Below are 231,765 nucleotides of genomic sequence, written 5' to 3' on the forward strand. Positions count from 1 at the left end.
TTTACCTTAAAGTATGAATTCTTGTGAGATTTAAAAGAAACAAAGTCCTTTTTTCACACGTTATGTATTTATATGTTACCGCTTTGAGAAATATGAACGTAAATTAGAGTGAAAATGAAAATTGAAACATATTCATAGCTAAAATATAGGTATCCCTCGACAACCTGATTCATGATGAGCTGGCAGCATTTTAGATTCCATTTAATTTGTTGAAAATTCGTGAGAACGCCGTCTCTTGTATCATGCGTATACATGCACGATTTTTCTATCTTCCTAATGTATACTGCACCTTAGTTTGCTAGTGATGTCTATTCTATTAACTCCAAGGCTTATTGCTAATATAGTTCCTACAATTTTCATGATATGCATTGGCCGCGGAAATAGTTTTCGTGTGTGTGTGTGTGTGTGGGGGGGGGGGGGGTTGCAGTGCCCATAGTTCTGCGGCCCGTACACCGTAAAAACATCGGTGTTAGATTTAACACCACGGGTGTTAAATCTAACACCGATCGAACTTCAATAAAGGACCACACCCACAGGTGTTAAAAATGCACTGTGATGGTGTTGAAAAGTGTTCACCTGACACTTCGTGCTGTTAATTTGACACTGTACTGGTGTTAATTCAAAAATGACACCACATGGTGTTGATTTGATATTTGTTGGTGTTAATATCAATGGTTTAACACCCGTCCAGCTTCAATAAGGGACCACACCAGCTGGTGTTACTTTGGTGTAAATTCATTTTCACATTTTTTCAAAAATCTAGTACTTTAATGTAAAATTCTTGATCGTCTTGTTTAAATTAGAAATCAACAAGAAGTGCAGTTACTAAGAAACTCTTCAAAAAACAGTTTAAAATTTGGAAATGACACCCGTAGGTGCTAATTTAACACCATAAATGAGCACCGAAAATTCAACACCAGCTCGGTGTTCACTATTTAACACCGGACTTTTTGCAGTGTATATGTACAGCTCATTGATTCGAACGCTATTCGTGTAATAGCATGATGTGACCATGGTCCTAAACTACACACATGGACTTTTCACGGAGGTTTACGTTTGATATCGTCATTACAGCCGCCACCGGATTATATATATATATATACATATCATGTGCGTCTAATGAGTAAATTCAGGTGTTTGGACAATGACGATTGTGTAATCATGCATCGTCACTGACAAAAGAACCATTTCCTTCATTTTGGTCTTATATGGCTGAGGTGTCTTTTTAGACGACTGCCTTTGACTAAACGCCAATGACAGGGAGCAACAAACCTTAAACATACCAAACTTTATTGTCATAAAGTTGACTAAAGAACAATGCTGTACTTACTTTGAACACGATCCTGCTTGGCTATAGGTACAGCCGCCTGGATTGGACTTTAAATCGCACGACTGGGCTTGGATAGTTCTGTCGTCTGTGCCTTTTACTGAAACAAAGTCGACATAATAAACAGAGACTACATAGTAATCAACTTCTATTAAATCATTTGGAAACATGAAGTAACTTTTTATCATCTAACAATTTTCATACCGCTTGCTGTCAAGACTACCTCCTAGTAGTGGGCCAACATGCAGTGAAAACTCACCATCTCGAACTAAGTTTGAATTTTGGTACTTTTCCGCTTAACTCTTGACATACCATAAACACGCAGAGCGGGTGTATAGCTGCCTTTCTACTCAGAGAACGAACCCAAACCCACAAAGTCGTCTACTTGTAACACAATGAGTTAGGAATAAAATATAACAAACAACTTGTATGTTGTATATGGGAGTATGAAGCCTCCCACACTCCTAGCTATATGTGTCATGGAGTATAGTCTCATCTCTTCTCATTTCCAGTTTCTGCTCACGGGCCAGACCGTGCCAGAGGAATGTTATCCTCCCAAATAACTCTTTTAAAGGCATAATTTACCATTTGCAGATGAAAAAAAAAAAACCCACACCAACAACAACCCAGCATTAGTGCTTTAAAATAGTTCTAAAATGTGAGTTAGGGATAGAAACAACCACAGATATTTTGAATCGGTAAAATCGATGTAAATTATTGTTAAATATAGAAAATGTGAACCACAGTTATAATAAAAATGTTTCCAGACTAAACCGTCTACAGTTACAGTTTTTTTTTTTGTGAAAAATACAGATATCTCCTTATATTTTAGGATTTATCACGAAATTTTTTTTATTATAGGATGTTTTGTTCAGTTCAGTTCAGTTTTATTCACCATCAATTTAGGAGTATACAATAAAAAAGATACACAAAGATACATAACTATATACAAAGTAAACAAAAACAAAGCAGAAAGCAATTAAACTTGATGGTGGGAACCCCAGGAGAAGCAGTGCTTATAAATAGGGGCCCCAGTAATGCTTAAATATTGATATACATGTAAAACAAACAAGCAAAAGAATTAATATACATTTCAAGGTTGTACTACATTTGGTTAGGTAGGAATGGGAAAGGGAAAAAACCCAGCATGCATATATAAATACATATATATGCACAGATACCATGGAACAGCGAAAATCCAGGAGAGATGAAAGAAGAGTAGAAAACAAGGTGAGTATGATTGGAAAGGTGGGAGTATATAAGCGATAGACTGACTATAGACGTAGTGCTCGCAAGCAATGATTTTCATTCATGTGAGTACAAGTGTGACTAGGATGACAATATATTTTTTTTTTCAATTTTCCCTCGGAAGGAGCAAATTAAAGGACAATCTCTTAAATCGTGATAAAGTAGAACTATGCTTTATACCTTCTGGAAGAGCATTCCATAGTTTTGGGAATTTTACTTGGAATGAGTTCAGGGCTAATGTTGTGCGTACCTTTGGTTGTCGCAGTGAGTTTCTCTGACGGGTATCATACAAATGAACAGAACAATTTAATACGAATAAATCATTAAACACATTTGGTAATAATCCAGCGTGAAGCTTATACATAAAGACTAAAGAATTAAATGATATCGAATCAGTAAGGTAATACACGAAGCTGAGAAAACAGGTTGCTCGTGTGGGCATAAATACAAGAATTAGTTATAACTCTGACTGTCTTTTTTTGGAGTATTTCTATTTTTCGAAGTTGACTTTTGTATGTATGACCCCAGGTAATATTACAATAATTCAAATGTGGCATTATGAAACTATTATACAGTATTTCAAGTACAGTTTGGGGTAAAGTGTGCTTCAATTTTCTAAGAACACCAAGGTTTTTTTGATATCTTGAGTGAAATGGCACTGATGTGAGGCCTCCAGGAAAGATATTCCTTTAATACAACTCCAAGAAATTTTATATTATCCACCATTGACACAGCGTGACCTCCTATACATACATTTGGGTGGTTACATGGTATTTTTCTGTTTCTTGTTCTAAACAAAACATATTTGGTCTTATCAAGATTCAAAAATAATTTGTTACAATTAAACCATTCATATAAATTAACCAGTTCTGCGTTAACTATTTTCATAAATTCATTCAGATTTTTGTGGGATACGAGAATTGTTGTATCATCGGCAAATAATAAAAACTTGACTATATTAGAAGAAGATACAATGTCATTGTCACGAGTGGAGTGACAGACGCTCTCCTCCACTGAGGTCAATTTGCATGGAATTTGTAAATAAGCACTTAAGCATGTAAATTGATGCAAACTGTTTAACATGTCAATAGAAGACATTCCAGACCGCTCTCGGTAGAGCCACGGTAGTGCTATGTGTGGCAAGGAGGGGAAGTATGACATCAGGCCGTGAAGGGGACATCACGCTGTGGTGCTGTCTCCGTGACACGTTGTAAATGGCCACTCGGTAACGGTGACAGGGGCCGCCACCCCAGTCAGTATTAATTAGAGATACCCACAGATAGTGGTAAGTGCATTATTTGTGTAATTCTCACATTTTCAATTGGAATAATTCGTTTGTGTAAATGATATCTGAAGTGAGAGTGAATTGTGATAAACGCTCCAGTTAATATGTGATATAAAATATAATGGTTGTATTTATGGTTGCATGAGCCTGAATATATTTGTATAATGAGGTAATTTGAACGTCAGTCAGGATGTGAATGTAATATGAATGTGCTTCAGTGCTCTGGCTTGAAGTAATATGATTATTTCAATATTTGAAGGGTTTCCGGGTTTCCCGAAGGGTCAAGGACCCACTGGTACTGCAAGAGGTAGGCACATAAAAGGCGTCGACGGTCGACCAGCTCCGAGGCAGCAAGGGAGCATAGATTGTCGACTGAACTTCATTCCTGGATGCGGAGGTGACATCGCGAAGACATCCGTCGGGAGAGCAACCACGCGAACGGCAATCGCGACGAGTTGCTACGACAGACCACGCGACAGTCCATACCCGCACCAGCGTAACGGGGCCACGTCATCGACCGACATCGTCATCGACCTGCATTGTCATCGTCATACGTCGTCGTCATAAGCCATCGTCACACAACGTACATCCGTGACAGCCATTTGCATAATCGAGGTGAAATAAATCCAATTTAAGTTAAACATAATAAAGTCCTAAGAGCCAGAAAGCCACTGCATGACCAGGAAGAATTTCATGTTCGTTTTTTCCTTTTTATAATTTGCTGTAAAACCAAAAGTCACAGTTATAGAAAATAAAAATATTTGAGTTAACTGAATGCACATTGTTTCCTCCGTTTCATCTTGTATGAGTTGCAGCCTGCCAACAGTTCTCAGAGGTTATGAAAGTTTCTTGGTTCCGTTTATTTCCATTATAAAGGATGGAAATCGGGCAAATTCTGTGACAGTCATTAATATAAACAGGAAACAAAAGGGGTCCCAGAACTGAATCTGCAGATGATACAAATGTATTTATATCTGATAGAAACGCCACCCAAATAACATCTATCATAACAACTGAAATACCCAAACTTGAACAATGGTTTTTATCAAATAAGCTGTTGGTTAATATGAAGAAAACAAATTGTATAGTATTTAAACAGAAAAATAAGAGAATAGCAGATGATATAGCTGATGTTGTTATAAATAATCAAAAGGTAGTGCGAGTGTCTTGTACATCATTTCTTGGTGTTATGTTAGATGAACATCGTAATTGGGCGCCCCATATAGATGATGTTTTGCATAAAATATCCTGTGCAACAGGTGTGATTTATAGGATAAGACATCTGTTATCGTTGAGGATTTTATTGTATATTAATAACGCCACTATATTGCCACATTTAACATATTGTACAATGATCTGGGGCCAATGTGCAAAATCTCTGTTAAATCGTGTGTTCACACTTCAGAAAAGGTCATTGCGTGCAATAACAAATTCTCACCCTTCAACACCTTCCCAACCTCTATTCAAAAAGCTCCAGCTTCTTACTGTATTTGATATATGTAAATTACAAACAGCCTCATTCATGTATATGTATACTCATAAGTTGTTACCCTCTGTCTTTGATGATAATTATGTTCAACTATACAAGAGATATTCATTTATATAACACTAGACAAACTGGTAACTTACATTTACCGCTTCTGAGATATGTTACATCGCAAAGATCTGTTAAATATCAAGGAGTACATGTTTGGAATTCTGTGCCTGAAGAAATGAAGTTATGTCCTTCCCTTGCCTCTTTTAAACGTAGATATAAAATATATTTGTTGAATAATTATAATTGAAGTTTCTGCAGAAATTTAATCTGACAACGTTTATATGATGTCTGCAAAGTATATATTTTTTTTCTACATATTTTCACTCGTAGTTTGCCTGTTTTCATTTTTCTTGTTTTTTAATTGTCTTTTTCCCCTCCATTTAAGTGTATCTTATAATGTACAAAAAAAAAAAAATCTGAAGTGGGAGTCCAGCCGTAGAAAGGCCGATGGCCTCTGCTGGCTCCTCCATTTTCTCTCTTAGAATTTCCTCTTTGTTTTTCTAAATCTTTGTTTTTCTCTTCATTGTGCTTGTTTTTCTTGTACATAATATACTGTTACCGAATGTAATGTTATTATCTTCACCTTGTTCTTTGTCATATGTATTTTAATGAGAATTTGGAAATAAATGAAATGAAATGAAAAATGAAATGAAATGAAATGATCCCTGTTGGACACCACAACAAAGATTACCAAAACTGGATTTAACACCGTCCACCGCAACGTACTGTTTTCTATTCGTCAAGTAGGTCTTTTGTGGTACAACAGACCTACACATATGCATTAAATGCCATATTTTGAATTGTTTTAAATCACTGTTCCAAAGGTAAACAGGACCTTTAAAGTCACCCATTACTATTTTAAGCTGGTATCTAATCCAATGACTAAAGCAGGGGCAGAAATTTGTCAAGGCTGTAAGACACACACCATTTCATACACGATTTGCCGTTAATTGTCCCTTGTTTATAGATACACCAAAAACGGATTATTCTAAGAACTCTTTTCATTACCAAGCTTCAAATATGTGGAATAATTTGCCAAATTTTAATCGAAATGCGCAGTCATTGTTTGTTTTCAAAAAATCATGCAGGGTACTCAGCATGATAGACAGGTTTTGAAAGCATGTATAGAGGTATATATATATATATATATATATATATGGAAAATGTATCAAAATCAACTTAAACTTATGTGTTTATGATATTTTGTGTTATATATCATTAAGTGCCTATGCTTTTTTTTTTTTAATGAAGAACTGATAGTGAAGTCTAAAATCTGAAGGTATTGAATAATAACAATTGTAAGGGGGGGGGGGGGTAGGTGAAGTGCAAATACTTTTATGATTGCCCTATCAAGCTGTAATAGTAATAATGTTTGAGTTTGTTTGTATTTTTTTTTTGTGTGTGTATTAGTGGTTGATTTGTAGTGTAAGATATTAATTATTGTTTGTACTGTAAGCTATTATTGTTTGTACTTTGTTTTGATGTTTATGACATTTTGATCTGTACATAATGTGAGCAGGGCCCCTTGGTAGAACAGTTAACCAACTGAAAGAGCTACCCTGCTAAAAGAATATTGAAATAAATAAAAGAATAAAATAAATAAATAAATAAATAAATAAATAAATAAATAAATAGATAAATAAATAAATAAATATGTGTTACTACCTTTGAATTCAAGTTATGTCTCATAGAAATACCGATGCGCAAATCAAAATCAAATCAACTCAAATATTGGCACCCGGTTTGCACTTTTCTTCACAAATGGATCAAGACAGGTAGTGATGGAAATTACTGCAAACAGTGTGGAATTAAATCTGTTTTGAGAAGGTATGTTTTACTGCTTCTTCTAGAAGTTTGAGACCACAACTGTGTCTACATAATGTACATACCACGTGGCAGATTCACGTCATATGAACTATATGTTTGAGGGATCTTTTCTGGTCACAGTTTGTTATTCCGAAGGTTCGTTAATCTGAGAAAAAAAAAAGGTTGTTCCCTAGGCTTGATAATCCGAAAACGAAATATGTTAGCAATTGCGAAGGTTCGTTAGTACGCACCTTTTCATTTTTTGACTTACGAACCTTCGGAATAACAAACTTTATTTCCTTTTCGGAATAAGACCCCGTTTACAGTGCGGGGCCGGGCTCGGCCGCGGCTGAGCCCGGCCTCAATTGCTCGGCCGAGCCTCGCAATTTTGTCCGTTTACACTGCTGGGCTCGGCCGCGCTTTCGATTCAAACCTTTCATTATTTGGTCGTAGTGGCGCTCTGCTTGTAAACTAACGCAATTTTGTCTGGTTTTCAGACCCTTTGCCAACTGAATTCCGTGGCGACGAAGTCGCCGTTCGGGCAAAGGCCTTTGCCGAAGGAAAAAATCCTTTGCAGGACAAAACCACCTTAAACTATACTAGTTTTCGACGTTGAGGGGGTTAATGTCCTGAACAGCGAAAGATACAGGCAGAGGGTTTGGAAGCCAGACTAAAACTGGCCGCGCAATTGGTCGCGCATTTGGCCCAGTTTGCGTTTACACCGAGAAAAGGCCGGGCTCGGCCGCGGCCGAGACCACCTCCAGAGCGAGGCCAAATGCGAGGCCAATTTTGGCCTCGCATTCGGCCTTTTGCGCGTTTACACTGAAGCGGGGCTGGACAGGCCGAGCCGCGGCCGAGCCTCGCACTGTAAACGGGGTCTAACTCACCTTCGAAATAATGATACAAATGTTCGGATTTAGGAACCCTATTTCATTTTCGGATTAACGAACATCTTGGCATAGGGAATTCGTGTAATTCGGAATAACGAACCTTCGGAATAACGAACATCACCCTCTTTTCTCACATAATGCACGCTTGTCAGAATCGTCCACACGCAGCTCATTGCAAAATTCAACGAGAACATATAACCTGCTGAATTCAGTGAGAAACTCAACGAGAGCATAATAATTGGAGCTATCAGAATTTCAAACTCCTTTCATCCAAACTATGAACTTGCTCTTTGGATTAAAGAGAGGGAGTTACAGGAACTATAGAAACTAAAAGCTGTAATGCTCTTCCTAACAGGCCTTATGGGATCATTCTACTTCTTCCACTATTGAGGAACAACCCCCACCTCTTCACCATCTTTATCAACTACCTCCTTCCCTTTACCATACAAAATCTAATATTACTTCAGTCTTTTCAATGACTACCAAGGGCCTCACCATGCCCTCACCAGCAACTATAGCAACATGTGAAGCCTAAGGCCCAGCATTGTCAAAGGCTCTCTCCTGGTTACCCCTCACAGCACGTCTGAGAGGGGCACGCACGTACACAGACATAATCGAACACACACACACACACAACTCATTCACCTATTTATCTATGTTCTTTTTTAATCTGTGGTTAGTTAGACTGAAGAAAGAAATGCACGAAGTTTTATATTTGTAAGTAGTGTCATTCCACTTCCTGAAAAAATATTCGAAAAAATGTCCACTGAAAATTTTAGATAATTCAACAGAATGTTATAATATAGCTCACATTTGTAGATATACGTCGTGTATCTTAATTTCCAGAAAAAAAAAGATGTCCTTTTGTATTGACTACCATCCTTTCATAATCATCCTCCTGTAGAAGGCGTTCTTGCCAAGGGACACACAGGAATTCTCATTTCGTTCATCGAACGAAATGAGAAATGAACGCTCTCGCCCTGACGAACTGGCTGCAGGATCGCCTCCGGACTACAATCAATACACATGATTGAATACATTCCCTCTCCCCTGACTGCCTATCGATTTTTCATCTATTGTCAAGCTTGGTCACTAAGGTCGTGGACAAAAGATGAATCAACCCCGTTCAAAGTTAATGAGATATGATCAAATTAATCGCCTCGCAGCTTAAGAATAGACGTCGCCTAAGAGACGACTTTTGGTCTCGTCTTCTGTAATTAAAACAGTGAATATTTAGCCAACTAGTACCGTGATACATTGATGGTTTAAGCAACATTGTTTCTATTGCTATTCTAAAATATAGATAAAGTAAAATCACGCAAACAAGATGGTGGAAGGTTCGATTATAAGCAGACACAATCTAGGAATTTCAAATTTGTTCTTGTTTTGATTCATAAATGATGCCGAAGGACGTGTACCATTGTTAAATTTTTACAGGACAAGAAATTTTGATAACAATGAAAACTTTCCTACATTGTCTCACAAAAAACCCAAATAAAGTCTTGATGCAGATTGATCATAACATAGAGTACAATGATAATTTATTGCGTGCCTTACAAATGAGGATAGCTCTCCTATAGGTTTTCCTCTTGTATTTTTTAAAATAAGCAAATTTCATTCATGGTGCATAATTTGCGATAGACATTTGTTTATGAAATTATAAAAATTGCAACATATACATGAAACCGTTCTTTGAGCAGAATGGTGTCTCAATGAAGCTCCTTGCCCCTTTTTTGTTTATATAATAATAATAAAGAACCAATATATATCAAACTATATATTTTTGCCCATGGGTGTAAATATGTATCAAATAAATCAATGTTCGTATGTGTGTCTTGTATACTTCGAATTACTGTGAGTGTTTGAAAAGTAATTGAATATTACTTCAATTTTACGACCAAGACCGTTCTGACAGAGAGATGATTATTTTGTTAGTATCGTACAGCAGTTTTTATTTACAGTTTCAAATGATGACAAAATACCAATTTACTCGGCTCATCTATGCCCAACTTTGCTAGTATTGTTCCCCCTATAACTCCTACTTAGACGTTACTCATGCTATTAATAGGAGTAAAGCTTATTTGCTTTATACAACACGTAACAATGACTGACTCGATGTATAGTTATGATCATGTCATATCATTAAATCCAATCCAAATCCAAACCTCTTTCACACAGCTTCATGGAATAAGCTGTAAGAGGCTGCCTTCTTCCAATGACTGACTCGATGTATAGTTATGATCATGTCATATCATTAAATCCAATCCAAATCCAAACCTCTTTCACACAGCTTCATGGAATAAGCTGTAACAGGCTGCCTTCTTCCACTTTAACCAATAACTGAATGCTTTTAACATCCTATTTCAACTGGCTTAATTCATCTATATTACAGGACGAACGCAAGAATTTGCGGCAGGGAATATAGAGTCATTTCATCAGTTTGCTTGAGAATAACGTAGAATTATTCATACACTCTCACTCAAGTGTAATTGGGTTCTATCGCGACTTTATCATTACAATATATTTGAGCCGAACTATTCTGCCCTTTTTGTCAATCGGCCGCTAGCTCTGACAATAATTGCATAAATCCTCTTGCCATGTTTAGAAATTCACGCTATGATAATACACTTGGTGTATGTAATGTCTATTTCATTTCCATCTGAGAAGATGGCCGAATAGCCCATATTCAGTTGCACTAGCTGGTTTTCCTTGGGGTCCATGTTGAATGTGAGGCAGGACCACTTCACCTGGTTGTACACTCTGCTCTTTGCGATGAATGAACTGATGAATGAGCGGGATATTTTACGTGCATGAGTTGTAACTCTCTTTCTCACACGGGACCTTCATTTTATGTCTTATATGAGGGACAAAGTGTTTTTGCCTCCCAGCCAGACTGTGCAAAATAACAGCACCCTTTACTTTCCTTTGCAGAATACTGTGAAATTATTTACAACACTCTGCGTCCTGCATAGTAGCTGCGAGAAATCATACCAAACATTAAGGTCTCTTTACGTCTCCCATAATAAAGTATGCAACCCAAACAATCTTCAGATTCTATAGTCCTACTGTAGTCCTTTTACATTGACATATGTACATTGCATATACGACGCATGTGTATGTGTGTGTGTGTGTGTGCGCGCGAGTGAGTACAAGAGATTATCTGTATATGTTTCATGTGTTCTGCAAGAAGAAATAGAACCTTGGAAACTAAAGCACATCTTAACAGGTCAGAGGTATCGCCTCCACCCCCGTCTCCCCCCCCCCCAAAAAAAAAAAAAAAAAAAAAAACCAACGAAAAAACAAAACAAAACAAAACAGGATAACAGAGGAAGGAAAATGCGGAGAAGCAGCAGCAGGAGGCTCTACTTACCGACATACATCAGCATGAGGAGAAGAAAAACCACCCATCTTGTGTTACATCCACTACCTTGCGCCATGTTTCTGCTGAGCAATTGGTAATCATTCTACGTAGAACTAGACGATTCCATGCAGATTGCGCGCTTGAGTCTTTGTTGACCGTCTACATACTACAATCCTCACTCAGCTTTGCTGCCTGCAGTAGGAGTCGTCGCTTCGAATTTCAGTCACAAAAATTAAAGTCCTCTTTAAACTATATTCCAGAGGACGATAACAAAGTACATTAAACCAGAAGCACAGAGCGACAAATGCAAGCAGCGAGACAACTCTCATTATATTTAGGAGTGCTGTCGAAAGCGTAAATTTATCATATCCAGCCTCGACATGAATAATAATACGAGCCTATTGTGGAGATGCGAGGCAGCAAATATCAATCAACGAGTTGAGAGCAGTGGATCGATAGAAAATAAATTAGTACTGTGCTACTCCGTGGTTGCGAGGCCAGCGAACAGAGGAGTCTGTGTCTGCAGAATTAACCAGATATGTGCTTTGAAAAAAAATAACTGTCATTTCAGCATTTCAATAGCATTCTATTTCTGCATGCGAGCAAATTGACTAAATTGACTTTTGATATATAAACATATATATATATATATATATATATATATATATATATATATATATATATAGATATAAGTATATGATGCTTAGTTTTTATGTACATGTATGTGTCTTTGTGTCTCACCATGACTGTACAGCAGTTTATTATCCCGTTTTAAATGGTTTTCGTGTCAAACGAAGACTGTTTTATGTTGTTCTCCTTCGGGAGTAGAATGCACGTGTGTCATATCAACAATGGTGTGGTAGAATAAAAAGAAAAAAATCTTATTTGAGGCACACATTAGGGACAGTAACTTTTACTTCAAATAACTGTTAGTTAAGTCTCGTAAAAACTAGTTAAGTCTCATAAAAACAATAAGCTGTTTATTCCTCGTGACACAAGTTATGTATGATTTGGATGTTCTCAATTAAAGTTCCTTAAGCCCTAAACCAATTACTGCACACGTAGATATTAGACCTATAAAGAGGAACGCTAAGTAGTGGAATAATATCGAAAGATAAGTAACTCCCTCTATGTTATTTGAAACTTTTAAATGCTACGTAGAAATATTAAGACAAGATATCATATTGGCATATGATTTTATCTGACTCATTTTACATTTAGCGAGAAAAGGGTTTGTATTTGATGATTACTCTGTTGCTCAGGTATGTTTTGTAGGGCCTATACTTTTCTTATACTTTTGACTTACATTTTTCTAGTACATTGCCTTAAAAGTTAAGTTTTGTTGTAGGTTATGTATTTGCAAGATTTTGTTTCATGTTGTCTAGTGTGTTTTAGATTTATTTCACTTTTAAAGTCGCAGAGTTTGTCTCTAGATTTTAGAGGATTCTAATTAAATAATTCTGTTTTTACTTTCTGTTAGTGAATTGCCATATTTTCTGTTTGTTTGGATATGTCGTATATTTTCTAAATTTAGTCTCTATTCATTTTATATGCATTGTAATAGTATTATATCTGTATCGTTGTGCACACCTTCTTTTAATATTCTATCACTATACATTTTTATATTCAATATGTATCTTATTGTTATTTAGTTAGGTATGTGGACCTCAATGGAAGTTAGTTTTGCTGACTAGGGTGTTGCACACATAACGTGAAATAGATTCATTTCAATTCAATCAATTTATAAGATACATAAGCTTTGATCTGTAAGTGTGCCACTAACTCCCCCTTGGCATTAAATGTCATTACAATAACCACAACTTTGTCTTTCTCTCTTGCAAGAAGAAGAAGGAGAAGAAGAAGAAGAAGTAGAAGAAGAAGAAGAAGAAGAAGAAGAAGAAGTAGAAGAAGAAGAAGAAGAAGAAAAGAAGAAGAAATGATCAAATGTCTGCTTATCAGAAGTGTTTCTTCTCATTTTTCACCAAGACCCACACGCAATACGCACATTTTCCCCTTTATGCATACAGCTATTTTTCAACTTGAAGCTATATCGGACTAAGATAGTGTATTGCCCATCAAGACTATTATTCTATCATGACTCACATACACACATGGAAACAGACCAACACACACAGACGTATATTCACGATATTCAATGTATCCTCTGATCTTTAATTCTAAGTACATTAATCGTGTTCGTTTCAACATTATTGTCAATGTCCAGACTTTCAGTCGTTATAGGTCAAAGGTCAAATTCAAACCTACACAAATTAAACGGGTGAAATAAAGACTTTGATAGTCGTGAACCATTACAATAAATTCAGGATTTAATCCTTCGTCAATAATCTATCTCATTAACATCAACAGAATATATTTACAATCACGATTATAATAGTCCAACACTCTGATCTAACATTGGATGAATTCATGTTAGGACTTATTATTTTATTAAAAAACCGAGGAAAACGGAAATAAAGTAAAAAGGGTTCTTCTTGATACTCCCTTACGTTGACTTGTCGAATCGTTTAGGTATGTCATTTAAATCTATCGAACTGGTTAAGCAGATATTTTGACAAGCGGGCTTGTTTCTCTCCTGAAAAGGGACAATGAGTCTATAGACACTGACACAAGAGTTTTCAGCATCAAATTTATGAACTGTATGTGAAACGTTTGCCATGATTTTTTTTTTTCTGTTTAAGATAATTTTCCCATCTCAATAGCAACTCATAAATCTTTAATTACAGCTTTGATATCTTTTCCTGTACTAAGGGATAAAGGTCTTCATATTTTGATAGATTCCAGTGGCATTATTTATCAAATCAATTCCACACCCAACAACTGCATCTGTGTTCTGACTAGGACATGGATTCAGTGTTTGTAAAATCATAGAGAGATTAAGATGAATCTCATAAAAGCTGTCTCATGAAATGACATTATTTAGAAGTTCTCTTGGGTAGTAATGATTTCTGTCTTTATCATCTTAAAGTTACTGTTTACCATTCAGCGCAGTGATTTAAAAATGCTTGGGTTATCATATTCGATGCATATGTGTAGGTCAGTTGTATCACAAAATATCCTGCCATATAAAAATGTTGCAACAAAGCCTAAGATATAAAGAGATATCACTATTTTTCTCACTAAACCATATAACTGTCGACGGTTTAGTCTAGAAACAAATTTATTATAACTATTGTTCACATTTTGTATGTTTAACAGTACTTTACATTGACTATATTGATTTTTTTTCCACTTGTTGTTTCTATCCCTAACTCACATTTTAGAACAATTTTGAAGTACTGAAGCTGGGGTTTTATTTCATCTGTAAATGGTTAATAATGCCTTTAATGTATTCAAATAAGATTGATTAGACCTTTATGACAGATTTTGTAAATTCATACAAATTCGAAAATTAAATAAAAATCATGTAATTGGCACTTGAACCTGAATTCATCTTCACGTTAAATCTCTTATTACATAAAATACCTTGGATTATTCATACTCTAGGAAAATTGTCTGTTTATTTACAGATATTGAAAGGCGCAAAACTAGACACATAATAATTTTACGTAAACATTAATCCTGAACTAAATCTGTCAACCTCGTTTTCTATGACTCTCTTAAAAATAAATCATTTTATAAAGATGATAGCATTGATAAATGTTTTCATTCAATCTCATTGAAACGTTTCCACTCGTAGATAATTTGGCATAACAAGTTGATATATATATATATATATATATATGCGATATTCTTTAATCTGCAAGGAAATATAAAACATAAACAACAAAACAAAACAACATTGTATGACCTCACATAACAACAAAAAATGTCAAATGATATACCACTTGCAGATTATATCCGTCATGTATACATAATATCATCAAACTAATAGAGCTATGTAGAGCACTGGTCTAACAAAAGATTTTTTTTTTTTTCTTTTATAAACAAAGACTCATGTCTTCTTTCTTAACCTGACAAACAGAGTGGCATCTCAGACCAAAACATGTCATTTTAATCTAATGACACACCTGACAAAATAACTATGCCACGTAGATAATTTAGAATTCTTAAACCTGAGGCTACATAATGTACAGACAAATACAGTGGCAAAATCGCATCAAACTACTAGTATTGTCATTCTCCGAACAAGGCTCATGGATAACCCCATTCGCCAACCAATGACCAGCTTGTGGCTGTAGAATTCATTTGGTCGTAGTACACTTCTCGAAGATAGAGACCATTCCCGGCACCTGCAGGTATTAAAACCGAATAGATGAAAATCATTGTCAGCTTTATCATATCCTTTTCATTGTCGTTGAGGGAGTTATCTCATTGATAGTGGCATCAAAGTCAAACAAGGGCCGTGACATGTGTTCATGTTCATAATAGACCTACACTGACTACATTTGTCAGTAAAGTCACTCCGGATATTAAAACATTGTGAACAAATGTTAAACACATTAACTTTCATTTACAAATCGATATAGCTGTTATTAGTCTTTTGTTTTAGCCTAAGGGAGAAAAAAAAAACACAGGAAGCTGTCTCTATATCATTTTTAAAACAAAAGTTCTAAGCACTAATCATTTATTCGTTAATGAAGTATTGTCCTTCATGATGATTTGGTTTGCCTGAATCAACGTTTTGTTATTGCAATAATAGACGTGAACACTTTGCAAGCGACTCCTTGAAATTAATTGAATTAGATATATTTCAACAATCTTCTTAAGAGTCCGCAGGGAGCACGGTAAAGGTTCAATCAAATGTATCAACTACTCATCGAGGAAAGCCCATCAGATGATCAGACATTTTATTCATAGTTACACAAAACATGTAGAGTGGACCACATTTCACAAGCATTCTATTCTAGCAGTTCACTCCTTTTAGACTATCAATGAACACTGATATAAATTAGCAAATGACCACTTCATCGATTTTTTTCGTATGTAAATATGTCCGCGCGTCATTCATCATAGCTCACCTGCATATTCGAGAAACCTTCCCGTGCTATTCCCTAGTGGTTCGATCATCGCCATCATACTGTACTCCCAGTACTCGGCATCGGGCACGTCAGCGAGATCGTCCCAAGGAAGCTGTACGGTGGAACGGATACGTCCAGGCTCGTCGAAGAGCTCGAAGAAATAGTCGTCATTGACGCTGAAGAACGATTCGCCGAAGTCCGTACTGATCATGATGGCCTCTTTGTTCTGTGAGATGCCGTAGAGCTCACCGGTCTCATTATGAGCACCGATCACGGTAGCCACGTTGTTGTCGATAGCTGTCAGGAAGGAGATCAAATATATGACGTATATGAGAGATAACGAAGTTAGTTATTCTGATATGTTTCATGTGAACATTTTGTACATCCAACGAACAGTAGTAGCTATAGGCTAAATAAGTGGAGCCCATTACTTGTATGTGGGCGTGTTTGGGACTAAAACAATGAGTTATGTTTTAATGAAATCGACCTAAAATAAAACAAAACAAAACAAAACAAAACAAAACAAAACAAAGCAAACAAACTCAGTCACGTCAATGGCCCAATACATTTTCTTCTGTTATTTGAATTATGGAGATTTCCTTCACTTCTACCCACTAATACGAACAGGTGGATATTTTAGAATGATGTAGGACTTCAAATAGAACATCCAACAACGACACAACATTGTGCAGAACATTTTTGACTCATGAGAGAGTAGTTAATTGCGATCTGTTTGTTAACAATATTCTTGAGTTTGCTCAGTCGGCAGCGCGTCTTCCTCACGATCCTAAGGGCCCGGGTTCGAACCCGAGTCTGGACTGAGCAATGTTGTGTGTAAGCATACCGTCCCCTCTAGCAAGAGGCAAAACACTCTGTCCCTCGGATAGGACATAAAATGGAGGTCCCGTGTATGAGAGAGTCACAACTCATGCACGTAAAAGATCCCCCTTCATTCATTCATTGCAAAGAGCAGGGTGTTTAACCCGGTGAAGTGGTCCCACCTCACATCCAATTGGACCCCATGGAAGACCAGCTTAGTGTAGCTGAATATGGGCTATCCAGCCATCTTGACAGATGGAAAATGAACAATAGCAATAACTAAATAAATAAATATTTCTGCTTATATCTGGACAAGATTACTGATGCGGAAATTCTGAAGAATCTCGGTAACTCATGTCATGATAAAGCAATTGTGACCCACCTTCCCATGTTGTTCCATTGTCTTTTGAATACGAACATCGCGTCGGGCCACTGAAATTGAACAAAAAACAGCTTTGTTGTTACAACTATATATCTTATGGCCGATGATGATTTCTGAAAGGGTATAGTCATAAGCATTCATAAATTACATCTGAACAAATGAACAGTTCAAGTTTTGGTTTATAATTATAATATCATTATGATGATGATGATGGTGATGATACTACTACTACTACTAATAATGATAATGATAATGATAAATAATGATAATAATAATAACAATAATAATGATAATTATAATAATAATAATGATAATGATAATGATAATAACAATAATAATAATAATGATAATAATAATAATGATACCGGTATACATATGTCGATAATGGTCAACCAACAGTACGTTAATCTTAGTAATCCCTCACCAGACTTGAGCGATCAGACATCAAAATTCACTGCCAGAAAGTAAAGCGTCTCTTACACCTAACTGAAGGATGCTTTGAGATCACATGCAATGCAAAATGTTCACAAGTGTTTAAATAAAGTAGGGCCTACATGTGACAGATACTCACTCTATGTACTCCAAAATACAAACGATGACAGTATTTGAAAGCGGCTCAACCAGGAAACCTCGCTCGAAGTATCCAAGATCTGAGGGTCAAAGAAAGGTCAAATTGGTTTCAGATTTTCTTCAAAGTGCCTATTTCATTACTTTGGAACAGTATATTGTAACCATTAGACAAAATAAAGAGTAGACACATTAAACCGCAGTTACATAGTCTGTGTACCAATCTTTCCACGAGTGCACGTCACGAGACCGACACCCACGAGTCATACAGCCTACGAGTTATACAGCCCACGAGTCATACAGCACATGAGTTCGACACTAAGCAAACAAGGTCCCTGAGACCGACACATTAAACCCCGTGCTGTATATGTCGAACTCGTGGGGTGTTTTTACCTAGTGTCGGTCTTTTGGGCTTTATTTGCCTAGTGTCGAACTCGTGGGCTGTATGATTCATGGGTGTCGGATTGTGGGATGATCCCTTTCTACCGCCATGAGTGTCTAACGAAGTAGGTGGAGCAGCCTTTCATTTAATAATCACAGAGGTCGTTACGTCAAGCAGCAATGATACTTGAAGCGCATTGGACTTGTGTCAAACCTATACAGTCTGACTGTCATGACTGTTGGACTGTGTGTCAGACCAATGCTTTGTTCACTTAGGATTTATACCGGGACAACGTTCTGAGTATTTAACCGTCACTTGTTAGCATGCCAGTTGCACACGTTGGCATCCAAGCAGCGAGGCAATCAAATGCCAGGATGATATCAGATCACACAGCATTGTTTGTCTGACTGCCCAAGGTCCTAAATATTAATTTCCTGTGGTCGTAGAGAAATTTGCAAAGTATCATCTTCAACTTGAAAATACAGAAAACACACAAAAAGAATCACTATTAACGTTTATATCTTACCTCTTTTAGTTGGAGGTTGGCATACATCTGTTGAGGAAAGAAAGAAAAAAAATGATTATTGTTCTCTCACAAGAAACATCATTATGCAATGTATGAAATGTAATGATAGGCATTCAAGGTGCAGATTTGTTTATAGCTAATTACCTGAACAGGAATTTGATATTGATCAATAAGCAAACTCCCGTGTATAAGAAAAGTGCATGATTGTCATTTCTGATCTCTCACGACACCAATACTGTCTGTAATGACTGGAGTGAATGGGCAAACGTAACTACATATCAAGTCAATGACATGAAAGAATGATAGAGATGCTCTGTAGGAAATCCGATCATTTCATTATATCATTCAACCTTTCACGCGTATGCACTGGTCCTGACAGTATTATTGCTGTTTAGTGGATGCAGATGAAGTGTAATTCAGTTGTGTCAACGTTAATAGAACACGAGGTTTGACGTTCCCTTTGAAATTTTCATTTGGTACCTCTCATGACTGCATATGATTTCTTTGGTATAACGAAAGTGAGGGCAGTTCTTTTACTGAGAACATTAGTTTCTGACTGATACACCCAGTTCAGTTTTTCGGGCACACCGCTGAACCTTCACATACAGTTTGGTATTTTACTACGAACAAAGGGTCTTGCGTAGTTAGAACTATTATTCTCATGGTGAAAAGGTTACATGAAATTGATTCATAACAAAGACGTCATTACCGTTGCTTATTGTTTCTTCTCGCAGACACCCGATGAGTTCAAAGCGCAGAATCGGGTAGTTGGTCCCGCCTTTATGTGTCTGTGGTCGTACCCGGATGTATCGACCATTGAAAGGGTTGGCGAAGGTGTGAATCACCCACGGGTCCTCCGTAACATTGACTTCGGGCACGAACGTGGTGTAATCGTTTTCGAAGGTCTACAAAAAGGAAAATGAAAGTCCAAATAACTGGAGTCACCAGGGCCCTGTTTTATGAAGAATTGGTTGATTTCAACTGTAAGTATATGGCAACCTGTGTGGTAAAGAAATTTGAAATCGATTTTTATCTTATGATAAAACGTTGCCTACAGGTTTCAAAGCTTCGAAGCATCAGGAAGACTTAGGTAAATATCGAACATGGAGTAAATGTTACTAAAGGAATGGATAATATTCACCTAACTCTTGAAAATACGGAGAAATTCTCTAAATATAGAATAGTTTGCAGCCAGAAAATATTTTACGTTCACCGCGAAACTCATCCAGATATGTAATGCAAGTATTGTTTTGTCTTACCACTTCAGAGCCATCCTCTGTGTAGTCATACCAGACAATATCCTCCTCACTATAACTGATCTTGAATGTTTCCACATAGTGACTTCCGTTTGGTCCTTGCTGTATCTTGATTCCACTGAATCTCATTATTGAAGGAAACTCGATCTGACAGAAGATAATCATAATAACCACATGTGAGCAAAGAATGGCAGCCACCTGTATAACTATTACATTAAATAATGCTTATTATAAAATGGGTTTTAGAATCTCTGCAATATGATTGGTCAATAGTCATGCACCGATTTTTACTGGTCCACACTGAGCCGTGCGTCCGGTAAAATCCGAACGCATGGCTCAAGTCTTGTACAGTGTTGTAGGTGTACCGGCCGCATGATGGGGAAATTGATTGTCTTTCATGAATTTACAGGCCCGTTTCATAACACTTTAATGATGCACAGGCCTATTTCGTGGATCAGTGAGAATTGGATACTCTCGTTGTTATGTATTACATATATTACATCCTGTAACGTCATTCGAAATATTTTTGTAAAATGTGCCACATCATTTATACGCGACTATCATACAATGGATTTGTCAATGTGTGCGTATTTGACATAAAGTGGGCTCTAAATACCTCTATACGGAATTTTTCTTAGAGTATATGAGTTACCCAAGATAACGTTAAAGGTGCAATAACAAAATGAGGTGAAAGATAGTATGAAAAGAGACTTTAATGTGTAAAATAATTAAAATAGAATTAGGATTACTATTCAGACGACATTGGTATTTTTCCGGGGTGTTCATTTCAAACGTTGATGTTTGTCTGTCTTCAATTTTGCTGATTGTGATGACAGTACAGTGAAATGAAGACAGAGAAATATCAGAATTATACAGTAGAGAGGGGTAGAGAGCAAGTTAGAGAAGTAAAACCAACCTGCAGGTAGTCGTTGCCCTGGTAGGGATTTGTTAACCTGACTCCCGGGGCCCACCCCGTTGGCGAATTCAGACGTGACTGATGAGCCGCATGTGATTCATTTAAAGTCGAGCTCGCCGAAAACTGGCAATCATTAATAAGGTAGTCCATGCGATCCGAGCAGTCTGCATGGTTCATGAGAAAGGAGTGTAAGAACTCATATCTCTTCACCAGGTTTCACTGCAAGAAATTCACTCATTATTCTATTTTCTAACAAACAGTGAAATATAAAGCGACATGATTCAACGCAGCACTCCCCTAATCTGCCTTTTGGGCCTAGAGAATCACTTCATTGCAACACAGATCAAACGAGCTCGTTTAATTTGAAAGCTGTTATCAAACACCAACCATTTTAACGAAGGTATAATTCACGAACTGTGATTAAATGTAATTGAAATATTATCTGCTATTGCATGCAATTTGATTAATAAGTAAATATATCAACATATTTCTAATCAACGGTACCTTCAATGGTGTAGGTAAGATCCAGTAGCAACATTTCCGAGTTATACCTGTCCCCCAGTATTACGTAACCATCGTTGTCAAGTCCACCTGTTTTGTAGTAGACGATCTCCATCGGGACTGTGGTGTTGATGACATCCAGCTCGATCGACATATGTCGACCATCATCGATCGTGAAGTTAAACCACAGAGTGAAGATGTCGGTGAAGAACATCTCAGAAAACTGGAAGGAACATTTCAGCACAGAATCAACGATTTAAGTGACTAACATCCTTCAATACAGACGTGACTGATACACAAATACCACCTTGGAGAAAAGTTTGATACTAACAAGAGCAAAACGATCAGAGGTATGAAGAGTGTGATGACAAGCAAACCACTAATGTTCCCTCTACATAAACTCCTGCTACTTCAACAATCATCCCCAATATTAATGAATACTAATTACGATTATTAACATGAAAGATCGACCCCATAACAGCCACATGGATAAACCTTGTCTATGGAAGAGGAAAATAACTATTCGTTTAATAAAAGTAAGAAAATCAAAAACTTGTTAAATATAAAGACAACGTAGGTCAATTGCATACAAAATCATGATAAAGTAAAACCATCGACTGATGGCAGCGCTGGTAGATTCTTGGATTATCACAACGAATGGCTCTTTATCTATCAAGTATCTAGTACGTAAATTGTCAGGGTTAGTCAAAGGGATGAAGAATGATCGAATGCTTACGTGAAATTTGATTCCCTCGTCACTAGTTTCTGTACATAGTGACGGTCCCTCGATCTCGACCACGGGATCGACGCCGATGTAATATGGAATCATGAGATTGACCACGACTCCGTGGGCATGAGCGGTAGACTCCTCGTCGTGTTTGAGAGACAGGCGAGCATGTACCACGTCGCTATGGTGACAAAGACACAAGAAAACAAAAACATTTATGGTATCCATTTAATATTCCACTGCGATCCAGACTCTCAGAAAATGGGAACATATCAATACTCAAATCTTATCAAATTCTTGTAATTACGGGTAGAACAAACCGACAAATGCAACATGCTAAGCATTGCAAAATTTAAGACCAAATCAGAAGAGTGTGTGGGTGTTTTATTTTTGTGGGGGTGTTAGATTCAGTCAACTTAATATGTAAAGTGAACATATAATCACTATCCACTGACGGTATACTCTGGGTTTACAGAAAAGAAAGCGAAGAAAATTAGACTTCAATTCTAGATTGGAATAACGTTATGCCCATTGCAGAGCATGAAAGATCATGACTTTGGTCTGTCATACCCCTGGTGCACGCTGCGAATGTCATAGTCCTCGATAGTCATGTTGAGATCGATAATGGGATAATCGCCAGGCATCATGATCGCCTCCACAGTCTCGATAAATTCCACCTCCCGGTCCAAGCTGTAGAGAAACTTGATGCTGAAATCGAGCAAGGTTTGGTTGACGAGTTGGTAGTGGTCAGCGAGTTGGATCTCGAAGGAGACGATGATTTCGTCATCTTCATCTCCAGGTCCATTGTACTGATACTTGTGTGATGTACCTTGATATCACGTGAAAGAACAGTTGAATCTTACTTTTACGATTGACTCTGTAAAACAAGTATTTCCGTATTTACTAAAAAGAACAATGAAATAAGTCGCTATCATGACAATGATTTCACAGAACATAATTGGACTTCCAATCAAAACATATTTGATTCTTTCAATGTTTGGTATAAACCATGAATAAGACAGACTCATATTGCACATTGAAGATAAAATAAGACCTGTAAGCTCAAGTTGCACTGTGGACATGACTTGACAAAATAAGAAACAATATTTTTTTTTAAAGTTCTGTACAATATACAACACAGTTTTGAAGGAGTTACACAGAAACATAACAATTAACAATTTGTCTAGTTGATTAATACTTATACAAGTGCAAGAGATGACCTCCAAACTGATAAGAAAATATTTTATGTTTATAAATGGGGATGGGGCTTATGTGGTTTTCAGTAATTTCATATCACTTCGGATCACTTAATTTCATAGCATATTCTCCTTCAGAGAGGGACTTTGTGTAATAACGGGTATGTTACCGTTCAAAGGATTTGCTATTACTCTAAGACATTTGTGTGTGTGTGTGTGTGTGTGTGTGTGCAAGTCATCCTACCATGGTTAGTTATGACGCCGAAGTCGATTAACGCGGTATCATTCTGCGACGATCCCTTTGTCGACACGGTGGTCGGAATGAACTCCTCATCCCACAGCTGGAAACAGCCAAAGTTTCTGCCAACGTGCTCGAGAGTGATGTCGGTGATGGTGAGAAAAGCTTCGTCTCCAGCGGTGGGCAGGGAAAGATTGATGGCCATAGGGGTGGTCATCGTTGGTGTTGATATGTTCAGGTAGTATCTCTCCTTCTGACCAATGGTCATACTTAGGTTTCCTCTTGGCCGAGTCACGTGGAATATCGGTTCAAAGTCCGTCTGTGAAATGGAACATAATCATGAGAGTGATTAGAGAGACCGTCCTGTTATCCACTGGACTTAATTAAATGGTCAAATTCGTATGAACTTCCTTACACAAAATGCCTATTATCAAATCAAAATCAAATCAACAGAAAGCTGGGATAATAAATTTTCTTGATACTTTCAATGATGGGCTTTTCTTTCTAGATGTACAGCCCATGGGGGGGGGGGGGTGGTTGTGGCATAAATAGGTTGAAGTAACCGATACACACCTCCTCCTGGATAGTATCTTCTGTAGCGTTGAAACCTGACTGCATGATGAACTCGTTGTAGCCGTTGATGGTTACCGAGGCGCCCAACCAAAATGTGTCACCTTCAGCAATGGTTTCATTGCCTTCAAGACGAGTCAGCAATTGTACACGAACCTACAGGGTCACCGAAGATAAGAGCCATGAAACATGGAATTAGTCTTTTTTGACATGTAAAATGACGCCAAATTATCAATTTCAAAAACTGGATGTAATGAATTGCCTTGATATGTCACACATGGTACCTCTATCGCCTTGCCTATCTATTCTGGCAAATGTCTGCGCTATTTGCCGATGGTACTTTTCAAAATGATTTCCTTTTCGTTCAAACTAAACAACGGGAATTACGCCAAAATTGTGTCAAACTGTAAACTAGTAATAAACCTTCATACCGGTCATAGTGCCGGTATGTCAAATTGTGTGTATGAATCATCGGCAAACATATACTCATCCTAACTAGATAATGTAGCATAGTAATAAATGCTTTTCAACGTACCATAATTCATTTTAGGTGAAGAAAGTTGGTGCAAGTGTAAAGATTTGCTTTTTAGGATGAAGCTCAGGCTGTTGAAGGTAATAAAACTTCTTTTCAGTGACATCTGCCACATTTCTGTGACAAATTTGCTCTCAGCCAATCAGACACAGGGATTTCAGTAGTTTGCAACAGGTATCGCAACTTGTCACTGATAACATGTTTTATGAAACGGGACCCAGGAGCTTGCAAATGTGTCGTATTAATGACTGCACATAGCATCACTCTACAATTAAAAAAAAGGCTCACAGAATGATGAGATCAATATCGCCTTCAGGCCTATTTTGGGGCTACCGTCCGTCTTTCTTTGATTTCTACCTTGTTCTTGTCGTATTTGACTGGTAGGCCCTCACTCTCGAGTCGCATGTTAGTAATCACTCCCGCGTCGATGTAGGCGGTGTCAAGATGCTCGTCGAAGGTTGACGAATTGTAAAAGGTCTCAAGGAACGTTCCATTAACGCATGGTACGTTCCAGCCAGACGAAATCAACCGTGCCTCGCATATCGTTGTCTTGTAAGGACGCTCAACGTCGGACTGGAAATTGATCTCGTAGTGGGCGATTGACTCCGGTGGGATGTACATGTCAAGGTTGAACTCAACTACGCCTCCGATTGTCACCCGAGTTTCCGCGGGATTGTTCTTGATGAAAGTGAACTCTGGTAGGGTGTCCTGTTAAGTTGAACAAAACAAAATAGGGTATATCAAAGTTAACAAAATTATTATTGCATCAGATGTCAGCGGAATAATGTACTACAACAAAATCGTGTTTTTTTTTCTCATGCATGTAATAACTTACCAAGAAAATCATAGCATTTTTGTAGTGCAATAACAATTTTAGTAAGATTGCCAGAAATTACCAGAGGTGTGGCAGAGACTGAGTGACGGTCAGTGGGAAATGCCTGACCCTCTTACCAGGTGAGTTGAGACTTCTTCCACGTCAACGGTGATAGTGTCCGAGGCAGTGAAGCTGTCTGTGTCACCAACCTGAACTGAGACTCCAAAGGACTGTGGGTCGGGCAGTGTGAGGTTGTCGGGTGGCAGGGCTGCGTCTTCGAGCTTGACCACAATTTGGCCGACAACACGATTATCAGCCTGTCTTGTGTTTGGTTCGACACCTGAAGTATGATCGATAGCATGATCGGCAGCATGATAACATACCTTTGGAGCCGTTGGAATGAAAGCATCAAAAGTAAATGCGTCTAAATTATGTGAATGTTCACTGACATTTACCCCCGAAAAGCAAATGAAACCAACACTGGGACCGACGAGAATCACTTCATTCTTATAATCTTATGAAAACCGAAGCTACCACGGACATTTATTGCAAAATTCCGTACTGTAAATCGAAAAGGTCCAAAATGATGTTACTCTTTAACTCTACACACAATTGTATACACATACAGCCGGCATACGGGCAGCCATTCTTTAAAAGAAATATATAATTTCAGTCAAACCAGTAGGGTAACGCTTAGGTAACGGAGTTCTACCTGTATTCCTGATGGGTCCGATGTCGAGGAAGGCACGATCACGGTGTCCGTCCTCCTCGTAAGAAAGATACATTGCTTCTCTGGTATCATCAAAACACGGTACGTTCTCTCCTCCTAATCGCATGTGTGCTCGACACACCGATAGTGTGTTGTTGGGAGATTCGACATCGACCGCGTAGGTAGCCACAGAGTTAATGGGTGTGTACATGACGAGGGTGTAGACAGCCGTTCCACCTGCTTTCAAGTAGGTCGACTGTCCGGACTCGAGGAAAAACTTGAATTGTGGATCTTCGTTTGACTGTAGGTGCAAAGTGAAAGTGACAGTTGCAATAGGTTTGATACTTCTAAGTGTGATCCATTCCCACAATAAATACAGACATATGTCATTCTATCATTTGTTAAAAAGATCTCATAACTGCATGATTAACGAGCATGATCAATCCCATTGAAGGAAGTATGAATTTTTAAACTCAAAGTATTGTTTTCAATACCGCTTGAAATATCTATTACTTGTACTTGATTACATCATAACTGTGTTGTCCTTTAACTTGTACAGACTATCATTAAATAAATTAAGACTTTCAAAAATTAATTCAGCAACTTAAGTCAATTGCTGCTTTCACACGTCAGTTGCGCTGTGTAACATCAGCAATACACATACAATGTTGTGTGTAAACATACCGTCCCCTCTAGCAAGAGACAAAACACTCTGTCCCTCGGATAGGACATAAAATGGAGGTCCCGTGTATGAGAGAGTCACAGCTCATGCACGTAAAAGATCCCGCTTCATTCATTCATCGCAAAGAGCAGGGTGTCTAACCCGGTGAAGTGGTCCCACCCCACCCCACAACCAACTGGACCCCATGGAAGACCGGCTTAGTGTAGCTGAATATGGGCTATCCAGCCATCCTCACAGATGGAAAATGAACAACAAATACCACAGATAGAACAAGCATTACATAGGCCATTTTGTCCTTAGAGTATTGATGTTGTCCCCTTGAACTTGGTACACATTGTTTAATTAAGAACTCAGTGCTTTAAACTGTTGATAAAAATTACACGGATTGTGGAGTGCTGGGTAAACTTACATTAGTCAGGGCTGGATCCTCGTCTAACTCTGTGACGTAATCAATGGTATCAGACCAAGATCCCGAGTGCCCCCACGTGGCTGAGACCGTTGTCGACAAGGTTTGGCCATCGGCGTGGTATTCGTGGTCTTCCCAGTGCATGTAGACGAGGAGAGTGACCGTGGCTGACAGACTGCTATCGGCATCCATGATCTCCGTTAGGAAGGCGTTGGTGATCACGCCTAGCTCCACGGTGGCCCTGAGAGGTAGTCAAGCGAGAACATTGTGGAAATACAGACTACAGCATGAGGCCATTTAATTCACACCGTGGTTATTGCGAAACCAAAAAAAAAAAATGTGCTGGATATACTGAGTTATTTGTTTGAAAAGAGGGGCGAAGTATTGTAACGAATACAAAATGTTTCTTTTTTTAAGATGATTTACGTTTGTGTCTATCTTTGGGGTCCTGTTTTTATCAAAGTGGCCAGGACACGTTATTCAGCATTAAACGTGCAGACTGTGTATTGATACAATAATTGAGCATGTCAAAAGTATCACATGTACTTGTAATGGTAAACTGACGTCTTCCTCTAAATCCGCTGCTTTGAAAGCAGATTGCTCGAAGGAAAACATTTATGGTCATAGCTCAGCAGTGAATCATCCCCTCGTTATTTGACCGGCTGTTTGCTGTAGTGTTACGACAGGTACGTTGTCTACGAGTGAATTTTTGACATTGTATGTTAACTTCCCTTGATTAACTCACTTGTCTGTAGCATCCGACGTGTTGGACGTGCTCTCGTAGGTGAACACGGTTCGGTTAGCATCAAAGCAGGGGAAGAGATCCCCTACGCTCAAGACTTCCACTCGACACACACTCATGAACGGTTTGCGCATGTCACCATCGTCCTTGGGTGGTTTGATGATCACGGTCAGGTCGGTGTGCGTCGTCTCGGCCGGGATGTCGATGTCGATGGTGAATGAGACCGCAGACTTGGAGTACAGCTTGTCATCGTTAGCGCGGTTGGTCAATGTGAAGCTAGGCTCCTATAATAAATGTCAATAAGAACGACATTCATTGTTTTCTATGTCACCTTGAGTACACATGTTAACAGTAAGCTTTCAGTTTTAAGTTTAATCTGTTTTCATATTTCTAAAAAAATAAACGGTGCTTTGTGATATAAGATACAAACATATGCACAAAAGGACTTTAGAAATAACATTGAGAATGATTGAAAAAGGTCGTATGATATCAGTTTTTGCTATAATTTATTTCAAATATCGAGCGAAAATTGTTATCAATTAATATCTTGTTATTGTTTTTAGCTAGGATAAACTACTGTGATCCCGACGTAGTGCTCAATGCCGTTTTTCCAGTCCATAAAGCTTTGGTGATTGGTAGATCATCTTTTAGACGTATTTTTTGGTCCTTCTTATCAATTTGTGCTGGAGGAAATCTACAAAATATCAATTTTGTGGATTTTTAAAATTGTAGAGTCGGCGATTTTGTATGGTGAATAACGACATCATTTTCAATGACTTTCACAGACCTTGGCCGCTGATCCGTAATCTGTGAGTCTCTGATCTACGACGATGAGGGGGTAGTTCGTCATCCACATCAAATCTTTCCCTTCCATCTCGTAGCGTACTCCAGCAGTTACCATTAACTCGGTGCCGTTAGAAACATCTGCAGGAAAATTTCATAATTAGATCAATTTTTAAGAGCTTAGAGAATTTCCTGTGTTTAACAAATATAATGTAGGATAAAATACGTGGTTAGTGACTAACAGGAATGATTACATTTTCCATACATTGTCCTGGCATCGAATTTAATAATAGATAATGCTATATCTTTATTCAAAATGAAGTGGATAATTTTTTCATTTACGATTTGAGTGAACAAAAGCAGATTATTTGGCGAACAATACTGTGTAGTTGAAAGAAGGGAAAACAAGCCGTACCAGGAGCGTCAAACAGAAGTTGCGCACTGACGTGTAGCTTTAGCTCGCTGTCCCCCGAGTCCGACCGCCTGCCCACGTTGGAAATACGACCAAAGTCAAAGCGTACGAAGTCCCGATTTACACCGTCCTGTAAAATGAGAAAATATTACTGGTTGTTACAAAACGCAAAGTAAACTAACGCAAAGTAAACTTATTAGACGAGTTGGTTTGTACTATCAAGCAGTTGATACGAGGGAGAACTGTAACAAAAGAGATTTGTCATATTTCGGGCAACGTACTCGTATCTTATTGTAAATTGTTGGAGGCCAACTGTGTTCAATTTCAGGTGAACATAATATCAGGATATCAACATGACTACAGACGTTTCATGAATGGAAGTGAGTTGCTGATATCTTTTTGCACTAATTTGATGATGTAAACAGAAAAGAACCTTTGAGCAACATTGTTTCCTCACTTCACCTGCTCTATGTCTTTCTGGGCGGCGATGAATTAAAGTGTATAGAGATATAAGACACATACACTTTCTATTGGACCGTAAGTCGAAATATTCCAGTTTTGTTTTGATGAAGCAGTATCACTGGCCATGACCTCTACTAATAGCTACAACTGGTTTCAACACTTACAATTTCTAGGTAGGATGGAACGACCTTCCTCGCACAGGGGATGTTGTATCCAGCAGACACCACCTGCGCGCTGCACACCCTCAGCTGAGCCTCGTCACTGGCCGTCATCGGCAACGATAAATCGACGATAACTCGCGATGTCGTACTTTCTTGGAGGTCGATGGTGATCACGAAGCCCACGCAGCCGCCGATGACCACTTGGTTACCGTCGATTGGATAGAAGTCGATCACGGGCTCGGAGGTCTAGAACAGGTACGGCAGAAGGAAAACATTAAAGATACTGATCAAAATATAAATGACGTCCTAATTAGATAATACAAAATGTTGTTATGAAGAGCATGCCACTCGTTAATCGATTATCTTAGCTTATTGACCTCAAAACCTCGTTTTACTCGGATAGCCTATCATTGATCGGCCTTGGTAGAAATGAAACAGTAATAAAATATTCTGGGACTATAATTACGATAATTGAGTAGGAAAATGATGAAGTACAAGGAATGTCTTGTGACGAAAGATTAAAAAGCCTTCGTAAATACAACAGAAGGCATATGGTAACTAAATTGAATTAGATACGCTACCATCGCACCATAAGACGATAAAACCTCATTCAGAAAAGTGGAATGTACCATATCGGGTGAACTGAGGGGCTGAGGGTTGATGCCATATTGGAATGAATAGATCTTGTCGTCCCCAACTGAGACTGCGACCCCCAGCCAGTGAGTGGAATAGTCCAGCAGCTCTGTGCTGTCTGTCAGATGTACCACGGCCTCTGTACTGATTGTGTTGCTGTCCGTGTCAGTCACACCGTAACGGAGTCCTGTGAATCAACATTGGACAAGCAAGTTATTCGTTTCGGTTATCTGCATTACTTCTTTACAAATACTTGACGATTATGTGAATACAAAAAAAATAATGAGTTTAGTCAAGTATGATACGTATGTACACTTTCTAGGCATTCTCTCTTTGGTTACTACTTAAATGATGAACAAGTTTGTAGCAACGCAATATTGGAGTTTCAAAGAAATTTTACTTTACTTTACTAATTCAAACTTTGGTTTAAATGCGATTAACCAGAACAAATGATATATAGTGCAATACTGACATTCTCTATTTGTATACAAAAAAAAAAAAAAAAAAAAACCACCAAACAAACAAACAAAAGAACAAACAAAAAATGAAATATTAAATTTGTGATGACGACAGTGCCAAATACTTACCGTTATTGACCCATGTACCAAGGTCAAAGGTCGCGAGAACCGTCCAAATCGTGCCGTTGATCTCTGTGGTTTCATACGTGTAGGCTTCGTCAGACATGCAGTCATAATTTTGCCCTGCGTAGTGTAGAGAAAGTGTGACATAACAAACAAATAAACATTTGATCAGCAGTGTCTATGAAATAAGTCACGATGTGAAAGTCAGATTCTACCTCATCACATCATAATCATGCGCACATTTTCGTGGAGTTAAAACATGCTTTCTCATTATATTCCGTTATAAAGCAATACGCTATTGCATTATTTTAAGATAAGCGTTTGCGTTTTACTATGTTAGTCTCGTCGGTATTATGTTTATGTATTATGTTGATAGCATATTGAGATGGTATTCATGATAGGATTAAAATATCAATAGCTAGGTAGTCAACAATCGATTTCGTGGTAAGGGATGGCAATAAACACAACAACAACAACGACGACAACGACGACAACAACAACAACCCATTTTCAATTCCATAGAAATAATTGCAGTTTATGTTACTCGTGGAATATTACAAACCTTTCCCTGCAAACTCATAGTCGCAGATCGTCATCGTTGGGTCCGTGGTGTAGTTGTCGGCAATGAGATCGATGACGATGTCCTCCGTAGCGTAGTTGGCCAGGGTAATGTTGATGGTGAAGATAGACGAAGATTCAACGCTCATGTTTTGTCCTAGCGGCCCGAATATATTCACAGCAGGTGTCTCTACAGCCTATGCGTAATGAAAAATAATTACGATACACAGAAGATTAAAATCTGTGTAAATGAAGAGTGACATATATAGATGGCAGCAATTGTTGGTTGACATGAACGAGATATTACAGAAAGTCAATAATTTAGCAGCCGGTGTGTCAGACGGAGATTTTTTTTTTCCTGCAGTACGTGCAATCTCCTTTCTTTTATTTCCATTTAGTTTAGCTCATTCATAACACAAATAGAAAAAAATAATCATTTTGGTATGCTCTAAACATGTTTTTCAGCAATTCCGTAGAGTGATATGACCTTAGCAAAATTTTTGACAATAAATAAATTGGAAGCTCCTTCAATATTATGAGCGACTGGTATGCCCGATAGCCCACGTCATTTTGCTGATTATGATGATATGACGTTGTACATCATGCAGGGGCGGATCCAGGAATTCCGTAAAGGGGAAACGCATTTGCAAAATTAAAGAGGGGGCACACACCCCTCCTTTTTTTTTCTTTGTATTTATTTTACTTTAAATAAAGATGAGGAGGGGGGCGCGCGCCCTGTGCGCACCCCTCTGGATCCGCCACTGACGGTGATGTCGTTGTTCAATTCATGAAATGGAAACAATGTTTGTAATTATAGCCTGAAGTGCTGCTTCTTTAAAGGAAAGAACTGACTAAAAAAAAAACAACAACAACAACACCATATTATAAACCACTCACCCAAGTGTGGGTGTCATTCACGGGGGTGAACTCCATGTCGGCGGTCCACACGTCCTCGCTGGAGCCGTACGTGACGGAGGCCGAGACGTGGTAGACGTCGCCGTACTGAGTGGCATCATTAGCCGTCAGGATCGCCTTCACCTGCAAGGTGATCTGGTTCGGCACGTCATCGGCCGAGTCGTCGGCGTTGTTAGTGATATCACCGAGGTCCATTAAGACTTGATCGTACTGTGAGAACACAAGGTAAGCAAGAAATTATCCTTTCATCCCAGAGAAATAATGACACGTGACCCAACCATCAAAGGCCTTGACTGACAAAGAGCAAAATGTTTTTATAGTTTCTTTGAATTGATGGAAATGACAATATTAGAAATTTCAATCTTTTTTGACTAGACTGGATAGGGCCATCAAGCAAACAGAAGTATTTTTTGTCGAGTCCTATGAAGGGCAAACAATCAAAGATGCAAATACCTGTGTAAGTTTGAATATATATGGCACAAACGAAGCCCACAATAGGTTCGATCAGCACTGATCATGACAGTTACAATTAAAACGTAAAAAGAATAGTTTTAATGCTTTAAAAATTCTTCTGGTAAAACTTGATTTACATAGTTACTTGCGAAACTATATATATATATATACATATGTATATATATATATATATATATATATATATAATGGTATTTCAGTTTTATTTATTCATTTATTTTATTTTATTTTGGTTTGGTTTTAGGATGCCTACTTCTCGAAAAAAAAAAACCACCCACGTATTCCACGATTACTTACTCGTCCGTCATTTGACGAAGCGCTGTACGATGTCACAACGCTGTTGGAGTCGAAGCTGGGGAAGTTTCCACCGACGGTCGCTATGACCGGATCATACAGGATGAAGACCGCACCATTGCCATCGTTCTGGGAGAAAAACTCAACGAAGACATCAGACGTCGTTCCCGATGGCAACCAGAGGGTGACTTGGAGCTCGACGTACTCACCGATATTAACTTCTGTCATGTTCGCCGATGTGGCAACTTTTTCGAAAAAGAAGGTCTCCTCGGTAGGAGTGCCAGAGTTCTAAATGAGGCAAATACCAAAATAATGGATGCAAAGTAAGCACACGAATTTAGACTACATATCTGTTTTTGCTAATGACTGCTTATGTAATATTGCTGATTGTTTTCATGATTTTAGATGGAAAATCATCATTAGTGATATTGCCATCATGATTCTTGATGCGATTGTAACAACAATATTGAAAGCAAGAGACTATTAAGCAGAGGGGAGAAGATATGAGGTATGAGTTTTCTTCAATTTGTTTCCCTCTGTACAAATGACAATTTGTAAGATCGCAACTTACTGCTGATCTACATTTGTACAAACATGTCCGGAAAAAAAAGGAACCAGCGGGAATCGAACCTGTCGTCTACTGGTGGAAGCGACACTGCCACCAGGCTGTCCCTGGTTGCCAGCAGTGACACGATGAACTTGGAACAAATACCGAAGCTCCGAAATTCCGACATTGTTATGCTAAAGTAGTCCAAGACGGACAAGGTATTTAATGAAAGCAGGAGATTGTAAAGCAGAGGGGTGAAGATATGACCGTAATAATAGATGCAGTATATGACAGGTTCAATTCCCGCTGGTTCCTTTTTTTTAGACATATTTGTTAAATGGATAGATCAGCAGTTGAGATCTTACAAAATTCATTTGTAGAAAGGGCAGACAAACTGAAGAAAACTCATACCTCACGACAGCCTGCACAACAATAAATTTATCATAATGTTATCATCACGTGTTATAATCAACATTGTTGTCTCAACGAACTATAACTAGATAACTAGTTGCATTCTTGAAGACACCATTGTAGTAGCATAACCTAGTACATTCCCAGGATTCCTGTACTTTCCTTTGGACAGCCATTCATATATATATATATATATATATACATATATATATATATATATATATACATATATTTATAGATATATATATATATACATATATGTATATATATATATATATATATATTATATATCTTTGCGACTTTACCGCCAACAGTATAACACACATACATCTATGAAAACCTCTAACATGTTTAAACAAATGATTTGAGAATGCCATACCGGCGGTTTCTTTCTTCTTCTTCTTTTTTTTTTTTTTTGTTAACATTATTACTTCAAGAATACTATTGCCCACTTGCAGGAATGATTACCAGTCTACGATTATTATGGTATGTCTCTGTGATTGTTTGACTGTCTGTACACGTTTGTGTGTTCACGCGTTGGTAATTATTTCCTGCCATTTAGATTAACCTTCAACCTTGAAACTTACAGATCGTTTCCTTCTGGAATGCAACACCATGGCGTCGTAAGCTGCGTACTCTGTGTCATTTCCTGCAAGCCTTCTGGTCTCATCAACTTTCTCTCCCTTGTAGCGACCAAAATCCCCTGCTGGTGGTTCGTCGTCAAACTCGACCATTACTACAACGGTATCGATGACACTTCCATGTTCGTCTGTCGAGGAATGGGGAATAGACTCTAGTCGTCTCCTAGATCTGTGCACGGGATTCCGTGCTGAAATCACCAACTTTTGCTTTGTTCCTGAAGAGGGAAAGTCACTTTTGTTTCGCGAAAATCTTTCGGACAATTGAATACCTCCTGTTTTCGGGTCAATGAGAAATCTTGAGTTTTCATTTCCGCTTTCGATAGCGTACAGAATACGGGCACATGGACAGTCATTTTCTGCTGCATCATCACATTTTTCCGCGTCTTTGTCCGTAGCAGTGACGTCGATAATGACTTCGTCAAAATTATATTTGTCTATTGTTACACTCAAAGACGTTTCTCCAAAAGAAGGCAGGAATTCATTTTCTGGAGAAAGATAAAACAGGTTAGATAAAAATGTTGAAAGTAAATAGTCACGTTGATATATCCAAGATATAAAAATGAAATAGAACTGTGTTGTTCACTACATCCCTTGCCTGTTTGAGCGTCAGGATTGACATGCCAATATGGTGAAATTATATCTGTATCGCTGAACTTCTTGGTCGTCATACCGGAACAATGATTTCTAAGACAACACAGTTATAATATAATATACAATTATTAAAATGTATGTATCCGAAGTGGATGTATGCGTTAAAGGTCGATCCTGTTTACCTTTGGGAACAATGATCTAAAGTTTTCGAGATATGACATTTAATGCATATGTGTAGGCATGTTGTACCACAAAACATCCTATCATATATCATTTTTGCGATAAAGCCTAAAATATAAGGAGATATCTGTATTTTCTCTGTACACTGTTTAGTCTGGAAACATTTTTCATTATAACTAGTGTTCACATTCTGTATATTTAACAATACTTAACATCAATTTTGCTGAGTCAAATTTTTTACAGTGGTTGTTTCTATTCCTAACTCACATTACAGAACTATTTTTAAGCATTAATGCTGGGTTTTTGTTTCATCTGTAAGTGGTAAATTATGCCTATTAATTTCAATTTCATGTCTTGAGAGGGAATATAATTTATGAATGAAAATAATTTCATATAATGCCCCACGGCAAACTGTAACATCACCGAATACTGTAATTACTACCATGCCTGTTGGCGACGATATGATGCAGTACCTCCATAGTGATCGGGTTTATCAAAGGGGAAAAAAAAGTAGGTTTATGATATGAATTGTGATGTTCATAAAAAGAGCGATCATGATTATGATTGTTTCTCCTACATGTAATTAGTCATGACTCATCGTAGTTGTTATACCTGTATCCCTTTCCAAAACATCCTTTAAATAACATTTCATTCAGTTCGGTGAGTTGAATACCAAACCACAGTCATTAGTCATGGTTCCACAATGTATACCTTGAAATAGCCGACTATCAAGCAATTATGCACTAAGAACTAAGATGTGGCTCACTTAAACCATTTTGCACGCCCTTGTAAAGACTGGTGACGTAAGGTGTGAGTTGTTGTATCAGATGTAAGGAGAAGCACTCATTAATAATTTAGCTCTTGAGCTGTAAATAATAGGAGTCTGCATTAGTAGGTTCGCGTTCTAGGCAGTCTACGTGATAAACAGGGGTCTGCTTGGGGCTCGATCGATACGACCTTCTATCGTACACGAGCGATCGACAGAAAGAGATGAAAAGAGGTATGTACGGCAGGAGGCTAGGTATCGATCGGTTAGAGACAGAGAGAAGCGGTGGGAAGGGGCTCTGAGCAGCCAGCAAATGGCTGAAGGAAGGAAACAACTAGTTCAGTTCATTTCATTTTATTCAAGACTTGGATTGCCCAATTAAGCATCAATTCCACTACTCATTTTCGTCACCACTCAACAAAAATTACGCATTGACCCATAGCCTGCAGTCAGACGTTTACGTTAAATGTCAAAATAGTATCCCATGACATGATATTTTGTAGGTTTAGATAAAGTAGCATTTAATTCAATTCAATTCAGTTCGAATAGTTCATTTCCATGATATAAAGTAACACAGGGTAATTCACATAACGCTTATTCGTCTCTGAGTATAAGTAAAGAATGTCAAATCATACAAACTTTAATAATACACAATACAGCCATAGCAATTTTATCTTTATATTTCAAGAAATGAACAAGTAAACAACTACAATTATATATTTTACTGTAAATGGAAAAGAGGAATCTACATGAAAGCAAAGCTTGTAAATTTTGTGAATTAATCTATAAAAAGATATAACTCAAGATCTGTCAAGGACTCCATGTATGAAAATCTTGCCATTATGACGTCAGACGAAACGGACAGAGAGAAAAGACGATAATAAGGACAAGAAGGAAAATAAAGGCAGAACAGGCAGGAAAAACAAACTGAAAAAGGTATCAGAGAGAAAGACAAGGAAGCAAAAACCAGTGGTCTACAATTAGATTTATTTTCGCAAGGTCGTCAATTTACCATGGGTAAAAACTTGAGGTTCATTAAAGATTTGCCAACTGATATAACCCCGACTACTGGCATTTTTTAATTAAAAAAAAGTTTGCTTATTTTATAAGCAGCAGTATTAGACTGTATGGAGCAGTAAGCAAGAATGAATACCAATACAAGGGACGGCTTATGGAGGCGCTTGATCAACATACGTGATAATAACCATGCAGGAAAGGTCGAGTACGTTCTTACGTTAACCTTGCCTGTGCAATACAACTGTAGAAGGGGATTTCCGACAGAGTACGGTCTAGAGTTGATTTGATGTACGACCTGACTTAATAACAACAGCCGTGTACTTATAGTCGTTTCCACAATGAGCGAACGAAAAATATGGAATTCAAAATTAGCTTGATTCGGCACAGTACTGCAACAAAGGTAAGGAATTCTTTTCTTTTCTTAGTGAAAAGGGTGGGGGGAGAACCGAATTATTCAGAACAATCGTTTCATTATGTTCCACAAGCACCTTAAAGATGTTGAAGAAAAGTTTGCATATTCATCTGCATTTACAAGACACTAGTGGGCCTACACACTGTCATGTTACTAGAATTATTATCATTAATATTATTAATATCTTCAATGTTATAATAGCACATATTATCATTATCATTATTAGCATCGATTCACTAACGGGTAAAGGAAAAGATAACTTATTCTCCCGAGTGATTCCGCCTGAGTAAGAAACATTTTTGATATCTTTAGCTGAAGTTATAGAAACCATTGAGCTCTGGTGTCATTTAAATGATATAAAATTTGTGTACATTGATGTAGGGTATTTGAATAGAAATGAGACTATTTCATCAAGCAGGTACCAGGAGATATAACGATTAAGATTAGTTCCGATTGCAGTGCATTCTCGGGCTGCTTTCTTAAAAAAATCATCTCCTGTCCGCTCTCTTGACAAACGATTATCGTGTTTATAAATAAACTTGATATAGATTCTGAAGAGGCCGGTTTAATATCAACAGTAGATCACTCGATGTTGTAGATACTCTGTCACTGTGCCATGGCATGGTAATTGTGCACATGATATAAGCGATCATCACCGTTATTAATTCAATGTCGAAAACTGCCCGTGTCATTTGCAAACGAATGTAGGGTGGTATTCCTATCAAGAATGCGTTTAAAGTTAAAGCCAAAACATACATATTGACATACAGATGAAACCGTAACTAAAGTTCATACGTTACATTGGAACTCACCTAAATTCTCGCAACTCTTTCCCGACCAGCACGGATAGCATTCGCATAATCCAGTTGAGTTGTTACATTGACCATTATGACATTTCACCTGTTCATATCTACAAAACGGAAATCAGGCCAGAATAGATACATGTATCTTGATTATAATAAGATCACCTAGAAGTTTAGGCAGTAACATGTATAACGACAAAAGCTTCTGCAATAATTACATTATACACTCTTAGGCATACTTCTGGATATACACTATGGCAACTTACAGAATTACACGAAAACGTGTAACAGTAAAAATGCTTAGTTTTAGATATCATTGATTTGGAGTATTTGGTTGAATCAACGAAAGTTGTTCAGCCGCATTTCTAAAGTCTAAAATGAACAGATGACTACAAAAACATAAAAGTAGAATATGGTAAATGATTAAATAGTTCCGAACCATCTGAAGTCAAAATATATCAGCTATTGGACATTGCAATAAGTAGCATTATGTAAATTAGATAGGCTTGCGTCTTATGCAAATTAGCAACGTCAAAGATACTTAAGCGTTTTATCATAATGCATGGTTCAGATATAATCACTAATGACAAACTCCGGGCGTGTCATTGACATTGTGAAATTTCAGCATCGACGTCCAATATGCAATCCTCTACCCCTCTCTATATGACGTCATGAGTTTCTTTATTTGTACAGATATCGATTCATTTTACGAACAATACCAATTTCAATTTCAAAAGCAGAATCTACAGAAATGAATTTGGCAGGCTTACAATTTGCGACATACAAGTTCATGCATAATAAGGAAAGGTCGTTCGAATAACAAAAAGTTTTTTTTTGAATTATTATAAATGATGTGCAAGGCCATATACTACATAAATCAAAGCACAATTACATAATAATGTGCAAATTATCACTGAAAGGATTTTTAAATGACCTGAAAAAAAAAGAGAATGACTGAAAGCTACCGTACCTTGTACATTCCCCGTTTGGACAGTGGACGTCTGGTATTCTCTCACAGATTGTTGGAAAATTGTACACACTCTCTCCTGAAACAGACATTTAGAATAAACTGTAATATTAGGGTATTCATTGGCCTTGTGTCAGGAACATAACGTCAATAGTGAAAATGATAACTTCACCTATTTCTTATGATCAATAATCCAAAATGTGGCAAAATATCGGATTTGTATATCAAATTCAAGCCTGATTCATTTACAACGAGTCTTAATCTTCCGAGGAAACCAATTAATCTACTGATATTCTGGCACATATCATCCACATCAATTTTCCATTTCAACTCAGCGTCAATATAAATTCCAAGATACATATATTCTGTCGTTTCAGAAGAGGGCGTTAAATTGATGTTGATAGGCGAGAAAAGAGACATGCGGGTAGGCCCTTTACCAGCTTAACCAAGCAATAAGAACAAACAATATGAGTTTACAAACCATGCATAGTTTACACAACGAGAAAAAAAAAAGTGTTGCACATTCTATACCACATACAAATAAATAAATAATAGAATAAAATAAAATAGAATGAAATAAATAATAGATTAGCAATAAAATAATTATTCTAAAGAACATATCTTACACGTCGGTGATCTCACGCGATCGAAGTTACACACAGTGATATAATACAATGCTCAAAAGTAAGAGCGCTTAGGGTGACACAACATTTGCTCCTGCGACAATTGCTTCGGTCTTTATTTTCTCCAAGGACTTAGGGTTAAGGTTGTGATAGAATTTTAGGTTTATTTTGATGTTAGGATTAAGATTATGGTGAGGGTTATGTTTGTTGGAAGGTTTTATGTTTGGTTTAGAGTGCAAATACTTCATGGGAGCAATCGTCGCAGGAGCAAATGTCATGGAACCTTTGATATCATCCAGGTCTGAGCTTTTGTGGAACGGTTTTCATTTTTTTTTTCCATTCACGTTGCTTTGTTTAGAAAAGGTTGATGTGCATAAAAAAAAAACACAAAACATCAACAACAACGACAAACTCGTTCCTGGTAAAGTCGAGGAAGTCATGAAGTCACTTTAGATTTACCTCAAAACAGCTGAAGAATAATTGTCTTTTAGGGCGGTTCTGCTGACTATTCACCATGTAGTACTAATACAGTAACTGAGGTGTATTAGGCAACAGTAAGTTCCTTTTCAAGAAGTACAATATTTAGTATTAAAAAATGATGAAAATCATAATTTTCTATCCTTCTCATGATTACCAGTACTTCAACATTTTAGTCAAATAGTTATTCGTTGAGTAATAGGTATTCTTCGTTTGTTTTCATACCCCAGATATTTGATCAAATGCAATATTCAATTATAGATTAAAAAAATAAGACTGGGAATAAACCTCAGCTTTTTTTTTTTCCTGGAAAAACAAACGACATTACTCAATATGCGCTTGGATATGCATCCAATGATATATACAGCACTTGTAATTCAGTGAGGTAGACGAAATTTATACGACACATTCGTCTATTTCTTTGTCTTGTAAACTTTGAATAGAGCTTTGCAATGACCAGTTTGCATAAGTATGTATTCTTTGATATTCTTTACACCGATATTGTCATTTCCCCAAATCAAGGTGACATTTCCTATGTAGACCTACTGCTCACACGTGTAAAAAAGATGAAGCAAAATCGATGATGAACATCTACTTACAGAAGTTCTGAAATTGATTTAAGGCTAAGGTGTGTGTTTTTTATTCTTAAAATAATGAATTAAATTTGATCTAACGAGTTCATAGAATTAAATTATTCGTTGGCACAGTAGACGAAGCACAATTACTGAAGATCATCAAAGGGGAAATAAAAAATCTATATGACGTAATCTAAATCGTGTCCGTGCTCTGTTGAATCAAACAAAGACAAACACAAAAAATGATAAAAGTTACCTTTTTATCCTATTCATAAGACAAAGGTTGCATTAACTTTTCTTTCTGCTTGATCAGCAAAACAAAACTCTTTCAGTTTCCTTAAAGCACAAAACAAGCCTTACCATTGGTTGAAACTGCAGCAAAACAAAGCAAGATGGCGAACGTGGGCATCCAAACCCGAAAGGGCATCCAGAATAAATCCATAGCCATCGAAGTGTCCATGTTTAAGCACGTCATAGGCCTTACATCGTAGCCAAAGTTTTCGTTAATATTTCGTGCAAAGGGTGTCGTCGGGAACAACCCAATATCACTTATACTACCTGGAAAAATGTATCATGATGCGACTGCTCTACATGGTAAACGAACACTGACGTGCGACGTTTTGACAAGTGTGTTACGTGAACTTTGGTTAATCCGGTGTCGCAGCATCTCAAGGCATGATTTGCAAGACCACATCAGTGTAGCCCGCCCGCCGTGGGAGTTCGATGCTAGATCTAGAATCGGCTACCGATCAATAATTTAGCGAACAAAAGGAAAGGAGTAGCTAATGCGTAATGCCACACAATAGAGCTTGAGAAGAGTCAACAAAATTTGTATATACATCAAATTTGGAAAACAATGGTTCTCTCCCAAATATAAACTTCTTTGATATTAGCATATCTCATTAAAATATCGTCTCAAAATTTCATCAGAGTCCACCCGGCAGACGTTGTAAACCAGTTTTCCATCTACTGTTTTCTGCGCAGTCTCGCTACGCACTGTGAAACCGATCGATCAAGGGTGTGTAGAGAGAGATCGATATCTTTCGTTTTTAGTGTGCCTTTATCCTGGTCCACTTTCTTCTCATCCCACGTCAGGGCGTCACCGGGAAGGGGGGGGGGGTGCGTTAGGTGCGAACGCACCCCCTTCAGACCCTTAAAAAAAAATCCTTATTACCACTTCAGTCTGCGAACGACCTCAACGCCGGACGCTAAATAATATATATATTTTTTTTTCTTTTTTTCGTTGTACCAGGGACACGTACACGTTTGAGTGTACGTGCACTACAAGGATGTAGGGTCTATCAACAGCACTATACTTCTGACCAATCCAAATTGAGAATGCAAGCCCAAATGCGAGCCTCAGCCTCAGCTCACCGACGGCGGCGCCCGCGGCGACCAGACCCCAGTGCCGTATTCTGCCAGGCCCACGCGTGCAGGACTCTACACTAGTCCTGTCTTCACGTACGTTGCTTGTCTATAAAATGCATCCCGGTATGGTAATCAGGGCGTCGATCCGATCCCCCCGCCCCCATAAAATTTTTGGAGGGGTAAGTATATCCCTCCCCCCCAATAATTCCCGAGATGAGAAGATTTTTTTTTAATTTCTTGCTTTTTCGACAGAAAAAAAAGTTGCCCCCATAAAAACATTGGAGTGGCAAGCTATCATCATTTGTCCCCCCCCCCCCCCTCATAATCAATGATTCCCGAGATGAGAAGATTTTCTTGCTTTCTTGACAAAAAAAAAAAAAAAAGTTGCCCCATAAAAGTATTGGAGGGGCGAGTATATTATTTGGCCCCCTCATAATCATAATTCCCGAGATGAGAAGATTTTCTTGTTTTGTTTTGTTGTTTTTTTTTGATAGAAAAACTGTCCAAATATTTCACCCAAAGTGCGCACCAGGTTGCTGAATTTCAATTCTACAAATGCTTAATCTCTCTCTCTTATGGGAGGGGGATACACTCAAAGTCTTGGGGATTGAGAGCTTCCCAAATTCCAAATGTCCTTATGAGCTATTTTATTTTGAATTCTAAAAATGCAAAAGCTTCCTCGTATGCAGGAGCATCAATCCTGGAGAATCTTAGAAGGGAGCAGATATGTCATTTTGTCCCCTACAATTCTCTCAATCAGGGAAATTTTCTTCTTTTTCTGATAGAAAACTGTCCAAATATTTCACTCATTGTGCAACGGATTGTTGAATTTCAATTCTGAAAATGCAAAATCTCAGTCGCATGGGAGGGGGATGCCCTTCCCACACCCTCCCCCGTTAGGTCTCCATCCATACACTAACCCTACCTCTAACCCCAAACTTGGGGGATTGACAAATTTCAGAATATTTCATCAAAAATAAGTTTGATATCTGTCATTTGAGTTCAAATTTATTCAAAAGTTCCCTCATCCTCTTTAATTTATGTTTCCCCCGCTCGGTTCCTACCCACAGATTAAGACTCGACACATTTGGGGACTGACAGTTTTTCGGAATATTCCACAGAAGTGTGCATCAGATCGTTCTATTTCAATTCTAAAAATGCAAAAGCTCCACCGTCTGGGTTTTGCTGGGAGGGGGCTACCCTCCCACACCCTCCTCCCGTCCATTGTTACCCGTCAACTTCCGTGTATCACATGCCTACACAGCAACGGCGTAAATCCGTACTGAGGAGTGGGGGGGGGGGGGATAGTCACCATCACCACGATTACAAGCCCATAACCGGACCGGCGCAGCCTTGGGGGGGGGGGGGGGGGGGGAGGGAAGCTTGGTGAACCCCCCCCCCCCCACACACACACACTTTACAGGGATCGGATGTCCCACTCTTTTGCATGGAATAAAATATAGTGGGAGGAAAGTGGCAGCAAAAATATGAAGACGTTTTGTTCTTGTTGCTTTTTTTTTTTTGCTTGTCAGATGACTTTCGGCGGAAAATGAGACCTTAAAAGTATGAAAACATTTTTCTTTTTGTTTTTGAAATATCTGTGAGAGGGAGCGGAACGACCGAACGGGGGAGGGTGTGTATCCCTCTCCCACACGAGGAAGATTTTGCATTTTCAGACCTGAAATTCAGCGATCTGGTGCACACTTTTGGTGAAATTTTGTTTTCTTTTCTTTAAAAAACAATAAGAAAATGAAATATTCACAATATATTATTGAATGACTAAATCGTGGTATTTCAGCTCTTGCTCCGCCTGTGCGACATCACTGTGAAGGCCTACTAAATAATGGGGCCTATCACCGGCGTAGACAGGATTTGATCTTAGGAGGAGCGGTTATGTGCCACGGAGGGAGCGAAGCAAGCGAGGGGGGCGGGGAGGGTATGGTAGGGAGGTTTCCCCCTCCCACGATGAAATCTTTTTACATTAATAATTTAGACATTTTACAGTCCCAAAGCTGCCGTTTGTAGCTATATTTTTCGCTTTGGAAACTAAGGAGGGCCGCACCGGGCGCAACTGCTGTCAATCACTGGCAGCAACATCAGGAGAATGGCATAGCAATTAAATGCGAGCGAGCGGAGCGAGCGGGCTTGAAATTTTTGACATTTTACAGTCTAAAAACTGCCGTTTGTAGCTATATTTTTCGCTGTGGAAATTAAGGGGGGCCGCACCGGGCGCAACTGCTGTCAATCACTGGCAGCAACATCAGGAGAATGACATAGTGGTTAAATGCGAGCGAGCGGAGCGAGCGAGCTTGAAAATTTTTGACATTTCACAGTCCAAAGACTGCCGTTTGTGGCTGTATTTTTTCGCTTTGGAAATTAAGGGGGGGGGGCACATCGGGCGCAACTCCTGGCAATTACTGGCAGCAACATCAGGAAAATGGCATAACGATTGAATGCGAGCGAGCGAAGCGAGTGAGCTTGAAAATTTTGATATTTACAGTCTGAAAAACTGTCCTTTGTGGCTGTATTTTTTTGCTTTGGAAATTAAGGGGGGCGCACCGGGCGTAAACTGCTGGCAATTACTGGCAGCAACATCATGAGAATGGCATAATGATTAGATGCGAGGGAGCGAAGCGAGTAAGCTTGAAAATTTTGACATTATTTACAGTCTAAAAAACTGTCGTTTGTGGCTGTATTTTTTCGCTTTGGAAATTAAGGGGGCGCACCGGGCGAAAACTACTGGCAGTTACTGGCAGCAGCATCAGGAGGATGGCATAATGGTTAAATGCGAGCGAGCGAAGCGATCGAGCTTCAAAATTTTGTCATTTTGCAGTCCCAAAACAGCCGCTTGTAGTTATATTTTCGCTTTGGAAATTAAGGGGGGGGGGGGGGGCGCACCGGGCGAAAACTGCTGGCAATAACTGGCAGCAACACAAGGAGAATGGAATAATGATTAGTAATGCGAGCGAGCGAAGCGAGAGAGCTTCAAAATTTTGACACATTTTACAGTCCCAAAACTGCCGTTTGTAGCTATATTTTTTGCTTTGGCAATTAAGGGGGCGCACCGGGCGCAACTGCTGTCAGTCACTGGCAGCAACATCAGGAGAATGGCATAGCGGTTAAATGCGAGCGAGCGGAGCGAGCGAGCTTTAAAATTTTGACATTTTACACTCCAAAAACTGCCGTTTGTAGCTTTATTTTTCGCTTTTGTTTGTCCCACTTTTATGGGGGGAACCACCCCCCTCCCCCCATCGACGCCTCTTCATAAAAAACTGCTGTCAGTCACTGGCAGCACATCAAGAGAATGGCATAGCGGTTAAATGCGAGCGAGCGGAGCGAGCGAGCTTTAAGATTTTGACATTTTACACTCAAAAAGCTGCCGTTTGTAGCTATATTTTTCGCTTTTGTTTGTCCCACTTTTATGGGGGAACCACCCCCCCCCCCATCGACGCCTCTTCATAATATAAGATCTGCTCCACACTCTTTGATAAATTAGGGAAATATACGTCAATATCAAAAGTGTACAAAGTTTATCGAAAGGGATCCTGTATAGCAGAGCATTTGCATGTTTATGATTGCAATACAACGATCTGGTGCATAATTCTGGCGATATTTGGACAATATTTTCCATTAAGAAAGTTCGAGATTTGTCCTCATCTCGGGAATTGCTTGGGGGTTAATGATTTGTCTACCTAAACACATCCGTATAGGGGCGGGGCAAATGCCCCTTTGCCCCCCCCCCCCCCAATAGATTCGACGCCCCTGATCTTCCCTGGGTATGCCCATCCTGACTGAGTCATCAGTCACTGTCGTTTCTCAATAATGATTCAGGAAATGGAGGGGGTTCAATTATGGCGATATATTTTTTGTTATTGTTTGTTTGTTTGTTTTCGTACATATTTTGCAGATGTCCCCAGTTACTCGCGTCATAGGATGTTTACATGTAGGCCTATACTATTTGACGTTGTCAACGTCTGAGCCATACCTCGCAGTGTATGTCGATGTTACTTTCTTCGCGAGCGAGCGAAGCGAGCGAGCGCCTGAGAAAATTGTGTATACATTTTCCTACAAGATAGCATATATTGTTCAGCTCTGTTACCTGTCTGAAGGCCGGCGTACAAACGTCATGCAATATGCCAAAATTGATACATATCACATTTCTGCTTCCTCCATTTTTTCCCTAAAAATTCAGGGGGGATGATTGTACAGGTCATCCCCCCTCCTCCATTTCAGGGGGGGGGGGGGATATATCCCCCCATCCCCCCCCCCCGGGATTTGCGCCCATGCTACACAGTGATGTTGCATACGTGGAACAAGAGCTGAGATGCCGCGAGATTGTCAAGCAGTTATCTTTTTCCCTTTTTTTTTGATAAAAAAAACAAAACAAAATTCACCAGAAGTGTGCACCAGAACGTTGAATTTCAAGTCTGAAAATGCAAAATCAACCCCTCCCACACCCTCCCCCCGCTCGGTTGCTCCGCTCCCTCGCACTATATTCCAACTCAAAGTTTTTGTCTCTCCCCCCCCCCCCATAATCATGAAAACGGATCGACGACGACGCCGCTGAAATGGATTATGCGGAGAAGTCATGTGCTAAAAATGTTTTAAAATGAAAGCTTCATTATTTATTACTTAGTATTGTAACAATGATGTTATTATTAGAAGAAATAACTTTTAAAGAGGGATCCCTAGCATTCTTATCTGGCTTTTATTCTGATTTCAGTTAGATGCGGCTAGTTGGCAGAGTGAAAATTTTCTTCAGAGAATTGTGAACCGGGTCATCAATGATACCATTTTTAACAGAATTATTCAAACTATACCAGATAAATACTCCTTCATCTAATTGAGAAGATTTAATTTGTTTTGAGTCTTGCAGAGCTAACTGAGATTAACAGAACGTCTACACAAAGTTGTGCTACTGTCAATCTTTATCTTTTTATTTATGTCTCTCTGTTCTCGTCATTTTCATTTTATCTTGTCATATCCTACTTTCCCTCCCCTTGCTATGTTATTCCTTGTCTTCTTTCAACTCATTTTCCACCTTTCCCTCCCCTTCTATCCTCTTTGCATTTTTTTTTTCTATTTTATTGCTTATTCTATCATTTTCTCTTCTAATTCTGGTATGTTACGTGTTATCCAAACCCGGATAGGATCGGCGGTTCCGGAACGTTTCTGCAGGTTGCTCATTGTGCGGTATATTCGTTCCGGCGGAACCTATTGGCTGAATTCGGTCAGTATGTTGGATCCCCTGGATCCCGGAACGAATATACTATGACACCGGCCCTGCCACCCACTATAACAACAGTGTAGCATTTGTATAGAGGTGTCATTCTATTCTGTACACAAAAATCACGCGACCTAAACCATGTAAAACCGAGAAACACAATGACTCCTTCACATGCATTTTTTTTTTCACGTTCATGTACATTTTATTGATGTAACAGTAGATACATGTACAAAACGAACAAAAAGATATGTTGGTGGGCGTCGGCTGGAGAGGCATCAAAGTACAAATCCATGAGACTTTGTCCTCTACCGTCGAGCATTTGTGATTTTTACAACATCGCTTCATTTGTTTGATACGACTCGAAACACCTATCTGGAATTTGCTCTTTTTTTCAGGAATGACAATTTCACACTATTTTGACTGGTTTGACAATGCGCAGAAGCAAACGACAGTGACCACACATAAATACATCTACTCCAATTTTACCGATTCCCCTTTGCAAAATTTAGGAGCTTATTGGGCAATAATAAACTGCCAGAAGTGATACAATAATGAAACTGGCTTCATTCTTAATGATAATGATAACAATAATAATAATAATAATAATAATAATAATAATAGTGGCCTCTTATGATGAGCTGAAGTCCATCAAGAATGATGCGCATGGCGCTCTTACATAACTAGCATGAACAGCACATAATACAACCATTTATAAAATGGGTTCAAGAATGTAGCCAATTGGAAGCGCTGAAATGAGTCACGTGTGCGTGTATCAATTTCTCACTAACATGCACGGCCTGACGTCACAATGTTTACACTAGCAGTGCGTACTCAATCAGTTGTTACAAGTGCGTCGCGCGCAACTATACGCGCTGTCAATCCTGTAAACAACTTCTAGTTCGGGCTGCCGGCCGGCGCCTTTCTTGTGTGCATAACATGTGTGGCGTACGTATACTCTTATACGTACAGTACTTATATGTGCGGGATTTCCGAGTGCGACGTGCGTAAATGTTTGGGACGAACATCTTCGGACATCTTGACTCTTGAGAGAGTGCTACATGTAGCTGACTGGTATTGACCCACAAAGGTACGTGCAAAATGCTGTTACTTTTCGACCCATTTTATAAAACAAATAATGCACAGGATTATTTCGTGGCGTTAGTGGAGATGTAGCGCACTCGAGGGTATTTACAATTGTGAAACATGCACGAGGCGAAGCCGAGTGCATGTTGCACTACATTGTAAATACCCGAGAGTGCGCTACATCTCCACTAACGCACTCTCACCTGTGTAATATTTGTATATTATAAAATGGGTTCAAGAATGTAGCGCTGAAATGAGTCACGTGTGCGTGCATTAATTTCTTATTATAAAATGGGTTCAAGAACGTAGCCAATAGGAAGCGCTGAAATGAGTCACGTGGGCTTTGATTACTTTAGTACCATTGCACTGCAGTACCAGTGCGCACTCAATCAGTTGTTACAAGTGCGTCGCGCGCTACTATACGCGCTGTCAATACCTGTAAACAACTTCTAGTTCGGGCTGCGTATGCCGACCGGCCTTTCTTGTGTGCATAACATATTATGTGGCGTACGTATACACTACTCTTATACGTACAGTACTTACATGTGCGGGATTTTCGAGTGCGACGTGCTTGACTCGACTCTCTAGAGCGAGTGCTACATGTAGCTGACTGGACTATTGACCCACAAAGGTACGTGAAAATGCTGTTAGTTTTCGACCCATTTTATAAAACAAATGATGCACAGGATTATTTCGTGGCGTTAGTGGAGACGCAGCTCACTCTCGGGTATTTACAATGTAGTGCAACATGCACTCGGCTTCGCCTCGTGCATGTTTCACAATTGTAAATACCCTCGAGTGCGCTATGCCTACACTAACGCACTCTATCCTGTGCATCATTTGTAGATTAACATGCACGCCGTAAAGTCACTGACGTCACAATGTTTACACTAGCAGTGCACGCTCAATCAGTTGTTACAAGTGCGTCGCGCGCTACCAAAGACGCTTAACTAATAAGACACGAAAGTGCGTGCTAATCCCGTACAAAACAAATGGACAGCGCGCGGTCTTCAAGCGTATTACGCACGTCACCTGAGATGGCATCTGATTCTGGTATCTGGTGGGTGAAGACGTATGGTTGGGTGTTCGTAATACCGGATACCTAACGTTTTGCTATCAATAGAAACGTGAAAAATCTCACAATTTGCCTGAAATTTTACTCACGTGTGGAGAAAATACTCCGGATTCACAAGCGCGCACTGAAAATGCGATCTGAGGTACGCGCTCTTAGATGGCGGCTTCGAACGCGTGGGGTGTCATTTTTTCCGCATTCAGTTGCCCTGCTCATTTCAACCGACCACCCTGACAATACGTATAAAGGGCACTTAAATGCGTTTTTTTTTTTTTCGACAGGCCGCTGTTTTTTTCTAACCGTCATTTTTTCCCCAATAATATTTGAATATATTTTGAATCCTTCGATATCACTTTTGAAGGACTGTTTGGTGAATTTGACTTGATTTTCATTAGGAAACTTTTCATCGTAATTGAAATAAATTAGATGAGTCGGTTTGTTTTTTCACATTCATTTCTCGTTTCTGCATCAACTCGTACGGTCGTAGCGGGCGACAAAATGTTTATGTCATGTGTATGTGTACGTGTGTGCACGATCGTACAAGCGGCGGTGACAATTTTGCGGTCAAAATCGTCAAATTTATTACGGAAGGATACTCTACATCTAACAACGAGTCAGCAAAGGTAGGCCTAGTTATATGTAGTTACACGATAAACCTTATTCGATTTTGCTAAATTTCGGTAATTTAGAGGGAATACTTAGTTGTTTTCGCCACATTTTACTCGGAAGCGTAGCCCAGTGAAGAATCGAACACCGTTGCGCGTATAGTCCCATGCGTACATTTTCTTTCTGTACGCGCAATGCCATTATAATGCGCCGGTCGGTGGGTTGGACACCTACCATATGTGTTTGTTGCTGTTGAGTTTGGCTCCCTATAACCGTCTATTCACGTTTCTACCGGAAAATGTTCGTATTGGCTGAACGCTTGCACATAGGTGGACCTGTCTGTGATAATATCTTTTTACATCATATCACCATTTTGAATTTTTCGTCGATTTTTCGTCGTTTCTGGATATATTTTCATCATATAAAACTACTTCGAGCTTCATCATCACTATCCTAGCAAGGGATCATCTGCGCATCCTATTGTTATCTCAACAGCGCCTGTCTCTTGGAAACTCGCGCTTGCATCATCACTTCCTCTTCCAACTTCAAACTTTAAAGTGCATCTTTTATTGTCCTCCCTGCGCTTGTCTCCCGGCATCTGTCATAACACCATTCTCGTTCTCCTGGGCCGGTATTCCATAAACTAGATAAGCATGCTTAAGTCAGAAAATCTAAGCAATTTTGCTTATTTTCTGGCTAAGATAAAATTCTTAGCTTAAGTTCGTATTCCATAAAAATTGGCTAAGAATTTGTCTTAGCATTTTGCTAAGAATTTTGCTAAGAATTTTGTCTTAGCTAAGACAGATTTCGGCTTGCTGGCTAAGCATATTTTCTTAAAAATGTGCCGTCGGTATTCCAAAACGACATTTGTCTAAGAAATTTACCCTAAATCTAAGACAGCTATTGAGCTGTCTTAACTTGGGTTCCAGTAAGAAAAAATTATGGGTGTAGCATAACAATGTAGAAAAGATGGCGGCTTTAGCTCATGATTTTTCATCTTTTTGCTAAATAAAGAAGTTCATCAGTAATGAGTAATGTAAATGAAATGAGTTCAGGGTTTGACGAAGCGTCTCGTGTGCGTCTCGTGGGAACTTGCACAGTAACAATACGGTAGAAACTCGGTGGGCCATGGGCCACGGGGGAATCGGGGGGGGGGGGGGGTACTGTATGTGTTGCGCGTATACTACGCGTGCCCTCGACCTCCTTCTCAGCGCGCATTAGCGGCGGAGTGGAGCGCGCAGCTAGAGGAACGCACATAGCCGCCCGGATATAAAGTCTACGTTTATGCCACAACCCACTACATTACGTAGACGTATGCCCTAGCTTGCTTATACACGTGCGGCTAGGCTATCACAGTTTGTGTATCGAGTCAGGCGAGTGCTGTCACAAAGCGTCCTCTCCGGCTCTACCGGATCGGTAAGTACGGACTAATTATCTGGGCCTAGTAACTACGTTAGGGTGTAAACATAAGTACTCGCTTTGATTTTGATTCTCGTGATTTCATGATGTTTCTTTTTTCACTCGGTGTCGTACTTGAAATGTGGTGTGATGTGATTGCGGTGTGAGTCTCACTTGTAAGGCCGTAACTTTGGCCGAAAAGATCAAAAACAACACGTAACTGTTAGGTCTAGGTTGCCTACTACTAAATAAGTAGGCCGTTTACTGACATTCTAGACACTGTGAGACCTAGAGTAATATGAAGACGTTGCTCCTATATAAAAAAAGCCTCTGAAAAAGTGCATTTAGTAATAGGCCTAGGTATCTTTTTCCATGGGTGCCTAGGGTAGTTGCGATTGTTGCTTAAACACGTAAAATACATAGACTTTCACCGCGGGGCAGCTGTTCGCGAACAGTGATGACATGAATATCTTGCTTATGTCAAATGACGTCATCAGAATTTAAGATTTTTGCTTAGCCAAATCGCCCGACTTAAGAAAAATGCCTTACAGTTTATGGAATACCGTTAGGGCGATTTTCTTTGCTAAGCAAAAATCTAAGACAAATTGCTTAAACTTAAGCAATTTGTCTTAGAAGTTTATGGAATACCGGCCCTGGGCGCAGCCATGAGCTCAAATTGCGGTGTCTCAGCCGACTCCCCCCCCCCCCCCCCCCCCCGCTCTCCCCCACCCCACGGGCAACATGTTTATCGCGCACTTGTAACAAAGGTTCGCGCACTAAGCAAGCATTCGCGCACTCAGTGAGAGACGCCCATTGGCTAAAGCAACCATGCATCAGTTTTTCATTCTGCGCGCGTGCTACTGTAGGGAGAGGGGTGGGGAGTGGGAAGGGGGGGGGGGGGGTCGGCTGAGACACCGCGTAATGGCGCTGCCCATGCAAAAAATACACATAGCGCGTCACAGAATCGGTCAATAGGGAGCTTAAGATTTTAGATGCGCGGACGTTAAAAAAAAAAAATAAATAAAATTCATGATCTGAGTGTGCGCAATAACTTGATCCGCGCTACTGCGCACGCTCAGATCGTGTTTCTTTCTCTTTGAACGTCCGCGCGTCTAAAATCTAAAGCTCCCTAATACCTTAACGACGAAAGAGATTAGGGAGAGAGAGAAAAAAAAAATCGCTTTGTAATCCGGGGCCGGTATTCCATAAACTTCTAAGACAAATTGCTTAAGTTTAAGCAATTTGTCTTAGATTTTTGCTTAGCAAAGAAAATCGCCCTAACGGTATTCCATAAACTGTAAGGCATTTTTCTTAAGTCGGGCGATTTGGCTAAGCAAAAATCTTAAATTCTGATGACGTCATTTGACATAAGGGCCATTCTCAGATTAAGTGTTCAATTCCATGTGAGTAAAACCGAAAAATCAACCACAAAGTAATGCATTCAAAGATGTGTTTTCGGAAACTTCAAAACCGGTCAAATACGAAACAAAAAGTGGAACATTCTAAAAGATGGCCATTCATTGAGTAAAAATGAATTGAAATAGGGCATCATATATGATTTTTGATCACCAAGCAGATACGTTACCGCAAATTTACATGTTATAATGGACTCCTAACTCTGAATTAAATTTATTGTTTTGATCCAATTTCTGTTCAGGAAAAGACATCTGTCCCCCCTAAAGATATTGGGGTTTTTCAAGAGGTAAAGATGTTGTCATCCCATGCTAATTGGTAGAAATTATTTCTGTGTGGTAGGTTGAAATATGCTTTTTGCTGAAATGAAATATAACCTTAAAATTCACTTTGTATTTTTAGCAAATTTCGTTAACAAATAAAGTTTCGAATCCCACAAATCATGCAAAGGGAACGATCCGATCTGGAATTTCACAGGAAACAAATATGAATTGCTTTCCTGGGGAAATAACTATTGGAAAAACATCGAATCACCTTTGGTAACGTATCTGGTAAAATATAAGTAATAATTTTAGTTGTGTATGAATTGATAAATATCACCTGTTTGATTATTTACCTCATGAATTGATGTAAAAATGAATGATGTAAGCCCAAATTAGCCATTATAAACATTGTACGTAATATTTAAACTATGAAATGTAGTGGAAAAGAGCCCTAAATGTGAAAGCTGAGTTCTTCATTCACAGAATATTCTCATCTTACGTCTGAATGTATTTATCCATCTGACTATAAATATTCATTAAGTCTTGATGGATAATGCAAACAAGGTTTAAAAAATATATTTTTGCAGGCACTTAGAAGGAAGTAGGTACAGTCTCTATGAACTCGATATGCTAAACAGTTGTTTGACCTATGGTAACGTATTTGGCTCATCCCTTTTAATGAAAATGAATAAATAATTGTTCAACTTATCAATGAATCTTGAGTAGTTCTTCATATGTTGAAAAATACTAGAATAAATATGCAGCAGAACACTGAAACTTTTCTCGGAAGCGTTTCATAAACTCCTTTTTACTCTCTCAAAGTTTGGTAACGTATCTGGCGTACCGTAAATGAATCTGTCGGTGAAGTTATAGAGCAATTTCTACTGAATATTCTTCATTTGAACATAACTTTAATTTTTTATGGAAGCGTCATTCTATGCAGAATTGTTTTATGAACACTTTGTTTTACATAACATTATTTGTCACCGTGGGTGCCCTGAATTATACGTAACGTATCTGCTTAATCTGAAAAGCAAAAAACTGATATGCTGAATCTTAGCTTCGTCTTGTAAAATAAACGTTCAAAGTTGTTGCATAGAATATGAAAGTGGCTGGGTTTTATAGAGTAGAACTTTGGAGTTTATGAGCACACAACGATTTGTTTGTAAAAACATTTACAATTTCTTTTCAGCATTTTGATTATGTGGTAACGTATCTGTCGGAAAAGTTGGCATTAAGTTGTGAGACACTGACGCAGAAAGAAAAATCATGTGGAAGTGTTGATCTTTTTCACCTCTCGGTCCTTTTGGTGTAAGAATATAATCCTGAGGTCCAACAAAACGAAGCATGTAATGTGTAGGGATGAATTTTGACCAGATTTGATCCCCAGAAAGCACAAGACCAATGAGCAAAATTCGGTCACGTATCTGGGGTAACGTATCTGTGGTAACGTATATGGTCGATCATATTATTATGAGAGCGATATCTACCAAATATTTCTCACTTGTACTAAACTTTAATGTTGAATCGATGCGTCATTCCGAGGAGTAATGTATAATATACAATTTGTCTGACATTGCAATATCTGTCGCAGTGGGTGGCGTGAAAAGTATGTCACGTATCTGTCCAAATAAAAGTGTAGAAAACCGATATTTCAAACATTGCACCGTATTCTCAAAAAAGAGCTGTTGCACAAAAAATCTAAGTACTTGCAATGTATGAAGTATATCCTCAGGGTTTCATATACACAGGGTCATTGCATAGTCTTGTTATTTTCGCAATGCTGTAACACTAAAGAAACTGGTAACGTATCTGGCGGTGAACTTGGCGACAGGTTTCAAAAGGCTATAAAAAAAGAAGTTAATAAAAATTTTGGAACTTTTTGAGCATTGTGATTAGCACATATGATATTCTCATCGTCCATGAAAATGATATTTGGAAAGTGTGTTTGTGGACGGAGAGGAGCAATAAAACATAATTCTGAAATAGCCGGCGACACTGCGTTTTGGGGGTCTTAACGAGGTTTAACAGCAAAATTTTATACAAAAAGGCACACAACCGCATTTGATCGTGTTTATTTTTAACAAATAAAGTCCTCGTGATATATCATAAACATTTAAATAGTATCTAATAGGTTTCAGGGAACCGCAAACTGTCATGGAATGTTGGCGACACCAAAATTCCGTATTTGAACGCTTTTACTGAGAATGGGCCATAAGCAAGATATTCATGTCATCACTGTTCGCGAACAGCTGCCCCGCGGTGAAAGTCTATGTATTTTACGTGTTTAAGCAACAATCGCAACTACCCTAGGCACCCATGGAAAAAGATACCTAGGCCTATTACTAAATGCACTTTTTCAGAGGCTTTTTTTATATAGGAGCAACGTCTTCATATTACTCTAGGTCTCACAGTGTCTAGAATGTCAGTAAACGGCCTACTTATTTAGTAGTAGGCAACCTAGACCTAACAGTTACGTGTTGTTTTTGATCTTTTCGGCCAAAGTTACGGCCTTACAAGTGAGACTCACACCGCAATCACATCACACCACATTTCAAGTACGACACCGAGTGAAAAAAGAAACATCATGAAATCACGAGAATCAAAATCAAAGCGAGTACTTATGTTTACACCCTAACGTAGTTACTAGGCCCAGATAATTAGTCCGTACTTACCGATCCGGTAGAGCCGGAGAGGACGCTTTGTGACAGCACTCGCCTGACTCGATACACAAACTGTGATAGCCTAGCCGCACGTGTATAAGCAAGCTAGGGCATACGTCTACGTAATGTAGTGGGTTGTGGCATAAACGTAGACTTTATATCCGGGCGGCTATGTGCGTTCCTCTAGCTGCGCGCTCCACTCCGCCGCTAATGCGCGCTGAGAAGGAGGTCGAGGGCACGCGTAGTATACGCGCAACACATACAGTACCCCCCCCCCCGATTCCCCCGTGGCCCATGGCCCACCGAGTTTCTACCGTATTGTTACTGTGCAAGTTCCCACGAGACGCACACGAGACGCTTCGTCAAACCCTGAACTCATTTCATTTACATTACTCATTACTGATGAACTTCTTTATTTAGCAAAAAGATGAAAAATCATGAGCTAAAGCCGCCATCTTTTCTACATTGTTATGCTACACCCATAATTTTTTCTTACTGGAACCCAAGTTAAGACAGCTCAATAGCTGTCTTAGATTTAGGGTAAATTTCTTAGACAAATGTCGTTTTGGAATACCGACGGCACATTTTTAAGAAAATATGCTTAGCCAGCAAGCCGAAATCTGTCTTAGCTAAGACAAAATTCTTAGCAAAATTCTTAGCAAAATGCTAAGACAAATTCTTAGCCAATTTTTATGGAATACGAACTTAAGCTAAGAATTTTATCTTAGCCAGAAAATAAGCAAAATTGCTTAGATTTTCTGACTTAAGCATGCTTATCTAGTTTATGGAATACCGGCCCGGGTCTCAAATTGGCAACTTTGTTCGATTGGCTGGTTAGAGAGATTTGGAGAAGTTCATTGGCTGTGGAGGGAGACTGGAAGAGTACATTTTACTGAAGAAGTGTTTCCCCATTACCTTTTTGTATACATTATGCGGTAGAGACCGGGATCGAATCGGCGGTGGGGGATCGTATCGGCGGTGAGGCAAAAATCCCGCCGATTGGATCCGGGGGATCCGATATACTGGCCACATTCCGCCGATTCGTTCCATCGGAACTTATCGACTGGCCCGAACGGATCGCCTGTGACACCGGCGTAGCTTACCCGGAAAGGGGTGACAGCTCCGTTAGTTTGCAGGCACAAGCCCTTTTTTTTTTTGGTAGAAAAAAAGTCTGCATCAAGACTACTACACGCGCCACTGGCACTGTACGTCCCGTAGAGCTTCCTGCAAAGTGTCAGTGGTGCGTGTAGTAGTCTTGGCGTGCGCAGACTTTTTTAAGTTTGTTCCAACAAGTATTATCATTCAGAGAATTTAATACTCTTTATTTAAATTTGACATTTAAATCAAGATAAGTGAACAATTGTATCAAATATTACATATATTTTAAGGAGATTCTGACATATCCATCATGCGTTGCCATGGTAACAGATTTTTTTTACCACCATGGGACACTCTTTGACCTGTTAATGCATTTTTTGAATTCTACACACAAAACTGGTCTAGATTACCCACTTTATGACATCCAACTTCATTTTCATGCATTTGGAACCAATTATGATGACTGAAATGTTTTAAATGAGATTATTCAAAAATAGAGGGTGTAAATCACACGCCCACCTGCAAATTCTTGACATGCTTGAATGTCAACTTTGGATGGCCGTTACTTTCTTATTGTTTGAGCAATATCTATGAAATTTTCACATTGTATTGCATACATATTTAGTATAATTTTGAAGAATATTCAAACAAATTGTATTTGTTTTGGTATGATTTAGAGATAGACAAGTTTTATGGTAAAATTGCATTTTTGCTAAAAAAATGTGAAAAAATCGTATTCTGGCCTCAAAATTAATATGAAGATTGGTATAACCTCCTACATAATTGGTATCATCATATAGATAATTTCCTTTTCTTTAATTTGAGACCAAAGCCATGATAACTGAACAATTTTATCAAAGGTTACATACATTTTTATGAGATACTGACATTTTCACTATGTGTTGCCATGGAAACGGATTTTTGACCACTATGGGACACGCTTTGACCTGTTAACATTGCATTTTTAAATCTACGCACAAAATTGGTCTAGATGAAGTACATGTAGATTAAAAAATATATGTATAGGGTGCATGGGAACCCCTTTCTCCTACTAGACTATAAGGGTAGCAATTATTCCTGCTTTCTAAAAGCGGTTAGTCAAGTGCTCATTCATAATGCTAGAAAAGTGAATGTTTGTGGAATTTTCTTTATATTTTATTTATATCGTTGTCCACTCATACGTCATAACCTCTAGTAGTCTCCTCATCCAGCGGTTCCAACACCAAAACTTTAAAAATTCATAACTTTTGCATCGATTGCTCAATTTTCCTCAAACTTTCACTGATGCTAGTGTTCTACTAATATTGCTGCTTTCACTCAATCCACATTGCTCTTTGGGTTTTGGTTCCCTTTAATTTCACATTGTACCTAGTGACTTTTTGATACTGTTACTTCAACCATAACACTACATTGTGCATGCTGATTTGACATTGCTGGTGTTAATTTCACTGGTATAACACCCGCTCAGTGTGAACAGGAGACCACACCAGTTGGTGTTACTGTGGTGTAAATGTGTTCACGATTTAAAACAAAAATCAAGTACTTTATCGGGAAGGTCTTGTTCGTCTTATTAAAGTTCAAAATCAACAAGAAGAACACGGAGGAGCTAAGAACATATTTAAAAAGAGTTTATTTTGAAGTGACATCCGGAGTTGTCACTTTAACACCACAAATGAGCACCGGAAATTTAACATCAGCGCGGTGTTTCACATTTAACGCCCAACCTTTTGCAGTGTACTTTGCAAGGCTGACAGAAATATCAGAGCAACGATGGTAAAGAGTGGTCCTCTAAAAGCAGGACTTGTAAAACTTGGGTCACCATGATCAAATAATGAAACGTAAATAAACTGAAATAATATCATTCAAAATCTATTCATTTACAGCTAAATATATCGCTGTTAAATGTAATGTAGGTAACAAGGACATCATCATTATAAACAGTAACTATTTCAACGTACAAGAAAATACAAATACAAACTACGCTTACATTGTTATAACCATGCAGACTACATTAATAAAAGTCTGTGTACCACTAGTGAAAAAACACAATAATACGTGTTATACATACATACAGAACATGCAAGCCCTTAACAAAATCACGCGTATATATACACACACAAGACGTGACATCGTACAAGGAAGAGAGCACAATGGCAGTACAAAACAGCAACATAAGAAATAGAGGAGAAAAGAAATGAGAAGGGCAGAAAGGACTGTATAATAGAACACGTCACTCCATCGTCAGGACAGTGGAAAAAACAAATATTATAAGTTTTCAATTTCATACTTTTGTCATTCAAATTCATTAATGTGCATTCAAATTCACAAAGCGCACGCACGCGAAAATATTCGGGCATTCAAATTCAGAATCCGAGTGATCAATTTCATCTATGGGCGTTCTGTTTCGTTTTCGTCAAATCAAATTCACGATTGGGTATTCAATTTCTAAATGCAAGCACCGAATGCTCGGAATAGAAACTTGAATGACGAAAGTATGAAATTGAGCGGGAAAACCTATATTACATAAGGCATTATCTATTGTTGTATACCGGACGCAAATGATTCCTTAGTTTATACTGAGTTGATTTAAGTTTAGAAGATTCTTTTAAGCTGTTGTCAAGGTTAATCCACAGTTTCGTTCAAGTATAAAAATGTATTTTGGGTATGCACTGTTCTCAATATCAGGGAAGATGGAGTTCATTGGATCGTCTCATGGGATACTACACTTGTGCACATGGCCGTTTCGATGATCTCTGCTCTATGCGATGATCAAGATGATTAACATGTCTAATAATGCCGTCTTTGGACAGGAATGCTCCTGAATACTTAAAACCGAGATCGTTTATGTACAGGGGGACTTGCATGCCGCTACAATGCTTTACCCGCAGAAACCAAATATTGTTCAGGTTTAGCTGTTTTCAGTTAAACAATAAACAATAATATTCCTGTGACTATTCAACAGTATAAAATAACATGTATGACTCAAGTACCTTTTTTCAATATCTATAACTCGTGGGCCGTATGATTCGTGGGTGTCGTGGGATGACCCCATCCTGTCGTATTCCAGTTGTTACTGTTTGATAATCTTTTGTATGTATTATTTGTTTTGATTTCACACGGAAAATCTATACCAACAAACAAACTCTGAAGCATAAGCATAACCCTAACCCTAGCCCTAACCCTAGCACACACACACACACACACACACACACACACACAAATTGCTTCCGATTTGAAAGTTATTTCCTAAACCTACAAGGCCATTCCACGGATACCAAGATACCGTACAATGTATATGTATACAAAGTATACAATTGTGGTTTTTTTTTGTACAAAAGACAATAGAGCGTGAGAAGTACTAAGTTGTTTTTAAGCCAAAATGAAAAGTTTAAAAAATCTGTATTTGTATAATTGAGGCTTTCCTACATACTGAAAATTATTTTTTTCTATGAGTTTCGAGTTAGATGATGATAAAGAGATTGACTGGTAATTACTGGCGTTTAGTCTATAACCTTTCTTGAACAGAGGAAGAACCTTAGTATAATCTGCGTTGTATCAAGGACATTGTGTTAAAAATAATGAATTAAAGGAACTGTGCAGTGTAAATGCATGTTGAATTGTATTGATTCATGACACAATGATCATCACTTATGTGACAATAACAATATCTAAATATGTGCCACACATCTTATAACAATATTTCCACTATTTTTCTTCGGATTAGTGTAATAAGCCCACAAAATAGATCCTTTCAAACAAAGATTGCGTCAGTGACATCATCTGTCAATCATTGCTAAAGTACTAATGCACAAAAGTCATTGGAATCATGCATCCTGGACCGAACAAACAGAAAATAAAACTAAAGACAGGCATGGCAAAGGAAGGGAGAGAAACAATACAAGACAATGTCTACATTCAGTTAGAATGTAGAAAATAATATTATTATTAAAAAACTAATGGATCAGGTTAAATGATGCCTTTAAGAATATAGTTATTAAAATCATCATGGCCAGAACATTTCCCATTGGCCACAATATAAACAATATGTACGATTTCAGATCTATGTATAGCAGAAAGTCAAAAGTTTTGGTTGGACGGACCTATTAAAAATCATATTTGATATTTGAAGGAGATTGAAAGAAAGGATGGTGCCAATGGAGGAGTATACGAGTTAAAGCTATTAAAGACATCGTCTAAATCTTCATACAATACACTATCAAATTCAATCTTAGTGATATGAAATTTGTTATTTGAGAGATTCACAGCGTGTTTAATTATTTTAAGCTTTTAAGGAAATTTTGCTTCTTTTCCAATGACTCTTGAACTTGAACTCAAACTTGACCTTTATTCTGTTTCATTTAGAAACTTTTGAACATTGTAAACTTGATTTGTTTTTTATAAGAAGCGTATCTACCTCTCAGGAATTTAAAGTGAATCAAAATAACCAGCTTTAGCTATAACAAGTTTACTTAAAGGGCAAGTCCAGCCTATGATTGTACAGCTTATTAATTTGATCAACGCTCATGATGGCAGAAAATTCCTGCCATGATCTTCATAAATTCATGTCCTTGTAATCATTGAGAGTCTTAGTACAGTATAGGGCTCAGCGAGGTCATTAATTGTCATCAGTATTTCTTGTATCTTGAAATCTTTGTCTCTTCTTTCTGTCAAAACACTTTAAAATATGAACAGTATCCCATATTCATAATAGATTTTGTCAATTTTGACGGCTTGTTATCTTCTACAATTCCTTCTGGTCTGATGTGTGTCGTCATCTGTACCGTTAGAAGGGCACTATGTGACCTTAAAGGGGCATTCCAGACGATTTTTCATAATTTCACATCACGCAGTACATAAATCGACAGCTCCATGTATAGATTTGTGGAATTTATTGTGGTCCTTAAGCAGAGAAACTAATGCTCTAAAAAATCTTAAACAGATTACACTGAACAGTGTTGATAACATAGGAGCCTCACATATTTCAGAAATGTGGCAGTGTAATTCCATCAATACCGTTTGCTTAACAAGTTCACCTGCATTCATATTGCATGCATGCCTTCTTTTGTTCTGCTTCCTTGAGCCCCGACTCGTGCATTCTTATAGTGAGATTGTCATGTATCATCCTTCTTCATTGCAATTTCTTATAAATTTTGAAAACATTAGGCGTTTTCACATAAATTTTTCGAAGATACATGTGATGGTATTTGAACTAAATCCACACAATGTCATTGACTCTATACCATGTATTAATGTCTCAGTGTATCATTGCGAACGCAGATTGAATCGGCTGTGTATAATACCATCGTTGGTCCATGGTTAAACGAACTCCTTAATTAAGCCCCTTACAGGAATTAGCGCCTTGGCTAAAAAACCCATGTCCATTTTGCGTCATGGTGTTACAGTGGTAATTAATTATGCATAACTCATTTACCAATGCAATTTTTCTTTCTTTCTTTTCAATCTTTTCAAAGTTGCTTATGATGATATGCGTAGATACACAATTTAAAAAAAAAACTGTTCTCAAGTGTTACATTTTGTTTGTTATTTTTATTATTCCGTCATATTTAAACAGGGTAGTCCCCTCAGTTTCACAACTGCTTTCCAGAGGAGCCCTGTGTACATAAACATGATAAAAACATTGGATTACAATAGACTTCATGAAAAAAAAAATCATATACTGTACAAGTATAACACATATACACAAAACAATACAGGCTTTAAAAGATACTAGACCATAAAGACTGACTTAATATGTATTCTGAATTCGGCATAGACAAAATGTATTATAAAAAAAAAAAAATGTGTCATAGAAATTACTGTAATGACACACCAAAATAAAAGACTGAGTTTAAAATATCATAAAAGGGGTTAATGGAACTAAAGAAGAAAAATCATTAAAAACCCCAATACAAACAGTTAAAACATTCAATAAAAAGCCATTATACCAAGTAAATATTTGTTTAAAACGTGTAACTCAATTGACGACATAATTTTCTAAATCTTTCTAAAGAGGGGCAAGTTTGTAAAAATACTGGTAAGGTGTTGAATATTGCACTTCCCTGGTAAGAAAAAGATGTTCGCATGTATTCTGTCCGTGGTGTAGGCACAAAGAGGGGGCTGTTGACTGCGTATCTGGTGTGGTAGTTTTACATTTGATGAGTGAAATTATACTCAAAAGTGTCACGGTGTCATTGTGGAATTGCCCAAATACAAAATGAGCTTGGCTTCTGACTGAGAGCGCTTCTTCACTGTGCTCACCATAGCACAGAAGTCCATGTGCGCTACGTTTCTTTCTTGTATGTTGCCCTCTACGGCAAGTAGTCTTGCAGTTATGGAGCAAGCCAAAAAAAAAAAAAAAAATCAAATGGGGGGGGGGGGGGGGGTGGGAGGGAATCAGTGCGAACTCTTCAAGACTGGGAGAGAGGGGAGAGAACTTTGGTGTCTTGCTTACTTCTCAACTTCTTGAGTGGACGTGCCTTTAAAATATCAAGCATTTCCACAATGAATACGAGACATTCATGACAGTAATGAATGTTCTTTCATTTCATACTTACACACACACACACACACACACACACACACACACACACACACACACACACACACACATTATATACATATAAAATACATATATAAATAAAGCTCGGGAGCAATATAAGTCAAAGTGAACTACTGGAACGTCTGCCAGCAGCCCTTCTTTCTCCGTCACGAAAATACTTAATATACCCATCACGTACGAGGCCGAGCCCATTTCACCTTATACTACTTTGTTTAGATTTTTCCCTCTTATTGTTTCCACATCTGTGGACGTCTGTGTCAGAGTCCTATGCTCCTTTTTTGTCTGTTTATGTCGGCAATCGATCATTAGATCATTTGATGATTGGGGTTCCTTCTTCGATGTTAAATTTTGTTCACATTGGCAGACTTTCCCCAATCATTATACATCATTCCGCTTACAAAAGTAATCCATGATTAATAAAAAGGCAACAACAAAGAAAATAGATAATTCTGGTCTATTATAACAATTTCTATTTCTGCTGCTTACAAAGCAACTGTGTTTTATTTCACTACAGAATAACAATCATGTTCTTTTATTTGAATAGAAATGAAAAGTCAAAAGTGAGGTTTGTTTGACACGTGTCTGTGTATCAGAAAAGATATGACAAGGTGAGACCATTCAATCATTTTCTTTTTCTAAAAAAGTTATACGTGTTATAATGATGAACATAATTCTTTTCTTCATATGGATAGGTGGGTTCCCCGGTTACACAGTCCAGTATTCATAGACAGGACCTCCCTATACAAGTGTGGTAACAGATTTAGAATTACAAAATTTACCCTAGGATTTGACCTTTAAAAAAGTTTACATTAGTTTTACGGTATTTTTTTCTTGCAGTTTTTCCGATATTAACCGGGTGTATAATCACTTTACATTAACTCATTCACTTACTTCATCATGACAATCATTCAGCGACTTAGTAAATAGGCGTTTTCACATCAGCCCGATGTTTCGAAATAGCACGCTATTTTCTGACTTGGGAAATTAACCCGATCACGAAATAGCGCGCTATTTGATAATGTGAATACAAATTGGCGCGCTAATTGATCGAGAAACTTTCTTGAGTTCAACTCGGGAAATTTCCGAAATAGCAGGATAATTAATGCGAACAAGCACACTTTCTGATAATGTTCGGGCTGATGTGAATAGGAAGTGAATTAGCGCGCTAATTTGCGATCGCGAAAAATATTTCGAGCTTGGATTTTTATCGGGCTGATGTGAAAACGCCTAAAGTGACTCCCTATTCAGCGACCTTATGCAACATTCCCTCGAAAGGACTGTAATGAATACGACGACTAGCCGTCAGACCAGAAATCACACACTCGAGAAAGGTTTAATGTACATTGTATAGTCCTCCATGCGTCCTTCACGGACCGTCGTAATACATATTTTGAAAGGCCTACTCTTCTTCCACAAAACCTGGCAGATATTACAGGCCATTTTCACCCACAGCTATATAGTTATACGTCATATCAATATATATATATATATATATATATATATATATATATATATATATATATATCACAGAATATGATAAATGACAAAGATTAATAGAGTATATTTGAGATCTTCTGATTTTACTAATATTTAGCACACAAGCTCTAACTGCGAAATCCTCTTTTGAAACATTCCCTAGTTTGGTGATCATCTTCTGGCCACTCTTTGGTGTGTCATTATTGGTTTGTTTGAGATGAAGAGCCAGTACAGTCGGCAACTTGTACCGTGACATACTAGTACATGGCGTGCGAATAAAGAGCAATGGATAAAACACAAATGCATCTACTGTATTCTAAATAAATGGAGATGAATCATTATGTTAGAAATAGGTGCATAAAACTAATCTAATGCAAGATTTAACTAATATAGGGCCAGACGAACCTATCCCGAGGGTGAAAACAAGAAATCAACTAAAAATGATCATAGTTATATTGCCCCCCCCCCCCAAAAAAAAGTGTAGGATAACAATCATATTGGAGTGGACAAGATTGCCGCTGAGGGCGCCATGAAGAAATGAGAAAAGCGAAGGGAATGGAGAAAGCTTGTTGACAGGTTTTCTGTGACACCCAAACCGGAGGGATTGAAAGATAAAGAAAAAAAAAAATAATTCAAAAGGAATATGCTTTGTTTGCGTTAACCCATTGAATTTTAGTTTGAAATAACTTCCATGGTTTCTCCAGATCTCCTAGAAAAAAAAAAGTTTTAACAAGTTTATGAGTAGAGTGAAATACCATACAAAGTTTCTGGTGATAAACAAAGGATAACCCTATTGAGAGACATCTTGCCCAGAAGTAAAGTCAGACACTATACATGTATCTTGTTACTTAGAATTGGTCGGTGAAGAATAGGAATTAAAATCAATGTCCAGGTGAAAATTTCCTTGACGGTATACTTTAGTACAACTCAGCCAGTTGACAACAGCTAGATATCATTTGTAGCGCGAAATACAAAACTTGACATGATTCATATTATCATGAGGTAACATTTGAAATGATTCATGTCTAAATTTAAGCTCTGTTTGTTGAATGCCCACTGATATGCCAATTTCTGTGTGTATTAAAGTCAACGATGTTTTGCTCGAAGTTTCATGTTCTTTCTTTGTATGTTGTCTGTATTGCACCGTTACTAAGTCATATCGTGAGTATTTTTTCTATATACACTTTCTCTCAATTTTATACATTTTCACTCTTATGGGATCACATTCCCTGCATTCCTCGTATAATTTTCCTTTGTCCCTATTCTATGCATTAATTGCAACGTTATTATCAAATCAATCAAAAATGAATCACGTAATGAAAACAAATCGAAATAAAGAAAGGAAGATCTCACAAAACGGTAATATCACGGCACGTTATCGGAGCCCTTCTTTTGCCCCTACCCGATACATGCCCGACGAGATTCTTCTAGCACTTGACTCTTCATTACATCGCTCAAAAAAGTACAAGTGCCACAGTTTTATGTTTTTGTTTTTGTTTGTTTGTTTGTTTGTTTGTTTGTTTTTTTTTTTTTTTGGGGGGGGGGGGCAAGGGGTAGGGGTGCTTTATTGAGAGTCTTTATTTTTGCTTTTGTTTCTATGTTAACTTTTATTAGAGTGGGTAGGACTGTTTAGACCTCTTTTCGTTATCTATGGATAGCACAATGTCTCTTGGTACAGAGATAAAAATGTTTACAATTCGTTATTTCCCCTACAGCATTTGCTGTGACGACGCATTTTTTTTTTAATTATTGTAACTAGCATCATTCCCGTAAACTTGGCACATTAAAATTCCAACTGGTCCTATTGTGTATTTTTCAAAATGGGATAAAGCTGTAATTAATCGGACTCGAAGGGATCTGTGACGTCATCACATGGACTAATGACAAATCTTTGCCTATTCTGTGTGGCTCGTTCGTTCACGGCACAGCCGTTCCTCGCCCAACACAAACGCATCATGTCTTTCACGTCCAATAGATCACGTTGAGCGAGTTCCATCTGTTGCCTTGTAGCGCGCAGATCATGCTGGAGTTCTTCTACTGCACGCTCCACGCTGTTAATACGTCGACATCGTGAATGACCATGGAACTTTTCGTTTGTTCCCGTCGTCGAGGTAATCGCAACCCCCTTACCACTTGACAAGTCACTACTGCTCATAACCTCGCATGACTGGCTTTTACCAATGTCCCTAAGAAGTGTTCTCTTTTGTTTTCCGGTGTAACATGGATGTGGCTTGACTGCAGGTTCAGCGCAATTTTTTGATGGGAAAGTGTCGTACTCGTCACTGACTCCATTGTTCGACTGCCGACATACAGAAGAAACAGGTGTCGCAGCTGGCGCTGTCTTCTGATGAGTACTACACATTGTATTCAAGATCCGGCTCTGAGCTCTCATTGCATTAGTTGTGTGAGGGTTGCAATCAATAGCGTTGATACCCCGCCAGTCGTTTTTTGCAGTTTGGCTATTACCTGGCCGATTGTGTGATAGCCCCTCTGAATGCGCAGGAGTGTTTACGGGCTTGCAAAGTAGTTCCGTCTGCATGATAGCAAACGCCGAGGGCCCGGATAGGTGGTGGCTAGTTTTCTCTGAAATAAAAAAGAAAAACAAACAAACATTAAGACTAAATTTAATGGGACGTCAGCACAAAAACTGAAGGCTTAAATGTAAGGAAGTTTGCGAACAAAGCAAACGCGTGTATGCATCAAGGAAGGTTAATTGATTTTCTCTTGATGTTAGACCTCAATTCACACTTCCTCTTTCTCGCCACAAAAGAAAGCCGTGCACCAGGAGGGAAATTCCCTACCTAAAAATCAGTTCTGCACAGTTCTGCAAGATCTATGTGTCAAAACATTATCTTAACTTTGCTAGCTGTCCAAGACATCTTATTCTATACACAGTAAACAACTCACAGTTAATTGTATCATATAGCATCAACATTAGAAAGAATGACAACGCCCTAACGTGTCGATGATAAGATACCTTGTGCGCTATTTTTGCTGCGAATGATGACGGGAACTATTACATTTATGACACATGTTTTCTTCCTTGAGTGATAGTCTTATGACCATCTTGTTACAATCACATACGTAATCACGTCGCGACGACGCGTCGTGGCGCCATTTCACGTTTTAAAGGGATCGTATAGTTTTAATAATTATGAAAGAGCATGTAATTCCATGGGGAATCCAAATTTTATTTGATGAAAATTGGTTTTGAAATGGGTGAGCAATCCTAATAAAAGCTGGGATCCATCTTTTATCACGATCGTTTTGTTTTATTTGTTTTTTGGATGTTTCAGCCATTCTAAAACAGATTTTCATCAAACTTTGCATTCCTCTTAGAACGGTGTGCTCTGTATTATTGTATAAGTGGTTTCTTGGTATCTTGCAAAAAATTAAAAGCCCAATACTCATCTTCACCAAGACTATACCATCCCTTTAAGTACTTTCAAATTTCAATTTCCGTTTTCACTTGATTTAAAAACCACTGAAGTATCAAGGCTCGAGTTTGATCATCGTCAACCCTCGAAACAACAACAAAGACAACAAAAACTTAAGAATAGAAAACAAGTACCGTCACCTTTTAGCAAATAATATTTCAACGAAATGTTGGATACCGTTTTCAAACTCTTCGCAGGTCGCAGATAACGTGTTTATTTTATTTTTATTTTGTTTCATTGTTACAGTACTCAACGTGCAACTAAAGTAATGAGATAAGTATCATAACGTTACATACATATTCATTTATTCTTATTCATTTATTTGTTTTGTTTCAGGAGGGTTTAGCTCTGTTTAGCTAGTATACATACACTGTTATTCTCAGAGACCCTACACATACATCACAAAATAGAAATAAAGACACATTGATAGTTCTCGGAAACAATCAACACATTATGTACTTATGCGCATCCTTTTTTGTTATGGCAGAGCCTTTGAAAACAGGCAAGTTGAACAGATCTTAGATTCCAACATTTGCTAGTTGTTCCAACTTCCATATCCAAGAAATGAATGTAATCTAAACATGCCCTCTATGATCATTAGTTTGGAGTGGGCCGAAACAGTGTATCAAAGCCTGTGTATTAATATACTACTTTAAATTAGCAAGTACAATCTTACCTGTAATGGGTATACAATATACACTTTCCTGATCTAGATATCATTTTTTTCCCCAAGGAAAGGTATATTGTAACACTGTATCTTGTTGATTCATCAATTAACTCGTTGATTCAAAGAGATCGTTTATCAAACGAATAAGACTCACTTGATTTAGACAGCTTCTCGTATCCCAGGTGTTTACAAATGATTTTATGTCCAGCAACCTCGGCTTCATCCATGGCCGTGCGTCCTTTCGAATTGGTGATGGATGAATCAATACCAGCAGCGAGAAGTACAAGGACCACGCGGTGATGTCCCCGAAAGGCGGCAAGGTGTAGGGCCGTGTCACCATACTGGGTTTGTACTTGGAGTGGGGCTTTATTTTCGATCAGGAATCTGATAAAAAAAATAATAATAATCAATAGCGAATTTGTCTCTTCTCCCTTAATCTCCTTTCAGCCCTTTACCATCAATATGACAACTTTAATTACAACTATAATATATTTCAGTGTAATCATCAGAATGATATTAAATTCCAATGTCTATCGTGATGCTGTCTACAAAAGCAGCCTTTTTTTTTTTTTTGGCAACACATACAAGTACTTTGATTTCTTGAAAGCAGTGCCATATTGAGAGAACATTTTTTTTTTTTTTCACATTGAACCTCAATAAAACAGCTATAACCACATTCAAAGTTAATTTCGTGGTGTATAATGTGTGTGGTTGTGTGTGTTGAATAGATAGAGAAATTTGTAGAGATAGCGAGGAGGGGGTGGGGCGATGAATGACAGGCAGAAAGATTCCACTGAGCGTGAAGAGATTATGACATCATACACGTTGGAAAGAGAAAGTGAAGGATGTCGTCCGGTTTATATTCAACAGACTCTTTGATTATGCAGACGGCGCAAGATCTATCATAGACTGTGGGGGCAATCAGGCCATAGTCTATGCAACGTGATTGATATGAATTTCAGGTTATTAAAGTCATGATTTTGGCGGCACGCACGGCCGTTTAAATTGTATGTCTGTTTTTATGGTCAAAGCGGATGCAGTCCACCAAGTTTAGTCCTGACATTAAAAGCTGCGGTGGTGCCAGTAATGCCTAGAATGTCGGACACTGGTTAGATGACATGACATGTTCTTTGTCTGTTTGCTTCGAGCTCGTTTGTCTTTCCTCCAGCTCCTTTCCCGTCATCACTCATGCATACACTGGATCCGCATCCGGGGTATTCACGGTATTGGCCATGACGGGGCAAAATTTAGCAAACTATTCACAATCTTATGAGCTTGTATGCACCTTTGTGGTGCAAAGAATGAAATCATTTACCTTTCTCAGTAAATACACAGGATAGTAGAGACACTGGAGCTTGAAAGGTAGCCTACGTGCGAAGGAGGGGAAAATCATGGACCTACATAGTAGATCCATACCCCCCTTGACAAAGCTTGATTAAACTTATAAATTTGATCATGTCCATGCACGTAACTCTACAGGATGTATATAGAATGTACACGCATACGCCTATTCAGTTGTAATCACGAGAAAGGTACGATCACAAGTGGTCATACAATTAGCCGGTTTTTACTTCATTTAAACGATTTGTAAATTTGTCATTCATAATGACGAAAATTCTTATACATGTACCATATTTTATTCTGTCCTCATCACTGTAAAAAAAAAATCTGACGGCAACAGAGTCGCAAGAAATTTGGTTTGAAAATACAGGCTGTATGTATTGTAGCATACATTACAGAACTGTAATTCAAATTACAGGTTGCTATGCAACCTTGAATAGCAGAAATATATTGTAAAACGTTTAACATTATGTTATTATTTCTATAGAGAAGCATATTTATGTTATATCATGTTTAGGTTTTATCAACTATTGCAATGTATGTATATCTGTACGAAATATATAAAGTTTTCCTGAAATAGAACTGGAGAGTTGTCATCAACATTCACTTGAGAAAGTAGAAAATGCCCGTAGACCTTTTATCAGAATCGTGAGATTTCGGAGCTGAGAATATTACCTTAGCAATTATAGACCTAACCTATGACGATTTGAAATGCAACATCCATGGAACCATTTCCCACCTCGCATTGGCAGCTGATTGGGAAGTATTACCGTTATCTGAAGTTAAACCTGAGGTATACAATTCTTTTGTCTACCTTTGTATTGGCTTGTGTGCGATATGACCTAAATCTCAGTTCCACGTCAAAGTGTAGATTGATTTATTGCATCTTCTCTCTTTTATTATCTTGTTAACTCTGTATTTATTATTAGCTTTATTTTGAGTTTATAGATTTGTTTTCGTCTTTGAAAAGATAAACAAACAAACAAACAAAACAACACTTTTACTTTGAATTTTATTCAGTGAAGATTGGAATTGTCGAAAATATTTGTGAACTCACCTAACGATGGTTTCATGGCCTCTTTCGGCTGCAGCATGTAAAGCCGTAGCGCCCCATGTTGTAGTGGCTTCCACACGAGCTCCTCTGCCATGCAACCAGCGCACCACGCCAGAGTACCCCCGTACACAGGCGACAAAAAGCGGCGTCTCATTGTTCTCTGGAGATTGATAGTTTACAAGCTTGCCACAACTCGGGGAGAAAGTTAGCAGCCGTTGAATCTCCTCAATATCATTTGCTTTGATGGCAAGTAATAGGGAATTCATTTTATTTCTTGCAGTTTGTTGCTGTCTGTGGCCAAACCACCCAGTACCACTCGTGCAATTACTCGTTTCGTGTGTCTACATGTATGTCCCGGGTATTCGTCGTCTGCTACACACCATTTTTCATCGTACATGCGCGCTCATACAGATGAAGCATTAAAAAGCATAGAGGAACGGAAATTGTGACGGTGACTTCCCAGCGTCAAGAAAAGGAGTCGGTTGTATGGAATGCATCGAGGCTACTCCAAAAGAATCTGCAACATACAGGAGTTTGCAAAAATACGTTTATTATGCCAGTCCTGCATAGGACAGAATGCTACAATCATAGTATGCCTAGAACGAGATTTAGGCCTCTGCAGGTGACTGGCGTGGGTTGAAGGGGTATTGTGACTCACAGGGTGTTGGTTAAGACGCGTTTTGTTGATAACAACCAGTCAGTGGTGAGAACGATCCGCGACTCATTCATAGTACAGAAGATTGCCGGTTCTTGCCGAAGTATGCAACTGCGGGGAGGGCATTTGTTCCGGATTTCGAAGAATCGGTCGTTGGCCTGTAAACACTTTCGAAACTGCTGCATTGCTGGAGAGCCACAGAAATGCAGTGTACATAATCAGAATTATAGCTTTGAACATTTTTTTTTTGCACGTTTGATTTTGTTAGCATTTGAGTAACTTACCAATTATTACCAATAAACTGACAGAGATTATAAATTTCTCATTACTATATTCCAATTTTCAATTATATTTCGAGGAATGGATGGTCCAAATCTACAATGCATGTCACATTCAGCTGTGTGCTCAGCTACACTCGCGTTTACTTGTCGCAGACAAGTAAACACACATAAAGACATGCACTTGGAAGGCACAATGACTTGTAACAATACTTAATCCGTAATAAACAGTTCATAATAAAATCAGCAATAAATAGTTTCTACTCAATCCCAATAATCCCCAAAAGACTTTATTTGCAAAAAGGATGCATATATACGTCACTGAAATCCAGAGAGCTGTACTGAGGGACCCATTAAATTAACTTCTATATTGGTATCTCGTTTATATTAACCAATTAACCAATTTATATTGAAAACAGAAACGGAAAGATTACTTTGCATAATGTGTGGGTTGTTAAAAAACACACAAAACAAACTAGAATATAAAGATAATTCATCTATTTACTTGTTTACATCTCAAACTTATTCTCTTCTCTCTTTATGAATTAGAAGACTTGTGGAAAAGGGATACCCTTCTTTCATTATTTTTTAAGTAATCATGAAAATAAAAACTTACCTAATCTCATTGAAACCAGCTGTACTTTCTCACAGTTTTGCCAAGTAGAATTTGTCATTAGAATATAATTCGTCTACTCATATGATGTGCAGAAATCGTTGAATAATCCGAGCTTGAAACACTATATAGTTGATGTGCCGTGGCTTATAACCCGTCTTTACTGTATCAAAGAGCGACTGTATCCGTTTTACTCACGCGGACACTCATAAACCACATATTCCTCCGCACAACCTGAAAACAAATGCTAGTTTGGATGCATATCCGTGCACAAATACACACTTTATACGCCAATCCTCGACCACTTCCGGGTCACAAAAGGTTTCATCATATCTTAGGTTTCCTGGGAATATACCTTTATCTCTACGAACTAGCTCAGGGCCCCAAAGAGTGGTTTGTTTACAGATATTTTATATTCAAAGGGGTATGTGCATTTCACGGTGACAGCTCAGGATTACCCATGGAAAGGTCTAATTTCCCGGAGGCTAGACTTCTCATGAATTTTCCGGGTATTTTCAGAGAGAACCGTAATCTCATACAAACATGTCATCCACGGCCTTTTGTTCGCACTGGACTGCTGGAGGAATGAAACACCCCCAAATTGAAAGGTTATGAGACTCGTGTCTTTGGATTTTAATTCCTTTTAGACTTAAGGTTAATTAACTCATTTCCTTGCCCCATGATATGAAACCTATCTTGGCTCAAACGCATTGCATTGTATAGTATTCTAAGTTTACTTGACGTAATCGAGTAAAAGAGGAATGTGGAGAGTAGTTTCTTACATTAAGTGGACGAATCTTTGTCGGATAGTTTCTCACGATATGTGGGAAAAAAAAAACAAAAACAAAAAACGTCAAATAGAACTGTTACCTGCATTAGCTCAATTCTTCATCTAGTATACGGTACAATATTGTGTTAAAAATCACCCAGGCCAGAATTGATTGGTGAGTATAGCCCTTAGACAACTCTATAACATAATGTTATGGCGAAAGGTGAAGTACCATGCGAAATTTTGCAAAGTGTTAGATAAAGATGACAAAACGGTCATGTAACAATGGATGTATGATACGCCTTGATTTGAGATGGAAGATTAACCTCTTAGATTCAATCAACCCACGAGCACGCGTGGATCCATGACGCACACTTCAGTGCGTCCATAGCATTGTCCCCTGTCGAGGCCATCCGCGTCGAGCAGAAAAAGGGGAAGTCCCGTATCGTTTCATCAACAATAGCCTGTAGGAATATCCGTAGCGCGGGGAAAACGGGGGGAATTCAGTGCTTCGAATTAGTACTGTAGGCTGTCAAAGAGTGTAAAGGAAAGATGTCTGCATCTTGCATTTATCAAATATCTCCCAGAGTAAGTGTATACGTTGGACAGAAAGTATCATACGAATACATGTACAATCATATCGGATTGACATGCTATGCAGCTTTACAGCAGCTATGCAGGTTTATATACAAATTCGATGAAATGTTGCAACCACCGAACTAAAACATAGTGGAATGCGTGTCCCTATTCCCAACATACACGAGACCGTGCAGCCAAATTACCGTGTTGCGTCGCCATCTTGTTCGGGCAATTTTTCCTTATATGGAGTGCACGCTTTGGCGCGGTCAGACTGGGCCACTGGTACGCGCGCAAGCAAGAGTACGCCGTCCAGTGGCTAGTGATTATGACGTAACAATGCACGTTTGTACATGACAATGGTCAATTGCGCTTCGCCGCACTCCATATAAGGAAAAATTGCCCGAACAAAATGGCGGTGGTAGCAAGTTTTGGTGGCTGCGTATTTCCTGGGTGAACACGCATTCCACTATGTTTTAGTTCGGTGGTTGCAACGAGTTAATATCATTCTATGAATACGTGTATATATATATATATATATATATATATATATATATACATATTCGATGAAATGTTGCAACGAGTTAATATCATGCTATGAATACGTGTATATAATTATATATATGTATATATATATATATATATATATATATATATTTGTGTGTGTGTGTGTGTGTGTGTGTGTCTGTCTGTCTGTGTCTGTGTTTGTGAGCTCCGTGCTGCTACTATATGAGTCCTATCATCAAGTATGATGAAACGAAAATCTCAGGTGATGATTTATCGAAAGTGTTTGAAATGTCTATCATCGAGTGACTTATTTATATCGAATTTGTGCTCAAACGCATACACTCTCGCCCACGTATCACTTTATTTGTGGTAAGTTGTGAAGATACATTATTATGAGCCTGTAGTCTGTTCAAGCCCTCGAACCCGGATCTCGAGTGAGTCATGTTCCCTCTAACTCCCTCTCTCCCTCTCCCTCTCTCTCTCTACCAATCTCCCTCTCTCTCTCTCTCTCGCTTTCTTGTAACTAGATTAAGTTAAAGGGCAAGTCAACCTTCATAGTCTATGGACTGAGTGAATTCAGCAATACATGTATTAGTAGAACACACCAGTGAGAGTTTGAAGAAAATCGCACAATCCGTCAAAAGTTATGAATTTTTGAAGTTTCTGCTCAGTCACTGCTGGATGAGAAGACTATACTACAGCTTGTGATGTTACATGTGTAGAACTATATAAAGAAAATATACAGAATATTCAACACATTTTCACTTTTTCGCATAATAAAAGAGTGCTTCACTTTCCTCTTTCACAAGGCAGGGGGAATAATATTACCCTTCACATGCGTCAGTGACAAGTCGAGGAAATGTGCACTTTTTTGAAAAAGTAAAAACACTAAATTCTCTTTATATTTTCCTCAAATCGTTCTTTAGAGCATGTTACATTATACACTGTCGTAGCCTTCTCATCCAGCAGTGACTGTGCAGACACATGCACTTAAAGGGGATGGGTAGTAACTGATCAGTGGGAATGCTGGGGGGGTGATTGTTCCAATTCTTGTGGGATTCATTTAAGAGTACATTATATCTACTGTTGTGTGAAAATTATTTGCTTCAGAACGGTCTCATATTCAAGTAATATGCAGTTTAATGCCGCGTCACTGTACAGGCATGCTAACCTGGAAACATTAAACTGCACATTACTTGAATATGAGACCATTCTGAAGCAAATAATTTTCACACAACAATATACATATAATGTACTCTTAAATGAATTCCACAAGGATTGGAACAATCATCCCCCAGCATTCCCACTGATTCCCACTGATCAGTTACTAGCCATGATCCCTTTAAAAAGTCATAATTTGTGAACGGATTGTCCGATATTCCCGAAACTTCAACTGATGTTTCTACAAATATTACTGCATACATTATGGATCACATGTATATGAAGGTGGATTTGTCCTTAAAAGCAAGTAAACAAACAAACAAACATACAAATAAAAAACATTTATTTTCATCAGGTATGCGAAATATGTTACTAGTTTTTGTTTCTCATCCGTAATAGAATGTGTTGCAGTATATTGACTTAAATCCAGTTGAATATTTGAACTTAATTGTTCATAGCGATATGTCTAGCCTATCGCAGTATGTATGGCAGGTAGTTAGGTATTTATTTCCGTTAAAAACATATAAAAATTACAGTTTAAAACGGCTGGAATGCCCATATTCAGCGGTGCCGCCATGATCCCACTGGTCTTCCATGGGGTCCAGTTACATAATAATTAAACAAGCCTTTACAATATGTATGAAGGTTGAAATGTACAGAAAACAATAAAGGATAATCAAAACAAATCATAATGATCAGTTACAACATTTTTTGTCGCATATTTTCTAGTTTTGACTGACATTCTATCACTTTATTTCAATCATGTCAGGACTTTGGTCTCAGTTGTGATGCTGTTTATCTGCATTGAATCTATGGTGCTTGGTTTTCTATCAAACTTTTTTTTTTTTTCCAGCAGACCGACTGCAGCATTTGATTATCTGATCTGATTTGATTTGATTTGATTGAATGAGATAATCATGAGGGACGGGAGGGGGTATATGAGTCATGCTTCTGCTTTTTAATTTTGTTCTCCTCCTCTTTTTAACTTTTCCTTGCTTTTCTCTACCTATCTCTGATTATTGTTGATTCTCACTGTACCAGTTCTGTAAATTATTTTCATTATGTTTTTTTTTCCCTTCATGTTTTGTGCATAGTGTGTATTATTCTTGTATTGTAAATTCGGGACCCTGAGGAAGAACAGTAATATTTTGCAGATATGACTGAACGGCCAATCCCCGTTTCTTCATACTGTACGTATATGCATGTGTTATGCCACTTATGTGTATTTTTTTTAATCTGAAGACACGGAAATAAAAACAACAACAACATCAACAGCAATATGCAAAACGGATCAATTCATCTGAACGGATAAATTCATCTGTCATGCAGATGTACACAGCTGATGTAATGACCTTCTCGCTCAAACTCAAATAACCCCTTCATATAATTACACAACAGTGATTAATTGGGTGTGCATTTTGAAGAAAGGGAAGTATGAATACAACAGATACTATCAGGCAGAGCCGAGAAGGTATCAGAGTCATTGGGCTCAAATTCAAGCCACCTAATCTCATGTGGGGAGGGGGGGGGGAAGAACTGGGCTGTGGATCGTTGACGGTAGGGGGTGTTCAAGGGTCAGTGATCTCCCCCTTCACATCAGAAAATATTCCAAGCCCCTTGGGATATGACCGTATAGTAAACTGGTGACAGTGTATTACATACACTGTGACACCTCAACAGCATTTTCTATTGATAGATCGGTAATTTAATTCAACCACCTCCATGTTTAAAATGCTTTGCTGATCATGGAATTCGAGATTGGTTCATGTTTCTGGTTCCATGAAAAATTGAAAAATTACAACAAATCTAAACCTATTCTTTTTTGTCATTTCCTAAGGTATATAAATGCAATGTTATTTTCGCGATATGAACTTCCCTGAATTGGACCGACGGTCTTTTTCGCTGCATGAAACTTCTCCGATTTGCAACTGGCATTCAATGCATTGTTAAGAATCGCACGCATTTGCTTTCCCGAATTTTTACTCTAGGCGAAATGTGCGATAGTTTCATATACCTGTATTTTCTGCAAATGAAATTCAACATTTAAACCATAAGAATAAAAAAATAAAAAATTCTAGAGGGATCCTGCTTTGATATCAATGAGTAGATCCCGAGGGACCATCTCCCAAATTTGGTGCCTTTATCCTTGGTGTAAGTACTATAACGGTAATCTCAAATTTGACGTTACGCGACTGACTTTAGCGACAATTCTACTAATTAGTTACAAATTAGATAATACACACCACTTAAACAAATATCGAGCAAGGAATTCTTATACGTCATCTCCAGATGTATAGGAGCATCTTTCGATGAATAGAATGTTTGCTCATAAATATCTTTGTAAAATATGTTTATATGACTGTGTCTTCATTGATAATGAAGTTTGGTATGGAGACAACCTGCAGCAATTCGACAATGTCTCAAAAGTACTATTATACCCAAATCATGAAGTTTACCAAAAGTGTGTAGTTAAAACATTACAATTTTAACACCTTTCTTGAGTCTTGTTTTATGTTAATTAAAGGACAGTGTGGAAATGTTTATTTGGACAAAGGGACATGAAAATCTCACATAGAAATGTAACATCCCCTTCACTATAACGTATAGTGTATCAGTCATTACTAATTCCGTGTATCCAAATAACTGACCGATAATCTAACTTTGTCCTCATCTTCTGTTCAGATGATCTATCAACTTTGGGTCTGCATATTCTCTTTCGATGTTTGTGTAATTCATGGATTATTTGAACTCGTAGTTGGATAGAAATTCAATGTTTCTGTTGCTAATTGTAAAGCGCTAAGAAGCATTTTATCATAAGCGCTAAGAAGCATTTTTTTTTTATCATAAGCGCTACATATTTTTTCCAAATTATTTTGATTATCATTATATTATTATTATTATTACAGTGTATCAAACATCATCTAAAGAGGGCGTAAGCACATTTTTAAGTTTTGCCGTATTAAACGGCAAACCTCCGCTGAATAAGGGAGTTCATCATGGTTAGCGCATGTCTCATTTGACCCCCGCCTACACTACACCACAGACTTTCAAATAACATGGAAAGGACCTGTGACAGAGCATTTTATTGTTTAAGCATGCCACCTTTGTAATCAATGTCAATGAAATGCGTGTGCAGCTTTCACCTGTGCGTTCTAACAAGGTGAAACACACAACTTAACATTCCAAATCCTCATTTGCCTGACAATTCTTTTCGTTTGAAAGTCAATGGCAAATACACAAACATTCTCATTTAACCTTTATTTTGCACATGCGCAAATCGCAACCAAGAAGTCCCTTATACATAATACATGTACATGTACATAATACATGTACGGAAAAATCGAGAATACGCGGAAGCAATCAGCTGTGACAGTCCCCCACTCGCCCCCCCCCCCCCCCCCCCCCCCCCATCGCTTTACTGTGTGGTCGAAGCACCTAGTCCACTGCCTGGACTGTCTTTGTCCTGCTTTCCACCAAAGAGTATAGAAGCGCACGCAGTGCGCTATAAAGAGGGAACACTCTCCCGATTTTGCGTAGTACGCTAATGGGCTTGCTCGGTCGCCATTTTAGGATGCAAACCGCCGGGTGATCGATAGATCGAGGGCGTATTTCTGCCTCCGTTTCATTTCATGGGGCATACAGGATAAAAAATGAATTCAGGACCTTATTATGGCATACAGAAGTAGAATTCCTGCCTAATTATGAAATAGAATTGAAGAATAATGTTTTTAACTTTCCAATCTCTAATCCATCAATGTTCGCCGGCTAATTTATGACCTGCTCATATGCAAGCCTACTTGTGTCCTATTATAAGCCAAGTAGTGCATATAGTACAGAATGACGTGGGGAGCTCATAATCATATCGAGGGCACTTTCTCCCCCCCCCCTCTCTCTCTCCCTCTGACCCCCTTCTCTCTCTTTTTTTTATCTATTCTCCTCCTCCTCCTCCTCCTCCTCCTCCTTCTTCTTCTTCTTCTTCTTCTTCTTCTCCTCTTCCTCCTCCTCCTCTTCCTCCTCCTCTTCCTTCTTCTCTTTCTTCCACCTTCAGTTACAGTTTGGACCGTGGACAGAATTTCAGTTCCGTCATTCATGTTTTCAAATCGCCCGTGTTTTTTTTTTTTCACATCGAGACTAATTATCCCCATGATGAAATATATTTCGTGGACAAAATAAAACAGATCCGTAATGAAATTTTTATGAATGGTTCAAAACTGGTAAGAGCAGACTTTTTTTCACTTTTGTATTTTTGCCAAGTTGACGTATGAATCAGCCATCAGCATGCGAAAGTGTTGTCTTTTATATTCCTTGTGCCGATGCAACTGACTTGCTCTGACCTATATTAACCAAGTTCAGCATCTTATCATCCTTTTTGGATTTGTGTTGCGGAATATGTCAGTTATGTCTTTTAGGATGTGCTCTTGGTGAAATGATATGGAAATTTTGAAATGAAATTAGTATAGTACCATTTTTTGTCGGTTGTCTATAAATGAAAGCATTTTGAAAAATAAGAGTCCAGAAATAAACTGAAGTCTGTGATTGTTCGGTGATTTTCTCATCTACAGATCAAAATTTGTTTGAACCTCTTGATCATACACACAATGAGTCGAGACGGTCAGAAGGTGTGGGATGGGGATACCCCCTCCAACACAAGAAAGCTTTTGCATTATTTTGTTATTGAAATTCAAATCTGGGTACACGCTTTTCATGGAAAGTAAAGTATTATAGATGTGAATGTGTGTACACGTAGTGGTAGAGTAGTTAAACGTCCTTTACGCCTTGTTTTGTAAACATGTTTATTTATATCTGTTATTTTCACATGTATATGTACATTATCACTTATATTTTCGTATTCATATATTGTAAATATGTTTGTACTCTCATACCACGAGAGGAGGTCGATATAGAGTCAATAAAATCTTACAAATCTTACAAATCTTTCGAAACACACACTCAAATATTTTCAATCAAAACTGAGAAAAATTATTCTATTGATAAGATATGAAGAGGTAAATAATTGTACATCTGTCACCTCTTATCATGCGTCTTCACCATGTGAATCTATGGGGTGGATGTATAGCGCTCACTGGTAATTTTAAAACCTGCAGTTTGAATGGAGTGTATAATTATGGTGATATTATACGATCTCAAAGGTATAATAATTCTCACAATAGGATAACGAGAAATGCAACCAGTAAAAAGAAGAGTATAATCTGTAATTGTTTCACCGGGATTTTTACTGATCAAAATCATCTTAAAATCCATCATCTGATTCTTGGAAAAAAAAAGATTTGAAAACCCTTCCAGACCAGTCCTCCCGCCAGTAAATGAGACGCCCGCATGGTTCCTACCTGACTCGCTCTCTCAGTCGTTTCTTGGAGTCAAGATTTTCAGCTGTAACGCCGATGAAGGGGGAAACGGGGGAGAAGGGGGGGGGGGGGGGAATACCCGCCTACTGGCGGGGAATTAACCTGTGACAGTTGTAGAGACTGTTTTTTTTTTTTTTTTTTTTTTTTGGTTGTGGTTTACATAATTTTCAAACATTAACTCTTCTGTTGCATTTGGAGATTTTGGTGTTGTTGTTGTTGTTTTTTTTAGGTGGTTTTTTTACTTTTATTTTCTTTCCTTGTTCAAGCGGACCCTGCTCGCCAGAGGGGGAGGGGTCACCCCTTAAACCCTCATCCCTATAATAATCAATACAGGTCATATCTTTACTATCATTGCAGGCTTTGTACAGAAAGGCTGCCAAAACATTTCTTTTTCTTTTTTTTTTTTTTTTGGGGGGGGGGGGGGAGCGCCGGGAGACAGGCATCACCCAAACGATCAACACCTCTTTACTATGTGTGCAGATTGACCATGAAACATATAAATATGAAAATAACTCTTTGTTAAGACTAAAATATGATAAGGAAAATTCAGTTTGTTATATTAGGATATTGCGTTCCATAAATAGAGTCTCGGAGAGAGTACCAATGGTATATACCATAATATCCCATCTATATTATCAAAAGAAGAGAACGACCTAAAAATATGAATAATGGAATCGATATTCATACCATTCGAATGATATTACATAGGGTCTACAGCCAACAGGGCCCGGTAAGAGAGAGAGAGAGAGAGAGTGAGAGAAAGGGAGAGAGATAGAGAAGAGAGAGGAAGGGAGAGGGAGAGGGAGAGGGGGAGAGGGAGACTTAAGAAGCGCCTTGTGAGTACGTTTTAGTAAGGCCTGCACATACTTTTATTAGTTAGCTCGAAGTTTGAGGGACAACAATTTGGAACAAAAAAGGCATTTCATCAATTTTATATCATACTTAAGTAGAAATTGTGCTTCTGTATAATATAACAAGGTCCTACATACATCTGAAACCTTGTATGCCCCGTAAAAAGAAGAAAATGAAAGGGAGGCAGAATTTTCTCCATACGGCCACGTGATATACGCTCCGGAAGATCCAGCGGCTTGCATCCTAAAATGGCCGCCGTTGGGTTCCATTGCGTACTACGCCCGTTTACGTGTAAAATCGGGAGAGTGTTCCCTCTTAGCGCACTGCGTGCGCTCTATACTCTTTGCTTTCCACTAAGTACAGTCAACATGGTCTCCGAGAGCATACCAATAAGACTCCCACTTGCGATGCGTGGACTGTCGCGCTATACCGTCCTATGATGTCGCAAATCGGGGGAAATGGAGAAAAAGAAGAAGGATAAAAAAGTCCCCACTAACTTCTGCCCAGCATCGGGACGATTTGATCATGCGAAAAAGCAAAGTTTGCAGTTGCACACGGCACGCTCAACTATCGGCCGTGTCGTGCTTGCGAAAGCTCGCTCCGGTCGAACATCCCTTGTATCTATCGCTTTTGGGAATGCAATGCAGCATTCATCCACTCATTCGGCGACTGGGTTGACTATCCTACAGCCTAGGAAAGACCACTGAGCTGTGTACTAGCCGCAACGTTCCGCTGGTGAGAAATTGCTGTGAGCCAAGAACAGTGACAAGTAGAGGTCATATTTGTACTTTTAATCAATGTTTCTTATCGGGGAGGAGACCACAATCTGCCCTGTTGCGACACCGATGTAAACTGGCGTGGGGAGATTACACACAGTGCGACCTGAACCTGCGAGCTGTATGGGGTGCCAAGTGTCGCGTGGCCTATTTCGTTACTAAATCAGTCATTTCGTCGACGAAATGACCATTTCGTAACGAAATGAATACTTCGACGACGAAATTATTATTTAGTAAGAAAATTACAACATTTCGTTACGAAATGACTGATTTCGTAACGAAATAGGCCATGCGACAATTGGCACCCCATACAGCTCGCACCAGCTCCGCCACCAGCTTGCAGACTCAAGTCTCACAGTCCATGGGCATTCGGCTTTACGGCATATTCATCCATTGTAATTGTATTGATGCAGGGGCGGATCCAGGAATTCCCTAAGAGGGGGCGCCTTTACAAACTTGGAGGGGGGGGGGGGGGCGGGGAACCCCCATCTTTTCATTTATTTTGTTTAACAAAAAATGAAGGGGGAGGCTGCCCGGTGCGCCCCCGCCCGGATCTGCCACTTTTGATGGGAGTGCTCGTTACAAATCTAAAAGGGAAATATCTTCACGTCATCGAGTATTTGTACAAAATAAAGCAACAATAGAATTAGCAAGTAGCTCAATCCGGGGAAAAATGAAGTAAAATTGTCAAAATTTCAAAAAAGAATCAGCATTCACCTTTTCTCAGCTGCCAGCATGCCGTATTAATAATTACTTGCGTTGCATTATATTCCAAAAAGAGAAAGCACTTTGTTTTCTGGGCAGGCATTTAACCTAGAAAATTTATTTTAGACATTTCTTACTGCATGTCGCCTTAGGGGTAGTACTAGTAATTGTATAGAGCTTCGATTCATGCTAGCAGTAGTGTATATCGCAACATCCTAATAGCAGTTATTGTCTTTGCGTTGCAGTTCAGTGATAGCAATGATTGATAGCGGCAGCAATTATAATTTCTTTCATAAGTAGGGGCAAAGGTCGCTGCCATGGCAACAACCGAAAAGAAGTAAACTGTCTGTGAAAACACACACTGTAGGCCCCGGCTATTCTGTAAAGTTCAAAGACGACCGAAGCTACTGCTGCTATTGACTTCCGCTATCTCAATATGGTGTTTTGCTATTCTTTGATTTCATCGCATTTCCATCAAGTCGTTTTGCCTTTCCATCAGGTCTAGCAGTGAACACATACAAAAAGATAGAGGAGTTATTCATTATTCCTGCTTCTATTCGTGGGGTCATGCACCCGTAGCTTCAGATATCTATTCATGCAAAGCGAGCATACTTATTGACCCCAACGATAATTGTCTCGTTTACCTGTGTGCGCAGACAGGTCTTGATAATAATATGTACGTGCAAGCGCGCCGGAACACTTCTGTTTGTTTGTTTGTTTGTTTGTTTGTTTGTTTGTTTGTCTTTTTTTTTTTTTTTGGGGGGGGGGGGGGCAAAATCTCGAAGGGGGCACATGAAATAATGTGACTGTGTAAGATCCTCGGCGAGGGGGTGGGGGGGGGAGGTTGTGGGAGGGATACCCCCCTCCCACGGTTTGGACTTTTTGTAAAAGCAGAGTACAAAAGTCGCGCTTATAGAGCAGTTAAAACCAATTTTCTAGGGAATCAAACATAGTGAAAGAAAAAAATCAGGGCGAAGGACTACGATTATAACAGCCAGCGGTACATTATTTCATGTGACGGTGTGAGATCCTCGGCGAGGGTGAGGGGGGGGGGGGGAACCCCCCTCCCACGGTAAGAACCTTTTGTAAAAACAGAGTATAAAAGTAGCGTTTATAGAGCATTTGAAATCAAATTTCTAGGGAATTAAGAAAAAATTACTGCGAAGGGCCATAAGGGATCATAACTTATGAAACTATTCATTTTATTATAATATTATGTACGGGCAGATCGAGAGAGCCATTTCACTTTGCCATTCGTCTGTAATGTATTCATTAAAAGCTTAAACGTGATCGCATTATTCGAGCAATGAAAATTATTCTTATATTGCTAAGAAGCATCTTGAAGAAAGGGAAAAAATGAAAGGTTTACTAAAGGCATATGTTTCAGGGGGCACACTGGAGGACGAGAGGCTACCATCTATACACTAAATTTACTCATTAAGTAAATATGAGAGTATAGATATAATGATGTATAGGCCTATACACTAATACCATCATTATTAGTGTGTTATAATTTTCGCCCCGTTTGGGGTGAAAACTTCGTATCTTCAGATATGAAATTGAGAACTTTTAGACAAGAAAAATGCCTTTATTGTTCATTTTGGTCTCTAAATAATTCAATAATAATTGTTTGTTATAGTAGAGCAGATAAGCCGAAAAATTGTGCAAAATTTGACTAAAGCATGAAACTTTCACCATTGTTAGTACATGCTATAAGATTAATTTTAAGATCGGGAGGTAAGTCTGAATTGACCTCTGATGACCTCTAGAGGTCAATGACCTCAAAATCTAAGAAAATTGATATTTTGCGTCATTGGTTAATGATAAACACAGTAATGATGTACTAAAACTTAATATTTGTCACAGTGAAATTGTCTTTATGTTCCACAGAGCCCTGACAGGTTTCTACCTTTGACCTCTGATGACCTCCAGAGGTCAATGACCTCAAAATCTAAGAAAATTGATATTTTGCGTCATTGGTTAATGATAAACACAGTAATAATGTACTAAAACTTAATTTTTGTCACAGTGAGATTGTCTTTATATTCCACAGAGCCCTGACAGGTTTCTATCTTTGACCTCTGATGACCTTCAGAGGTCAATGACCTCAAAATGTCAGAAAATTGATATTTTAATGCGTCACTCATAACTGAAACACGATAATTATGTACTAAAAACTAATTTTTGTAAGAGGAATTGCCTCAATGTTCCACTGAGCCTTTCGAGTCAGATTTCTACCTTTGACCTCTGATGACCTCAGATGACCTATGATGAGGCCAATGACCTCAAAATGTTAGAACATTGATATTTGGTGCAATTGGTTGATGACAAACATGATTTAGATGTTATATTCATTTGTATTACAATTGAATTGTTTTCCTATTCCACAGAGCTAGAGAAATTACTCACGTGTCTCTACCTTTGACCTCTGAGGAAGGTGACAGGTCAATGACCTCAAAATATCAGAATATTGATATTCTATGTATAGTCAATGGTCAACTTTGTAATACCCGATGTACAATCATTTATGCTATAATAGAAGAATCTTGTCATTCCATGGAACATTGGTCATTAACCTGTGCATTATATCCAACTTTGACCTCTCAGGACAATGAGAGGTCACTGAGGTCACATGTGTAGGCTTACCTGTATTGATGTTTGGCTTCATTGGTGTAATCGTAAATGCTTAATCATGTACAAATCACGCATTGATGTTTGATCAAAGTATGTATGCATATTCCACAGAGCATTGGTTTATAGTAACAGGTCTCTGAAATGTGAGAGATCAATTACTTCAGAAATAAAGCTTAAGTTTCTTGAGTGATGGCAGTGACCTCAAATACAACTGTTATGTTTGGGTTAGTTATGTAGACTAGCAGATATAGGCAAATATGGCCATTATCTCGACACTCGAGGAAAACAAGGCCCACGAGACTGATATACAGAGTGTTTAATCTATTCAGTATAAGTCTCATAGATCTTTCCCCCATTTGTCGGACTCATTATGGGACTGGTTTACCTAAGTGTCAAGCTCATGGGCAATATTTGCATAGTTTCCAGCTGGTGGGCCTGTATTGGCCAGTGTAAAGCTGGTGGGTTGTTACAGTATGACTGCGATGAATGACTCATGGTCCTGGAGTATACAGTCCACAGCTGCGACATCATGGACCATCTTGAAAACTTCGACATACTGTGAAGCCCAACATGCATTCCACAAGAAGCAATCCTGTGCATTGCAACTAGCTATTGCCATCCGAGACCTACCCAGGGAATAGATAAGCATTCATGGCAAAGCATGGAGAATGCGGATTGTGCAAAATATTTTGGAGTTCCAATAGGAGGCTCAGCTGGAATCAAATCGCCACAGCAGCTTAACAAGGTTATACTTCAACCAAAGACTCTCTCCAGACGAAGATACGAGTATCATAAAGTTCAGGTGTTTTGCTACTCCATGCCGCTCAGGACTGTCCTGGAATATGCATACATCATCTGGGATCCATTCACCCAGGTGAAACATCATGAAGTTTGGAATGATCCAGAGAAGATATGCACTCTTTAGCTGCAATGACCATCATATGCAAAACAAGCAGTGTTACAGCTACACTTGAAAAACAAAACAAAGCAAAACAAAACAAAACTACAATGGCAATCCCTGTAAGAAAGTACAGCTCAGGCAAATTCAGCAATGATGTTCTGCATCAAGAACCCCACAATATCCACCCCGCAGGAAGTTGTGGCTCTATTGCTGCATTCTTCAAAAAGGGCAAATGACCAAAAATGTCAGGCATCATTTGCAAGAACACAAAGTAGGCCTACTCCCAAAAAAGGTGGCGGCTACTCTCGGCCACTGTCTCTTGTATTTCTTTGAAACACTTCAGGAGAGAGATACTCAATATTCAGCTCTGTTATTAAAGATACATATGTCTCTCTTTTTGTTTTTGCATTTGTTTGTTGTTTTTTGCTTCATATAGCTCTTTGGATACCTTCTTTAACCAATTAAGAAAAGGCTCCATGGCAGAATATTACAAGATTACATAGTATATATAATGAAGAAGAAGAAGAAGAAGAAGAAGAAGGAGAATAGGAAACGAGATCTGCTGTCAATGATGCAGAGCCAATACCAATCAGTTCCATGGCAGATCTTAGTCGGCACTGCAAAGGTTTGGATGTCTCTCTCTCTGTTGACAAAGGATATTCTACAGCTCCAAGTAAGTCCATGGGGTGGTTTACATTGTATGGGCATAGAGGGGTGGGTTGGGTATATGAGGATATGATGCTTTGTTATAACAATTAGGTCTGAGATATCTGTTTTTTATGTTTGTTTTGACCATTCCGCATGGATCTCCGACGAAAAGGAATGATAATGTGTTAGACCCAGCCGCCACCGTGTTTTTTCAATAGATTTTGATATTACAGTGTAGTTGAGAAAAAAGTAACCGCTCATTGTCCTAGATGGAAGTCAAAATTGAACTGTGTGTGGAATACTCTGCATACAATTTTGGACACACACACACACACACACAAAATGCATTTTTTAAATATAATTATTATTTCATAAGCAGCTGGCCATTACAAACCAATGAGACCAGACATCAATGTTCTTACATTTTGATGCATATCTTTCAATATCCTCCAGAGGTCAGAGGATCATCGCTAATGTTCATGTGAAATGAGTACACGCCTTTTGAATTGCTCACTTTTATTGCTATAGAAATACACAATATGTGCATCATGTCAATCATTAAATATTGTATCAGTTTCATTTTCAGTCTTGGATTATTTTTTCTATGTACAAATAAAATCGTGGCAAAGTAAACAACTTTCACATCAAAATATAAACGAGAACACTAAAAAAGAAATAGATGTAATAATGTGCAAGGCAAATACCAGGCCTACATCATCTTAAGGTATACAGGTGAAGGAAATCACCTTATTGATAAACAATTTACTTGACTGGGATAGCGACCACTGAACAATATTGTTTCTTAAAACTCTCTCTTCTTTTCAACAAGTGGAATAAAACACATGCACATACCGGGGCATCAGTTTGGAGGAGGGGTGGGGTGGTGGCAGGGATAGTTGACCCCCACCCCATTAAATTCTGAGATGTGGACTATGTTTTGTTGTTGTTAGTTTTGGTTGTTGTTTTTTGTTTTTTGCTTTTTAGACAGAAAACTGGCCAAGTTTTTCACTTTAAGTGTGCATCGGATTGTTAGAATTTAATTCTGAAATGCAAAATCTCCCTTCTGTGAGAGGGGATATCTCCTTTCGATAGACTCCTTCCCCCTACTTGGTTCCTTCCACAGATATAACATACTTTGGGGAATGATAATTTCCCTTATTCTATGAAAAATGTTTTTAAGAGATATTTTTATTTGAATTCCAAAGATGAAAAGGCTTTCCTATATATGCACGATTGTTCATTTTGGAGGGCAAGAGGCATTGCCCCGCCTCCCGAAAAAATATGGGAGGGGGAATGGTGGGGACATAAAACTTTGCCTCCAAGTATTTCCTGAGATTGAGATTTTTTTTCTTCACTTTTTTTGACAGAAAATGATTGTCACTGAACATTTCAGCTATAGTATGCACCAGATTAAAAGGCAGAATCTCCTTTGCATACACCCTCCCCCACACTATCTTTCGTTATGTCCCCTTCAATATACGCTCAGTGCTTTTGTCCCATTTTTGTTCTATATCATCACAAAGTATGTACTAGATCTTTGATTTCAGTTCCGACATATTCAAGAAAATCCCTCTTGTTGGAGGGGGTAGTGTATCTTTCAATTAACAATCCCTCCTCGGTTTCTACCCTTAGATTTGGTACACTCCTTTTACTGATAATTTCCCAAATATTCCGTCATAAATGTGTATACTAGATTTTTTTCTAACATTTCTATTCTTACTGCAAAGGCTCCCTCGCATGGGAAGGATTGGGGGACAGCCCCTTTCATACCCTCCTCTCGCTGTATCAACCTCTCCTCCATGCATTGATTATGGCTACACATTTGGGTATGGACTTTTTTTTTTTCAAAATGGTAGTTCAACCAAGAGTGGCACGAGATCATTGAATTGCACACAAAAGAATGCAAAAGCTCCATAATGTGGGAGGGGGATACCTCCACCCACATCCTTCTGTCGATTGGTCTTCCTCCATAGATGGCTGACTTACTACACCTTTTTGATACAAATTTCGAGGTATTCCTTCAAAAGTGCCTGTGTGCCAGGTCGTTGAATCTCATTTCTCAAAATACAAGAGCTCTGTCGAATGGGAGTGGAATACCCTACCCTCGCCAACGCTGCGCTTGCTGGGTTCCCATCCATATAGACTTGGTACACCTTGGTGATCCATACTTTTCAAAATATTCCCCAAAACGTATGCATCAGATTCTTAAAAAAAAAAAAAAAAAAAAAAAAAAAAAAAAAAAAAAAAAAAAAAAAAAAAACTTCGTCTTTGGGAGGAGGGTAGGTGAAATGCGCCCACACCCCATCAACTTCTGTATAAGTGATGACGCACACATTAAACAAGAGCTACACTGAATCACTGATTTCAGGTCTAAACCTGCAAAAATCCAATCCCCCACCCACATCCTCCCCCTCCCCCTCCGCTTCATTCCTTTGCACCATGAACTTATGCTTTTACATATTTTCCAAGTCCCCCCCCCCCCACGTGAAAACAGATCGACATCCCTTGCTCTGTGCACATACCCGACTTAGATAATTACCTGAAAAGTTCTGCGGAATGAGTAGCCACTTTTTTGGTAACAGAAATGCATGGTTTGTAAGCCCTACATTACAAACAATTATTAACTATTAACTATCGCAATATCAATATTAACATCCTCACATTTCATTCGAGGTATTTGACCTTGTGTGATTTTCATAGGTGAACGGTAATGGCCCGTTAATAAACAGGGCCTACGAGTGCTCTCTAAAACATCATCATGTTTACCATTGATGATGCCAAACTATTCTGATACTTTGAGGTCATTGACCTCTCGAGATCATCAGAGGTCAAAGGCAGAAACTCGTCTGTGTGCCTTGGAATATGAAGACGATGTCATTGTATACAGATATGCTTGTTTTGTACATCTTTACCATGTTTGACCTTTCACCAATGATGTCATACTTCAATATTCTGATATTCTGAGGTCATTGACCTCTCAAGGTCATCAGAGGTCAAAGGTTAAAACCTGTCAATGCTCTGTGGAATCAGAAAATGGTTTCCCTGAATCATAACCACATATATCATTCACAAATGTCTAAAAACATCGATATTTTGATATTTAAAGTTCATTGACCTCTGGAGGTCATCAGAGGTCAAAGGTAAAAACCTGTCAGTGCTCTGTTGAATCTGGAAATGATTTCTCTGTGGTATAAATGCATGTTTAGTGCAACATAACCACATATATCATTTGCAAATGTCTAAAAACATCGATTTTCTGATATCTAAAGTACATTGACCTCTGGAGGTCATCAGAGGTCAAATCAGACTTACCTCCCGATCTTAAAATAAATCTTATGGTATGTACTAACACTGGTGAAAGTTTCATGCTTTAGTCAAATTTTGCACAATTCATGTGATTTTGAGGGCTTATCTGCTCTACTATTACAGGGACACTTTTTTTTGGGGGGGGGGGGGGCAAGTGTCCTCCTGCCCCCCCCCCCCCCCGTATACGTGTGGTTCAAACGTAGGTGGTGATAGGAGAGGAAACAATAATCTCTCCTCCAAGTACCCATGCTCTGTGCTGCCGAGAATCTATGTGCGCTATCGCAAGTGTTAATAAATTGCTTGACACTCAGACATCACTTCTGTTTAAATTTGCATCATTCCTGAAATACAACACTCTTAGCCAGTAGGAATTCGCTGTCCCCTTCGATGTTTTCGACAGTAATTATTGATTGCCGAATATTGGACACGCGAAAATAACTGTAATGCTACCAAACATCACGCAAAACACGCATTAGCCAATTATATACTGAATTCGAAAGATGTAACATTGAAGTACTAAACCTGGTAAACAATATTATGTACAAATGTGCACAAGATGGTTATATCAGGATTATTCTCTTATTCTTTATTTTCTTCATTCCTCCGCCACAAAGTGTCGCCGCAGGCATTATGTTTTCGGGTTGTCCATCCGTCCTTCATCATTTTTGTGAACAGCGTAACTAAAACATGTATAATGAGTGGGCGAAGTTGTGCAGATCAACTTCTAGGTGCACATGCTCAAGGTCAAAGGTCAAAAGGTCAAAGTCAAATGCTCAAAATTTCACTTTTCCCCCATGCATATGCAGTGCCTGAAGGTATTTTCTTAAAACTTTGTATATACATGTATAGGCCTACATGTACTACCAAAATTTCTCGCAAATGGTTCAAGGTATCTTTATGGAAGTTAGTATATATGCGTGTACTGACTGGCGATGATTATCTAGGGAATGTAAAAAAAAGATTATAAAAAGAAAAAAAAAATACTTCTCATCGCCTAATTGTCGGTCAATGTCTGTAGCCACTACCTCCGTAAGCTCATGTAGATGAGAACTTAGTACATTCATTTTTGTTTCCCTAAAATGACCTAGCTTATGATCATCCATCCATAGTGCCACTGCCATAATACCCAGCTAGGTGTCATCATGTCGCGAGCAGAACTGAATTACGCTGCCAGAGTGGACCTCGCTCTTGCTTTCCGTGCCTGTGATTTCTATGATCTTGGCTATGGGATTTATAATCACATCACTCAGAGGGCGCCCGCACGGGACGGCGATGGTGATGTCATGCTCGTTTGTCCTTACGGTCTACATTTCTCAGAGGTGACAGTGATACTTTATGTTTGTAATGGTGTAAACAAATATTTCGTGATATTATACTTTTAATAGACAATTTCTGGCTCCTATTACGAGTACCTTGTTAAGGATAACAAGAGAAAAAAAAATCTTAAAAGATTAAAGGAGAACAGACTAAAGTTTCTGGTTACTGACAGGAAACACGAAGTGCTGGTGACAGAGAAAGTGTAACATGGCAAATTATCTTGTCCCTGTCTGACCAAAGCACTCGGGATGAAAAGAATATGGAAACGAAGAATGACATCTTATTAGAGCCAAGAGATATCCTTGATGTATAAAGTTATATCCTATCAGTCTGTGCACCACTAGCCCTTATGACGATAATGAATAGTTTATTGTTCACTTATTCTATCTGCGTTACTTGTCCTTTTCTTCAAGCCAGCTTCAGCAAACCACTGAATTGACTCCCCTTCTACCATCGATATCCCTAACCAGATGAGAGGGATAGTAGCCTAATATCTCAACAAAAGTTTTTCTTCCCTCTCTCTTTGTTATAGAATCTCCTATAGTCAAAACATCATACTTGGTGTCAGTTATTGAAATATTCTTGATTTATAGGTGACAGCTAGCCGGCTGATCGGCGTCGATTTTGATACAGGCAAAGTAGTGGAAGGCGACGGCGAAATCGCTGCCACGGCGTCGGCCATTCACCGAGCCATCCACAAGGCACGTTATCCTGTGGATGGTATCACGAGTGTAATGCACACACATCAACCATACACCACTGCCTTAGGTGAGGCTTTCCGACTTTGAATCTAAATCATAATTCCGTTCATATACCTGAACCGGTCATCGCTAAATAGCGCTTTTTGATCATAGCGTAAAAACCTCATGTGTATTATATCTCGTATATATTATGGTGGTATCAGTACCAACTTTGGGTAAAAACAACAACAACAACAACAACAACAACAACAACAACAACAACAACAACAACAACAACATCAACAACAAAAAAACAAAACAAAACAAAACAACAACAACAACAACAAACAATCTGTGTACCATATTAGTTTCCTGTCAGTGCGAGCTCCGGGATATCCTGCACGTGTTAAACCTTTTTCTCTTGTTGGCTCTTTGGCGAATTGCGTTCTTCCTCTCTTGTCCTAAACATAGTACATTGCGTCGTGCGCATGGCAGATTGTCGTTAGCGCACTTCCCTGCGCCTGGCAGATTGTCGTTACAGCGTGGGAGTGCGCATGGCAGATTGTCGTTAGGGTATGGGAGTGCGCGTAGGGTTAACAACATTCTGCCATGCGCACGGAAGTGCTCTAACAACAATCTGCCATGCGCACGGAAGCGCGCTAACGACAATCTGCCATGCGCACGACGATATTTGATTGGAATTCACCTATTCCCTTTTTGTCCTGAGTAATAGGCCTTGGTGAGCTTTCAATATTCTCATTCCTAACTTTTGTTTTCTTGATGGGCTTAAACCAAGTAGCACGGCAAGTTTCCTAACAAGACATCCCATTTTATAGTTAGATTAAGCGATGCACTTTTCTCGTCTTCTCGAGTAGCCTTTACAAAACAACAATAAAAAGGCGCCTTGGCGACTTTAGTCCATCTGTATGCTTGCCCTCTAGTCCCAAAGCAGGGCGCCTTGAAGATATGCAACAAATGCGTGCCCCCCCCCCCCTCTCGTCCCACAAAGCAGGACGCCTTGAATAGGTACAGTGCGCTAGCATGCAATTACACGCATATAATAGTATTTGCAAGCCCTGCACAGCCCCACGTTTTAATGTATTGGTTATACGTACACATCGAAAATATATCGTGCCAAATGGATGCCAACATACGGAGGCTTATAAGTGCCAACCAGATGACGAGACAAGAAGACGAGAAGACAAGTAAAATACTGAGAAGCCGAGTTATTGGAACTCGGCAAGTCGACTTGTTTGGGTCAAGAAGACACGAAGCCGAGTTATGGAAACTCGGCACGTTGATTTGTTTTGGACGACAAGACAAGATGATGAGTTGTCGAAACTCAGCAAGTCGATTTGTTGCGGACAATAAGACAATATGACGGGTTGTTGGATCTCAGAAAGTCGACTTCTTTTCGACATGAAGACAAGATGACGAGTTTTTAGAACTCGGCTAGTCTACTTGTTTGGGACAAGAAGACAAGATGATGAATTGCCGAAACTTGGGAAGTCGACTTATTTTGGACAAGAAGACAAGATGACGAGTTGTTGAAACTCGGCTAGTCTACTTGTTTGAGACAAGAAGACAAGATGACGAGTTGCCGAAACTTGGGAAGTCGACTTATTTTGGACAAGAAGACAAGATGATGAGTTGTTTGAACTCGGCAAGTAGACTTATTTGAGACAAAATGACAAGATGACGAATTGTCGGAACTTGGCAAGTTTGTTAAGGACAAGAAGACAAGAAAATGAGTTGTAGGAACGCAGCAAGTTATCCAAAACAGACTTGTTTTGGATAAGAAGTAAAAAAAGAGTCCGTAAACATTTTTTTTTTCATTTATTTTATTTATTTCAACATATTTTGATAGGATAACAAGATCAGCAGGTGAGTGCTGTTTTACATCAAGGTCCTGAACAATCCAACTACAATGATGTATATTAATATAAAATCATGTTACATATAGATATGAGCATAAAAACCACTACAAACAAGCAATCAGAGTTGAAAGGAGCAAAACGTCTACTTAACATCAGTAGTAACCAGATCAATGTACGATATGACAAAACAATATGATAGAACAGGATATTATATTAAAACAGCGAATAAAATGATGCAAGATTATATACACAATCAAACCATAAGGTGTACAAAAGGAGTTTTAAAAAAAGTACAATGAAAGTTAATATTCGTTAACTTTCGTTGTACTTTCGCGGTGAATTAAAAAATTGCTCCGTTCTTAATTGTGTGTGATTCTAAGCTTTTCTTGTAACCATTGCCTTCTTTTGTGCAAGGGAGGAATGATGAAATTATTATGGGGGGGGGGGGGGGCAAAGTGATGTGTTTGTCGGTTATTGATGTTTTGGCCTTTTCCGCGCAAAGCCCGTGTCGAAATTGTCCTGTTTTAGTTGTGTTTTAATACTAGATTAGTTTTAATCTTTATTTGTAATTCTAAGCATTGCTTTGAAAATATTGCTATAATTCTCATTTTGGAGGGAATTACTGGGGGCCGGGGACAATATTTTCCCCCAATATTTTCATTGCCAACTGCCCCAATCCCTCCCCCAACCCTTCACGAGGAAAACTCAGGCGATTTATCATGAACACATATATTTTACTATCTCTGAAACCTGCGGGGGATGATTGTACATACCACCCACCCCCCCCCCCCTGCTATCTACACCCCTGCTTGGTGGGGAGGGTGCTCTGGGAGATGAAAACTAAATGTTTGCGAAAGATGATATTGCTGTAGAAGTAAAGGAACGACCATAATATACATAAGTGACAGGTTTATGAACTGAGCTGCCTTCTCCCTTCCACCTCCGTATAAATCGATCTATAAGCTTGACTCTGTTATCTTTTTTTTTTTCTAGTTCTTGGAGCTTGCAGAAAAAGTTAGTGCTGGTGGTCATAGATAAATATGCCCTCTCCCAAGTCCGCCCTTGGTAAATCAATGCTATGTGTTAATATCACATTTTGTTGAGAAATGCTTATGATATTACTTTTGTCAATTGTTGTTTTTAGGTTGAATAACTCACAAACGCTTATTTAATGATTCTATTTTAAATTTCCAGAGTGAATGGCCAAATAGTGCAGGTCTTTGATTTTGATTTTAATCCCAATTAGTTGCATAATTTATTTTCATTTTTCCCCCAAAATATCAAAATCTCAAATGAAGAGGCTTGAAGAGAAAGTCGTATAGGTACGCATTATTTACTGTCGTAATTTATTCGTAGTTTAATATAATGTAGCGAACAACGGGGCCTTGGCACTTATGCAGACCCGACCGTCCGTTTGATCGAAATATACGATCACTCTATGAAGAGGATAAAACCTTAAGTTTCCCACCACTTGTACGTCACCAGTCTACACCTTGCACTTCACACCATCTGATTCAACGGCACATTCTCACTCTCATATCTAATTCACCCAACACACTGACAAGTGAATTTTCCCTCTCACTCCCGACGTCGTTTCTAGAGTGCGTCGTTCTTTGACATCATTTACAGAGTACGTCGTTTCCCGACGTCCGCCTTTGTACTTCGTCGTTCGGCACCTTAGTCCAGAATTACGTCGTCCTCCGACGTTCGCCCTGGAAGTACGTCGTTTGTACTTTTCATTTCCAAAGTACTGTACTTCGTTCTCCGACGTCAGTTCTGGAAGTACGTCGGACGTACTTGTTTCTTCCAAAGTACTGAACTTCGTTCTCCGACGTCTGTTCTGGAAGTACGTCGGACGTACTTGTTCCTTCCAAAGTACTGAACTTCGTTCTCCGACGTCTGTTCTGGATACTCAGTTATCCCACGGTGCAGCAAAGCCCGCTCGAGAATGCTCGCAAAGGCTGCTGGACGAGTTGTCTTCTACTGCAGAACCACCGGTTGTCATCCTAGTCTCACCAGCATTCATTCCAACCAATACTTATCTTATACATGTATTGCACACGAATGCATCACAACTTCAGAGGCGAAGTACCGGAACACCAACTTGTTTATTTACAGGTATAGTGTGTACATACTCACGTTCAGAACTCGTATCGAGCACTAGACAGAAAGATGATGCTATCCCGAGGATCAGCTTCTCTTCTCAACTGCTTAGCACTGAGAGTATGAGCACAGTAGCGTGCGCGTATACTTCAAGCACAAGGGGGTATCTCTAAAAATTATAGCGAGGTAGCTAATAGTACCTGTGTGGAATTATTATAGGCATGGTTATCAAATCCCCCTAAAATTTCCTTTATTCTTTCTTTATTTTTACACAGAATTAAGCTATCCTTTTAAACTCTTCATAGTTTGATTGAAATCATTTAAATCAAACATCAACACCATATTCAGTCCCATAACTGATCAGGTTTGCTAATTAATCAACATTAATTGTCTAAAATGTGTCATATGGCCAACCTGTGTACACACGTATACACACACAATGCTACATGTATGTGTCAAACCTCTGTAACACAACTTCGAACTAACTGTAGGAATTATCGCTGCACTTATCATCCATACTTTTTATCACTATCTGAATCTCCACAAAAACCACTAATTGACAAATAATCATCAATACAGAAGACTGACTTAAAGGAACAATTCAAACACTCTTTTAGAATGCGTAGCTTGTTACATAAATAAATCAGCACAAAGTAACCACGACTACATTGTGTTACTGAATTTCTATGAACAAATTTTGCTCTAACAATGGTTCCGCACAAATTCCAAATGAAATGCACTACACACTACACAAAATAAATATCATTTTGTTACACAACTCCCCCCTCTAATAAGCTTGGTCCCCAAGCATAACAAATCAAGCTTAGTTAATCCTATACATAATACAAGTTCAACAAACACTCTTCTCGAGACTTCAAATCGATTAAACCAAACTACAAAAAAAAAAAAAAACTTTAAACATATTTGAAACAAATCAAAGTAACTTAAACTAAAGTGAACTGGCAAGAGAAAACAAAACAAAGAAAATGTATGGAACGAATGTCTTTCACAGAGTCCGTTTTAGTGTCCATTCAACCTATCACTTATAGTCCATGTTCACTACACTCTAATTCACTCCATCGCCACTCGTTTCATCTCCTCTGAGATAACCTCGATGTATTCTCCAATGTTGCTGATGTACCGTTCCGTGCGTCGGATGAAAACGACGTTGTTGGGAATTACGAATTCCCTCATGCTGTCTTCAAGCGCGGTGGACGCAGACGTCGATATCGACGTCCCCTCACCCGGTAGACTGCTTCTCTGACTCTGTGCCTGCCATCAAGCACAGTCTGGGTTCCTGCGTCGCAGACTTCCGGTGAGGGACTCTTTCTTCCTGACGAGGTGGACTCGGCTGGTGAAGCCTCCCGGTAGGGACTCCCTGCTGGCGATGCAGCCCTCTCTGCGGATGCCTCAGGGGACGGAGACCTTCCACCTGTAGAGGCCGTTTTCGCTGGCGAAGCCGCTCGAGAGGCCGTCTTCCCTCTCGATGACACCGACAACGGGGATGCTTCTCGTGGCGGTCTCGGTTCCTCACGAACTGGGCTCGAAGGTGGCACTTCTACGGGAACGCTGTCCGGGGGGGGGGGGGGGGGGGGTTGCTGCCGCTGGAGGTGAGGGACTACGTCGGAGAGGAAGGCGTGTCCGCCTCGGGGGTGACCGACTCAGTCGCGAATGATGCTTCCCACCCCTCGACCTTCGTCGGGTGGACCCCTTCCTCTCAGGGGCCACTGTCTCGTGAGGTTGCTCCACCAGTCCTGTCCTGAAGGCTGTTTCTGACTGCTTTACTGCCCCAGGAAGAATGACTTCGGGCCCAGTAGACACTCTCGTCTTCTCCGCGGCTACCATCCGGTAACAAAACGCTCGCCCATGCGGGTCTCTGCATGGGATATTCCCACATGGGGTTCGTAATTCTAGTTTACGGCAGTCTAGTACGGCATTCGTCTTGATGAAGAAGTCGAGACCTAGAATTCCATCATTCTGTAGGTCTGCCACCGTTGCCTCGGTTACGAATTGGGTGTTTCCTACCTCAATCTCCACTGCTGCTTTTCCCACAATTTTCAGTGGGGAGCCATCAACCAGTTGAACAATCTTTGTGGAAGTTCGAAGAGAAGGCTTCTTCGCCTCCATGATCTTACTGAACGCTCTCTCTGAGATGAGGGTGTTAGATGATCCCGTGTCGAGAAGAAAAGTGATGGACTGACCATTTGCTTTCCCTTCTACAAATAGTCCATGTCGTCTCACATCTTGTGACGTCCTCGCACTTTCTCCTTTTGTTTTGTCTTCGGTCTGTTTCACCTCATTCTTCTTCTTATTCGTCTTGTCGACCTCATCTCTCTGTTCAGCTAGCATGCGAGTGGTTTCTCCATGAGATTGTTCCGTCGCGGCCCGCGAAGAATCTGATGCCTCCTTGAGTTGCGGGCAATCTCTCTTCAGATGTCCACTTTCATTGCAGTTGTAACATCGACGAGTTTCACTTGTAGTTGAAGACAGCGGCTTTGGCTGTGGACAAGTTTTCGCAATGTGGCCTTCTCTTCCACACGTGTAGCACTTGATGTTTGGCCTACTTTGCTTATTCATACGTTCTTGGGGTTGGTTGGTAATTTGCTGGATGCGCCGTTCTGTTTTGGCGATCAAATTTTCGAGCAGTTTCTCAACTTTGTCGTGAGTCGGTGCTGCAGCATTTCCTTGCGTCTCCTCCAGTGCTGCGCGACTATAACCAGACGCTCTCTGGTCCCTTCGCCCGCCTTCCATCTTGAGGAACGCCTCCACATTCAGTGCTGCCTCCACCGCCGCGTCGAGAGTACGAGGCTGCGCTCGAAATAGACCCTCTCTGATTCTTGGATCCAGAATGGCATCCATAAAATGCCCCCTCGCAAGTCTATCATGGCCGTCCTGATCAAAGTCAGGGTACGCAAGTGCTGTTAAGTCGCGGATGTGCTGCCCTAGCTCTTGCAGAGTTTCCTTTGGACCCCGCCGTCGATGCCGCAACTCGGCCAAGAACACATCTGCCTTACCGCCTGGACCGTACCGCTTATTCATTCGGTCAACCAATTCATGGTAAGTTAAGCGGCGTCCCGTCTGTTGTGACAACAACTTCACGGCTGGACCTCGTAGACTTGCTGCCAGATATTCCGTGGCTTCCTCCTCCGACCACTTGTTAATTCTGCAACATGCTTCAAAGTGGCAGAGATAGTCTGATACTGGAGTTCTTCCATCAAACCTATCGGGAGTCATCTTAGGTTTCAACAAACTTCTTGTGTCAAACGTCGAGCCAGGGTATGCCAATGTTTCTCTGTTGAATGCCGGCTGTGAAAACGGAGCTTGTCGTCCAGGTAAGCCTCCCGCTTCTTCTGGCAATCGCTGTCCTCTGGGCTGGTCATAACCAACTTGACTGTCAAACTGCCCCATAGGTGAAGAGTGCAATGGTGACATCTCCGGTGCCCATACTTGTGAACTTTTTGATTCTTCTTTTGGCTGCATCGACGTTCGCAGATCTGCCATCATCTGGTCGATTTCAGCCAAACTATTCTCCAACCGCTGCATTACATCCCGCGGCGTTGGACGTCGAACTTCAGAATCAATTTTGACTTTCTCCGAGTCAAGACTTTCTCACTAAATCCTCTTCCAGAGTATCCCACTCCTGACACCAATTTGTAGCGAACAACGGGGCCTTGGCACTTATGCAGACCGAGCCGACCGTCCGTTTGATCGAAATATACGATCACTCTATGAAGAGGATAAAACCTTAAGTTTCCCACCACTTGTACGTCACCAGTCTACACCTTGCACTTCACACCATCTGATTCAACGGCACATTCTCACTCTCATATCTAATTCACCCAACACACTGACAAGTGAATTTTCACTCTCACTCCCGACGTCGTTTCTAGAGTGCGTCGTTCTTTGACATCATTTACAGAGTACGTCGTTTCCCGACGTCCGCCTTTGTACTTCGTCGTTCGGCACCTTAGTCCAGAAGTACGTCGTCCTCCGACGTTCGCCCTGGAAGTACGTCGTTTGTACTTTTCATTTCCAAAGTACTGTACTTCGTTCTCCGACGTCAGTTCTGGAAGTACGTGGGACGTACTTGTTCCTTCCAAAGTACTGAACTTCGTTCTCCGACGTCTGTTCTGGATACTCAGTTATCCCACGGTGCAGCAAAGCCCGCTCGAGAATGCTCGCAAAGGCTGCTGGACGAGTTGTCTTCTACTGCAGAACCACCGGTTGCCATCCTAGTCTCACCAGCATTCATTCCAACCAGTACTTATCTTATATTGAACATGAATGCATCACAACTTCAGAGGCAAAGTACCGGAACACCAACTCGTTTGTTTACAGGTATAGTGTGTACATACTCACGTTCAGAACTCGTATCGAGCACTAGACAGAAAGAAGATGCTATCCCGAGGATCAGCTTCTCTTCTCAACTGCTTAGCACTGAGAGTATGAGCAGAGGAGCGTGCGCGTATGTAACAAGCACAAGGGGGAATCTCTGATGAAAGTGTGAGGTAGCTAATAGTACCTGTGTGGAATTATTATAGGCATGGTTATCAAATCCCCCTTAAATTTCCTTTATTCTTTCTTTATTTTTACACAGAATTAAGCTATCCTTTTAAACTCTTCATAGTTTGATTGAAATCATTTAAATCAAACATCAACACCATATTCAGTCCCATAACGGATCAGGTTTACTAATTAATCAACATTAATTGCCTAAAATGTGTCATATGGCCAACATGTGTACACACGTATACACACACAATGCTACATGTATGTGTCAAACCTCTGTAACACAACTTTGAACTAACTGTAGGAATTATCGCTGCACTTATCATCCATACTTTTTATCACTATCTGAATCTCCACAAAAACCACTAATTGACAAATAATCATCAATACAGAAGGAACAATTCAAACACTCTTTTAGAATGCGTAGCTTGTTACATACATTAATCAGCACAAAGTAACCATGACTACATTGTGTTACTGAATTTCTATGAACAAATTTTGCTCTAACAACGGTTTCGCACAAATTCCAAATGAAATGCACTACACACTACACAAAATAAATATCATTTTGTTACAATAATTTCAGATACATGTAGTTTCAGATGCTTTAAAGAGCGAGTTGCTGCCTTCCGTCTGTCAAATACGTATTCCAGCACTATTCTTTTCCATGATACCAATTTGTGGAATATGGCTATGTTCCATTTGAAAAGCAAAGCCGGGAAACTATCTTTGCCAGTCGATGTGCAGTGTGAGCTGTTTGATGTCCTTGTTGCTCCAATTTTACTGTATGGAAGTGAGGTTTGGGGTCATGAAAATTTAGAATGTATTGAAATGTTTTATAAGAAATTTCTTAAGAGTCTTTTAGGTTTGAAGCGTGGAACAGCTAACTGTATGGCGTTTGGTGAGCTCGGGAGGGTAAGCCTGACTTACAACATTGAAAAGCGCATGGTGAACTTTTAGCTTAGATTAAATGGAAATGTAAATGGGAGATCAAAACTGTCTTGTATTATTTATAACCTTTTACGTCAATTGCACGATAAAGAAATTTTTAGGTCTAAGTGGATAGTAAAGGTGAAAGATATTCTCGACAAATGCGGTATGTCTAATATTTGGTCTGATCGAGCCATTATCCTCAATTTAAAATGGGTTGAATCAGCCGTCAGTCTTCGTTTAAATGATATTGGTCAGCAGAACTGGTGTGCGGAAGTTAATAGAAACCGCCTTTGCACTAACTATAGGATATTTAAAGAAAGCTACATTTTTGAGAAATATTTGATTAAACTTGATTATTTGGAACGGTTAGCATCATGTAGATTTAGATGTGGAAATCACAGATTACCTGTTAGTGAAGGACGTTATCTCCCTAATCAACAAGTTAAATCCTGCACCTTGTGTAAAATGAATGATCCAGGTGACGAGTTTCATTTTTTGTTTAAATGTCCATTCTTTGAAACGGATCGCAAAGTTTTAATTAAGACCTATTATACTCGCCGACCGAATGTCTTGAAAATGAAGCAGCTTTTTAATTCTAAGAACATAAGAGTTTTAAAGAAATTGTCACGTTTCTGTCAGATCATAATGGCCAGATTTTGATGTCTCGTCATTACTTTTCTTTTACATTGTACATGTATATATTGTAAGATACTACTGCCACTGTTTGCCATTAAGTACCGATTGTCTTACTTATTCGATCGTTTTTTTTTTTGTTAACTGTCGTTGTTTGCTTTATGAAGTTCATTATATGTATATAGTATATATATGCTTTCTGTATTACATCTTTATTTATGGCTTTGTTTAGCCATAAAACATTTACTTGTTTGTTATTCTTCCATGCCCCCTGGCGGGGCCGTTCAAGAATAAAATTCATTGTCATTCATTGTCATTGTCATTGTCATTGGCAAATAGCTTAAAAATCAGGAAAAATATCAATTTTCCCAGAGATTGCTGTTGTGTGGAAGAGAAACTCAGAATGCAAATCCACGACGCGATGAGGTTGCAAATGTCGCAAAGAAATCTGTATAATTGACTTGCCGAGTTTCAACACGGCTTCTTGTCCCATTGTCCAAACAACTTGTCATCGTGATTTCTTGTCCTAAACATGTCGACTTGGAGAGTTCCAACAGCTCATCATCTTGTCTTCTTATCCCCCAAAAGTCAATTTCTGAGTTTCAACAACTCGTTATCTTGTCTTTATATACCAAACAAGTCGACTTGCCGATTTTCAACTCGGCCTCTTGTCCCAAACAACTTGTCATCTTGAAATCTTGTCCCAAACAAGTCTACTTGCTGAATTCTAACAGCTCGTCACTTGTCTTCTTGACCCAAACCAATAACTCGGCTTCTTGTCCTCTTGACTTCTTGTCCCAACAACTTGTAATCTTGACTTCTTGTCCTTAACAAGTCGACTTGCCGTGTTCCAACAACTCATCATCTAAACTTCTTGTCCCAAACAAGTCAACTTTGCGAGTTTCAACAAAAGGTAATCTTGTCTTCTTGTCATAAACTAGTCGACTTTCTGAGTTCTTACAGCTCTTCATCTTGTCTTCTTGTTCTAAACAACTCGACTTGCCGAGTTTCAACAACTGGTCATCTTGACTTCTTGCCCCAAACAAGCCGACTTTCCGAGTTTCAACAACTCGTCATCTTGTCTTTTTGCCCCAAACAAGTCGACTTGCCGAGTTCCAACAACTCGGCTACTTGTCTTCTTGACCCAAACAAGTCGACTTGCCGAGTTCCAACAACCCGTCATCTTGTATTTTTGTCCAAAGCAACTCGACTTGCCGAGTTTCAACAGCTCATCTTGTCTTCTCGTCCCAAACAAATCGACTCAACAACTTGGCTTCTTGTCTTCTTGACCCAAACAAGTCGACTTTCCGAGTTTCATTAACTCGGCTTCTTGATATTTAACTTGTCTTCTCGTCTTTTTATCGCGTCATCTGGTTGGCACTTATAAGCTTCCGTACCAACAAGTTTGGTGCAGATGAACTTTCCCCAGACACCATCTACAAACTAATGCGCCTGTGGTTTGCGGGAAAAAAAAAAAGATGACATGCTCTTATGATCTGATTTTGTCACAATAACATCGCCGTATTATGAGGAAATATCATATTGAAGTACACGTACGTTATTGTCTGGAATGCAGTTTTTGTTCATCAAAATCAATCAATCTTGGGATATCGACTTGCATTTGTATGATGCTCATATAAAATTTGAAATATAGTTATGTTACCTTGTCTTTGGATGTAATCTCTTTCATTTTCAATTTCATGGATTCCTGCCTTCCATTTTAACGCTAAGTGGTATGCATCTGTAACCTGTAGTTGCATTAGCTGATACGGTGTTAGACATGACGATGGATAGTACAGCAATGAACGAAATCAATGTAGGCCTTCATTAAAACCATAGGCCTACAGATAAGTCAAATTCCTGCCTTTTGTCTGGTATCATAAAACAGATCCCTAATCAGCGTTAATTATACATTCGAACAAATAGGTCCAACTCCCTACGTGCTCCATTCTATCCGATATAGCTCAGACAGATCTGCCCTATGATTTGTTTTTCTCTTTAATTCAATCACAACATAATGAACAGCCTGCCTTGACGACCCCGAACCAATAAAGTTTGCTCTACATCAGACAGCGATGGTATTCTATAACAGAGTAGCTTATGACTGGGACTACACGGGAATAGCCTTGGAGGAAGAAGAAGGCGAACGGCTGGCCAAGGTTGTATCTTATTTTTCTCAAAATCTATCAAAAATTTGATATATACATGTTTTGCCCCCATGTTTGACATCAAACAACGTTACTTCCTTTAGAGTTTGCATTCCTAGAGGTTGCTCCGGTCTAAATGATACACAGTCAATGATCTACGATATGCGTAAATACAATAAAAAAAAATAAATAAAAAAAAATCCCCAAGAACACCCATGACTTTTGGAGGTTTTAATCAAGACATGCTTTCCTTCGAAGAGAGGGAGCATTGACCACTTACCGAACCAATCAAAGTATCCCCCTCCCTCAACCCCCTCCAAAAACTAAGAAAACGTGTATATTTTCCCTTTTGGGTTTGTAAGATTTGTAAGATTTGTAAGATTTTATTGACTCTATCGACCCCCTCTCGGGGTATGAGAGTACAAACATATTTACAATATGAATACAAAAATATAAGTGATAATGTACATGTACGTGTGAAAATAACAGATATAAATAAATATGTTTACAAAACAAGGCGTAAAGGACGTTTAACTACTCTACCACTACGTGTACAAACATTCACATCTACTTTACTTTCTACAAAAATACTGTCTTTCTTCTTTGGTATTGAAGAGAACTGAAACATAATAATTCTGACAAATTTGGCTAGTTTTTTCAAATGGCAAGCATTAGCTGAATTGAATAAATTGGCCATATGTAATGCACTTGGTCTACTGGCCGTCAAGCTACTTGGTAAATACAATAATCTCTCTTTGTTGAAAAAGGGACAAACAAAAATATAATGAAATTCATCCCCTATATCGTCGGATGAACAAATAGTAGTTAGTACAATGCAATTCATCTGTCAGGCTTGCATCAAACCTGCCCTTATTAACGGGAAATCCATCAGATCTACATCTGAATTTACTTAATGTAATATAATCTTTCTTACACAAGACTTGTAAATACTTCTCTAACATCAAATTATCCTTAAACATTCTATAATTTGTACAGATTCTATTTGACCATGTTGCTGCTCTCCACTCTTGAATAAACATATCAAAAAGTCTAACTTTTGAGGTGTGTGAAATCCATGCAGCACTAAATCCACCCTCTTGTGCTAACCACACATTCCCTAGCCCTGCATAATAAAAAATATTTGCGATAGATAATAACCATTGTGATTTTGACGGGGAGTGTATGTCTCCTTGTAAATGCAGAAGAAATTTGAAAATTGTACATGAGTGCTTGGTTTCTTTTCCCTTGACTAATCTCAACCAGAATCCAATCATTCGACATTTAATATGGTTCAAAATTACTCCACGTCCAGTTTCACCATAAACCATACAATCAGGAGTACATTTGTTCACAAGCAAAATTTTTCTTAAGAATTTCCTATGGAAAATTTCAATTTGGTCTATGCACTCATAACCCCAGACTTCACAACCATAGAGTAAAACAGGTAAAACAAGATGATCAAATAGGTGGCACTGTGTGTCCACAGAGAGCTGTAACTTTTTAGCCTTGACCAACATGCTATAAAGTGCTTTTCTAGCTTGTGTGACTTGTTTAGAAATTGCCTTTTTAAAACTACCATTATAATTGAATTTAACTCCAAGGTACACAAAGTCATCTACAACCTCAAGTGGATCACCAGCATAAACGAATTCAGGAATTCTTCTAACCTTCCCACGGGAGAAAATAACAATTTTAGTCTTGCTTGCATTTACAGTCAAGCGCCATGTCTGACAATAACTATCTACAGCATCAAGAGCTTTTTGCAACTCCTCCGGAGTTTCTGCTAAAATTATTGTGTCATCTGCATAAAGTAATCAAGAAAGATTTAAAGCTTTTTTGACATTATCAGAATCCAGGTGGTAAGAAATCTCACTTTCCAAATATTTAAGTCCACCATATGAATTTCTAATGTATTCTTGAAAATCATTCAGATAAATGGCAAATAAAAGCGGGGAAAGGTTTTCACCCTGTCGTATACCAATGTTACAAGTAAAAAACTCTGACATCTCCCCCCTAACCGCCACACATGATTTAGCACTTTCTTGCGTACATGTATCTTGAAATGACCAGAGCTGTTCCTTCCTTTGATCTTTCCCACCTGCTTTCTGACCGCTTCACTTGAAGAACTTTTTACTGTGTTCGTCATGCCTATATGCTTGTATACATTGTAATGTGTGTATATGGTGCAAAGAACATGTAGACATTTCAAATACAGTGGACTCCCCTTATAACGAAGCCCTCGGGACCGGCAATTTTTTTGTCGTTGTATCGAAATTTCGTTATAACCGAACAAGTAAACAAAATAAATATAGAGCGAATAATGCTATGGTCTGAATTTTCATTCCATTGTAACCGAAATTTCGTTATAACCGTGTTCGTTATAACGGAAGAGCAAAAAAATAATGTATGTTCTCGGAGATTTATTATGTCTTTTTGCTATTTTAAAGGGATAGTAAAGTTGTTATTGAGATGGGGAATTCAGATTTTTTTTTTTTTTTTTTTGCGAGATGATTAGAAACCACTTATATTTAAGAGCAAGTAATGCTAAGAGGTTTCACAGTTTACTTGATGAAAATAGGTTTTGAAATGGCTGAGATATCCAGAAACAGAGCGGTCCTAACAAAAGGAGGGACCCACTATTTATGAAGACCACTTTGTTTTACTTAGTTTTTTGACATCTCGGCCATTATTTCAAACCGATTTCCGTCAAATAAACTTGATATATCTTATAAAATAATGTATGCTCTTTAAAATCAATTTATAACTCGCTTAAAATCTGAATTCCCAAAACACATCTCAACAAAAACTAAAGACTGTATAGCATCCCTTTAAATAATGCAATATTCTAATGCGTTGAATCTATTATTCTAATAACAATTTAGATACTGGGTGACAAAGCAGTCTTACTCATGGGCAACCATGGGGTGTTGGTCGTTGGGAAGCGAGCTTGCGATGCCTTTTCTGAACTATACGAGCTGGAATGTGCAGCTAAGAATCAGGTGTGGAAAACATGCGTTAACTTGTTCTTCAGTATCGTGGTGTTAATGGAAGTTATGTTCGAGCAGGGGACTATGAAACGGGCTCCGTACGTGTGTGTGTCCGTGCGTCCGTCCGTCTGTGTGTGCGTCCGTGTGTGATCAAAATGTTCAATTTGCTACTTCTCTGTCATTTATGAGCCAATTTTGATTCTGTTTGCTTTATATGATAGCACTACATGGGAGCTTTGAAACTTCTACACAGAATTTCAGTTGTGACCTTTGACCTTGACCTTTGACCTATATTGTACATTTTGCTACAAAATGCTTCTCCTTCGCCATTTCTAACCCGATTTCGATTCCGTTTGCTTTATGTGATGGCACTAGGTGAGGGCTTCCAAACTTCTCCACAGAATTTTGACCTTTGACTTCTTTGACCTTTGACCTTGATTTTTTACCTATATTGTACATTGGCTACAAAATGCTACTCCTTCGCAATTTCTAACCCGATTTTGATTCCGTTTGCTTTATGTGATGGCACTAGGTGAGGGCTTCAAAACTTCTACACAGAATTTTGTCCTTTGACTTCTTTGACCTTTGACCTTGATTTTTTACCTATATTGTACATTGGCTACAAAATGCTAGTCCTTCGCCATTTCTAACCCGATTTCGATTCCGTTTGCTTTATGTGATGGCACTAGGTGAGGGCTTCAAAACTTCTGCACAGAATTTTGACCTTTGACTTCTTTGACCTTTGACCTTGATTTCTGACCTATATTGTGCATTTTGCTACAAAATGCTACTTCCGGCGGGGGCAAATATTACGCACCGCGTAATTTCTACTTTTCCTTGTTTGACTTGATCTGAGCTGATATTGTACAATGTACATTGTATATATGTATGTGTGTGTGTGTGTGTGTGTGTAGGTTATGATAAGGAGTGCTGAGATATAGCAGAAAGTGCTCTGTGAATGTAGAGAATCGATACCTCCCAGCTCTGCTGCCTTGAAGGAATCCAAACCCAAAGAGAAAATGTGGATTGAGTGAAGGCAGCAACATATACGTGTACTTGAATTTATGACCTCATGTGTGGACAATACAAAGAAATACAATGTAGAAAAAAAAATCAACATGCTTTCTCTTTTATAACGTAATAAAGAGGGCTTCACTAACCGCTTTCAGAAAGCGGGGAGAATAATTACAACCCTGAGCATAAATTATGTCAGTATCAAGTTGATGGGATGTGTAATTTTCATGAAAATGGACCTTTGCGGAATTCGAATTGCGAAATATTAATCAAAAAGGTTCACCGGAGTCGCAATCTCAGAACTTACCCGATCGGGATCAGGCTAACTCTGAATCGGATACAACTCGGCCTTGCTTTGACCGCGGGGCCCATTGTTGTTCCTCTGGATTGTTGTATATAATGTACTATGGGAGCGCTTCGTGTTCTGGCTGGTCGCAGTTATGGGCCGAGTTGATATCATGTACAAGGCGCACATCAAAGCACCGCTTTGGCGCGCATATGAATAGAACATGACGATCAAGAAAAAAAAAACAGAAAAAAAAAATTTGTCAACGAACTTAAAAGAACTGTAAATTGTCTGAAATAGGGTCAAATTGTCCCCGAGTCCGAGTTAGCCTGGATCCTCCATGGAATAAACAGACTTCTATTATTCTACAAGCTTGATCTCAAAATACATGTAGTCCATAACAATTCATCATCCCGGCAAATCGCGTCAGCCAGGTATCTTGGTATGGACTCTTTCGATATACTGCAAGGCAAATATGAAATGGTGTCAGACGGGTTCTCAAACCCTTACCAGAACTATATGTTTTCACTTTAAACGGCATCATGAAGCACGACATACATGCTTACTCCTTATCATAGCATGTAACGAGAAGTATTTTTACAAACGTAAGAGCTTTCTCTTGTATTGAAACTTGAGATAATGGTTCTGCGCGCTATATACAATGTCATGTATCACCCAGACCTATGTTTATCTTCTGTGTACGTTCTGCTACTTCCCCCCAACAGATCTTGGTCCAGTCCACTGGTTTGAAAATGCGAATGGCACCAGAGAAGGTTGTCAAGGAGGTTGCCACACCTGACCCTAGATGCGGTGACTACCAGAAAATGTTTTACGACTCTCTCAAGAGGATGCTGAAGGATTCCAAACCATGCTTTATGGACTGATTTCTCCTTTCTCTCTTTATTCTCATAATAGCCGAGGAAAGTGCATGAGTACTACAAAAACAGAACTTGTTATATATCAGGGGTGGATCCAGGAATTCCGTTAAGGGGAGGCGCCTTTACAAAAGTTAAATGGGAGTGCACGTCCCCCCCCCATATTTTTCTTTTTATTTCTTTTGTTTTAACAAAAAACAAACAAACAAACAAACAAACACTCTAAAAACACAAATGTTGAATTAGCATTTAAAAGGGCCGAGGAGTGACAACATTTTCAAAGTGTTGGTTTTCCTGCTAGATTCAACATTCAAAATGTTATCTTAAAAGTTGGATGGAACACTTCAAAAAATGCTGTCACTCCTCGGCCCTTTTAAATGTTGATTCAACATTTGCGTTTTTAGAGTGAAACAAAAACAAAACAAAACGGGGCGCGCGCCCGGTGCACCCCCTCTGGATCTGTCACTGTAGGCCCGTTATGGTGACGATGCTTTAGATGGTACTGTAACTTAATTGGGCAAGGAAGAGAGGGACTTATTTTGTACTTTATAAATCATCGAGCCTTACTTTATAATTTATAAATCATCGAGCCTATACGTAGATGCGATTTTGTACTAGTCTATTCAAGAAATTGTGACACAAAAGATTATTTGCACACATCTCTCATTGGTGGTCTACTCGTGTCACTAAGGTTAGAAACTTGCAGATTTTGGTGTCCCTTCCCTCCCCCCCCCCCCAAAAAAAAAAAGGGAAAAAAATATATCATTTAGAAAAAACATTAGACTAGCAGAATAAACCATGATAATGATGCAAAATAAATCAGTCGATAATTAGTAAATTGTATCATATACCAGGTACTGCAAGAAGAAACACAATCAAATAAATCATAACACCATGGTAATTATGTGATAATGTAGGCAGGTGCGAAGAGAGCCTCAAATACAATAATATAATGTGAATAAGTTCTAAGCTCAGTAAACGATTTATACAATTGTATATTCAATATTGAATTGAGGCATGAATATGATTTCCGCGACACCACTATACACACGAAATGATTATATCAAACACAGGGGTATGCCTTTTATATGTTGATAGATAGAATTTGGCCATGAAATTAGACCTTGAAAAAAAAATAGAAGAGTTGGCCAAAAGTTGGTCGCAGAATAGACTCGAGTTTCGACATGAAGGTTAGCGGCAATCCTGGTCGCGGCAGCGAGATGAAATGCCTGCAGTTATCAAGCACTGAGCCGCGAGTTATTCTCCCCTCATCCATGTCATCTGGATGACAAAACCATTAAAAAATCTACCCATAAAGTTTTGGTTGTCCGATCGGGCCACCAAAAGATATCATTTTTTTAGAAGTAGGGGCCTGACGTCTCATACATGTATTTGGTGGTCTTGGGCCACCGGGCCACAGCTGATGTCGAGACTTGTACATTTAATTACTGTATGTACATGTATAATGATCGATCCTGACCAACACGTCGTAGATACACTGCCTCCGTTTCAGACCGCACCTGTACCGTTGTCTGATTATACAGACATGGGACCATTATTAGTGAGTCTTCATGTGATCACTGTACAATATCAAAATTTTGTGCCTTACGATTGACTATGATCATTTCGCTGTCAACTGAAAACAAATTTATGCAATATGACTTTGTATTTGTTTGATATATGAATATGTCCGATTGTAGCCCTACATATTGTATATTGTGTAAAGAATAACAGAATAAGGCTATGACTCTGCACGAAGCACTTTTACATTATTGTCGACATAGAGTCTGTGAGTTTTACATTACCGTACACTGATGTGATGGGACTCGTCCCACAACCCAACCACTTACAATATGCTCCAAATAATTTTACTTAGCCATTAATCCCTACCACAAATACACCTTATCCGAAAGTAGACATAATTCAGTGGTTTAGTTTATAATTTTGTTAAATTCTAATTTCTGCTTTATTGTCAACATCCCAATACCCGGGTATATACTGACCTACAAAGTATGAAAGAAGCAACCTACATATTTTTATCAGATATAATTTAGATGTAAAATCATTGTAAAACGCAGGATTACTGTACGGCTGCAGAAAGATGCATATGTACATATATTATATGCTCGAAGTTTACTAAAATTGGTTCTTAAGATGTCGAGATGTTGGCAAGTCTCGCTACTCACTCAATCTCTGCATTTTAATTTTGTTTTGATTTCTACTTTATAATTGAGATTCAATGAAATACTCTTATGTTAACTATATACAAGCTAGGCACCTTGATAGGTGGTAATACTCTTGACAATTCAAGACGATTTGTGTTAAATCTGGCTCAAACAGAATCACTGACTTAGTTTTATCGAGGCTCTAGGAACTCTTCAATTCTGCTGTTTTGATATTATATGAAACAAGCTCCCTTATTTTGATTAGGAAGCGTTGTTGTATAATTGTAATTTGGTCTGGTTTGATTTCTTAAAGCATGAAAAAAAGTTGTTGCAAAATCATATTTATTCCAATCAAAAGCTTGTGGACACAAGTTGTTCTTTTCAAATATCCGTATTGCCAAACAGAATTATTTATGTGATGCGCTTATGCCACAGCGTGATTTCTTTAGATAATCTCAATGGGCTTAATGTCCAAAGGTACCACTTCATTTTTATTTTCGATGAGATCTAACAGTAATCCTCATATCCCGCAATGATACAGCTCATTCTAGTATGTATAATCTCAGCCCTGAATTTTTTGACCGCAGAATGCAATAACTTTCTGAGTTTGAAGCACATGAAGGTTTTGTTGTTCTTTTGTTGTTGTTTTCTCACAGATGCGAATATTGTACTCATTTTATACACCTTGCACCTATAGTTTCATACTAAACTGTCCAAACCCTGATTTTGATTTTGTCTGTCACGGTGCAAAGTTAATTCGCATCTTTGCTCTGTCCATAATGATTTAAGGATGATTTTGTAATCCTTTTGCTTAAATAGACCAACTCTATTTGTTAGAGCCTATCATAGATATTATGTCATTTATAGACATTTCGAATATTTTTGTGTGTTATGTTTGAAAAACTGAGTGAAACTGGTATTACAATCATTATGAAGCAATTGCCTTATTGCTGTTGTTGCTTTTGCTAGCTGTGAGCTAGTATACTATTTTAATACAATGTTCTATAGGATGAGGATGGGGGGGGGGGGGGGGGGTAGCCTGACATAGTTTCTGTGGTGGATACAGATGGAAATAACTTTGGCTCTACGCGGGAACCATGTTCATGCCTTTTTCTGTTATTTTTCCTTTCATTGTATAATACATTGTTTGCTCAGGGTATCAACCCTGCTTGCCTGATTTCTTTATGTAAAAAGATTTCGGTTTAACCCAATTTATATAGGCAACTGGGAGAAACTGTTTTGATTACGTAAGAGCAATGACTCACTGCACTTGTACGTGCAATGGCAACAGCGTACCATTATCATTCTCCTGTAGTCGTGATTTTCATAAGAATGTGAATAGTTGACCACATTTAAAACGTTATCCAACCAGACTGCATTTTCCCCATTATACATTTAACGAATAATAATGCATGCCGAAGTCTGTTTAGACAAGGGTTTGACTTGCTCCAGCATCCCAGTATAAAGTCCTTCATGATAGAAATTTTGGTGAGGATCTCAAGTCACCGTGGTCACATGCAATGTTCCTTTTAGTTTTTGTAGTGGTTTCACCATGATTTCGTGCCATTGTGTTGACGGTCTCGGGCTGCCCGAAGCTCACTAAAATTGGTTTTTATCACGTTGTCAAGTCTCGCCATGGTGTCACTCAACGTCACTCTGAATTTTATTTTGTTCTGCTTTGTTTTGATAGATAAACCTTTGCGGTAGTTCGATGCCCTCAACCTCAGTATAAAGATCCGCAATATTTGTTTTGTATAGGATTTTTTCCCTTCAATATTGCATCAAACTTTGTCAGTTTTCACAAGAATAATATAGCATCCCTTTTATAATCTAATACTGTGTAATAATGTATATTTCATTCATATCGTTAACAAAAAAAGTATGATTAATCATACGCTTCCTATTGGTTGCAGCATGATTAATGTGAGCATTTTCTTTAGATTGCTCTTTTTAGTGCTGCTATATTTTCATCGTTCACTTCCGTCATTCTGATTATCTTATATTTCCTCACATACTTTTTGTCAAGACATAACGTAGGGAGCTTCTACTGTTTTTTCTACTGTTTTTTTTTTTCTCTCTGCTCATATGCCCTGTACTGATTCTGCTGAATTCCGTTTGCAGACCTTGTTATTTAGTGTGTACGCTTTCTACTTGTGTTGTTTATGTCTTCTGTGTTCTTTGATTGTGTCGCTTGAATTCTATGTTAATATGTTTTTGCCTACACGCTGTACTATCCCCAAACTGGGAATTGTTTGTGCTTCATTTACGTCTACATATATCATTCTTTTGCAACCTTGCCAATTGACATGCCTTCATATACTTTATGTTCTGCGTTATTGCTAATCGACTCAACGCAGCATTTGACTCCCTTGATGACGATGAACTCTTTGATTTGTTAAGACGCTCGCCTACAGAATCAAGAAGTCAGATCAATTCACGTTCTTCCGCACTTTTTGAAAACCTCGTTGCCAATAATGTTAATTTTTCTTCTAATGATTTGTTTAATGGATTTGACTTTGAACATGATTCCACTTTAATCTCCTCCAAATATGTTACGGTTGATCAATTTAAAGATTTTGTGAAAGATTTTTCAGAAAGTATATTTTCTATAGTACATTTGAATATTAGGAGTATGAATAAGCATTTTGATGAATTACAGGTATTGTTAGATAATCAAAACAAACAACAAATATCTGTTATAGGTTTAACAGAAACATGGTTATCATCTGATATTAATTTACCGTATGCATTGAATGGTTATGATTTGATTGTAAATAATAGAGTGAATAGGACCGGCGGCGGGGTTGCGATTTATTTATCTAATGAATTTGATTTTGATACTTGTGATGATTTAAATATAATGAATGATATAATAGAGTCTTTATTTGTTGAAATTTCCATCCCTCAAAGTAAAAATATTATAGTTGGTGTTGTTTATAGAACCCCAAATTCCAGTTCTAAAGATTTCTTAGATAGTATTACAAATTTATTAAAAAGCCCTCGTTTTGTTAATAAATGCATTTATATAATGGGTGACTTTAATATTGATTTGATTAAGAGTGATGATAATACGTCACAAGAATTTCTTGAATTATTTTTGTCATCCTCTTTTTTGCCATTAATTTCCAAACCTACATGTGTTACAAATCATTCTGCCACCCTCCTTGATAATATTTTTACTAATTCTTTACAAGTTTTGAGTTCTTCTATAATTTTGTCCGATATGACCGATCACTTTCCAGTTGTAACATGCTGTGATCTTAAACATTCGGTTAATAAGTCTTATTTTCCTTCATTTAGACGTAGAGCCACACCAGAAAATTTAGCTAGTCTTGATGCTTGTTTAGATAGGGTTGATTGGTCAAGTGTTTGTGATACTGATGATGTTAATGTATCATTTGATAATTTTATGGAGATAATCAATAAGCATTTAGATGATTATATTCCTAAATTAAAAGATAAGTCAGTAAATTATAAAACAACACCTAAACTTCCATGGATTTCGAAATCTCTCCTCCGTTCAATTAACAGGAAAAATAGGTTGTATTATAGATTCAAAATGAAAAAAACTGAGGAGTCAAAAAATAAATATCATCATATAAGAATATTTTTATTAAGGTCATACGATCTGAAAAGCGGAAATATTATACCCAGGGCTGCACACTAACCCATTTTTTCTGCCGGTCCGACATGTCTCTGTCGGACCGGTAGATGCCCCATTTTACCATTTTTTACCGGTCTGAACAGAAAACTTACCGGTCAACAACGGCAACCTAAAAAAAAACATTAAATTACTTGCAAACTTATTTTCTTGCTTTTATGGACGTATACCCCCCCCCCCCCATGTACATTTTACTGATTAATATCTTTTTAAACTTGAATTATTTATTGCACAAGAAAAAAAAATGAGAAAAAAAATAGAATGTTTGTTCGTGAATTACAGTGTAAAATGATAATGAAAAAAAAAATCAGATTGTATCATGCGTTTGTGACTTTTCTAAACATCGGCGCACGAACTTGCTGCATAACCGTGATTTAATGAATTATTTTAGCTGTGATATTTTCTGATGCACGAGCTACAAGGGGTTCTTTATTTTTCTTTCGACACTCTCTTCGCATTTGTGCATGCGTTCTGAAAGGTACACGACATGCAGGGCCGAATTCGCAATCCTCTTTGCGCCCATTTCTACCTCAAATATCAGCGGGATTGTGACGATTTCATGAATTACTTCGGCTGTAACATTTTATGATGCACGCGCCAAAAGGGGTGAAAATGTGTCCTTTATTTTTTGCCGATATAAACTCTTCGAATTTCGTAAGTGCGTTCTTAAAAGATGTACCACACGGCCGAATTCATGATACTTTTTGCGCCTATTTTAACCTCAAATATCAGCGGGATTGTGACGATTTCATGAATTACTTCGGCTGTAATCTTTTATGATTCATGCGCCAAAAGGGGTTGAAAATGTGTCCTTTATTTTTTCCCGATAAACTCTTCGAATTTCGTAAGTGCGTTCTTAAAAGATGTTCCACACCGCCGAATTCATGATACTTTTTGCGCCTATATTTCTACCTCAAATATCAGCGGGATTGTGACGATTTTATGAATTACTTCGGCTGTAATCTTTTATGATTCACGCGCCAAAAGGGGTTGGAAAATGTGTCCTTTTATTTTTTCCCGATAAACTCTTCGAATTTCGTAAGTGCGTTCTTAAAAGATGTTCCACACCGCCGAATTCATGATACTTTTTGCACCTATTTCTACCTCAAACAAATTATCAGCGGAATTGTGGCAATTTCATGAATTACTTCGGGTGTAACTTTTTGTGATCTCATGCACGCACCAGCTAAAATGGTTGAAAATGCGTTCTTTATTTTTCTCCCCACAATCTCTTCGCATTCCGTACATAAAGGTATACGACACGGCCGAATTCACGATCCTTTTTGCGCCTATTTCTACCTCAAATATCAGCGGGATTGCGATGATTTCATGAATAACTTCGGCTGTATTCTTTCATGATGAACGCGCCAAAAGGGGTTGAAAATGTGTCCTTTATTTTTTCCCGATAAACTCTTCGAATTTCGTAAGTGCGTTCTTAAAAGATGTATGTGTACCACACAGCCGAATTCATGATACTTTTTGCGCCTATTTCTACCTCAAATATCAGCGGGATTGTGACGATTTCATGAATTATTTCGGCTGTAATCTTTTATGATTCACGCGCCAAAAGGGGTTGAAAATGTGTCCTTTTATCTTCTCCCGATAAACTCTTCGAATTTCGTAAGTGCGTTCTTAAAAGATGTTCCACACCGCCGAATTCATGATACTTTTTGCGCCTATTTCTACCTCAAATATATCAGCGGAATTGTGACGATTTCATGAATTACTTCGGGTGTAATCTTTTGTTATCCACGCACCAGCTAGAATGGTTGAAAATGCGTTCTTTATTTTTCTCCCCATAATCTCTTCGCGTTTCGTACATAAAGGTATACGACACGGCCGAATTCACGATCCTTTTTGCGTCTATTTCTACCTCAGATATCAGCGGGATTGCGATGATTTCATGAATTACTTCGGCTGTAATCTTTTATGATGAACGCGCCAATATGGGTTGAAAATGTGTCCTTTATTTTTTTCTCTTCGCATTTCGTAACTGCGTTCTTAAAAGATATACGCCAAGACCAAAAATCATAATTCTTTTTGCGCCTATTGTCTCCTCAAACTTCAACGGGATTGCGATGATTTTATGAATTATTATTCGGCTATAATCTTTATGATGCACGCGCCAAAACGGGTTGAAAATGTGTCCTGTATGTTTTTCCCAATAATCTCTTCACATATCGTATACATGCGTTCTTAAAAGGTAGGCCTATACGACACGGCCGAATTCACGGTCCTTTTAGCGCCTATTTCTACATCAAATATCAGCGGGATTGCGATATTTCGTTAATTATTTCGGCTGTAATCTTTTGTGATACACGCGACAGAAGGGTTGAAAATAAGTTCTTTATTTTTCTCCCGATAATCTCTTCACATTTGTGAATGCGTTTTCAAAATTATACACTGCACGCAGGGCCGAATTCGAAATTCTTTTGCGCCTATTATTGTTTACTCAAATTTCAACGGGATTGCGATAATTTCATGAATTACTCTTTGGCTGTAATCTATATGATGCAAGCGCCAAAAGGGGTTGAAAATGTGTACATTATTTTTATCCCGCTAATCTACTACCATTTAGTACATGCGTTGTTAAAAGGTATACGACACGGCCGAATTCAGGATCCTTTTTGCGTCTATTTCTACCTCAAATATCAGCGGGATTGTGGCGAATTCATGAATTACTTCGGATGTAATCTTTTGTAATGCACGCACCAGAAGGGTAAAAATGTGTCCTTTATTTTTCTCCCGATAATCTCGTTGCATTTGTGCATGCGTTTTTGATAACCGACACGGCATGCAGGACTGGATTCAAGATCTTTTTTGCGCCTATTTATTTCCTCAAATTTCAACGGGTTTGCGTTGATTTCATGAATTGTTATTCGGCTGTAATCTTTTATGATGCACGCACCAAATTAATATGTCCTTATTTTGTTTTCTCCTCTATAATCTCTTCGCATTTCGTACTTGTATGAGCTTTTGAAAGGTGTACGACGCGGCCGAATTCATGATCCTTTTTGGGACGATTTCTACCTGAAATATGTAAGCGGGACTGCGATGATTAATTCATGATTTTTTTTTTCTCCCTTGTATTATCTCTTTACATTTTTTAAGGGCCGATTTCGTGATCCTTTTCGCGCCTATCTTCATTATGAGACCATTCTGAACGAATAAAAATATTCATTTACTGTATCGCTGAATATAGAATATGTTTTTACTTTTTCTAGAAATCGGCACAAGTAAAAAAGTTCTAACATGTCAACTGCCACGCAGCTGCGAAGCCGGGATCGGATCGATCTTGCGTTAAAAAAAAAAAAAATCATGAGTAAAATGACCCAGAAATGCGTGCGCTTCTATCAATGCTTCTTGTCTGGCATGACCGCCGATCGCAAGCAAACGAACAAACAAAACGGGATCGGGGAAACAATCCATGCATTTCAACAGTTACATTGTACCGTACATCCTTTGCATGTATTGCATAGCATGGCAGTGCGTGAGCAGCGCCAATGCGCAAGCGAGCGCGAATAACTGGTCGACTGCTAGTAAGTGCTCAAAACTAATATACAATTGTATGTTTACTTTACAAATTGCACCGGTAGACATATTCGAAAACTTGCGTAAAACGTGTTGAACAATGCGATATCTTGCATTCTGTTTCTTCCTGATCGGGGCTGATCTTTTTCTTTCTACTGACCCCGCCAATGCTTTTTTTTTTTACTGGTCATGTCGGACCGGTAACTTGTGGATTTCCTGAAAAGTTACCGGTCCGACAGTGACTTTTGCCGGTCTTGACCGTCGGACCGGCGCCAGTGTGCAGCCCTGTTATACCATTCAGATAGAAAAATATAAACATGACGTGAAGAATACATGGAAGATATTAAAGCAGGCCATGAATATATCAAAAAAGAAATATAATATTACAAAAATAAGATTTGATAATAAAATTGTTGAAGATCCTGGTGATATAGCAAATATTTTTAATTCTTATTTTTCAATGATTGGAGAGAATCTGGCAAAAGAAGTACCGCAGTCCGATACGCATTTTGCAAAATTTTTAGGTCAATCCAATCCCAGTTCTATTTTCTTAGCTCCAACTACGAAATATGAAATAATAGACATTGTTACTGCAATGAATGATAAACGAAGTGCCGGTTATGATGATATAAGTAATTTTATCATAAAGGGAATCATATTTTCTATTGCTGATCCACTTTCTCATATTTTTAATAAATCCATAATACATGGTGTTTTTCCTGATTGTATGAAAATTGCTAAGGTGTGTCCTTTATTCAAAAAAGGAGACAGTTTTGATATAAGTAATTATAGACCTATTTCTCTACTTTCATCCCTATCTAAGGTTTTGGAAAAATTGATATTTACAAGAACCATTAAATTTCTTAATTATTATAATGTTTTTACGAATTCTCAATTTGGGTTTCGTCAAAAACATAGCACCATTCATGCTCTTTTGAAGTTTATTGATAACGCCGCACATACTATAGATGACCATTCCCATCTTGTTGGTATCTTCCTGGACTTCTCCAAGGCCTTCGATACAATTAATCACGAAATTTTACTTCATAAATTGTCTCATTATGGTATACGAGGGAAGGCCTTAGAGTGGTTCAGGAGTTACCTGCAAAACCGAAAACAATATGTATCTTTGAACGAGCACAGCTCTAGTCTTGATTAAATGTGCCGTCCCTCAGGGTAGTATATTAGGACCTTTACTTTTCATCATTTACATAAATGATTTTTGTAGATCATCTGATATACTTTCTTTTATACTTTTTGCCGATGATACAAATATTTTTTTCTCCCACCAAAATCCAATTACTCTTGTCGATACTGTCAATTCTGAATTAAAAAAAGTGACTCAATGGATAAGAGCCAATAAGTTATCACTGAATCTTCAGAAAACTAACTATATGTTATTCAGTAAGTCTATAGAAGTTTTACGCACAGATATCATCTTTGATGACGTTCACTTAGAGCGTGTATCTCATACAAAGTTTCTCGGTATTACAGTGGACGATAAACTTTCGTGGAAGCCTCATATTATTAATATTAGTAAAATAATTTCGCGTAATATTGGTATTATTAATAGACTTAAATCTCATATCCCGTTGTCTTCTTTGCTGACGTTGTATTTTTCATTAATATTACCTTATTTAAATTATGGAATCTTAGCATGGGGTAGTGCCCATCAAACTTTATTAGATAGATTATTGTTATTACAAAAAAAAGCACTTCGTATCATTTGTGGCGTTTCTCCATGTTCCCATGCAGATCCATTACTTGTTAGATATAAGATATTAAAAATCAAAGATTTGTTTTTCTTTCAGCTGGGACAGTTTATGTTTAATTATAACACAAATGCACTTCCCAGCATTTTTGATTCAATGTTTCCACGGAATCAATCTTTTCATAATTATCCCACCAGGCGATCAAATGAGTTTCATTTACCCCTTCTGAGAACGTTATTGGCTCAAAATACATTTATATACACTGGCCCTAGATTTTGGAATTCTTTAAGTTGTGATATAAAAAATTCTTTATCTTTGAATTCGTTTAAGCGTAAGTTTTTTTTTTTTTTTTTTTTTTGTTGAATTCATATTAAGATATATACGATTTATTACTTAGCTGGTCTTTACAGCCTAAGGGTTCATCGTCAATCATTGATTTCATCATTGTGTATTTTTACATTATCTTATTTGTATAAACATTGCTCGGCTGATCGAGCTGAAACACCTCAATTCCCTCTTCTGATCCCGATGTTCAGCGTGTTGGTTTTTCCTTTCATTTCCTTTTTCTTTCTCTCCTTTCTTTCCATTATTCTTTTGTGTTTTATTACTGTCATGGTATACCCTACTGTAAAGTCATGTAATGTCTTGTGTTTCTACTGTCTTGTTCTCTCCTGTCTTTGTTAAAAAAAAAAAGTTTAATGTATTCAGAAGAATCCTTTGAGTGGTTCACAATTTACAAGCATGCTTTTCAGTGAACCTCTCAGTTCTTTCTCTTTTTTTTTCCTCCAAACATAACTTTGTATTTTGCCGGTATGCATGTATAATTTCGTATTTGTTAACCATTATCTACCATGTAAAGTCGAATACATGCCTATGTTATATCTTCTGATACATTTCGTGTTATGTTTGACGAAAAAGAAAGAAGGAATGAAATAAATGAAATGAAATGAAATGAAATTTTGATTTCATTTTTGAATGATACACAGCACATTTCTTTTGGAAATCGGAAAGAAAGCCCTAAAATGTGACTGAACTGTAGATGATCTGCAAGGAAGAATGGCCCACACTTCCAGTGAGTCTATGTACAAGAAGCTGATACATTTTTTGTATGTACAACTGCCCATCGTATTGAAAGAAAATAAAGGCAGTAGCACAAAGTTTCAGGATTGATGAGCGTACACACGAATAATTCAAAGGACAAGTCCACCTTCATATACATGTGGAATGAGTGAATGCAGCAATATTAGTAGAACACATCAGTGAAAGTTTGGGGAAAATCGGACAATCCGTTCAAAAGTTATGAATTTTTAAAGTATCTGCGTAGTCACTGCTGGATGAGAAGACTACTACAGTGCATGATGTCATATGCGTACAACCATATAAAGAAAATAAAAAGAGAATTTCACAAAAATTTACTTTTTTAATAAAGCGCACATTTCTTCGACTTGTTACTGACATATGTTAAGGGTAATATTATTTCCTCTGCCTTCTGAAAGAGAGAAGTCAAGTGTTCTTTTGTTATGCGAGAAAAGTGAAAATATGTTGATTTTCTTTATTCTTTCTTTATATCGTTGTACTCATGTGACATCGCAAGCTATAGTAGTCTTCTCATCCAGCCTTGAGTGAGCAGAAACTTCAAAAATTCTAAACTTTTGAATGGATTGTCCGATTTTCCTCAAACTCTCAATGATGTGTTATACTAATATTGCTGCATTCACTCAACCCACATGTCTATGAAGGTGAACTTGTCCTTTAAAACGCGTTATGCCCTTTTTTTTTTAAATGTACGTGGTGGCAAACAAGCTTGGGCTATCGTTGGGTGTTGTAAAAAACGGTTTGCCTTCTCAATGTTGATACATGTTCAGTGGCGGATCCAGAGGGGGGCGCAAGAGGCGCACGCCCCCCCCCCTTTATTTATCGTTTAAAAAAAAGAAAAAAAGAAAAGAAATGAAACCCGGAAGTGGCACCAGAAATATTAGTTACGCCCCCCCCCCCTTTACAAAATTCCTGGATCCGCCCCTGCATGTTGTCACTTTATCTATGTTTGTGTCGCTTGTGTTAGTCGCATTTCACACAAGAAAATTTTTGATTATCTTGACGTACGTCTACATTTTAACACACCCATGTCACTTTCTTTAAAGGGAACCCAAACCCAAAGAGCGATGTGGATTGAGTGAAAGCAGCAACATTAGCACAAAACATCAGTTAAAGAATGAGGAAAATCGGTCAATCAATGAAAACAGTTATGAATTTCTAGAGTTTTGGTGTTGGAACCGCTGGATGAGGAGACTACTAGAGGTTATGACGTCATGTGTGGACAACAATAAAAAAATATAAAGGGAATTCCACAAAAATTCATTTTTCATGAAAGTTACACATTCCAACAACTTGGTACAGACATATATGTTAGGGTAGCAATTATTCCCTCTACTTTCTGAAAGCGGTTAGTCAAGTGCTTTTTCATTACACCAAAACTTTAGAAATTTATAAAGTTTGCATCGATTGTCCGATTTTCCTTAAACTTTCACTGTTGTGTTCTACTAATGTTACTGCTTTCACTCAATCCACATTGCTCTTTAGGTTTGGGTTCCCTTTAACTCTAAAAAGACTGGAGGCCTTTACGTTCCACGTCGAAATATGCTGCGATATTTGTAACACCTAACGATTTCGCGCTGTTGTTTCATGCTTTTTTTTTTCTTTTTTTTTTGAAACAGTTTTGGGCAAGTTTTGATGTCAGATTGCATGACCGCATGTACGATTTCAGAGTTACGTCACGTTATCACATGGCATGCCTAGAAAAATTCGATATTTTACATTCGTTTGTGTGTAAAGTCAATGGCAACTTGAATGTATTACAGAAAGGCCTGCTGTTTATAAACTTTACTTTCATTGAATTCTTTTACAGCATTTACTGTCGTTTGTGAATACTCTTCTAGATCATAAAACAATAAGATACATAAGATTAAACAAAAGAAATACATAAGAAATCAAAAACAAAGAAATGCATATGGACATAATGCGGACAGTAGAATGCATGCATATATTCTTAATTATGCTATGTTCAGATTAGTAGAGCTTGCTTGTCCTTTTTTTTTTTTTGGGGGGGGGGGTCGATCAAGTTTGCTTTGGATCATTCCATATCGAGATCTGCAATAAAAAGTGCCAAAACATAACATTTGTCTACATGTGTACTTATTTAGTAATGTGCATGGTACTTTGCATATGTACGTGTATAACATAATTCAAACATTAAATGACACAATTTAACAAAGAACACCTTCTTCTTACATATAACATTTATTTGAAACATTTAATTGTATTTCAAAACATCTACATTGCACTCGGGAGTCAGGCAAGTGCGCAACGTACGTTTCTGAGCTCCCGGTTACTATTATAGAGATTATTTTCTGATTTTTACTGATTTTTACCCCAGAAAACATGTTTCCTTGACCTGAAATACCACCGTGAGCTATTTGTATCAACATTGTCTGGATTGTGTGTTCTGATCTCAGGTAGTTTGTCTAATGTTTCTGTGGAATACTGATCAGTTCATACTCGGGACTCACGTACTGGCTGTACCGCTATTGCTTCAACGTGCCGTACATTGCCGTAAGTAGTACCTACCACTGAACTGCTACGAATGCTTCACGTCTGTTCAACAGCTATTGTTTTGACTCGATGTGCTTCGTCACGTTGTTTTCTATAGAGAATAAGTCGTGAGGCAATAATTCGTAGTATAGATATACATGTACAGCATCAGTTTGAGGATGCATCTAAGTCAACATTCTAAACCTTCAAAGATCAGGCACCTATCTTATGAGAATCTGCACTCAATGCCATTTTGATAGATCTTATGAATGAGAATGAGATACGCGTTTTATAACAGATTTGACCCCGAGCTTTCTCCACATGATCAAACATTTACATCATCGTTGATTGTTATTGATATACATGTATTACTTTCCGCCGTGATATAGCTCATCAGGTCCCTGCTGACTGATTTTCCATGCACTTCATATTACAGTGTACACTGTATTACCACTTCGGCCGCTATTATTGTTGCAATGACGCAAGATAGAGTCCAAGCCCGGATTGACGAGGCATTGCAGTCTTTTGCTGAAAGCGATTCCTTCTTTCAACTAATCCGTAAAGCTGTCCGTGAATCAGTGAAGGCCGAGATGTCCGTCGTCACGGAGCGTCATACCGAGTGAGGAAACTTGTCATCTCCAAGCGACGAGCGCTGAAGGGATCCAACATGGGAATGTAAAGTTCTTTCATCCTGGACATCGGATGGAAGAGTAATCGCTCTGCTTCCTGCTACTGGAGGAGACAATCAAACGGGTCATTAACTCAGAAAGTGACTTAGACTTAATAAATGATCATAACTTTTCCCTGTATATGCTGACACCTATTCAACTCATGCATAATGAGAATCCAACTTTGGTAAAACCTGCTATTTTGGTATATACTACAGCAATATTAGTGTACATGGTTATAATGATGCATTCTCCTTATATACATTGTACTGCAGTCGTTTTCATAATAAGTCCTATCTTCTGCCGGTAATTTTTACTTCACACAGGTACATGTACAGTGTAATTTGATTTTTTTTTTCTTTTCATTCATTATTGCATTGATTCATTATAAAAGTTGTTTGACATTTTCATGACTCTAAAATACCCTTGTGTATTATGTGCCAAATCAGTAAAAAAAACCAAAACAACAACAACAACAACAATAAAACAATCAGAGAGGACTACACTTTACTTCATGTTTTGCTTGGGTGCACACTACTTGTGCGGGAATAATAAAGAACAATAGGATGATATCCATTACTCATTTATCAATTGGAGATGCACAAAATGCATTTTCCAGTACTGTCCCTTCGTCCTCAATTTACTTAACCCAAGAAGAAATTTACTAATAAAGTATTTACTGAACGAAATGTGGATACTAGTGAAAGCAATTTGCCATATCTATGAGGTATGACCAATTTGACGATTTCAAATGCATTCATCTGAATGTTCGTAGTTTATATCGAAATACTGATGAAATCAAACTGTTATTGTATGACAATTACATTCATATTTTAGCCTTAAATGAGACTTTATCATACAGTGTATTGGATGAAACCAGTAGTGACGAGTTAAAGATTGAAGATTATGACTTGATTCGTAAGGATCGAAACTGCAGGAAACGATCTAAGATACAGTGTATTTCCAATGTATAAATCTGGTAATAAGGGTGTACGTCACGAGACCGACACCTATGAGTCATACAGCCCACGGGTCATACAGCTCACGAGTCATACAACCCATTATTTCGACACTAAGCTAACAAGGCCCACGAGACCGACACCCGTGTTGTATCTGTCGAACTCATGGGCTGTTTTTACCTAGTGTCGAACACATGGGCTTTATTTGCTTAGTGTCGAACTCATGGGCTGTATGACTCGTGAGCTGTAGGACTCATGAACCCGTTTTCAATGTCTAACTCGTGGGCTGTATGACCCGTGGGTGTCGGTCTAGTGGGATGACCCCGGTAATAAAACATCTGCCAACAATTCAATAGGCCCATTTCTATACTACCATCTGCATACAAGGTTATAGAAAAGCTTGTTCAAGTTCAGCTGTCAAATTATTTAAAATGTAACAACATTCTGTCTAAAGCTCAATCAGGGTTCAGAAAAACAAAAAATCATTCAACAATTTCTGCTTTACTCTAATTTTACCCCGAAAATAAATGATCTAATTTTCTAAGAATGTGTATCTGTTTATAGTTAGTCTATTGTATCTCTAGTTTTAGTATTAAAAAAAAAAAGGATTATCAAATACGGTACACCAAGTTTTTCCATAGTGGCCCTCTCGCTGCAAGCTGACAAAATCTCCTGAGCCATAATTTGTTATCACTCTTAAATGAAAATCAATATACACATAACACGTACAGGAATCTGAAATAAGCAAAATGTTTATTTCAGTCTAAACAGGGATGTGCACTAAATAACTTTGACATCAGATGCTGTCAAGTATACAATTTTTGTTGAAACATGTTCATTCTTTGTGATATTCAGTTTAAATATCTCATTGCAACAATCTCAATTTCATGCTAATCAAATAGCAACATTTGACACACAAACACATACACCTGTATACATATTGCTAATAATGGTAACATTAACAGTTGCATAGCAAAGTCAGAAATAAATGTACATAATATGTATATTGACAGGCTATATCTGACTAAAAATAGAATTTTAAGCAGGCTAAACCCTCGTACAGACAGACAGACACGTACACACACAATACTAGTATGCTCCCTGAATGATACAAATTTTAGCACACTATGTTTCAATATACAGCTGACTGTAAACCACATTTAACATAAAGAAGGCCATGTGTTCTTAAAGGCTTTGTATAGCAGAAATAATTCATTTTTCTATTTTTTTTTCTGACACAAAAAAGACAGGACCTGACATGTAATCAATGAGAGTGAATGAAAGCTATAGAACATAAAATAATTGACTCAACATGGAAATGAGCAAACATGGGGGATAAAATGTACTAGTAACTGGTAAACAGTGACTCTGAACATCTTATAGGGAGGAATGAGACTACTACATTTCACATCTCTAATCCACACAACCTCTGACAACTTGAAAGGAAGGGACAAATTTACTTGCCCGTCATCTGGTACTATAGTTGTTATGATGTGAATAACCGCTGACACTTAAGCAAGATAGCTGTACTTAAATCTGCATGCAAATACATGTATTGAACAGACATCATATGCATTGTGTGGTAATATTTGAAACACAGAACGTGCCATAATCAGAACTCCCATTGAAAAGTAATGATACGACATTTTATTTCATTTCATTTCATTTACATTTCATTTTATAAGCTTACATTATTCTCTGCAGAGTGTTGCACTCTTGAGTTCAGTGGTCGAATAAAGACAGCTACTCCTTAATACACAGCATGAAATATGAAAAAAAAATATATATATTTATATATATTCTGATATATTCTGATACAGCATGAACAAAACAAATAAATTATTGTGGAGGTCCAACCCTGGCAAGCTTTTGGCTGACTAAGGCACGTTATTTTTTTTTTTTCTGCATCAAGATATTCACACTTCTTTGTAACAAAACCTGCCACAATAAAAAAAAAAAAAAAAAAAAAAAGACGAGAAATGTCGCACTGGTATGCCTCCGCCATATAATGCAAGGTTCTCTCAATAGGTCTACAGTACGTTCTTGACAATGTGTGACGACAGTTTCACATAATTGGCCAAAAACACAACAACAAAGTGACATGTTTGTCACAAATGTGTCGAGTGTTGGCTTTCCTTGAACTGGGACCCCGTTTACAGTGCGGGGCTGGGCCGAGCTGCGGCCGAGCTGCGGCCGAGCCCAGCCTCACTTGCGAGGCCGAGCCCCGCAATTTTGTCCGTTTACACTGACGGGCTCGGTCGCGCTTTGAATTCACACCTTTCAATATTTTGTCGTAGTGGCCCTCTGCTTGTAAACAAACGCAATTTGGTATAGTCTGGTTTTCAGACCCTTTTGCCAACTGAAATCTGTGGCGACAAAGTCGCTGTTCGGGCAAAGGACTTTGCCGAGGGAAAAATCCTTAAAACCACCTTAAACTATACTAGTTTTCGACGTTGAGGGGGTTAATATCCTGAATAGCGAAATAGTACGGCAGAGGGTTTGGAAGCCAGACTAAAATTGGCCGCGCATTTGGCCTTTTGCGCGTTTACACCGAAATGAAGGTGGGCTCAGCCGCTGCCGAGCCTCGCACTGTAAACGGGGTCTAGGTTTGATTGGATGATTGGCTATATTGTTTACGAGAGCAGGTATTTGGGGATTTGAGGATATTTTCAGACTTTTGACAGTTTTATAAGTGTACGCATTGAGTAATCTCCAAGGTATGGAGAAAAACTAATTTCAGCATTAAATAGTACGATTCTAAAATTTTAACCTGGTCATTGACCTTTGACCCATGACCCTTAAAATCCGGCAGCACATGCCTAAATATGTACTAAGTTTCATGATGTGTACCTTGAGTCACCTCCGAGATATGAAGGAAGACACGAAATTTAGCATTTCACTTGACCTTTGGCCTTTTGATTTTTGGGCAAAAACTTTCCCACAGAATCTCTATTGGGTAAAACTTGTACATGTTTACACTAGGTTTGAAGAAAATACCTTCAGACATTGCATACACTGTAGATACAAGGGAAATGGGGAAATTTTGAGGATTTGACATTGATTTTTGACCCCATGACTCCAAAATTTTCAAAATGAATCACTGTCAGGCAGTACATGCATATGTACTAAGTTCCATGAAGATGCCTTGAACCATTTGTGAGATACGGTGAAAAAGTGAAAGTCTAGCATTTTCACTTGACCCATGACCTTTGACCTCATGGCCCGAAACTTTCTCTATTAGTCTTTTTCGGGTAATACATGCATACACTAAGTTTCAAGAGAATACCTTCAACCTTTAACTCTGAGCATGTGCACCCAAAATTTGATAGGCACAATTTCGTCACCTGCTCATACGTGTACATGCCAAGTTTCATTAGGATACCTTAAATGATTTTTAGTTACACTGTCCACAAAATTGATTAGGTACGTATGGACAAGCTGAAAATATAATGCCTCCGCAGGCACTTTGTGGCGGAGGCATAAAAAAAAAGAAGAAGGAAAGGATGGGAAAGAAAATTGTTCTGGACTGCCAAAGATATTGACCAATACAAAGAGTCATGAACCTCAATCAGCCATCAGAGTCCTAAGGCTTGGCTGTTGTAACTTCAGACTTCTTTTCCTTTCTCCTCTGACATTTTCCTACATTTTCTTGGGTTCAAGCAGAACGAGGTCTAGTGTGGCATTATCTCCGTGATCTGAATCACAGACGAGTTTTGGGCTCAAGTAGAGTGAAGTCTTGTACAGTGCACTCCCATTAAAACGAACACTGTTACTACAACAAAATTCCAGTTACAACAAAGTAGAATATCAGGCCGCAATATCTCCCACGTTATGATTTTATTGTTTATTTGTTAGGTTATAACAAAAGAAAAATGCCAGACCCGAGGACTTCATTATAGCACGAGTCCATTGTACGGTATATACTTAATGATGTTAAACTCAGATGAGTCTTGGGCTCAAGCAGAATAAAGTTTTGTGTGGTATTTTCTTAATGACCTCAATTACAGATGATTTTTTAGTTCAAGCAAAGTGAAATCTGGTATGATATTATATATCTCAGTGACCTCAATCACAGACAAGTCTTGAGCTCAAACAGAGTAAAATCTAGTGTGGTATTACCTCAATGAAATTAATTACAATGTACAGATGAGTCTTGGGTCAAACAGAGTAAAGTCTAGTGTGGTATTATCTCAATGACCTCAATTACAGAGGAGTCTTCTGAAACTACAGTTCGCTGAGAGCAAATGTTTGTGACATCAGAGTCTGAATCATCACTTATGATCACTGGAGATAATGTAGTATCCTTTGCACCATCTTCTGGGTTTCTTTCATCTTCAGCCTTTGAGTCAGAGTTGTTAGTTCTTTCTTGTACTGGAGATTTCTGATATAAAAACAACAACAGTAATTCATGCATGAAACACCATGTTTGCTCTTGTATTACTTTTCAAAATCAAGGTCTGGCACAGAATAAGATGTTGCAGTGCACACGCAGAGTGCTGCAAGAGATATATCATCAAACAGTATTACATCTAACTCCAAAATTGTACCCTTCCTCAGGATAGGTACCCTTCATATTGTGTCCAAGTTTTGTATGATCACTTCACAGTGCATGTAAAAATTTTGTTAGTTATGTTGCTATTATCCATTATGTGTATTTCTTCATGCAGATTGATTGATTTTACTAAATTAACAGTGAATTGATGAATTCAATACTGACATGAAAATTACTCATATTCCTAAAAAACAACCAAACAAACAAACATGTCTTCTACCAGGAAATACAAATTGTGATCCAACCTTCTTTGAAAACAATGGAAGAGTTAATGTCTGTCACACTTCCTGAATGTGAGGCAAGGATAATTTCTGTTCACAAAGATCAAATGGTGACCACAAAATCATGCTGTAACTTGGCAGGGAAGAGAGGGAAGTATCAAATATTTCATAAACCATCAAGCTACTACATGTATTTGGAAGGAGAATCCATTTTTTTCCCCCTTGCATGTTCCTATAAATTGTTACTGATGTATGTTAAGGGTATAATTTCCCCTACCTTCTGATAGAGGCAACTTAAGTGCTCTTTTATAATGTGAGAAAAGTGAAAATATGTTAAATTGTCTTTATTTTTCTCTATATTTTTCTACGCATGTGACATCATAAGCTGTAGTAGTCTTCCCAGCCAGCGATGGTGGCACTGAAACTTCAAAAAGTCATAACTTTTGAAAGGATTGCCCGATTTTCCACGAACTTTCATTGATGTGTACAACAAATATTACTGCATTCACTCAATCCACATGTATACATGTACATACAGTATCAGTATACTGGGTATGTATATATATATATATATATATATATATCAAGATGAACTTGTCTTTTAATTCCAAAACTCTGTGATGTTTTCTGTTTCTTAAATGCTGCGTACAATTACTACCATGACGTTGACTCTGCCTCAAACTGATTTTCCATATTTTTATTTTTTATTAAATGTGAATATTTCCATAAATCACTGACACCAAACTACATAAATCGATCAAGACAGAGGTCAAACAATGAGAAAACATTGACTGAAACCAGAAAATGAATGTCAAAGCTGGGAGCATGTGGCTGAAGACATTCCTTACCTGAGTGCGTGGCAGGTACTGCAGCCAAATCACTGGTGATTCCTTACCTGAGTGTGTGGCAGGTAATGTAGCCAGTTACTGGTGATTCCTTACCTGAGTGTGAGGCAGGTACTGCAGCCAGTTACTGGTGGAATTAGTACTCTGTTGACTCCCTCCTTGTGAGTCATCAGAAAACAATGGTATGCTGCCCTCATTGACTGATGACTGAGAAGGGTTGATTACTTCTCCATCTTCTTCAGCTTCATCATCATCATCATCTTCATCATCTTTTCTTTCTCCTGGTATTCCTTTTTGATGACAGTCTTTGTCAATCAGTTCCTTGTCTACTCTGACTTGCAGCTTAGAATCACAGCTCACATTCGAGTTCTGATGAAAATCCTGACTATCTATCGTCAAGTCATCACACAGTTCCTGCTCTCTGGTTCTCTTAATTGAATCATCATGCTGATTAAGTCTCGATTCAAAGATGTCTTCAGATTCCTCATCAAGGTCAGAGTCTGAGAGGATACCATCACTGTCTGCAAAGGTGCATCCATACAAACCTTCATCTCTTCTCTCAGTCTGCCATCCACTTTCTACTCCATCACTTTTAGACCCATCTGATCTACCATTCAACTCTGCATAGTTTCTGGGCTCTTTGTCTTCATGTTTGATAGCAGTGGAATGAAGAGGTGGTTTCTTTGTGCATTGCTTCAGCTCTGGACTGCTGTCAAAGAGATCTGTCCAGTCTTCCTCCTCATTGCCTAAAACACACACAAAATCAATTCATGAACATTCTAAACACAAAGTGGTGGCAAATCTTTCTTGCACACAATGCAAACACATTTAAAGGACAAGTTCACCTTCATATACATATGGATTGAGAGAATGCAATAATATTTAAGTAGGACACATCAGTGACAGTTTGGGGAAAATCGGGCAATCCATTCAAAAGTTATGAATTTCTAAACTATCTGCACAGACACTGCTGGATGAGAAGACTACTACAGTGCATGATGTCGCATGCGTACAACAATATAAAAAAGATAAAAAGAGAATTTCACAAAACTTTACTTTTTTAATAAAGTGCACATTTCTTTGACTTGTTACTGACGTATGTTAAGGGCAATATTATTTCCCCTGCCTTCTGAAAGAGAGAAGTCGAGTATTCTTTTGTTATGCGAGAAAAGTGAAAATATGTTGAATTTTCTTTATTCTTTCTTTGTATCGTCGTACACATGTGACATCACAAGGTACAGTAGTCTTCTCATCCAGCCGTGACTGAGCAGAAACTTCAAGGATTCATAACTTTTGAACGGATTGTCCAATTTTCCTCAAACTCTCACTGATGTGTTCTACTATTGTTGCTGCATTCACTCGACCCACATGTCTATGAAGGTGAACTTGTCCTTTAAGTTGGGCTGATTAAACTTTTGCAAAGCTTAGGGTCAAAGAATTTCTTCCTGCCAAAGGATATTGTGTACTAATTTCCACTTACAATGTAGATGATAGAGTGAATGATGTTTTTCCTGCTTCATGTAATCACACAGATTACAATGCTCATCTTTTATCACCTGAAAAATTAGTATTCATAGTAACTGCCCTATTTGCATATTTGCTTAAATACAAACCAGAGCCATTCCTTTGTATATTATTAATGCATGCATATCCCAATCTACTACAAATAATTGAATAACATGCAGTTGGATAATAAATTCCTGTTTTATTGCAACTGACTGACATATTGCCCTACATCGACGTAAATGATTTACGTCCATGTTGGGGAATATGTCAATCAGTTGTAAATAAAAACATCTCGACGGAAGAATTTCATGAATTTGAAATTCCTATTTCTTTTCATACAAGAGGGATTAAAATCTTTTGTTATTAGAAATTCTGACTTGATAAATGAATAAGGATTGTCAGTTAAAATGAGAGGGAATGAAATACATCTACATGAAGCTACTTTGTACACTAAGTTATGATCAACTGGAACTGTCACTGAATGCAATTAATACCTAGACCTAAAATTGAGGGAATAAACTCAATCCACAGTATTTTGTCTGCTTTTTATAAAAGAAATGTTGTTACCATGACGATACACTATTCAGCATTGATGACACAAGTGTTTGCTCATAGCTGGTTACATGTGCCAAATCTCAAGTCAAGTGATCAAAGACTGATGGAGCTAATTCAATTCGAAATATTTTTGCATAATTCAAAAATTCAAAAACACTGTTACCATGGATATGCATTGTTCGACATTTAATGGAAAACATTGGCAGAAGATGAAGCTTGCACATCTGCATGGTACTGCAGTCGCATTTGCTAACTTTCAAGCCAGATGAATAATATCTGAGGGAGTTGGCTCAATCCATAACATTTTTTGTTAACTGTTTGTTCAAAAAAATAATGTTACCATGGCAATGCATTGTTCGACATGTGTTTTGCCTAAATAAAGACCATAGCAGTCATGTGTGCCAAACCTAAAGTCAAATGCTAAAAAAATGGAGGGAGTTAGAGCAATCCACAATATCTTTGACAGATTTATATAAAAAGATAAGGCAAAATATTGCTCAAAGATGAAACTCACATATCTACTGGTGTATCAGGCACATGTGTCAAATTTCAAGTTAAATGCTCAAAAAGCCAAGGGAGAAAGCTATTAAAATCCATAATATTTCACATAATTTGTGTGTAATTGTTCATATAAAAAATGCTGTAACCATTGAAAAACATTCTGCAAAATTCATAGAAAATGAAGATATTAACATGATATACTGGAAACTGCAAAATTTTATGTCAAGTGCCCAAAAGATTATATGGAGTTAGGCAAATCCACATATCATTGTAAGAAACAGATATACTGACACCCACAAAAAAAAAGTCCCGCAGGATAACATATCATAGCAATCATGATATCATATGAGTTTGGACTCAAAACCTCAAAAAGGGAGAGAGCAGCTCACTTCATTAGATTTTCTATGATTCACTCCACCAGATTTTGTATGATATGATCCAAACAGCTGTTGTCATGGCAACTGATTTCTCAACCTCAAAGTGATTCATATTTATACCCCATACACACTATGCGTGGGTGGGTGTATATGGATGACACATGTTAACAATAGATTCTGTGAAACCAAAAATGTCTGCATTCATGAAATTTTTGGCAAATTTGCAAGGAGTAAAAATTAAGATACATGTGAAGGTTTTTGTCTACACAATGCATTGAATGGCAATGGCATTTCGTGAAAGTTTCTTGGAGAAACAGGCTGTCTGCTCCGATTTACGTTGGTTTCATGCAAGTGTTTCTGCTTTTACAATTTTCATGTTAAGAGTATCATGAATCAATACACGTCAATGTGCACTTGCATTGCATAATTCCTTTAACCTGGCCAGTGGGAAACAGTAAACTCTCATAAAATTGCTCCATCATGATTTATGTTGTGCATGTATATTGTACTACAATGCTTTTTGTTTTCCTATTTTGAAGGTTACCATTGTATTGTTCCTGTTGGTGGTGGTACACGGTATTTGTCATGACAACATTAGGCAAGTTTTTACAAGATACAAGTTTTCTACGACAACTGCTGTGCTTACAGTGCTGTGTATAAAGGTTGAAACATTTTCTAACATGCCAGATTCAATAATGTGAGCAGTGAGCTTTGAAATATTGTTCTACATAGATATTAGAACATTGTACACATCCTTTTATGCAGAAAAACAAGAGGACTTAGTTTGCTGTACATACAGTGTGGTTGTAAACAGAGTTAGAAGCAGGCAACTTGGAGGTCAACTACTAGCATTACACCCCAATATGCATTTTCTGGGTGAAGAAAACATCTGTGTTAATGACTTTACCCGTGCTTTACTTTAATACAAAAAGCATCCAAAGCATGAAGTCCAAACATATTCATACATTGTACCTTTACACAAGGCCCCTTGAATTCAGTGAGAGGTGACAAACATATATTGTAATATCATTTATACCAGCTACATACTTCTGTGCACATACTGTATGAAGCAGAGTAGATGACTAATACAAACATTGAGTTATTATGTGAATGACTCCCCTATCCTTGTCTTTGCCTAATCATACAGTTTTTCACAGCAGGGATGCTCTGAAGGGCTGCTTTCACTGAGCTGGTGAATCATTTGTGAAAGATGTGCATGGCACGACTAACATGCTGAGAAGTTTTTTCTGCCCAATGTTGTTGTTGTGGTTTTTTTTTTTTGACAAAGGCGCTGAAACTATTCTTGTGCAGTTTGTGTGCAGTTTTCGTGAATGTAAGTGTGAATGTTGTGTGCACCATTGCTGAACTATGACAAGTCATATACAGGAAGAACATGTGACTTAATGCAAATTTTCCAATATTCGCAAGCAAAGCCTGTCCCATGAGAGTTGATAGTTGTCTTATGTTGAAGTCAAATGTGTTAGCTCTTTTGTTTTTCATTTCTTTCCCTTATATTTTTCTCTATTGTCTGTTGGTTTGTGACCAAGTGTATGTGTCTGTGTGTGTGGTTGCGACTTCTTTTCTGAGTACCTACATGCATCCACACATGCACCTGCTATTCTGTAAAAGTTTAACACACATTATGATATTAATTTTCAAACATAAATACTGCACACTCTAGAGTCATTTAAGTGCATTGTTTCTTTTTTACGACATCATTCGTGTATACTATATTGTATTGAAAAAATCCTTTATCAGACGAGTGTAAGAGAAATGAAAAAAAAATTGTATCACTTTGGATTATGTCAACTTTTTCTTTTCTTATTTTGTGATGATGGAAATAAATAAACTATTGAATTGAAATTGAATGGAAGTGTATTCTGGTCAATTCCATTACGACTTATGGGACATTTGATACTTTTTTCCATATAACTGAAGTGCATATCTGGAATAGCAGCTGCACAAATATGGTTTTACTTTATTAAACTGTAAGAAGAATGCTGATACTTACTATATACAAAAATGTATACTTTCAGCTTGGTTGCATAGGGTGCTATATTTTCAGAAATGTCATTGTGACTTATGGGACATCTATGGACCACACAAATCGAGCTCTTTTGTTTAAGTTGCCATAACTATCTCAGTTTTATGACAAAGTTTTTAGATTTGGGATTGAAGATAAACCATTGAATGGGCTCACTAAAAGTACTTGATTTGGACTTGATTCATTTCATTTGTTTCAGAAATTGTGTGCAATCTTGTGTGACTTATGGGACTAGTGAATGTGACTGATGGGACACTATCTCATTTCACGGAATTTACGTTTCACCTAAATGACTTTTTAAGTCATTACACTAAATTTGAGCATGAAGAAATATTCCCCAAGATGACACCTTTAATAATACATGCCATTGTGTCAGAAACATTCAACAATAGGCAGAAACATCTTTTCATGCACTTCATGTATATAAGGGAACATCAACCAACTTTAAAGCTTATCTAGTCAACAGGCTTTAAGAATTGTAATCAAATGAGCAAAAAAAAAAAAAATCTATAAACAATTACAATCGTAAATATTTAGCACACAGATGAACAATGAACAATTAGAATAAGTATATACACTTTCCATTGTGACTGATGGGACATAATGATGGGACATATTTGTGACAGATGGGACAGATAAATGTTGCTTTTCTCTATCCGTCTCCCTTTGTAGCTTTGCCCTACAAATGTACAAAACATACAATTAACTAGAAATGTCGCTTTGGCGACTGGTATGCCTCCGCCATAATGCATGATTTTCCCAATAGGTCTAGATAGTACATGTGGACAATGTGTGATTACATTTTCACAAAATTGGCAAAATATTGAAATGACAAGTTTGTCACAAATGTGTTGAATGTTCACCTTCCTTGACCTAGGTTTAATTGGATGAATAGGAGAGCATGTATCTAGGGATTTAAGGACCCATTCATACATTTAGGCATTGAGTAATTTTCAAGGTACAGGTGTGGAGAAAAAGTGCAATTTCTGAATTGAATAGTAAATTGTTACCATTTTCATCTGGCCCTTGACCCTAAAATTCATAAGGTAATCACTTTCAGGTAGAACATGCATAATATGTACTAAGTTTCAAGATAACTTGAGCCACTTCCGAGATATGGAGGAAAAAGTTAGTTCAGTACTTTTACTTGATCTTTGACCTTTTGGCCTTTGAGGCAAAAAAAGAAGAAGAAAAAAAAAACTTTCCAGAGAATTTCTATTAGGTTACACATGTATGCATACACCAAGTGTAAAAAAAAAAAAAAAAACCCTGCTGGCATTGCATGATAGGAGGGAAATAGTAAAATTTTGAAGTGTTGCACTTGACCTTTGACCCCATGAACCCTACATTCTCTAGATAATCACTTCCAGTCAGTATATGTATATACTATGTTCCATGAAGATACCTTGAACAATTTTCTAAGGTATGGAGAAAAAAAAAAGTTTTAATATTTTTACTTGACCTTTTGACCTTTGACCTTTGACCTCATGACCCAAACTTTCACCAGAGAATCTTAATTGGGTAATACATGTACACACTAAGTTTCAAGAAAATATCTTTAGGCATTCAATAGATATGGTGGAAATAGTGAAATTCTATGTATTTGACCCTGACCTTTTACCTTTGACCTCATGACCCAAACTTTCACCAGAGAATCTTAATTGGGTAATACATGTGTACACTAAGTTTCAAGAAAATATCTTCAGGCATTCAATAGATATGGTGGAAATAGTGAAATTTTATGTATTTGACCTTGACCTTTTCACCTTTGACCTTGAGCATGTACACCCAAAAGTTGATAGGCACAACTTCACCCCCTAATACACATACATGCCAAGTTTCATTAGGATACCTCAACAGGTTTTGATAGTTACCTTGTCCACAAAATTCATTACGGACGGACGGAAGGACGGAAGGACGGACGGACGGAAGGACGGACGGACGGACAACCCGAAAACATAATGCCTCCGGCACCACTTCGTGGCGGAGGCATAAAAACAATACAGCTAATGGAAAATTACTGCCTGGAGGTCACATGGACAGTGGAATTGTAATCTTATTAACCCACAAATAACCAAACTGTTTATAAGCAATTAACGCTACATATATGAGCGTATATCACTGCATGGTTTTAGTCCTGAGCTTACTGAGGATAATCTATTTTTCAGTAGATCGTGAGGTGATCTTCTTTCGTTGTTGTGTAATATGCATATTTACAGGTATTTCATGTTTGTGTCAGTGTGTGAATGCATGTGTGCAAGCGGATCGGGGCATTGTGTGTGTCATTGTGTGCTCAAGTGTTGTTGTTTTTTTTCCGTACATCGGTTTGCATTTGTTTGTGTGTGTGTGTGTGTGTGTGTGTGTGTCTCCAAAGTCTTTATTCCACCCCCTTTTTTTTTGTACAATTTCCGTAACCACTCTTTACTATCCAATATTTAATTCCTTTATTTTGATAATTCGTTATTTAAATTTTACATTTTATATATTGTGTAATTCTTTTCAATGTGTAATTAGTTACGTATTTCATATATCATATATTTATGTGCAATACCATACACCGTTTTAGACATTATAATTGTTAACTGATGATTTTATACTTTGTAAACTGTCATATTTCAGTCTTTGGACTGCTTTGATCAGTGGATTTTATAATAAACTGGAATTGATTATTGAATTGAATTGAATTGAATTGAATTGAATTGAATTGAATTGAATTGAATTGAATTGAATTGAATTGAATTGAATTGAATTGATGCTCAACTACATTTGTGATTGATGGGACATTTGCAATAGGTCTAGTTTCCATGGGACTATATACCAAGTTCACATCATACATGTAAAACAGTGAATGCATACTCAAAGGTCCCCCAAGATAGACAAGAAAACCAAGAGAGTGATCTGGACCTAAAAAAATGAGTAAAAGTTAGGGTGGAACAAACCAACTCAACTGTATTCAGCTTTGCGCTGGCGTTCATATTCAGTTTTCTCCTTTTTCTGGGCTGCAGAAATTGCCAGTTTTTTTTTTTTTTTTTTTTTTTTTTGTTCCCACTGCCTATCATGATATTCTGACTGTTTTTTCTTACAGTCAGCATACTATCGTCCAGCTTTTAAGCCTTCTCGTCTCTCTCTTTGCTGTTGTGCACAGCTTTTGGGTGGCATGGTTTATGAACTGTATGTGTGACTTATGGGACTTGTGACTTATGGGACTTAATTGTATGTCCCCCCAGTAGAGCTATTTCAAGTCCAATGCAGATGCAGCTTGATTTGTTGATGCAAGCATGTACTGTGGTAGATAAAAAAGTCCAATGCTTGTCTGCAGGAGTCTATGGCAGCATATGAGGGAAACTTAATGCTCAAAACTGACTTTTGGGACATCGAACATACACACATTGAAATGTATTCTGTGCCTCAACAATTCACTGTGATACAGCATCTAAAGCAATACAGCTGATGGAAAATTACTGCTTGGAGGTCACATGGACAGTGGAATTTGTCATCAGCACCCTTTGTATGCAAGGAGCCAGGAATGAGTGAAAGTTGTATACTTTCTATGAACTCTCAGTACAAAGTGCAACAGAGTGCACATTGTGTATTTTATGAATGAATAAGGCATGGCTCGACACTAACTTTTTTGTTTGGTGGCCCGATGGGGCCATCAAAATCCTAAATTTCAAATTTTTGGTGGCCCGAGAGAAAAATTTGGTGTCCCGAAAAAAGGAAACAATAAAAACTAGAAATGTCGCTACAGCGACTGGTTATACCCCCGCCAAAGAACATTTCATAAGCTTTGGTCAAAACAACATTTCATAAGCTTTGGTCAAAAAACTGAGGAAGTAGTTAAATCCGCAAGATCTTTCCTTGATCTTCTGCCATTAATATGCCGTTACCATGGCAACGTACTTTCGGGTACTGTCGAAAAATGCGTCTTGCACATCTACAACCAAAGGCACACATCTGTACCAAGTTTCATGGAAATTGGGCAAAAACTGAGGAAGTAGTTTGCAACACAAAATTTTCCATCATTTTGGCTCATAATATGTGAGCTGTTACCATGGCAACATACTTTTTGTCACTGTCAAGAAATGTGTCATGCTGACCTATATCCTAAGACAAACATTCAATATGAATTCCATGAGAATTGGAAGAACACTGATGAAGCAGTTTTGCCATGAAGCATTTTGCCCTATATTTTACCAATAACATGCCGTTACCATGGCAACGCACTTTTTGCCACTGCGGAAATATGTGTCTTGCACATTAACATATTCAGATGAACATCTGTACCTAATTTCATAAAAATTGATCAAAAACTGTGGGAGGAGTTCGCGACGCAAGATTTGTACCCATTTTTGCCCATAATATGCCGTTACCATGGCAACATACTTTTGGGTACTGTCAAAAAATATGTCTTGCACATCTACAACCCAAGGCACACATCTGTGCCAAGTTTTATGGGAATCGGTTGAAAACTGAGGAAGTAGTTCGCGACGCAAGATTTGCAACGGACCGACTGCCCGACCGACCGCCCGACCGACCGCCCGACCGACCGCCCGACCGCCCGACCGTCCGCTGATTCCTATATACCCCCTTCAAACTTCGTTTGGCGGGGGTATAAACATTAAAAGTCCTTTGCTTTTAATGAGTCAAATATTTAAGTTTTATGATAGTAAGAATTAGAAGTTGGACATATCTACTCATAAATAACTTCAACAAACTTGCAACACTCACTCTCGGGCACTCATTCAGTCCTTTTCATCCATCCTTTAAAGAAATTTAACTGCTAATTTCCGGCGCAAAAAGTTACGAATTTATTGACATACTTTTCAAAATTTTTTCAAAATTTTTCCAAATTTGCCCTTTTTTGAAATTTGGTGGCCCGACTTTCATTTTTGGTGGCCCTGGGCCACCGGGCCACCGGGCCACCGTTAGTGTCAAGCCCTGAATAAGGGTATATAGTAAATATTAGTGTGTTTTTGTGAATCTTAAACTGTATGCTTTTAAACAGTATAAACAAAATTGCTTAGAAAAGTAGTATAGCATACTTTATTTCCATTGCAAATTAAAGCATGTGATAAATAATAATCCTAGGATACTACCTGCCCACAGGCAGGTACGTACAAGGAAAAAAAAAATACAGTGGACCCAGTCCATCACACCGCAATAATGGTTATTGACAGTTACACAAATATATACAAGTATACAAGTACATTTACACACAAACATGATACATGAACAGCTGTTTCAAGACGAAAAAAAAAATGAACTTATATCAGCATATACTTAACCTAAGAAACACACAAAAATAACTCATTCGCGAAATTCATTACCAATAAATTACATTAAATCCGCCCAATAAAATGAAATAATTATTTCACATCCATTGTTGCAGAAAAAACGACAAAATATACATAATGATAAATACATGTGCAAAGATATAAATCCTATAAATATACATATTCAACAATACAAAGGGGGAAATCAAAATGGACAAAACCGGCCCGTAAATAATGACTGTATATAAACATATGATATACATAATCATATTGGTCCCACCTCACTGGTATAATTCATAATGATGGCGATGATGATGGTGATGATAATGATGATGATGATTATGATGATGATGACAATATTGATAGATATGATGGTGATGATGATTATGATGGTGAGGATGATGTTGATGATAGTTATGATAGTGGCGATAAGGAAGAGAATGATAAGTCTAAGATGCCATAACAGTTCATCAATTCTTAGCCTTGGCAATCTCATTTCAACCCTTTTAAACTTTTGCCTCTGTTTTGTTATTTCTATTTGGCATATTTAACAGGGGAATATCATTATAAATAAATATGTTCAGTTTTACAGAACAAAGTGCGCCTTCCTTCTACTTGTCACTAAAATATATGTAAAAACAATTCTTTGAGCCTTATGGAGGAGCTGGGTCATGCACTGTAAAAGTGCCTGAAAAAACCCTTTAAATTCTTAATACAAAGTACCAAAAATCAGAAAAAAAAGATCCAGTTCTGAAAACTTCCCCAAATACAATACATAAAACAAAACAACACTTAACTAATTAATTTTCTCTGACAAATTTAAACTATTTCCTATTTAAAAAATAGGAAAAATGCAACTTTTGGTTGAAATTGACCTTCTGCAACCTTAATCAAAATTTTAATTCTCTCTGGTTTACAAACATTTTTTTTTTTAATCATTATATTATTTGATGTGTAGATGTATGTTACAGTTTTATATTGTACAAAATCTAAGAAATGAAACAAAATGAAAGGAAATGAAATGATACTAAGTCACTATGAAGTCGGATGCCTCGGCCATGCACTTCATAGAGATCAGAAATCACAATCATGGTGCAGATTTGCCCCTGATGCACCAAACATTTGTGAGAATGTCTTGCAATGTACATGAATGCAAACTATCTGAAGAACATCAAAAGATGATCAGCAGAACTTTCAGAAAGATTTTTCCAACATGGTGTATGTCTTGCAAAGTTCATACACAAATGAGACTTTTAAGACATTTTTGAGAACAAATCAAGGGCAAATCATGGGCCAAAAAACATTTTCAAGAAATTTCCATTAAAAAAAGATTCCATTGAACTAAAAACCACACCCACAAGAAAGTTGTCAATGCTTCTGAACTCCCATAAACTTTGGCAATCTTTTGCACACTAAAATATGAATGTTGACTTTGCTAGTTTTGTTTTTTTCCCACATTCACATCCTCAGCAATTTGTTCGCATACTGTGTGAAACAGCCCTTAATCTTTCATTTCTCCAAGAATTTTCTAGATCTGTTAAAACCAAAATAGAGTCACTAGTAATCTCCCTCAGGCATCATTTTTAAAATTTTACTCATATGTCAATAGCCAATAAATTATGTCTCTTTCACATAATACTGTATACGCCGTTATTTTCGTGAGGGTTTTATTTTCGTGAATTTCGCGAGCTTCGGGCTGATCGCAAAATTAAAGACACACGTAAATATTACCCCGTCATACCTTATGTGCAAATTGATGACAAAACGCATCCAACGCTGGCCGGACCAGAACGCGGCTGTTACATTGGCCAGTATGTACACATACTATATCACTACAGTGCACTCCCGTTATAACGAAATGCTCGGGACCGGCAGTTTTCTTTTGTTATAACGAAATTTCGTTATAACCGAACAAATACAATATACAACAAAAATAAGGAAACCTCGCTTATATCATATGGTTGAATACTCATCTTACACTGTGCAGATATGTGAAACGGAATGGTATACTGTACCCTTTAAATTTCGTTTGGATATTACATTAAAGAGAGCATAAAATTGACGGAAACTGTGCCTGACACACGGAGCGAACACACGGAGCGAACACACCGTGATGTGAAGCGTTCGCCCATGCTTGTTCCGCTACGAATTGTCGAAGGCGATCCACATTTCGTTATAACGGAGCACATTTCTTTTGTTTTTCTTTGTCCGTGGGGCTCGGAAAAGACTTCGCTATAACGAAAATTTCGCTATAACCGTGTTCGTTATAAGCGAATTTTGTACCATAGACATTAATGGCGATAATTTTGGGACCCGAAGTTTTACCTCGTTATAACGAAATTTTGTTATAACCGTGTTCGTTGTAACGGGAGCGATGGTGCGACCGATTGTGGAAGTGGAGTACGATGCTAAACGTGCATTAAAATGTGCAATCTCCGTGCTACGTTACCCTACATGACTGAACACCGGCTCGACGTGGTTAGTAACACGAGTGAGGTCTAGGGATGCATGTAGCCCGACCAGACACCGTGTGCGCAGGGCCATGCAGATGCAACGCGCAACTAGGTGTAGCTATAGCGCGACACTTATGTACAGCGACAGGGCCGTGTATATAGGATACACGTAAAACTTTCGCTAGCGCTAGCACAGCTCTGAAACTTTGTTGTCTATTTGTTGCAACATTGGGTAGGTACTGAGTACTTGTCAATGCCGTAATTGTTTCATTTTATAAATCTTCTACTGTGTCTTTTCTATTTTCATGTTTGGGAGTCACAATGCAAATGGAAAAACGTTACGAGTACGTTGGCAAGTGTTTGAACGTGTTTCTCGGGCTTGGCAGTAGACCCTACTATCAATCGCGAATTTAACAACACGCGAAAATGCCACTGACACCATGATTCGCGAAAATGCCACTGATACCATGATTCGCGAAAATATCTGTACGCGAAAATATTGGCGTATACAGTAGTCTACTTAGAGCACATAAACAGGTATGGATTAACCTGTTGAGGACGAGTCCCGAGTATACTCGGGTAGGTGTCTATGGGAAATGCATGTTATATCAAAATCAGTCCGTCCTCAACTGGTTAAAGTGGACAAAACAAAACAAACAAAAACCTGTCAGTAATGTATGTTGATGTCTGAAACCATCCCATAGGCTCTTACAAAGATTACCATGTAATCTGTCACCACACACCAATCTTACTCAACATTACTTCAATTTCCTGTCAACATGCTTATCTTGCTTCTGGCAAACCCTTTGTCTGAGAATGGATAGGACCATTACCACAGCCTTGAGACCCTCTACTATACAAAATGAATCTGATGGCATGGAAACCATTAGCACTGCATTGTATGTTTGAAGGGATTTCTGCCATTCACTGGAAAAAAAAAAAGAGCACCGATATTTGAGCATAAAAACAATGTATCAAGCATCATCGACACATTCCAGGACACTTGTATCCCAGTGAAGAGACCAAGGAAGATTCTACATTTATACTGTCTGTCACAGCAAAGTAATTACCAAAGACTTTCAAAGTAGGAATTCCGTAAAGAGGGGGCGTGTTTACAAAATTAAAGGGGGGGGGCGCACCCACCCCTCCCCCATTTTTTTCTTTTTATTTCTTTTGTTCAATGAAAAATAAAGGGGGGCGTGCACCGGTTGCATTTGATTGTGAAACAATCAATGCAACGCCGGTTGCATTCAATTGTGAAACATGCACTCGGCTTCGCCTCGTGCATGTTTCACAATTGTAAATACCCGAGAGTGAGCTGCATCTCCACTAACGCCACGAAATAATCCTGTGCATCATTTATTTTATAAAATGGGTCGAAAACTAACAGCATTTTTCACGTACCTTTGTGGGTCAATACCAGTCAGCTACATGTAGCACTCGCTCAAGAGTCAGGATGTCCGAAGATGTTCGTCCCAAACATTTACGCACGTTGCACTCGGAAATCCCGCACATATAAGTACTGTACATATAAGAGTATACATGTACGTACGCCACACATGTTATGCACACAAGAAAGGCCGGCCGGCAGCCTGAACTAGAAGTTGTTTACAGGATTGACAGCGCGTATAGTAACGCGCGACGCACTTGTAACAACTGATTGAGTGCGTGCTGCTAGTGTAAACATTGTGACGTCAGGTCGTGCATGCCAGTGAGAAATTAATGCACGCACACGTGACTCATTTCAGCGCTTCCATCTGGCTACATTCTTGAACCCATTTTATAAAGACAGATAGCTGCTATAGACAGGTAATCCAACATGTTGTGTGTCGTGCATACATGTACATGTACTTTCAATGCATACACCTGTAATTACTTAAAATGTGTATAAACTTGTATAATGTGTATATACATCTGTAATACATGAACAATGCCATTATTGATTGGTGGCAGCTGGCCATGTTCAACAGGTGGCCATTATGCACAGGGTCTTTGACTAAAAAGGGCTTTTCAAATCTTTGAATTGTTTATTGTCAAGATATTTTTGAATGCCTTATAATGAAATAACTAATTATATTATGTCATTACATACTGGTGGTTCATTGGGTCACACTTGCACTTTTTCTAATGAACTCTAGGCACTGTGGAAATTTCATCAGGTTTTTGTTGACTCATTCCTTGTTTTGCATAACTAAAGTAAGAGACCGACAGGTTTTTTTTTCCTAGTGGATATGTGTTATCAGGAACTGTGTACAATCCTGCTATACTCAGAAACCAAGTTTGTGCAGTGTCATGGTGGCATACACTGATATGACAATAACTTTCCAGTTGAAGGACCTTGATAGGAAACAGCTTATGTCTATCGCACGCACATATCAAGAGTCCACAAAAGAAGTGAAAGCTAATGAACTGGTGCACCTCTTCTCTTTTCAATTAAAAAATTACATGTTTAAAGACAAGTTGAAAAAGAAAGCAGTTTCTTGTCCTCATTAAATTTTGGCACACCATTATTCATTTCTTGTATTTTTCCAAATGTTGATGAAAATATGTGACCCTGCAACACAAAACAAACAAAAAGTCGCCTGACACGAAATTTCAGTTAGGAGCACATTCTGAAAGAGCAGACTTCAAGCTTTAAAATGATGTATAACTCAAATCAAATGGATTCTAAAGATTGGAAAGAAAGCACACACTCAGGAAAAGTGTGAACTGAGAGAAGAGGCTCTGAAGTACAGTGTCTATTCAAGGGCTTAATCCTTACCAAGCCGTGCTGGCTGTGTGATGAATGGGAGAAAAAACAGGAAACAGGTTACTCAGGACGTAAGTCACCTGAGTAACAGCAATGAAGGGATTACAGATCAAATGGAAATTAAGCTTGCCTTATTAACACACTCTGTCCTTAATTAATGCCAACTATCAAAGCAGTAGCATCATCCTTTCAAAAGTTACAGGAGTTGAAAGTGGAGAGTGTGTCGAGGTTTTTAAGAAATGAAAAGAGGACTCTAAAGACACACTTAATCACACTTTTCTGCCAAAAAAAATGTTCGAGATAAACTGCTAGAAAATACACTTTTTTGCCCATTTTATGATCCCAAATTTTAGCACAATGTAAAAGAAGACTTGCTCTTCCAGAAAATATGAAAAAGTCAAGATCAGCTCGGTTGACCCATTCCACCTATTTTCAGTCCCCACACATAATTAGTGTGTGCGACTTTTTGTTCGTTTTGTGATGCACGGTCACATATAAAAACATTTTGTTTCTTGCCCAAGTCACACTGACTTCTTTTGATATTTACTACTCTTGGGCTGCCATTAAAAAAATTGAATGTCATGCATGCACGCATTGCATTAAAATTTCCTCAAGTACAGTGTAAGTGTGAATTGACTATGTTATCACTATGCAGGAATGATGTATACACCAGCTGCTGTAATCTTGGCCTGGACGTGGCGTAAATCATCAGCACGCAGAAGTCATAAATTGACAAGTTGTCTTTGCAACTGATTGACAAATTGCCCTACATCGACGTAAATAAGCACTGAATTGATCAGTGTTTTAGTAGTAGCCATGATAAAAAATCATGGGCGTACATACTCGAGCAGGATTCAAACCTACGACCTCCTGATCACCGGACAGGCGTCATCTCCACTAGACCACCGAGCTTTCGCCCGACAGCAAGTGTTTGGTTCTAACCCTTATAGCGTGCAGCGGGTACTGCTTTGTTATTCAAATTCATGAAATTCTTCCGTCGAGATGTTTTCATTGCAACTGATTGACAAATTTCCCAAGTCGATGTAGGCCAATTTGTCAATCAGTTGCAATGAAAACATCTCGACGGAAGAATTTCATGAATTTGAATGACAAGTTGTCTTCTCACACTTGTGCATGAGCCTGGCTTGCTTTCAAAGTTTATGGTACAACACTCATCCTTAAAAGTGCAAAATGCTTTAGCGGGAACCCCGCATAGGAGCATCAAAACTTGATGTAACAAATTTTTCATGTGTTATTTCAACTATTTTGAAATACTCCCATTGTTTGTCACTAATTTCCACAATGAATAGATAAATCCCTAGAAATAATTGCAGGGAATTCATTTCCTGACAAGATGGATTATTTTCTATCCAGTTCCCGATAGATTATGCAGTCTAAACGCTTGCTGTTAGGCAGTGAGATGTGAGCACATCTCATCAAGCATCGCCATCTTACTCATGCACTTAATACCGTACCATCCCTCAGTATAGTGCGATACGGAGAATCATCTTCCAGCTGTCAGTACAATACTGGTACATACATGTATAGCAGCTCAGTATGTCTTTCGAAATAGGAAAAAGTGTCAAAATTAATTGCCAATATTCACCTTCTACCAAACTTTGAAGACTCAGATGTTTGTATTTCAGGTTGTGAAATACAAGTGTTTAGGGTGAGTTTATACATGTTTGAAAATCATTACACAAGGCAATGTGAAACTACACTTTCCTATATTGCCTTGTGTTAAATTGCAATTGTCCCTGTAAGCAGCACCTTCAGATCAGTAAAAATAGTAAGATACCAAACAGTAAAGGACTTCCTGCATCATCTCTCTCAGAAAATCCAGATCAGAAACTACTTTCTGTTTTTACTTGGCCTTGTGAGAATTACTGAGGTACACTAAACACAAGAGCATGCTAAATTGAGCCTTCAAAGACCCACAATTACATACATATATCTACATCAACACTTTTTAAAGGGGAAGGCTAGTAACTGATCAGTGGGAATCAGTGGAAATGCTGGGAGATGATTGTTCCAATTCTTATGGGATTCATTCAAGAGTTCATTGTATATCTATTGTTGTGTGAAAATGATTTGCTTCAGAATGGTCTCATATTCAAGTAATGTGCAGTTTAATGCTTCCAGGTTAGCGTCCCTGGTCAGTGACGGAGCATTAATCTGCACATTACTTGAATATGAGACCGTTCTGAAGCAAATCATTTTCACACAACAATAGATATACAATGAACTCTTGAATGAATCCCATAAGGATTGGAACAATCATCTCTCAGCATTTCCACTGATTCCCACTGATCAGTTACTAGCCTTCCCCTTTAACAACTTGTCTACTTTTGCTGATTTTTTTAACCTGTTGCTGCTTTTGTTTCACTGTTCAAGAAATACACCTCTTGTTCTGGCTGTGCACTCTCTATAAACTAAACATTCTATAGTGACCAGTGGGAAAACTCCTGTTTAAAAAATGATGGAGTGAAGAATGTAAAATAGCAAACATTCAATGCTTGTTTCTTCAAACACATACATGTAATTAGACAAATATTACAAAGTCACAGAAGAACATTTGTAAGGGTTACTTTCTTTGTGTCCTTTACACACAAACCTGCTAAAGATATACGGTGATACACGTACACACTGAACTTTGTAAAGGTCTCCTGTAATTGTTCTTCCACACTAATGGCCAGTAATGAAGGTAGGGATGTACGTAATACTACTTGTTTCCTTTGTACCTGCGCACATATTGACCTTGTACACGCTGGCATTATTTCCTCATTACAGGGAATAACAGGACAAAAATAACCAACCATAGAGAGATTATAAACCTGACTGGGCTCTTTTTCATGATGCTCAAATGACTTGGTTGTTTCAGTTCAACAGACTATCATCCTAGGTGAATGGCAAGCACTCCTGCTATTCACAGATAATGATATTAGATATAAAACCAACACCCAAGACCACATTTCACAGAAGGTGCTGGACAAAACCAGTACAGACTATCTGACAACATGTACAAGGTGTTTGTACTATTATACACATAGTGAATGAACACAAGTGCGATGCTACAAAATTTCACACAAGGTGAAAGATAGAAGCACTAGATTCAACAAGGTGAAGCCGAGCTACATAGTGCAACTCATCTTTCACCGAGTGCAAGAACTTGTTCCATTGCATGGTTGACAGAGACAGTGTGCGATGGAACTTTTAACAACACATTCCGTGATGGGCAATCAACCAATCAGATAACTACATTCTTTTCAGGTGTTGTACAAAACAACATTTATATACAAGGAACAACGTGCATGAGATAACAGTGTCTAAACCGTGACCATGCAATTTTTAAAATCTTTTTCAAATGATAATGCCAAGGATTGCTGAGAAACATTAATTTTACATTTCAAACAATACCATATGTAACATATTACACTATTGTATTGTACTTTCACACAGGTGTGTCAATTCTCTTTTGTTACTTTATTTTGTATGAAATGTAAGACTGTGTTTCTCTGCTTTTCTTTCCACAGCCACAGAAACACTGACATATAGCCCTGGCTGATGTTAGTGTTCACATAGCAATGAAATGAATAATTTTCTTAAAATGAAAAAGTTTAGTCACAAAAGCACTGAAGAACAATATAAACAAAGAGAGGAACCCATTTCCATTTTGTAATCAAAGACCCTCCCATACCAACCACTTATTACAAAAACAAACATGTTTTTTAAAAATCATTTTACAGTAGAAACACTGTATATCGACATGAATTTACAATGACTGTTATTTTTTTTTCAAAATGCATTGATGGAAATTCCTATCAGCAAAATGGTGCAAAATATGATGCAGAAAATCCCCTTGGATTAACAGATAATGAAAGAAAGCAAATTGAATATTCATGAGCTCACACCACACTACTCAGGAAACCAAGTTTCCTCCCTTTATGTTTGGCAGGAACTGGTAGAAGGCCACAATCTTGCCTCTCTCTGAAGTTACTGCCGTCATTGACGGCTATCAGGATTTCACACCAGCAATAGATAAACAACCTCGTCTGATTATCTTTTGCCTTTTTTTTTTTTTTTTTTGGGGGGGGGAGCTAATTGTTGCAATCATATTGGCAAGAAATAGCGTGCATATAAGAGTTTTTGCCTTGTGAATGATTCAGTTGGTGGTCGAGATGCTGTGGTCACAACACATACTGAACTGCTAGTTGAATGAAACTCGCAGCATTGAGCCAAAAACTGTCATTCCATGGTATGCTGGTTTTGTTTTCTTACGTCAATGAAAAGTTTTTCATCTGCTTACAGCTTGGTGCATCCATTTGGACCTTTTCATCATTATCTCTCTATTTTTGGTCAGCTAAACTAAGAGCTCTCTTGAGGAATTCCATCAGTCAAGATGGCTGTACTGAACACTGCCTTCACATTTCTTCTACAAGTTTGTCTGTTCTTTGCTGGTGTACAGCGAACGAGAGGGAGCAAACTGGACGCCCAGGCCCCAGCCCAGGCCCCACCCATTCCTCTAGCCAGCTGTGACATCATCTATAATGACATACCACAATCTGTGCCAACTCAATGTAAAACCCTCATCATACAGAATGCCAATCTGGATGTTCTAACAGCCACCACTTTTGATCATCTCAACGTTACTCACATCACGACTTTGAATATCAGTGGTAATGAAATTGAGGACATCACGAGATCAGCCCTTCGTCACTTCACATCTCTGTCTGTGCTGGATGCTTCTTCTAATGACATCACTTGTATCTACAGTCAAAGTTTTGAAAACATGACTACCCTCTCTGAGCTATACTTACAAGGAAACAAAATCGACAGCATTGATGATCATGCCTTTGATCAACTGACAGAGCTGAGAACTCTGCGACTAGATGACAACCGCCTAACAAGCATCCAGACTGCTTTTCACTCTACTCCTGAATTGGTGTCTCTAAACCTGACCCTGAACAGAATTAGTCATATTGCATCAAATGCCTTCAGAGAAACGGCAAGGATGGAGGAATTGCTGCTTGGTTACAATCATCTCACTCAGATTCCATCAGCCATCACAAGTGGTAGCATGCGCAAACTGAAAACTCTGAATCTCATGAGTAATGACATTAACACTGCACTGACAACAGAAAGTCTCAATCTGGAATACCTCCATGAGTTGTACCTAAGCAACAACCATATCACTACAATTTCTAAGGATGCTTTTGACCAACTTGACATGCTAGAGGTGTTGCATCTTGACTTAAATCAACTGACAACATTTGAGGTGTGGGAGCACTCCAATCTGCAAAACTTGCAGGTACTGCTCTTGGACCAAAACAGGTGGCACTGTAACTGCAGTGACATGGCTGCTTGGGAGTCACTTCAACGGACGATTGACATAAGCGACCTGATGCTTGTGAATCCCAATAAAACCACCTGTTTTACCCCGCTGGCATCAAGAGGTACAATGACTTTTGACTTCATTGCAATGTGTCAGCAGTCAGACAAAAAGCTACCACCTTACATATTCATAATCATAGGGTTGGTGGGTATTTTAATTTTTCTGGTATGTTTGTCATGTTGTTGCTACTGCCGGAGACGAATGAGATCACATAATGTAACTCCCACTGCAATGGAGGCTCAAGACCTATCACAGCAAGGTAACTGCATCCCACCGTTAAAGCATGAATACATGACCTCAAATGGACGACCACCTTGCGGTGGGACAAGATCAGTGGATGGAAATCACAATCAAGGAGACACAAGTACCATTCGCAGTGCACACATCTATGACTACGCAAAGGTACAGGGTGAAATCTGCAGGGATCCGTCATACACGTATGTCAACAGTCAGCTTTTGAGACTAAAGATGGAGCGCTCTAATCTTGTTTCAACGTCTCCTAACCTGCCAAAGCCAAACAGGGAGAGCAATAATTATTAGTACTGGGCTCTGTGAAATAAACATGTGAAGATTACTATAATTACTACTGAAATGCAAAGTGGATGAAGCATTTGTTGTCTTGCAACCTTCAGAGGCAGGTCACTTAAACCTAGCGTAATACATCTCTCATGAAGAAAAAAGTAGAAGTGATTTTTAGGAGGAAGCTCATTGACATCCTAGCCAGCCATCGGCAGGCAGAGTATGTATATAAGAACTGAACGATGATGTACTATCCCCTGCTACTTCTGCTTCATTAAGAGGATGTAGATAGGCTGTATCTATATATTTATGTACACTGTATATACTACTCTTGAAATGGCTTTGAAGCATTTACATCTATTTTGATTTTTCCATAATCAAAACAAAACAATCACAAAGACTTGATTAGACTATTTTCATAGAAATATCATTTAATGCTCTTGGTAAGCAAATTATCATAATGGCTTATTCACTTTTGTTGATGGCATAAAGTGGTAACTCATCAATTACAAGCATAATTTCAGGAACATATATGTACTGTATACACAATATATATACATGTAGGGAGTCTAATTCTTCATGAATTGGGAGTTCCTGTAAATTTCGCAAGAAGCTAAAATTGCGATTGTGATATGCAGTACTGAACGGAGATATGTATGTGCGCCTGTCAATTTCATGTCCGGAACAGAGTTAATATTTTCATATGTTGGCATATACAGTATCCTCTCTCCCTATCTTCCTCTATCTTTCTGTCTATCTCTATCTACCTATCTATCTATCTATCTATCTATCTATCTATCTATCTATCTATCTATCTCTCTGCCCCTACATCTGTCCTCCTAGTCTACCTGTCTGTATCACACCACATGTAGATAAAGTGTCAATGTATTGCAGAGTCCTCATTGTGTATCAAAGTGATTTCCATTTTTTGTCATGAAGTGTAATTAACACCATGTGTGTAACAGGAAAGATCAGACTATCAGGCTGCTTAATTTTACTTTTCCTTTTGACAAAAATGTGTGCAAGATTTGAACTCCTGGTCATGATATTAAGCTCTCCATTACCATCTGCTGATACCTCTACAAACTTCATAACAACGAATAGCCAACACACTCTGTACTTACGGATTTCATGTAGTTCTGTTAAACCAAGGTACTAGATTTCATGAGAAATTATGCCTAATTTATACTGGAGAAATTTCGAGGCAAAACATGTAAATCTTTTCATGTTATGACATGGGATTGTGGTAGACTAGACATTACTGAACAGAAATGAAAATTAAGGTAAGCTATGTCATCACAGAGTTCCTACAGCAGATGTGGGTGGGTTAGAAAACATTGGTACTTTCCATATCATTTCATATCATAATTCCAATGTAAATACAATCAGTTTAAAGGAGGCAAGTATCCCTGTATTGGTCAATATGAGATACAAGAAATCAATTTTCTTTTGTATATGTTGTAAATAGTGATTCATGCTTGACACTCTACAATGTCAAAGCTCAGAATGTTGCAATATGATATATGTATGATTCACAATGTGTGTATATGGCTATTATAAGAGGGAGAGAGAGAAAAAAAGAATTTGGTTTCACTGTACATAATTAGGAGATATATTATTGTAAATATATTAAAGAACTGAGCATAATTGCAAAAACCATAAAGAATAAAGTATGTAATCGTTGTTCTTTCTCAATGTAATATTACTTCAGGACATTATAACCCTATTCCACAGAGATTTCTTCTCATCGGTCATTTGTTGGAAGCAAAGTCTGTTGCTTCTCGCCACTCGTTGTGGTGTACCGGATCAAAATCTGATGAATCTGACTTGTGATGATTGACTACTATCAGGTTAGTGCCAAACATGTCAAGCGAGATCCGATGAGGCAAGATTATGAGGATCACACATGACATGTCTGATACTTATCTGAGAGTTGCCCAACACAGGATGGATTAAGCAGACTGTGATCCGATATAATTCGGTGGGTGGCACTTTTGATGAGTGACCGATGAGAAAAATTTCTGGTATTAGCACAGCAGAAAACATCATTGTTCAACAGACATAAACAAATTGTCAGAAGAAAAAGCAAGGAATGAATGGCACCATTGATAGTTCAGGAAAAAGACTGGTAAATGAGAGAGAATTAAAGGAGAGAGAGAGACTGAGAAAAGAATAAAATGAGAGAGAGAGAAGGAGAGAGAGAGAGAGAGCAAATGAGAGAGAGAGAGAGAGAGAGAGCAATGATGACAAAGAAGAAGGAAGAAGATATTCATAAGGTAAGAGGGAAAGAGAAACAGACAGACATGACATTTTGCAGACACGAAACACTTAAGAGTTAAGGATCCTTAAAAAGGAAAGCAAGTAATACAAACACACAGGAAAAGTAAACGTGGAAAGATAACAAAACAAGTGAAACATAACAAAACTAGAAAAGCACTTTGAGAGTGCAGACCTCCACCAAGCATGCAGCTCATTTCAACCACTGATCTTGTTTTTCCAGAGATATCGGTGAATTCCATCCATAGGCCTACGTAGTTATAACATTGTTTGCTGAAAGTCTCCCTATTTCCCAATGTAGAAGCCTTTGTTACGTCATAAACCATCAGCTGCAGGGCGCGCCTCGCCCTAGCAGAAACTAGAGCACGCACTTTAGTGCGAGCATGCAAACCTCAAATACGCACAGCCTGAACTCCCAAGTTCATTGACCCTACCTGCCAAAATATAAAAAAATCCTTCATAAATTCCCCCAAAATTTTCGGATCACTACCAAAAGTTAATCGTTTGTTACTTGTGTCATTCTCAACCTTTCCTGCAAGTTTCATCCCAATCCGTTATCTACTTTTTTAGTTATTTTGCACATGGACAAACAAACAAATGAACGAACGAATGAACGAACAAACCTATAGTAACGAAAATATAACATCCTCCCCTGGCGGAGGTAAAAATCAAGAGCTAGAGGTATGAGGTATACACATACTGCATGGTTTTCATGTGAACTGAGCCTCTTTCATAAATTCCAGCTAACATAGATAAACTAAGAACCATATGAGAATATTATCTATATTGAGTAATGAATAGTGATGCAGAGCACAATTGAAAGGACTTGATTATAAGCTAGTCACTCAAGAAGTGTGAGCCATTTTCTGAGAAGGGCAGAGTATTATAAAGAATTATTGTATTTTAAATTCTACTTTAGTGTCTAATCCAAATACATGTAACCGAGTACCCTTCATTCTCATCTCACACCATCTGTCACTGTGGGCAAAACACAAAATCTAGGCATCTTTGGGTAAAGCCCTTTTTGTTTGTAAAACAAGTGCTGAGAGCTTTAAAATAAATTGGAATAAAATGCAGTCTCTTGTAGTGCCACATAGAGAGCATATGTGACCCTGCACCACAAAACCAAAAAAAAAAAAAAAGTCGCCAGACATGGATTTTCAGTTAAGGGCAGATTCTGAAAACGCAGACTCTCTGCTTTAAAATGATGTATATCTCAATTCAAATGGACTCCCTAACCTACCTAAATACTGGAAAGAAAGCACACACTCTGGAAAAGTGTGAATTGAGAAAAGTGCTTTATCTTTACCAAGCCGTGCTAGCTGTGCCATGAAAGGGACAAAACACAGGATGTAAACCACTGGAGCAACAATAATGAAGGGATTATCAGATTAAAGATAATATAAGGTTTTGGTACCTCAAAAGTTTCCCTGAGTTTCCTTGTCTTAGTTTGTGTTTCAGGTTAAAGTACCTTTCATATAACTAACACTGTGAGACTTACTCGTCCCAAAGTGCTCTCATGTCTGAGTAATCATGCAATAATGGTTTCGTACCAGAGCAGAGCGGGCTCTGAAAAATTCGAACAAGCCGTTTAGTTTGATTTGACGCGGTACCAAGAGAATCAATATACACGTATTGTACGAAACCATTATTGCATGATTACTATTCTGACATGAGAGCACTTTGGGGCGAGTAAGTCTCACAGTGTTAGTTGTATGAAAGGTACTTTAACCTGAAACACAAACTAAGACAAGGAAACTCAGGGAAACTTTTGAGGTTGGTACCAAAACTTTATATTACTGTAAAACATGATATATTCGCGGCATGAAATTTTCGCGAAGTGCCACTGGCGTTCAATGCATATAGTGTAAACAAGAACTTTCGCGTGCATTTTAATTTCGCGAATCTTGGCGCTCGCGAAATTAAAGTGCACGTGAAAATTCCTCGTTTTACAGTATCTTTAAGCTGAAATTTGGCATGTTCTATTAGCACATTCTGCCCATGATTAACGCTAACTTTCAAAGCATTAGCGCTATTCTTTCAGGAGTTATGATAGTGAAGAGTGTGCAAAGGATTTCAAGACATGAAAAGCGGCCTCTAAGTCATACCTGATCATTCTACTCTTCCCAAAAAAGGGTTGTAGAAAAACTGTTAAAAACACTTTCCCACTAATGTTACAATACCAAACTGAAGAATAATGTAGAAGGAAAGCTTTATCAGAAAATATGAAAAACTCAAGATTGACTTGGCTGAACCATTTCACCTTTTTTGAGTCGTCACTTAAAATCAAGGGGCGCGACTTTTGTTTTGTTTTGTGGGGCATGGCCACATATAATACCTATTCAGGGGTTCCACTAGCAGTAATGATTCTATTCCTAGTTTTCACTTGATACAACTCACTTGTACCACTCCTATTTACAGAAAAAAACTAGAAATGTCGCTATGGCGACTGATGCCTCCGCCATAATGCATGATTCTCCAAATAGGCGTATAGTACAATGTCTTCACAATGTGTGATCCATGACAGTTTCACATAACTGGCAAAATATTGAAATGACAGGTTTGTCAGAAATGTCTTGAACTGGGTTTGCTTTAATTTTCTAAGAGTGCAGATTTGGGGAATTGAGAATTTTTACTTGAATTCAGACAGACCTTTTTATAAGTTTATGCATTGGGTAATTTCCAAGGTGCAAAGAAAGAGTGTAATAATGGTACAAAATGGATTTTTTTTTTTTTTTTTTTTTTTTTTGGGGGGGGGGGAGGGCATTGAAACCTGGCATTTGACCCTTGACCGTTGACCTTTGACCTTCTGGCTAGAAATTTCCAAGAGAATCTCCATTAAGTAATGCATGTATTAAGTTTTGAAACTAATAATGCAAGCATTGCATATACTAGTATATGAGGGAAATAGTAAAATTTTGAGGAGATGACCTTGACCTTTGACCCCTGACTATTGACCCATGACCCCTAAATTCCCTAGATAATCCCTGGCAGTCAGTACATGCGTATGTACTAAGTTCCACAAAGATACATTGAACCATTTGCGAGAAAAGAGATATTGCAACATTTTCACCTAACTTTTGACCTTTTGACCTTTGACCTTATGACATGAAACTCTCTCTGGAGAATCTTTACGCAGTAGTACATGTCCACACCAAGTTTCAAGAAAATACCTTTGGGCATTGCATAGATATGGGGGAAATTGCAACATTTGTAGCATTTGACCTTGACCTTTTGACCTTTGACCTCTTGCCAATATCACTAAAATCTGCTCAACTAATTGTCCCATCATACATTATCCTTGGACCAAGTTTGGTGAAAGCTGCGTCATCCAGTTTTGAGTTATCATGTAAACAGATAAATTTTAGGATTTGACCTTGATCTTTGACCTTTGAACTCTGTCCGATTTCACTGGAAAACTAATCAAGTAATTTTCCCATCATACATCAACTTCAAACAAAGTTTGGTGAAATTTGCTTTATCCAGTCTTGAGTTATCGCGTAAACGGATACAATTTCATGATTTGACCTTGACCTTTGACCTTTGACCTTTAGCCGATTTTACCCAAAATCTAATCAAATAATTGCCCCATCATACTTCATACTTGGACCAAGTTTGGTAAAATTCCAGTAAATACTACTCAAGTTATCACGTAAACGAAAGCGGACGGACGGACGTACGGACGGACAACCCGAACACATAATGCCTCCGGCACCACTTCGTGGCGGAGGCATAAAAATGCTTGAAAATAGCCACGTTGGCACTAAGGAGCCCAACCACAATGCCTCAAGCGAACAACATGAATAATTTGAACAACTGCTACTTTTTACTATTAAGAATGATTCTTACCGAGATTCAATCTTATTGGTGATGATGTGATCATGCATTGTGCAGATTGAAGCACAAACATGCAATTTAACTGGTAGTCCCAGGTGGAGGTGATGTTCATTATTCCTGATGGTTTGTTCAGCCGAAAATGAAATAAGGTTTGTTATTGTGATTGTCTCTTAATCAGAAAATGAGATGTCCCTCTATGTGCACTGGACTTATACTGTCACTGCCTGGTATTTTGTATATATTTTATCTCTTATGGCGACCAGGGATGACATGTCATAGCGCTTTGCATCCAGTGGAAAAGGCGCTCTATAAATGCCTACTATTATTATTATCATTCTGAAGGTTTGTTATTCCAATGTACACAAAATCTGTATAAATTGTACCTAGAGGTTTGTTAATCTGAAAATGAAAAAGGGTTCATTAATCTGAACATTTGTGGCAGTGCTCCGAAAGTTGGTTATTAAATCTGAAGGCTCATAATTCAGAAAATGAAATAACGTTCATTTTTTAGATGTTTGGCTAACGTCTGAAAATGAAATAAAGGTTTGTTCACCCAAAATTGTAAAGATGGTGAGTAATAACAATCCTCTGGAATTACAAACCTTACCTCATTTTTGGATTAATGAACCTCTGGAATAACACAATTCTTTACATATCTTTAGATTAGCATACCTTTTTAATTACATACCTTATTTCACTCTCAGATTAATGAACCTTTTCAATAATGAACATTCAGATGTGACCCCAGATGGAAACCCAAGGAGCTATCATAATGCATCCCATGGAATAGGTTTCGTCTTTAGCCTGCATGTGTAGCTATGCGATATACACTAATAGCATTTCCATTGAACAAGAGAAGATGTTGAACTATTATATCCATGGTCTGCCAAGCAGCTAATTTCCACCACTGATCTTGTTCTTCCATAGACATCAGTGATTTCCACCCATACATAATGAGTATGCATGCTGAAAATCGCTTGAATTCTCAATACAGAAGCTTTTTGTTACATCATAAACAAACCTAAAAAATGCGCCCCTCGAACTCCTAAGTTTATTGACTTTAACTACCAAAATATCAAAAATCCTTCATGAAACCAATAAAAATTTTCGGATCATTACGAAAATGCAATCATCGGATCATTACGAAAATGTAATCATCGGTTCCTTGTTTCATTCTCAATCTATCCTGCAAGCTTAATTCAAATCTGTGCACAACTTTTTGAGTTATTTTACATATGGACAAACAAACAAACGGCAATGAAAACATAACATCCTCCCTTGGCGGAGGTAATAAAGAAAAAAAAAATGTTAAAAACAAGACTGGACATCCTCCCCAGCTTGCTGTAATAAAAGTACTGCATGCTTATAATGAAAGTTAACATGCACACACACACACACACACACACACACACACACACACACACACACACACACATACATACATATACAAATAAAACTTACTATGTTGCCTTTTTCTGTTGATTCTCTGGATGTTTTTCAAACTGCCCAGAGATTTGAAGTTGGCTTGCTTGTCAAGTTTATTCACTCCATTATCAGTCACATTGTCTCTCAAGAGATCCTGCAATCTGGAAACATAACAGAGAAACTATTCTTTGTGGCAGTTTGACTATCAATGAAATTAACTGCAAAATACCAACTTACAAAGAGACAATAATCTACACAAAAATAAACATTAATTCAAATTAGTTTGACTACCATGATGACCTGAAAATTGAAATGTTTGATTTGGACAACACCTCTACTACACATGTATAATCTTTCAGAGAAATCACATGAACTCTTACCTCAATCCTGACCAACTCATGAAAAGAGGAGAAGCATACCATGCCAACCCTAGTACCATTTCAAAGGTTACAGGCGACATACTTCTCATTACATTTCAACCAAGAAAACAAAAAACATCATACAATGTACTTGTAGAGCAGCATAAACAAGAGGTATCTGATAAAGGAATGATGCAGACAATGTTGATATGAAAATTCAATATTGAATCATGTTTAACTCTTTATGTGCCATGTTCGCACGCCCGACTCAGTAGACAGTGTGTGTCAACTTCGTATATTCTGCTCAAACACACAAAGCCGCCCTAAACTAAACTGATTGATAAATTGCCAAAAGCCACATTATGATGAAAGTGTTTCTCACAATTCCATTCCTGTCACATGTAGCATGCATTTTACAATGTAATTGACAATCAAGCAGTGTTCCCTCCTGGATTTGCGAGTAAATTTTGTGAGTAAATTATAAGTTTCTGGCACTGTTTTATTATCAAAAGTCATGACTCTAGTTAAGCATTTTGGGAGATGTTTTACTTATTTCTTTTATCATATCTTTCTTCATAGATACAATGTATGTTCTATCTGCCATTCAAGATAGTGAATCACAAGTGTTGATATTATCATCATTGTGTTCATCAAAATGTATTGTTTATTATTAAGAGTAATGATGAGACATAAAATGGGTTATGTTCAGGTCTTCAGCCTGCATAACACATGATATGTAAGAGACAAGAGACTACAACACCAACTAAGTTTGTGTGTGTGTGTTTTTTAATTCAATGTACTGATAATGCCTTACCTTTCAACAACCTCTTCTTCACTTGAACAGTATGGGACAACATTAGGATAAACATACTTTGGTCTGATGTAGCCTAAGAAATCCCTAACCTGGAAGGAAATATAAACAGAACACTCTGTATGAGTCAAAGAAGCATGAGCAAAATAATATCTTCCTCACAGCAAAACAAACAAACAAACAAACAAACAAACAATAAAACACCCCGAAGAGTCATGTCTTTTCCCAAATGCATTCACTTACAATAACTGTGCCTGAGTTAAATTTACAGAGTTGGATATTGGAAGAGCAGAAGGAAAAGCACAGTCTCCCTTTCACTTCAAATACAGCTGTATGAGAGAATATCACTGCATGAGTTGCGGTGGCTATGTTTCTATAAATCTCAATTTTGGTGCCCCTGCACGCTCATATAGAACTTTGGAAATTAAAAATGACCTAAGATTAAGTCATTGCATATCAGTAACAACTGGAATGTACAGGAGCAGATCCAGGGGGAGCGTACCGGGCGCAAGCCCCCCCCCCCCCCCCCATTTTCCTTTAAACAAAAGAAAATTAAAAAAAATGGGGAAGGGGTGCATGCACCCTCCTTTGATTTTGAAAAAGGTGCCCCCTCTATACGGAATTCCTGGATTTGCCCCTGATGTACTCTCACATGCTTTTCTCTGCCGCCTGCATAGCGTCAGCCTTATCCATAAAGGGCCTTAAAGAACTTCCCCTGTTATGTAAAAAGGGCACTAATAGTGTACAAAGTCTATTGTGTTAAAGACCTTTTGATGTAAGACCAACAATATCATGCTTTCTCTGACACAAATTCTGCAATCAATGAAGTCCACATGGCTGTGGTGATGTCTGGTTGTGTTATGACTGGCTACGGCTACTCTGACTTAATGCAGCAATGATCAGTGATTAGAACATGACACACACACATACTGATTAAAAGTATGCACACATCTGCATTAAAGGCATAATTTACCATTTGCAGATGAAAGTATTAGTGCTATAAAATAGTTCTAAAATGTGAGTTAGGGATAGAAACAACCACTGTCAAAATTTGAATCCGTATAATCGATGTTAAGTGTTGTTAAATACACAAAATGTGAACAAGAGTTATAATAAAAAATTTTCCAGACTAAACCGTATACAGTTACGGTTTATTGAGAAAAACCCTGATATCTCCTTATATTTTAGGTTTTATTGCAAATATTTCATATGGTAGGATGTTTTATGATACAACAGACCTGCACATATGCATCAAATATGATATCTTGAAAATTTTTGAAATCACTGCTCCCAAAGGTAAACTGGACCTTTAACATTTGTGTTTTAGTATGTGATAGCACAGTGTTTTTCATGTATTGTCTAATCAATTGATTAAACTCAAAGGGAAGTGTATACAATCCATGGACAAAATCCACATACGTATGTTATTCACAGCAATGTCCAACAGACGTGCTTTAGCATAAATCTGTTATTTCTCACATATATTGTGCATATAATCACGGATGATCGAGTAAAAAAAAAAAAAAATAATAAATGACTCCTCTATTTCAATGAAATCTCCTAGGCTTTTTCATCTACCCAATGATACCATAATTACAGGACAAAGGATGAGATACTTCAAGGTGGATTAATGATCATTCTTGAAAACTAAACAAACTGGCACTAATTTTGTTGGGCTTGAGGGTTGCTCCCATACACACCATTATAGGTCACAAACGAATGAGAATGAAAACATGATCTCATTTCCCACTTTGCAAAGCTTTGGATTCATGACCCATTAATTCTGAGATTGAGGTTTTCAAAACACAGAAAGAAAAGAGAGATCTCAAAGAAATAAAAGTTCACTGCACTTTCTGGAACAGCATCTCATTTCATGGTTTGTTTGTTGGTTTGTTTTTTGTTTCCATGCAGAAAGGATACGTGAAGTCATGTACATACATGAATACCTTAATGTATTTGACAGCAAACATATGGGCATGTAAAGGAAGTGTGGATGTAATATTCCACTGTCATCCTTTTTAATCAGATTTTGAGTGTTTTGGTGAGTGCTTGTAACATGGAATCAAGCGTGTTAGTGCAGCATTGCAACTGTCATCAGATCTACACACTGTTCATAGTAAATATGAATTGACCAGCACAGTACACAATGTTCATGCTCCTGCCATTTTTTATAATAAATGACATCATTTCGATGTGAACTATTTATCGTATTACATTGTAGTTGTATTAAATTGTAGCTGCCTTGGACTGTTCTTTTCCAATATCCACAACAACTATAAAGTATATACATTTTCATGTATTAACAAAATCAGGAGGCCACCCACATTATAATACTATCTACAGAACTGTATAATCCAATGTAATCACATTTATCTTTACAATTATGAGAAATATAACATTCAATTCAAGTGTGCACATGCTCACATAGACTGAATAAAAAATCCATTGGAAACAAAACAAAGTTCTACAATGTACTTTCAGTCTGAGTGTAAGTTTAGCAGATATTACTCATGAAAATATCTATTGGGACAATCCCAACATTGGAGTTCCACTTAAGTTGACTATTTACCTGAATGAGTGTTATATATCCAATATATTACAAAACCACAAATTATATCCTTGAACAAAAAAAAGGACAAAAAAAGGGGAAAAAAGACAAAACATAATAAAGAAATTCATTTTAAAAAAGAGATTGTGGCACATGGAAATAATATCACTAACAGGAAATACGTCACCATGTCATTCCTGTAATCAATGGTAAGCACAGAAAATAGAAGTGATTCCCCTTTTCTTTGTGCAAACAATGAGTCAGTGCAATTAATATTTTAAGAGGCACAATAGAAATAACAATGACACACACACACACACACACACAAAAAAAAAAAAACAGTATGAGGGCTACCTACAAAGTACAAAACCAAATCCTAAATATGAAGGAAAACATATGAGTACTTATAAAAAGAAACTCTCTGGAACCTGTTACTTTTCTATAGTTGAACTTTTTTTCTGAAAGATATTTTTGTCAGGGATGCAACTAAAATAAGTCTTTACTCCCACTCCTCAAGATATTATAGCCTATCATTACTAACAAACATTTTTTATTTTCAATGCATTTCTTCTAATAAGTAGAGAAGCACTCTGAGAGTTCAGACCTCTGCCAAGCAGCTAATTTCCACCACTGATCTTGTTCTTCCATAGAGATCAGTGATTTCCACCCATACATAATGAGTATGCATGCTGAAAATTGCTTGAATTCTCAATACAGAAGCTTTTTGTTACATCATAAACCCTCAGCTGCGCGGGCGCACCTCGCCCTCGCAAAAACTAGAGCACGAACCTTAGTGCACATATGAAAAACCTAATAAATGTGCCCCTCGAACTCCAAGTTTATTGACCTTAACTGCCAAAATATCAAAAATCCTTCATGAAACCCATACAAATTTTCGGATCATTACCAAAATTTCATCATCGGTTCCTTGTGTCATTCTCAATTTATCCTGCAAGCTTAATTCAAATCCACGCACAATTTTTCTAGTTATTTTGCAGATGTATGCCTTGGACTGTTCTTGGCCAATCTCCACAACAACTAAGTATACACATTTTCATGTATTAACAAAATCAGGAGGCCCCCCACATTATAATACTATCTACAGAACTGTACATTCCAATGTAATCACATTTATCTATACAATTATGAGAAATATAACATTCAATTCAAGTGTGCATGTGTATGCCTTGTCATGACTAGACATACAGCAAAACTCATGAGCATCATATTCGTACAGGGCCTGCCTACACAGAGAAGGCAAAATTGTAAAACCACCAGTAATTGTAAAACCAGACATTTTCATATGAATGAACCTTCTTGAATTTCATAAGGATTCAAGATTCAAAATTGCACATAAAAGTGTTGATCTACATGATGCATGGAATGCCAGTACTATGCCATACACGATACGAGTATTGGTAAGTTCCCCTGGGTCCGGCTAGCTCGGCCCATGGGACAACTCAGACCACTCTTCAAAGGTGGGCCAAATGGTCCCAGCTGGTTCGTATCAATAGTGTAGTCCATTGTTGGAGTGCCTTGCAATTTCATTTTGAGAGTGCACAGTTACTAGACTACAGGACTACAGCTACGGGTGTCTTGCACAGACGCTGGGCCGGTATACTGCATGCATGCCGCACCCACCGGCCTCTCACATGCTGACTCTCTCTCGAGCCATGCATCTGCATGAGTAGATGCTGTCACGGCTGGCTGCCTGGTGGCCTGGCGGCGCAGTGCGACAGCATCAACCTAGCTGCGTACGTGAAGATTTGCATGTGTTTGCATGTTTTGAGAGCACTAGTATCGTAGTACACTGAGTGTACAAAAAATTATCGAACTGCATTGTACGCAATCGAATACAGTCGATAACACCAGGCGACTACTCTTAGATCAAGGCGCATATAATTTTTGGCTTTTTAGAGATTGCTCCGTTTCTCTTTATATATTGCTATATCTCTGTATGTGACAAACTTTGCACTCTTATATTTGATAGGGATATTACCAGTACAATAACCTACAATGTCAGAAAAAATAAATTTAACACTAGACAACCTAACTACTGTGTAATTCTGGTTTCAAGTCTCATATTCATTAAGTTGCCCCTTGACCCAACCAAGAACCTACCCTCATCCCGCCCACAGCTCCCCATTCAAAAAACATTCCATAGGACCAGTGTTATACTTATAGTGACATACATGTAGGCAGTTCATGTAATTGTGAGTAAATTTTGTCAAACCCAAAATTTAAAGCTTTCACTCCTGCCAGGGGAAAAAAAATCATGCCTACTTAAAACAGGGTATTACAGAGGGACAGCTTTGACTGCAAGTTTTTCTTCACAGGAACAGTTGTCATCACATTTATTTATGTATGTTTGTATGCATGTATGTAGGGATGTACTATGCAGCCTTGAAATGGTAAAATTATGTATGTCGAAAATTCATGAAATTTAACTTAGTCTCATATTTCAGCTTATTTTAGCATACATAATATAACTCTTGACCAAACCTTGAAATCGGAACCCATTCCGTAACTGAGATATGACCCCCCCCCCCCTCCCTCCCTTTGGAAATTGTTCAAATTTTGCTGGTAAAACAAAGTAAGCAGTGATATGCTTGTCCCTTCTCAACACACAAAGGGCATGGACTTGGCAAAACAATATATCTACATGCGATACATTGTTTCGCAAAATCCATGTTTACCCAGTGATAGACTGCGCGCTGTGCAACTGCAGAAGCGCGCACATATTGACACTGTATTACTGATAATGTTGGTCTTTCTAGGGTAACATATGAAGTTTTGTGCGAAAACAGAAAAATAGCTGTAGGTTTGCAGAACTTCAAACTTGATTTACTGGAAATGAGGTTGGACATAGATACATTGTTTTGCCATGTCAAGGCCGTATGTACATATAATTATTATTTATTTATTTAGATTTTTTAGTATGTATGTATGTATGTATGTATTCATTCATTCATTTATTCATTCATTTATTGATCTATTATTTATTCATTTATTCACTTAATCATCTAAAGCTTCTTTTTTTGTAGACTTGTCAGAAGCTATTAAATGCTCTTCCCCAGTCATGCAAATTGACTCATATTTATACACTGCCTTAGCCCAGGTGAGCAGGTACTGTACGAGCTGAAATTTTCGCGTACAGTTATTTTCGCGAAATGCTACAATGTACTTGAAGGACATTTTCGCGCATTGTTAATTTCGCAGTTGTGAGGGTCTAACTGAACTGAGTTATTCATACATTGTTGTTTTCATGTGTTGTTATTTTTGCAGTTGAAAGGCGATTCACAACATTCGCGAAAATAAAACCACCACAAAAATTTCACCTCATACAGTAAAGCTGCAAATCAACTGGCATGAAACAGGTGAGCTAAAGACAGGGAACTTACAGTGAGACACAATGAGCCTAACTGGTGTGAGTGGTTAATGAGCAGCAAACAAATGAAGATGAACAACAAATGCAAATTGCATATTGAAATGTATTGCAATGAACAGCAGCAAGCTACAGCAAGGTAATAGGTAACAACAGGTAACTATTTGCAGTCTCTGGACAAGTGGCATACATGCAGCTTCCTACGATCTAAATACCCAGTAGTGTGCCTACTACCTTCAATTTTCACTGCGCATTGCTGGGTGCGACTGCAATACTGATACACCCTGCAAAGTGTAGCAATATGCAGCAATATATACACAGTGTAACAGAGGCATTATGTGAGCAGCCCATTTTTTATTTATTTTTTTAATGAGAAGCAATGAAGATACCTGAACCATGGAGATGCTTTCTCCTTTGAAAAAAGAAAGGAGAAATTTGCAAAGTGTGTCTTTTATTGTCATCATCTCCACTGATAAAGGAACTGGTAAATACCTCTAAAACTAGTGAGGGCTGACAAACCTTGTATTACTTACCTCACTGTAAGACGAATGAAAAGAAAAGCACAGTCTGTATCTGTTTCCCACTTTTCTGCAGAGATGACAAGTTCATTGAAAGGCCATTACCAACCCACAGCCATTACATTTTTTTCGTGTTTTTTTTGTTTGTTTTTTCAATGTACATGTAATTGAATAGACACTATCAAATTAAGTCAATTTTTGTCATGATATTCAAATCCTCCTTGGTTTTAAACAGCATAAGTCTTTGATATCAATGGCTGTTCATGATGTAGGGTTTTTTTTTTTTTTTTTTTTGGTTTTGTTTTTAACGTAGGTATGAAATTGAGATCTTTATTGGTTGTGTTTATCAATTTTTTAGATCTTTACCAAGGGTTTGGAAAAAAAAAATAAGTGAAAGTAATCTTTAGTGCTTTATACATAAGATTTTGATAAAAAAATAAAGGAAATTTATGCCACTGTCCAAGTAAGCTATAGGTGACACAGGTTCAAATCCCAGGCTAATTCCTCCTTTTTCACTTGGGGTTCATGATATCAATCGAACATACAATCTAACTGATGAAGAGTAACAGTAAAAAATAAAATCGCTGTGAGATTTTGTTGTATTAGTGATCTTAACACCACAATGAATAAATACAAACACATGAAAGAAATCCCATAATCTAACTACACTCATCCTCTCTCTGATTATGGAACCAAGAAGTGTAATGCTAATGCCCTGCAGTTATAGTCATGGTGGTAGCATATGCAGTACATGCACGTGCAGTCCAGCACCTGTACAACTGCACTACACATAATCAGTCCAAAGATGATAATAAGTAATAATGGGTTGAGTTTGTGGATCTCTTTCTGAATTACTGTCCAAAATCATAATATTTTTTGGGAAATACAAAATTCATCATCATCATCATCATTATTGCAATTGCAGTTAACAAATCATTTTGTGTTGTTTTTGGGTTGATAATCTGATTTGCTCCCCCATCAACACATTCCCCCATAGGGGCAAAATTAGAACACCACGGACTGCTACTTTCATGAGCAACTTTCATTCTTCACTCCACGGAGATCTAACTATAACATGACTTGCCTCTACTACATATTAGATCTGGAAAAGCTAAACTCAGTTCGGCCCTTTATCTCCAGAATATGTACAAACTATTTAATGACCCTTTTATCACATGATATACACAAACACAATGCTTGTGATTAATTTACACCAGAACCATGAAGAAAATCTGAAATTAGTGACATTTCATCCAAAACCACGATTATTGAAGGATGTTGTCTGCCTGTGGCCTAAACATAGCAAAACAAAACAAAAAGAAGCATAATGATGAACACATTGAGGTGATTCCCTCTGAGTAACTTAAAAAAATGAATTAAAGATGACAGAGAGTACCTTACCTGACCACATCATCAGGTCTGGCATTGCTTGTAAACCACATGGTGCTTGGTTGGACTAGCATCACATCTGATGCAGACTCTAGAGAACAGGACTGTACAAAGAAAGGAAGCGATATCAACCAGTGTTCATCAGCAAAATACTCAAAGAAAGGAAGCGATATCAATCAGTGTTCATCAGAAATATACTCAATTGTCTACAATTCATTAATCTTGTCCTTAAATCACTGATAGCCTAAACAATTTATCATATCATAGTCTGAAATGGGTCTAGGAATCTCTAGCAATCTGATTGGCTGTTTGCACAGTACAAGTGTTTTTACTTCCAGAGTATCCATGATCATTTGCATATTTGCTTGTCTCTGTGTGCATCCAGTTAAACTGAGCCATGCACCTATATGGTTCTTCCACCAAAATTCTTGAAGTAAATCAATGCATGGCTATATTGCTGTATATTTTCATATGATAACTTTTGTACTGAATGCATTACTCACTGTTACTCAACACATGATAAACGATGCATTTGCCCATTCAATGTTTTTACAACAGCATAATATAAGATGCAAAGGTACATTTTTCCAATAGATGTAACTGGATGTTGTGATTTATTTTGGAAATGATATAAAACCCCCTACTGATCAAACTCTGGTCATGACCAAGGGCACAAAATGCTCTAATGATTTATAAAGAGACTTTGTCCACTGAGTTTGCTTCTCCATCTCACCCTTTTTCTTTGATAAAAGACAGAACTGTCAATTTATGCCACAAGCCCTTATTCTTCTTCAGTATTCAGTGTGACAATACATTCCTGCACAACACCCTTATCCTTTCTCAATTTTACTATCTGTAATTGTGCCTCCAAATCTATTGTGCTACTGTACCATTTTTTTAAAATACTTCTCGATATATCTTTTTTTTTTCTACTTCTGTGAAAAGAAGTTGCTCTGTTGGACAGTTTTCATTCTTAACAAGTTCATGCACTCAGTCATAGCATTAAAGGAAAAAAGTTGGCTATACTCAAGTGTGACAATACCATATGAAAGCTATTGTGATATTAAAAAGAAAATTAGAACAAATATGAAACTTGTCACTTTCAGACCAGTTAGGTGATACACTGAGGGTCATCAGACATTGGTCGCCCGTGATCGACACATCTTAAAACGGGACAGTTAGAAATGGAAGCAGTACTATGTATGATTTCATTTATTTAAACGCAATCACACCCTTACATATGGCATACCTCATGCCAGATACAAAGCACAAGTAAGAATAAATTTTGCCTTGCCCATCCTTTATGTGTGTCTACTTCCCACTTTATTGCACTGATGATAGCCTGTGCTGTTTCAGTGCTGTTGCAACTTTTGTTTTTCTGAAGCCTTCAAGGACAACTACTACATCTTGAGAGTAACTAACACTCAAGACAGAGAAAAAGAGTTTGAGTAGGGAATGTGTACACTGTATCGGCATGCATGAATCTGAGTTGAACTGCCATCTGTGGTAAGGTGTCTAGCCAGCTCAGGGACACGCTCATACTGCTTCATTACACCTTCTGAAACATGGACCTGCAGATAAACAAAGTAAACAAACAAAAAACACCCATGTTCAAAATGTTTAGAAACCAGCAGAACATACATGTATAACTTTATCGGCAAATGTTGAATTGTATCAAAGTGCCAGTCAGTTAATAAAGAGGCTTGTTCCTTTATAGCTTATATAGAAAGCAAACTTCTTCATAAGTAATAGCTAAAATGAGCTTTCTACTTTCCTGTTTAAAATCCCTTGTTGACATTTTTATAATTTGTACATGGTCTCTTCACCTACTGTTACATTTTCCTTTCAAATCAAAGGTATAGAGTACACAGTATCACACTAGGCAACTACTCCCTGATGTGTTTCCTTAAGTTGGTTGGAGAGACCCAAGGGTCATAGTGATTTTGATTGCTTTTTTCCAACCCGGCTCCTTAGGGAAGCTCACCAGGGAAATCCTGACATTTTGTTTTCTTGCATTTTGCTTGTTTTGTTTATCTGTCATCACTTTTATGGTTTTGCAAATGGCGAATAAACAACAACAACGACAATGACGCTGACAACGCTGACGACAACAACAATAACAACAACAATAATAATAATAATTATAATCATAATAATATCAAATAATATAAATATTACTAATAACTCACAAAGTTATAAAAATAAGAATTTAATTTATTTCTAAGCTTTTCATTTTGTTGATACATGGTTATCTACCACAGAACCTGTCACAGGTGGTTGTAGGAAAGACTTCCACTTGATTGCAGATGATATCAATCGTAATCAAAGTCTTGACCATTCATTGCAAAAAAAAAACAACAACAACAAATTGCAGTCCCTTTCTAGAAAAAGACGGAGTTAATTATAAAAATACCTTCTGATGGAAAGTCTTGCTCATCTCCACAAACAAGAATTCATAGCCATACTTTGCCTTGCAAGCAAGCTTCACCATGTGACCAGGGCTACGTGTGATTTGCCTTTTGTATGGGAAAAACAAGTAAATGGCTTCAAGGAAAGTAACCCTCACAGTTGTGTCACTCCTTGTAACATACACATTCATTACTATGAAGTCACAAAATGGTATTAAAATACAGTGTTCAACAGAAGTTTAAGAGATGTTATTATCTTTTCTGGTCAATGTAAAGCCATTCATTTCGAAAACAACAAATTCACAGTGATCATCTATTATTTGACCTTCATATCCCTGTTGGGCAATAAGACCTTGTACCTCAAAGATGTAATATATTCAGGTGAAAAAAACAACAACAAACAAACAAACATGGCAGTCAAAGCACTATGGGATAGCCTATCTTTGACATTCCAGGGTGGCTTCATTTTGGAGGTCAGACAGCTAGAAATTGGACAGGACATCACTTGACTAGTTTTCTGGTAATTGATTTACAAAAAAAAAGAATGTGATTTTCACCTAAATTTGAGATGCAAGATCTTGATATCCCAGCAACAACATGCCAGTACATATGTTCACCCTAAAATTTTCATTTTGGCATATCAAGTTGTAATGTTTTGCTTGTTTGTCCTTGTTCGAGGCATTTTTTGGGTAAAGTTGTCTATCATCAGTGTTTCCTAAGATCATTTTGCCTTGAGGTAAAATTCACATTAGAAACAAAAATAAAGCAACATTCCTGAAATGTACAATTTTATCTTGGAAATACCCTTCTGCAGCTACTTTTCTTGTGCATTTTCAGATTGATTTCTAGTTAAATAAAACACATTTTCATTTTGTGTGGGTTATGTGTAAAGTGGTAGTTGTTTCATTTTTCCTGTACAATACCTGTATGTCTACCAAGAAGTGAACCAGAAGTGATGATGGGTCATTTGGCTTTTTCTGCTTGTATGACTGTCAGACTACACACTGTTATTCAGTTGTATTTTTCACAATCTTTTTCTGTGACTAAAGAAGAAAATAGAAATTAGGGCATGTACAATAAAATCAGAAACATTCTATTCTAATTCTGCCACTTTGTCCGGCAGCTTTTTTTTCCTTACTTCTTCCTTCCCAATGAACAAATAAGAGTTCTTTCACACAGTTCAATGCTTTATCATTGTGTACACTGATAGATGTAAATGCATGAATGACTGAAATGAAAGCAGTTGGCATATTCTTAAGTATCAAAAACATTTTGTTGATATTTACACATTTTGTTAAAGGGAAGGTAAACCCAAAGAGCAATATGGATTGAGTGAAAGCAGCAACATTAGTAGAACACATCAGTGAAAGTTTGAGAAAAATCGGACAATCGATGCAAAAGTTATGAATTTTTAAAGTTTTGGTGTTGGAACCGCTGGATGAGGAGACTACTAGAGGATATGACGTATGAGTGGACAACAATACAAAGAAAATATAAAGGATATTCAACAAAAATTCACTTTTCTGGAATTACGAAAGAGCAGTGGACCAACCGCTTTCAGAAAGCAGGGGAAATAATTGCTACCCTTAACATATGTCAATATCAAGTTGATGGAATTTGTAATTTTCATGAAAAATGGATTTTTGTAGTATTTTCTTTATATTTTCTTGATATTGTAGTCCACTCATACGTCATAACCTCTAGTAGTCTCCTCATCCAGCGGTTCCAACACCAAAACTTTAAAAATTCATAACTTTTGCATCGATTGTCCGATTTTCTTCAAACTTTCACTGATGTGCTCTACTAATGTTGCTGCTTTCACTCAATCCACATTGTTCTTGGGGTTTATCTTCCCTTTAAAGCAGTAAGGTACAGAATGTCATCAAAGACCTTCACAAGGACTTTATATGCATGTTTGTGTTTACCACTTTAAACAAAGTTCACACGCATTTAACAAAGGCATAAATTAGTTCAATACTGTTTACAAACAAACCCAACTAAAATCTTTCTCATATTGGTTAAATGGTTTGCTAAATACCATGACAGCAACACCATGGCAAGTGCCAAAAAGCTCATTCAGAGTAATGGTTACAGCACAAATTTACATTTTGCAAACCTTGGCCGAATTGTTCTCTACGATTATTGGTTATCAGTGGAAAAAAACAGATCTCGGCCGTCGACCGCACGATCGAGACAAAAATTGGCACACACAATGCGTATGATGTAATCTAAAGTACCACGAGGTAAAATTAAAAAAATATATCATTTATGCTAAATTATGTTAATTTTTGCATACAGAGCTACCAAGTATCACGCATTCTGAGTGAGACTCAAGCATTTAGGGGTCGTCCCACGATCTCATGCATGGCACCCATTTTTCTCATGCATCAGGCAAAGTCTGCAATTTGGGCCACTAATAATGAGCACAGCTTAAATTGAAGGTATATTTTCCTTTTGTCTTTCAAAATAAGTAAAAAAGAGTCACTTAAGTATGCACGTGATCGCACCATTAAGAGCTAAACATTGAAAAAGCTCCCTACCGTGGGAGGCCACGGGGAGGGGACCCCTCCCACACCCTCGCTTGGGTGCACATTCGCTCGTTGAGATGCCGAGTCATGAAAATCTCACTCATAATTTTTTTTTGAACTTGGCATTTTTCTCAAGTTATCGCGTAAACGAATGCGGACGGACAATCTGAAAAAAATAACGCCTCCGGCACCACTTTGTGGCGGAGGCATAAAAACAGAATTCTTTCTCAAAGCATGACTACCTTCATGTCTCAGAATAACGTGGCACACAGGGGGCTTCCACCACGGCAAATAAAGAGTTAATAGCAAATAATGGGTTAAGTGATGTCCTGTCCAAATTCCCAACTGTCTTACTCAAAAAATGAAGCCACCACAGCATGCCAAAGGAAAGGCTATCCCATTCGCTATAGTGCTTTGGCCACCATGTTTTTTGGCTCTCCTGAACATTTGACATTTTGTAGATACGAGGTCTTGTTGCCCCAGCGATGATATGCAACAAACAAATAAACATGCACCTGTATTCTCTACTCCTGTGAAACACCATTATCTGAAATTATTGCCATTTTACATTTCAACCAAGTCTCTGCAAAACACTATTGTACTTCTTAATCAAAGTGAGGGAAAATCTCACTTTGAAATACTGTATACGCTATAATTTTTGCATACATAAATTTTCGCGAATTGCCACTGTCACACATTTTTGCGAGTGGTTAAATTCGCGATTGGGGGACCAGAGAAAATATGAAGTGGCAAAGAAAGTGTGAATTTTCAACTTACTAGCAAATAAGAATGAAACTAGTTATACACTGCATGAAAAAAAACTTACCAAACTCTGCGAACTAGTAAGTTAGAATTCAACATTTTTGAAGTGGTTAAGTCCATCGCGCTAGATTTCTGACGAGTGGTCCACTTGCGATAATAGATTGGCTCTCTAAAGTTACAGTATTCGTAAGTAGACGTGGACGTGCGTAAACAAGCTAAGCCAGTATGGTCTGTTCGGTAAGCCGTGACATGGTATACTAGTACTGAAATGTTCGTATCATATAAGGCAAGGGATTCATTTTGGAAGGTAATATTTTCGCGTGTTGTTAATTTCGCGAATAGCTCCCGACTCGATAAATTCGCGAAAATAAAACCCCCGCGAAATATATAGCGTATACAGTACCATTCAAACTATTTACAGCAAATATACTTTGTAATACGCATTTTCACATCAGCCCGATAAAAATCCAAAATCAAAGCTCAAGACACTTTTCGCGATCGCAAATTAGCGCTTATTTCATTTCCTATTCACATCAGCCCGAACATTATCAAGAAGTGCGCTAGTTCACATTAATTGTCCTGCTATTTCGGAAATTTCCCGAGTTTGACTCGAGAAATTTTCTCGATCAGTTAGCACACTAATTTGTATTCACATCATCAAGTAACGTGCTATTTCGTGATCGGGTTAATTTCCCAAGTCAGAAAATAGCACGCTATTTTGAAACATAGGGCTGATGTGAAAACGCCTATTGATGATAGAAGTTATGTGATACCATGTGGACTACTGACTAAATGGTCATGGTATGCTATTCATTTACTCCTCTGCAAGCCACATTTACTTCCTGCTCATAGGAATGTGAAATTTTTGCACATTTGACTCATTGGCATAAAAAGGGTAAACAGGAACAGTCAATTGGAGGCATTAGCATGATTCAAATATGCATACATTACAAATCAAATGCACAAACTGGGCACAAGTAAAAGTAGACATGGGCATACAGACTCAAAGTGGTAGTTGTACAGAATTGCACAGAAAGTCTCACCTTTCAACAAGTCCCAATAGAGCATCTTTAGAGGCTTCCTGTATGTTGCATACAAAAGATAACATTGTTATGACTAATCAATTCTTTATGATTATTTATTAAGTATGGAAACCTTCCATTATGAACCCTTCACTACTGCACCTCTAATATGGGTAAATTATTGAAGAGATCCATGACACATTTTAAAAAGAAAAGATAAGAAAAAGCTCCCATAAAGGGCACACATGTAGTGTAAATTGGCAATAAATGTATGCACTGGCGGTAAGGGCTTGCTCTACTTCACTAAAGTATTAAAAATATGTAAAGTTACATACAGACAAAAGAAGATGTTATTTTTGGCATACTACGCAGTGCTGGTTGAAATCCTGACAGCCCAAATCAATATCTTTCTTGCATAATGCTCTGGTACCACATGTGACCTTTTGTCACAAAATGCTCAAAGAGAAGCCACACACATATTCTTAGCTAAGGGCAGATTATTCTGAAAAAGCAAGCTCAAAGCTTTAAAATGACACAAAACTCGATACAAATGAACTTTCCTAACATATCTGAATAATGGAAAGAAAGTAGACTCTCTGGAAAGGTGTTCACTGAGAAATTAAGCTTTGAAGTTTGCTTCATCTCACCCAGTAGTACTGTATACAACAATGAATGGGACAAGGAACAGGACACTGACATCCATGGCAATTACTACGAAGCTTATCAAATTAAGTCAAAATTTTGCACATTTTAATATATCGGTGTATTCTATGCATGCCTAATACCAACTTTCAAAGAAATACCGACATCCTTTCTAAAGTGAATAGAGTTGAAGTTGAATGGTGTGTAAAGGGGAATGAAAAGGAAATTTGCCTAATAAATTGCACAGACAGAAAAAAAGTGTTCAAGAAAAACTGAAAAAAAGAAAATTCCCCATTCCTTTTATGACTCCAAACTCTTCGATCATATAAAAATTGCTCTTTCACAAAACACACACACAATAATAAAAATTGACTAGGCTGACCCAATGTCACCTATTTTGGGTATTTACCTAAAATTGCATGGAGAATTCTGTTGTTTAAGTGATGCATGGCCACATACTGTATGCTGCTTTCTTATGATCACTGTAGAAAGTTCCATGCATAGTAGTCTGACTACCAGTATACAAATATTGACTGCTCATGAGGATGATGGTGGAAATTATCATTCCCAAGGTGCTTTTCATACCGACCCTTCTATCACCCCGAGGCGTTAGCCTCGGGGTGATAGAAGGGTCGGTATGAAAAGCACCTTGGGAATGATAATTTCCACCACCATCCGAATAAAGAGCAGTTAATATTTGTTTTATATACCTACTCGTTTAAGACTAGGTCTAACTAGTAACTAGCAATGTCAAGATCTAGGGCTAGACCTAGTGAAAAGTAGATTCTAACGTTAGGCACAACGCTCGCTTGCATGTTTTGTAGACTATCCAGTACTCACACGGCCTGCTATTCTGCGAGCTCCTGCATACAATCTTGGCAGAAGATTACAGTATGTTATTATCCACATTCCCGTCGCTCGTGTTTTAACATGTTTTCCAACTTGTTGAAATTTGTCTCTGCTTCGGGATCCTAAGAAATCCTAAACACAAAGTGTACGATTTTTGATTCAGCTCACTTCAAATCACGGAGGAGCACTCGGCGGATCGCTATGCCGTGTTGAAACATGCCTGCTGCGCTGTGCGCTAAACTAGCTGGTTGTGCATGTGTTACGATGCGCGTATAGCAGTGAACGCAACGTCTTTGGAGTGGTAGGTTTGCGGACACCACGCGCGAAGTCTACGTGTACTTGTTATGTGTGCGAAAGTCGCGGAGGGTTTACGAATTCTATCACGAGGGTTTTGACTTACTATCACGAGGGTTTTGCCTTTCTATCACGAGGGTTTTGCCTTTCTATCATTTACCTGAAAACCCTAAGGCAAGATAGACGGGACTACACCTTTTCACGTGATATACTTTTGACCAATCAGTGATAAGAATCTCACTTAAGAGGTATATAATAAGTACTAATACCAATCATCTCCTGGATAGAATTCATGCAAAGCCAAGAAATGCCAGGGTAGAATCTAACAGTTTATCTATCATTTCTTTTCTCAGCCTAACAAATTGAAATGAGTAACAAAGTGAGAATAATCTGTATACAAAATGCACATACTGCAATCCGTGCATAACTTACCCTACTGGGTATGTGTAAAGCCTCTGGAACACAGAATGTAGTGTCAAGATATACACTCTTTACATCCTTGACTCTGAAAACAAGAAGATGATGACACAGATGGAATTAATATATTTTCACACAAGGAATCATTACAAGTTAGGTCCTACCCATCAAACATGGGAAAACACAGTCTTTTTTTCACAAGCAAGTATGTACAAACATGCTTACGTGTAGATCTGGTAACTACAGCTGTCCATGTAAATCATTTTTTAAGCACCTTTATCGATTTAAAAAATCTCTCGTATAATATATTTAGTAAATACCATAGAGTATACATGTACATGCATTAAATCTCCCTCTTTCCTTGGGCTCAATTGGTAATATTGACATCCTTGGCATGAGCCAAAGTGTGCTACAAGGGTATTTTACAGGCACACTTCAAAAAGTGAGACTGCAGAAAGGGTTTTGTTGCTCATTGTGCAATTCCTTATAAACTTTCCACAGACTGTGCTCCTTCTGGTGATATTCATTTGATATCACAAAATAGCTTTGAGTTGACCTTAACTGTGCTAAACAGACCAGAATTTTTTGGCTACGCTAAATTTCCTTTTATTTGAATCATTACAAGAAACTGGTTAGAGATTATTCTCATAACACAGACTCACCTGGATCCAGAGTGCAGGGGTTCAAGTCTCGCTACCTCTCCCTTGGCGAGTCTGAAGTCACCTGTGTACAATACACTGCCCTGTTCTCCTTCAAATAGAAACCTCCAAGAGTGACAAAAATATGAGGGGGAGAGAGAAGTACATGTAGAGGGATGAAAATCAGTATGGATAGATACGTATTGTATAGATAGTTAGATAGGTAGATAGATACACATAAACATATTAGCAGGCTGAGCCATTCATTTTAAACCCATTAAGAATGGACTGATATTGCAACAACATGCATTTCCCATATACACTGTCCGAGTATACTGGGGACTCATCTTCAACTGGTTAATGTAATGTAAGGTCATGCCAATACAGTGGGGATGCTGTCATCAGATTTTTGTATTACCTTTAATGAGACAAAATTATCTGTCATGCTATAAAAAGAACTAAAGAAATTATGAAAATAGAACTATAAGAAATGTCGCTATGGCAACTGGTATGCCTCTGCCATTATGCATGATTCTTCTTATACTAGGTCTACAGCACACGTAGACAATTTTGTGTGATTACACTTTCTCAAAAATGGCAAAATATTAAAATGACAGGTTTGTCACAAATTTGTTGAATGCTCACCTTCCTTAACCTACAATGTAGGTTCAATTGGATGAACATGCCAAGTTCCATACAATGTAAGGATACCTCAAAAGGTTTTTTAGTAAATGCTGTCCACAAATTTCATTACATAAGGACAGATGGACAGACAGACAACTCGAAAACATAATGCCTCCTGCACCACTTTGTGGTGGAGGCATAAAAATAAATGAACTTATCTTGCAGTCTAACACTCAAGCATTTATCATCTTACAACGTGCCATACATGTATATGGGCTTACCTTAATGTAATAAACATTTTTTATTCATTCAAAATCAATTCATAAATTAAATACAGAAGTCTATCATGATCTGGACACAAATTTTACAATGAAATGATCAGACCCTGCAAGTATAGTAAATCTAAGTAAAGAGCAAGAACAACAGATGCGTTTTGGGATTAAATTCAGGATAAGGGTAAACCTACACTGCCCTACTTTGGCAAAAGGAAGCAAGAGACATCGAGTTCAAATGCTACAAATGAAGAAAATATGTTTTGGGGTACCTAGGCCCTTCAACATGAAAATTTGTGAAGAGAAATAATGTTGGTATTTGTGCAAGTCATATGGTGATGCATCTATGACAATTCGAAGAATTTTGATATTCTCATAGAAACTCATTAATGTAACTTGCTTCCTTTTGCCAAAGTATTTTAGATTTATAGCAAACATGAAAAATCTGGCACAAGGAAGCAAGTGACAATCATATCATGAGATGTTACTTGCTTCTTCTTGCCAAAGTACATATTATAGTTTTGTAGCAAACATAAAAAATTGACAAAAAGGAAGCAAGTGACAATCCTATCATCTAAGGATGTTACTTGCTTCCTTTTGCAGAAGTATTTTAGATTGTGTGCAAATAAAAATAATTTGGCAAAAGGGAGCAAGTGACAATCATATTATATGAGGTTGTAACTTGCTTCCTTTTGCCACTCAAATATCTCAGAAATGGACCAAAATTGTAACTTTTGGACTTTTCACTTAAAGAGAGCATGCCTCAAATATGCCAAATCAAAAAAAGTAAATATCCATAAAAATGTCACTTGCTTCCTTTTGCCAAAGTAGGGCAGTACAGTGTACACAAGCATGAATACTACAGTTTGTAAGCATTAATTCTTGAAAAAAAAATATATATATATATTTTTCAGCAACTTACATTACTGACCCAGGACAGTGTCCAGCAGGCAGGAGAGTGACTACCAGTTTTTCTTCCTGTTTGAATTAATGTTTAAATACTAAAACTAATTAATGTAAAATATTACATCACAGTTGGCTTTCAGGGAAATTTGTTAATACATCTCCTTGGATCACAAACATCCACTGCTTGGTTATAATTATTTGTTTACTATCTATGTAGAATTTTCACTTTGAGCTGACTTGGAATTGGGCACATCATCATTCACTATATTGTTTTGAATGTCATTCCATGACACAACAAATCATGAATTCTAGCATTTCTGATTCTTGAATGTCATTCCACAACACAACAAATTGTGAATTCTAGCATTTCTGATTTTTTCGATAGTTTCTATTCAGCATAAGCTTTAATCAACCATCTAGTGCTCTTCTTTTCAAATGAAAGCCCCACACACATAGGTTGAATTGACTCTTGTCAGGGTCACAAAAGAGTGTGTTGACTGATTATGTAACTCACGCTGGTTTCTAAAAATGCATAAAGAACTTTAAATAGATATCAAGATGATGGTTAAACAGCTTTGACTTGAATACAACTTTGCTCATGCTGGTGAAACCAAAACAATGCAATAAGAAAATCCTTGAATTATCAAGGTACAAAAACCAAACCAACATTTGACCTTCTCCCAGAAGACTTTGAAGAGATGGGATTGTCATGTTAACATCAATGTAGACTGAGAAGTCAAATGAAAGTATCTAGGCGAAATAATTTGACTGTATTCAAAAGGCAGTACTCACTGGTACATAACACAAATCCTGTCTATACTGATCTGTACACAAATCACAACATCCCCATTATGTCAATCAAATAGTGATATCCTTTGTGATTTTTTTCAAAATGTAGTCTCCAGCTTTCCAATGATAAACTAATTTAATCATTGTACATGTACAAACAGTGTACTTATCTAACATTTATGTCAGACATACAACTGTAGCACATTTTGTCGCAAATCCCAACAACCACATAAAAATATTTTGAGATATCTAATTTTGCAGAGGTGAGACACAACCAACCATGCTGGATACTATATGAAGACAATACAACTGTACACAATGCAGTTCAATTCAAAACACTGTCTGTAGTAGCATGCTTTATGTAAACTAAAGTTTCATATGTCAAAACAGTATTACATTTGGATATGGAAGAGGGTACAATATACAGTTTTTACACTATTTGGGGGTGTTTTTTTTTTTTTTTTTTTTGTCAATACCCGTACTGAAGATTTCTGATTTTATAGCTGAGTTTTGAGCAGAGTTTACATGGTAATTCAGTTGCGTTAGCTGTGACTTTATCATGGGTGACAAAGTCTGGAGCTTTACACCTGATCTTTATGTAAGATGATAATCTGGACCTTGTTTACACAAGGACGCTTTCTTACTGTAGTATTGACGAAGCTTTTGTAAAGGGCCTTGCCATTATCAAACAGCCTTGCCCAGTAGCATCTCTAAACTAGGATAAAGAGAGATAGTGTACATGAGCAAAAGTGTAGTAATACCAGGGAGGTGTACACTCTCACACCTCCCTGGTAATACAATGTAAAACACCTTGTTTGAGGATCTATAATCCCATTATTAGTCAAGGCGCAGGGACCCAGAAAAATGACTTCGTTCAACCCACCCCGCAGAAAAGCTTTGACTGCATAGGGTGGTCGGTTGGACTCTCTGGAACACCCCTAGGTAGTATGTGATTCGAAATTGTGGTATCAATACAATTTTACAGGCCATTTTAGTTGCGACAAGACCTTATTGTTCAAAAAAGAGTCTGCGCACGCCAAGACTACTACACACACCACTAGCACTGCTACAGGCGCCAGTGCCAGTGGTGCATGTAATAGTCTTAGCGCACGCAGACTTTTTCCTCGGCAAACAAGGGTTTTTACCAGCAAACTCACTAGCTGAGGCCAGTGTAGTTTAGTTTCTAGCCATTTTTATTTCGTGTATATTTTTTCCGAGTTGCAGCAAGCCGAGTGAGGTTGCATACCCAGTGATTGTGACCCCAAACCGTTCGGGCGTCGCAATCACTTGGTATGCACCTTCGCTCGGCTTAGCACAATAAAGTGGGCTTCTACACATGCGCAAGCTGCAACTCGGAGAGATGAAAACGAAATAAAAACGACTAGAGACTAGACTGGGGTTACGGCTGGCACTGAAAATTACAACATAATCACAGTTTTTTGCAGTTATTTCATGAATAATTCTTCAAAACACCGTAAAACCTTATATGTATATGTTGCTAGAGATGTCAGCAAAACAATGGGATACATTGTAAGTTAAAATATTGTGCATGGTTACCATGGTAACCAGATGTATACAGGTGATTGATAATCCAAAAAATGCCTCCAACTGCTGCAAACTTTGGTATTTTTTTGTTCAGTTTTTTTTTTTTTTTTGTAGATAGGTGAATTAAAAACAAACATTTCTATTGATTATTGTTCAAAAAAGTTTTTTTTCCTGTTGCCATGGCAACCAGTAATATCCAATCAGGATTCAGCTGTCAATACTTAAGAACTAATGCCCATATTTTCAAAAAGCTCAATAAGCATGTCATTCTGCATAATTGTACCATTTACCGTACTTTTAACACATATTTGACTTCAAATTACAGGCAAATGTTGTTTCCAGCAATGTATGGACACAAAATTCCCTTCAAAATCTATGTTAATACAGAGAGCAAAGCCGACGATATTCTGATATTAGCTTTTTAGAGTATATATTTACAGAGAAATGGTTATTCGAAACAACCTTGGAAAAGAGCAGAAGAAAGCAATTGATTGTTCTTGTTCTTAAAGGAAATTTATTCAAGAATGCAGATAAATTCCTTTCTAAAGAAGGAATATACACGTACACTGCATTATCCATCAATGGAATTAAAAGCGTACTTTTCGTTGGTAAGCTATATATATTTGGACAACTTGTGGTGATATTTCATAATCAAGTTTGAATTACCAATTCTTTGTTAAATATGAATTCAATTTTTCATTTCTTGTTAAGCCTGTTACTAGAGCTCACACTGTGAGGGATTGACTGTCAGTACTTCGTTATACATATATATATATATATATATATATATATATATATATATATATACATACATATATATATATACAAGTATTTTAGCTTTATTTTCAACAAGTTTATTTGTGGATCGAGGTATTTGTGAATCAGGGTATTTTAAGGACATCTCAGGGTCAGACAATTCAGACATTCAGACAACTTTCTGTCTCAAATATACCATCAGCATTTATGTTTGTACCACACCAGCGTGCGATAAAAGTGAAAAAAAAAAAATATCTCGAGTGTAAATGCTTTTTCGTGCTTTTCGTGGACTGTAAGTGCACAAAATTTGAATCATTCTGTTTGTTATAGGCTATATCTAAAGTGTAAATACATTTTTTGTGCTTTTCGTGGACTGTAAGTGCACGAAATTTGATTCATTCTGTCGATATAGGGTATCATTATTTGGACAACTTATGGTGATATTTCATAACCAAGTTCGAATCGTCAGTTCTTTGTTAGATATGAATTTCTTGTTATGCCTGTTACTAGAGCTCACAGTGTGACTGACTTTCAGTACTTTGTTATACATTACAGTACAAGTTTTGTAACGTTTTTGTTCAACAATTTTATTTGTGGATCAGGGTATTTTAAGGACATTTCGGGCTCAGATAACTTTCTATTTTCCACAGTCATTTATAAGTTTGCCACAACATAAGTAGGATAAAGTGAAAAAAAATATCTGGAATCCAGACACGTTTGTTTATTTTGCCTTACGTGCTCATGATCACCCATTGTAGGTCGGGACTTAACCCTATAAAGCCCAAGCTATTTTTACCCCTTCCAGGCCCAAGGGGGGGGGGGGGGGGGGGGGGGGGGGGCGCGGCACATTGTGCCCCCTACATAACTTCTTTATTATATGATGTATGACCGTCATATTTGGCACATGGGTAGAGCAACTCATGCTCTACATGACCCAACATTTCTCAAGGTTACCCACTGAGGGCACTATTTCCCAAAATATAAAAAATACATAGAAAATATGCTAAAATCATGTTTTTTCTTTCTATTTCTTTATCCCCAGTAAATATGTTGTTATTTTATATTAATCATTTTCATATTTACTACAAAGGAAGAGCAAGTCAACGTTCACTATTTGTTATGGTTGAAATTTCTCAAGGTCAACATGTGGGGGCGTAATTTATTACAATATAAAGAAATATATGAAACCTATTATGTATTGCTTGGAATGGGTGCATATATTTGTATCACATTTCATATTTCCAAAATACTGAAATTGTAAGTTTACAGATTGATATTATGATAAACAAATGATATTCCAGGCAAAGCTTGCGTGAAGATAACACAAAATAAAAAGGTATTCTTTGAAAAATGCTGTATTTTCGATTATTTCTATTATATCTATTGTTTGATGCCTATGTTATATAGAAAATAAAGGAAATAATAAGAAGACCATTTCAGGGTAATTCTCAACCATAATTACTTCACATTTCTTTCCTTTAGCAAACTATAGCCAAGAAAACCCCAATTTCATCCATGATTATATTGTTAACTGAAATTGAAACAGAAAATCATACAAAATCTGACTAACGTGGTTGTCAGTTTACGGTTGCCATAGCAAACAGGAATATCGGACATACCTAAATTATATATCAAAATGTTTGTAATAAGATTTTAGGAAAAGCCACCAAATTTGGTTGAAATCGGGTAAAGGGTTTAGGAGCGGCAAATGAAGATATGGTAGGGGGCACAATGTGCCCCCCCCCCCCCCCCCTTGGGCTTTATAGGGTTAAACTACCCACCTCAACACTACAAAGTTAACCTGGAGAAAACGGATAGGACCCCTAAGATTTTCCCTCATTCTCTCCTTAATAGCATTAATTCATTACTGCACATTTTAATACAAATTTACATGTCATGACTTTTCATTTTATTTTCTATTTTTAACCCTAGCTTACCAATGAAAAAGTACGCTTTTAATTCCATTGATGGATAATGCAGTGTACGTGCATATTCCTTCTTTAGAAAGGAATTTATCTGCATTCTTGAATGAATTTCCTTTAAGAACAAGAACAATCAATTGCTTTCTTCTGCTCTTTTCCAAGGTTGTTTCGAATAACCATTTCTCTGTAAATATATACTCTAAAAAGCTAATATCAGAATATCGTCGGCTTTGCTCTCTGTATTAACATAGATTTTGAAGGGAATTTTGTGACTATACATTGCTGGAAACAACATTTGCCTGTAATTTGAAGTCAAATATGTGTTAAAAGTACGGTAAATGGTACAATTATGCAGAATGACATGCTTATTGAGCTTTTTGAAAATATGGGCATTAGTTCTTAAGTATTGACAGCTGAATCCTGATTGGATATTACTGGTTGCCATGGCAACAGGAAAAAAACTTTTTTGAACAATAATCAATAGAAATGTTTGTTTTTAATTCACCTATCTACAAAAAAAAAAAAAAACTGAACAAAAATACCAAAGTTTGCAGCAGTTGGAGGCATTTTTTTGATTATCAATCACCTGTATACATCTGGTTACCATGGTAACCATGCACAATATTTTAACTTACAATGTATCCCATTGTTTTGCTGACATCTCTAGCAACATATATATATATATATGGTTTTACGGTGTTTTGAGGAATTATTCATGAAATAACTGCAAAAAACTGTGATTATGTTGTAATTTTCAGTGCCAGCCGTAACCGACTCCAGTCTAGTTTCTAGTCGATTTTATTTCGTTTTCATCTCTCCGAGTTGCAGCTTGCGCATGTGTAGAAGCCCACTTTATTGTGCTAAGCCGAGCGAAGGTGCATACCAAGTGATTGCGACGCCCGAACGGTTTGGGGTCACAATCACTGGGTATGCAACCTCACTCGGCTTGCTGCAACTCGGAAAAAAATATACACGAAATAAAAACGACTAGAAACTAAACTACACTGACCTCAGCTAGTGAGTTTGCTGGCAAAAACCCTTGTTTGCCGAGGAAAAAGTCTGCGTGCGCTAAGACTACTACACGCACCACTAGCACTGGCGCCTGTAGCAGTGCTAGTGGTGCGTGTAGTAGTCTTGGCGTGCGCAGACACTTTTTCGAACAATAAGGTCTTGTCGCAACTAAAATGGCCTGTAAAATTTTTATTGATACCACAATTTCGACTCACATACTACCTGGGGGTGTTCCTGGAGGTCCCATCTACCACTCTCTGTGGTCAAACCTTTGCTGCGGGGTGGGTTGAACGAACTCTTTAATTAAGGCCCATACAGGAATTAGCGCCTTGACTACATATCCCACATTATTCTGAGACTGCAACAATGTACAATGTAGGCATGCTTTGGGGAAATATTCTCTCTTTTTTCAGATCCATGTAACTTTTTAAAGATTTTTGTTATGCTGAACATGCAATGAACAAAGTTGTAGAGGAAATGCAAAGCTTTGCTATGATGTAAATTTAATGACAAATCTATGACCATTTTTCTTTCAAATGACCAGTGCAATAAATACTGTACACTATTATCCTGGAATGACTTTTGTATGCAAAACAGTGGCAGAAACTGAGAATTTACTTGCAAAACCAAGATGAAACATCGCTTGATTTCAGATCACCACATAATGCAAACGACATGTGACAGGAATGGAATCGCTAGTGAAGCTTTCATTGTAGTGCGGAATTTGGCAATTTATTGATCTGTTTGGGTGGGTTTATGCACTTAAAGGTCCTGTTTACCTTTGGGAGCAGTGATTTAAAAAAAAAATCAAGATATCACATTTGATGCATGTGTGTAGGTCTGTTGTATCACAAAACATCCTACCATATAAAATTTTTGCAATAAAGCCTGAAATGAAAGGAGATATTCGTATTTTTCTCAATAAACCATAACTGTAGACGGTTTAGTCTGGAAACATTTTTATTATAACTATTGTTGACATTTTGTGTATCTAACAATATTTAACAGCGATTATACGGAGCCAAATTTTTATAGTGGTTGTTTCTATGATCCCTAACTCACATCTTAGAACTATTTTAAAGCACTAATGCTGGCTTTTTATTTCATCTGCAAATAGTAAATTATGCCTATAAGCAAAATATGTGCACCTGGCATGGCGTTGTCCGAGCATGGTGTATGTGCGAATGTGGAACATAAAGAGTTAAAGGGAATGCAAACCCAAAGAGCAATGTGGATTGACTAAATACATTAGTAGAACACATCGGTGAAAGTTTGAGCAAAATTGGACAATCGATACAAAAGTTACGATTTTTTAAAGTTTTGGTGTTGGACCGCTGCATGAGGAGACTACTAGAGGTTATGACGTATGAGTGGACAACACTATAAAGAAAATATAAAAGGAATTCCACAAAATTTACTTTTCTAGCAAAATGAAAGAGTACTTGACTAAACGCTTTCAGAAAGCAGGGGGAATAATTGCTACCCCTAACATATGTCAGTATCAAGTTCATGGAATGTGTAATTTTCACGAAAAATGAATTTTTATTGACTTCCCTTTATATTTTCTTTATATTGTAGTCCACTGATACGTCATAACCTCTAGTAGTCTCCTCGTTCAGCAGTTCAAACACCAAAATTGTAAAAATTCATAACTTTTGCATCAATTGTCCGATTTTGCTCAAACGTTCACTGATGTGTTCTACTAATGTTACTGCGTTCACTCAATCCACATTGCTCTTTGGGTTTGCGTTCCCTTTAACAGGTATTAGCAATTACAGCTGTATGCATGTCAGTCAAATGTCAAAATACTTTTGTGCACTGCATCCATTCAATCTTGCCTTCACAATGATAAACAGAAAGCCACAGATATATTTCATGAAAAATAACAATCATATTTAATACTTTAAGATCAAGAGGGGCATAATACTCCAAATTGGAATACAAGAAAATGAGGCCTTTGAAAAATTGATGCATGCAAATACATGATGGGGGATAGATTATTTTTCAAGCAGCAATTTGTTTAATTAAAGCTTTTAAGACTTATATCCATCTACATATACATATTGTACACATCTACAAATGCAAAAAAGTCTTACATTTCCATTGAATTCATCAGCTAGCATGACTGTAGTAGACTGTTCAATGGGCAGGGAATGGACACTCAGTCCCAGGTGAGAGTACTTAGGGTCTGACAAGAGGAACTCTTGAGTGACCTCTGAGCAGTACAGCTTGATCTTGGGACTGATGAACAGGAAAACAAGAATGTCTGTGTTAAAATTCAAATAATGCAGGAGTTATAGACAATTGTACAAATACTTTCACTTTTTGCTACTTGTCAGACATTTCTGTGTGTGGATGATTCCACAGAGCACTGCAAAGGCCTAGTTATTGTTACACTGTACTTCACCTTTCATTAATATGAATGAGTAACTAGCTATGTACAATATCAGTATTTGTGATGTCAATGTACCACTTCATACCTAATTGTGATTCAAATCTTGGTTTTTTTTTTTATGCTCTTGTTCATGAGTAAACAGGCCAACAACAAAAAATGCAATCTATATCGCACCAGTTCAAGCAAGGCCATAGTTGGACTTAACTTTGACCAAACTGTCCTGCAGTGTCCAATGTGCATCTTGCCCTAGGGATATTAAAAAAATGGTACACACCTTGCGACTGTAAAAGTGGTTTCTTTAGCGGTGGTTTTATTGTAGCGCTTTTCGCGCTTTGAGGTTGAACCGCAAATTTAACATCACGCAAAAACGTTTTGACATCGCCACTTGTTACAGTTGTACAACGCTATTGTGCACATGCACACACGCAGACACGCATTGAGTGCATTGCTGGTCAACACACACACAGCGATACCGCGCAATGTAGGTACACTACAAGCATGTTATACATGTAAAGTACTTGAGAGACAGGATTTTAGGTAAGCCTGCATTTAATTTTAATTTCTCTTTAATAAATACAATAGTTGGATTAAAGTTTGGGTTTTCATGTGCGAAATAAAACAGTTTTCGCCGACTGTGAATTCACAGATTTTGCCGTCCGCAAATTTAACACACGCGAAAAAAGTCGGCACCAATGGAAACTGCAAAAGTATCTGTATGCGAAAGAAACCACTTTTACAGTATTTGAATCTCACTTATAGCCACAATCAATATGTCTGCATTTAAGAAAAAAAAATCATGTTCGAATCCTGAAGTGAATAATAGCTCCTTTTGGTGGCTGTGTGAATGGGCCTTTGTATAACACATGCGTTTTACTACATGTACTTTCCTACTTTTCATCGTAAAATGGATTTAAAAACCAAGCTCAACTTCCATTATCAGTAACAAAGCTTTGAAAAATGTTATTTTTCTACAGAAAAACTATTCCCAACAATTCTCATTTTTCTCAAAATAACGTTCATGTGATTTTCAAATAGAAAAGACAACACTACATTTCGTATATTCTATGCACTTAGTCATGTAAACAGCAGCTACAGTACATGAAGTTCATTGTGAATTGTGTGAACACTCTGGATACACTGTACTCACTTGCATGTGTATATCAACCTTAGTGCATGAAGTTTATTGTGATAATATTTGACTACTCACTTGCATTTCAACCTTTCAGCAAATTTTGCACTACCAAGGCCAACCATGTGATCTGTAAAAGGACACACACAAACAAATAAAAACAAACAAACAAACAAACAAACAAAACACTGTGGTGATTGATGGCTGAAAGTACAGACAAAATGCTGACTTGGCTAGTGTATTCAGATACAATTTAAAACAAAACAAGTTATGAAAATTTAATTTGAAATTATTGTATAATTTATTGCCAGTGTTAAGCAATCTATTCAAATGGGGTTGAAGTTAAGATGATTTGTGCCCAAATTGCAATGTAAGAGAGGACATCGTTTATGCGTTCATTGAATGCAAACTTTAAAAAAAAAAAAATTGTATTCATAAGGAGTTTGTTACAAGATGAATACCATGCACCAGTAACAAATATCAACGTTTCACATTTGTTGAAAATAAAGTGCATGAGTTAGTATATAGTCTGTTTGTGACAATAGCATTTTGGAGGATTTATAATGTTATTTTGAAATGGAATGAAACCAGTAATGATAAAAGCACCTGTGCTTTAAAATAGATGCGTTTATGAGAAAAATTAAAATGAGAATAGAAATACAATGCTATATGAAACACCGTAGAACACAAGGGAAAAACGAACTATTACTACAAAAAAAAACTGTTGAACTTATGATGCACGATTGTGTTTGTATCACTTTCATGTGACATTGTTATGATTATAAATATAAATTTTGATTGTGTATTTTGAATGGAACCTGAATAAATCCCTAGACGAGGCAAAAGAAATATAAAATGGACAAAATGCATGAAAAAAAAAGTAAATATAGAACAACAAATATCAAATTCGTAGGGGACAACAATCGAAATTCAAGCAAATGCATTTATCAAAGAGATCTCAAAAATGATAAGAGCAAGGAATACATGTAGGTCCACAACAGCACAAAACTACATGTATCAAGAGCTTTAAGCTAAATTGTGATTGATCAATTTCAGAAACGGATGATTTCTTGGTCAGCAGTCAAATGTTTAATCTTTTATGTTAGCCCGTTGAGGACGGTTTGATTTTGCTACAACACGCATTTCCCCATAGACACCTGCCCGAGTATACTCGGGACTCGTCCTCAACGGGTTAGGGTCTATCTCATTACAAATGTACATCGGTTCAAATATGTACATCATTTTTGTGTCACATTATATCTTGTACTTTTAAACAATAATCTATTGAACAAACTTCTCTCTCAGAAGTCTTTATTTTGTATACAATGTAAACAACTTCATCAAAGATGATCAGACAAAAAATTAACACTAGAAAATATCAAATTTAGTAATCAAATCTAATTCAGTTACATTGTACTCATGGTTGCTTGCAAGGATAATTTTCTATTTCTTAAATCATGTAGCATCTAATGGTATTGCATGCGGTACTTTCCAAGCTTGCTTACATGCTGCGAACACATAGTGTTCGCAGTACTTTGTAACAATTGGAACTCTTTGCCAGACGCAGCTGTCAGAGCAACAAGTGTCAATCAATTCAAATCTATCCTTGAGAAACACTGGAACAGCCATCCCCTATTAAAGCACAGCCCATATCAGAGGGACAATGAAACCTGGAGGGGCAAATAAGCAACGGTTTACGTCTCTACATCCAAGTAAACTCCAAGTAAAGTAAGTAAGTAAACATGTTTCGTAATTTGTAAGATTTGTAAGATTTTATTCACTCTATCGACCCCCTCTCGGGGCATGAGAGTACAAACATATTTACAATATATGAATACAAAAATATATTATAAGTGATATATATGGAGATGTTATTAAATGGAATAATTGTTTAAATGTCCACCCTCCGGCACCTCCAGTCAAAACTCCAGTAGGAGTATTCAGGAGGACCTCAACCAAGTACCAAGTGCCAAGTACCAAGGAAGTGATAATGTACATGTACATGTGAAAATAAATAAATATGTTTCCAAAACAAGGTGTAAAGGACGTTTAACTACTCTACCACTACGTGTACAAACATTTACATCTACTTTTTCTACAAAACTACTGTCTTTCTTCATTGGTATTGAAGAGAAGTGAAACATAATAGTTCTCATAAATTTGGCTAGTTTTTTCAAATGGCAAGCATTAGTTGAATTGAATAATTTGGCCACATGTAATGCACTTGGTCTACTGGCCGTCAAACTACTTGGTAAATATATAATAGTCTCTCTTTGATGAAAAAGGGACAAACAAAAATGTAATGAAATTCATCCCCTATATTGTCGGATGAACATAGTACAATGCAATTCATCTGTCAGGCTTGCATCAAACCTTTCCCTTATCAAACGGGTAATCCATTATTAGATCTACATCTGAATTTACTTAAAATGTAATATAATCTTTCTTACACAAGACCTGTAAATACTTCTCTAACATCAAATTATCCTTAAACATTCTATAATTTGTACAGATTCTATTTGGGTCAATTCCATTGTGACTTATGGGACAAAGTGACAATTTTCGGCAAATTCAAACCAGTATTTTGAGAAAATAGTCGCATCAAATGTATTTTTCTCAGTTCATGGTTAGATCCATCATATCACAGTTTATGAAAACACCATACTTAGTTTGAAAAGTATCATTGCATTACGTACAGCAACGGAAAATTGCTGTCGTGACTTATGGGACATTTGAGGACCACTGTTTTTCACATGGGAAAGTACATGTAAGTTCTGAAATATTCTTACACACAGAGTCTCTGGAAAGATATTCTCTTTCCTGAATGTAGCAAAGGGTTGGTGCTTACCCAGAGCCAAGTGGTATGAATATCTACTCATTGGTACAGTAGCAGGATAGGGAAAACCAGTGTGACTGATAGGACACAAAAACGTGACTTATGGGACGCTATCAACTACCACATTTTGAGATTGAGAGAATAATATTTACTGATGCCGGAACAAGTTGTAGAACATCATAAAACCAATCTATGACCAAAAAACATTCAGAAAATAAGCCATCTGAGAATTACACAAGCTGTATTATGGTCATAATAGAGTATCAGAAATGATACATAAATGCTGCAAAAATTGGCAATTTTCATGAAAAATGAAGGTTTTTCGGACATACACACTGTAACCCCACTCCACGTTTACCGATGATCACAAATGAGGTATCAAAATATCCGTTGTGAAAGGCTGCTTTCAGTAAACAATACCACATCATTTCATTAAGCTTCATTAATCATCTATACTCAATAGTTTGATTTTCATAAAATGCAACCTTTCCGTGGAATTGACCATTGACCATGTTGCTGCTCTCCACTCTTAAACATATCAAAAAGTCTAACTTTTGAGGTGTGTGAAATCCATGGAGCACTACAAAATCCACCCCCTTGTGCAATTCCCCAGCCCTGCATGATAAAAAATATTTGTGATAAATAATAACCATTGTGATTTTGACGGGGAGTGTACAGTATGTCTCCTTGTACTTATGTAAATGCAGAAGAAATTTGAAAATTATACATGAGTGTTTGGTTTCTTTTCCCTTGACGAATCTCAAACAGAATCCAATCATTCGACATTTAATATGGTTCAAAATGACTCCACGTCCAGTTTCACCATAAACCAGACACTCAGGAGTACATTTGTTCACAAGCAAAATTTTTCTTAAGAATTTCCTATGGAAAATTTCAATTTGGTCTGTGCACTCATAACCCCAGACTTCACAACCATGATAGAGTAAAAACAGGTTAAACAAGATGATCAAATAGACGGCACTTTATATCTCATAATCATATCTCCATATCTTCATATCTCATCTTTAATATTCATAAGAGGTTTCTCATTATTTCACAAGAGTTGGAAACCTGAAGCCTCATCTCTGACACCAAACTAAACCATCCCTTTAAATTTAGGCAGTGTATACAACCACAGTACACGTGTGTGTCTTTACTAGCTTTACCATCCAGGCATAGTCATCCAGCCACACGAGCGAGTGCAAGTGTGGTTTTACTTGTAGCTATAGCCACAATCGCTGGATACAGCCGGGAACACTCGTGTGTATGTACTGTACATGTCCACACACATGGAGAAGCTTTACAGTATATTTGAAGGCTTAAAGGCATAATTTACCATTTGCAGATGAAAGCATTAGTGCTTTAAAATAGTTCTAAAATGTGAGTTAGGGATAGAAACAACCACTGTCAAAATTTGAATCCGTATAATGGATGTTAAGTGTTGTTAAATACACAAAATGTGAACAATAGTTATAATAAAAAATGTTTCCAGACTAAACCGTATACAGTTACGGTTTATTGAGAAAAATCCTGATATCTCCTTATATTTTAGGTTTTATGGCAAATATTTCATATGGTAGGATGTTTTATGATACAACAGACCTACACATATGCATTAAATGTGATATCTTGAACATTTTTGAAATCACTGCTCCCAAAGGTATACTGGACCTTTAAATTTAAGTCTCCTCCAGGCTCCACTATCCACTTCCAGCTCCAGAACTTGCAGAAGTCATTACATTGCCCGTCATTGGCAATGCAATCAATGGGCACTGCACTGCCGATGACATAACATATTATATAGCATCGAGACACAGCATACTCAAGTTAACTACTAACGTATTAACTTGGCTTTGCAGCAAGAGGTAATTGGTACCATTCTGTACGTGATGACCATGATGACCGGTATGCGTACAGTACTCAGGAGGTTCGGTTTTTAGCGTTTTCGTGACGCGAATAAGTAGTGATAGCCAATAACAAACAATACATGAGATAATACGTATGGGACTCGGGAAGTGCTATAGTACGTACGGTATCGCTTCATTCATTTACACACCGCTCACCTGCATGACAATGCGACAAAAAATACCCCTTTGCTCGAAGAACACCATCCCCTTTGAAGCGATCAATTGCAATTTGCGGATACTCTACCATAAGTCCTCCAAATGTACTCATTGTAATTCGTGTATCCAAACGTACAGGTCCTCCCAAAAGCCTCCAACTTTCGAAAGTCGCGCAAACAAGCTGTCTAGTTGCATTACTACTCCACATGTTATTGACGGGACTTGGTTTACTTCGCGACAGACAGTGCAGTACCTGAATAGAGTACGTGAAGTGAAAACCCAGTAGGGCCTACACGGTTCATTTTTTTTTCTCGTGTCTTTGGCAGAAAGAGAGAAAGAAAGAAAGAAAAACAATAAACAAAAAATAGAATAGCTTACAGTAACCTCAGCGTATTTTCATTAGTGCTCTTATTATAAGGTCTATTAATTTTTATACAACAAGTTCAAAGTTAACTGAGTTTTATATCATTTGGCCATGCTGTATTTATTTATTTATTTATTTATTTATTTATTTATTCATGTTTTCTTTAAAAGCAGGGTTGTCCCGTTCAGAGCCCCAATGGCCTGCTTTACAAGGGAGCCGTGCATCACATACAAAGGTTACAAAATCAAACACGAATTGTATTCAGCTTTGATTAGAGATTTTTGCCTTACTTGAACTATGGTGTACTAACTTGGGGTGCTACAGCAAAAATTCGTTTAGAAAAAAAAAAAAAAAAACTGCTTCTTCAAAAGAGAGCTGTTAGGATTATTTCAGCAGCAAATGCACGTGCTCATACTGATTATGCTATTTTATTGGAATGATATTTTGAAAATACAAGATATTTATTTTAATATTGTATTTGGTATCCCTCCAGTGTATCAGATCAATAATGAAAATGTGCCTTACGCAATAGCGTCCAATAATAGAGTACACAAGTATTGTACAAGACAGGCTGCCCTATATCAATCATCTCACATCAGTCAGAATCAAACTCAGAAATAATACCGTCGAATTGGCAGGCCCAAAATACTGGAACTCTTTGGAATCCTCTTTTAGACAGGCCATTAGCCTATCTGGATTTAAACGTAAGATGAAATCTTATCTTCTGGACCGGTACGATGAATCCTGATGTTATACTGTACTTCAGATGAAATAACTTGCAAAGTTATAAATACAATGTATATATATATAAACTTCGGTGCTCAGTGAGTCCGTTTTATGAATGGCAAGTGGAACCTTCCTTGTTACTGTATAATGAGGTTCTACTGTACAAAGATTTGTGTGACGTACAGCTTGTGCCAAATATTTTGACCTTGCTTCAGTGTATTGAAATTTGAAACTATTAAGTATTTCTTTACAAATTCTGAAATTTGTCAGAGGGAACACAAACATGTGTTTCCACTATTGATAAAGTATCATAAATTGTAAATTATATATGTATTAATCTCTAAATAGGACTGAGATGGAGATGTCTCCACGTTAAACTAGATACAAGTATTAAATCTGCTGTACTGGTTTAAAAAAAGATGTTTTTCATGATAGACTGAGTTACATCAGAGTTAAGCACTGGATATTTTGTAAGTCATTGCCTTTATTTCGCCCTCTTTACTGTTGTCTTTGTAACCGTCTAGTGTCCAAGTCCAAGTTCATATTTCTCCATTATTCAATCCCTTATTCTGTTTAAACACATCTTTTTTTTTTTTTAACATCCGTTAGTGCTCTGCATTTTATCCCCCCCCCCCTCCCACAATTATCATTTCATTTCCACATAGTTTCAGGCTGAAATTTTCAGTCTTAAGACCTGCTGGCTTTTTGTTTTGTTTTGTATTCAGGTAAATAGGAGTTTCTGCAATTTACAAGCATTGCTTCTCAGCAGGTCTCCTATCTTTTACCCTTGGATGAAGTATAAATAATTTAAGTCTTCTATCAGCTATCTGCCATGATTGTGTAATCATTGATTTTTGCCTTCGCCAATATTACATCTTTTGTAATTATGTTATTCTTGGTGGAATTGAACAACTAAATTGAAATTGAAATTGAAATCGAATTGAAATATGTAATATACACACACACACACACTCTAGGCCGACGGAGGCCTAGCTTTATGCGCACGAGACTGATTATGGCTGAAACTGAGAGCTCCATCAATGAGATACGACAAAAAAAATGATAATGATTTAATATAATACAAATGTATTTTGAATCATATACCTCCACAGCTATGCTCTATCAGGGATCACACACACTTCCTCCGCTCGATACTGACAATACGTGGTTATGCTATAAGGATATAATCCCCCACACATTAAAAAAAAAATTAACTACATGTATATGGTCCAACCACTTTCTCCCCCCCCCCCCCCCCCGTCAGCTGATGAAGCCCGGAATTAGTATCAAAAACATAAACTGCCCCCCCCCCCCATCCACCCACGAGACGCCGGCAGTCAAATTAGTGCTTTCTCTTTTTTTTTTCGGATAAAGTCTCTTTGAATATTTCTGCATATCCTTTTTCTGATGTGTTTTGTCTGGAAAATGTTGTAATATTCACTCACCCAACTATATGGTCGGTTAAAAAATGCATAACATTCAAACGGATTGTCCAACTTTTCACACTTACCCACTCAAGTCCTCAACCTGATATTGATACTGCTGCATTCTCCAAATCGACACCTTCAGGATTCCATTCTCCTTCAACCATGACGGAACAAACCACTGTTTACATATCCTGGCCATGAACTGCATGTTGTAGGACCTACTACGACCTTACTTATCTTACCCTAGATGTGTATTGGTCGTTCTAAAAAGCAAAACAAGTCAAAGATGTAACAGAGGGCAACGTTTTATAATAGCAGATGTGTTTTGAGCAAAATTAGTAAGGTAAACTTAGGCCTAAGTTATCTGTTTATTTGATATGAATTGTTTGATAGAAAGTAACGTCTTATGAATTATTGTTTATATAGCATGTTGCGAAGTTTGAGGAATTGAACATGATGCAAATTGAAGAGTTCCGTAAAAAAATTTGAAGCAATATTTAGTTGTTCGTAAATCTCTATAGCCTCGAATAGCTGCTGCCCAATATCAGTAGTAAATATTAATGGGTCACCTTTGCCAAACTTCATTCAGTCTATATACCACGTTTGCAACCAACAGGACCTTGTAATGCGACGAGCTCAGCAAAGTTGGCTTGTCTGTGATAACCCAGTTAGTAATTGTAATGACAAGTCAGCTCTAGATTCTTAAGTTCAAGTAATATCAAAATTATCATTAATTATCCCTTTGTCATGACATTCTCAGTAATCTATCTCCTCTCCTTTATGACGTGTGAGAATGTGTCTGTTTGTTTCATCTGTCTGTCTATCAGCTATTACAGGGGCCCAAAACGGGGGGGGGGGGGGGGGGGTTGCAGCACCCCCCCCCCCCCCCCCCGTCGCGCTGGGCTCTTCACCAAAGTGATGAACTTTCTGACGAACAGGCAAGAATGAAAAATTGGTTTTTTTATGCGGGTCACAAATTTTACTTTCATCATTCTAATTTCTGATGGTTAATAATCATACATAAGTGTTATCAAATGCAGCAATCCCTTTTTGTTTGTTTCAGATTGAGATAGTGATTACAAGATTCAACAGGTCCCCGGCCTGACAGACGGCTTGAGAACAAAAGGAGCCGCAAAAAGATGTTAAAACCACTTTATAAATCCGAAGAGCATTCCTATTTATATTGATGAAAATCGGTTTTGAAGTGGCTGATATCTAAACACAAAAGAAAACAAAGCGATCCTCATAAAATGGTGGGTCCCACTTTTGATTATGATCGTTTTGTTTTGGATATTTCAGCCATTCCACAATGGATTTTCATCAATTAAATTTTGAATTCCTCTTGATATAATATTTTACATTTCATAAGGATTTTTTTTTCTCATTATCTAAAAAAGCTTATCTAAAAAAAAAAACAAAAACAAAACAAGAACCGTTGAAAACCCAAGCCCCATCTCAACCGAAACCATGTGTATATCTCTTGTGCAAGCAGCTTCAATGTGCTTTTTGTTGTAAAAGTTGTTTCACCCTATCAGGGCCCCCTCATGTCCGAGTCTGAATATATTATACGCAAAACTAAATTTCGTAACAACGCACCCGTTTTAATTTTCGGAATAGGGAAGCTTATTTCGTTTTCAGAGTGACGAACCTTGGTGGAATAACGAACCTTATTTCATTCCAGGAATTATACGAACCTTCTCAATAACGCTATAAATGTTCGAATTAACGAACCCTTCTCCGTTTTCTAACGAAGACATCTTCGTCTGAACAGGGAGGTGAGACACCTCCCTGGTCTGAGCCTTCCCCCCTCTGACAAAGTCTGAATAATATCTTTCTTTCGTTTATCCTATGACTTGTCCGCCTTGGACTACTTAACATAACAATTATGTCGGAATCTCGGAGTTTGGGTGTTTGTTCCATGTTCATCGTGTCACTGCCGGCAACCAGGGACAGCCTGGTGGTAATGTCGCTGCCCGGAAGATGACAGGTTCGAGTCCCAATGGTTCCTTTTTTCCCGACATGTTTGTTAATTTACAGATCAGCAGTTGCGATCGTAACAAATTTTCATTTGTAGAGGGAGACAAACTGAAGAAACTCAAACCTGAGAAGACAGTCATCTTCTTGGACATCGGTTATTTGTGGGTTTCAGAATCACCCCAACGTTGATCACACTCTAATCTGTATTATGACGTTCGATAATGGGAGGCAAGTCGTCTCATCTCACTCATGATAAGTGTGCTGCTCCTACTGACCACTGCATAAGCAGTGTGCCTTTTATTGGGAACAAAGATCCCTTTCAGAAACCAGTACACTGCTCACTTCCGGGTGTACCGTGTATGGAGTACGCTCATTTCAGTGGGCATACAGGATAAAAGATGAATTCAGGACATTATTATGGCATATAGAAGTAGAATTCCTGCCTTATTATGAAGTAGAATTGAAGAATAATGTTTTTAACTTTCCAATCTATAATCCATCAATGTTCGCCAGCTAATTTATGATCGTATGCAAGCTCATAATCATATCAAGGGCACTTTCTCTCCCTCCCCCTCTCTCCCTCTCCCTCTGACCCCCTTCTCTCTCTTTCTTCATATCATTCTTCTTATCCTTCTTCTTCTTCTTCTTCTTCTTCTTCTCTCCTCTTCCCTCTCCTTATCCTCTTCCTCCTCCTCTTCCTTCTTCTCTTTCTTCCACCTTCATTTACACAGTTTGAGCCGTGGACAGAATTTCAGTTCCGTCATTCATGTTTTTCAGTCGCCCGTGTTTTTTTTTTTTTGTTTTTTTTTTCACGTATAGACTAATATCCCCATTGCATGATGAAATATATTCCGTGGACAAAATAAAACAGATCCGTAATGAACCATTTTCATGGACGGTTCAAAACTGGTAGGAGCAGACTTTTTTTTCACTTTTGTATTTTTGCCAAGTTGACGTATAAATCAGCCATCAGCATGCGAAAGTGTTGTCTTTTATATTCCTTGTGCTTATATGCAACTGACTTGCTCCAGGGGCCGATCCAGGAATTCTGTAAAGGAGGGGGGGGGGGGGGGGGCGCAACTAATATTTCTGGTGCCACTTCCGGTTTCATTTCATTTATTTCTTTTTATTTCTTATGTTTTCAACGATAAATAAAGGGGGTGTGCGCCTCTTGCGCCCCCCTCTCGATCCGCCACTGTCTGACCTATATTTACCAAGTTCAGCCTCATCCTTCTTGGATTTGTGTTGCGGAATATGTCAGTTATGTCTTTTAGGATGTACTCTTGGTGAAATAATATGGAAATTTTGAAATGAAAAAAAAAAGTATATAGTACCATTTTTTGTCGGTTGTCTATAAATGAAAGTATTTTGAAGAATAAGAGCCCAGAAATAAACTGAAGTCTGTAATTGTTCGGTGATTTTCTCATCTATAGATCAAAATTTGTTTGAAACTCTTGATCATGCACACAATGAGTCGAGACGGTCAGAAGGTGTGGGATGGGGATACCCAGCCTCCAACACAAGAAAGCTTTTGCATTATTTTGTTATTGAAATTCAAATCTGGGTACACACTTTTCATGGAATATTTTCGAAACACACTCTGAAATATTTTCAATCAAAAATGAGAAAAATTATTCTATTGATAAAATATGAAGAGGTAAATCATTGTACATCTGTCACCTCTTATTATGCGTCTTCACCACTCGGTGAGTCTATGGGGTGGATGTATAGCACTCACTGGTAATTTTAAAACCAGCAGTTTGAATAGAGTATGGTGATATAGATATTACGATCTCAGAGGTATAATATTTTCACAATAGGATCACGAGAAATGCAACCAGTAAAAAGAAGGGTTTAATCTGTAATTGTTTCACGTTTTTTTACTGATTAAAATCATCTTAAAATGGCATCATCTGATTCTTGGGGGGGGGGAGGATTTGAAAACCCTTCCAGACTAGTCCTCCCGCCAGTAAAATATGAGACGTCCATGGTTCCTATAGTAGTACATGTATACTGACTCGCTCTCGTCCTCTCTCAGCCGTTTCTTGGAGTCAAGATTTTCAGCTATAACGCCGATGAAGGGGGAAAGGGGGGGGGGGGATGCCCGGGGAATCAACCTGTGACAGTTGTACATACGGGTTTTTTTTTTTTTTTTTTTTTTTGGTGGTTTACATAATTTTCAAACATTAACTCTTCTGTTGCATTTTTGGTGTTGTTGTTGTTGTTTTTTTTTATAGGTTTTTTTACTTTTTTCCCTTTCCTTGTTCAAGCGGACCCTGCTCGCCAGAGGGGGGGGGGGGGGGGAGGGGTCACCCCTTAAACCCTCATCCCTATAATAATCAATACAGGTCATATCTATCATTGCAGCCTTTGTACAGAAAGGCTGCCAAAACATTTCTTTGTTTTTTTTTTGTTTTTTTTTTTTGGGGGGGGGGGTGGGGGGAGGGGGGAGGGGGGGGGGGAGCGCCGGGAGAGAGGCATCACCCAAACGATCAACACCTCTTTACTATCAGATTGACCATGAAACATATAAATATGAAAATAACTCTTTCTTATGACTAAGATATGATAAGGAAAATTCAATTTGTTATATTTAGGATATTGCGTTCCTTAAATAGAGTCTCTGGGGAGAATATGGTGTTGTACAGTGGACTCCCGTTATAACGAAGTCCTCGGGACCGGCAGTTTTCTTTCGTTATAACGAAATTTCGTTATAACCGAATGAATAAACAATAAAAATACATAGAGTTGATAATGTTGCGGCCCTAAATTTTATTTCGTTGTAACCGGAATTTCGTTATAACCGTGTTCGTTATAACGGGAGTGCACTGTATACCAATGGTATATACCATAATATCCTATTATCAAGAGAAGAGAACGACCTAAAAATAAGAATAATGGAATCGATAAGATTCGATATTCATACCATTCAAATAATACTACATAGGGTCTACAGCCAACAGGGCCCGGTAAAAGAGAGAGAGAGAGAGAGAGAGAGAGAGAGGGAGGGAGACTTAAGAAGCGCTTTGTGAGTACGTTTTAGTTAGGCCTGCACATACTTTCATTAGTTTTAGCTCGAACTTTGAGGGACAACAACTTGGAACAAAAAAGGCATTTCTTCAATTTTATATCATATTTCAGTAGAAATTATGCTTCTACATGATACAGCAAGGTCCTACATACATCTGAAACCTTGTATGCCCCGTAAAAAGAAGAAAATGAAAGGGAGGCAGAATTTTCTCTATACGGCCACGTGATATACGCTCCGGACGATCCAGCGGCTTGCATCCTAAAATGGCCGCCGTTAGGCTCCATTGCGTACTACGCTCGTTTACGTGTAAAATCGGGAGAGTGTTCCCTCTTAGCGCGCTGCGTGCGCTCTATACTCTTTGTTGCAAACTAAGTAGGGGTTACCCCTTAGAACACTATGTACAGTATGTATAGACCTATACAGGTGGAAAATTCGCGATTAAAGGGAAGGTAAACCCAAAGAGCAATGTGGACTGAGTGAAAGCAGCAACATTAGTAGAACACATCAGTGAAAGTTTGAAGAAAATCGGACAATCGATGCAAAAGTTATGAATTTTTAAAGTTTTGGTGTTGGAACCTCTGGATGAGGAGACTACTAGAGGTTATGACGTATGAGTGGACAACAAAACAAAGAAAATATAAAGGAAATTCAACAAAAATTCATTTTTCTAGCATTATGAAAAGGCACTTGACTAACCTCTTTCAGAAAGCAGGGGGAATAATTGCTACCCTTAACATTATGTCAGTATCAAGTTGATGGAATTTGTAATTTTCATAAAAAATGCATTTTTGTGGAACTTTCTTTATATTTTCTTTATATTGTTGTCCTCTCATACGTCATAACCTCGAGTAGTCTCCTCATCCAGCGGTTCCAACACCAAAACTTAAAAGATTCATAACTTTTGCATGGATCGTCCGATTTTCTTAAAACTTTCACAGATGTGTTTTAATAATTTTGCTGCTTTCACTCAATCCACATTACTTTTTGGGTTTGCCTTCCCTTTAAAGGCCCATTATGCAAGAATTTTTGTTCGCGATGAGTTTGCGATAAACAGTTATGAAACGCTGAAGTTGAATTCAATAACAACAATTATAGGGACTATACACAATTGAAAGGGGTCTATCATCTACAGTGTGTTTCGCGGTCCAAGTTTTACGAGTAGCCTATACAAAGTGGCCAACAGCTACATAATGGCCTGAAAGACAAAGCAATCAGGGCTCTATAGGAGCAGTACCCGGATACCCGTCGAAAAGCAAATTGCAAGTATACACAAGTCTATGTACCTTCATGATGTACTACTATGTTAGTATACTAATACATCCTCATGTCCAGAATCGTCATCAAAGAGTTATGATCACGTACATTTCACATGATAGGCTTATACAGTGTATATCAAAATTTTTCTGAGCATTTAGCAGTAAAAAAAAGATCTACAGTGTAATACTGCATGTATTAAAAACTTATCAATATCTTCACTGCATTCATACTGCTGCAATGACAGAAGTTAAAGGGATGATACAGTATTGGTGGAGATACCAAGAAAACACTTGTACAGAGAATACCATTTTAAGAGGAATTCAAAATCTACTGGATGAAAATCCGGTTTGGAATGACTGAAACGTCCAAAAACAAAGTAAAACAAAGCGATCGTGATAAAGTGTGGGTCCCACACTTATCAGAATTGCTCTGTTTTGGATATCTCAGCCATTTCAAAACCAATTTTCATCAAATAAACGTTGTATTCCTCATGGAATTAGATGCTCTTTCATATTTTATAAGAGGTTTCTCAATTCTCATTATCTTACAAAAAAAGTAAGAAACCTGAAATTAGGTCTCAATCAAAACAATACAATACCTTTAATGACATTTACATTTGATAACGTTCCCTCTTATTGTTTCCCCGCGCTATACCCCTTTCGGGGTTTACACGATAAGACCGACTCTGGTTTTGGCAGATGTGAAGAAGCAGGCAGAATAATTCGAAGTATAAAGGTTATAGCGAGAAAGGGGTGGGTGGAGGGCAAAAGATGACACTCGTATTACAATAAACTTGAACTGATGAGATAAATATAATGAACGCAAACACTAAGTGTCTGAACTAACAACAGCAGCAGAAGTCACATAGAAAGAGGAAGAGGAGAAGAAAAATTCCCCACCTTCGGCATAGATGGTGACTATAACAAGAACAATAAGGATTATTCAGAAAGCAACCTGTTTTACAGTTTATGATTGAAAATGATGTCAGTTCAAAGGCGGAACGTGATGCATACACAAAACCAAGTAAGATAAAACGGAGAGAATCATTACTGCGTCGACCAAATTTTTGTTGTATTCGAAGAAAAAAAAAGTATCTTCAGAACACTTTGTTTCTTTTTTGTATCTTTATATTTTTTCTCAGTTTTTAGCCGACTGTAACAATGGCTGAAGATTGAACACTGTTGGAATCATGTGCACCTCCCTGGAATCAGCTGATGGCAAAGCCTGCATGCTCCTGTGTCGTGAGACAGATTGAGAAGACATGATGTATTGATCGAATACAATAGTGTACAATGACAAGCGGAAACCCCCAAGGTGACTCCGAAAGGTAAGGCTTCAACACAAAGGCACTGGAGGGTCGAAAAGTCGTCAGAAGGATGAGGTGAATGCATTTTGACTTTTCTATACGAGACAGCTCTCCCGGCAAAATTAGGTTGTAGACTATTGTAACGTTTAGACATTTCTATGCCTATTAAAAATAGAATATGACTCCGAAACATAGCCCAAACGCCGAACGCAAAGATAACTGTGTACAAGGAGCGCCCCGGGGTAAGGTCTATACCGTCTAGATGCAATAAGGAAATTTGTTCTATATTCGCACTTATACAATGTATGTTATAACTGTCCGTGTTAAAGGGTATGTACAGTTCTGGTCGAGGTGAGAATTTTGCTTTGAACGTTTTGCGAGATATTCAGAAAGCACTCTATGAGATGTCAAAGATCATGCAATTCTAAGGGGTATCAAAAGTTTATTTGATGAAAATCGGTTTTGAAATGGCTGAGATATCCAAAAACAAGGTGAAACAAAGAGATCCTAATAAAGGTGGGGCATGTCGCCTTTTATTATTATCACTTTTTTGGATATCTCGGCCATTTGAACACCAATTTTCATCAAATAAACGTTGAATCCTTTTTAAAATTACATGCTCTTTCATATTTCATGAGATGTTTCTCACTATCTCACCTAAGAATGTTCAAAACATGAATCCCCACCTCAACCAGTACTGTACAGTCCCTTTAACGTTAGAGCCAAATAGAGGTCTGTCTACAGCCCAGGCCTAACTGTTAGGTCAAAATCTCTTCAGTATGTTTTCAGGCTTGTTCTAAGTGATGAGTCACGTCATGTAATGCCGTGTTCTGTTTATCGAATTATAGCAATGACATTGTTTTATTAACGCGGTGTAGGTCTATTGTATCTTTCAATTCATATATCAGGGAAGTGGACACACCAACATGCACAGAAACTAGGGAACAAGTAACTCTGGCCGGGACAATGAAGCAGTACGTACGTGTTCGGGTCGCTGGTGCGGTTAGGGAAAAAGGTAGACTCTATTATACATTGATCAGAGAGACAGCCCGTGACAGACCGTTGACAACATCGGCCAGAACCGTAGGCTTAACACTAGCCAAGAATGAGGTGGGCGGCCACAAGAATTCATCGATCAGAATAAGAGCCCGGGATAGCCCATTTGCAGCATCAGCCAGAACCCTGGGCTAGTCAAGAATGAGCTGTGTGGCTAAGACGATACATCGATCAGAATGACAGCCTGTGATAGCCCGTTGACAACATCAAACAGAACCGATGGGCTAGTCAAGAATGAGCTGGGTGACCAAAAGAATACATCGATCAGAATGACAATTTTAGCCCGACAGCCCGTTGACAGCATCGACCAGAAACCTACGCTAGCCAAGAATGAGCTGAGTCAAAGAAAAAACACTGATGCTGCCAGAGAAAACCTTTGAGAAATATGTAGATGGGGTAGGTAAGTCCGTTGCATTGACTTATAGTGTATTTTATAGCTGCTCTTTCAGAATCTGCCGTCAACCAAATATTCATGTCAGGCGACTTTTTGTTGGTTTGTGTGATGGAGGGTCACATATGTTTTGTTATGATCCCAATACAATATTTACAACATACAATGTACCAGTGATAATGTTTCACTATAATTTGCATTTAACAGCTTTGAATCAACTGTATGGGGGGGGGGGGGGGTAGACGTAATGAGATCAGACCAGATGCCAATCTGAGAAGTGGAGTCATTCATAGTTCTAAACTTTAAAAGCACAAACGGAAAATGCTCTTTATACTTCTCCAGTCATTGTGAGGTCGATTTCTGCACACTTTTAAAGTTTGCACCTAGACTGGTAAAACTTATTGCATTTATACCCTCGCAGGAATTACATATTGTGTAGAGAATTGAAGATTATGTAATTTATTTCAAAGCACTGATGCACCTCTTGTCACCAGTTCATATTGCTTTTGCAGAAATACAAAATGTACATGTACGTGGTGGTGGTGTTTAAAAGACTGTTGGCAAATTTGGTGAAAAAACAAATGCTAACAACATATTATTGTCATAGGCAGGTTATAGGACAGCAAATTCAAACCTCAGCTTTAGGCCTGCATTGTATATAGTTTACTCTAATGAATTTGTTGCTCTGCTTTAAAAAAAAAAAGTGTAAATGAAGAGTTTGTTCGCAGAAACCGATAAGTGCATATTTGCCAAATGGAGATATTTGCGATTAAAAGTCAAGAAATATAAAGAGAATAAGAAAATTTTTGCTTCTTTTGACCATAACTTAAAAAAATGTACCTTTATATGTAGTAACCAATATATAATTTAAAAGGTATTATTTTGTACTTTATGACAGAGACCGTACTTCAAAATCTTCAAAAATGGACTTATCGGTTTTTGCTATCAAACTCTTCAAATTTTTATCGATTCCCAATGTTATATATTTTAGATCATGGTTGAGGAATTTTGTTCATTCATGCTAGTGAAACTGTGTGGGTGTGGTATCCTAGCTCTTTTCCCCTTTGGATTCTTATTATCCTTCTCATTATAAAACAATGTGTTCTTTTCTTTTCTTTTCTTTTTTTTTTGTGTGTGTTTTCGTAGGACATGCTGTAAATTGTCAGACGTCATGATTAACCTGAATTGATACTCTTCTTGTATTTGCAGTTGTATAGATGTGTCTATGGTGCTTTCAAATTGCAGAACAACAACAACAAAAAAGGTCACTCGTATACAAACAAAGATAAGTCAATTCAAGTACTCGACGTTATGAATGTGAAGTGAAGTGAAGCGAAGAAGTGTAAAGCTTATCCTATCCCAAGTATCATACCAGCAATATAATATATGTTTTCTGTGACAATACCAAAGGTCCTGTTTAATGGAATTGTTTTCCTGCCCTTTGTAGTTGCTTTTATAGGACAAATAAGCGTTAAAAGAAAAAAAAAAAAACACCGAACAAACTAGCAAATATGTGGAAAAAGTTCCTCGTGACTACTTAAGCAGGTAATGTACTTTACTTCTGCCTATCTTAAGACTTACACAATTACTGTATCTCATCCATGCAGGAATTATTTCACAGAGAATTAGAAATTTTGTTATGTATTTCAAAAGCCTGATGCACCTCTTGCTATTTCATGTCATCTGTACAGAGATGTATGATGGTGTTTCAAGAACTGCTCGGTACACAAATGACAAATATTGTGGGGAAAAATTAGTGAACAAATGAAAATATTTTGTTAAGAATATTTGACAGATTATAACATGACAAATACAAACCTCAACTTTAGATTGTAAAAGTGAAGGTGAATAAATACATTTCTGCGAATTTGTGAAAGAGCACATTTCTATGGTTTTCAGTTATTGAGTAATGTTTCATGAAAAAATATTGGTGAATGTCATGTACATGTATTCATGCTTGTGAAAGTGTGTGTGCATGGGTGTGTTATGCTTGCTCTTTTTTTTTTCTAGTGTCAATGATAATGTATGATATGCTGATGTATTGCTAATATACATGTTTTGAACGTATGTTTGACTGATCAGATGAAATTCAGATGAATTCATTTCATTTCAAATGAGTTTGTGACGCACATTTTCAATGCAGATAGGTAATGTACCTTTAAGAATGGTGCCAGTGAAGCACCTTACCAGCACTGCATGTGAAACACACCAAAAATGCACAGACATCAATTCACATACTACATTCTAAGAAAAAAAAAAGAAGGTTCTTTTGAGCACCATTAAATGGTTCTCAGCACTGTCACAATAGCGATACCTTTTTTGGAGCCTGTGAGAACCTTTTTTAAATGGTGCCTGTCAGCACCTTTTAACATTGGTGCCCATTAGAACCTTTTCCAATGAAATGGTTCCCATGAGCACCTTTTGAAAAGAGTCAAAAAAGGTGCCCATCTTTAGTCAAAAAGGTGCCCATGGGCACCTTTTAAATGGTACTCACGAGCACCATTTCATCGGGAAAAAGGTTCTAATGGGCACCTTTTGCAAAAGGTGCCGACAAGCACCATTTAGAAAAGGTTCTCACGAGCACCTAAAAGGGTGTCGCTATTGTGACAGTGCTGAGAACCATTTAATGGTGCTCAAAAGAACCTTTTTTTCTAAGAGTGTATACTCGTCTTGCATGCCCCTTTTTTATGACTGGCAAATTTCACACGAGAATGCCCAAGATATCAGTAATATTCAAACATGGCTGGGACTGAGGTCGCTACAAACGGAACCATGATTTATTCAATTATCCTTTGCCTTTCCATAAGGGAAAGTCAAAAGATTGCATAATGGAAAATAAAAAAATAATTAACGTTGCTACATTCATAAATTCATTGTCCCTACTGCTCATTAACCCCCTTTTTTTACCACACAGGGACTTTGGACACTGAATACACAGTATAACGCTTTGAGATTTTCTGAGCCGTAATAAACACTCAAAGCACACAGAACGTTAAGCTGTTTCAGTTGTGCTCTTTCATATTTTTATAATACGCATGATGGACATTGGTTTCTATTGCAAAGAATGAAATGAAAAGTATATAGACATGTCTGAGATAAAGAACAAATAGGAAGTAATTCACTAAAGGACAAAATGACTAACTTCAGTTATCATCATCAATCCCCAAAGGCTTCTCTCTCTGTCTCTTCTGTACCTTTGGAATCTCATTTTTTTTTCATCAAATTCCTTGGCCCATAGAAGATGCAATATAATCTTACATTGCAGATCAAAGGTAAAAGGAATACACTAAAGTAATGATCATTGTTTCATTAATATATCTAAACAGAGGAAAGCATGGATTTCAGTAAGATTTCAGTCAGCGATTTGAAGTACATTTTGATCAGTTAAACAATGTCCTGCAGTAGTCCTATTATAATAGCTCTCCGATGTTACAAGGAAAAGACGTACTGGAATGCGAGGAATTTTGCTTCCGTCTTTTTTTTTTCTAAGGTATGCTCAGAATGCGGTACGTACCACCTACGTCATAAATGGGGTCTAGACGGCCACTCAATCCTGTGTAAGCGAGAAAGCAGCGGGAGACACAGGAACTATTGTGATGCGAGTCACCAACATTTTTTTTTTCTTTCATCGTTTATTTTATAGCAAGACCAAACAGAACGATTACAGGAATCGCAACATATCTATTTTACATGGATGACGATCAGAACATTCACAAACATGACTGTCATGTATAGGCCTACAATGTAATACTATAGCTACATGATTACATGTGCGGATTCTATCAGGGCAGCCAAATCTTCTCACAAGCTAATGTTTCTTCTATTGCACACGTGTCATAGAGAGAAAAAAGAAATGATACAAAAGCTGTATTCTTTACAGTTATTTTCATTTCATAGCCTATACTTTGCATCAAAATGTTCACTTTATGAAATACGGAACATTTTCAGGCTGTTTCTTGTAGGCCTATACCTATAGGCCTACATAATGATTGTTCATGAAAAACTATAATGCCCCCTGTAAACACACATTTCACGATGACGTGTGTTCAATTGCCATTTAACTCACGAAATAGGACCTAGCCACTTTAATCTTCTGATTTAGTGAAAGATCCGATAATTCCTACTCTCAGTAGGTGAGGTAGCATATTCGGCCCCTCCCAGCCTTTAATGCATTACATTCATTTATAATTCATTTTACTTGGTATCATCCTCGCCATTACTCCTTTTTAAAATCTTTTATTTCCCTTGCAGTGTTGCAACAATAATTTACTGCAAAGGTGATCTGTGTCAAGCTTTGCCTTTACTACAGAATACCTCGTTTCCGCATTATTTCGCATCGTTTCTTTAATCTTTGATGCTGGTGTTCATCCTTATATCTGTATTTGCTCTTGTGGAAAATAAAGCAAACTTGGAACATTGAACTTTTTTTTTCATAATTTACTCGTGTCTTTTATATACATTTATTTTGTTGATAGTAATATGAATGAAATATGAATAAAGTTTATGATGTAATATAAATGTAATATGAATAAAGTTTATGATGAAATAGAAAAGTCATTATTACAAAAGTACATCTCATTGCCCTTCTTCCACTCTCCACTCCGTAAACCAACTGATTGAGTTAACTATACGCCTAGCCTTTATCACTTTGCTGTCGAAAAGCAGATGGCTAAACAACCCGAAACAACTTACCTAATGATAACTGCATCGGTGATCGGATTCGGCAGTGTCCATTTCTAAAGACAGGTATAGTCGCTCTTCTCAGAAAGATAGAGGGATATTATAACCCGTTAAAAACAGACAGAAACATTCCTCGTTAATAGATTAAAAAGAGGAATTACCAGAAATGACGAAAGTTAATCATCTAACAATAATAGGCTCATTCCTAAAAAGCCATATGCTCTCAGTTTGTCAGATTTATGTTTTATTCAAAATAAATATGATTTCATACAGAGCAAATTGCACACCAATATTGTGCCTAAACTTGCCATACGAAGAGTGAGAAAAAAATCAAATGAATAATCGTTACCACGACGACAGTACACCTGCCTCTTTTCTCCAGGTCGTAGACCTATCGGACGTGACAGCTCCTGCCCAAAAGATCCGCCCCTGACACGCAGCGGGTCACCAGGGGTCATAATAAGCGGCTGCCGTTGCTATAGCGTCATGCCATAATTTTCCTGCAATAGCAAGTGCCAACCACACACGATATTCGAGTTCATACCTGCTGCACAGGGGCCGTTTTGTGAACAGCGGGCTACGAAAAGGGTCAGTACAGGCAAAGCTGTATAATATGAATAGACCAAGGAGGAAAAAACATTGTCTGGGAGAGCAAGGGACAAGGGACAAAGAACAAAAAACAACAACAACAACAAACTAAACAAGAACAAAACAAAAGCAAAGAAAGACAAAACAACTACAACAGGAAGAGGTATAGGCATGCAGGGACCAGGTAAAGTGGGGAGGGGTGATTAAAGTAAAAGGGAAAGGTACGACCAGTAACGATTCCGAGGGTTATTGAAGGTACATTGCACCTGCAAAGGATATCAAAGATGAATAGGATTAGGAAACAACATCAAACAAAATCAGGAACAACAAAAAGGAGGATAGGAAAGGGGTGAAAGTGTGTGTGTGTGTGTGTGTGGGGGGGTGGTTTCAGAAAGTCTTAAAACTGGTGAACAAAAGTGCCGCATCCTCGCCCCGCCCCCCCCCCCCCGCAAAGAAAGAAAAAGGAATAAAGAGCTTCTAAAAGATGCAAAGTGCAAAATATTATTATCATTACATTATCATTATGATAATGATGATTATGATGATGACGATGATGATGATGATTATTATTATTAGCATTATTATTATTATCGATATCATTTACTCGGCATTTGCAAACAATACAAGTGATAACAGAGAAACAAATAAAACAAGCATATCAATAAAACAAATAAATATATCAACGTATAGGCCTAATATACAGTGCATATAAATGAATTACTTCGGGAAAGATAATACGCCGATTGTTTCGCGATTTTTCAAAGGCAGTGACAGTGAATATGTATTTAACAAGATGTTCCGTATTCATGATTAAAACAAAATCATTCCTAGGACATTCAGCTTGGCCATCTTGAAGATGAGTAGAAACAGAAAAACACCTTCATCTCGCGCTATTTCCACCCACGCACAGAATGTGGGCTATAGAGTCCAAGGAGATATCACCATACAAATACAACAAGGGGAATTCTGCGAAGTGGAAGTGACCTGAAATTTGAAAGGGACGTCTCTTCAGGGAGGTGAGACATCTCACCTCCCTTGTCTATTCGAGGAACATGATGACTGACTATGCGGGTGAGTCATGTTACTCCATTCAGGTATTGCCCACGGTTCTTGCCCTCAAGTTGGCGGCGAGCCGCTCACAGCCTTCTCTTTCAATCACAGACTACAATGTTTGATATGATATGCCAAGTCAACAACAACGATCACGGACACACGCAATAGTATAGGGCCTACATATCATGGAGCTACCAAGTACATATCTTATCTTGACAACTCGGAAGGTTCAGGGAGGTGACCTTCCTGGAAGGTTACACACTTGTCAACTAGTTATAATGCAATATCTGATGGTACCAATACAATGCCCTTGAAATTACATGGCTGGTAATGCACCTCCTTTTATTGTAAGTTTGATTTGCATTTCATTTGATTTTGTGCCTTGTTAACCGGCGTCAAAATCATTCTGTACAGATAGCCTTCCTCCACGAACATTACTCATCCGAGTTTACAGAAAAAGAACAGATGGAAAACATAAATACAGTGTATCCACAAGTAAAGAGGCATGTAACTCATACCCCAATAATTATTGCGCGAAGCATGGCTTGAAGAAAGATGGAACTTTCGAGATCTCACTTCCTTGTCCTTCATTTTGAGTCTTCGACATAACTTCCCAATGTTTATGCAGCGATGTATGTACTTCTTTGTTTACATGCTGGTAAAACAGAATTAATATACCATTGCATTGAGACAATCCTGGCAATATCTAATTCTATAACTGACAGTACTTGTTTGCCTTCCGCATCGCGTTTAGTTTGTACAACGTGTTTAATTGTTTCGTTTGTATTTATTACGCTTCAGGATAATTATTATGACCGTCATGCTCAAAACCAACAAAAAGATCAGGATTATCTGTACTGGACTTACAGGTATAGTTGTTTGTTTTGATCGACTCTGATCTTTAAAGTCTGTCTTATACCTGGAGAATTGTCAAAATTGTCGAAATCTCTCAGAGAATTGTCAAAACTGTCAAAATTTGGTGGCTGAAAACAAAACCAAAATTGAGATACCATGTATTAGCAGTTTTAAATCACATTCCCCCCCCCCCCCCCGAATAACGCTGCACCTGCTTTCAGTTATTGCTCTTCCCTCCTTTTCAATGAAAATGTAGGCCTACAATGTACCTCCTAATTCAGCCTTATTTCAATTATTTGATGAACGGGTTAGGATTATCCTGTTGTATATAATTTTAATACTTTAAACTTAATTTTTAAATCCTATTAGTGGGCATTCACTTTGGCCTACCTGTTGTTGGTTCTAATTTGTGCCGGGCGATCTAAATGGTCGCAATGTTTTACTTCCGCGCAAAGACAGAACAACAACTTCTGCTTTTTATGACTCTGTGAATTTACAAATACCATAGTTCGCGTAACACATACTTGTGTGTGTGTGTGTGTGTGTGCAAAAGTATGTATTTTGAAATAAAATGCTGTCTCGTGTGTTGTTGGTTTTTGATGTTGCTCTATCTTTGCTTTTTATTCCAGCTGTGAAATCACTTGAGATGAGAAAAGAATGATATAAGTAAATTCTTTTTTCTTTTCTTTTTTCACGACGCTCTATTCCCTGACGATCCGTGTTACCGCTCTACCACTAGTCATGAAATGTGTGGAAATCGGACCTGAAAATCCCACCTAGGAGCATGGGTCCGTATAAAACCAGCCCAATCTGTGGTAGGAGTCATCCAGTGAACTCCGAATATGAATATTCATCACCATGATTCGCTATACAAAAGTTGAATACGTATAGTTGCAGAGTGATATGATCATTGAACTACCTGACAATGTGATATGAAGGAAGAATAATTCACTTCCACTTTTTGTCACATTCTCCGTGAGCTGTTTGGCTTTAATTCACGTCTTAAAAAAAAATCAAATCCACGTCAGTAGCAAGTACGATAGTTCTCCGCTGTCTTCAATCTATACACGTTCATAATATTTCTAAATCATTTTGAAAGTTATCAATTTATCAAAAGAACAAACAGGAAATATAGGCCTTACAACAAGTGATTTAAAAGTGTACGTATATGTCAACCTATACCTTACACTATGGAAAATATAAATTACATTGTGTATGTATTGAATTCCGACTTTATCAGAGTAACGAAAGACATAAAAAAGAAGGTCGCCTTGTGTTACTTTGAGATGCTCCACGTTTCGTTCTTCCGTTCACAGCATTGTTGTTGTGACCTATAAATGAGCGTTGAATACGATAGTATATAATCTGTCTTGGTTCAGCCAAAGGTCATTGGGAAAATCGTACGCGTCAGAAATACTAAAAGGATTTTCGCTTTAGTGATTCTGAAAGAAAAGAAACGAGCTGGTATGACCTAGCTCCATGAATAGTAAGAGTACAATCGACAGCAAGCAGGGTCAACAAAATGCCGTCAAATTCATAAACAAGATCTAACAATGTATCTGCAACCAACCAATAAAAAAGGAATGGATCTTGTTTTGTCTCTGTGACTTTGAATGGGTAAATTGTGCACCAAATTGCATTAATGGTGTCTTACATTCCACTCGAGACGAACATTCTTTGTCGATGGCTCTGGTAAAGTGCGTCCGCCGAAAATTATTGAATGCTTGTGCGTAATGATTGATATCATAAGTGACATGTTTTCTGGAGGCCGAAGAGGGGGAGAGGGATAGAGAACAATAACATTCATGCCCCATACAGGGACACGTGAATCAATAGTTACGTGCTGAGAGAACATTTTTTTATGCCAAAGAGTATACAAATATAATACACATTCATAATATATATATATATATATATATATATATATATATATATATATATATATATATATATATATATATATATACACATAATTACATATACATATATATACATATAATGAAGTATATAATGTACGTATATAGTATATGTATATATTTCGCTTAAATGTTCTTTTCCTTATACATGTACATTCACATTTCTACTCCTTGCATTCATTCCACGGGTACACTGTATACACTCATTCACATCCACGGAGTGAGCCCAGATGATCTGCGGGAATGATTATGCCCCCATCTGGTAAAGCTACTCATCATCTTGAGGCAGATGTCACCAGTGTAATTTGGAGCCACGCTCCCAGACCTGGATGACTAATGGCCTGTCGCATCGAAATGACGAGAGTTCAATTATCGATGGGCGTGTCACACATAAGCAAGAGACCAAAGAGGTATCAACATTATCTCCTCCTTGCCAGAGAAACGAAACCAGGCGATAGACAGTGTACGTGTACTATGAGATTTTCAGACAAACCATGACACACCCAGTCATGATGGTCGTATAATGCGTCCCGAAGCTCACGACATAAAATCAACCCCTGTTGGTTATGGTGCAATATAGGCCCTTCTATACCAGTGATTAAAGGGGGCACACACCCTCCATTTTTTCTTTATTTCTTTTGTTTTAACCAAAAACATAAAGGGGCGCCCTTCTGGATCTGCCACTGATTTAGAACACATCATGTTACATTAGGTTTTGAAATGAAGAATGAAAACAAATTCTGTAATTGGTGAAAAAAAAAAGTTCTACACATGAAGGCAATTATCTTGAACACATAGCTTTATCTTAAGTAATCAATTGGCTTATTCTGTAGTCCCACACGCACAATTCTAGTGTTTTTGTATAATTTGTTTTAAGCCAACTGCTTAACTGGCTCTTGCACAAAAAGAAAAGAAAATAGATACAGGCTGTATATAAAAAACACAGCAAAACCCATGACTTCAACTCGACACGACCCACATGAGGTAAATAAGTGGGAAAAAAAGAAGAAAAGAATGAAGGAAAAAAAAAGACAAACTATACAAATGTGTATGTACAATGGTGTACAAGTATGTATGTAATTCTGTTGTCTGTTTTCATTTGGTTGTCAAATGGGCATCCCACAAACAATAGCACATCCAGGAATAGCATTTGTATGAGTATTGCTTTCTAAGTTTTTTATCAGCCTTAATGCAAACTGTTAATAAGCAACAAAGGCTAAAGCTTCAACACATGCAAACATTCAGATTCAACCATAAGATAAGGATACTGTTCATGGTATGGTTGTACATACCTTGTATCTAATTTAATGTATCTATTTCAATTTTGTTTTAGATTTATAAAATGGCTGCACCACAATTAGCATTATATCAGTGATCACAAAAGTCACCACACATAATGTCCATACACAAGCAGACAAAGAAGGTGTAAAATAAGTTTCGAAATGAAGAGATTGTTGTTGTTGTTGTTTATTTTTAAACTCGGTGATATGACTTTAATTCAGACTAGAAATGTCGCTTTGACGACTGGTATGCCTCCGCCATAATGCATGATTTTCCCAATAGGTCTAGATAGTACATGTGGACAATGTGTGATTACATTTTCACAAAATTGGCAAAATATTGAAATGACAAGTTTGTCACAAATGTGTTGAATGTTCACCTTCCTTGACCTAGGTTTAATTGGATGAATAGGAGAGCATGTATCTAGGGACTTAAGGACTTTAACTCGACTTTGACCCATTCATACATTTAGGCATTGAGTAATTTTCAAGGTACAGGTGTGGAGAAAAAGTGCAATTTCTGAATTGAATAGTAAATTGTTACCATTTTCATCTGGCCCTTGACCCTAAAATTCATAAGATAATCACTTTCAGGTAGAACATGCATAATATGTACTATGTTTCAAGATAACTTGAGCCACTTCCGAGATATGGAGGAAAAAGTTAGTTCAGCACTTTCACTTGATCTTTGACCTTTTGACCTTTGAGGCAAAAAAAGAAGGGAAAAAAAAAAACTTTCCAGAGAATTTCTATTAGGTTACACATGTATGCATACACCAAGTGTAAAAAAAAAAATAATAACCCTGCTGGCATTGCATGATAGGAGGGAAATAGCAAAGTTTTGAAGTGTTGCACTTGACCTTTGACCACTGACCTTTGACCCCATGAACCCTACATTCTCTAGATAATCACTTCCAGTCAGTATATGTATATACTATGTTCCATACGAAGATACCTTGAACAATTTTCCAAGGTATGGAGAAAAAAAAAAAGAAGTTTTAATATTTTACTTGACCTTTTGACCTTTGACCTCATGACCCAAACTTTCACCAGATAATCTCCATTGGGTAATACATGTATACACTAAGTTTCAAGAAAATATCTTTGAACAGGCATTCAATAGATATGGTGGAAATAGTGAAATTTTATGTATTTGACCCTGACCTTTTGACCTTTGACCTTTGACCTCATGACCCAAACTTTCACCAGAGAATCTTAATTGGGTAATACATGTATACACTAAGTTTCCAGAAAATATCCTCAGGCATTCAATAGATATGGTGGAAATAGTGAATTTTTATGTATTTGACCTTGACCTTTTGACCTTTGACCTTGAGCATGTGCACCCAAAAGTTGATAGGCACAACTTCACCCCCTAATACACATACATGCCAAGTTTCATTAGGATACCTCAACAGGTTTTGATAGTTACCTTGTCCACAAAATTCATTACAGACGGACGGAAGGACGGACGGACGGACGGACAGACGGACGGACAACCCGAAAACATAATGCCTCCGGCACCACTTAGTGGCGGAGGCATAAAAATACCATTACTCTTAATACTGCCCAACATTGTACAGTTACATACTTGTATAAATCATGATGGTCTTGACAAGTAGTTAAACATGTAATCATGAGCATTATGTTATCTTACTTTACAGGAAACTTCTCTGCCTATGTAAATTATGTTTTAAATGATGCTAAAACACCGTTATGTTCAACCTGCAAAAAGGGGGGGGGGGGTCTGCCCTCCTTCCCACTTTTTTTTGTTTTTTGTTTTTTGCATATTACATGTAGGAATACATACAGTAGGGGGTCATCATTAGGCACCAGAAAATTGCTTTGAAGTCCTTACCTTTTTTTTTTTTTTGCTTGTCAGCTGATTAAACCTGGAAGTGGCACCAGAAATATAACCTGCCCCCACTTTTAAAAAGCAGGCCTTGCAATAACAATATTTTAAAGAGCAGGCCCAGCAATAACAATAATAATCATCATCATCATAATCAACATAGCTTACAATGTAGTTGTATGCGCATAACAGTGTAGTATGTCCCTACATTGTGTATGCGCTACAAAATGGAAATATAGAATTTTAGCATACAATTTTGATTTCAATGATGGTATCAACCTGATGTTAGTTTACACTGTTAAAAAATGGGTTTTCAAAGCAGACTTGAATCTATCCATATCAGTAATTTGTCTTAAAATCTGGGGTAAATTATTCCACAGGGTATAGGAGTCACTAATAGCAAATGTTCATGAGACCTAAGTCACAAGTTATTTTCATTCATTCATTCATTCATTCATTCATTCATTTGAATACTAGTACATAAAATCAATCATTTTGATGTCACAAACAGTCTACTGTACGCCTTGAATACACTCATTTCATACAGTTGTTTCTACTGCCTAGCAATATTTACACACAAAAACAATCATTAAAAAAGATGAAAAAATATATTTACAAAACACTCTTGAGAACTACAATGTATGTACATCTTTCCCAATAAAAACAAGAAGAAATGCTCAAAGAATGGAAATAATGAGATCAAGGTAAGTTATAAGCTCCAGAGAAGAGAAGTTAATATGATTATTGTACCATTGTTAAAATGAGCTGTAAAAAAAAAAAAAACAATGTACATCAATTTCCAGTAATTGCTCTGTATTGAAGACACTGGGGGAAAAAAAAATGCTTACACATCACAATCATGCAGATGAAAATGATTGTTGAGCAAGAACTACAATATAGTGAATCACAGTATGCATATTTCACTGTTCTATTCCTTCATGAATTATGTATTCACACTGTGACAGAGACAACAAAGACATGAATAGTTCTGAACATTGTTGTAACACTCTACATTGTAATTTTGGTAGTAGATACAAGTTGGCATTATAGGCATTATTTACCATTTGCTGATGAAAAAAACAAACCCAGCTTTAGTGCTTCAAAATACAAATGTACCTATGAAATGTGAGTTAGGGATAGGTTCAACCTATGTAAAAATGCTAATCAGTACATTGAATAATCAATGTTAACTACAACTGTAAATTGTAAAACATACAAAATGTGAACACTTGTTTTAATAAATTGTTTCTAGAATGAACTGTCAACAGTTACAATTTATTGAGAAAATAGTAATATCTCCTTACATTTTAGGCCTTGTTGCAAAAATTTCATATAGTGGCATGATTTGTGATACTCTCAATGACCTCCCAATGGTAAATAATACCTTTTGTATAATGCTAAGAGTACAGTACATACTATGTACATTGTACATGCAGCTTAAACTGTTATGATCAGGCATATGGGCAAGGTTAAGAACTTACAAAATTAATGTTGACATTGTTGAGAGAGTACAGAAAAATGACACTGATGGTCACATACACTTAGCATATTATACCAGGTGGTGGTTAAATCAACCTTTCATTTGGAAGTTTAGATGAATTAGCAGTGTAGTATCATTGTTTTAATCACCTTTCTTGTTTGCTCCTATATACATTGTGTGTGTGTGTGTGTGTGTGTGGCTATGAAGCAAGTGCTCTCATATTCATTTTTTAACTGTTAGGCCCTACTTGTCCTGCACTTTTACATGTACATTGTACATGTACTGACTACGGCATGCACAGCATGATAAACTGTAAAAGTTTACAAATACATGTACAGGTAGCACCCTAGAAAAACCTTTGATTCTAGAATACCAGCAATGCACTCTCTTTGTTTTAAATTTTGCCCATCACAAGAATAATGATTAGCTTTCTGTAGTAAATGTGACCGTGCACCTCAAAACCAACATAAAGTCGCACACACTGATTTAGCGTGAGGACTGAAAATAAGTGAAATGGGTCAACCTAGCCAAACTTGACTTTTTCATATTTTCTGAAAGAGCGGGTCTTCTTTTACATTATGCTAAAATTTGATATCATAAAACGGGCGGGAAAGTCTGTTTTTTAGCAGTTTATCTCGAACATTTTTGGTAGAATTGTGTAATTAGGTGTGTCTTTAGAATCCCTTTTTCATTTCTGAAAAACCTTGTCCACACTCTTCACTTTCAACTCTAATAACTTTTGAAAGGATAGTGCTACTCCTTTGAAAGTTGACATTAATTATGGACAGAATGTGTTAATAAGGCATGCTTAATTTCAGTTTAATCTGATAATCTCTTCATTGATGTTGCTCTGGTGGTGTACTTCCTGTTTTTGTCCCATTCATCACACAGCCAGCACGGTTTGGTAAAGATTAAGCGCTTGAATAGACACTGTACTTCAGAGCCTCTTTTCTCAGTTCACACTTTTCCTGAGTTTGTGCTTTCTTTCCAACATTTAGATAGGTTAGGAGAGTCCATCTGATTTGAGTTATACATCATTTTAAAGCTTAAAGTCTATTCTTTCAGAATATGGCCTTAACTAAAAATTCATGTCTGGCGACTTTTTGTTTGTTTTGAGGTGCAGAGTCACAAATGACAAATCAACAAAAACCATATAAATCAAGTACATTAACAATAGGCCTGCACAGATTGAATAAAATACTGTGGATAGCATTACTCTTTACTCTATTTGTAACCAGAACCTTCTGACACTTTGGATGTACAGTACATGCACTACAATGTATGTACATTGACCACAGTGTACAAGGAATATAAAATGTACATGTATTTGTAACACCATCCCAGCCATAATGAAACATACTGTATGCCAAAAGTACTCTTGCATCTAGATAGTAGGTAGACAAATACATTGTATTGTAGGACCAAGGAGCTTCGGTAGGACCCAATGTTGCCAGCAGAGTTTACTACATAAACCCTAATGTACACGTCTCTTAACTCATTGAAGACAAGTCCAAAGAATGCACAGGCAGGTGTCTATGCCCTAGGGAAATGCGTGTTCATAGTAAAATCAGCCTGTCCTCAATGGGTTAATGGAATGACCAGCAAATCTGATAAGACACAATGCGAACAATACATAGATCCAGGCAGTATCCCATCTATTAACCTTCCTCTGTACATTATGTATTTACCACTATGTTTGTACCAAGGATGCATAAATTTGCTCTTTAAAAATCTCTGGGGTTTGTTGATCAATATCAATAAGAGTACCAATTGTCCTTAAACATCATCTATTCATTGTGACAATCTTGACTTAGGCTACATTTAAACATCCTATCTCTTACAGTACATGTAAGTACTCTGTAAAAAAACGAAAAAGAATAAGTAACAGCTAAAGTGCATTTCAATGACAAACCAATAATGACAATAAATGTACACACTGTATAGGCTGCCTACACAGTAATATGCTGCTGCTTTAATCATTCAAGACTCCTGTACATGTACATTAGGATGTATTCTTTGTCCTCTCTGTAACTTATAAAGAAGGAGAAAAAAAAAAAGAACTAAAAAGTAATATTCACTTCGCCCTTTTACTACCTTCCATTTGAGAAAATAAATGGTGCAAAGTGCAGCTCATCTATCAGAAAGGTAAATATGCCATGCTTTACAAGTTACATTCAGAACTGTTCTTGTGTAGAGGCAATCTGAAGAAAGCTGTCATTGTGTGCATTGCCTATTCATTGAAGCTTAGTGTACGAGCTGTACCTGTGCACGTACAAGGGCTGAGACTTGACAAAAACATACGAGCCCCAGTGAGCAACACAGACACACACAGACACACACACTTCCTCATTTGCATGCATCATGCCCAGCGACAGACACTCCTACGCTTGGTCACCCTCTATGCATGCTGTTGAGTGGTGTTGGAACTACCCACATTTTCCTCTATGCTCACTATTAACACAAAGTTGGATGATTCAGAACACTTAATTGCAGAAATCATGATTATATTGATAGAAATCATGGGCAAGTATTTCTGGAAAGAAAAGATTCAAATTAAAGATGTTTTCCAGATAGATTACAACACCCAAAGTTGCAGCATGAGTCATCTGCTTCTACTCCCCCCCCCCCCCCCCCCCCCCCCCCCCGTTGCAAGATGTAATGAATCATCCCTAGTCATTATGAGCAATGTATGGCATGGAATGAGGCGAAATTGACAGATCAATATAGGCCTACACGTATTTGGTCCTTCTCTAACAAGACACAAGACACATCTCCTTAAGCTATGTGCAGTGATTGCTAACACTCACAATTGTACTACGCGATGCTGACCCGTTGAGGATGGGCTGAGTTTGCTACAACACGTATTTTCCATAGACACCTGCACGAGTATACAAATGCGCTTGGAATTTGTTTTAAAGGGGTTAAATCTTTGACATTCCCCCACCCCCCTCAAAAAAAAAAAAATAAACGAATTTACAGGGACACAACATGTAGACAGAAGTATACACATATGTTACTACGATTGCAGTTATGCACAAAACTAAACGAGATGGATCCAATTCATATGTACCCCCCAAAAAGCACAGCTGCAAATTGAGAAAAATACTTGCACTTGCGACAAATTATTGAGTGCGTCTCTACAATTCTTCCAGTAACACCAGAACTATTCTACCACACATACATGTACTGTAGCTGTTATGTGCTGCCAAGAGTTAGTTCATGTGATGCCTACACTATTTCTTTAGGGCAAATCAATGGACCATACATACAGTAGTTAGTACAAACACATGAAAATGTATTTAAATGTTAACTGAATTCATTACTCATGTTGTCTTCATGTCAACATCTTTGTGAAAAATGTCAAAATACATGTATTTCCTAACCTTTACAAAGAGAGCATGAAGTAACAAATTGATGAAACTGTATTTATAACAACTTAAGGTTTTAGCACCTTTACACCTCGTAACAATGTTCAAAGCACTGTTACAAAAAAAAAAAGAAAAAGAAAAAGGAGTGATGACTACAGTGGACTCCCCTTCTAAGCAAAGTCCCCAGGCTTGGCAGTTTTCTTCAGTTAGTTAGTTGCTATATCAAAATTTTGTTATAATGAACAAATAAACAATAAAAAACAAAGAGCCAATAATTTTGCGACCTGGATTTTTACTTCATTATTTTTTATTATATATTAAAAAAAAAAACGGAATTTGGTACAACCGTGTTCATTACAATGGGAGTGCATTGTAGCAGTTTAGAAAACAATTTTTAAGACAAAACAACTGCTAAGAATATAGGCAGACAGCTTATACTGTAAGTGAATGATCAAGGCTGATGATGCAACTCATCAGTGGAATGAATCACCTGCCTGTGAATGAAAGATCAGAATAGTCACTAAACACATTGATCATACTCAATCTGGCAGTTTAACTGGGGAACAATTGGTCCAATTATGTAAAACACATTGTGGGATGGCACCCATTATACAGGGCTGCACACTAACCCAAAGTATTTTTCTACTGGTCTGACCTTTCTTATGGACCATTAGGTTATCCAGTTTTACTGGTCCATTCCTGAAAAGAGTTACTGATCCGACAGTGATTTTTACTGGTCAGGGACCGTCGGATCAGTGCCAGTGTGCAGCGTTGCATTACACAAGACACACATTGTACATTGTACATTTAGTGATTGCTTCATTACGCACACACTGTAGATGTGTCCATTGAATTACAACTTAGAGTACTTCATAGAGCCCTTTCATCTCTTGTGATGAGCATAGTACTTCCGAACTTCATGTTTGTATTGGTACATTAATTCATTTTGTTTGGTCCTGTGGATGCATGTAACTCAGTGGTATAATAGGAACAGGACGCACATTGAATTTGGGTAAATCTGCAGAAACATGTTCTGGTAAAACATTTCATGAAGCCAAACAAAATAAAAATTTTCATAAATGCAAACTCAGAATGGCACTTAACAATTCTTATGACATGAATGAGGGTGGAAATTATGAGTGCTTGTTTACAAAAACAAAGGTATTCCCATTTTATGCTAATCTTTTGTAATTGTAAATTGGAGCATAAACTGAAGTTGGTGAGATTTGTGGCATGCGCTTTTAAAATAATCAAAGCTAAACAAAAGTAATTAAAGAATTAAAACTGCATTAATTTCGAATGAATAACAGCTATTTTGCACAAATCATTCTACATGCCACTATATAATGTACAATAGGAAACACACACTGGTGTGCTGCTTGACAAGGTGATGACATATCATTGTGGCAGTAAGTCAAAGACTGCAATGGCTCCGGTGGAATACAATCAATCTGGTATATCACTTAGAAGTTAGAAAAAAAAAAAAGAGTGAACATCTGCTATCAGCATTTGGCCACTCAATCAGAGGAGAGATAGACATTTAGGAAATGAGGTAAATAGGAAGAAATTGAGAGAAAAAAAAACAGAGAAAGGGGGGGGGAAGAATGGTAGGGAAAAGGAAAACTGGTTTCAAGATGAATACAGGAAAGGTTTTTGTTTTCCCCATTACAATACTGTATCTTAATTTACAGCATGGTAAACCCACAAATGGGTAAACCTACAAATGGCTGAACCTACACCATCTGAAATGTGTCGAGCATGTGATTGATGAATACAGTCTATACTACTTTTAAGATTCACAAAAGTGCAGTTGAAACTTTCTACACATTCTAAGAATACCATTCACAAGCAATGTATGCTTCTAAAAATATTAGCTTAATACCTACAGTACAAAAATGATAGCTAATTACAACACTTTTCACATACATTCAATGCAGGTAAATACAACAATAAAAAAAACAACTTCAAGAGACATTTCAAGTTGAGGTAAAATAATTCTCTAATTCAAATATTATTTTATCATTTTGAAAGTATGAATATTATTTTGGGAAAGTTTGTTGGCGGATATAACATACTGTAGTTTTAACACCTTGACAGTGTTTGCAGGAGTTTATTATCAGACATGTATCGGTACACAAAGTTAGTAAAATTGTACAATTTTCCCCATTTTGATTAAAAAAAAAAAATTGTCTCCCTACAGATGCTGCTGTTAATTCCATAAAATCCACAATCTGTACAACATTAGGGCTTAAACTGGCATGAACAGGAATAGAAAGATGTATGATCAGCAATTTACATCAATTTAAATCAACAGCTAAACATAACTTGGGTTACCACTAGTAGCCGTTTCATTATCAAGATCAAAGTAGGGTTCCCCTTGGGAATCATGTATGGACAGCAAACGAGGATCTTCATAAGGAGCATGGGAGTCTTGGGCAGGATAGGTTTGGGCATAGTCAGCATCACCATAATTTGAATTGTAATTACCATACCCATCATTGTAAGGTTCACCTTCGGGAGGATAGCTGTAGTTGTAGTCATCCTGCTCAGATGCACCACCGTCGGGCACTCTGTTGGCATAATATGGGTCACTAACGGGCTGGTTATACTGGTCATCGTAGGGAGCATCTGGGTAGTACTGGTTGTCACTGCCATAACTCTCTGGTACTGATGGGTAGTTGGTCGGCTGGTAGTCATAGTCTAGGGGCCTTTCTTCATACTCTGCTGGTTGTCCATCAAACACATAGCCATCCGTCTGCTCATCATAGTTCATGGGAGCATCGTAATCCACTGGCCTACCATAGTCTGCAGACCCACCATAGACATCACGTGATGGGGCAGGGTATTCATCAGGAGCTGGGTTGTAGCCTTCTGATCCATCTGGCATTCGGTCAGGATAGTCGTCATATTGACCACCATACTGGCCAAGCGGTTGTCGAAAATCATCATCATACACAGTCCCATAATTTCCAGCATCGCCAAAATCTTGTTGGTACGGGTCAGGATGGCCATCCCCATACTCACGATCTCCATAGTTGTGGTCATCATATCCTCCATCACTACCAAATTGCTTGCCATATTTTTCATCTGGGTAATATCCATTATCACCATCACGATATCCAATTCCTGAATCACTGTAATCTTTGTCAAATGGCTCTTTGAAATCTAGATCTGCTGGGTCAACCTTATCATCATATTCTGGATTGTAAGAGTACTGATTGTGAAGATTTGATTTGTTACTAAAGGGCATGTTCACTGTCTTTATGATAGGGCTTGCAGCTGGGGGTGCTGCAGACTCCCGCCAATACTGCTGTGTACTTCCATCCACGGACCTTTCATTCAAGCCTTTGGGAATTACATCTGGATTATGTGAGTCATTATTGGGATAAGCAAAGGTCTTCTCAGAAGTAAGGGGAGAAGTTGACACAGGACTCAAGTTGTTCTTTTCAACAGTTGGTGGGTACATTTCCAACTTCTTTCCTGCCATCTTATTTCTATTGCAACAGAACCAAACAGTCCCCAATATGATACAGAGCAGAATAATCATAATTACAACAATAACAACAATGACAACAACTGGTAGGCCCCCTGCTGGGGTAGGTTCTGTGGTCATATCTGTTGGTTCTGTGGAGATAGCTGGGGGTAACGTTGGGAATGTTGGTAGGTCAGAAGGCACCACTTCCCCCATCACTAAAATTGGATACGCACCACTTCCAACCATGTCTGCTGCATCAATCACTTCACATTTGACACTCTTCTGGTGATCAGCATCTGTAATATCTGATATAATGATGGACTGCCCATTTGCTGCTACTTCAATGCGCGATGCGTCTACATCAACATCCCAGGTGTAAGACTGGATGAGTGTGTTTGTGGGACTCTCAGCAGTACACGTGAATGTTGCACTAGCACCTGATGCAGTAGATGTTGGTCCTCTAACAGTCACTCTAGGGGTGGACACAAGGGTAAGAGGAGATGCAGTGCACTGAAGTTGACTACCTGTGTCTGTTGTCATGCGACAGATGGGTCCAAGTCCAGAATCAGACAGAGTTGGTGTGAAGGTGAAATTATTGTACAAGATGCCACCACTTTGAATAGGTTGAAGTTGACCAGGAATGACCTGCATATTGCTGGAATGCAGCCATTCCAGCTGCACCTCTGGGACACCTGGATCAGATGAACATGACAGTGGAATTGATTCCCCAAGGATCACTCGAGAAGATGTGGATGACGGTGGAAGACAGGTAGGTTCTTCTGATGGTTGATATTGTGCTCTCACCTCAGCTACGGTGGATTCCTCTAAGATGGTACCACATCCATCATTCCCATCATTGGTACAAAGTTGACATTTATAGTCACCAACAATATCTGTATCTGCATTGAAGAAATCCAACCCAAGGTAAACATTCGAGCCATCTAATTCATAAGGAGCAGACAACTTTGAAAAAGCAGACGCTCCAAGAGCAGCAGTAACAGCATCACTGTCAATGTTTCCTCTGTTCGATATTCTTGTTGTTCCAACAACCCATCCAATTACATCATCATTGTTTTGCACATTAGCACGGCAAAAGAGTCGATTCACAATATTCGTAGTACTACTCGTAGACGGTTGAAAATTAATGGACGGTTCGGGTTGTTCTGTAAATAATTGTCCATAACTATCTGATAAGGTCAGCAGAGCCAACAGAACAGTCAGTAGAATCGCCATGTTTTATCTGATCCGAGATCGTAAGTTTACCTGAATTCATAGACGTGTAGACCGGTGTTTAAATAGGTCTCGATTCAATACATCCCTCGAAGTTCACTTCCTCCTGTCATGGGTGGTTGCCATGTGCACTGATAAAGGAAGGGAAATTGCGTGCTAGAGGATATGTCCTCTTCTACCTCTAGAATTTGAGGAGGAGGGGTGGTAAGACAGCGTCCTTCTCGCTCGTAAACAGGTTCCGTATGCGTATAAAATACCATCAGGCACAGGTGGACGACAGCTACAGATGCCAGTGCGGTTTATAGGGCCTGCGCAGTGGGCCGTTCCAGTGCGTGGGTTTCAATGAAGAGCTGATGGTGGCAACAATCATACGGCGACGTTTAAATATCTCGACTACTCGAGTATGTAAATGAGAGCAAACAATAAGTCTTTTTTCTCGGCTATTCATGCAGTTATCACTAGACACTAGAGACTGCATTCATCACTGTTCAGTGTTTTACGATCGCCTCGCGGCGGCAGGAACGAGATGTAGCACCTTCGCCGCAAGAGGACGCGCATCCAAAAATTCAATTGTTCATTACCCGATAATGATTACACACACTACCAGTTGGCTTCGATTGGTCCTATGGCTATGTAGGACCCTATAGGCCCTACTCGTATCCCCCAATACTGGCAAGCCCTTCAGGTTTAGTTTTTATTATTTAGTCAATGTTCATTTTCACTAATTTTGGAGAGAGCTTAGGGATCACTTGAAAATCTTCGAGTGATCCTTGCTGAGGTCACTCCATAATTTGTGAATTAATGAACATTTTCACTCAAACTTCACTCCAGTTTCACTCGAAACTCACTTTCTTCTGTTATTCGCTCCTGCAAGAGTGGTCATTTTCATTATTCTTTTGTTTAAAGAGTAGAACACACCAGCGAAAGTTTCAGGAAAATCGGACAATTGATGCTCGTAGATCAGATCATATTTTTAATCCCCCTCTTTTATGGGACTTTCCAGCTACAATATTATAAAAATAATTATGTATATTATTTATTTAAGTGCATATATAGAATTAAAATAATGTATGTAGTGAATAATTTCGTCATAGATACACTTATGTATAATCTCACATGATTGTTGCATAATGAAAAAAAAAAACTATTTCATGGATTAGATATAACGAGTCAAACATTATAGTAGAATTTAAAGGGAATTATCACAAAACTTCATTTTTCATGAAAATTACACATTCGGTCTACTTGCGGGTAGCAATGAATTTTATTATTCCCCCTGTTTTCTGAAGTTTCTTTGTCCTTAACATATCTGTC

General features: G+C 37.8%; 4 protein-coding genes across 4 annotated transcripts; 1 reads left to right on the forward strand and 3 right to left on the reverse strand.

Moving 5' to 3' along the window:
- Positions 1–13,763: 13,763 nt before the first annotated feature.
- LOC140245963 (uncharacterized) lies at positions 13,764–40,095 on the reverse strand. Its single transcript, XM_072325417.1, has 29 exons — positions 40,007–40,095; positions 39,046–39,143; positions 35,214–35,752; positions 33,672–33,956; positions 32,886–33,113; positions 31,993–32,185; positions 31,437–31,550; positions 30,846–31,036; positions 30,220–30,462; positions 29,597–29,723; positions 29,186–29,322; positions 28,402–28,682; positions 27,660–27,897; positions 26,572–26,869; positions 25,997–26,199; positions 25,403–25,753; positions 24,517–24,669; positions 23,950–24,262; positions 23,080–23,338; positions 22,519–22,690; positions 21,786–22,005; positions 21,282–21,445; positions 20,369–20,512; positions 19,819–20,014; positions 19,110–19,136; positions 18,206–18,284; positions 17,635–17,684; positions 16,434–16,730; positions 13,764–15,704 (listed from the first exon to the last, which is right to left on the reverse strand). Exons 1-29 carry the CDS (start codon positions 40,093–40,095, stop codon positions 15,607–15,609), a joined length of 5,787 nt encoding a protein of 1,928 aa, XP_072181518.1. The 3' UTR covers positions 13,764–15,606.
- Positions 40,096–67,741: 27,646 nt separating this feature from the next.
- On the reverse strand, positions 67,742–72,669 carry LOC140246097 (uncharacterized). Its single transcript, XM_072325546.1, has 3 exons — positions 72,407–72,669; positions 70,163–70,392; positions 67,742–68,487 (listed from the first exon to the last, which is right to left on the reverse strand). Exons 1-3 carry the CDS (start codon positions 72,667–72,669, stop codon positions 67,742–67,744), a joined length of 1,239 nt encoding a protein of 412 aa, XP_072181647.1.
- A 10,966-nt stretch (positions 72,670–83,635) lies between these two features.
- Positions 83,636–111,666, forward strand: LOC140246098 (putative aldolase class 2 protein CC_1201). Its single transcript, XM_072325547.1, has 6 exons — positions 83,636–83,915; positions 93,239–93,469; positions 94,061–94,235; positions 106,228–106,361; positions 109,232–109,348; positions 111,362–111,666. The coding sequence occupies exons 2-6, from the start codon at positions 93,293–93,295 to the stop codon at positions 111,518–111,520; spliced, it is 762 nt and encodes a 253-aa protein (XP_072181648.1). The 5' UTR covers positions 83,636–83,915; positions 93,239–93,292; the 3' UTR covers positions 111,521–111,666.
- A 20,051-nt stretch (positions 111,667–131,717) lies between these two features.
- LOC140246099 (protein artemis-like) lies at positions 131,718–197,273 on the reverse strand. The gene is made up of 15 exons (XM_072325549.1): positions 197,140–197,273; positions 192,319–192,370; positions 190,813–190,957; positions 182,710–182,765; positions 180,916–181,017; positions 180,269–180,341; positions 178,073–178,110; positions 173,745–173,847; positions 172,795–172,902; positions 171,344–171,435; positions 169,958–170,012; positions 163,495–163,583; positions 162,358–162,482; positions 133,510–134,159; positions 131,718–132,176 (listed from the first exon to the last, which is right to left on the reverse strand). The coding sequence occupies exons 1-15, from the start codon at positions 197,249–197,251 to the stop codon at positions 131,970–131,972; spliced, it is 2,007 nt and encodes a 668-aa protein (XP_072181650.1). The 5' UTR covers positions 197,252–197,273; the 3' UTR covers positions 131,718–131,969.
- Between the last annotated feature and the right edge of the window lie 34,492 nt (positions 197,274–231,765).

Source organism: Diadema setosum, chromosome 2 (assembly GCF_964275005.1).
Source record: "Diadema setosum chromosome 2, eeDiaSeto1, whole genome shotgun sequence".
Lineage (NCBI taxonomy): Eukaryota > Metazoa > Echinodermata > Echinoidea > Diadematoida > Diadematidae > Diadema > Diadema setosum.

Bases quoted from the DNA above. Each gene is read 5' to 3' on its own strand.
- LOC140245963 (XM_072325417.1), bottom strand. From the start codon at position 40,095: ATGTCTGTTTCAGGAGAGAGTGTGTACAATTTTCCAACAATCTGTGAG. The intron at 21,446-21,785 runs GTACCGTTGATT...TGAACCATGCAG, and splicing joins TCTTACCTACACCATTGAAG to ACTGCTCGGATCGCATGGAC. The intron at 18,285-19,109 runs GTAAGATATAAA...TTTGACCCTCAG, and splicing joins CCAACCTCCAACTAAAAGAG to ATCTTGGATACTTCGAGCGA.
- LOC140246097 (XM_072325546.1), bottom strand. From the start codon at position 72,669: ATGAATTCCCTATTACTTGCCATCAAAGCAAATGATATTGAGGAGATT. The intron at 70,393-72,406 runs GTGAGTTCACAA...TTTTTTTATCAG, and splicing joins GGCCATGAAACCATCGTTAG to ATTCCTGATCGAAAATAAAG. The intron at 68,488-70,162 runs GTGAGTCTTATT...TTTTTATTTCAG, and splicing joins CGAGAAGCTGTCTAAATCAA to AGAAAACTAGCCACCACCTA.
- LOC140246098 (XM_072325547.1), top strand. From the start codon at position 93,293: ATGTCGCGAGCAGAACTGAATTACGCTGCCAGAGTGGACCTCGCTCTT. The intron at 93,470-94,060 runs GTGACAGTGATA...CTTGATTTATAG, and splicing joins ACGGTCTACATTTCTCAGAG to GTGACAGCTAGCCGGCTGAT. The intron at 94,236-106,227 runs GTGAGGCTTTCC...CATAATGAACAG, and splicing joins ACCATACACCACTGCCTTAG to CCTGCCTTGACGACCCCGAA.
- LOC140246099 (XM_072325549.1), bottom strand. From the start codon at position 197,251: ATGAGTACATTTGGAGGACTTATGGTAGAGTATCCGCAAATTGCAATT. The intron at 192,371-197,139 runs GTGAGCGGTGTG...GTCCTTTTACAG, and splicing joins TTTGTCGCATTGTCATGCAG to ATCACATGGTTGGCCTTGGT. The intron at 181,018-182,709 runs GTAAGTTGCTGA...TCACTCTTGGAG, and splicing joins CACTGTCCTGGGTCAGTAAT to GTTTCTATTTGAAGGAGAAC.